This window comes from Pan troglodytes, chromosome 15 (assembly GCF_028858775.2).
Source record: "Pan troglodytes isolate AG18354 chromosome 15, NHGRI_mPanTro3-v2.0_pri, whole genome shotgun sequence".
Classification (NCBI taxonomy): Eukaryota; Metazoa; Chordata; class Mammalia; order Primates; family Hominidae; genus Pan; species Pan troglodytes.
Window position 1 is genome coordinate 62,367,117 of NC_072413.2, and position 288,358 is coordinate 62,655,474.

Below are 288,358 nucleotides of genomic sequence, written 5' to 3' on the forward strand. Positions count from 1 at the left end.
TGGGCCCAGACCCAGGCCCTCCAGAGCAGAACGCGGAGGGGCCCGACCCCAGTCTGGTGGCGTAGGTGTGTGATAAAGTATGAGGGCGCGCCAAGCTCTCCAGTTCCACATCTGCTGTCGAGTCCAGCGCCTGCCACGCTCCCGTGCGGGGACCCGCCCAAAACTCCCTGGAAGCCAGGCGATTCAGACCCCGCCACCGCGTCCCCAGAGACTGGGCGGAAACCGGAGACTCGCCTCCCGAACCCGCGAAACTGTCTCCCGCGAGACTGCCCCGCCCCAACCCCGCCCCGCAACTCTACTCCCTGATTGGCTGGAATTAGGGCCGGGTTCCGGAGTCCTTTCCAGCTCCCTCTTCGGCCGGGTTTCCCGCCGAATACAAAGGCGCACTGTGAACTGGCTCTTTCTTTCCGCCAATCATTTCCGCCAGCCATTCATCACCGATTTTCTTCATCTTCCCCTCCCTCTTCCGTCCCGCAGTCCCCGACCTGTTAGCTCTCGGTTAGTTAAGGGACTCGGGTCCTTCCGAACTGCGCATGCGCCACCGCGTCTGCAGAGGGCGAAGCGGGCAGGGGCGCAGGCGCAGTAGTGTGATCCGCTGGCCAGTCCCTAAGCACGTGGGTTGGGTTGTCCTGCTTGGCTGCGGAGGGAGTGGAACCTCGATATTGGTGGTGTCCATCGTGGGCAGCGGACTAATAAAGGCCATGGCGCCAGCAGAAATCCTGAACGGGAAGGAGATCTCCGCGTAAGCACCTGACATTGTTGTTGAGTGTGGGGCTGTGGACGAGGGCTCTGAGGATGTGCAGGTCCCCCGGACCCATTTTTTGCGGGAGGGACACTTGTAGCGGAAGAGTTAGGCCCATAACACCTGAAGACCTGTAGCCAAAGAAAGAGAACCCGGGCACAACCTGCGTTTGCAAGTGGACTGCCTAGTGGCTGTAGCCGCTGGCTCCTGTGCTTCGGGGAAAAGTCCTGTGCCGACTATGCTCCCAAACGCGCAGCTGCTGGTGACTTTCTGCCGGGAGAGTGGGTGGTTGCGGCTTCCTGGAGCCCCCCTAGTCAGAACTCAGAAATCCAATCTACTTAATTCCCGTTAATTTGGAGGTGAGTAGATGGAGACTAGTGAGGTGACAAGGTTTGACAAGACTACAAGGCTGATAATGACAGAGGGTCCTTCCAGCTCATAGCTTTTCCCACTATACCATAGTCTTATCATACGCTAAGTGAAATCTAATACATTTTTCCTTTCTCTTCAATCTCGTGCTTCTCTCTAACAGCCATCTCTCTGCCCTGGTCCTAGAGTTACTTGAAACTTAATTTGGCTCCAGAGTCCTGAGAATATTCTGCATTCCACTTGACCTCTGCCTGTTCTACCCTTGCGGGACATCTGAATGCTTAATTAGTGGGTATCGTTGCCAGCTTTACTCCCAGGAAGTAACACTGGCTGCTTTTTTTCTGGGAGGTGACTGGTGAGGAAAAATGAGAGTAGAAGGAAGAGGGAAAGATATATTCCCTCTAGTAGATGAAGGAGGGAAAGATATATTCTGTGTGACCTTACTGAGTTTGCTCTTGGGACCTTTCACATCACCAGTTATGTAAGTAACTGTTGCCAGCCACAGCAGTTACTAAATTGTAATTGTCCTGTAACTCCTAACTTTGTAATCGGTTTTTGAGTGAATTACAAAGTCATCGGTGGTGAAAAGTCTGGGCCCAGTGGCTCATGCCTGTAATCCCAGCACTTTGGGAGGCCGAGGTGGGTGGATCACCTGAGGTCTGGAGTTCAAGACCAGCCTATCCAAAATGGTGAAACCCCATCTCTACTAAAAATACAAAAAATTAGCCGAGTGTGGTGGCAGGCATCTGTAATCCCAGCTACTTGGGAGGCTGAGGCAGGAGAATCACTTGAACCTGGGGGGCAGAGGTTGCAGTGAGCTGAGATGTGCCACTGCACTCCAGCCTGGGCAACAAGAGCGAAACTCGGTCTAAGAAAAAAAAAAAAGAAATCACAATACTTACTGCTTAGTGCTTTTCAACATGTGGCTTGCTAAACTGTATTTCTGCTTTACTTTCCTTTTTTGTTTGCTTGTATTCAAACTTAACTTCCTTTTCCAGTGGCTTTTTGTTTTAATATAAAAACTTTCCTTTTAGAAAGACTGATTGTGAAGAGATAATTTAGTGCATAATAATAGTGCAGATAATTTAGTACAATAATAATGCATCTGGGCCAGTACTGAGAATAGGTGCTCACTGAATATACTTTCGTTAATTGGAGAGCAAATTAAATATGTTTATCAACTCCATAAGGGCAAATACATGTATTGTCTTATTTTTGTCTATATCCTAAACACCTGGAAACCCTGTTTCGTGCCTTACTACTTGTGTGGTTTTAAGCAAATTAATTAACCTCTCTGTGCCAAGGTTTCCTCAAATGTTAAGTAAAAGTAATGTCTAGGTCATTGGGATATTAGTAGAATTAAATGGGTTCCTAACAGATGATCATTTAGAATTCTTCCTGGCACATAATAAGTATTCCATATATGTTGTATTAATAATCAGTAATTAGTTAATGTATATATGAATGATTAATTATCTTTTTTTTTTTTTTTTTTTTGCATGGTAGCTGCTGCCTTGAGATCTATTTTTTTTTTGAGATGAAGTCTTGCTGTGTCCAGTCTTGGCTCACTGCAACCTCTGCCTCCTGCATTCAAGCAGTTCTCTCATATCAGCCTCCTGAGTACCTGGGATTACAGGTGCCCGCCATCACGCCTAGCTAATTTTTTTTTTTGAGATGGAGTTTCACTCGTCGCCCAGACTGGAGTACAATGGCGTGATCTCGGCTCACTGCAACCTCTGTCTCCTGGGTTCAAGCGATTCTCCTGCCTCAGCCTCCCAAGTAGCTGGGATTACAGGCGTCCGCCACCATGTCCAGCTAGTTTGTTTGTTTGTTTGAGACAGAGTTTCACTCTTGTTGCCCAGGCTGGAGTGCAATGGCACGATCTTGGCTCACTGCAACCTCCACCTCCCAGGTTCAAGCGATTCTCCTGCCTCAGCCTCCCGAGTAGCTGAGACTACAGGTGTGTGCCACCCCGCCTGGCTAATTTTTGTATTTTTAGTAGAGACGGGCTTTCACCATGTTGGTCAGGCTGGTCTGTAACTCCTGACCCCATGTGATCCACCCACCTCGGCCTCCCAAAGTGCTGGGATTACAGGCATGAGCCACTGCACCGGTCCTAGAATTTCTTAAAAATCCAGCCCACTTCCCACATTCCATCCTGCGGATTAGGAAATCATTTGAGGCCAGAAAAGTGGTGTGATTTGTCCAAGGGTGAATGGCAATGGCTCAACTAAAACTAAGGTCTTCACCCAGTATATGATGTTTTTCATTCTAACCAGCACTTACTACTTGCTAAAAGGAATTTCATAAGCTTTTCTTTTTCTTTCTTTCTTTTTTTTTTTTCCAGACAGGGTCTCGCTCTGTTGTTCAGGCTGGAGTGCAATGGCATGATGTTGTCTCACTGTAACCTCCGCCTCCTGGGTTCAAACGATTCTCCTGCCCGCCTCCCAGGTAGCTGGGACTACGTGCATGCACTACCATGCCCGGCTAATTTTTGAATTTTTAGTAGAGATGGGGTTTTGCCATGTTGGTCAGGCTGGTCTTGAACTCCTGACCTCAAGTGATCTGTCCGCCTCCACCTCCTAAAGTGCTAGGATTACAGGTGTGAGCCACTGCGCCCCCACCGGCGCTTTGCTTTTTCTTTACAGTCTTCCTCTCATTACCATGTTTCCCACCCTGCTGAGAATGCTATCCCTGACTCGTCCTCTTCTATTATTATTCTCCTTTTATGCCTTCCTGGGAGCCCGGACATTGACAAAGTTCAGCATTCCAGATTCCTTCTCTACCTGCTCTACTCTGTGGGAAACTGGGTACTCACATGATGGATTTAGTTGCCAAATTATCTTTCTTTGGAAGTAACAGCCCCATTTCTTCCTCACGGGGAATTCTAAGGTTGCAGCCTGAATTTGACAACTGGGGGAAGGTCTGAGAGTTAGAGACAAGTATCTGTTCTTTGTGGGTATTTATTCACTTACTCAACAAGTAGCTGTATGTGTCCCCTAAGCCAGGCAATCTTCAAAGCTCTGAGAGTCTAACAGTGAACAAAACAGCCCAAATCCCTACCCTCATGAAACTTGCATACTGATGGGTAGAGACAGACATTTAAATAGGTGAAACACATTGTGAGCTGGTGGGAAGCACAAAGAGAACACCAGAGCAGAAAAGAGGGACAGGAGTTTCTGTGGCATGGTGGCTGCAATTTTAAATATGGGAGTCATAGTCTTTGTAAAAGTGACTTACGGGCAAAGACTTGAAGGAGGTGGAGCCTTAAGCCTGCCAATGTTGTGAGGGAAATAGCTCCTGACCAAAAACACAGCCTGTGCCATAGACCTTTGTCCTCACCAGTTACTAAATTACTGCTTTGGGGGTCAATGGCAATGGCCCTGTGAGAAGCAGACCGAGTGGAGGCTCCTGAGTAGAGGAACCTGACCCTGCCCTGGGCAGAAGGGTGGTGTCTTTTAAAAGATTATGCAAAGTGGGAGAAGGATGTGCATTAGTGTTGGAAGGCCCACCTTGCTTTGTAGGCAAGAAAGCATAGTTGTTCTATAAGTGGGACTTTCAAAGGGGGGCTTACTACATTTATATGATTTGTTTGGTTTTTCCTTCCCTTAGTTTGCTATAATTAAGCCTGCTCTCTCCATTGGTGGCATTTTTCTTGATTAAGTCTCCTTTCTAAAGAGACTGGTTGTGAAGAGGCAGATGGTTTGAGTAGGTGCTGCGAGTGTTTGCTGGCCAAGTGCAGGGCAAGTTGGGTATGTTTGTAAGCTCGCTGTGGATGGTAGCTCCAGAGCCTAAGCACGGTGCTGCCTCCTCTGTGCATCACTGGGTCATGCAGTTTACCTCTGTGCCTTAGCTTCTGTATATTGGGGTAGTAATGTCACCTAACTCATAAGGTTGTTAGAATTAAATGAGTTTAATACCTATAAAGCATTTAGAGAAGTCGTTGGTACATGGTAAGTTTTAATAAATAGGTACTTAGAAAGTACTCATTGAATAAAAAAGTGATGTTTGTGTTTATCCAGGCTGTACCTTTGGGAGCTGGCTTATAATCTTGAGACTTAAAATTAGAATTTATCCTAGTGATCAAAGATAAAAGTTTGGAACCTTGGCTGTACATTTAGCTACAGGGCTAGAAGAACTGTTTTTGTGAAAATAATTTGCTTACCATAGTGAAGGGCAGGTCTTCTTGGTTACTAAGTTAACATGGATAAGACTTTTACTTTGTCCTGTAGATTAAATACATGTAGGCCCTTTTGTGCTTAAAAAGATTTGTCTGGGCAGGGCGTGGTGGCTCATGCCTGTAATCCTAGGACTTTGGGAGGCCAAGGCAGGAGGATCACCTGAGATCAGGAGTTGGAGACCAGCCTGACTAACATGGTGAAACCCCATCTCTACTAAAAATACAAAATTAGCTGGGCGTGGTGGCCCATGCCTGTAATCCCAGCTACTCCAGAGGCTGAGACAGGAGAATGGCTTGAACCTGGGAGGAGGAGGTTGCAGTGAGCCAGTGAGCCAAGATGGCGCCATTGCACTCCAGCCTGGGCAACAAGAGCAAAACTTCATCTCAGAAAGAAAAAAAAAAAAAAAAAAATTTGCCTGTAATGAACTCCAAAGTGCAGGTTGCTCAAAAGTTACATGGAAACTTGACTGTCATAGCTGGATTGATTCTGGAAGCCTGTGCAGGGGAGGTCGGAGTTCCAGAGAGGCTGGGACCTTCAGCTAGGACCCCAGCCAGGCTGTTGGGCAGGTTGCAGCGATAGTGCAGCAGAGCCCAGAGCTGGCAGCCAACTACTATGGTCATGGCACCTGATTGGGGATGTGGTTTGCAAATAAGTGTCTGTCCTTGTCCGTCAGGGGAGTTGGGATCAGGCAGTTTGGGATTTGGGTAGTGGGGTTTTGAGCAGAGGTCTATGGTTCCCTGTTACATCCCCTATTTGCATGAAGAATCTTCTAGAAGGAAAGCTGGCCTAGTACAGAGGAGGGTCCTTGGAGTGGAGGCAAATGGCTCCCTTCTCCTCTAATTGACTCAGTAGAGGTTGGTAGAATAGAGGTTAAGGGGCAGGGATGCTTGTGTGGCCTTGGAAAAGTTAGCTTCACTTTCCTTTCTGTGCAGTAGGGATGATGAGAACTGTCTACTTCCTGACGTTGCCCCAAGGATTAAAAGAATGTAAGACTCTCAAAACAAGCTTCTTTGACATCCCATCCACAGTGCAGAAGGCCCCCATTACCCCTGCACTGTGCGGTTGGCTCTCCTTTGCACCCCTTAATTGACCAAAAAGCAGCTTCTGTCACCCTGTAAATCCTTGACCTTGAAGAAGTGGGTGGCTAAAGGTGCCACAGTCAAGATTCCTCAGCCACTCGGCTACTACCCTTCCCCTCAATTTTGCAGTTTATGACACTTTAGCCAGAAGCTAAGTGACTTGCCCAGGTGTTCCAAGGTAGGTGGCAGAGGCTCGATGGTGCATTTCTTTCCCTACCATGGGCTTGTCATTGGCTTGCTAGAAGGAATTGCAAACTTCTACCCTCCAGCAGGAGACACCCTGTGTTTGGTTCTCCCTGAGGCCTTTCCATTGTGAGGAAATCATTCCACCCATCAGTCTGGTTGGGAAGCACCCAAACAGATTCTCTTCAAAAAGTCATTTTTGAGGTTATAGTCCAATTTTGACTGGTTAGAGACAGGTCAGACCTACTTACTTTGCTGGCTAAGCTTTTTTTTTTTCTTTGCCCCTCACCACAAGCCTGGACGGGAGACGTACTGCTTGGTATCTGGTTCTTGAGAGGTCCCAGGAGATAAGGGAGCATTTCTGTGAAAGGTTTTGCCAGAGCCTGTCAAGGAACTTAATCTTGACTGCAATGAATGACTTAACATTATAAGTGATCTTTGGGTTTAGGTGCCCAAATACCAGTCCCTCCTTAGTAAGCAGCCTTTTAGACCTAACCTTTTCTACCTAAGGTTTTGTTCAGTCTTTTTGAAAAGCAGGAAGGCCAGGTCCTTGTGAGGCTTTTCTCATTACAAGCTCTTGGCAGGTTCTTCCCTCCAAGTGGAGAACCCTTACCTTCCCCATTCTTTCTACCTTCCCCTCTGATGATCCAGAGGGCTGCAAGGGACCTAGAGCTGTTCATTGGAGCCCTAGTCAGCTTTAGCGGCCAGATCTATAGTTAGGTAATCCTCCAATAGTGAGACTAATTCTCAGTGTTAGAATTAGGGGTCTGCCTGTTCTCACCAGCAGACCCACTGGCATCAACTCTCCTTTGTTGACATATAGTTAAGCACCGCTTCTTACGGATCCTCATACTCAGAGCCAACCTTGTCTTGTCTCATAACTCTTGCTACTGGAAGAAGGTGATAAAATTGTGGCCTAGAGGCCAAATGTTTTTTGTTTGGCTTACAGAATTAGATTACTTCTCAACACATTTATTACTTTACAACATTAGATTACTTCTTAACACACTTATGCCTGTAGTTACACATAAAAATCTGGATGCTTGACTTTTTGAAAGGTGTGAACAGTTTAGCAATACTGTACTGTCTATCTTCATGCCATCAATTTGTTGGATCTGAGTAGATGCTGCCTACCCCCTCATCCTTGAGTGGGTGGGGATGGGGGAGGTGGGACCTCATTGTTCAGGAATCCTACCACACTTGGTTGCCTGTACCAGGACTCCGAAGGTTCTTTTCTCTTTGAGATCTTTTTCTGAATGAACTTATGGTCCACTTTTAAAATCCTAAATTTTATAAAGCCTTAACCAGTCCAACCTAGTCCGTTTATTGCGTTAGATCAGAGGTTGTCAAATGGGGCAGTTTTTTCCTCCCTCTACCTCAGGGCATTGGGCATGCCTGGAGTCTTTTGGGTTGTCATATGGGGAAGGGGTGTGCTATTGGCATCTAGCAGTAGAGGCCAGGACTGGTGCCGAGCATCCTGCAGTGCACAGGATAGTCCCCATAACAAAGGATGATCTGGTCCAAATGTCAGTGGTGCTGAGATTGAAAAACCCTGATCCAGAAGCTTAATGTGAGTTATTGTGTCATTGTGTGTGTGGATTAATGATGGACTTTACCCTCACTAAGAATTATAGGATTAATTAAAATTTTACACTATTCTGACTTATTTTCATGTCATAAATATCAAGCAGTTTACCTTTGCTTTCTTAGGGCTTTGAGTTAGAGAGAATTGGATGGAAGAACTTTACATTATAAACTTTCAATGAAGCATAAAATAGCTTCCTCACATTAAGCTTTCAAATATGTATTTGAGGTAACTGTCAAATTTGGTAAATGTCTGGGTTAAATTATAATAATTTTTTTAGTAAATATTCTTATGTAATAATAGTACTATTGTCAGTTGACTGTCTTGTATACTGATATAGCTTTTGCTATATTAGTGATAGGTGAAAATCAGTTTTCTTTCAACAAGAAGGTAATTTAGTGTTTTAATTTGACTTAAATGACTAGCAATTTGAAATATATGTATTTCTTGGAACACTAGGTGGCCTTACAATCACAATTATTTTTACAAGGAACTACATATTAAGTTTTTAAAAATTTTTTGAAGTTTTTTTTTTTTTTTTTTTTTTGAGATGGAGTTTCACTCTTGTTGCCTAGGCTGGAGTGCAATGGCGCGATCTCGGCTCACCGCAACCTCTGCCTCCCGGGTTCAAGCGATTCCTGTGCCTCAGCCTCCCAAGTAGCTGGGATTACAGGCATGCGCCACCGCTCCCAGTTAATTTTTTTTTTTTTTTTTTGTATTTTTAGTAGAGACGGGGTTTCACCGCTCAGGCTGTGTCAAACCCCCCAGCTCAGGTGATCCACCCACCTCAGCCTCCCAAAGTGCTGGGATTATAGGCGTGAGCCACCGTGCCCAGCCGAAGTATTTTTTAGTAGTATAAAAATTGTTAATGAACAAATGAAATAAATCAACAAATGAACAAAATGGGAATAAAACATATTAAATAAAACATTTGTGTTCTGCATTTTAAAAATCTTATAATAGCTGGGCGCCGTGGCTCACTCCTGTAATCCCAGCACTTTGGGAGGCCGAGGAGGGCAGATCACGAGGTCAGGAGATCGAGACCATCTTGGCTAACATGGTGAAACCCCGTCTCTACTAAAAAATACAAAAAATTAGCCGGGCGTGGTGGCGGGCGCCTGTAGTCCCAGCTACTCGGGAGGCTGAGGCAGGAGAATGGCTTGAATCCGGGAGGCGGAGCTTGCAGTGAGCCGAGATCGCGCCACTGCTCTCCAGCCTGGGAGACGGAGGGAGACTGCGTCTCAAAAAAAAAAAAAAAAAGAAAAAAAAAAGAAAAAAAAAATATATATATAACAGTAATCTATTGGGGCAGGGGGATAAATTGTGTCCTTGTTTAGAAGAAGACTTTTTTTTTTTAGAAGAAGCCCTGTTGTTTCTGTTGTTGTTGTTTATTTGTTTGTTTGTTTTGAGACGGAGTCTCAGTGGGTCGCCCAGGCTGGAGTGCAGTGGCGCGATCTCTGCTCACCGCAACCTCCGCCTCCCGGGTTCAAGCGATTCTCCTGCCTCAGCCTCCTGAGTAGCTGAGACTACAGGCGCGTGCCACCACGCCTGGCTGATTTTTCGTATTTTTTAGTGGAGACGGGGTTTCACCATATTGGCCAGGCTGGTCTCGAACTCCTGATCTCGTGATCTGCCTGCCTTGGCCTCCCAAAGTGCTGGGATTGCAGGCGTGAGCCATCATGCCCGGCCCGAAGCCCTGTATTTTGAAGGTGAATGTTTTTGCTTCTTCTCTGATCAGTTACTAAAAGTGTTTTCCCTGTGCCATTTGAGAATTATTTGAGAACTACTCTAAGCTTATGGCACATTTCAGCATTTTTGTTGTCTAAAGGCAGCTTTATTTTAATCATGTAAATTTCATGCTGCCTCCTTTGCCTACCATATAGCTTCTGTTGAAATGTCCATGTTATATTTTATTTTTATTTACTCATTTTTCTATATCCATAATAAGAGTTAAAGGTTATATTTTAGCAATGTGTTTTTTTCTCTGTCATAACATGTTAAATATTTTAAATTCAGCCATGATGTTAAACAGAGTGAATTGGAATTTCTAATGGATTTCGGCAAGAATGATTATATAAGACTTAGGGCCAAAGAGAGCCTGGGTGACTGTATAGGGGTATTAGGCTATGCCCAGCACCACATCTGGTTGTCATTCAGGGGAGCAGCTAGGGCTGGAACTGCTGGGGAGTGCAAACTGCAGTATTCCCTGTTCCCTTGTCTCAGAGCAGAACTGTGGCCTCTATCCAGGTCCAATCCCAGTTAAAAAAAAAAATTCCAATGGTCTATTCTTCTTTTGAGCTATATTATTGTAGAGAATACTGACTTGAAAAAACAAAGTCACTAACTAGAAATAAAATTTGAGCTGGGTGCAGTGGCTTATAACTGTAATCCCAGCACTTTTGGGAGGCCAAGGTGGGAGGATCACTTGAGCTCAGGAGTTCAAGATCAGCCTGGGCAACATGGCAAAATCCCATCTCTACAAAAAATACAAAAATTAGCTGAAGTGTGGTGGTGTGCACCTGTAGTTCCAGCTACTTGGGAGGCTGAAGTGGGAGGATGGCTTGAGCCCAGGAGGTGGAGGTTGCAGTGAGCTGTGATTGCATCACTGCACTCCAGCCTGGGTGATAGAACCAGACCCTGTCTCAAAAAATAAAATAAATAAATAAAAATCAAAATAAATAAAATTTGAAAATCTTGGGTATGACTTCTTTCTTGTACCATTCAACATTCTTGATGTTTATTTACTAGGCCAGTCCAAATAATCTATTTCTTGTGTGCCTGTTTATGTCAGTTTTTTGTGACGTGTGGAGAAGTGGAACTGGGAGTAACCAAATCAGAATGAAGGAAGAGCTGTTTGTGAATGTCCATATGACAAATGACAAAACTGGTTTTCCAAGAGGGACAGAGCATGTTCAAGTTGAACATTGTATCATATATCATAACTGGGCAAGGTTGAGCTATTCAGATATGTATTTATGGATGTAATTTCATTTACTTGACTTCCTAGTGTATTGTTGAGAAGTTGTATGTTGGTAAATTGATCATCTTAGTTTTGCAAGAGGTTATACTTTCTTTCACTCTAATAAGGAGACTGCAGGAGGTTATACTTTTAGCCTTGTGTTAAATTCTTTGTAAAGAAAATTCTTTTGTGAATTAGAACATAATTTGTAAGTTTATACTGAATTTGGAGTGGGATTCATTGATTTATCATTCAACCTTATGTGGATACGCTGTGGTCATCTTACTAGTGCAGGTTGAGCAAAAGGTGTGTGCTTGAGTTTGTTCCTGTAAAATTTTTCATGACAGCACCTGGAGAGTGGAAATGTGAAAAAAGATGAGCATCAGCACTTTCTAGAAGTGTTGGTCTAAGTTTTCATTTATTTACTATATGATTTTGAATGCCATCAACTAATACATTTTCAATTATCCCTGAACCCTGTGGCTCAGTTAGTGTCAGTGGGAGTAAGAAAAGATCCACGTGTCCGGGAACAGTGGCTCACGCCTGTAATCCCAGCACTTTGGGAGGTTGAGATGGGTGGATCACGAAGTCAGGAGTTCGAGACCAGCCTGACCAACATGGTGAAACCCCATCTCTACTAAAAATACAAAAATTAGCTGGGCGTGGTGGCACGTGCCTGTAATCTCAGCTACTCAGGAAACTGAGGCAGCAGAATCGCTTGAACCCAGGAGGTGGAGGTTGCAGTGAGCAGATATCGCACCATTGCACTCCAGCCTGGGCAAAAGCGAGTCCCCATCTCAAAAAAAAAAAAAAAAAAGAAAAAAGAAAAAGAACATCTACTTGAGGCCTGGAAAATTGTTGGGAAGTTCCTGTACATATTAAACCAGATAATGTCCATTCAGTGGTGTTTTTATTTTATTTTATTTTATTTTTGGAGACAGTCTTGCTCTATCGTCCAGGCTGGAGTGCAATGGCACCATCATAGCTCACTGCAGCCTCAACCTCCTGGGCTCCAGCCATCCTCCTGCCGCAGCCTCCTGAGTAGCTGGGACTACAGGGGCCTGCCACCACTCCCAACTAATTTTTTATTCTTTGTAGAGATGGGGTCTCACTATGTTGCCCAGGATAGTCTTAAACTCCTGTTCTAAAGCAATCCTCTTGCCTTAGGTTCCCAAAGTACTGAGATTACAGGCATGAACCATTGCCTGCTCCTGGCCAGTGTTTTTGATTTAAAAGAGAAATACAGGCCGGGTGCAGTGGCTCACGCCTGTAATCCCAGCACTTTGGGAAGCTGAGGTGGGGGGGATCACCTGAGGTCGGGAGTTCGAGACCAGCCTGACCAACATAGAGAATCTCCACGTTTACTAGAAATACAAAATTAGCCAGGCTTGGTGGCGCATGCCTGTAATCCTAGCTACTCGGGAGGCTGAGGCAGGAGAATCGATTGAACCTGGGAGGTGGAGGTTGTGGTAAGCTGAGATCGCACCATTGCACTCCAGCCTGGGCAATGAGAGCAAAACTTGGTCTCAAAAAAAAAAAGAGAAATACAGGCCGGGTGCAGTGGCTCACGCCTGTAATCCCAGCACTTTGGGAGGCCGAGGTCCTAGATCGCTTGAGCCCAGGAATTCAAGACCAGCTTGGGCAATGGTGAAACCCATCTCTACCAAAAGTACAAAAATTAGCCAGGTGTGGTGGCACAGACCTGTAAAGTCCCAGCTACTCAGGAGGCTGGGGTGAAAGGATCGCTTGAGCCCAGGAGGTCGAGGCTGCAGTGAGCTTTGATTGTGCCACTGTACTCCCAGCCTGGGTGACAGAGCGAGACCCTGTGTTAATAAACAAACAAACAAATAAAAGAGAAATACATCTAATAATCTGCATCACTTATTTGTGCTTGAAACATTCAGTGTTAACCCCACCCTTTCCTTTTTCTCTAGGCAAATAAGGGCGAGACTGAAAAATCAAGTCACTCAGTTGAAGGAGCAAGTACCTGGTTTCACACCACGCCTGGCAATATTACAGGTATTATGATAGTGTATTTCCATTAATGTTGTCTTTGCTTGATTTCTCAGTATCATTTCAGACCTCTCCCTCTACTTTCCTCCTTTTTTTTGGCTGTTGTGTAATCTCATGCCTTTTCAGTCTCTCTTGGCAGGCTCCCCCCTTTGGCTCAGCTTCTAAATGTTGGCATATCCTGGCCCTCTGCTCTTCTCTGTGGATACTCTTTCTCTAGGCCAGTGTCTCTTAACCTTTGGTCTTAGTAGGGCCCCTTTACAATCTTTTTTTTTCTTTAATTTAATGTATTTATTTATTTATTTACTTTTGAGAGACAAGGTCTTACTCTGTTGCCAGGCTGGAATGTAGTAGTGCAATCATAGCTCACTGTAGCGTTGAACTCCTGGCTTCAAGCAGTCCTCTTGCCTCTGCCTGCCAAAGCATGGGTATTACAGGCGTGAGCCACTGTACCTGGCCCCGTTTACACTCTTCAAGATGTAAGACCTCAAGAAGCTATTGTTTATATAGATTTATCCATTAATGTTTACTATATTAGAAATTAGGAAGTTTTGGCCGGACACGGTGGCTCCTGCCTGTAATCCAGCACTTTGGGAGGCCGAGGTGGGCAGATCACCTGAGGTCAGGAGTTTGAGACCAGCCTGGCCAACATGGTGAAACCCCATCTTTATTAAAAACACAAAAATTAGCTGGGCGTGGTGGTGGGCGCCTGTAATCCCAGCTACTCTGGAGGCTGAGGCAGGAGAATCACTTGAACCCGGGAGGTGGAGGTTGCAGTGAGCCAAGATTGTGCCACTGCACTCCAGCCTGGGCGACAGAGAGAGATTCCGTCTCAAAAAAAAGAAGAGAAATTAGGAAGTTTTAAAAATGTTTATTCATTTAAAAATGCCAATAGTGAGCTCATTTATTATATGTTAACATAAATAACATTTTATGGAACAAAAACTTTTTTAAAAAGAAAATTTAGTGAAAAGAGGGGCATTATTTTATATTTGTGCACACCTCTTTCCTGTATGGCTTAGTAGAAGAGAGCTGGAGTCCTATCTGCCTCTGCATTCAGTCTTTTGCTGTGTGCTGGTTTGATTGAAATATATGGAGAAAATTTGGCTTCATACAGATGTGTAGCTATAAAAGGGAAGAATTCTTTTAACAGTCTTTCCAGGTAGTTGTGGGTATTTTTCTTTGATGTTGTACCAGGACTCAGTAAGTAAATTTTAAAAGATTAGTTGCAATGTAGAATCTGAAACTCTATCAGTGAACTTTGATACTTTGTTACATCTTCTCAGACTTGCACATTTTGTTACATCAAAATGTTACATTTGGAATGAATATTTACCCCATGCATGGTTTTGTAACATCCTTTGTTCCTCATTTGGAAAATAATAGTTCCCGGAATTATGCAGATCTTCCAAATGTTAACATTTCATTATGCAATATGAAAGAATTGGAATCATTAACATCACCAACAAGCTCATCAGAGAAGTTTTCAAGTATTGAGAAGCTGTCAAGCTCACAGGGGTGGATAAAAAATTTCAATTTTCACCCAAAAACTCACATTTTATCATTGGCAACAAATACAATTAATTGTTTCCCTTGAAATACCAGTTTCACTTTATTCATTTTTGAGAAAATATTTGTCAAATACTCAAGCCTGAATAATCATTGCTTGTCAGTTGTTATTTCAAGTAGGTGTTTCATATAAAAATGCATCTGTTTCAGCTAACAAGGCAAAAAAGCACAAGTGCAGCCTGGACAACAAAGTGAGATCCCATCTCTACAAAAAAATTAAAAAATGAGCCAGGAATGGTAGTATAGAGCTGTGGTCCCAACTACGTGAGAGGGAGACAGGAGATCACTTGAGCCCAGGAAGTCGAGGCTGCAGGGAGTTGTGTTCATGCCACTGTACTCCAGCTTGGGTGACAGAGTGAGACCCTCTCTCAAAAAAAAAAAAAAAAAAAAAAGCACTAATGCTTTAGTAACAACCACAACCACTGTACTTCTGTATACAGCAGAAGTGCATTATGAGTGCTTCCCAATTCCCATTCCTTACATAGACTATTAAAAACACATGCACTCAAGAGTTGAGGTTTATTTATATATATATTTTTTTACTTTTTTGAGACAGAGTTTTACTGTTACTCAGTGCAGTGGCATAATCTTGGTTCACTGCAACCTTCATCTCCCAGGCTCAAGTGATCCTCCCACTCAGCCTCCAGAGTAGCTGGGATTACAGGCATGTGCCACCATGCCTAATTTTTTTTTTTGAGACGGAGTCTTGCTCTGTCGCCCAGGCTGGAGTGCAGTGGCGCAGTCTTGGCTTACTGCAGCCTCCGCTCCCAGATTCATGCAATTCTCCTGCCTCGGCCTCCTGAGTAGCTGGGATTACAGGCACCTGCCATCGCACCCTGATAATTTTTTTTTTTTTTGAAACAGAACTCGCTCTATCCCCCAGGCTGGAATGTAATGACATAATCTCAGCTCACTGCAACCTTTGCCTCCTGGGTTCAAGTGATTCTCATGCCTCAGCCTCTGGAGTAGCTGGGATTACAGGTGCCACGCCCAGCTAATTTTTGTAATTTTAGTAGAGATAGGGTTTCACCATTTTGGCCAGGCTGGTCTCGAACTCTTGACCTCAGGTGATCCATCTGCCTCAGCTTCCCAAAGTGCTGAGATTACAGGTGTAAGCCACTGCGCCCAGCCTTAATTTTTTGTATTTTTTTGTAGAGTTTTTTTTGCCTTGTTGCCCTAGCTGGTCTTGAACTCTGGGACCCAAAGTGATCCTCCCATCTTAGCCTCCCAAAGTGCTGGGATTACAGGCATGAGCTACTGCACTTGGCCTTAATTTTTTGTATTTTTTTTGTAGAGACGGTTTTTCGCCTTGTTGCCCAGGCTAGTCTCCAACTCCTGGGCTCAAAGTGATCCTCCCGCCTTGGCCTCCCAAAGTCCTGAGATTACAGGCATGAGCCACTGTGCTCGGCCAAGTTGAAGTTTAAGAAAATTAATAATGTATATTTCTTCATCAAGGGTGGTCCTAGTGAAACTGGCATTTAGTTTTACTGGGAGTGTGTGGTAGTGAAGGATACCTTGACAACTAGTCCAAAGCCATTGTCTTGATTTGTGCTGGTTCACTAGTAGTCTTACACACCATTGCTTTTGCACCATCGGTACAGATGTTAACACAATGAAAAAGGCAAACAACATTGTAGTGGTATTATTATGAAGCTAGTCTGGCCCTCATAAATCTTTGAAAAGGTCTTGGGGTCCCTCAAGAGTGTGTGGGCCACATTATCAGAACCATTATTTTAGGCAGTTTCATCTATCAGGCCAGTGACTTCTAAATCTAGATTTCTTCTGAGCTCCAAGCTCTTGGTCTGGGACACCACTGGTTTCCTTCCCACCTTCGAGTCTCCTTTGCTTGTTGTTGCTCATCACCCTAATACCTAAACCATTTGAATGCCTTGGGCTCACCCTTGAGATCTCTTCCCCATCTTATTCTTTCCCTAAGTAACCTCACCCAGTCCCATAGCTTCATGAGGGAATGCTTCCAAATTTAGGTCTCTATCCAGCATTTCTTCCCTGAGCTCCAGATTCACCCAGTAGGGAGACATTCAATACATATTTTTACGGACAAATGTATGAAGGAATGTTTGCAATCTTGATTTGGATGACAGGAAACTCAGGGCTTTCATTTGAAACTCCCATCAGAGTTTCACCCAAGTTGGACATAGTCTCCTTCGCAATCTCTTTATTTGTATGTCTCCAACAGATCATTTAATCCCTTGCTAAGTTTCTATCCCTTGTTCATCAAGAATGTCAGGGTGGGCATGGTGCGGTGGCTCATGCCTATAATCCCAGCACTTTGGGAGGCTAAGGCGGGTAGATCACTTAAGGTCAGGAGTTTGAGACTAGCCTGGCCAACATGGTGAGAACTCATCTCTACTCAAAATACAAAAATTAGCCAGGTGTGGTGGTGCACACCTGTGATCACAGCTACTCAGGAGGCTGAGGCAGGAGAATCGCTTGAACCCGGGGGACAGAGGTTGCAGTGAGCTGAGATTGTGCCACTGCACTCCAGCCTAAGACTCCGTCTCAATTAAAAAAAAAAAAGTCAAAGTGAATAGTACTTAAATATTCCCCTCTCCTCCTCTGCTGTTTGTCTAAGAGGGCTTAGCTGAGAAGAAAAGCACAGAAGGCCTGTCACTCTCTGCCTGGCATGTTCTCTGCTGTGGTGGATTTTCCCTTTTTTGCAAATTACTAAGAATCAAAAGTATATGTTGTGGGTGTATACTGGTACATTTGGTGGCTGGTTATTTCTTGGCTTATTTTTGCAAATTGTTTGTTGTAGAAAGAGTAAATGTCATAGGCAAGAAATATACCCTTTTTAAAGCAATATTGGGGGTGTTTTTTTTCCTCCATTTTAAAAACTGACTTCCAACCTTGTTTTTTAAATTTATTGATTACAAATGTTTTTATTACATAAACACTGTTCTACAGCTCGTCTCCTATGTCCTTGCTGATAAAACAGTGGTAGAATCTTTTAATTTTGTACTTTAGCACCAGAGTCAACAGCTTTCTGTGATACAAGGTTTATATAATATGTTGTAATCACATCTCCCTGCCTCAGACCTCTAGTCTTTTTCTCTCTGGTGCTGGCACCACCATCTTCCCACATTCCCTGAGCTAGAAGCCTGAGGCCGTCTCCTTAGGAGCTCTCTTCCTCACTCCCTGCATCCAGTTAGGGGCTATTGTCCTATTGATTGTGCCTCTCATCAACTCTTGGAATCTGTTGCCTCCCCTTGATTCCTATTTCTCCCAACCCTGGGGCCACTATAGTTACCTGCTTAATGATTTGGGGGTTCTATCTATATACCTCCTGTCTGTCCTCCTGACTGCAATTGCAGCCCTTGTTAAAATGCAAGTCTGATCACAATCTATCCAGCCACACTCACTCCATCCTTTACCAGAATGATAGTACAAGTTGAGTATCCCTTATCCGAAATGCTTGGGACAAGAGTGTTTTAGATGTTGGAATCTGTATATACATATGGATGAGATCCAATTCTAAAGCAAAATTTATTTATGTTTCATTATATACCTTATACTTGTAGACTGAAGGTAATTATATATATGTGTGTGTGTGTGTGTATATATATATATAATTATTATTATTATTATTTTTTTTTTGAGACTGAGTTTTGCTCTTGTCACCCAGGCTGGAGTGCAATGGCACGATCTCGGCACACTGCAACCTCCACCTCCTGGGTTCAAGTGATTCTCCTGCCTCAGCCTCCTGAGTAGCTGGGATTACAGGTGTGTTCCACCACGCCTGGCTAATTTTTGTGTTTTTAGTTGAGATGAGGTTTCACCATGTTGGCCAGGCTGGTCTTGAACTCCTGACCTCAGGTGATCCGCCTGCCTCGGCCTCTCAAAGTGCTAGGATTACGGACATGAGCCACTGCTCCCGGCCAATTTTATATATTTTTAATAATATTTTGCATGAAATGCACTTTTAACTGTGTTTTGACTGTAAGCCATCACATGAGGCCAGGTGTGGAATTTTCTACTTTTGGCGTTGTCAGTGCTCAAAGTTTCTGATTTTGGAGCATTTTTTATTTGTGTGGTTTTTTTTTGTTTTTTTTTGTTTTTTTTTTTTGAGACAGGGTCTCACTCTGTTGTCCAGGCTGGAGTGCAGGGGTGTGATCACAGTTCATTGCAGCCTGGATCTCCCAGGCTCAAGCTATCCTCCCATCTCAGCCTCCTGAGTAGCTGGGACTACAGGCATCCAGCTAATTTTAGTATTTGAGACAGAATTTCTCCATATTGCCCAGGCTAGTCTCAAACTGAGCTCAAGTGATCCATCTGCCTTGGCCTCCCAAAGTGCCGAGTCACCGCACCTGACCGATTTTGGATTTTTGAGTTAGGGATCTTCAACCTGTACTACTTATATAGAGTGTCTACAATAATTCAAATTGTTTGTTTATATTTCTAATCGTTCTATGTTTTATACTACCCTACGATGTAGGAGATGTCCCCTTATAGCCATAGTAACTCATGCTCAAAGATCTTGGGTAGCTTGCCCAAAGCCAGTCAGGAAGGGACTGAGTCTGGGAAATGAACCCAGATCTGTCTCTAAAACCCATTTGTTTTTCCCCTTTGTTTTTCTAATTCCTTAGCAATACATTCAAGAACATTCATGATCTGGCCCAAGTATATATTTAAAAGTTGAGTTTTCATTTTTTTTTTAATAAAATGGATGAGTAACTTCCCAAATAACTGAATATTTGTAGGAAATTAAGACTTGACTTTTCATTATAAGAGATACTAATGGGCTAGGCATGGTGGCTCACGCCTGTAATCCCACCACTTTAGGAGGCCAAGGCGAGTGGATTGCTTGAGCCCAGGAGTTCGAGACCAGCCTGGGCAACATAGAGAGACTTTGTCTCCAAAAAAATACAAAAATTAGCTGGTTGTGGTGGTGCTTGCCTGTAGTCCCCACTACTGAGGAGGCTGAGGTGGGAGGATTGCTCATGCCTGGGAGGTTGAGGCTGCAGTGAGCTGTAATCGTGTCATTGCACTCCAGCCTGGGTGACAGAGCAAGACTTTGTCTCAAAAAAAAAAAAAAAAGTTTCTGCTAAGGTGATAGAAATACAGCCTCAGCCCCATAGCCTCATTAGTATCTCTCACTCTCTCCTTTTTTTTTTTTTTTTTTTGAGTCAGAATCTTGTTCTGTCATGCAGGCTGGGGTACAGTGATGTGATCTCTGCTCACTGAAACCTCCGCCCTCCCCTGTCCCCCAGGGGATCCTCCCACCTTAGCCTCCCAAGTGAGCTGGGACTACAGGCACACCACCATGCCCAGATAATTTTTGTATTTTTTGTAGAGATGGGGTTTCGATATGTTGCCCAGGCTGGTCTCTAACTCCTGGGCTCAAGCAATCCACACACCTTGACCTCCCAAAGTGCTGGGAGTATAGGCATGAGCCACTGCACCTGGCCAAAAAACTGATTTTTAACAGTATTCGGGAACTATTCAGAGTGCTTTATGTATAGTAACTCATTCAGTCCTCACAAAATACATGGACAGAATACAGTTAATAAACTCAACTAGCCTGTATCTTCATAAGGTTTCTGAAACAGAAAGAAAAATGAACCAGTAGACCAATACCCAAGATATCTTACGGTGTAGAACACAGATTAGTAAACTGTGGCCCGTATCCAAATGCTGCCCAGTTTATAAAGAGTTAAAAAAGCAATAGCAGCAGCTGCTATGACATGGTGTGTGTCCCACAAAGCCTAAAATATACACTGTCTGCCCCTCTACAGAAACAGTTTGCAGACTCCAGGTATAATAAAAGTGTCCCTAACCTGTTCTGGAATAGGATCTTTTTTGGATGATGTAGTACTCAGCCACCTTCAAGGAGAAATCAGCATTCTTTTTTTTTTTTTTTTTTGAGATGGAGTTTCACTCTTGTCGCCCAGGCTGGAGTGCAATGGCACGATCTTGGCTCACTGCAACCTCTGCCTCCTGGGTTCAAGGGATTCTCCTGCCTCAGCTTCCCAAGTAGCTGGGATTACAGGTGCACACCATCATGACTGGCTAATATTTGTATTTTTAGTATAGATGGGGTTTCACCATCTTGGCCAGGCTAGTCTCAAACTCCTGACCTTAGGTGATCTGCCCGCCTTAGCCTCCCAAAGTGCTGGGACTACAGGCGTGAGCCACCATGCCCAGTCAGAATACACATTCTTTAAACATTCTTTTTGCATCTAGTCTATCAATGGTTCTATAACCACTTTCCCCTATAAAATGCCTATACTGGCCAAGTGTGGTGGCTCATGCCTACCTAGCACTTTGGCAGGCTGAGGCAGGAGGATTGCTTAAGCCCAGGTGTTTGAGACAAGCCTGGGCAATAGAGAAACTCCATTTCTACAAAAAATACAAAAGTTGGCTGTTTGTGGCAGCGTGTACTGGTAGTCCTAGCTTCTTGGGAAGCTGAGGTGGGAGGAATGCTTGAGCCTAGGAGTTGCAGGCTGCAGTGAGCCATGATCATGCTACTGTACTCTAGGCTGGGTGGCAGAGTAAGACCCTGTCTCAAAAATAATAAATAAATAAATAAATAAAACCTATACTAAGAGTGACTCTTTGAATTGGCTTTTAGATGTCTTTTCCAATAAAACTTTGACATACTCTCATAACTATAACTATTAAGTTTTCTTTCTGGAACTGGTTGTAGTTTTAGTGTTTTAGACAAACTCCTTCAGAAATATTCAGGCCGAAAACAGTTACATGTAAAGGAACAACAACAGCGAGAGACTTCAGACTTCTCCTGTGTGACATTAGATGCCAAAGACAACATCTCCGAAGGAAAATGTTCTCACTCCAAATCAGGCAAGGCCAGTCAAGTGCAAGGGACAGCAGAAAAATATTTTCAGTTATACAGACTTAGAAACATGTCCACCTACCTTTCCTGGAAAACTGACTTATAAGTTACATTTCACTTACCTGAAACATGAATGAAGATAAATTCTAGAACAGAGAAGTTGTGGCTTCCTTACTGGCAGCAAGTGATAAAACAATTTAATCTCAGAGTTAAGACTAAATAACTAGTGGTAGGTATAAATATGAATGAAATTGTAAAAAAATAATACTTTTGTATTTAGAACCACCTCCTTTCCTACTTTGATCTAAAAATTCCGGAATGTATCAAATCTGGTAACTGAAACAGTGAGGGTTGGGTGGTGGGGCAAAGAACATACATAGAAAGTGACCAAAGAGGAAACATGAGAGGCACGAAAAGTCTAGGGAAGCCCCTACGAGAAGCATCTAATGTACTTAGATACAAATAACCCATTAAAAAAAAAGTAGAATTCCCCTCAAAGGACTCTTCTGGCTCATGCAATTCAAATTAGCACCACAAAACTGAGAACTATCTGTATAAGGGACAACTGAAGCTAAGATTCAGGCCATGTCCTGAGATCTGAGGAGAGCGTCCAGTAATAGCACCAATATGACAAGGTCAGAAAATCCTATTACAAAAGCTGGCTTCTTTCTCTGCCATTGTCCTGTTAAAAGGAGCTATGCTTCAGTTATCTTTGATATGAAGGGATCACCACCTTTCCCTCTGTGATACCCTCTGCAATTCTGGGAGAAACACAACTTATGGTAGCATATATCAACCTTGAGAAGGAGAAATACCAACCACTGGAGCATGAAACAATATTAGTACAATAAAATTTTACAAATAAATGGTTATAATGATAAACTATAAATATGTTCATGGTCAAAGAAACAGAGGGAACATAGTGAGACACTGCATGGTGGTTCAAAGGATTTGGCCTCTGCACTACAAGTTTATCCCTGTCTCTCTCTTTTTTTTTTTTAAGAGACAAGGTCTCTCTCTGTTGCCCAGGCTGCCCAGGCATAGTACCATGACTCACTGTGCACTGGTGCAATCATGGCAAAACTCTTGACCTCAAGTAATCCTCCCACCTTGGCCTCCTGAGTGCTGGGACTACAGGCAGGCACCACTATGCCTGGCTAATTTTTTGTAAAGATGGGGGTCTCGCTGTGTTGCCCAGGCTGGTCTCGAACTCCTGGGCTCAAACGATCCTCCTCCCTTGGCCTCCCAAAGTGCAGGGATTATAGACCTGAGTTGTTGCACCCGGCCTCCTCTCTGTGTTGGGGCCAGCAGATTGCCCTTTGTCTTGCCTGGCTGTTTATTCTGTGTAAACTAGAGGGAGGTCCTTCCACCCTCCTTTCTATTCTCTGTGTGGCGGGGCCAGGGAGCTTTCCATTGCCCCTGGGGGTGGGGAGAGAGGGTGTGGAATGTGCCCTCTGGGTGCTCCTGCCTCTCAGGCATTTTTCTTGCCTGATGACAGTTTCTCAGCCCTCCATACTCTGTTTTTCTGGTATGGCAGCAGAAATCCCACATGTTTCTAGTAGGCCTGCAGCATCCTTGCTTAGTTTCCAGTGCAGATGCAGATATCCTCTACTTTCTGTTTGGGGTTTGGCAGTGGGAACCAGGTGGGCCTTGTTTAGGGGAGGAGCTGTAACACCATCTGTGTTCACATAATCCCTCCTGCCCCCACAGCCTCCCTATACTCCTGTAAAAGTTCTCTGCAACAGGAGTCGCATGATTAAACATTTCTTTTATTAAAACTAAAATTGTAGAAGCTTTTCTGTGCACTTTGCCTTTCCCTAATCATCTGATTTGCATGCATTTATTATTCTAGGTTGGCAACAGAGATGATTCCAATCTTTATATAAATGTGAAGCTGAAGGCTGCTGAAGAGGTAACGCCAGAAGAGCTGTGCCATCACCCTCCCCAACCTCCACCTGGGTCCTATCGATTACCCCTTGCCCTTTTTGGTCCTCCCTGTGAAAACTTTTATCACCCACAGGAGACATTAGTTTATCTATTTTGTAAGTCAGAAATGGGTGGGTTAGATCTGTGGCCTCTGGTTTGCCCTTGAGTTTTTGTTTTCTCATTAATGATTTTCTTCCCAAAGAGCAGGATGTCAATTGAGAAAAGTGACAAGTCTCAATCATTTTAGGAGATTTATTTGCCAAAATTAAGGACACACCTGGGAGACAGGTCTATACCTTTCTCCGAAGATGATTTCGAGTTCTCCAAATTTAAAGAGGAAAGGGTGGGTTATTGAAAAGTTCACGTTTTCATGTAAGAGGTGGGTAGGGAAAAATAGTCATTCATGACCTTCTCTGGCTCAGTGAATCTGCATTTTTTACATAAGATGACAGATGGCCGGACGCGGTGGCTCACGCCAGTAATCCCAGCACTTTGGGAGGCCGAGGCGGGTGGATCACCTGAGGTCGGGAGTTTTAGACCAGCCTAAGAAACATGGAGAAACCCCATCTCTACTAAAAATACAAAAAATTAGCCGGGTGTGGTGGCGCATGCCTGTAATCCCAGCTACTCGGGAGGCTGAGGCAGGAGAATCGCTTGAACCTGGGAGGCGGAGGTTGTGGTGAGCCAAGATTGTGCCATTGCATTCCAGCCTGGGCAATAAGAGTGAAGCTCCAACCAGAAAAAAAAAAGACGATATAGACAAGTGGGGCAGAGGAAAAATGCAGGCAATCTGCATTTTACATAAGATAACATAGACAGAATTGGGCAGGGGAAAAATCAGATATACATTTGTGTCTGGTGGGCTGGGGGGATTTACATTGCCATGGTGAAATTTTAACAGAAACATCATAAGGATGTTGCAGCTCACTATGAATTTCCTTTGTGGGCAAAATATGGGGGAGGCATGTAGCTTTTCATCTTGTAACATCTTATTTAGGAACCAAAAATGGGGAGGCAGATTTGCATGACCCAGTTCCCAGCTTGGCTTTTCCCTTTGACTTAATGAATTTGGGGTCCCAAGATTTAATTTCCTTTCTCAAGAAATAGCAAGCATGACATTGCTGAAGTGCAGTGGTGGCAATTAACAAGTGAATGATGAATGGGTTGAAGTGAGGGACTCATTCTTAAGAACATATAAGGGTGAAATGATGACCAACCCCTCCTTGCTTGTTAGTCACGTCTGTAAAAGAAATGGTTCAATATCTCAAGTTGTCTTGCCATTTACCTGCTTTTAATGTCTGTTTTGCAGATTGGGATCAAAGCCACTCACATTAAGTTACCAAGAACAACCACAGAATCTGAGGTGAGCTTTTATGAGTTGATTGTGAACAGGGAAGGTGAAGTGGTTTCCTCTCTGGTTTTGGTTTACGGGGGCTTTGGGGACTGACACATTTAGCCAAGACCTCCAGGTTTTTTTTGTTTTGTTTTGTTTTTTTTGAGACACAGTTTTGCTCATGTCACCCAGGCTGGAGAGCAATGATGCGATCTCGACTCCCTGCAACCTCCACCTCCCAGGTTCAAGCAATTCTCCTGCCTCAGCCTCCCGAGTAGCTGGGATTACAGGCGCCCACCGCCTCACCTGGCTAATTTTTATATTTTTAATAGAGACGCGGTTTCACCACGTTGGCCAGGCTGGTCTCGAACTCCTGACCTGAGGTGATTTACCCGCCTTGGCCTCCCAAAGTGCTGGGATTACAGGCGTGAGCCACCACGCCTGGCACCTCCAGGTATTCTTTCTTCACAGACTCCCACAGAGAAGATGGTGCAGGGATGAACATTTGGTACTCAAAGTGTGACTGCAGTACTGTTTGCTTCCAAATCATCTGTTGTGTTTGTTAAAACTGATCCTTGGAGCCAGGCGCGGTGGCTCATGCCTGTAATCCCAGCATTTTGGGAGGCCGAGGTGGGCAGATCACCTGAGGTCGGGAGTTCGAGACCAGCCTGGCCAACATGGAGAAACCCTGTCTCTACTAAAAAATACAAAATTTGCCAGGCGTGGTGGCGCATGCCTGTAATCCCAGCTACTTGGAAGGTTGAGGCAGGAGAATCACTTGAACCCGGGAGGCAGAGGTTGCAGTGAGCCAAGATCGTACCATTGCACTCCAACCTGGGAAAAAAGAGCAAAACTCTGTCTCAAAAAAATAGGTAAAACCGATCCTTGGCCTGTAATTATCTGCATTCTAAAAACCAAATATGTATTCCTTTTATATGAGGTTCAGGACTAGGCAGAACAAATCAGCGGTGATTAAAGTCAGAACTGTGGTTGCCTGTAGGTGGGAGATTAATGCTAAACTGTAGGAGGATAAAGCAACTTTCTTGAGGTTATGGCAATGTTCCATATATGCGCTGTCCAGTATGGGAGCCACTAGCCCCATGAGGCTATTTGAATGTAGTTAAAATGAAATAAAATTAAAAATTCACTTCCTTGGTTGTACTAGCCACTTTGCAAGGATTCAGTAGCTGCTATTGTATTGTAAGGTGCAAATTATAGAAAATTTCTGCCATCGCAGAAAAGATGATTGGACATTGCTGCTCTACATCTTGATTTGGACGATTGTAACATGGGTATTATTGCTGTAATAAGTTATTAGAGTTCTTAGCGCTTTTTATTTTATTGTATTGTATTTTTAGAGACAGGGTCTCACTCTTTTGCCTCAGCTGCAGCACAGTGGTGTGGTCATAGCTCATTGTAGCCTCAACCTCCTAAGCTCAAGTGATCCTCCCACCTCAGCCTCTTGAGCAGCTGGGACTATAGGCATGAGCCACCATGCCCAGCTAATTTTATTTTATTTTTGAGGCAGAGTTTTACTCTTGTCGCCTAGGCTAGAGTGCAGTGGTGCAATCTTGGCTCACTGCAACCTCCACCTCCCGGGTTCAAGCAATTCTCATGCCTCAGCCTCCTGAGTAGCTGTGACTACAGGCATGTGCCACCACGCCCAGCTAATTTTTGTATTTTTAGTTGCCCATATTGCCCAGGCTGGTCTGAAACTACTGACCTCAAGTGATCTGCCCACTCAAGCCTCCCAAAGTGCTGGGATTACAGGCGTGAGCCACCGCACCTGTCCCTGCTTTTTTTTTTTTTTTTTTTTGAGACAGAGTCTTGCTTTGTTGCCCAGGCTGAATGCAGTGGCACGATCTCAGCTCACTGCAGCCTCCGCTTCCTGGGTTCAAGCGATTCTCATGCCTCAGCCTCCTGAGAGGCTGAGATTACAGGCATGCGCCACTATGCCTGGCTTATTTTTTATATTTTTGTAGAGACAGGGTTTCACCATATTGGCCAGGCTGGTTTCAAACTCCTGGCTTCAAGTGATCCAGTAGCTGCTATTGTATTGTAAGGTGCAAATTATAGAAAATAATTTTCTATATTTTGGGAGGCCTGCCTTGGCTTCCCAAAGTGCTGGGATGACAGGTGTGAGCCACCACACCCAGCCCTAATTTTTTTTTTTTTTTTTTTTTTTTTGAGGTAGAGTTTCACTATTGTTGCCCAGGCTGGAGTGCAATGGCGCAATCTCAACTCACCGCTGGAGTGCAGTGGCACTATCTCAGCGCACTGCAACCTCCACCTCCCAGGTTCAAGCAATTCTCCTGCCTCAGCCTCCCGAGTAGCTAGGATTACAGGCATGTGCCACCACACCTGGCTAATTTTGTATTTTTAGTAGAGACAGGGTTTCACTATGTTGGCCCCGCTGGTCTCTAACTCCCAACCTCAGGTGATCCACCCACCTCAGCCTCCCAAAGTGCTGGAATTACAGTTGTGAACCACCGCACCCAGCCCCTGGCCCTAATTTTTAAAAAGTTTTTGTAGATATCACATTTCATTGTGTTGTCCAGGCTGGTCTTGAACTCCTGCGTTCAAGTAATCCTCCTGACTTGGCCTCCCAAAGTGCTGGGATTACAGGCATGAGACACCTCGCCCAGCCTCTTAGCTCTTTTATTTGATGGACTTCTTACCAGACACCTAGGGGATGCATTCTATGTTAAAGTACAGGTGCTCTCAGGATTCAAGGGGAAGGTACATTCTGAAAGGACTATAATTAAAGTGTTGGGGGGAAATAGGGCAACCTAATTTTTGCCTTAGAAAGTGTTTCTTCCTACCTTTTGATTTCTGTGTGATATACAAATTATATATGGTATTACTTTTAGGTGATGAAGTACATTACATCTTTGAATGAAGACTCTACTGTACATGGGTTCTTAGTGCAGCTACCTTTAGATTCAGAGAATTCCATTAACACTGAAGAAGTGATCAATGCTATTGCACCCGAGAAGGATGTGGATGGGTAAGTGTGGCTTGGCTTCCTATGTCTCATTGCATGCTTTCATTTATAATATGTTTCTATTTGGGGAATACAGCATAAATGTTTCTAAAGAGTAAAGACATCTAATTGCCTTTATTTCCTTCTTATTTCCATCACTTTTTTTAGATTGACTAGCATCAATGCTGGGAAACTTGCTAGAGGTGACCTCAATGACTGTTTCATTCCTTGTACGCCTAAGGGATGCTTGGAACTCATCAAAGAGACAGGTAAAAACAACAAACCAAACAACAAGAAAGCACCATTTCCTGAATCCTGGTCTTGACATGTGGTGGCATAGAGGAGGTACATTGTGGGCCATAAATAAATGGACTTGATTGGCAGAAGGGCCTGTCTACTAAGGATGTTACCTAAATTTTCTCTCAATTTTCTCAGCAACTCTGTGAAGTAGGTACTGTTATTGTTCAACTGCTAAGAAAATAGGCTCAGGCCAGGCACAGCGGCTCATGCCTGTTATCCCAGCACTTTGGGAGGCTGAAGCGGGCTGAGATCACCTGAGGTCAGGAATTCGAGACCAGCCTGGTCAACATGGTGAAACCCTGTCTCTACTAAAAATACAAAAAAATTATCCAGGCAGGGTGGCGTGCACCTGTATTCCCAGCTATTCGGGAGGCAGAGGTGGGAGGATTGATTGAACCTGGGAGGCGGAGGTTGCAGTGAGCTGAGATCACCTGACTGCACTCCAGCCTGGGCAACAGAGCGAGACTCTGTCTCTAAAACAAACAAACAAACAAACAAACAAACAAAACCAGCTCAGAGAGAGCAAGTAACTTGTCTGGGAGACAACGGAACCAAGATTTGAATTCAGAGTTATCTGAGTTCAAAGCAATTTATTTTAACCTATACAGTAATAAAAATTTGGATAGTTTAAAAGGATATGAAGTGAAAAGCCCCACCTCCCCCCACCCCCAAAATGGGCACTGAATCTCCACAGTAGTTCCAGGACTCGACAGATGGCTGGAAATGGGTCTCCTGCACAGTTGGCCATATTGTCCCATTACTAGTTAGCACCTTGCTATTTTAATTTCATTATGAATACTTTTAGCAGAGGTTATTTTTTACAAGGAAATGGGTCCTGGTAAAAAGAAGTAGGTCAGAAGTTTCAAGTGGAAAGTTTTGGCCAGCATAAATGAAAATTTTCTGTGGTTGGCAAGAAAAGGTCAAAGGTCAAGCTTTGACAGTTCATTTCTACAGTTAAATGTATATTCTTCAGCATATTTAGCAAACATTGTAGTGCCTTGCTTAAAAGAAAAAAATCCCACGAGGACAGCACCTGAAGGCCTCCCACTGCCTCTTATTGAGTGATGCTACCATTTGCCCTGATGCAGCTTTAACTCTTCTGCTGAATCCTAAAAAGTATAGAAAGTTACCTTTTAAAACTTTGAGGTCTTTACTTCTAGATGTTCATGATGTTCACATTATTATAAGAGTTTATCTTTTTCTGAAAAAAAAAAAAGATTTTATGCGAGAAGCACAATTTAAACCCTTGCTGCTTTGAGCAGGGGTCCACTGCCCTCGGCCTTGACTGCCCTGAGGACTCTGATGAAGTCGTCAACTTCTCTCTGCTTTCTTCTTTGTGGACAGCTCATTTTCGGGCTCCACTTTGTGGCCACAAACACCTACAGCCTGGTTCCATCCTCATGCCTAACAGTCATGGGATTGGATCTTATCAGCTGAGGGAAGAAATATGGTCCCCTGTCCACTACTGGGTACTCACCCAGGCTGTCTTTAGTAGAGTATGAGTCAGCCCTGAAAAGGACATTGGTATATTGCCAGAGAAATGGATGCTGTGATAGCAAAAAGAAAGCTTTGCTGCCACAGTTCAATTTCCCCTTTATCACTTCCCTGCAAGTAACCCTATGGCTCAGGCCCTAAGCCAAAAGAGAAATTTGGGTGAGGAACTGTGTAAACAAACTTACCAAAGTTAGAAGGAATTACTGATACTAATCTAATTTCCTACACATCTCTCCAACCTGTTACATACACCCTATTTGTTTTAACTTTTTTTCCCCATGTAATTTAATCTGATGTCTTCTTCCGTATGGCTGATTAGCTGTATGTCAGGGTTTCTTTTTTCTTTGAGTGTAGGTTTTCTTCCCACTCCCCTATGACTCAATGAATGATCTTGGCTTAAGCTGCTCCCAAAAACCCACGGCCAGAAGGACACAAGTACAAGTCCCAATTTATAGCTGAAACCCTAGAGTTGAGAATATTATTGCCAAAGAAGGAATGCTTTTAGGAAGGTTTCTGTTTGATGTTAAGAACCTGTTTTTGTGCACTTATTCTAAATTCTCCACGTGGCATGTGAAGGAGGGCAGCTTCTATCCTCCAACTCTGATGCAGGCTGGCTTTTCTTTCAGGGGTGCCGATTGCCGGAAGGCATGCTGTGGTGGTTGGGCGCAGTAAAATAGTTGGGGCCCCGATGCATGACTTGCTTCTGTGGAACAATGCCACAGTGACCACCTGCCACTCCAAGACTGCCAATCTGGATGAGGAGGTAGGGTGTCCAGAGGAGAGGTAAAGGTGTTACGGTGGGGAGGGTGGGTGTGCCAGAGGCTGCCATGTCCTTTACACTCATGACCTCATTTAACCCCATCATCTCATTTTTATAAGATGAAAAAACAAATTCAAATTAAAGGCTGAGTGGGGTGGCTCACACCTGTAGTCCCAACACTTTGGGAGTCTGAGGCAGGAGGATTGTTTGAGCCCAAGAGTTTTTGAGACCAGCCTGGGCAACATAGTGAGACGCTTTCTCTGCAAAAAAAATTAAAAATTAGCCAGATGGGGTGGGCACATGCCTGTAGTCCCAGCTACTCGGGAGGTTGAGGCAAGAGGATTGCTTGAGCCCAGGAGGTCGAGGCTGCAGTAAGCCACGATCACACCACTGCACTCCAGCCTGGGCTACAGAGCAAGACCCTGTCTCAAAAAAAAAAAAAAAAAAAAAAAAAATTAATTAAAAAAAACCATAAAATTAAAAACATGCTGAAGTTTATACAGAGTTTGTTCTGTGTACTTTCTCGCTTCCTTTTTCTTTTTTCTTTTTTTTTTTTTTTGAGATGGAGTTTCACTCTTGTTGCCCAGGCTGGAGTGCAATGGCGCAGTCTCAGCTCACCACAACCTCTGCCTCCTGGGTTCAAGTGATTCTCCTGCCTCAGCCTCCTGAGTAGCTGGGATTACAGGCATGTGCCACCATGCCTGGCTAATTTTGTATTTTTAGTAGAGACAGGTTTTCTCCATGTTGGTCAGGCCGGTCTTGAACTCCTGACCTCAGGTGATCCACCTGCCTTGGCCTCCCAAAGTACTGGGATTACAGGCATGAGCCACCATGCCCGACCTTCGTTTTTTTTCTTTAGAGACAGGGTCTTGCTCTGTTGTTTAGGCTAGAGTGCAGTGGCAGTCCATGAGAGCCCACTGCAGCTTTGAACTCCTGGGCTCGAGTGATCCTCCTGCATCAACCTTCTGAGTAGCTGGGACTACAGGCATGTGCCACCATGCCTGGCTAATTTTTAAGCTTTTTGTAGCGACAGGGGTCTCACTGTGTTGCCCAGGCTGGACTCAAACTCCTGGACTCAAGCGATCCTCCTGGTTCACCTTCCTAAAGTGCTGAGATTACAGGCGTGACCCAACATGCCTGGCCTCTCACCAAGTACTTTCTACCCTAATCTGCCTCGTGGTGGACAGGGATTAGCAGTACAGGCACTCAGATTGACCTCTGGCAGCCAGGTCCCATGTGTGTAAAAGTGGTGGCCTCAGAGTGAAGGTGCTCCAGAGGCAGTCGTGGGCAGTAGTCTGCTAATAGCTGTGGCAGCTTGTTCTAGATCCCTGCATCAGATTCCTGATCCCAAGAATGCGCACACACACACGTGCCTGTTGACAGTGCAGTCTCTTAAATGTGGGGAGAGAGCAGGAGAGAGGCCTAGTACTTTCTCTTTTAATCCTCCCAAAGTAGTGCTCTACATTCTGTAGGAGAAGGAGCAGTGTCTGGACCTAACACGCAGGGCCCCAAGCCTGTTTGTCCCTCTGCCTTGCAGGTTGACACTGATTTCCCTATTGGGTAAAATGGCTGGTGAAAGGGAGCTCTTTGGCATGTGTAGAAATGAGCACGGCATGTGAAGGGCTGTCAGAAACAGTGTATGGCTTACATTTGAGGCCTTAACCCAATATCTTATGAAATAGCTTACGACAGTTAAGAATTTAATACAAAGCTCAGGGATATCCTTTTCATTTCTGGGGTTTTTTTTGGTGTGTATTTCATTATTTCATTTCCGATGTCCAAATCCCCTACCCCTAGGTAAATAAAGGTGACATCCTGGTGGTTGCAACTGGTCAGCCTGAAATGGTTAAAGGGGAGTGGATCAAACCTGGGGCAATAGTCATCGACTGTGGAATCAATTATGTCCCAGGTGAGTGTTGCTGGAGGAGTAAGGTGGCTGCTGGTATTGAGGATGGTATCTAGGTCATCAAAAGAAGCCTGAGAGAGAAGCTTGTCTCATTTTATGCTTGTAGTACTAAGGTTTAGGAGACTGACTAGCCCAAGGGTGCACAGAGTTAGTAGAGAGAAGAGTTGCCACTTGCAGGCAGGTCTGCCTGGTGCCAGAGCCTGTGATTTTCATCATGTGCTGTACAGCTTCCAAGATGACTTTGTCCAGGGAGAAAGTGAGAGGGAGGGCAGGAGGGATATATCACTTTATCTTCATGTAGAGATCACCCTTTATTTTAGCAAAGTTGATGGATGGATTTAAAATACAGTATAATTATTGCAAAGTGCTATGAGAGTCCAGAAGAGGGACTCATTCTGCCAAGAGGAGGGCTTTACAAAGAAGATATTTGACCTGGGTTTTTTTCTAGGCTGAGAGGATAAATCTAGCCTTTTAATCATGTCCAAAACTGTACTCGGCATCCTCATCCCCAAGTTACCCCTTACTCCCGTCTTTTGGTTAGTATCACCATTCTTCCTTCCCGCAGGTCTGAAGCCTTTTAGTTTCCCTCCCAAGCATTCCCTATATTGGACCAGTCTCTAAATATTAGGAATTGTTTTCTCTCTCCTCTGTTCTGAGTGTCACCACTGAGTGTTACCTTCTCAGCTGATGGACTGTGATAACTTCCTTGCAGGTGTCCCTCCCTCCAGCTGCTTCCCACTCAGATCTGTCCCCGTGCTCTCGCCTTGCCATGTTCACCTTCTGGCATGGAACTCTGAGCCTCTTCCTTCTTACTTGCCAGATTCCTTAGCCTCACACTAATTTCAGTGACCTCTGCAGCCTGTGATCTCACTTGCTCATGGTGAATACCTGTCTTCGGCTTGTAAAGTGGACCACTTTCCCTTCCCTGCACATGCCTCGTTTGCCCTTTGTAGTTCCCTCACCTGCATTCTTAGTGGAGTGGGCTACTCTTTCAAACAGAAAACTTCACAGAACAATAGGGCAAAACTTGTGTACGTCCTCATAGATCCAAGAAAGGAACAATCTTTAACGGAGCAACTACTGTGTATCAAGCACAATGCCAGGCCTTGGGCTACACAACTGAATAAGGTTCAACTTCACCTTCACCTTCAGCTGCTTCCTCCCCATCTCCTCTCTGTCATGTCTGTTATTCCTTCCAAACCTTGTTTGATTTCCCCTTATCAAGGGATGATCTTTCCTTCTCTCCCTCCCTCCTCTCCCATAGAACATGTGTATTGTATCTTTTGTTGCATGTGTCTCATGTATGGTGTCCTGTGCTCTCCTGCCTAGATAGCTCCTCAAGGGCAGTGGTCACTGTGGCGCCACATCCAGCTTCCTGCCATCTGACCACTGGCACTCATATCTATTGAATTGTTGAAGGGAGTTATAGCTAGAAGTCTTTTTTCTCCCTTCCCATCTCAAGTTTCAGATGTAGACGCTGAGCTGCCGGGAACATTAGTCACTGTCAAGCCTTCACCGTTTTTAACCTCCCTCCCACTCTCCCTACCGTGCTTTTAAGACAGTAGCTCATAATTGATCACTCATTTTCTTGTAGTGTAATTATCTAACAGGCAATAAAGAAATTGCTCTCCTACAACTCCTCACTTTGAATACTTGTGATATGACATTCAAGCTCAATCTTTTTATTTATTTATTTATTTTAATTTTTTTTTTTTCTTCTTGAGACGGAGTCTCGCTCTGTTGCCCAGGCTGGAGTGCTGTGGCGCGATCTCGGCTCACTGCAAGCTCCGCCTTGCGGGTTCACGCCATTCTCCCGCCTCCGCCTCTCGAGTAGCTGGGACTACAGGCACCCGCCACCACGCCCGGCTAATTTTTTTTGTATTTTTAGTAGAGATGGGGTTTCACCATGTTAGCCAGGATGGTCTCGATCTCTTGACCTCGTGATCCGCCCACCTTTGCCTCCCAAAGTGCTGGGATTACAGGCGTGAGCCACCGCGCCCAGCAAGCTCAGTCTTTTTAAAACCTCGCATCTTCTGTATCATATTTCTGCTTTTGGCATTTTTTTTTTTTTTGGATTACATGTGAGAAATGGAGAAGAAAAACCTGAGTGGGGATCTTGAGTGTTGCAGATAGGTAGGAAATGTTGACTTAAACATGAAACTTGCCATCCTTTTCACATTGATTCCTTACATAGACAATAAAATATGAATAAAATCAAAGCAGTATCTTCCCTCCTGTTCAACAGTGTTTTTACTGATCTTGGGCATATAGGCAAATTAATGCTGATACAGCTGGATGTTATTGTGTTCCCCAAAGGATGGCAGAATCACTCAGTTACAGACCAGCAAATGGGCTGCAGGACCTAAAGACTGATATTTGCAAATGTTCACTTTAGAAGCAACCTTTTCTACCACTGAGCTACTTCTTGGTTCATATTTTGATTATTTAAATAGTTTGCATGGTCCACTCAGGGATAACATTGTAAGTCACTTTCCAAATTAAGAATGAATCAAGGTGTGTATACCTTTTACAAAGAAGTAATATTTTTAAAGATTCAAGTGCAGGGCAGAAAGTATTGGCCAGAGAAACACATAAAAGTGCTCTTCCTGCTTGGCTTACTAAAGATAAATTGAGAAGGGCCAGATCAATAGTGTTTTATTTGGAAGGGTTAAAAAGTGGGAACAGATTCCCCACCCTAATGCAATCCAGTCTCAACCTATCCAGTGTAGCTGCTTCTGGACTGGCCTCTATTATTAGGGCCCCCAAATTAAATGTAGAAGAGTCAGGGCTCAGCTGGATCTTTAGTTGATTTTTGTACATGTGATTTCCCAAAGAAAGAGAAATTCTAGGGCTGGGGGTAAATAACCAAAAGGTTTGCTCATTACTGAGGTCATATGCTTAGGCTGAGTAGTGGTCACTTTTTCCACTGACCACATCATCCTATCCACGAAGCACTGAATGTTTAGCAGTGTCTCGTCAACCCTGACAGTATTTGGTTTAGGAGCAAAACTGAACTCACCAGTGCTGCGTTTAGTCATGTAGTCAAAGATATGTGTCTCTTACCTGTGGGAAAACGAAAATGACTAACATTAACACGTAGAAATAGATGCAGCTGGTATTTCAAGCTAACTACAGTGTGAAGACAATTGAAACTTGTACAGAGGGCAAACCTCTATCTATATTTCCTTGGCATTTTGAAATGACTCTAGGGGCTGTAAGAGGAAATGTTCTGCCAGTTTGCTGCTTATAATCTTCTAGAAACTTGAAACCATCCCAATGAGTTGTGTTGACCAGCTCCTTTTACTCCATATAAAAAACATCTTACGTATCTGTGGTGGAAAGAGAAACTCTTGCGTTTGGAGGCTGCTTTTTCAATTTCAGTAATGTACACATTTTCTCATTTTGCCCTCAGCAAATTTGTGATAGGTAGTGTTAAGCCTTCTTTGCATTTTGGACTTCAGATTAATATGGAGCCCACGGGAGCTGCAGAACTAACTTTTTTTTTTGAGACGGAGTTTCGCTCTTGTTGCCCAGGCTGGAGTGGAATGCTCACTGCAGCCTCCGCCTCCCGGGTTCAAGTGAGTCTCCTGCCTCAGCCTCTGAGCAGCTGGGATTACAGGTGCCCGCTACCACGCCCAGCTGATTTTTAAATATTTTTAGTAGAGACAGGGTTTCACCATGCTGGCCAGGCTGGTCTCGAACTCCTGACCTCAGGTGATCCACCCGCCTTGGCCTCCCAAAGTGCTGGCATTACAGGTGTGAGCCACCACACCTGGCCCTAATTTTTAATAAAAGAGCTGATGCTACAGCTAATCTCTTTTTTTTTTTTTGAGACAGAGTCTCGCTCTGTTGCCCAGGCTGGAGTGCAGTGGCGCAATCTCCGCTCACTGCAAGCTCCGCCCCCCGGGTTCATGCCATTCTCCTGCCTCAGCCTCCCAAGTAGCTGGGACTACAGGTGCCCGCCACCATGCCCGGCTAATTTTTTTGTATTTTTAGCAGAGACGGGGTTTCACTGTGTTAGCCAGGATGGTCTTGATCTCCTGATCTGGTGATCCGCCTGCCTCGGCCTCCCAAAGTGCCTGCTAATCTCTTAATTCTGGCTTCTTGCCTCCACCTTGGAGGTTCTTCTCAGTTGTGGCGATCTGATCAGAGAGAAGTGGTGATGTCGCTAAGACTACCAGATGCAGCGCGGGAGCCTTATTGCTTCGAGGTCTAGGCCCGCCCCCAGCCCCTCCTGGAAGTGCACTGAAGCCAAGTGTAGGATGTTCTTTGTGTGAGTGAGCAATGATGCATCATTGGGTTTTGTTCTCTTGAATAGCTATTCTTTGCTGGTAAGATTTGTAGTTGTTCTTGTGTCCTTTTAAGGGAAGTGTAATTATATTCTTTGCCTTTAGCATACATTTAAGTAGCTGTGTCTTTGGAATTGGATGTTGAATTGTTCCTCCAGCTCACACATGGAGCTCACAAAATGCTGACAGTTGCTGTAGAAACGATATCTGGCAGCTGTGACAGAGTTGGATCTTTGTGCACCCAAAAAATTTCCTTTGTAGGCTTTAGCAAATTAACATTTTAAAATGGGTGCTCATTATATACTGGGTAGTTGGTTTTAAGAATAAAAAACAGTTGGTATTTTATTTGCCACCTGAGAGACTACAAAAGGATTCTCCAGGTTCTGTAAAACCACTTATGCATCTTGTGAATTTTTGCAGGTAAAATAATTTTCTCCCTAAGAAATAGCAAACATCTGTCATTCCATAGCTTTTAAGTTAAGTAGGCACTGGAGCCTGATGGGACGAACACACCCTACAATTCTGCTGAGTTTTTGTCGTAACTGATCACCAGGACTGTGATTCTGAGACTTAGTTTTGATTTCTCCCCACTTGACCAGATGATAAAAAACCAAATGGGAGAAAAGTTGTGGGTGATGTGGCATACGACGAGGCCAAAGAGAGGGCGAGCTTCATCACTCCTGTTCCTGGCGGCGTAGGGCCCATGACAGTTGCAATGCTCATGCAGGTAATTGTGAATAAAAGTTTCTATAAGAGTTCTGAAAAGCTGATCGAGTTTTGGCTGCTTTTCTCCCCAAGTAGAAATGTCAAAAACCTACTCAGAAGTAAAGATGTGAATTTATTGAGAAAAAGGGAAGGGAAGAATAGAGAAATAAGATCAGGCACATTAATAGAGGAAAGTAGGGATGGCATAATTCCAGTCTCTTTTGGAATATAATAACTTTGAAAGAAGAAAAGTGCGATCACACTGGCTTGGCCAGGTCTGTTTTGGTTTGCCTTCCCTTTTTTTTTTTTTTTTTTTTTGAGACGGAGTTTTGCTCTTGCTGCCCAGGCTGGAGTGCAATGGTGTGATCTTGGCTTACCGCAACCTCCGTCTCCCTGATTCAAGTGATTCTCCTGCCTCAGCCTCCTGAGTAGCTGGGATTACAGGTGTGCACCACCACACCCGGCGAATTTTGTATTTTTAGTAGAGACAGGTTTCTCCACGTTGGTTAGGCTGGTCTGGAACTCCCGACCTCAGGTGATCCGCCCACCTTGGCCTTCCAAAGTGCTGGGATTACAGGTGTGAGCCACCGTGCCCGGCCTGCTTTCCCTTTCTAACATGCACCAGCTGACAGAGGCCAGGCGAGCAGCCCCAAAGCATGTTAGGTGCCTCTTGACTCTTACCTAGGATTGAAGCATGGTAATAAGTGGGTCTGAAGCAGTTCATTTTGTGATTGAACTGGAGTGACCTGGAGCTTGAAACTGAGGTGAGGATTAAAATAACCACCTCTTCTAAGTTTCATTTATTTCATTTTGCTTAGAGCACAGTAGAGAGTGCCAAGCGTTTCCTGGAGAAATTTAAGCCAGGAAAGTGGATGATTCAGTATAACAACCTTAACCTCAAGACACCTGTTCCAAGGTAAAAATAAAGTTTTACTGATTTAAAACTTTGTGAATTGTTGGTTTTTAGTTGACAGATACTGTGGGTTCACATATGCTCCCTCTGAAGGTGCCTTCAGTGGTTGGGGTTGGGTTGGGGGCTTGTTACTACTGTGGGATTAATTAAACTCAGTGGATAAACATTAATACCTATTTTCTATGTTTCCAAAGTGACATTGATATATCACGATCTTGTAAACCGAAGCCCATTGGTAAGCTGGCTCGAGAAATTGGTCTGCTGTCTGAAGAGGTAGAATTATATGGTGAAACAAAGGCCAAAGTTCTGCTGTCAGCACTAGAACGCCTGAAGCACCGGCCTGATGGGAAATACGTGGTGGTGACTGGGTATGCTTTTTATTCATGTTGCCATCCAAATCTTAGTATCAGTCCTGATACTAAGGCGTTGCATTTGCACTTGGCACATGTATGTAGAGGTGCCTTTAATTTGATTTTAGCATTTTCACCCGTATTTGATCTCATTTGATCCTTACAGCAATCCTGAGAGGTAGGTAAGAATAGATTATAATCATAGATGAGAAAATTGGTCAAGGTTATCCATCTAGTAAGTGGAAGAGTTTGGTCTTAAAACCCGGTCTTAAGATAGAATCACCTTTTGCTGTTGTTGTTGTTGTTGTTGTTGTTTTGAGACAGAGTCTTGCTCTGTTGGCCAGGCTGGAGTGCAGTGGCACGATCTCGGCTCACCACAACCTCTGTCTCCCAAGTTCAAGCGGTTCTCCTGCCTCAGCATCCTGAGTAGCTGGGACTACAGGTGCAAGGCACCACACCCAGCTAATTTTTGTATTTTTAGTAGAGACTGTGTTTCACTATGTTGGCCAGGCTGGTCTCGAACTCCTGACCTTGTGATCCACCCACCTCAGCCTCCCAAAGTGCTGGGATTACAGGCGTGAGCCACCACACCCGGCCAGAATCACCTTTTTGAACCCAAAATTAATTAATTCGATGGATTTACTAAGCATTCATTTTTATTGCTGGGCTGAGGTTATATTAAAAAGCTAGTTTATGAGAATATAAAATGAGAAATTAAAATTATAGCCGTGTCTCTACAAGATAAAGTATATTTGCTTCTTACAGCAAGAAGAGCTAAAATACAGGAATCATTTTTTTTCCTTAAAGTTTTTTGGAAATTACAACTAAGACTTTTGAAAAAGATATCTTTCAGGGCTTTTGTCTTTCTTTTTCTTTGTCTTTTCTTTCTTTTTTTTTCTTTAAGAGATGGGGGTTTGCTCTGTTGCCCAGGCTGGAGTACAGTGGTGCAGTCATAGCTTACTGTAGCCTGGAACTCCTGGGCTCAAGTGATCCTCTTGCCTCAGCCTCCTATATAGCTGGGACTACAGGCATACACTGCTATGCCTGACTTTGTCTTTCTTAATCTTTAGATTATGAGTCATTCTCTAGGGTCTGCTAGGTATGACTTAGTGATTCAGATACACTTAATTCTTTAAACCTTTTTCTCTTTTGCTTTCGTCTTGAAGAATAACTCCAACACCCCTGGGAGAAGGGAAAAGCACAACTACAATCGGGCTAGTGCAAGCCCTTGGTGCCCATCTCTACCAGAATGTCTTTGCGTGTGTGCGACAGCCTTCTCAGGGCCCCACCTTTGGAATAAAAGGTACTAGTGAGACTGGACCATGGGTGGTGACAGGGGACCTGCTTCTCCTTCAGTCCTCCCAGGCCCACGCGACCTATGATACTTATGGGGTCTTCAACTCATTTCAACACCAGGAATGTCATTCTCACAAACCTCTGTAGTCATGCTTTTGATGAAGGCTGTCATTGGATCTCCCCAGCTCCTGCTGTCACTGTTTGCCACTGCACAGGGATTCTCTGGGATGGGTGATATGTAGCTGGAGGTGCTTTTATTTGACCCTCATAGTCCACTGCCACAGTAACCATAAAGGTAACCATAGGTACTGATCATCTTACAGACACTCTAGAGACAATGACAAACCCCACAGATGTTTCACCTTGTTGGGAATAAGAAAAGCCTACCTTTATTGAATATATGCTTTGCGCCAGATATTGTGCTGAGCAGTTTTTGCATATTATTTTATCATCCAGTACGAGATAGTATTGTCACCATTTTAAAATAGCAGCAACTGGGACTTCAGAGGTGGCTTGGTCAAAGGCACCTGTATTAAGTACCAGAGTGATTCTTCCATGTCTATTTCAAGCTCTAAATTACTACCATACTCGCACTTTACCTTCAGATTTTTATTGCTGCGGTACTAAGAACATGTGTTTTTTTTTTTTTTTTTTTTTTTTTTTGAGACAGGGTCTCACTCACTCTGTCGCCCAGGCTGGAATGCAGTGGTGTGATCTCGGCTCACTGCAACCTCTCCACCTTCTGGGTTCAAGAGACTCTCCTGCCACAGCCTCCCGAGTAGCTGGGATTACAGGCACGCACGACCATGCCTGGCTAATTTTCGTATTTTTGGTAGAGATGGGGTTTCACCATTTTGGCCGGGCTGGTCTTGAACTTCTGACCTCAAGTGATCTGCCTGTCTCAGCCTTCCAAATTGGTAGGACTATAGGCATGAGCCACCGTGCCAAGCTGCTATCTTAATTAAAATAATTTTTATTAATTATGATAGGTTCTTAGAGTTAGCTTTCTCTGCTTGGTGAGGGTATCACATTTTGCTTGTTCTAGCAATTACTACAAATGTTGACACCGGGAACACCTTCACCCTTCCACCTTTTTTTTTTTTTTGGAGACACAGTCTCGCTCTGTTGCCTGGGCTGGAGTACAGTGGCACGATCTTGGCTCACTGCAACCTCCGCCTCCTGGTTTCAAGCAATTCTCCTGCCTCAGCCTCCCAAGTAGCTGGGACTACAGGTGCGTGCCACCATGCCTGGCTAATTTTTGTGTTTTTAGTAGAGATGGGGTTTCACTATGTTGGCCAGGCTGGTCTTGAACTCCTGACCTTGTGATCTGCCCACCTCGGCCTCCCAATGTGCTGGGATAATAGGCATGAGCCACCGTGCCCAGCCCACCCTTCCCCCTATTTTATAAATGTAATCACTTTGTTCTGCTCTTGAGCTTGTCTTAACCCCCTTTCAACTTCAGCACGAGCTATTCCTTGTTCTGCTTATTGAACCCATTATTTTCCTTTTACTCTTACTGCAAATTGCCTCACTGCACGGTCTCTGCCTCACAAAAACAAAATACATATTAATATATCTCTGGGCTGGGTGCAGTGGCTCATGCCTAAAATCCCAGCACTTTGGGAGGGTGAGGTGGTAGATTACTTGAGGCCAGGAGTTCAAGACCAGCCAGGCCAACATGGCAAACCCCATCTCTATTAAAAACACAAAAATTAGCTGGGCATGGTGGTATGTGCCTGTAATCCCAGACTGTTACCCTCCAGCCTGTGAGACAGTATGAGACTCTGTCTAAAAAAACATATATATATATATATATATATATCTGATTTACATTTATTGCACTGATAATGTGGTAACCTGGACTTTTTTTGTTAGTTTGTTTGTTTTTTTTTGAGACAGAGTCTTGCTCTGTCTGGAGTCCCAGCTCAGGCTGGAGTGCAGTGGCATGATCATAACTCACTGCAGCCTTGATCTCCCAGGCTAGGACTATAGGTATGAGCAGCCATGCTTGGTGTCCTGAACATTTTCAACTGGCTTTTGGCTAATACAGATTGAGCATCAGAAATCTAGAAACCTGAAATCTGAAAGGCTCCAAAATTCTAAACTTTTTGAGTGCTGACACGATGCTCAAAGGACATGCTCATTGGATCATTTCAGATTTTAAATCCTGGATTTGGGATGCTGGATCAGTATGATGAAAATATTCCAAAATCTGGAAAACAAAAACCCAAATCCAAAACCCAAATCCAAGCATTTTAAATAAGGGATACTCAACCTGTAATCCAAGTAGGCCAAAAAAATCTAGCAATTAGGCTGCTTTCTAACAGCCTAATCTATTTATCTCTATTTAGGAAAAATTATAGTCTTTTTGTTAGGTGTATGTATTTTAAATATTTCTGTTTTAAAAGCCAAAGTAGCTTTATGAGAGTAGGAAATTGAACAGTTTGCCTTTATGTAACTGTCAGCTGGGTGTTTTAACAAATGCCAGTAATTACAAGGAACCTATTTCTAAAGATAATGAGTAGGTATATATTTGTTCATGGTTTTGTCATTTAAACTCAGATTTCAATTGAGAGACTAGTATTAGAAAACACTTGATCAAAACTGTCCAAATGATTGTAAAAAATAAATAAATAAATGTGCTTAGTAGTTACAATAATGCATTTGCATTTATTTGATTTCTAAGTCATTGGAGAAGCATGCTTAACTGAGCTTCTACCCTTGACCTGTCCCCTAGGTGGCGCTGCAGGAGGCGGCTACTCCCAGGTCATTCCTATGGAAGAGGTAAAGTATTCTGGGATTTGGCTGAATTAGATCCCCCTTTTTTTGTCGGCGGGAGGGTGCTGAATTAGATCCCTTTTTTTCCCCATGACGGAGTCTTGCTCTGTTGCCCAGAGCTGGAGTGCAATGGCACAATCTCGGCTCACTGCAATCTCTGCCTCCCAGGTTCAAGCAATTCTCCTGCGTCAGCCTCCCGAGTAGCTGGGATTACAGGCGTGCACCACCACGCTCAGCTAATTTTGTATTTTTAGTAGAGACGGGGTTTCACCGTGTTGGCCAAGCTGGTCTTGAACTCCTGACCTCGTGATCCGCCCACCTCGGCCTCCCAAAGTGCTGGTATTATAGGCGTGAGCCACCGCACCCAGCCTAGATTCTTTATTATAGCTTTTTCTCTCTGGAGATTAGCCTTTTTTGTAGAGCTCTTAGTGGACAAATGACTTGTTTCTCAGCAAAAGCAACACCTAGGGGGAAAACAACTTAATTTGCAGACTTGTGATACAGCTTGGTTTCAAACTTTGGTTTTCAGTGGGAATGATTATTATAAGCAAATGACCAAATGAAGCATGGTATCGGGAAGCACCAACACACAGCGATTTCAGAATTCATTTATGTAACTGCAGAAATGGGAACATTACATAGACATAGAGTTGGTGCTGCTCCCGTGCACTCCTCCTCGCTGTTTTGAGGTGTGTCCTCAGTAACCCAGTGTGGCTGTTGATCCCAGTGGTGTGGTATTTGTGGTCTCTGGACATCTCATTTTGGAAAAACTGCAAGTTCTGTATTTGGGAGGAGATTCTTCTGTGGACAGATAATTAGTCTTTTATGTTTTCTTTCTCTTTTTCTTTTTCTTTCTTTTTTTTTTTTGAGACAGAGTCTCACTCTGTCACCCAGGCTGGAGTGCAGTGGTGTGATCTTGGGTCACTGCAACCTCCACCTCCCAAGTTCTCCTGCCTCAGCCTTCCAAGTAGCTGGGATTACAGGTGCGCGCTACCACACTTGGCTACTTTTTATGTTTTTAGTAGAGATGGGGTTTCGCCATGTTGCCCAGGGTGGTCTTGAACTCTTGGCCTGAAGTGATCCGCCCGCCTCGGCCTCCCAAAGTGCTGGTATTATAGTTGTGAGCTACCACGCCCAGCCAGTCATTTATGTTTTCAAGAACTCCCTATATTGGGTGTTTGTCCACTAACTGGGCTGCCTTCAGTATTCCATTGGCTTTAAAATAGGGATTGAGCTTTGCAATAGAATGAAAGTTGGAAAGATACAGAGCAGCTGGGAGACTAATGTGGCTTCTGTTCTTTTGTAGTTTAATCTCCACCTCACAGGTGACATCCATGCCATCACTGCAGCTAATAACCTCGTTGCTGCGGCCATTGATGCTCGGATATTTCATGAACTGACCCAGACAGACAAGGTAGGATGCCAAAGCCCCATGAACCCTATTGAACAGTTTTGAAAGTATTGAACCATCTGAATTAGTGTTGGTATCTTGGGTGCTGAGGATGCAGGTAGCAAGGCAATGGGGCTCCTCTCATTTTAAAGCCCCTTTCTTTTCTTTAAGGCTCTCTTTAATCGTTTGGTGCCATCAGTAGATGGAGTGAGAAGGTTCTCTGACATCCAAATCCGAAGGTTAAAGGTAAGCTTTTTTTCTTCCACATTTTTTATATTGTATGGAATCTGGAATCTGATCATTGATTAGGACATAAAAGTCTTCTTGGAGTAGCCTATTTTAGATGAAGTTACATCAGTAATCATAGTCTTAAAGTCATGATATACATAGCAAAGATGGATGGTAGAGGTTATTTCTCATTTATCTATAGATTAGAAGTGGCTAGTGTAGAATAAATAGAACACTGACAACCTGCCCTCAGCTAAGAAAAAAACGACTCTTCCTTTATAACATGAACAAGAGTCAGGATGTCACTGTGGCGGCATAGCAGCCTTTGGAGTTTGCATCATTGGGACCTTAAGCAAATTTGTTAAATGACTTGTTTCTCCGCTTACTTGTCTGTAAAATAATACTTGCCTTGCCCTGAATAGATAAGGGTCTGTGTTAAACAGTTAAAACCGTAGTTATATCTATATTTTATTTGAATTTCTGTAACAAATACATAGTTAGTAAGCATACACCATACCACCTGACCCAGAAATCTCACCCAAAATAAATGAAAACTCTGTTCACATAAAAATCTGTACATTAATGTTTTTAGCAGCTCTATTAATAATTTCCAAAAACTGGGAACTAATCTAAATGTCTTTCAATGGATGAATAAATAAACAAACTGGTACATCCATCCAATAAAAATAAATGAGCTATTGATACAAGCAACAACTTGGATGAATTTCAGTGGCATTATGCTGGGTGAAAGAAGCCAGTCTCAAAAGCTTGCATATTGCATGCCTCCATTTATATGATATTCTCAATAAGAGAAAACTATAGTGCTAGGGAACAGATCAATAGATGCTAAGGGTATGGATGAAGGGAGGGTATGACCATAAAGGAACAGCAAAGGAGAGGTGTTTTGTTTTGTTTTTTGTTTTCTTTTTTGAGACAGCGTCTCTCTCTGTAACCCGGCTGGAGTGCAGAGGCACAATCACAGCTCACTATAGCTTCCACCTTCCAGGTTCAAGCAATCCTCTCATCTTAGCCTCCTGAGCACCTGGGACTATAGGTGCACACACCACCACACCTGGCTAATTTTTTATTTTATTTTTTTGTAGAGACTGTGTCTCACCATATTGTCCAGGCTGGTCTCAAACTCCTGGTCTAAAGCGATGGTCCTGCCTCAGCCTCCCAAAGTGTTGGGATTACTGGCGTGAGCCACCACATCTGGCCACAAGGGATTTTTTGTTTTTGTTTTTCTGTTTTTTAATTTTTCAAAAATTTATTGGTTGTTTGTTTGTTTGTTTGTTTGTTTAAGACAGAGTCTCACTCTATCTCCCAGGCTGGAGTGCAATGGTGTGATCTCAGCTCACTGCAACCTCCACCTCTCAGGTTCAAGCAGTTCTCCTGCCTCAGCCTGAATAGCTGGGGTTACAGGTGCCTGCCACCATGCCCAGCTAATTTTGGTATTTTTAGTAGAGAGAAGGTTTCATCATGTTGGCCAGGCTGGTCTCGAACTCCTGACCTCAGGTGACCCACCCGCCTTGGCCTCTCAAAGTGCTGGGATTACAGGCGTGAGCCACTGTACCCGGCCTGTTTGTTTATGTTTTTGAGAAAAGCTTTTACTCTGTCACCCAGGCTGGAGTGCCGTGGTGCAATCACATCTCACTACAGCCTCGACCTCCAGGACTCAAGTGATTCTCCCACCTCACCCAACTAGGTAGCTGAGACTACAGCCAGGTACCACCATGCCCAGATTTTTATATATTGTGTAGAGACCGGGTTTTGCCGTGTTGCCCAGGCTGATCTCAAGCTTCTGGGCTCAAGCGATCTGCCTACCTTGGCATACCAAAGTGCTGGGATTACTTGCATGAACCACTGAGCTCAGCTTTTTTTTTTTTAAGAGATGAGGAGGCCAGGCGTGGTGGCTCATACCTGTAATCCCAGAACTTTGGGAAGCTGAGGCAGGTGGATCACCTGAGGTTGGGAGTTTGAGACCAGCCTGACCAACATGGAGAAACCCCATCTCTACTAGAAATACAAAATTAGCTGGGCGTGGTGGTGCACGCCTGTAGCCCCAGCTACGCGAGAGGCTGACACAAGAGAATCGCTTGAACCGGGGAGGCGGAGGTTGCAATGAGCTGAGGATGCCCCACTGCACTCCAGCCTGGGTGACAGACAGAGACTGTCTCAAAAAAAATTGGGTTTGTGTTTTACAACACTTCTTGGTCACTATGATACTATGATTATTTAGGTCTAGGCTTAGGGAAATCTTCTGGTGCTCAGTTATAGGGACAAACATGTTAATAATACCTTTGTACATGTGTGAGTAATGTGAATTTGCAGATATCGGGATAAAATCACTTTTGTCAGACCCAGACAAAACAGGGCTGGGAAGACATGAAGAAGAGGAGGCTTACACTTACGTGTCTGTGATAAGAACTGTTTGCAAGGCCTGTAATCCCAGCACTTTGGGAGGCCAAGGCAGGAGGATGACTTGAGCCCAGCAGTTCGAGACCAGCCTGAGCAATGAAGCAAAACCTCGTCTCTACAAAAAAATTTAAAAATGAGCCAGGTGTGGTGGCATGCGCCTGTAGTTATACCCAGCTACTCGGGAGGCTAAGGCAGGAGCATTCCTTGAACCCAGAAGTTCAAGGTTGCAGTGAGCTATCATTGGGCCACTATAATCTAGCCTAAGTGACAGAATGAGACCTCATCTCAAAAAAACAAAAGCAAAAATTGTTTCCAACAACTTTATAAAACCCCAAAAGAAATCCCTTCACGTCCTTCACACATCTCCTGCTTTGCACAGCTTGCACATTTCAAATGTATACTTATGTTTCCATGACAAGACTTATCACTAGACATTCTTCAGGATGGGAGTAATTCAGATAAGATGCTCTTGAAAGTACACTTATCCAGTAACGGCAACTGCACCAATGAATTGACAACTCTGGCTTTGAGCTTCTGGGAGTGATGAATTCTGTTTTTTTTTTTTTTTTTTTTTTTTGAGACAGGGTCTTGCTCTGTCACCCAGGCTGTAGTGCAGTGGCACAATCATGGCTCACTGCAGCCTTGACCTGAACTCTCTAAGCAGACTACGTGAAGCTCTCCCTCTTTTCTTTTCCTTTTTTTTTTTTTTTTTTGAGATGGAGTCTCACCCAGGCTGGAGTGCAGTGGCGTGATCTTGGCTTACTGCAACCTCTACCTCCTGGGTTCAAGCAGTTCTGCTGTCTCAGCCTCCCAAGTAGCTGGGATTATAGTCACCCACCACCATGCCCAGCTAATTTTTGTATTTTTTAGTACAGACGGGGTTTCACCGTGTTGGCCAGGCTGGTCTCAAACTCCTGACCTCAGGTGATCTGCCCATCTCAGCCTCCCATAGTGCTGGGATTACAGGCTCAGCCACAGGCTGAGCTTCACGCCTAGCTGAAGCTCTCCTTCTTTGCTAGTAAAAGCTTCCCTTCCCTCACTAGGCATATTTGTGGCATCCCAGGTTATAACCCTCGTCGCTCATTCCTGAATAAACTCAACCTATTTGAAGATAATTTTTTGTAATGTCTTTCTTTAGGCTGACAGTAGGAAATAACCCCCAGCTTTCAGTTTTTCCTTCTGAATTTAAGATGGTTTGCATTTCCTAGAGGGGATCCCATTTAGAGGTAGGGGTCAAAATTTTTGTCTTACGTTTATTGTGCTTCTGTTTGTCTTATTTTATGTTTTCATTTTCCTACACTTTCAGAGACTAGGCATTGAAAAGACTGACCCTACCACACTGACAGATGAAGAGATAAACAGATTTGCAAGATTGGACATTGATCCAGAAACCATAACTTGGCAAAGAGGTACCAGAGCAGTATACAAGCCCCGTTTATTTTGGCTATATTGCACACCCTACACCCTCCAGAAGAGTTGTTAAAATGTGAGGCTCAGAAGCTTCCATGTTGGTATTTTACCAGCTAAGGCATGACCAAGATGGTGACATTATTTCTTTTTCTTGCCACCTCTCTCAGTATCTCTCCTTATTAGCTATCATCAAATCTCTTTGTTGGATTGGTCGAACATTTTGCTGGCTATTCAGTGTTGACTGAAATTAGGGTAGTTAAACCAAAAATCACATTTTACAAATTTAATTTTATGCAAAAAGTTTTAGTGTCATGAAGTAGAGAAATTATGTTTAATCACTTCTTGAATCATGTGTGACCTTTATTCTTAGAACTCTTGTGTGGCATAAATGACTTGATTTTTTCTGTAGTTCTCTAGCTTACCTAATCTTTTTTTTTTTGAGATGGAGTCTCGCTCTGTCGCCCAGGCTAGAGTGCAGTGGCACAGTATCGGCTCACTGCAAGCTCTGCCTCCCAGGTTCACGCCATTCTCCTGCCTCAGCCTTCCGAGTAACTGGGAGTACAGGCACCCGCCATCATGCCCGGCTAATTTTTTGTATTTTTAGTAGAGACAGGGTTTCACCATGTTAGCTAGGATGGTCTCGATCTCCTGACCTCATGATCCGCCCACCTCAGGCTCCCAAAGTGCTAGGATTACAGGCATGAGCCACCGCACCCGGCCTACCTAATCATTTTTTTACCTCATTTTATTAAATTCTCTTATAGCATATTAGGTAGCCTTCAAGGTTTAAATACTTACCAGTTCAGTAAGTAGGTTGCCTGGCTTCACTGCCATATGTTACTTTTCTCAATGCACAACTAGTGTAGCTTAGATTTCACTTTGCATCAACAATGCAACCTTCTATTCTGTATCACTATTGAGAAAGAATCTTCATCCACTCATGCAGAATAGAGCTGAAGGCCAGTTTATTGACTGTTTTTGTGATTTTCCTTGACTCAATAACCATTGCTAGCTAATGGCCTTATTTAGATGACACTCTCAATGTCTAAAACCACATTGGAATTTCTCTTCCTTTGCTTCAATAGCTTTAGACAAATGGTATAATATTTTATAAGGAATAAGCTAAAAGTCCATTTTGAAGATTTAGTATCCGATTTACTTTTCTTTTGCTTCGTGTCTCATTCATGTTTTCTAAGCAACTAGAGGCAGTCATACCTATTGACTAGCTATTTTTTACAGAAATATTAGTTACATGAAACCTGATACTTTTTTCTTTTGAAAAATAAGGGTTGGCTTTAACAACACATTACAGCAAGAGTGGGGTGTGTGTGTGTCTGATTGCTATATAAGACACTGCTTTTGGTATGAAATTACGACAGTCTTTATGGAAAATAATTTGGCATATTATCAAGTGCCTTAAAAATGCTTCTCCTCCTTGACTCATTTAGAGTATGAACTGGGTTTTTTTGTTCATTTTGTGTGTGTGTGTTTTTACTTTGAAATTATTTTAATTTTGAAATAGAAAACATCTTGAAAAAAAAACCCACAAAATATATAGGCAAATTTGTACTCTGTGAGCTTCTCACATCCTTACACTGCTTCACTAATCTCTAAGATGAAAAACTCTGTTCTAAAACATATTCAGCCATCAGCAATGATGTTATTAGTAGGAATATGGATCAATTTAATTTTGTGTTTCTTTGATATTGTTTGGCATTTGATACTGAAATGGCAACTCCTGTTTCCTCTCTATACTCATAGTACTCTCAGCACCTCACTTCTGACACCAGATGGGTAGTTTTTCTCTTCCACAACAATTCAGCTTTCACTTCTCCAGTGGATATTGACTGAGTATCCTATGATTTAACTCAATTCTGACACTAACTGTCTGGAGCAGATCCTACAGGTAAAGGGCTCAGTCCTAAAAGACTGCCCCACTTCAGACACGAATCGCAAGTCCAGGTTGTCACCTGTGCTTCTGACCACTGGTTATAAACTGGAGGGTCCCCACAACCCCCTGCTCAGGTTCATTTGCTAGAATGGCTCACAGAACTCAGAGAAGCATTTCACTTGTGTTTATGGTTTATTATAAAGGATACAGCTCAGAAACAACCAGATGGAAGAGAAGCGTAGGGGGCATCACTCTCCCAGCACCTGGATGTGTTCACCAGCCCAGAGGCTCATCAAATCATGTTGTTCAAGAGTTTTTTTTTTGAGACGGAGTTTTGTTCTTGTTGCCCAGGCTAGAGTGCAATGGAGTGATCTCAGCTCACTGCAACCTCTGCTTCCCGGGTTCAAGCGATTCTCCTGCCTCAGCCTCCTGAGAAGCTGGGATTACAGGCATGCACCACCACACCCGGCTAATTTTGTATTTTTAGTAGCGACAGGGTTTTTCCATGTTGGTCAGGCTGGCCTCGAACTTTTGACCTCAGGTGATCTGCCCACCTTGGCCCCCCAAAGTGCTGGGATTTACCGGCGTGAGCCACTGTGCCCGGCCTGTTCAAGAGTTTTATACACCCCTAACACCTTACCCAGAGGTTGGTGGGTGGGACTGAAAGTTCCAGCCCTCTAATCATTTGGTCTTTTTGGTGACCATTCCTTTCCTGAGGCTGTCTAGGAGACCTACCATAAGTAACTTATTACCATAAACTCAGGTGTGATCAAAAGGAGTTTGTAATGAATAACAAGACACTCCTATCACCCTTGGAATTCCAAGAGCTCTATGAGCCTTTTGTCAGGAACCCATGACAAAGGTCAAATATATTTCCTATTACACTACACATACCAAAAACCAGAACTGAGGGTACACTAAAATGTTAACAGTAGTTAGTCCTGGGAGGTCGTTAGTTGGTTAGTTGCTTGGTCTTTGCCATGTTTTTTGTGGTTATATAATTGGATAGATATTCTGTCATCAGAATAAAAATTCTCTCTGCTAAGTGTGCTATGTTTCCTAAATTTCCAGACCAGGCCTGGCACCCAGCGTGTTTCAAAAGATATTTGCACTTGCCCTGATTTGATGGCTCCTGCGTTTCTTACGGTGGTGGAAAGTCAATGAGTCATCATCCCACAGAACAACAACACAAACCTCAGTCTTTTGAAAAAATGTAGACTGCTCTGTTTTTCTTATATGTGGAATATGCTTTAAAATAGATTCCAGATTTCTAGTTAACTGTTTGAATTCTCTAGATGGGATAAAACCAAGCCATTCCACATTCCTTTGCCGTAAAAATAACTCCTGTGTATTTGTGGTATATGAACATCATTTCTAAACTTTAACACATATTCTAGCTTTGCCATCCATTTTGAAATATTGATAGACAATCATGAAATTAGACTTATTGCTTTAAAACTCTGCTGCTTCCTTTAACTTTGTGGTCCTTTTACTCAAAATCGTTCTATATCTTGCCTGTCTGCTGTAGTGTTGGATACCAATGATAGATTCCTGAGGAAGATCACGATTGGACAGGCTCCAACGGAGAAGGGTCACACACGGACGGTAACAATTTGTCCCTTTCCAAGGAAATTAGTTCAGAGGCACTAGATCTTGCTGCTTCTCTCCTCCTCCATCCTCTCTCATACGATTGATACTGCCAGGTGTTGTTCTGCCTTCTCCCTTTTAAAATGGAAGTGAGTAGGTGTGTGGCATTGAGCACTCCTGACAGCTTTTGCAATAAATCCCATGTGTCACCTGTGTGTTTTTCCCCCAGCATTTTTTCCTGGAGGTGGAGAGCCCCAAGTGAATATCCTTGCATAGAAATTGATTAAAATTGCTTCTTTTTTGTGGCCATTTCACTGTATATCTCCTTGGTTTAAGAGGTACCATATTATTCCCTTGTATATGAAAGAAACAATAAGCGCATGATTATAAGCGGCCTTCATAGGGATAAAATCATAGCTTTTTGGTCCTACTATAACATTTATTTTAAAAAACTGACAACTCAGGGCTGGGCGTGGTGGCTCACGCCTGTAATCCCAGCACTTTGGGAGGCCGAGGCGGGCGGATCACTTGAGGTCAGGAGTTCGAGATCAGCCTGGCCAAACCCCATCTCTACTAAAAAAATACAAAAACTAGCTGGGCATGGTGGCACGCGCCTGTAATCCCAGCTACTCGGGAGGCTGAGGCACGAAAATTGCCTGAACCCAGGAGGTGGATGTTGCACTGAGCCAAGATTGTGCCACTGCACTCCAGCCTGGGCGACAGACTGAGACTCTGTCTCCAAAAAAAAAAAAAAAAAAAAAAAAAATTGACAACTCAGGGTCTTGGAATAATTAATTAATATATTTTTTGCTATTAGAGGATTATTTTCATTAAGTATTTTGGGTAGTATCCTGTTATTCTATCCTTTTAAGCTATTTGTTTAAGCCTCAGATGTAAAAGAGGATCACTTTTGCAATTCACACTTCTGGTTTAACACAAAGTTTTTGCTAGTACCTCTTTTCCCTGCCCACAGGCCCAGTTTGATATCTCTGTGGCCAGTGAAATTATGGCTGTCCTGGCTCTCACCACTTCTCTAGAAGACATGAGAGAGAGACTGGGCAAAATGGTGGTGGCATCCAGTAAGAAAGGAGAGCCCGTCAGTGCCGAAGATCTGGTGGGTACCCAGACACGCCAGGCTTGGCGACATATCTGTGTCTGTTGTCCTAGGGTCTTTCAGCAGTTATTAATAACAAAATGTAATGCTGTACTTAAGACATTGCAATTAATTCATCAATTTAATCCTATTTTGCTAATTACAAGATAATTATGAAATGTTTAAAAAGTACATCAGAGTGAATAATAGCTGGTATGCTTTAGTAATAGATCACAAGTTCCAGATGATTTGAGTAACATCTTCATCCTGTGGGCATCTCTAAAAGTGGGTGTATGACTTCAATTTGCAGAGAACATCAAGAGTACCATTGCTTTATCTTTGTTGCTAGGTAGTTCAGCTACACTTTGATGGCTTAATAGAGTGACCTGATGTTAAAAGTTGGTATTGAACTCTTGCATAATATTGCAGTTTTAGCTTTGGAAGACACATATTGAGTTTGGTATTTATAGAAATTTCTGCCCAGATACCAGAGTTACAAATAACTGAGTACTCTGGGAACGAGCATTGCCGTGCTCTAAAATAGTCTAGAATGGATTTCTCACATCAGTCAGCAGCTGAGCTTGATTAAGATGCTTGTTTCCAGAGTTACATGTTTTTCCAGATATTACATGTGAATGTCATTTGTATTCTATCTGGCAACTTTGGCCAGGCGCGGTGGCTCATGCCTGTAATCCCAGCACTTTGGGAGGCTGAGGCGGGTGGATCACAAGGTCAGGAGATTGAGACCATCCTGGCTAACACAATGAAACCCTGTCTCTACTAAAAATACAAAAAAATTAGCCGGGCATAGTGGCGGGTGCCTGTAGTCCCAGCTACTCGGGAGGCTGAGGCAGGAGAATGGCGTGAACCTGGGAGGTGGAGCTTGCAGTGAGCCGAGATTGCACCACTGCACTCCAGCCTGGGCAACAGAGCCAGACTCCGTCTCAAAAAATAAATAATTTAATAATTGGCAACTTCATAGCATATCCAGAAAAAAACCATGAATGGTCCAATTCAGGTGAAAGTATCAATTGGTCCAAGATGGCTAACATGGGTAAGGCTAGAATGTCAAATATTGGTTTCAGAAGGTTGGGTTTTTTTGCTGGTGGGAGTTGATGCTGCACACATTTGTTTTGTAGGGGGTGAGTGGTGCACTGACAGTGCTTATGAAGGATGCAATCAAGCCCAATCTCATGCAGACACTGGAGGTGAGCAGAGTGACTCCTGCCTTCTTGAATTGGTTTTGGACAGTCAGAGCAGAGTGGTTATAAAGCACACTTGCCAGGCGCGGTGGCTCACACCTGTAATCCCAGCACTTTGGGAAGCCAAGGTGGGCAGATCACAAGGTCAGGAGATCGAGACCATCCTGGCTAACATGGTGAAACCCCATCTCTACTAAAAATACAAAAAATTAGCCGGGCATGGTGGCGGGCGCCTGTAGTCCCAGCTGCTCGGAAGGTTGAGGCAGAATGGCGTGAACCTGGGAGGCAGAGCTTGCAGTGAGCCGAGATCACGCCACTGCACTCCAGCCTGGGCGACAGAGCGAGACTCCGTCTCAAAAAAAAAAAAAAAAAATTAAGCACACTTAACCTGGGTAGTCAAGACCTTCTCCACTTGCTCATCTCTTTCTTCTCATTCTTCCTCACACCTGTGACTGGGACGTTACTGAAATAAAAGAGATGACTTTGTATTTTCCCTCTGGGAAGTATTCTTCCTTCCGATTCCAAATCAATTCCATACCGTTGAATGTGTGATCCCACTTTGAAGCAGGATTGGCAGCTCAGCTCACGGTGTCCTGGTTTCCACAGGGCACTCCAGTGTTTGTCCATGCTGGCCCGTTTGCCAACATCGCACATGGCAATTCCTCCATCATTGCAGACCGGATCGCACTCAAGCTTGTTGGCCCAGAAGGGTTTGTAGGTTAGTGTTTTTTGCAAAACCAGTGAATAGACTGTATGTTTCTTTTAACATCAGGGGAATTGGGATGGCATTTTTACTGTTGCTTTCCTCTTTATAGTGACGGAAGCAGGATTTGGAGCAGACATTGGAATGGAAAAGTTTTTTAACATCAAATGCCGGTATTCCGGCCTCTGCCCCCACGTGGTGGTGCTTGTTGCCACTGTCAGGGCTCTCAAGATGCACGGGGGCGGCCCCACGGTGAGTGGTGGGTTGAAGTATCTGATTATCGGCAGTGTGTTGACGGCCAAAAGGAAGTTGGATGACTTCTGCCTGTTTCTTCATTGAGTTGCTCTTATCCTCGTGATTAACAGGCAGCAAAAGCAAGGGACGGGCAGACAGCCCTTGTGTTGGCTGCCTTATCACTCACAGGCACCGTCAGCGCTCAGCATTTTAAGAGGGCCAAAATCGGCTGCCTGGCCTACCTTTCGGAGGACATCTGACAATATCTAAACCCCTCCAAGGACGTGTACTCGGCTAGCCCCACAAAAAACTGTTTTACGTTCAGACTGTTCTTTTTAAATCTGCATCCCTCTGTATAGTGACACTGGCAACCAGCCAACCAAACCAGTTAGCTGAGACGGAGGTCAGCCCCTTCTTGAGTATACTGTTCATGCTGGACAGGGCCTCCACACCCTAGGGAGGGAGTGGGGGAGAGGAGAATGGCAGATCTGCCCAGGGCTGCCCTGGGTAACAGAGAAACAGGTGGAGACTGGCTCATCCTCACCTCCAGCCTGAATTTTGTATTTCTCTGAATCCTACTGCTTAGAAATTCCTACTACTTTTTATCCTAGTATTTTAACACCTTTTCTTTAGGGCCTACATGAAAAGACATGGTGCTAGGTTTTCTGAAATCATTTGAAAAACTATTAAATTCCTGTCTACCAGGAGCTTGTATTGTAACTTAGGAAATAAGGCCTCCCTGGCCTACAGGATAAAAATCAAATTTGTTTTGGTCAGGGTTTGTCCTAATGTAGCAGTTCTCTGTTTTGGCCTCAGAACCTCTTTACACTCTTGACAGTTATTGAGAGCCTAAAAGAGTTTTTGTTCATGTGGGTTATAGCTATTGATATTTACCATATTAGAAATTAAAACTGAGTTACATGTAAACATAAAGAACTTTGTAAACATGAAAATGCATTATCTTTTCCCAGCAAAATTTAGGCATTGTACATTTTTCAGATCTTCTCTGGGTCTGGCTTAATTGAAGACAGCACTTGATCTGTTGTGACATCACATGTCTCATAACCTTTGGAAAAGTCCATTATATGCTCAATGAGAGAATGATAATGAGAGTAAAAGGGCCATAAGATGTTACAGAATCTTATGGAAATAGTTTTGACTTCATGGACCCCTTCAAAGGATTGGGTCCCCAGAGCACACTGGGAATGCTGCCATAACAACCCCAGCACCCCTATCCAGTCTTAGTTATCCCTGAGTGCCAAAGGCACTCCCAACCCAGCACACCCCTTTCTGCTAGTAGCACAGGATAGACTCCCTTTTTTTTTCCCAGTCACAACTAACATTCCTCTCTCTTACACCCCTCACTCACCCTCACACCATCACACCTCCTTTCCTTGCTTCCTCCTGACCTCACAGTCAGGATAATGTCCCATAATGCTGTGCATGGAGGGGAACATTTGCACATATGGCTCTGTCAAGAGAGTAGGCCTCCTGCTCTTATTAGCTTGCTGACGGGAAGCTACCTGTAAGGTCCTTGCTTCTTGCTCTGCCTCCACACAGCCCCTTCTGGAGTTGGAGCACATAGTCTTACTGCAATGGAAGAGGGCAGAGCTTCTTAATCACTATCCACTGCCCATGGTGGGGCCCATGAAATGGACACCTTCACCCACTTGCTCATTTCTGTGGATGCAACAGGGCTGAGCCATGGCATAGATCAAGACTGGGGGCTGGGGGGTGGGGCGGGGAGGCACCAGACACCTCCATCCTTTAGATATACTCTACAAAAGAGAAAGAAAATCCTTCTGTATTGTTTTCCCTCTTGTTTGTATTGACCCTGCACCACGGTTCAGCTCCACCAATGCTAGGTTGGCACTGTGGACCAGTTCATGAAACCATGGCAGGGCTCCTCACGGGCTCTATCGACAGACATCCCAGGGTGACTTCCGCAGGCCCGACCGCTTCCTCTTTCCCCACACTCCCCTTGACTTCCAACCCCACTGCTATGGCCTTCACTCGAGTCACTGCACCTGCTTGGTACACCCCTTTCCACCTCTCCTGCCATCGATCCGGTCCTTCTCACCTCCTTAATTCAGGTCATAGAGGTCTTCCACACTGCCCAAAGCAGTCGATTTTGTTCTGTGCTGTGTGATTGGTCACATACCCTAAGTCCTTAGGGTAGGAAATAATCTTATACTACTGTACAGCCTGCAAGCATTGCAGCGTCTTGCCTTTAACACATGAAAAGCACCATTTTAAGCTAGGCGATTTAAATAGGAAATGCCTCTGACTCTGTTTCTTTTCCTTCCAGGTCACTGCTGGACTGCCTCTTCCCAAGGCTTACATACAGGAGGTAACCTGAGTTATTTCTCATCACTTGTCCTAGAAAGCACCACACCTTGAATCAGCATTTCTCCACCTGGCCCATGTGGAAATGAATGGGTTATTGCTGTGACCCAGGGTGCAGGGTGCCAAAAGGCCTGCAGTGTGCTGAGGAGTTATATTAAATGAGTAGATAGGGAAGATGCACCTCACAAAACAGAATTGTCCCACATAGGGTGTCAATAAGCCACTGCCCTAGACCAGTGGTTGATTCTCAACAGCTGATTTTGACCCCGGGGACATTTGGCAATGTCTAGAGACTTTTTTTATTATTACAACTGGAGGTGGGGAGTGCTACTGGAATCTAGTGGGTAGAAACCGGGGATGCTGGCTAAACATCCTTTAATGCACAGGATAGCCCCTACAACATTATCCAGCTCAAATGTCGGAGTGTGAGGCTGAGAAACCCTGTCCTAGACTAATAGCAGTTCCCTTCCATTGTCTTCCCTGCATTGGCTGGGTAAGTTCCAAATGCCATTCAGATCAGAAGCAAGTAGAGACCTTTTTTGAAATGGCTTCTCCTCTGCCGATTTAAATCCATATTAACGGGCCAAGATATATGGTCAGGATTCTGGTTGTTTTTCTAGACAAAGCTTCCTGGATATTTATAGCATCAAACAGGAGGCTAGAGAACAACTGTGAGCTCAAATCTTTTCATATTTATGTCATTTACCATCAAAGAAACATCTCTAAAGCCAGTTTGGGGTGATTACAGGAAAGACAGGCCATCAGATAAGGTGGCAAGGTCACCTGCTGTCACTGCTAATTCAAATTTTCTGCCTTTTTGGAAGGCTTTTAAATTATCAAGCAATACAGGGTCACTGTTCAGGCCCCAAATGAAGTATTTCAAAACTGGCTAGAAAAAATTGCTGGTACCTTCAGTCTGCCTGTCTTCTGAGTTATGGTTTGCCTTTTATGGTCATTTGTCTGATTCACGCGTAGGAGGGGAATTCACAGTTCTGGCCCTCCTGCCACCCCACAGCCTTTCCTGTGTCTAATTACAGTGACTGCCCCTAGCTGGCCCAGCTGGTGTCTTCATTTAAGAAATTCTACTTATTTAAAACTGTTCTTGATCAGCGTTACATATTAATTGGTTTTCATGTGACTAGAGGTAAAGAATTAGCAGTGTTCTTTAGAAGCTCAAATAAATCATAATCTCAGTTTTCAATTATTAAAGGAAAAAAGCATAAATCACATTTATAATGAACCTAGTTGTTTTCCACCTTTTATCCTACCTATTTCTGCTTTTTTGGGATCAACAAACATTACTGCTGGGTTTTGCTCGATGATTCAGTATATGTATTTTTATAGAAGACTCTTTTATTTTTTAAATATTTAATGTATTGTTAAGCCTACAATAGTAATATACCCTTTTTAAAAAATAATAATTAAACATTATAAGAATATAATATATGTGAGTTGAGTCCCCTTAACAGTTCGGTGCATATTTCTCAACATTTAAAAATTTTTCATGAATTATACACATGTATTTTTGTGTTTGTCCTAAAATGGAATAATTAAGCTCTCCATGGTTTTGCACCTTTAGTACCTCTTGGACAGGTTCCATGTTAACACAGATGGGTCTCACTTTCATAACATCTGCATGATAAATATTTATTGAGTGTATGTATCATAATTCATTGGCCCAGTCCCCCTTGGAGGAGGTTTATGTTTATAATTTTCCAATGCTACAAGCAGGGCTGCAGTAAACATACTTAAAGATACATTTCCTTAATTGCTTCCCTTTAGTTTGTAGTACTTGGTTTTTGGTGGGTTTTTTTGTTTTGTTTTGTTTTGAGATGGAGTCTGGCTCTATTACCCAGGCTGGAGTGCAGTGGTGCGATCTCGGCTCACTGCAAGCTCCGCCTCCTGGGTTCACACCATTCTCCTGCCTCAGCCTCCCAAGAAGCTGCGACTACAAGCACCCGCCATCATGTCCGGCTAATTTTTTTGTATTTTTAGTAGAGACGGGGTTTCACCATGTTAGCCAGGATGGTCTCGATCTCCTGAACTCGTGTTCCACCCGCCTCGGCCTCCCAAAGTGCTGGGATTACAGGCATGAGCCACCACGCCCAGCCGGTTTTTGGGGTTTTTTTTAACAGACAGGGTCTCACTCTGTCACCTAGGCTGGACTGCAGAGGCGTGATCATAGCTGCAGCCTCTAACTCTTGGGCTCAAGCAGTCTCCCGGCTTCAACCTCCCAACCAGCTGGAAGAACAGGAACACGCCACCACACCAGGCTAATTTTTTAATTTTTTGTAGAGACAGGGTCTCCCTATGTTGCCCAGGCAGGCTGCTGTCGAACTCCTAGGTGCAAGTGATCCTCCGATCTCAGCCTCGCAAAGTACTGGGATTACAGGTGTGAGCTACCACATCCAGCTCAGTTCTTTTTTTTTTTTTTTGAGACAGAGTCTTGCTCTGTCACCAGGCTGGAGTGCAGTGGTGCAATCTCAACTCACTGCAACCTCCGCCTCTGGGGTTCAAGTGATTCTCCTCCCTCAGCCTCCCAAGCAGCTGGGACTACAGGTTCCTGCCACCACACCTAGTTAATTTTTATATTTTTAATAGATACGGGGTTTCACCATGTTGGCCAGTATAGTCTTAATCTCTTGACCTTGTGATCCACCTGCCTCGGCCCCCCAAAGTGCTGGGATGACAGGCGTAAGCCACCAGGTCCGGCCCTTTTTTTTTTTTTTTTTTTTAAATTAACTTCTCAGTTGTAGAGATGGGGTCTTGTTATGTTTCCTAGGCTTGTCTCAAACTCCTGGGCTCAAGTGGATTCTCCTGCCTCAGCCTCCCAAAGTCCTGGGATTACAAGTGTGAGCCACTGGGCCCAGCCACTGGCCTGATTCCTAAAGATAGTATTTATCTTATTTCTTGCCCTCGTTCACGGTCGAGTTCATCAAAACCTTTGAAAACATCACTGCTTACTTCATATTTCCTGGCAGTATTTACGGCAGCCATATAACGAATACCTCTTCTGTGCCAGCCACTATGTTGTTAGGCTCTGTCTTCTGATGGAAGGGTCTGTGCTGTGCAGAGTAGAGTCAATTTGTATTATCATAACCCTATGAATACATAAAATCTATAAACACAATTGGTAAATATAATTTGGGTAAGGGTAACTAATTCCTTTCAAACAGCAAATAAGCTATAATGATGTGGCATAATGACAGGAAACATACCAGCTCTTTTTTTCTTGAAGGCTGGGAAACAAGCAGAGCTCCACTCTAGTGTCATAGGCTGGAGTGAAAGCTGCAGTTCTCCATAGCATCCACTCACTGCACTGGAAAAAATGCACCAAGGGACCTTCTCTCTTCTTTCTTGGCCTCCTTGTCCTGACAGTGAGTGGCTGCTGGCTCAAGGAGGTTGTTTGCCTTTGAAGAAGAACCTGCAGTGGTTTTCAACTCTCTGATCTCATAGGCCTTTCACTGTTGTTTTTACAGAACCTGGAGCTGGTTGAAAAAGGCTTCAGTAACTTGAAGAAACAAATTGAAAATGCCAGAATGTTTGGAATTCCAGTAGTAGTGGCCGTGAATGCATTCAAGTAAGTGTAGAGTGTAAGCGAAAAGGATGAATGTGGAAAATCTCCTGGAGCTGATTGTACAGCACTGCTTTTAGCTTTATTTTGTTTTTCAGTTACTGCTATTGGTTATAGCCTGTGGTTTTAGCCTGCACTGTGACAGGCATTGCGTACGTCACAGCGGGCTCACCACCTCACCCACTGAGGGTCCCAAAGTCAGATTCAGCTCCTATGGGCCCTTTTCCTTTCCACTGGGGGAAGTAACACACAAGCCTGAAGTTCAATGTTCCTTTTTCATCTTTAGGGGCCTTTTATGCTAACAGAAGGTCATAGGCCTATAGTGTTCCATTATTTTACTAGATCTGGTGGGATGTTGTCTTGACAAAGAATTGGGCATATTACTCTGGAAGGGGTCATGCAAGAACTTGTGTGGGTTGTTTAGGTATTGCATTGGTGGTCAGGGTTTTTTTATAATGGCCTCACCATAGTAGAATGGGAAGCAAAAAATCTTTTTTTTTTTTTTTTGGGACGAAGTCTGTCTCTGTTGCCCAGGCTGGAGTGCAGTGGCACGATCTCCACTCGCTGCAAGCTCTGCCTCCCGGGTTCATGCCATTCTCCTGCCTCAGCCTCCCGAGTAGCTGGGACTACAGGTGCCTGCCACCATGCCCAGCTAATTTTTTGTATTTTTAGTAGAGACGGGGTTTCACCGTGTTAGCCAGGATGGTCTCGATCTCCCGACCTCGTGATTCTCCCACCTCGGCCTCCCAAAGTGTTGGGATTACAAGTGTGAGCCACCGCGCCCAGCCAGCAAAATTCTTAAAAGCTAGTATTTACTGATTCCTTCTGGAGTGCTGGGAATTTTCCAAGTACTTTACATGGATTTACCATCTGAGTCTCATAACGTCCCAATGAAATAAGTGCTGTGATTATTCCCGTATTACCCGGGTGGAAATTGAGGCACATAAAGATTAGGTAACTGGCCAAAAGTCACCAGCTAGTAAGTTTCGGAGCTGAGATTCAAACCCAGGCCAAATTTCTTGGTTAGTGTTCGTTTATCAGTGGGTAATTCACATGAGGTTTAATGGCAAAAAGAAGATAATTCTGTCTCTCCAGCCATTTTCCATGCTTTGATATGAAATGCTTCCTTTATAGGACGGATACAGAGTCTGAGCTGGACCTCATCAGCCGCCTTTCCAGAGAACATGGGGCTTTTGATGCCGTGAAGTGCACTCACTGGGCAGAAGGGGGCAAGGGTGCCTTAGCCCTGGCTCAGGCCGTCCAGAGAGCAGCACAAGCACCCAGCAGCTTCCAGCTCCTTTATGACCTCAAGGTGGGTGATTTGCTGTCTGCAAAAAAAGAAAAAAGACGAAAAGGGCACAGTGAAGTTTCTGTGTGGCTACTTCTATTAGAGCCCCATGCTTCGCAGCTTCAGCCTTGCGGTTTGATTCCCACGTAGGTGACTTACACAACCACAGCCTGGACTCCCAGCTGTAGACAGCCTTCTTTTTATTTTTGAGACGGAGTCTTGCTCTTTTGCCCAGGCTAGAGTGCAGAGGCATGATCTCGGCTCACTGCAACCTCTGCCTCCTGGGTTCAAGTGATTCTCCTGCCTCAGCTTCCCGAGTAGCTGGGATTACAGGCGTCTGCCACCGTGCCCAGCTAATTTTTTTATTTTTTTAGTAGAGACGGGGTTTCACCATCTTGGCCAAGCTGGTCTCGAACTCCTGACCTCGTGATCCACCTGCCTTGGCCTCCCAAAGTGCTGGAATTACAGGCGTGAGCCACTGCGTCTGCCCAGACAGCCTTCTTATAAACATATGCCACTGCTTACTTACAGAGGGGATTTAAGCAGGAATACCCCAGGGTGGAGGGGGAACCGTTGCTCATATCCTAACTTCGAAAAAGGTCAAAGTACAGGTGGCAGAAGAGAAGGTTACATATAGACCAAATATGTAATTCACTGTAGCCTTTAAAACAAGGCACCAACCATGTAGCAGATTGGTAAGGGGCTGCATCGAGCTTACAAAATTTTTCTGATGGCTTTTCAGTAATAGGGGAAAGAAGTGTGCCCCCACGCTCACTTCCTGGTAAGGTGCTGCCTCAAGTTGAGGGCCCTCACATGCAAAACCAAAGTACTCCAGGAAGCTTCATCATTTTTTCCATCACTAAGCAAATTAAATTACACCTGGTCTAAGTAGAGCCCTGCTTACTCTATGATACAATAAAGTTAGTTCAGGAAAAGGTTCTTATTATAGGGTTGTGTTTTGTTTTCATTTATCTGTCCAGTGTATTTCAGGATGTGATTTGACATTAAGTAGTATGGAAACAACAACTGGAAACTTTGTTAGGAATATGAGATATATGCTGTAGTTAATTTTTCCTATTCTCTAGGCTAGTTTCTGACTTGATTTTTTTGTTTGTTTTTTGTTTTAAGACAGGGTCTTGCTCTGTTGCTCAGGCTGGAGTGCAGTGGTACAATCATGGCACACTGCAGCCTCAACCTCCTGGGCCCAAGTGGTCCTCCCACCTCAGCCCCCTGAGTAGGTGGGACCACAGACATGTACTACCTAGCCTGGCTAATTTGTTTTATTGGCCAGGCACAGTGGCTCACCCCTGTAACCCCAGCACTTTGGGAGGCCGAGGCGGGTGGATCACCTAAGGTCAAGAGTTGGAGACCAGCCTGGCCAACATGGTGAAACCCCATCTCTACTAAAAATACAAAAAATTAGCTGGGTGTGGTGGCAGGCACCTGTAATCCCAGCTACTTGGAAGCCTGAGGCAGGAGAATCGCTTGAACCCGGGAGGCGGACGTTGCAATGAGCTGAGATCACTGCACTCTAGCCTGGGCAACAAGTGCGAAACTTCATCTCAAAAAAAAAATTTTGTTTTATTTTATTTTATTTTTCTTGTAGTGACTGGGTCTCCCTATATTGCTCAGGCTGGTCTCGAACTCCTGGGTTCAAGTGATCCTCCTGCCTCAGACTCCCAAAGTGCTGGGATTATAGGCATGAGCCAATGTGCCTGGCCTGGCTTGGTTTTTAATAGATAATCATAGACTTTCAAAAACAGCCATAAAAAAGCAGAAGGAATAAACTTATTACTCTTGAGTTTTAGTGTTCTCTTATTTCTCTTTGCCCCTTGCAGATATAATACACTTACAGTTAATTAACATTGACATTGACATTCTCCTGTTGAGCTTTGATTTTATAGGCAAGTTTTAAAATCTGTTCAGCAATCATCCTTTTAGAAAAATGCCATAAACACAAATTTGCACACAAATGGAAAGCATTTATAGGCACCCTCTCCAGGCTCCAATGCATAGCACCCAAGGCTGGAAGCCCAGTCCTTGAAAACCAGCAGGAGACCTGAAAGAGCAGGGACATATGGACTTTAGAACCCATTTCTACTTGCAACTTTTATCCATTCTGGCAAACAGGAGGCTGCCACTTTTTGTCTTACTCAGCGTCTGCTAGTCTTAAATCACCCTTCAACCAAAGTGCTTTTGCTTCAGAAGTTCTAAATGTGCCTTGGCATTTATAGAGCTCCAGTTATGAGATGCATATGAAAATAATCTGTGTTTCATCTTTATAAAGTCCTTATTGAATATTCACTTTATTCATGCCCATTATATAAAGCCCCTTCATAAATTATCATTGTTTAGTTCAAAAGGGAATTTTTGTTTTTATAGATAGATTATTGCTCCTTTTAAAAACAAAACTTGGCTGGGCGCTGTGGTCACACCTGTAATCCCAGCACTTTGGGAGGCTGAGGTGGGTGGATCACCTAAGGTCAGGAGTTCGAGACCAGCCTGACCAAGATGGTGAAACTCCGTCTCTACTAAAAATATAAAATTAGCCAAGCATGGTGGCCCATGCCTGTGATCCCAGCTACTTGGGAGGCTGAGGCAGGAGAGTCTCTTGAACCCGGGAGGCGGAGGTTGCAGTGAGCTGAGATGACACCATTGCACTCCAGCCTGGGCAACAAGTGCAAAACTCTGTCTCAAATAAATAAGAATCTGCCTAATATGTTCTTTTAGCTTTAGTTGCTATAAAGACAGATATATTGCCTAATTTTTGTAATTTGCTCATCCAAATTACCCATGAGTAGCTTTGCTTCTGATTTCCTTTAGGCAACCTCAACGTATGCTGTTCTCTTTGAATCTTAATGCCCTGAACTAGTCTACACAGCATTTAAGAAGCCAGCTCCACTTCTCTGAAGGCTTTGCCCCAGAGGAAACAGCCCATGGGACTGAGGCCCTCACCAGTTAGACCACTGGTCTCTGTCCACTGCACTGTTTGCTTCAGGTGCCACAGAAAGTGGACATGCCCAATGCATGTTGATCATGTAAATCACTGGGTTGTTTTTTCTAATACCTGGGTGATTTTGATTTTATGACTATTTCCTAATTCCTGGTGCTTGCACTTAATCAATTGTGTTAAGGGTGGCATCTGCCTCTCATATACAGACTGGGAGTTATGTAGATGGACATTGGTTGTCTTATTTCATAAACAGTGTCCCCAGGTCTGGTTTGACAGGACTGATCTCCAGTATTAGAGTAGAACATCTACTTTTTAATTTTTATTATTATTTTAAAATTTTTATTTTTTAAAGAGACAGAGTGTTGCTATGTTGCCCAGGCTGGTTTCAAACTCCTGGGCTCAAGTGATCCTCCTGCCTTGGCCTCCTCCCAAAGTGCTGGGATTATAGGGATGAGCCACCATACCCAGCCTGAACATCTACTTTTTATTTATGAAGAAATAATTATTCTTGGGTAGTCAGCAACACTGTTTATGATGTACTTAGCGAGAGATTTTAAATATGTACTTATGTAAGTATATATTTAAAACCTTACTTAATATATATTAATATGTGTATCTATATCTATATATATAATATATGTATGTGTGTATATGTATATCTGCATATATAGATATAAAAACTTTACCTCTGTGGGACATTTTCACTTATAAAATCTGAGGCTTGATATTAAAAGAAAGTGTTCCTGGCTGGGTGCAGTGGCTCACACCTGTAATCCCAGCACTTTGGGAGGCCAAGGCTGGCAGATCACCTGAGGTTGGGAGTTCAAGACCAGCCTGACCAACATGGAGAAACTCCGTCTCTACTAAAAATACAAAATTAGCCGGGCTTGGTTGTGCATGCCTATAATCCCAGCTACTCGGGAGGCTGAGGCAGGAGAATCGCTTGAACCTGGGAGGCAGGGGTTGCAGTGAACTGAGATCGCGCCATTGCACTCCAGCCTGGCAACAGAGCGAAACTCCGTCTCAAAAAAAAAAAGGAAAGTGTTCTTAACCCAATCAACCTCAAACTATTTGCTTATGTATATGTATATAAAAACCATCTTCTGCCCCTTTTAGGGACTCTGACCTAGAATGTGGCTATGTCCTGGTTAAATGTCCTCACATGTGTCCAGTCATGGTGTCCCCATCTCTTTCTTGTGCATTAGCTCCCAGTTGAGGATAAAATCAGGATCATTGCACAGAAGATCTATGGAGCAGATGACATTGAATTACTTCCCGAAGCTCAACACAAAGCTGAAGTCTACACGAAGCAGGTAGATGTTTGGTTAGTTTGTCCTTTCAACTCTTTGCAAAGCAGGACTTGGAGTCACAATCTCTGGGTCCTCCCAGCCCTGCCAAGTACCCGTTGCTTCACTTCTCTGGGTGGCAGCCTTCTCTCCTCTGAAATACTGAGTTTGGATTAGGTGGCACAGTCCCTGGTTCTTTATTTACCCATAGGCGTTATATGAATGTGTAGAAATCCATGAGGAAATACAGAATGTCTTACCAAAATATTGAGAACGTCTCCAGTTTTTGTTTTTTTGAGATAGGGTCTGGCTCCATTGCCCAGGCTAGAGTGCAGTGGCACAATTTCAGCTCACTGCAGCCTCTGACTCCTAGGCTCAAGCGATCCTCCCACCTCAGCCTCCTGAGTAGCTGGGCCTACAGGCACGCACCACCACACCTGGCTAATTTTTGTGTTTTTTGTAGAGATGGGGTTTTGCCCTGTTGCCCAGGCTGGTCTTGAACTCCTGGGCTCAAGCAGTCCACCCATCTCAGTCTCCCAAAGTGCTGGAATTTATAGGCATGAACCACTGCACCTGACCCTCTCCAATTTTATTCTCATATCTACTCCAAACTATCATTTTAAATTGGTTTTATGTTATTTCCATAGATGGAAATAAAATATTCACTTGTGGACTACAGTTGTGAGTACCTAACTCCCTCACCCAACAGTTCTTTTTTTTTGGCTTAATAAATAAGCTGGAGGACAGCAAGATAGAGATGTATATAAAGGGAGTTAGATGTTTCGAATAAATTGAAGAATCCATGTAATCACAGGGCCCAGATGGTCATTGCTGGGTTGTCATCTTTTCATTTGTCCTCCCTCTCTTCCCTTCTTTCCCCAGGGCTTTGGGAATCTCCCCATCTGCATGGCTAAAACACACTTGTCTTTGTCTCACAACCCAGAGCAAAAAGGTGTCCCTACAGGCTTCATTCTGCCCATTCGCGACATCCGCGCCAGCGTTGGGGCTGGTTTTCTGTACCCCTTAGTAGGAACGGTAAGTGCATGCTGCAAGGGAGTAGTGGGCGCATCTGCACTTCTCGTCTGAAGTGTGTTGCCGAAACCATCAAGCAAATGCCAAGTGAGCAGAGTTCACTGCCCAGAAGAAAATTGGAATCGGGCCTATTATGATTGCTGTGGATCATAAGCTATAAAGCAGGAGCTATATAGCTCTTGCTGTGGACCATCTTGGTGTCAAATCAAGAATGATGCCAGGACTACTCATACTGAATAAAAAATTCTGTTTCCCAGGGACAGTATGCTCTTCACTGAATCTAGGATGAGCCCAGTTGATAGGCTGGGGTAGTGCTAACATAATCACAGTTAATGTTTATTGGGAGCCTTACATAGATTAACTCAGTCCCCCCACAGCCCTAGGAGGTAGGGACAGAGGTTTTACTGACAGGCCTAGAACTTATGTCTGAAATTCAGGGGGTTCATTATTTTTAAGTAAGGAATTTCCCCATTAAAAAATGCAAATGGACCCTTGAGATATGAAAGGTGAGGTTGCTTATTTACGCTTCAAGGTGAACAAGGTGTCCATTGCTTTCTTATCTTACAGATTTTATGCATATTCAAAGAAGAATATTGCCAGTTGGGAAGCAGAGGGGAGGGATGCTTAAGGACATAATCATAGTTTGGGCTGACATTGTTCCAAGGTTAACTTGGATCCTGAATCTAGGTTATCCCCTAAATCTGCCCTGTATCCTGTATCTACAGATTGTACTGCCATGCAATACAGGATTGAAATATTAAACTAAATCAACACACATGGAAAAGAAACCAACATACATCCTTTTGGATTTATGTCATTCTTTCAGTATAGTAAGAAAGTGGTAGGAGGTGGCATTATAGAGTTGAAAACGTAGGACATTAGAGCTGAATTCATTTTCACCTCTTCAGATCTTGGCCTTGGGCAAATTATGAAAGGTGAGAGCCCTGCTGCCCTCAGCTCACACTGTAGGCAACATCATCACATCACAGTGGTGCTTAGCACAAATGCCTGCATCTCACTGCCTCCTTAGCTCTCTATAGAGAGCAGAAGGCTTAGCCTTGCTATGATGTACATCAGTCTCCAGGATTTGTAGAAATCCCTTGTGGTAGGAATTTTCCACCATTTTTACCCAGCACCTTGAATAGTGCAGAAATATGTGTTGTTCTTTTTGGAGAAGTTGTCAGCAGCTACCAGCTGAAAGACGGGTAGCTGTACTCTTTCTTGTCACTTTTGATCTTCACATGAAGAAAAGGGTAACAGTAGAGGTGAAAGCAAATCTGGAAGCAGTCAGGCCAGTGAGAGTCAGGCTGTAAGGTGGAGAGAGACACAGCCTGCCGAACTCAAGACTTTCTCATTTAGAACAAAGTATGTGTCAGAGGCTTTTAACTTTAAGTTGGACCAAGGCGTTTCCACACATGATCACATGGTTTAATCACTATTCTAACACCTTCCAGTTGCCGTTGGGGCCTTAACGAGACTCAGATTATTTGAATATTTTCTATATTAATTCAAAGTGTGATGGCTTATTTTCAGAACTTTATATCTAGGTTCATACATGTGCGTACACATAATCTTTTTTTGTATTTTTTCTGATTATCAGTGACCAGTGTTTAGGAGGGAAAATCCTCTTGGGGAATGAGTGAAAATATCAAAAATCCTACTCATCACTGTTTGGGGAACCATCTTTAGGGTTTTCTGCTGACATGTACATGCCCGTCTACAACAATGGGCATGTGTCTTTTATCTTTATAATGTCATCTTCCGGTTTTTCTGCTGTGTCTAAGGACCCATCCTTTCCTCTCTCCTACTTGTCTCACACCTAGCACCTCCTTACCTCTTACACAATATAAGAATATAAACCAGTTGTCAGATCCCTATAATGTGTTTTGGGGAATATTGATTGGTACTCAGAAGTCAGTCAGAATGAGGTTTTCTAAAGTATTGATGATGTTTTGTGCTACAGAAGATGACTCATTCTTTTTAAATAACCTTTTTATAGTTAAGTTTTAGAAGTAACCTAAGCTGTTTTCCTGTCTAGATTTGATTTGGAACTTGTGTGTATTCATTATATAGGACATTGTTACAGATAAAAATATACGGAGTTTTCACTTGCAAGCCGTACATATTTGCATCTAAGTAGAAATTTGTCAAAGCCGAGTCTTTAGAAAAGTAGTGAGTACAAATATAATTTGTAAGCATTACAAGTTTAGTTTTAGAAGGCCATTTTGGGCCAGTAAGAATGGTGATTATAAAACCATCTAGATTATGTACAAAAGTGTCTTGGCCCAAGTTAAAGGATACTAACTCCTACCATCGTGTTGCTGAAGCAAAAATCACATGGGCAGCTCAGCTAGCAAGACTGAACGAAACAAAATTTAAAAGCAGACAAGCCCTGTACCTCCTTTTGGTCTTGCAAAGCGTGAGCTGAGGAGGCGAGTGAGCAACTCCTCTACTCCCCAGCACTCATTCTTGTAAGGTGAAGGTGGAAACACCTCCTGCTACTGCTTGTGACCACATGGAAGATGATAGTGAAGGCTGGCGTTTGGTTTGCAGAAGGACATGAGGAATCAGTTTCTTTTCCTTTTTTTTTTTTTTTTTTGAGATGGAGTCTTGCTCTGTCACCCAGGCTGGAGTGCAGTGGCAAGATCTCGGCTCACTGCAACCTCCGCCTCCCAGGTTCAAGCGATTCTCCTGCCTCAGCCTCCCAAGTAGCTGGGATTACAGGCACACGCCACCATGCCCAGCTAATTTTTGTATTTTTAGTAGAGATGGGGTTTCACCATGTTGGTCAGGCTGGTCTCAAATTCCTGACCTCAGGTGATCCATCTGCCTTGGCCTCCCAGAGTGCTAGGATTATAGGCATGAGCCACCACGCCCGGCAGGGATCAGTTTCTGAGTTTTTTAACAGGATCAGTGACTTGATTTTTAATATGTAACAAGAGTACCCACTTTATTGACAACTATAAAATGATGTTCTATCTTTATGCCTTGGGCTTTCTTTCTGAAGGAAAAGTGAAAGTAAAGATGACTTTACGTTTATTTTAGACATGGCCTTGCTCTGTCGCCCAGGCAATCGGATGATCATGGCTCACTGTGGCCTCAACCTCCTAGCCTCAAGCAATCCTCCTGCCTTAGCATCCCAAGTAGCTGGAACTACAGGCACATGCCATCATATCCAGCTAATTTTTTATTTCCTGTAGAGATGGGGGTCTCACTATGTTGCCCAGGGTGGTTTAGAACTCCTGGCCTCAAGTGATCCTCTCCACCTCAGCCTGGGATTATAGGCGTGAGCCACTGTGCCCAGCATTAGTTTATTTGTAATGCTTTTTTACATCCTAGATGAGCACAATGCCTGGACTCCCCACCCGGCCCTGTTTTTATGATATTGATTTGGACCCTGAAACAGAACAGGTGAATGGATTATTCTAAACAGGTAAGTTGTTACTGGGTAATAATTTGGCTTTTTTCCTCATGTAGCTTATTTATGAATTATACGGCTCAAACTGACGCTATAAAAATTCAAATTCTAATGCTTTCAAAACATTTCTTTTCAGACTTCCCTGAGGGGAGAGGGGATAGTAATGAGAGTTGGCAATAACCAATGAATTGAAATATTTATATTTCAACACATTTTTGGAAGAAGCGCAGCATGGCTTGTCACAGGTTGACAGTGTAGGGGAGAAAACTGCTGTCCAATAAACTACAGAGGAAACTACAGGAGAGGTTAGACTCCCTCTGCTGAAGCCCCAGGAGGCTTGGGGTTCAGAGTTGATGACACATTGCAGGTCAGGAACAGCTGACGGTCTGTATACTCTGAATAGGTAGTTAGAAGGCAAGAGTTAGCAAATGTCTTAGGAAGTATAATAGAAAAGAGAAGGAAACAGGACCAATCTGGCAGTTCTTAGGGCCTTAGGTGAAAGGGCCCTGAGTACCGACTGCAATGAGTGACATTGCATTGTTTGATATTTTTGAAATTTCAACAGGACGTGTCTCTCCTTAGGCAGACCCTTGGGGCTGAAGCAGCAAGTTGCAGTGTGCACTTATATCCCTAGACACATCCTGTTGAAACTGCAAAAATATCAAACATGAAAATCCTAACATCTTTCTCCAGAGACGAAAAAAGTGGCTTGCCTATGAAAAGAATGAGAACTAGACTTAACACCCATCTTACTGGCAATAAGAAGCTTTTAGACAATGGAGGAGTGTCCTGTAAGGTCACAGGGAAGATGACTTTCAACATGTGCTCACACCTAGCCGAATCTATCTGGATATTTTCAGACGTGCAAGGGTTTGCCACCCCACATCTCTTCCTAAGAAGTTATTTAGCAATGTACTTAGCAAAATGAGGAATTAACCAAGAAAAAAGGAAGACGTGAGTTTTGGGAAACTGAACCCTCATTTGGACATTAGCGAAGGGGCATTCTGACAACCATGCAAATGACCTGAAGTTACAAATCCTGTGTGGAACAGGTTGGGGGAGCACCTGAGAAAAACTAGAAAAAGCTAGAAAAGACAAGGATATCAAAGGGTCATAGTATAAAACAAAAGCTCTTGCATTATTTGAGAAAGTTAAGGTCCAAGTAGAAGCAAACTGTAGTTTGATGCTAGAACACTATTCTTTGAGAGGGTATGTGTGATACTCGAAATGCAGTCATGGCTCACGGCTTGGTCTGGTCTTGAACAGTATTCACATAGTACTATGGAAATACCTTGCATCATTTTCAAGTCCATTTATGGACACGCCCTAGAAGAGCTGGTGGCAGGAAAGGATGTAAATGTTAACAGCTTTGGCAATGTGAGTGGGTAATGGTGCAGTATGGAAGGAACAGGAAACATTTCAGTGCTTAGAGAAAACATTTATTTCTTGTTTTTCCTTCCAGATCACCATCCATCTTCAAGAAGCTACTTTGAAAGTCTGGCCAGTGTCTATTCAGGCCCACTGGGAGTTAGGAAGTATAAGTAAGCCAAGAGAAGTCAGCCCCTGCCCAGAAGATCTGAAACTAATAGTAGGAGTTTCCCCAGAAGTCATTTTCAGCCTTAATTCTCATCATGTATAAATTAACATAAATCATGCACATCTGTTTACTTTAGTGACGTTCCACAGAATAAAAGGAAATAAGTTTGCCATCTTGGTGTTGCGATATGAATTACAGCCTTAACAGACTGTGCCACAGGTCTCTGCCATCCTTTGTGAGCTCATTTGTCAGGCAGACCCTTGGGCTGAAGATGCAAGTTGCAGTGTGCCCTTTATGATACTGTTGTGTTTAGAGGGAAATGTATGCATGCTTGTGTATTTCTGAGAGGACACATAATTCAGGGGACCTCCTGAGAGGGTTGGGTTATACCTTTCTATATTGTTGAATTTTGTTTTTCTACCCTGAGGAAGTATTGCTTATACAAGTTTTTGCCTGAACTTCCTTGGAATTCCCATTTCTGTCACAGCTTTAGCACTGTCTATGTTTAGAGTGCTCAAGAAGGATGGTCATGCAGCATTAGCCTTAGGTGAGCCTCTATTCTGTTGGTGCAGCAAGTATTCATTGAGTTTCTTCTAAATGCCTGGGCTCCACCCTTCCCTACAGACTTTTTATTTTTATTTTTATTTTTTTTGAGACAGTGTCTCTGTCGCCCAGGCTGGAGTGCAGTGGCGCGATCTCAGCTCACTGCAACCTCCGTCTCCTGGGTTCAAGTGATTCTCCTGCCTCAGCCTCCCAAGTAGCTGGGATTATAGGCATGAGCCACCATGCCTGGCCCAGACTTTCTTTTTCCTAAAACATTAGGTTGGTAAAAACCACAATTACTTTTGCACCAACCTAATATTTTTTTTCCTCCTCTTCTGGCTGGGCGTGGAGGTGGCTCATGCCTGTAATCCCAGCACTTTGGGAGGCCGAGGTGGGCGGATCACTTGAGGTCTGGGGTTCAAGACCAGCTTGGCCAACATGGTAAAACCCTGTTTCTACCAAAAATACAAAAATTAGCTGGGTGTGGTGGCAGGCACCTATAATCCCAGGTACTTGGGAGGCTGAGGCACGAGAATTGCTTGAACCCAGGAGGCAGAGGTTGCAGTGAGCCAGGATCATGCTGCTGCACTCCAGCCTGGGAGACAGAGCTAGACTCTGTCTAAAAAAATAAATCAAATATTTTTCCTTCTCTTCTTGTTCTTTATCTTCTATCTCTGTTCTTCCTCTCCCATTTGTTTCCTTCCCTTTTTCCCCTTGTCTCCCTCCACTGGATCCTTCCAGAGGATGCTGCATCCCACTGGCGCCAGTGCTAAACACTGCTGATGTTGGCAAAGCAGTATTTTTCCCAGTGACCTTGGTTTTATTATTTTTAATTCCCTAGGTCCATGTCAATGTTGTAATACAGTCAATTTTACAGTCCACAGAAATGATAGCGCTGCCTTGAGAGGCATATGGCAAAGGGGTCACAGTGCAGAGCCCCAGCTCTATGGCAGAGAGCCTCACCCACCTCCCTGCCTCCACATCCTCACCATGGAAATAGGAGCACTGTTGGTACCTACCTCATGAGGGCGGTTCTGGAATTACTCAAACACATCATCTAAGATGCTTTGTACAGGGCCTGGCACATTGTAAGCACTTGTCAGTTCCTGTTGCAAAGCATCCTCCAGGCCCTGTTTGCAGAGTTAATTGCTTCTGGTACTTTTTTTTTCCTTTTTTTTTGGCAGCTGGGGGGAGGGGGGTTGGGACAAGAGTTGTGCTCTTTTGCCCAGGCTGCAGTGTAGTGACGTGATCTCAGCTCACTGCAACCTCTGCCTCCCGGGTTCAAGCGATTCTCCCACCTCAGCCTCCCGAGTAGCTGGGATTACAGGTTCGCACCACCATACCTGGCTAATTTTTTGTATTTTCAGTATAGATGGGGTTTTGCCATGTTGGCCAGGCTGGTCTCAAACTCCTGGCCTCAAGTGATCCTCCCACCTCGGCCTCCCAAAGTGCTGGGATTACAGGCGTGAGCCACTGTGCCCGACCGCTTTCTGGTACATTTCTTAATGTCCTGTGAAACTTCACCTGGAATGGGATTTGCTGGGAATTCATTTTGTAGACAAGGGAAGGATGCAGTCTTGTCAGATATGGTGACTTAAGGATCATCTTAAAGGATTTAGGTTTCCTAGTATCACCAACAGCCACATGGGTTTAAATCCTCAATACTGGTAGGGGCTGGGCATGGTAGCTCACACCTGTAATCCCACCACACTCAGCTGAGTTTTGAAGTTCTGTTTTTTGTAGAGATGGGGTCTCACTGTCTTGTCCAGGCTGCTGAGGCAGGAGGATCACTTGAGCCCAGGAGTTCAAGACTAACCTGGACAAGACAGACCCCATCTCTACAAAAAACAAAACCCCAAAACTCAGCTGAGTGTGTGGTGCACGCTTGTAGTCCTAGCTCCTTGGGAGTCTGATGTGAGAGGTTTGCTTGAGCCCAGGAGTTCGAGGCCGCAGTGAGCTATGACTGAGCCACTGCATTCCAGCCTGAGCAACAGAGCAAGACCCTGTGTCAAAATAAAAAAGACCTATAGAAGCATTAGTGCTTGGGGTAACTATTAGCATGTGCTGGCAGAGAAGGTCTAGTGCCTTTACCTTGGTGCTAAGAGTCCCTCCAGATTAGTGGCTTTCCCGTGCCCTTTCTCTTCTCTGGGCTGCTAATGCCTTCCTTCCCCATATTAGTAATATTACTGATAAACAAATTGTACATTCTCTGATCTCACTTCAGAGGCTGTTTCTGTGCACTGAAGATGTACACACAGTCTTAATTCAAAAGAGATAGCATTTATGTGCTGCCACATTAAACAGATTGCAACAGTATTACTATTGAGTTTGTGTTGGCTCTGTGCAACCCTCATGGTGCCCAGGAACAGATGAAACCACCAGAGACTTGGAGCCTCAGGTTCATTCAATGGTGTCCCAGGGAACGGGGTTGGAGGGCTTATTCCCAGAAGGCCTCTGAAATGTAAGAGCTATTAACAAGGAGTTATAAGTCATTTTTGGTAGCTATAGGCCCAGGCAATGGGTAGAGATCAAGATGGGATAAATGGTAAGATCAGTAGAGTATTGCTCAGATAAATATGTAAGCTATTTTACTGGCACACTGTATCTAGTGATATTAACATGATAAGCTATAGGTAGGATAATTTCTCATCAGATTGCAGAAATACATTTATAGCCTATTTCCTGTTATATAATGAAAAGCTACTAATGGGGTAGTAGACAATGATATGGGTAATAGCTTAAACAGCCTTCGTTGTCACTTACCTGAATTCAGGAATGACAGGTTTCTTTCATGCATGAGGTACTGGATACATTAAACACACATACACACACATATGGCATTGAGTTCTAGTCATATCCTAAAGAAAAACTATGGTGCACTATGTTATTTATAGTACTATATTCTGTGTGAGTGACTCTGTGTGTATGTGTGTTGGTGGAGGTCAGGGATGACTTGTTTGTAATATACCTTAAGGAAGTCTGTCCGAATTTGCCCTTCAAATACTAAATAAATTCATCTCTCACCTCAAACTGCCTTTCAGTTCCCTTTTACTAATTTTGTTTAAAAGAAAGGCAAGTGAAGGCCAGGCATGGGGGCTCACACCTGTAATCCTAGCACTGTAGGAGGTCAAGGCAGGAGGATCACTTGAGCTCAGGAGTTCAAGACCAGCCTGGGCAACATAGGGAGACGCCATCTCTACAAAAAAAAAAAAAAAAAAGAAGAAGAACCTGGGCATGTGGTCGCATACCTGTGGTCCCAGCTGCATGGGAGGCTGAGGTGGGAGGATTGCTTGAGCCAGGGATTGTACCACTGCACTCCAGCCTGAGCAAGACCCTGTCTCAAATAAAAATAAAAATAAGACAGCTATTTTACCCTGTCTTCACCTAAATAAGTTCATCTTATTTTTTGCCTGAAACTCTTGCAAACTCCCAGGTCTGCTAGTTTTGAGAAACCTTGGATCTCAATAAGGAATAGTTCTCAATTGCTTATGAGCATAATGGATTTCTTTTGGCTTAAAGTTCAAAACTGGCAACAAGCAGCGCTAGCAACCCATAGAGAGATACGAAGACCATTTCGATAGACGTGTTTGCTGAGTGAACAAGGCTGACTGAATTTTTTTTTTTTTTTTTTTTGAGGCAGGGTCTCACTTTGTTGCCCAGGCTGGCGTGCAGTGGTGCAGTAGTGGCTCACAGCAGCCTTGACCTTCTGGGCCCAAGTGATCCTCCCTTCTCAGCCTCCTGAGCTCCTGAGTAACTGGGACCATACGTGCACCACCATGCCCCAGCTAATTTTTAAAATTTTTTTGTCTCCCTATGTTGCCCAGGCTGGTCTCAAACTCTTGGACTCAAGCCATCCTCCTGCCTTGGCCTCCCAAAGTGCTGGGATTACAGGTGTGAGCCACTGCGCCCATCCCTGAATTCTTAATTACAACTAAACTAGATGCTTATGGATTTTCCTGTTTTACAACTCTTGCCTCTTTTATCTGTAATTTTAAGATCTTGACAGCTTATATTTGGCTTTGCTTTTGTGTCCCAAGAGTTCTTTCCTTGATAAGCCTCTGTGGAAACTACAGAATCTTACAAATATAAAACATTTCCGGAAAAAATACAAAAATGGACACCTGACATTTACACTCCCTAAGGTCGTGATCCTGTTGAAGAAAGGAGATGAACGCGGCTGCTTTTCAGTAGTTCTTCACTTCACCTTACCAGGTTCTTCATCTGGATGCTATGCTATGGGGGCCAGAGGAGGAGGCTGGGATTGTGATGGATCCTACTAGATTTTACAGCTGGAGCTCCCAGGAATGCCCTCATAGGGAATGTCCTGAAGGGAATCATGGGTAACTTGTAAGCTACCTCAACTTATTTTTGGAACTATGTAAGGTATAAGATGGATGGAGCTGGGTTCCTGTGCCTTTCTCACCTTGTCCGCATAGAGATGCAGCTGCTCCTGCAGGCCAAAGTTCTGCACCAATCACCTCCACCTGCTTCCCACTGGGAGACAAAGGTTTGAAAGCCTGTTTGGCAATGAACCACGATGATCTGACACTCAAGCCACTCCTGAGAAAGTCGGGTTTCTTTCTGTTTCCATTTATATATGTAATTTTCGCTTCAAACAAACATGACCTCGCTATTCTATGCACAGTTTTGAATCCTGCTTTTAAAATGCGATGTCTGCCTTGTCTTTAAATATTCTGAGGGGGAGGAGAGGAGATGTGTAATGCGACTGTCTATAATTTGAAACCGGACCTCACTATTTAGCGTCTCAGAAAACGCGGGGTTCATTGCCCTGGTCCCCCCGCCTTCCCCCGCCCCCCGAACCTTCCGGCTGGCTCTCTTGCGGTCCCCGCCTCGGCGCTGATGTGGTCTGGCAGTGGAGATTGGCGCCCGGGCGGAGCACGATGGGCTTCCCCGCGGCAGGCAGGCAGGCTGCTGCTGCAGGTGGGTCCCGGCGCCCGCGCCGCCCCGCGCCTCCCGCGGTCGCCCCGCCCCTGCCCGCCCGCTCCGCTCGCATTGGCGCTGCCTGCTGTCTGTCCCCGCGCCGTGGGGAGGGGGCGCACCCGGCGGCGGGCTCTGCAGAGGGCGCCTTGCTCCGGGTGCGACCGCGGCTCCCTGGAGGCCTGGGCGCCGGGCCCCGCGAGGGCGCCGCCACCTCGGGAGCAGTGTTGGCCAAGGACCCCGACGCCCTACGTGAGTAAAGGCAGGGCGGGGAGCCTGCGGGGGAGGAGGGTCGGGGGCAATGTCCGGTCCGCGGACCGCGGAGTGGGCAAGAGGTGCCCACTGGATACGGGGTATCCGAGCCCTCTGAGGTGCTGGGAGTAAGAACGCGGGAGGTCGCTTGTCCGCTGGAATCCGCGGCCAGGGCGACCCTCATCAGGTCTGCCCACCTATCCCCTTCGCGTTACAGCTTGTCTTAGAAGCATGGGTTGCCGGTGGCTTTTTTCCTTCTTTATCCCTCTTTGAGAAATGTGATTTTGGGTTTCTGGCCATTACATTACAATTCTGCAGACAGCCTGAAGCTGGGTTATCTGTTCCACGCCCCCGGCATTTTCCTTTTTGAGTACTTTATCCTGCGCTCTGTCTCCTGCCATAAGGGGCGTCAAGCCAGAATTCGAGATTCCTTCCTCCAGGAGGAAGCTTCGTGGTCCGTATCTGGTGCTGGGAAAGATGCATTGCTTTCCTCGGGTACTGGCTGCTCAAGGGAAAAAGGAAAGGGGGTGTTTTCTGTGACATGAGACTTGCAATTCCATCAGGAAATGAGCACAGGGACTTTAAGATTTCCTGAGGCGATAAAGCTACCCTTGCTGGTTAAGAGCGAATCATTTGCAGTCTGACATTCTGCAAAGTTTTATTGTCTACAGACTGCATTATTTTCCCTCGTCAGTTAAGTTTCTGTTTGGGTATTCGTTTTATTTCTAGTATGTGAGATACATTCAAGTGAGCTTCTCAAACGATTGTCTTTGCGCAATCCAGGTTAGTTTCCAATGACAGACTCCTAAACATCTCATTTCAATATTTCTATTATGTGGTAATACAGCCTCTGCTTAACAAAAATGCTCAGGTGCTGAAAACTCACAAGAGGTGAGAAGATTTAAACAGTTATCAGCTGAGGTTCTAGTGCTCACTGAAACATTGTGAGGAGAAACACTGTCAAATGTTCATATTTTAGTTCCGTCATTGTTCTAGAACGACTTTATCTTTCTGTTAGAGGCATACAGTATGAAACACCCAACCTAAGATAATATTTACTTAGATCATAAACTGATTTTCAGGGTTCCAGTTCCTTCTACAGTTCATAAAATTATGGGTTACCCAAATGAAACTTCAGTGAAGGATTTACATAAAAACAATATAAAGAATGAGTCCCTTTGCTTATTTTAGGGCATCCACCCACTAAAATTCATAGGATCTTTGTTGGATAATCACCTCCCATTTCCATTCTCTGGTGCCATCATACCATTCTGAGGATTAAATTTTCAATACACCTTTATATTATCTAAGTTTGCCAATTGCATAGTTTGCCAACTTATTTTTGGCTTTTAAATTAGTTCCTGAACCAAAAAAATAAAATATAAAGAATTTCAAAAGCTTGGTTTTCAAATGACAAGAACTCAGTCTACTCTTGGTTCAATTATGAGTTGATAAGTGCCTTATGGTTAAATGACCATTAATCAATTTTTAAATTTTTTTACTAATGAAATACTGCAGATTAGTATCCCCAAACAATTCATTTTCTGACGAAACTCTTAAAGCCCAGTTTCAGAACATAAGCTTTAAGCAACAAGCAATCTTGTGTTAATCTGAGCTCTGTTACAGCTCTGCCGTAATCTCAGCCAAATTGCTTCATCTGTACGTGGTGATACCACCATCTTTGTAATATTGTGGTGAGGATTAGAGATGTATGTGAAAGTGCATGCACTGCCTAATACCCAAGAATTGCTCAATAAATGTCAGCTATTACTACTCTTACTGACTTCCAACTATGTGCAGATTATGGTGGAAACATGTGATACAGCAGATACAGTACTTAAATGAAAATGTCAAAATTGTACAACTAATTTAAGAGTGGGAAATGACAGTAATGCTAAATTTTCCTAAGAATATGTATGAAAAATAGCACTTCCTTGATGGAACATACATTTTTAGAACAGAAACCTTATGTTATAATGGTAAAACTAGAGAGTCAAAGTCTCTAGTTCTAACTCTGGCTATGACCTTATCTAGCTGCATGGCTTTTGACAAGACAACTGCTCCCCTCTGGAGTTCAGTTTTGTCATCTGGCTGGATTTGAGTAATCTCAAATAATCTCTAAAGTCCTTTGCAGCTTTAAAATTATTTCTTGAGTGTGATAAAGATTACATCAGCTTGCTTTTCATCCTGCACTTCATTTTTTGTTCTTGTTGTTTGCTTAACTTGCACTTTAGAGTCATAAGCAATTCACACAAACAACACAACTAAAGAACTGATAATATCAGACTTGCAGGGTAATCCAAAATGAAGTTTCAACAAGGAGGATAAAACAAAATAGAATCACACTGAACTCTTTAATAGGGCCAAAGTAAACCCCAATGTTTATTCTCCAGTCATTTCATTAAGTTATTACATGGAAAATATGCCTGGTAGAATCTTATACATTCACTGAAATAGTCTCCACAGAAAATAATAGGCTCATAGTGAAATAAAATACCACTTTCTTTTCTCTCATCAGGTTGATCTTTAAATAAAGCAAAAATTTATCCAAAGAAGGGCTTTCATCAAGAAATTAAAGAGAGAAATTACAAGCCATAGAGAAACTGGGCATTTCTATACTAGAGAAACCACCTAAAACAACTGTATGGAGTAAGATGAAAGGTATGAATATGCCTGGAAGAAATTTTACCTAGTGTGACATTTTTGCTCATCTTTTTGTCACAAAAGGCTGCTAAGGAAGAGAGAATACAGTTTTCTAGAGAATAAGAGTGCAGTGTAAAAATGGAAACCACAATTTCAGAAATTCATGTAGAAAACAAGGATGAGAAGAGATCAGCAGAAGGTAGTCCTGGGGCTGAAAGGCAGAAGGAAAAGGCATCCATGCTTTGCTTCAAGAGAAGAAAGAAAGCAGCCAAAGCACTGAAGCCCAAAGCTGGCTCTGAAGCTGCTGATGTGGCAAGGAAGTGTCCACAAGAAGCAGGAGCTTCTGATCAGCCAGAGCCCACACGGGGGGCCTGGGCCTCACTCAAACGTCTTGTAACACGCAGGAAAAGGTCAGAGTCTTCAAAGCAGCAAAAGCCATTGGAGGGTGAAATGCAACCTGCAATAAATGCTGAGGATGCTGATCTTTCTAAGAAAAAGGCAAAATCTAGACTTAAGATTCCCTGCATAAAATTCCCAAGAGGGCCAAAAAGGAGTAATCATTCCAAAATTATAGAAGACTCAGACTGCAGCATCAAAGTCCAGGAAGAAGCTGAAATTTTGGATATACAAACACAGACCCCATTGAATGATCAGGCAACAAAGGCTAAGTCAACCCAGGATCTAAGTGAAGGCATCTCACGGAAAGATGGTGATGAGGTCTGTGAATCAAATGTGAGCAATAGCATAACTTCTGGAGAGAAAGTGATTTCAGTAGAACTTGGATTAGATAATGGGCATTCTGCTATTCAAACGGGAACTCTAATCCTTGAAGAAATTGAAACGATCAAGGAAAAACAAGATGTTCAACCCCAGCAAGCAAGCCCACTTGAAACTTCAGAAACAGACCATCAGCAGCCAGTACTTTCTGATGTTCCTCCTTTACCTGCAATTCCAGATCAACAAATTGTGGAAGAAGCCAGTAACAGTACCCTAGAAAGTGCACCAAATGGAAAAGACTATGAAAGTACAGAGAATGTAGCTGAAGAAACTAAGCCAAAAGATACTGAATTGAGCCAAGAATCAGATTTTAAAGAAAATGGGATCACTGAAGAGAAATCCAAATCAGAAGAAAGCAAAAGAATGGAGCCAATTGCTATTATTATTACAGACACTGAAATCAGTGAATTTGATGTTACAAAATCTAAAAATGTCCCTAAGCAATTCTTAATTTCAACTGAAAATGAGCAAGTAGGGGTTTTTGCTAATGATAATGGTTTTGAGGATAGAACTTCAGAACAATATGAAACACTCTTAATTGAAACAGCCTCTTCTCTTGTCAAGAATGCTATTCAGTTGTCAATAGAACAGCTGGTTAATGAAATGGCCTCTGATGATAATAAAATAAACAATCTTCTACAGTGACTTACTCTCCAGAGTCACGGCAGAAAAAACAAGCTTAATGAAGAATTCTTTTATACATTTGTGGCATTTCTTAGTAACAAATGAGAGATTTATCATCTCTAGAACTTAAGAGGTACAATTCCAGCGCAGAAGTGCTAAAGATTAAGTTTATAAAACTCTACCACTGAAATGCAGTCACTTCTGGATTGGAGGAAGTCAGCACAGATTGCAGTGTAAAGTGACATAACATACAGGGAGTTGCTAAAATGGCATATGGAGATTGGAGTGCTTTGGGGGAGGAAGATGTATTTATTGAGCACTTATGGTATGCCATAAGCTTTTTAATGACCTCTGATATAACAAAGTCTGGTTTCCTTTTGATAATTCAGCTCTGTGTATAGGCTAACATCACATTAAGTTTTTAAAAACTTATTTTTTACAGTGCACATATATGTTTAAAATGGTGAATAAGGTGAGCTACTTTTGTGAATGTGATTTGTAATTGTTACATTCCTAAGCAGCAGGCTTAACTCAAAAAATACATTGCATTTTCCCAATTTCAGCAGATAGTGTGCAGAATATGCATATTGATATTAAACGTGAGTGGTTTTCTGGTCTTAAGTCTCTTATAAGCGCTATTTGGCCAGGCGCAGTGGCTCACGCCTATAATCCCAGCACTTTGGGAGGCCAAGGCGGGTGGATCAGCTAAGGTCAGGAGTTCGAGACCAGCCTGGCCAATGTGGTGAAACCCCATCTCTACTGAAAATACAAAAATTAGCCGGGCGTGGTGGTGCACGCCTGTAATCCCAGCTACTTGGGAGGCTGAGGCAGGAGAATTGCTTGAACCTGAGAGGTGGACGTTGCAGGGAGCCAAGATTGCACCACTGCACTCCAGTCTGGGCAACAGAGCGAGACTCCATCTCAAAAAAAAAAAAAAAAAGGAGAACCATTCACAAATCCTTCAATCAGGCAAATTGTTACTAAGTGCAAAAGTGTAGAAAACAGGGAGAGGGGGTTTTTCCCCCGCTTTTCTTTCTGCCTCAACAGATCTGTATATATCCATTTCTGCATGGATTTATCTGTGAAAAGTTAAAAAATGAAACAGCAAAAACAAAACAAAGGGAATATTATTATTCATCCAGGAGAAGGGAAAATTCCCAAGTAAATTATCACAGATAATATAGGATTCATCTTGCAGAATTACTTCTTTAAGAGCCATATTCAACTTCTCTCCAAAGAGGGGAGAGTAGATTCAAAGCCAGCCTGGTAGTAATGGTCCTGGAAAATCCTAATAATCTAGTGCAAATATTTATTCTCGGCCAAAAATGAGCCATGAATGTGGGTGAATAGAAAAGTGAAAAGTTATTGCTAAAGCACATTATAATTTAAATGTCAGTATTCCTTCATGTCTGTGTGTTGAGACCAGTAAAAAGCATTTTACATGAATGTTGAAAGTTAACTTTTTCATCACTATTTTCTTTCTTTTTTTTTTTTTTTTGAGATGGAGTCTCACTCTGTCGCCCAGGCTGGAGTGCAGTGGCGCGATCTTGGCTCACTGCAAGCTCCACCTCCTGGGTTCACACCATTCTTCTGCCTCAGCCTCCCAAGTAGCTGGGACTACAGGCGCCCACTACAACGCTCGGCTAATTTTTTGTATTTTTAGTAGAGATGGGGTTTCACCGTGTTAGCCAGGATGGTCTTGATCTCCTGACCTCATGATCCTCCCGCCTCGGCCTCCTAAAGTGCTGGGATTACAGGCATGAGCCACCGCACCCGGCCTTCATCACTATTTTCAATCCAGATATACTTTACGAAAATGAGAAGGGCTTATTTGCATTTTTATTTACATATTGAAAGGGAAGCATCTGATCTCATCAATGATTGCCATATTTTTTGAAAAAGTAATCCTATTTCAATCTTTCCTTGTGTGAAATGGCCATAATACCAGAGTGCACTTCCCTACCTCACAGGTTAGGATTCAAAGTGTGTATTCCCCCATTGTGTAAATTGAGTGATTGTGTTACTACTTGAAACAGATGAAGTAATAAAGATGAAGTATGAGATGTAAGGTATTTGTTCAAGAGCTCCACTTGGAGGAAATAACGCACATTAGATGATTTTAAATGATCTGGGTGAATTCTTGCATTGTGTATGGATTGCATATAGAAAGTATTTGCTACTTTGTCCTACAGAATCATCTTCATTTCTTTCTGTAAATACATATTGAGACCTCTAACAAAAGAAACTAATCTGACTTTGAAATTGAACCAAATCATGGATATTATTAGCAAGATTCTTTGCTGAAGTGCAAAAATATTTCCCCCAGATTTTCCTACCTTCATGCTTATAATCTGGGGAGGAGGGTGGAAATCCTGAGCAAGATGAAAAGTGTCATTCAAAACACATGACCCAAGAAGTCAATTTCTTTTAATTGTACAACTTTTAAACATTAAAAACAAAAAAGACGAGTCATCTTCTCTGAAAACACTCTTTAACTCACTATATGTGGTGCTAATGGACTTGGACAGCTACCAGCTATCATATTTAAAAGTGAACAATTTTAAAAACCTGACTAAGGTTGGTGCATTTTACAGTGTATTGAAGAATCCTGCCCTCATTTACTGCAAGGATGCCTCCAAGCCAATACACTTGCATTGTAAATGTTTAGTAATCTCATGAACAAGCAAAAAGTATAGTACTTAGCAGTTACTGGAAATATTTTGGGGGATTTTTAAAAAAACAGATAAATGGTAAATATGTGCAATGAATTTTTTGGTTAAGAAAGTAAAATTTTATCTAATACTAGGTTTTTACTTTTTTCACTGTGGTTTGATATATATTTTTGGTTAGAATGTACTGATTGTTTTTATGATAAGATGTATATTTTACTTGCATTCATTCTTAAGAGGTTTCTGTTTTTCTATTGAGAATATCTGTTGAATTAAGTAGGATTTCAGTTAGAAAAAGGAATTCAGAAATTAACTGGTCTCAATCTGATTATATGTGCTACATGGCCAAATCCTATTACAGTGAATCCTAAGGTGATTCAAATTGTTTTATTGTTATAGAAATATGCAGAAATCAGATAGCTTCAGAGTCATAAAATATTTTTCTTGTAATAGTATTTAAGCAATTTGACCTTATATGCAAACATTAAGTGAATATAAATAAGTTCTGTTTCAATTCATGTCCATTTAACAACATTAAAATAATTATTAGGAACACCACATGAATTTTCGTTTACATTTGCTGTGGTATAAATTCTGCTTTTAATGAATGTTTATTTATTTATTAGCCAAAATTCAGTTTCTCTTTGAACCCAGAATTTTGCAAGGCTGGGGGTTGGGGAGGGGGATTATTGGCTACTTGTTAACTTTTTCAGCATATTATCATTCCTCTTTTAAGACTCAAGTATCATTCACTTTGCTTCTTACAACCCAGAGAATGTGAAAATTCTCCTCTATTTTATGTAGCACTATTCACTTAACATTTTTTCAAAGCACTTTATAGGATATAAAAATAGTACCCGGTAACATTTAAGTAAAGGTAGCAGAAAACAAAAGAACTTTCAAACAGAAATTATGTTCCCTGCCACCTCCTCCACCTCAAAGAATAATAAGCATGTGGCATAAATGGAGTTGTTCAGAAAAGCTGTCTGCATAATTTTCCTTCAAGGTAATGTATTTGACAGCATGAAGTTTGTGATGATCTTACTTGGTCTACTACTCAGCGGAGTCTTAGAATCTCTTTTATTTACTTCTGAGAGATTGTTATTTCACCAGTATATGTGAACAGGCTTGCTAAAGGCATTAAAGATATGGATCATGGAGGCACCAAATTTGGCTTCTGTATGCAATCCAGCATTAACTTCATCCATAAATTTCTAACTTCAAGTTACCTTATTTTTTATAGTTAAGAATGTTTTTCGAGGTTTACAACAGAATTTTAAAAATAATTGTTAGGCTTTAGAATCCCACTGTTTGAAAAGATCCTTTTAATGTCAACTTTATTGAAATATGTAGTCTACTTTCTAATTTCATCTGATAATATAGCAGGGTTTGATTTTTCTGCCTGCCATTTGTGCATTTAAAAAAAAAAATCCTCATTTAAGATTTAGAGTTCTTTAGGTTCAAATTCCTATGATGTTTTATTGGGTAACATGAACTCTCTTATACATAATTCAAAATTTCAATCCATGGTATATTTTATGGTACATTTTGAAAAGAAAATTTGTAATGCTCTTTAGTTACAAAAATTAGAAGGAAGCTACATAAAATTCAGGTGTCCTAATTAAATTCAATTTGATTCAACACACGTATTAGGCATAACTCATACCTAACACTATTTGATAAGGGGGACAGGCTCCCTGCCATCCAAGAACTCAACCTAGGGAGCAGTGACAACAGAAACCGGGTTGGGTTAAGGCAAAGAACCATGGATAATGCTGCAACATGAGTGGCACAGAGGGGAGTACACAGAGAGAGCAATTAATTTTGGTGTGGGGAAGGTGGTGATCTGAATACAGCAGCAGTTTGAAAGTGTTCCGTTTTTAAATAAACAGTATGCTTATTTTGATTTGTGACTAGGTGTAGAAAAAAGCCTGCATAGTGTTACATATTTATAGTAGATCTTTGTAAAAATGTTAAGTGGATGAGCTATTATGAAAGTAAAAGTTTCATTTTTTCTCATTAAAATTAGTACTAAATTACTGTGGATCAGATGATAATATTAAATAATACTCTGTAGAAAAAAGGTTTCAAGTTGAATTAATTTATGTACTGATTATTAATACAGAATAAATGTTATATTGACTCATGTTTATTCAGATCTTTTAAAAGAACTGTGGGCAAACTATGTTCATTTCCTATAACTGTAAAGATCACATTGATGGAACTACTGAGTTCGCACTACCAAAAGTTCTACTCTGCTAATTGGGAATTGGACAGAGATTTTACAACAACACTCCTAAAACAGTCCTTCAGCAAGACAAATATAAACACCTACAATGCTGAACTAATTCAGCCAAAAGGGCAGTTCTGAATTTGATGACATTTGTGAATTTGACAAAAGCACACTGTTTTCATCTCTTGATGTACTCATTATTTTCTGCATTAACCTATGAGTTGTTCATCTTTATGATTTTTCAAAAGACTAATCAATGTGAAAATGATAGAATTATTCAGATGGTACATACTAAAGGTGGGTGTTTAAAAAGTTCTGTGTTTACTAAGACACTGATTTCATTTTGGTAATGTTAACACTCTATCTTTTCGTAACCACAGCCCGATGATAACAATCAGGCTCTAGGAAGGACTGTACTTTCCAAATCTTGGGACCAATTTAAAACTTGATAGTACCTTAAAAGTCCTAAAACGAATCTGGCTTCAAAGCAAAATGTCTTCTTAATGTACAAACACTGTAATAGGGTAGCTAATATTTCACATTTTCCAGGATTTTTAAAAGTTTTATGGCCGGGCGCGGTGGCTCACACCTGTAATCCCAGCACGTTGGGAGGCCGAGGCGGGCGGATCACAAGGTCAGGAGATCGAAACCATCCTGGCTAACACGGTGAAACCCCGTCTCTACTAAAAATACAAAAAATTAGCCAGGCGTGGTGGCGGGTGCCTGTAGTCCCAGCTACTGGGGAGGCTGAGGCAGGAGAATGGCGTGAACCCGGGAGGCAGAGCTTGCAGTGAGCCGAGATCATGCCATTGCACTCCAGCCTGGGCGACAAAGCGAGACTCTGTCTCAAAAAAAAGTTTTATTAAATCTCTTCTTGGTTTAAAAAAAAAAAAAAGATACACTACACTTCACAAAAGTTGTCCTCACAGGCAATTCTGCTAATCCCTTTTTAGACCTACCTTTAATGCTGACGTCTGGAGTCCCCAACCCTTTTGTGAATACCTACTTTTCTTTCTTTCTTCCTTCCTGAAAGCTTAAGCTTACTGGGGGTTAAGTTCCCGAGCTTAGGAAAGAGTATGCGTGTCTGTGCACTACGCATTCACAGAAAATCCTCTGCAAAACTGGGTGTGGGCACAATGAGCAGTGAAGGGAAACCTAGGTGAGGAGAGGATGGTGTGGCGCCGCGTCTGGGAAACTCCCAGCCTTAAAACTGTCTCCGTAAACTCCAGCCTATCATAACAATGGGAGCAGTGTCCAGCAGTTTCAGGACATTAGCAAAACTAGATGCACTTTCCCCACCACTTGCTTTGTGGTGAAACTCAAAAAGAACTTTTGGCCTTGATCTGACAGTGCTACTATGGGAGAAGGATTATACACTTTTCACAGCTATACTTGTGGTCTTAGGACCCAGGCCTTCCATTTCTGCACTCCTGGGAGATAGGAAGCACAAGGTGACACCAAAGCAGATGCAGTCATTTCTACACTTGTACCTGAACCTTTTATTCCCAAATCCCTACTCTGACAGGTCACAGGTCTGCTCAGTATGACTACAAGCGGGTTTCTGTACCACATCTGTGATAAAATCACCATCACAATGCAGCTTCAGGCATGCATGTGCTGCTAATCAAATATATATAAATTACAACGCAAAGGTTCCATATGGAATGGCCATTTGCAACATAAGAACTTTAGAATATCACTTCTATTTAAACAGGTCTTCCAAAACTAGAGTATTTCTGTTTTTGTTTTTGTTTTTGAGACGAAGTCTCGTTCTGTTGCCTAGGCCGGAGTGCAGTGGAGTGATCTCGGCTCACTGCAACCTCCACATCCCAGGTTCAAGCTATTCTCTTGCCTCAGCCTGCCGCTGAGATTACAGGCGCCCGCCACTATGCCCGGCTACTTTTTTTCTCTTTTTAGGAAAGACGGGGTTTCACCATGTTGGCCAGACTGGTGTCAAACACCTGAACTTGTGATTCACCTGCCTCAGCCTCCCAAAGTGCTGGGATTACAGGCGTAAGCCACCACGCCCAGCTCAAAACTAGAGTATTTCTATCCTCCTGACAGAATGACTAAGTTAGAACTGCCTCGTACTCTATATGGCTGAGATGCAGAAAATGCCAAAACAATTGGTCACGACTCAATTCCGGTAAAAAAAAGTCAAACTCAGTTTTTGATCTTTTATCCAAATGTTCCCTAAATAGCCTTATCAGTAATTGTCCTGATTTCAGGGTGAATTTGTGTTTAGAATTCTTTAAAAAACCCTCAGTATCTGGCTGTTGTGTTTTTCCTGAAGGATTAACAGTGAATAATGATAATCACTAGGGTTCATCAAACTCTAAGACTTATATTTTTCTGAGTGGTATGAATCTTTTTCTCATTAAGGTATAATTTACATACAGCAAAATCCACCCTTTTAGTACAAGTTCTACCAATTTTGACCAAGACATTAGTTGTGTCACCTAGGGGTAATTTTAAATCTTATTCTGATTTCTATACCACTTGTCTATCTTAGTTTAATCCTGACTAATCAGTGAAAACTGCTACTTGCTGCAGAAATTCAAAATAAGGGCTTCTTAAACCCAGTGTTTAAACCAGGATAAGGAAAGGCAAGGCTGTCACGCACAGCTGTGCCATTGCCACAGCACAACTCTGGGAGAAGCCTTCATTCAATCGAGGCACCCCCTAGCACTGTGTTGTGCATTGTCTGCATGGCCATCGTGGTGGCTCTGAGCATAGCCACCAGTTTGAGAGAGCAGCAAAACTGGTATGTTAATAGTGAAATAGGAGATATTTAAGATTTTTAAAAAAGGACTCTTCCCTTTATATGTCTTTCCTCATAGACGTTAAAATATTGTGATAGAGGGGACAGAAACCACTGAGCTCACACCACCAGACAGCACACATGTGAAAAAAGAGCAATGTTGGGAAATGAGAAGTGGTTAGCTAGGAATACTGTTGAGATTCACTCCCCTCGAATCTTTGATCTGCATTTTAAAACCTCTTCCCTTGCCTTTGCAAATATGTTTTCACCTTCAAAAAGTAACAGGTGTGACTTCACTTTCTACAGAACCACTCCAGGTTCTTCAGGTTTTCCTCCCTATATGGTAGTTACCATAAATGCCAGTTCAAAAAAAATTTTTTTTTTAATTACCTGCATATGGTTTGGACTAAGTTTCACATGGCTTCCACTATAGAAAAAATGTGGCAGTGCTAAATACACAAGATCCCATTCCTCAAAGTCCTGCTGGATGCACATAAATCTGACACGGAACCTCCTGAAACTTGTAAATAACACAGACCAGACAAGGGATGACGACCACAGTGGGTGAGAGCCATCTTCTCCAGCCCCCTGGCACAAGCCTCTCCTGTTTCCAGGACAGTGGGGACACACCATTTGTACAGAGAATCTCTCTTGGAGGACTGTCATTCCTTCAGACGTTTGACATGAAAGGACACCATGGTGTTCCAGTAGCTTAATACTTTATTATTTTGATACAATATCACCAAATTGTTTCAATGAAAAACGTTTCAAACTTTTATAAACAGTGGAAGAGAATGTATCTGAGGGAGAGTGGGCTCATTTTCCAAGTTGGCTTATCAGCTGTAAAATAAACTTAGGAGAAGCAACTGGTGATTAGGTACAAAGTCCTAGGATGATGAGAATAATATTGTAATCAGAAATGAAGGGGGAGGCAGGCTGTATTCACTTAGTATTGGAAGGTGAGAAGAGCTGAAGGTAAGAAAACTCTTAACTTATTCAGAATGGAATGGGTTGGAAAGTATGAGAGAAGAAAGTCAGTTGTTGAACCACAGTTGGAAAAGAAAGTAAATTTCAGTAGGTAACATACCTCATAGATTGCGGATGTACAAAAAATGAACAAAAGGCAAGAAAGGAGCAAGGGAGCGTATTTACTCAAATGTCCTTCAATCTATGTCTTGACCAGGCAGAACACCAAAAACTGAGTGTGATGTCTGATTAAAAGAGCCCAGATTCCAAGGCCTCACAGTTAATGACCTGGAAAAATCTTCAGAAATGCTCAATGTAGCACAATAATGTGATATTTTAAAAAGTTATCTGCTGAGATATGTACATGTAAATCAGAAGCATCTTGATTAAAGAGGGATGTCAAGATATTGCAGTACCTTATGAAATTTTAAGAAAATTCTCATTAGTCTTGACTCTATAAAGCATGATCCAAAAGTAGCTAAGCCCTAAATAATATTTACTATTAATGGTAATGCTGAATTCAAGTATAATGAACATTTTTTTAAAGGTACACTGGTGCCACCTTTTGGCCAGATTAAAAATTCACAGAAATTATAACCTACAATCTCAATTTCATGAAGAGACCTCTTTGGGGAGACAGTTATTTAGTTCAAACATTATATGAATAGATTCAAAACCGTCTTGCTGATTAATACATCTCTGATTTTTAATAATCACATTTTTTCCTTTTATTTCTAATAATCACATTTTTATCTTTTAAAAGCTGGGATCAAGGATAATACAAATAGAATTTAATTCTGAACACATCTCATACTCCAATACTTGCTCTAAACATGACTAGAATAGAAATCCCCCAAATTGGGTTTCTTTGTATTCTTTTATTCCTGACAACCATCACAAAACTTACTTTAAGGTCTTAGAAGGGTTGGTCAACCTCAGCTCTAATGACATTTTGAGGTACATATTCTGTATTGCGGGAGGCTGTCCTCTGCACTGAGATGTTTAGCAGCATCCCTGGACTCCACCTACTAGATGCCAGCAACAGCCTCCCTCATCGCCCACCCAACTGTGACAACCAAAAACATCTCCACATCGTCAAATGTCTCTATGGGGGGGGATAGCCCTGTGTAATGTTTATGTGTCCAAATGACTGGGCCATGGGGTGCCCCAATAGTTAGTCAAACATTATTCTGGGTGTGTCTGTGAGGGTGTTCTGGAGGGAGACAAAATCTGAATCAGTAGACTGAGTAAAGAAGATCACCCTCCCTGATGTGGGTGGCTCTCATTCCATCAGTTGAAGGCCAGAATAGAATAAAAAAAGAGACTTTCTCTGGCCTGACTGCTTGAGCTGCAATTATCGGTCTTTTCCTCCCTTTGGACCCAAATGGAAACATCAGCTCTTCTTGAGTTTCAAGCCTGCCAGCTTTTGGACTGGAACTTATGCCATAAGCTCTCCTGGTTCTCAGGTCTTCAAATTCAGACTGGAACATCACTGTCTCCCCAGCCTTTCAGCCTCCCAACTGCAGATCTTGGGACTTCTCAGCCTCCATAATTACATGAACCTATTCCTTATAATCAATCAATCTCTTTCTCTCTCTCAGTTCTACCTGTTGTTTCTTTCTTTTTCTGGAGAATCCTGACTAATATACCTCAGTTGAGAACTACTATTGTGGATCATGTTACTGGGGGCAAAAGGCGATACAGTAGACTGTAAATAGAGAAGAAAGAAGCAGCTGGGCGCGGTGGCTCACGCCTGTAATCCCAGCACTTTGGGAGGCTGAGGCAGGTGAATCACAAGGTCAGGAGTTCGAGACCAGCCTGGCCAACATGGTGAAACTCCGTCTCTACTAAAAATACAAAAAATTAGCCGAGTGTAGTGGCGGGAACCTGTAATCTCAGCTACTCGGGAGGCTGAAGCAGGAGAATAGCTTGAACCTGAGATGTGAAGGTTACAGTGAGCCGAGATCACTCCACTGTACTCCAGCCTGGGCAACAGAGCAAGACTCCATCTCAAAAAAAAAAAAAAAAAAAAAAAAAGAAGCAAAGCAAGAAACTTCTGGGGAATGACGAAATACTACCTTTCTTTCCAGAGACAGCAGTTGGAAAGCATTTGATTAGGATGTCAATTTTCTATTAACACAGATTATGGTTGGTAAGAATTAGGTCCACAAATGCATTTTTGCATCACACCTCCAAAATGTTACCCAGTACAAAGACTACTTGCCTCAACACTAGGAACACAACATTTGGCAAACACTGATGTAAAATAAGAACACATTCTATAAGCTAAGCTAATAAACTTGTTTTTGATTAAGTCACATTAATTTGTCTTGATAAAATATATGAAATTCATTGTTTCTTGCTCTGTCGCCAGGCTGGAGTGCAGTGGCGCAATCTCGGCTCACTGCAACCTCCGCCTCCCGGGTTCAAGCAATTCCCCTGCCTCAGCCCCCCTAGTAGCTGGGACTGCAGGCACGTGCCACCACACCCAGCTAATTTTTTGTGTTTTACTAGAGACAGGGTTTCACCATGTTGTCCAGGATGGTCTCGATCTCCTGACCTCATGATCCGCCCGCCTTGGCCTCCCAAAGTGCTGGGATTACAGGTGTGAGCCACCACACCCTGCCTTTTTTTTTTTTTTTTTTTTTTGAGACGGAGTCTCACTCTGTCGCCCAGGCTGGAGTGCAATGGCGCGATCTCGGCTCACTGCAACCTCCATCTCCCGGGTTCAAATGATTCTCCTGTCTCAGCCTCCCAAGTAGCTGGGACTACAGACGCACACCACCACACCTGGCTTATTTTTGTATTTTTAGTAGAGACAGGGTTTCGCCATGTTAGCCAGGCTGATCTTGAACTCCTGACCTCTGGTGATCCGCCCACCTCGACCTCCCAAAGTGCTGGGATTACAGGCATGAGCCACTGCCCCTGGCCAAAATTTTTGGCAGAGATGAGGTCTCACTATATTGCCCAGACTCCTGGGCCAGACTCCTGGTCTCGGACTCCTGGGCCTTGGCCTCCCAAAGTGCTGGGATTACAGGCATGAGCCACCATGCCCGGCAGATACACAACTTTCTAAAAGAATGTTTCTGAAGCAAATTCACAGTACATTAGGTGGATGAGTTTAGCCACACAATGTATTATTGATTTTGGTCTCCTGTATTAGCTATGTGTTACATGTACTTTGAAGATTTTTCAGTGGGTCTTTTTTATTGAACAAGTTTTTATTATCTAAGTTTATTTTAAAGTATAAGTTTATATTTGATCCATTCTGACTAAATGACTTTATTTAGCACAAAATAGAGGAGTTGATGACAGTTAATGTCAATTGCACCAGACCAATACTTAACTAATTAATCAAGTGCAGTACAAATACATACTGAAGCACAATGAATTCTTCCAAGTCTTCAAGACAAAAATCACAGTTTGTAATTCCTTGTATTTAAGACATCCAGGTTTGGGACTGTGCAATCTCACCAGTTTTCAAAATGTCCAACCATACAAACACAGAAGTTCAGCAGAGAGAAATCATTTACAGACTTCACTCTTAAGAAATCAAAAATTAATAATTTAAGTGCCACAAATCTATATGTAGTTCAAAACATATAAAGACACAAATTACATTATGAAAATTCTTCACATGGCCCATTTTTACATCAATTACTACAAAAAATGGACACTTATCAAGTATCTGACTCACAACATCAAGAATGTGCCTGTACAAATAAATGTTAACGAAATTACACATTTTTCACACTTTTTCCACGATTAATATGTATTTCCTTCAATTTTCAGTGAAGACTTTTCTAATAATACTATTATTACCTTCACCCCATTTCCTGTCCTCATCTACTATTTAGATCACCTACATCAAAGAAATAAAAATAGGCTGGGCCCAGTGGCCCATACCTGTAATCCCAGCACTTTGGGAGGCTGAGGTAGGCAGATCACGAGGTCAGGAGTTCGAAACCAGCCTTGCCAACATGATGAAACCCCATCTCTACTAAAAATACAAAAACTAGCTGGGTGTGGTGGTGCGTGCCTATAGTTCCAGCTACTCGGGAGGCTGAGGAAGAAGAATCGCTTGAACCTGGGAGGCGGAGGTTGCAGTGAGCCGAGATCGCACCACTGCACTCCAGCCTGGGCAACAGAGCGAGACTCCGTCTCAAAAAAGAAAAAAAAACAAAGGTATTTCTTTATTGTTTTTGTTCCTTTTCCTTTGTGTAAACAAAAACAATATATTTGGGAGAACTTTCAATAAAGCTGAAATTGACAAAGTTTTATTCCCAATAATGCCAAAGAACTAGTATCCTCCTTACTGAAGGCTAAAAAGAAACAATGATGATTAAATTACAGTAGAACAGGAATTCTAGCAACAGTATTGTTTCTAGTTATTTGTAAAAAATAACAATGAGTTATGTCAATTAGTTATTGAATATTAGATAGTACATTACTGCTTTTAAGAACATTTTAGAATTTATAGGCTGAAATACTAAAGTTAATAGGTCTAGCTACAGAATAAATGTCGTTTATATGGTTGATTTTAATCAATAATACTGAGAGAACTTAACACGTTTAATATAAATCCTCACAACACCCCTGTGAGGTAGGTATTGCTTACACCCACTTTACGGATGGGAAATCAGAAAGAGCAAGAAGTAACAATCTCAAGAGTTATAAATAAAAAAAATTTTTGTTTTCTTATAAGGCAGACTGTGCTGAGTTCTGATGATACGCTAATAAGAACAAATACTAAAACAGTCTCTATTTTTCTCCAGAAAACAACTGCGTGAGATTTCGAAAGAAGGAAAAATTTTAAGCTGACTCAAGGGGAAAATGTTTAGTATCTGCCTGATACACACGAAAGTGCATATGACATTTCCAGTTCCAAGCTTGGTAATCATTATGCAAACTGCACTATATTATTAGGGTACTGGCTAACAGTATAGCTCCATTTTGTGGAGATGTAGTCAAAAAATAAAGGTTTTAGCTGGAAGAACTTTTTTTTTTTTTGAGATGGAGTCTCGCTCTGTCACCCAGGCTGGAGTGCAGTGGTGCGATCTCCGCTCACTGCAACCTCCGCCTCCCGGGTTCAAGCTATTCCACTGCCTCAGCCTCTCGAGTAGCTGGGATTACAGGTGTGTGCCACCACACCCGGCTAATTTTTTGTATTTTTAGTAGAGACGGGGTTTCACTGTGTTAGCCAGGATGGTCTCGATCTTCTGACCTCGTGACCCGCCCGCCTCGGCCTCCCAAAGTGCTGGGATTACAAGCATGAGCCACCACGCCTGGCCTAGCTGGAAGAACTTTTAAAATACAAAGCAAATTTTCTCAGTGAGCAATCATGTCTTTAAAAAATAATACTCAGGGCACAGTGTTAGGCATATGACAGTTACTTTAAAAAATGCCTGCAGACCCGGGCGCGGTGGCTCATGCCTGTAATCCGAGGCAGGCAGATCATGAGGTCAGGAGCTCGAGACCATCCTGGCCAACATGGTGAAACCCTGTCTCTACTAAAAATACAAAAATTAGCTGGGCATGGTGGCACATGCTCAGGAGGCTGAGGCAGGAGAATCACTTGAATTCGAGAGGCGGAGGTTGCAGTGAGCTGAGATTGCACCACTGCACTCCAGCCTGGCGACACAGCACGACTGTCTCAAAAAAAAAAAAAAAAAAAAAAAGCCTGCAGAATAAATGAAAACAACAATAACAAAAACTGGGGGTCAGTCCCACACCACTATTCACTGCATCTCTGGAATTCAGCTTTTGGGATTTTTTTTCTATAAAATGAAGTTGATATTTTCCCACTTCCTAAACAGAATGAATGTTTTAAGGAACAAGGAAAGAGCATTTGCTTTGAATTTCTAATATTAAAAGGAACTATAAGAATAGAAATACAGTTAACCACTATTTTCTTAACTCTCAACGAACAGATATATTTCTGCTTTAAATCAGTGTTGTCTATCACGGCCAATCAGCTGCTAGCAAACTCTTACCATTTATCCAAACTCTGCCCTGAGGCACTTGCTGTCTTATCCAACCAACCATGTACAACTCTACCTCCACCCTTTAGCTATATACAAGGATTTCCTGTGTCAAAGAATAATGAGTGGGCCTGGCACGGTGGCTCACACCTGTAATCCCAGCACTTTGGGAGGCCGAGGCTGGTGGATGACCTGAGGTCAGTAGTTCCAGACCAGCCTGACCAAGATGGTGAAACCCTGTCTCTGCTAAAAACACAAAATTAGCTGGGTATGGTGGCGCATGCCTGTAATCCCAAGCTACTTGGGAGGCTAAGGCAGGAGAATCGCTTGAACCCAGGCGGCAGAGGTTGCAGTGAGCCGAGATCACGCCATTGCACTCCAGCCTGGGCAACAAGGGTGAAACTCCATCTTAAAAAAAAATTAAATTAAAAAAATAATAATAATGAGTAGGCAAACAGGGAAGAATATAGAGGAGAAAAATTATCTTAATAAGAACAATAGAATTTGAATTGAAGAAGGCTAGGAAATATATCTTAACTAGCCTAAAATACAAAAAAATCAATGTTAATACTTGTGTTCTTCCAATGAGATGACATTTTTGAGGGCAGTACAAATTTCAATAGTTGCTTAAGTGAATTGGTAGAAAAAAGTTTAAGATTAGACGAAGTTCTGACCCCAAAGAACATACATTTGTTTTAATTACTCCCAATACAATTGATCTTATCAAGTTAGATGTGCTCTCAACACACATCAGTCTTAACCATAGGAGCCTTTACTCACTTGTTTAAGGCAGAAACTCAACTGCCTTACACAATATCCAGTAGCTTTCTTCATTCAATCCTCAAGAAAAACTTACCACTTTGTAATTTACCTAAACTGTTTACCTAGAGAAAACCTTTGTGTCCTTAGAATTAGCTGGATTACTCTTTGAGCTCCCTCCTGATTGGACGCTGATGCTGTTGAATGTGTCAGGAAACGTCCTCAGAAGTGGAGGGAGCTCAAGAGTTTTGTAAGTGGTTAAATTCTAAGGCTCACAAACCAAATTTTTTAGATGTATTCAAATGCCTGTGAAGCTCAGAATTTAACAAGAGGGCAAAAAAAGATGAGTCTGTTTTATTATCCTTGACTATGCGGGGTTTGAAATTTAAACATTTCAGAAACAATTTAGATCTATCCTTTGTGGTGAAGCTTAACCAGCTATTTCCCAGGTATATAGAGTCGGGGAATCTGTTATTTATTCCATCAACTTTAATTTTCCTGGGGTTTTAGCTTTGTAAGTGTCACCATTATAAAAGAGAGTTAAGTTGATTTATAGAGGGAAAGCTAACATCATGGATCTTAAATGTAGTTATAGAACACTGAATGTATCCACTTTGCTGGTTTTATGGATCAGGAAAAAAGTGAAAACTGTGCCACTGAAAAATTACTTTTTCAGTGATTTTTAGAAAATTAAAATCAACCCAGGAAGCCCCAAAAATCCTGACGCTGAGGGTAGAAACATGATTTATATTTTATCATCATTCTCTTTCAACTCATGTAAACCTCTGGTCATAAAAATCTCAAATTACTTTTTAAGGTGTCTAAGAAAACACTCTAGACCAAGTTAACAACCCTGGGGTTTTTAGTCAATGCAGTTCTAGCTCAGTCTCTGTCTCTGCATGCTTATTTATCTATGTGTGTATATCTTACTGTTTCTTAAATATTTTTTAATGTCTCTCTGACTCTTCTCCCTTTAACTGTTTTTTTAATTAAAAATGAGATATACCACATCTGTAATCCCAGCACTTTGGGAGGCCAAGGCGGGCAGATGACGAGGTCAGGAGATCGAGACCATCCTGGCTAACACGGTGAAACCCCGTCTCTACTAAAAAAATACAAAAAAATTAGCTGGGCGTGGTGGCGGGCGCCTGTAGTCCCAGCTACTTGGGAGGCTGAGGCAGGAGAATGGCGTGAACCCGGGAGGCAGAGCTTGCAGTGAGCCGAGATCGCGCCACTGCGCCCCAGCCTGGGCGACACAGAGAGACTCTGTCTCAAAAAAAAAAAGAGGTATACTCAATGTTAAAAAGTAAAGAGAAGCCATGTAGGTAAGATGTTGTGGAGCTAGTAGTTAAAAAATAAAACTACTCATGATTTGGTATATCTTAAAATAAATTTTTATACATTATAACATATGTATAACATACAGTTATGCATTAAAGTAACTATTAATTTCCTATATGGAAGAAAATATTTAAAAATAATCCTGGTAGGAGTGAATTCATGTGAAATGTAGGCAGAAGTGATAGTTTAGAATATGCTTTAAAACAGATTTCATTTACTTTATATTCAATTTGATTTTACTGATTCTATAACTGGAAAAACTTAGAAATTCTATAAATAACTATTTAAAGTTTCCATATTTCTACATTGATTTCTGATTTCTAAACTGTTATTTCGTTTGTGAAAAGTTCACAGTAGTAATTGAATGTTACATTTTAATAGCCACATATTAATATGTCTTATGAGAAGATCTAATATATACAACCTTAAAACCATGCATAAGCTGTGAAGAAAAAAAGTCAATGAAACTTGAGGAGGAAAATAATTTATGAATAAAAAATGCCACGCAAATTTTCTTTTTCAGAATTGGTATAAAAATTCTGAAAGAGAAGCTGCTACTCAACTAGGATAGTATCCACATTTTCTTGTGTGAGCTCTGACTCTAAGGCACAAGGCAAGTCTAAGTGTTCTTGTGACAAGCGAGAACTTTTCAGGGAGACATCAGACCAGCTGTCACAGTATGGCTGAAATCTCTGGGCCAATGCATTACCAAACCTTTGGCATCGGTTATATCTGTAAGATTTACCTTTGTGTGTATACATGTGTTCCAACAATTGGCTCTTTCGAGGGAATTTATGACCACAGATGGTACAGCTCATTTTTCTTTTCCTTGAAAAAGAAAAATTACAGTTTAATTCTACTGGCTCTGTGTCTTTGGAGATCAAAGATACTTGACTGATCTGCAAAGGCTCTGTGGTACCCCGGTTGGTGTGGTCTGGCTGCTGTTCATTCTCCTTAACAATGAAGGAGCTGAGCCTGCGGCATTCAAGGGCCTCGCTGTTTTCATTAAGGGGATGCACTTCACCAAGGTCATTACTTTCCAGAATGGAAGCAGGGACACCGAATGGCAGGGATCCAGACACATGTGTATGGAGATGTTGCCTTAGGTTACTACGGGAATCAAAACGTTCCCCACAGTAATGGCATAAGTGTATTTTGATACTGTTTTCAGTAAAAGTGGGGCCTGTCACCTCTGATGAGGGTGAGGGGTGGCTCTGGGAGATCACAGATTCTGGGTCACATCTCTCCTGCTTGATGGAAACTGGGGGCTTCTGGTGCTCCTCCAGGGCCTGGGTGGCAGGACAGGCCCTCTGCTGGTCTGCAGTGCCATCATCCAGACCAATAGCAAGAGACAACTGCAACTGGGGGTGGTCACCCTGGACAGCAGCTCTGTTTCCACTGTTACTGGAAGGAGCTTCTTTGACCTCCAGTCCTTGTTTGACAACTGTTTTTTGGGTTGTTGAGATCTGAATGCCATATAAATTTGAGGACTGCACAGTCTCTGGTGAGAACACTTGATTCATTTCAGTTGCAATGTGAGAAAGGTAGTCGGCGTGAAGAAATCGAATCCCTTCCTCCAAACGACTATGATCCACAATCTGTTTTGGCCCTTTCCCCGTGTACATAATGTGCAACAAATAGCTGAATATGTCAGGTTGGATGTCAGTTGGTTGTATTTTTATGCATTCACTGTTAAAAACAAAAACAGACCCACAAGAAATGAAACACAACCTAGCTGGCCTTTCAGTTAACAGTATAGTCTGAGACTAAAGCAATTTCTTCCTAAGAAGTTCGAACCTAGCAATCTGCCTTAATAAAACATGGCAACAAAGGCTTAAACTTTCATTTTATACCAACTTTATGGCCTAGCAAAAAGTCTTCATGTATTCAATCTACTGCCTAAAGTTAGGAAACACAGACATACATTCTGAATAGTTCAACATTAATCAAGTGACTCCTAAGTGATATGCACTATACTAGATGCCAGCGGTAGAAAACTGATGAATAAAATAGGTACCTGCTCTTAAGGAATTTAACAGTCTATCAAGTAAACGATCAAAAGAACTAAAAACAGGGACTCAAACAGATACCTGTATGCCAATGTTCACTGCAACATTACTTACAGTAGCCAAAAGGTAGAAAGAAGCTGAGTGTTCACCAAAAGATGAGTGGATAAACACAAGATGGCTTACACACACAATGGAATATTATTCAACCATAAAAAGAAGGAAGTTCTGATACATGCTACAACATGGAGAACCCAGAAAATATCATGCTAAGTAAAATAAGCCAGACACAAAAGAACAAGTATTATATAAAATATCTAGAATAGGCAAATTCATAGAGATAGAAAGTAAATTAGCGGTTTCTGGGGGTTGAGAGGGTGAGATGGGGAGTTATTGCTTAATGGGTACAAAGTTTCTGTTTGGGGTGATAAAAAAGTTTTGGAAATAGACAGTGGTAATGGTTGTACAACATTGCGAATGTGATTATCACCACTGCATTGTATAATTAAAAATGGTTAAAATGGCAAATTTTATATGTTTATAGCCACAATAAAGATATCTTAAAACTTCTGAAAGAATCTATTGAAATCAGCAGGGTGCGGTGGCTCACGCCTGTAATTCCAGCACTTTGGGAGGCCGAGGCAGGTGGATCATCTGAGGTCAGGAGTTCAAGAGGAGCCTAACCAACATGGTGAAACCCTGTCTCTACTAAAATTACAAAAAATTAGCCGGGTGTGGTGGCGCACACCTGTGGTCCTAGCTACTAGGGAGGCTGAAGCAAGAGAATTGCTTGAACCTGGGAGGCGGAGGTTGCAGTGAGCTGAGATCATGCCACTGCACTTCAGCCTGGGCACCACTGCACTCCAGCCTGGGTGACAGAGCTAGACTCCGTCTCAAAAAAAATAAAAATAAAAAATAAAAAAACAAAAGTGTTATATGAAACAAAAATTAACAGCTTAGTGACTAAAAGCATAGACATAGCTTCAGACAAATCTGCATCTAACTTATTAGCTGTATAATCCTGCATGGGCACGTTACTTAACTCAGTCTCAGTTTTCTTTTCCCTGAAATAGGGACAGCAGTAGAATTTACATTATAGGGCAAATACTTAGTGCTTGGGTATGGGATAAGCCTTCAATAAATTTTAGCTATTCTTTCCTTTTTCTTTTTTTTTTTTTTTGAGACAGAGTCTCGCTCTGTCACCCAGGCTGGAATGCAGTGGCGCGATCTCGGCTCACTGCAACCTTCACCTCACAGGTACAAGCAATTCTCCTGCCTCAGCCTCCCGAGTAGCTGGGACTACAGGCACCCACCACCATGCCTGGCTAATTTTTGTATTTTTAGTAGAGACAGGGTTTCACCATATTGGCCAGGCTGGTCTCGAACTCCTGACCTTGTGATCCGCCCACCTTGGCCTCCCAAAGTGCTGGGATTACAGGCGTGAGCCACGGCGCCCAGCCAAGTTTAGCTATTCTTACTTTCATTCTTATTTTCCATTATGGATCCTACACACTGAGTTTAATTACTAATGAATAAAAAATTATTATAATTTGGCCAGGCACGGTGGCTCATGCCTGTAATCCCAGCACTTTGGGAGGCTGAGGCAGGTGGATCACCTGAGGTCAGGAGTTTGAGATCAGCCTGGCCAACATGGTGAAACCCTGCCTCTACTAAAAATACAGAAATTAACCGGGCGTGGTGGCAGGCGCCTGTAATCCCAGGTACTCGGGAGGCTGAGGCAGGAGAATCGCTTGTACCTGGGAGGCAGAGGTTGCAGTGAGCCGACACTGAACCATTGCACTCCAGCCTGGGTGACAGAGCAAGACTCTGTCGCCAAAAAAAAAAAAAAAAAAAAAAAAAAAAAAAAATTATAATTTTACTTCTTAGTGTGACTCCGTAAGAAAGAATTTCCAAAATGATATTATAATAAAGCTTATATAAATCACAATATTAAAAATTCTTATTTACAAAAACACATCCTTACCTTGTTTGGTGAATAAATATCATCTTGAAATAGTTAGAAAAAGCAGCAAGCACCGCTCTGTGGGCTTTGAAGTAAACATCTCCAATTGCAACTGTGCAATCACACAGAAAACCAAATTCTCGCTGCATGTTCAGCTGCTGGAGGAGAACAAGGCTATGGCTGGCAGTGTCCATTGTGGTTCTGAAAAAAAGGACAAGATAAATGTAGATAGGTGTGTACGTATATACGCATTATTTTTTATTAATACAAAATTGTCTACAGTTCACACAAACCTACAGAGTAACAAGGAGATCTAAATTTAAATGAAATTATTCAAGTTTTCAATCCTATTACTTTCACTGCAAACACGGCTAACACTAAATTCCTCCATTATGACAACTGATATAAACTCTGCTGAACCATAAAATATGACCCTTTTTCATCTGGTAAGAAGATAGCTTGGTATGAGTGACACATGAAGACAGACCTGTCCTTTTCCATCTATGTGAACACAATGTTTCTAATCTTGTTTCCTCATTAGAAAAATGAAAATGAGATACTGATTCCTGCCTCAGAGTTAAATAACTTATGCGAAAATCATGTTGTAATGGAAACTGCTATTCGATGTTAGCTATAAATGTTAATAACATAACACGGTATCCTGGCTGAGCTAGAGATGTCACTCCTCCTCAGGGATCCTCTGGTGCTCAGGGGATACTGGCTTCCCAACTCTCATCAAATGTTTGGGGGACTTATCATCACAGTAGCTCAGGAACTCTTAAAATAGATGTCAAGCCACATCCCCAATTTATTTGTGGCCCAAGAGCCTCCTGAGAAAGAACTTAAGCTGGCGCAGTGGCTCATGCCTGTAATCCCAGCACCTTGGGAGGATGAAGCAGGAGGGTTGCTTGAGCCCAGGTATTGGAGACCAACCTGAGCAATATAGTGAAACCTCATCTCCACAAAAAATAAAACAATTAGCTAGGTATGGTGGCATGCACCTGTACTCCCAACTACTTGAGGGGCTAAGGCAGGAGGATCACTTAAGCCTGGGAGGTCAAGGCTGCAGTGAGCTGTGATCACACCACTGCACTCCAGCCTGGGCAACAGTGAGACTCTGTCTCAAAAACACACACACACACACACAAAAGAAAGAACTTAAACCCTGATCTCAACTGGATTCAGACGCATATTATAATGTAGGTTCCCAAAGGAAGTAAAAGGCAAGGTGGAACAACTGCGGGGAAGCCTATATGAGGAAGAACATGCAGAATTCTGGCCAAGAAGCCGAGTATAAGCAGCAAAAACATTCAGAAGTGCCCTGGTTTCAGGCAGGTGGCAGACTGTACATCATCTTCTCTACCCTACTGTGGAGAGAGCCCTGGTACTTTAGGCAGAAGGTAGCTGTAGTATAAAGGGCATCATTGGGTGGCCAGAACATCCTTTGAAAGAGCAGACACTGAAAAAGAGAATGAGGTTTCCACACCAGCCAGCCAGACCAAGGTCTAAGGAGGTCAGTGATGTAATGCAGGGTTAGCCGTCTACCCAAGACTGGCAGTGGCTTGGGCAGCAGACAGCTAAGTGATCGGTAATATAATAAATATAGCTAACATTTTATAGTGCTTCCTATGTGTCAAAAATTAGCCAGGCATGGTGGTGCATGCTTTGGTCCCAGCTACTTGGGTGGATGTGGCAGGAGGATAGCTTTAGCCAGGAAGATTGAGGCTACAGTAAGCCATGATCATGCCACTGCACTTCAGCCTGGGTGACACAGCAAGACCCTATCTCAAAAAAAAAAAAAAAAAAAAAAAAGGCAGACTCTATTAAAACTACATATTTAATGTACTGATGTGGAATAATCCCCAAGTTATATTATTATTATTATTATTATTTGAGACGGAGTTTTGCTCTTGTTGACCAGGCTGGAGTGCAACGGCTCCATCTCAGCTTACTGCAACCTCCGCCTCCTGGGTTTAAGCGATTCTCCTGCCTCAGCCTCCCGAGTAGCTGGCATTACAGGTGCCCGCCACCATGCCCAGCTGATTTTTGTATTTTTAGTAGAGACGGGAGTTCACCATGTTGGCCAGGCTGGTCTCAAACTCCTGACCTCAGGTGATCTGCCCACCTCAGCCTCCTAAAGGCATGAGCCACCGTGCCTGGCCTAACAAACTAAAAATCTGTATTGACAATTTCAGCATGTGAAAAATGTGTCTTAGAATCAATGAAATGGTTCATATTGAAGCATCTTAAACTAGCCTGATAAATTGTCTCAAAAAAAAAAAAAACAAAAAACCAAACCCTCGGATCATAAACATTTTCACCACCAGTTCTTCCCATTATATTGAACTACTGAACCATAGGGAAATGAGACATAGCACACTAATAAGCCACCCATACAGGAATCTTATGGTTAATGGTCTGTTGGTAACAGTTAAATTCTTCACTTATTCAACAGATATTTTTGAAGAGCAATTTAATAAAGAAAAAATGTGTAAAAGCCTGCATTGTACAAGGCGTGGAGACAGAAAAAAATGACAAGATGCTACACTCAAGATTACAGGCTCACAAGAAAGATAAAACATCAAACCATAATTATAATATGAAATAAATGCATTCAGTAGCACAGAGCAGTTAGAGAACATGCTATCAGAGGGAGATAAACACAGGCAACTTGATGGGAAACAAGGCCAGGCAGAAAAAATAAAATGAATAAAATTACTGGGAAGAATATGAATAGATAACAGAAGGATTCAGCTTGGCATAGAAAAAAAAAGTAACAGAAATAATGAGATGTGGTCAGCTCACAAAGGATACTGAATATAAGACTAAAAAGTAGTGTCGTGTTTGAAGTGAACTATGTAAGATGTTTGAGTAAGAACAGCATGATCAGTTAACTTACTCTGTGGGAGGGAGAACAGAGCGTGGTAGTTAAAGCTTGAACTAAAATCAGACAGCTTAAAATTTTAGCTCTGCCATTTACTAGCTGCGTGGTCTTGGCAAGACACTTAACTCTCTGGGCCTCCATTTCACTTATAAAATATGGACAATGACAGTATCTAACTTATAGGTTATTTGAATTTAATGATATAATGCACTTAGAAACAGTGGGCCCACAGTTAGTGCCTAATAAATACTAGGCATTATCATCATCACCATCATTAGGCGTGAGTAAAGACTGCTCTAATAGCAACATATAAAAAATATTAGCAAGGGAAAAGGCATGGAGAAAGACTGGCTAGGAGCCTACTATGGTATCAAAGTAATCGCAGTGGGAATGAAGGAAGGAATACAAGAGATACATCAGACACAAAACTGACATGACTTGTCACCACAGAGATCAAATCAAAGGTGAGTCTCAGAATTCCAGCTTGGGTAATTGGAAGAATTCATCCATTCCTTCAGATTACATTTTCAGAGTAACTGCCATGTGCTAGGTGTTGATATAAAGGCAGAGTCCCAGAACATTAGAGAAGTACAGAAACCGTCTTGATAAGAGGTTCTGAGACCCCACCTCAAAAAAAAAAAAAGAAGAAGAAGAATAGGGGTTTCACTTCAGACACTCTGAGCTCCAAGTGTCTACCGGGTATCTAAGTAGAAATGTTTAGTGATCAGCGGAGACAAGAAGCAGGACAGGGCTCTAGAGAGAGCAGAGCCAGAGAGGGAGAAGAGGCCTCTGAAACGACAAGGCTGAAGTAACCAAGTATGAAAATAATAAAGTAGACTAAAAAGTAGAATGAAATAAGAGGGAAAAAAGCTAAGAATGAATCTTTGGAAAACAGAAAAGACACAATAAGACAGAGGAGGAGAAACAAGAAAACATCGTCATTGAGGAAAGGCAATGACCTTGCAGAAAGGAGATGGCAATGGTGCAAAATACTGAAGAGAAACATGGGGGTGAGGCCCATTACAAACATGTTGAGTGTACTGACCAAAAGATCCCTGGTAACCTCTGACAATAGTACAGGAAAGCAGCAAGGGCCAAATATCTGACTGCAGGGGATATTAGAAACCAGAGGCTAGGCCGAGCGCAGTGGCCCACGCCTGTAATCCCAGCCCTTTGGGAGGACAAGGTGAGTGGACCACTTGAGGCCAGGAGTTTGAGACCAACCTGAACCACATGGTGAGACCCCATCTCTACTCAAAATACAAAAATTAGCCAGGTGTGGTAGCACATGCCTGTAATCCCAGCTACTTGGGAGGTTGAGGCAGAAGAATCACTTGAACCCAGGAGGCTGAGGTTGCAGTGAGCTGAGATCCACTGCACTCCAGCCTGGGCAACAGAGCGAGACTCTGTCTCAAAAAAAAATAAAAAAATAAAAATAAAGAAACCAGAGGGTATAAAGCTTAGACACAGACATGACAGGACAGGACATTAAGGAAGCTGCAGATCAGAAGACCCAAACATACCTCTTCCCTTTACATATGAAAGAAACCTGGAGTAATAAACTCTGAAACTTACATAGAGCACTGAAGTTTACAGAGAACTTTCATATACAATAACTTATTTCTCTACTTCAGATTAGATAATTTCTATTAATCTATCCTCAAATTAAATGACTTATCTGTCATATCTGATCTGTTAAATCTATTCAAGATTGTTTCAGATATTGTATTTTCAGATGTAAAATTTTCATTTCATTCTTTTTTAAAGTTTCTAATTCTCTGCTGAGATTTCCTATTTGTTCACATATACAACATTTTGCTTTACATCCTTGAGCATAGTTATAATAGCTGCTTTAAATCTTCTCTGCTAAATCCAACCTTTGGCTCATTATGGGGTCAGTCTTCACTGATTAGGGTGATTGTTTCTGGATTATAGTCTAGATATTGTGATTAATACAATTCACTCTAGATTCTGTAATATTCTTCCAAAGAGTGTTTGTGTTTTTGTTTTTTGCAGACAATTACCTTAGCTGGACTTAAACTCCAAGTTCTGCCTCCCCTATGGTGGACAGCAGCTGAAATCTCTGCTCCTTTAGCCTTAAGTGTGCTGTTTGGAGGCTGCTCCACACATGTACAGTTGAGGGGTTTGCAAGAAATTCAAGCAGAGTTTATAAACAGTGTTTGGGGTTCTGCCACTCCAACATTCTTTCTAGGATTTTCTCCTGCACTTTCCAGCTGCATGATCACTGTGAGCTCTGTCCTCTTTTCTTCAAGAGATTACAGGTTGTTATTACAGTTGTAGCCACCTCTTCATATCACCAGCTGGGACCTTATGCCAGTCTAAAAGCCATAAAAATGGAAGCTTATTCATTGCTGTTCTCCTCTTCCAGTTGCAGACCTCAATCTAGTTTTTGTAATTCTCAAATGCCATCTATTAATTTTTAAAACTTTTATCAGCTGGGCGTAGTGGCTCATGCCTGTAATCCCAGAACTTTGGGAGGCAGAGGCGGGCAGATCACCTGAGGTCGGGAGTTCGAGACCAGCCTGGCCAACATGGAGAAACCCCATCTCTACTAAAAATACAAAATTAGCCGGGTGTGGTGGCACATGCCTGTAATCCCAGCTACTCTGGAGGCTGAGGCAGGTGAATTGCTTGAACCTGGGAGGCAGAGGTTGCAGTAAGCTGAGATCACGCTACTGCACTCCAGCCTGGGCAACAAGAGCGAAACTCCATCTCAAAAGGGGAAAAAAAAAAAAAAAAAAAAGTGTATCAAGTTTATAGTTATCTGCAGGAAATTGTCCTGATAGGAACTATTCAACCATTACCTCCTCCCCCAACATTGTGTTCTTTTTAAACGAAAGCAATTTATTAGAAAATAAATAAAAGAATGGCTACTCCATAGGCAGAGCAGCCCTACTCAACCATTACTGTTTATCAGCAGGTCTAAAAAGCTGTGGTCTCAAGATCCACTCACACTCTAAAAAGTTATTACAGACCAGTCGCGGTGGCTCACGCCTGTAATCCCAGCACTTTGGGAGGCCAAGGCGGGCGGATCACAAGGTCAGGAGTTCAAGATCAGCCTGGCCAACATGGTGAAACCCCATCTCTACTAAAAATACAAAAAAAAAAGCCGGGCACAGTGGCGTGTGCCTGTAATCCCAGCTACTCGGGAGGCTGAGGCAGGAGAACTGTTTGAACCGGGACCTGGGAGGAAGAGGTTGCAGTGAGCCGAGATCACACCACTGCATTCCAGCCTGGGCTACAGAGCGAGACTCCGTCTCAAAAAAAAAAGTATTACAGATTGTGAAGAGCTGTTGTTTATATAGGTTATATTTATCAATATTTACTATATTCAAAATTAAAAGAAATTTTAAAATATTTAAAATAGCAATAAACCCATTACATATTAACATATTTTCCTAAAAAATTTTTCAAAAACAAGTGAGAAGGGTGATATTAATTTACATTTTGCAATCCTCTTTAATATCTGGCTTTAACAGATACAGCTGGACTCTCTTATCTGATTCTGCATTCAATCTGTTGTCATCTGTTGTTTTGGTTCAAGTATATTGAGAATCTGTTCTTACATAAGGGAGATCCTTATTGACCCATGAAACCTCCAGTGGCTCCTTGGACTACACTTTGAGAACCACTGCCCTACACTATCTTTTTTTCTTTTAAATCTTGTGAGGTAATAGAGCAGGTACTATCAGCTCTATTTTATGGCTGAGAAACCACAGGCTCAGACAAGGCAGGAAACATACCTGAAGTCAAACAACTAGCTATTAAATGGTGCTGATAATACATCAAGACTGAGTTTAAACCCAGGGCCCTTTCTTCAAAACCCCATCTAGAACTTTCAACATTTACACTGTTGGCAGATTTTGCAAATATGTTGAATCAAATAAGGGAGTAAACTTTTCAAGTGTATAAAATGAAACAAATTAAAATCTATTTTAAAAAAACACCAAGTACACATGAGGTGCATTCAAACTTGTTTTGCATAATAGGAGATCTTTGATGTTGTAATATACCAGATTTTACTTCAAATCAATAGCCCCATTCCACTGAGTTATTAGAACATTTTCTAATACAACCTACTCTGCAAATTATTAGCTAGACTTTTTGTATAGCCTTTGCTCATCATTCTTTGACTGTCTATTTTATTTTCTCTAGTATGTGAAATAGCTAAAGTTTCCCATGAATACAGAAAGAGCTTAGAAGTTACATTTGAGAATTTCTGGTGAGAATTTTAAGATGTGAGAGAAATTATGGAAAAATAAAGTATCATTTTATTATACTTATAAATACCAGAATCAAAATATAAGAGTGCTACATTTTTTAAAGTTTTATCTGTTATCAAAGTGATACATTATCATAATAGTTTTAGCATTGATATTTAAGAGATTACAAAAACCTTCTTTACCTTCTAGATTGTAGTAACTCTGGATTACTTCAAATTAAGATGGAACAACTTTATACTAGTATCTATGTTTGTTTAAAGCTGGCTTGATATTCAACACATATCTTTGATTCTTATGTATTTAGAAAAATCTACTGTACTAGACTGGACTCTCAGATCTATGGTAGCCAGCCTGATATCCTGGACTACACAGCTCTTCATTCTCTCAGGCTGTAAGAATCCTTAATAAAAAAGGAACAAAAAGAGCAAGACGACTGTTTCTGTAGGAAAACAGTCTTAGGTATTTTCTCTGTCAATGCTTACCACTGAGACTTTATGATGAATTTTCATTCAGACAAGGAGACAGGAAAGTTGGCAGAGGAATATGTACATCTTTTTTGAGCTACTTACTCATGGCTATAAATACAAAGGCAAAAGCAAAATATTTCAAGTGCCATATGATAAAAGACTTTATATAGCGACTAACTTTTTAATGGAACTTTCACATGACTGTAGAGGTGTGACATTTAATTATGTAGAGAATGAAAGAATGTTTGTAGAAATCATTTTATCCTGAAACAGAGGTTCTTATTGCTGACTATACTGTAAAACCTTCTATGCAGAGCTGTATTGATGTCTGAGTCCCAACCCAGGCTTAGCCCAAACAGAATTGAATTGCTAGGGGTGAGGCACAGATTCTTGTTTTTTTTTTTTTTTTTTTTTTTTTGAGACGGAGTCTCGCTCTGTCGCCCAGGCTGCAGGCTGGAGTGCAATGGCGCGATCTCGGCTCAATGCAACCTCCGCCTCCTGGGTTCAAGTGCTTCTCCCGGACTCAGCCTCCTGAGTAGCTGGGATTACAGGTGCCCATCACGCCTGGCTAATTTTTGTATTTTTAGTAGAGATGGGGTTTCGCCACGTTGGCCAGGCTGGTCTTGAACTCCTGACCTCAGGTGATCCGCCTGCCTTGGCCTCCCAAAGTGCTGGGATTACAGGCGTGGGCCACTGTTGCCGGCCAGATTGTTTATTTATTTATTTATTTTTATTTTTATTTTTTTGAGACAGAGTCTCACTCTGTTGCCCAGGCTGGAGTGCAGTGGCACGATCTCGGCTCACTGCAAGCTCCGCCTCCCGGGTTCGCGCCATTCTCCTGCCTCAGCCTCCCGAGTAGCTGGGACTACAGGTGCCCACCACCACACCCGGCTAATTTTTTTGTATTTTTAGTAGAGACGGGGTTTCACTGTGTTAGCCAGGATGGTCTCGATTTCCTGACCTCATGATCCACCCGCCTCGGCCTCCCAAAGTGCTGTGATTACAGGCGTGAGCCACCGCGCCCAGCCCAGATTCTTTTTTTAAAAAGCTTCCCAGGTGATTCTAACGTGACTGCTCAGTTAAGAACCACTGCCTCAGAAGAACACGGGACCAAGGAAACCCAAGAAATTATTTCACACTCTACAATTACATTGATATTTAAGAGACAATAAAAACTTTCTTTACTTTCTAGATTGTAGTAACTCTGGATTAGTTCAAACTAAGTAAGATAGAACAACTTTATACTAGTCTCTATAAATAAACAATTCCGTAAGAGTGTTCAAAGTATGGAAATTATGTTGACTACATTAAATGAACAAATATAAACAACTGTAATTCTAATTGTAACCTTAAAATATTGGCCAGATTAAGAAACAAAAGTGCTCCATGGCCAGGCATGGTGGCTCGCTCCCAGCACTTTGGGAGGCCAAGGCAGGTGGATTACCTGAGGTCGGGAGTTCGAGACCAGCCTGACCAACATGAAGAAACCCCGTCTCTACTAAAAATACAAAATTAGCCAGGTGTGGTGGCACATACCTATAATCCCGGCTACTCGGGAGGCTGAGGCGGGAGAATCGCTTGAACCCAGGAGGCAGAGGTTGTGGTGAGCTGAGATTGTGTCATTGCACTCCAGTCTGGGCAACAAGAGTGAAACTCCATCTCAAAAAAAAAAAAAGAAAAAGAAAAAAAAGAATCAAAAGTGCTCCTAAACTGGCAGGATGGGCATGGGTGGGGGGGTGGAGGAACACACTATTTTCAGACTTCTTTTCAAATAGTATTTAGGAAAAAGAAATATTTACTCTCTTACTCCATTACACCTAGATTGGATTTCATAACACCTAAAAATGATACAGAAATTCTAAATCTGAAAATACTGTTTGAGGTAAAATCTGCTGTAATTCCAGACATCTGCTTATTAAGATCTACTGAGAATGTTAGCAAAGAGGGTATGGAGGGGGTAGATGAAACAGGAAGAGTAGTTATGCTCTAGAAACCTTTAATGGAACTGGGAAACGTTAGTTTGGGGCCTCCTGCCTGTTGGCAGACATAGCCAACCTCCAAGCACCTCTAATTCCCATCTAACCAATATTACATTGTAGGATGCCTGATAAAGCCAAGCACACAAGAATACTAACAACAGTAAGCACAAATTGTTAATAGACCTTTAAAAAAAATCAGAACCCACAGAAAGAAAGGAAAAGATTCCTCTCAGTCCATTAAAGACAAACCAAATTTCTAAAAGAAAAAATAAGGTACTCAAAGGACAGGAGAAAGATGGAAAATTATAATGCTAGTACAGACCGAGAATACAGTACAGGCAAGAGTAACTAAAACTTCTGGATACAAGTAAACCAATACTTCTTTCGCAATGGAAGTATACTCCCATGTACACACTACTCAAGTGGGCTAATAAAAACCTTTGCTTAAAGTGCTTGGAGATTTCAGAAAAAATAAAACATCCATGCATGACTGATTTGTAACCACAGAAGAAATGAATTAGAAAAATATAAAAAATAACTGAACACTCTAAGCACTTTTTCTCCCAATAAAGCAAAAAAAAAAAAAAAAAAAAAAAAAAAAAAAAAGAGAGAGAGAGAAAGAAAATTCCTGCTAGCAAAGGGAAAGCAGAAGGGTAAATAAATGCCTATAATCCCAGCACTTTAGGAGGCCGAGGAGGGTGGATCACCTGAGGTCAGAGTTCAAGACCAGCCTGGCCAATATGGTGAAACCGTCTCTACTAAAAATACAAAAATTAGTTGGGCGTGGTGGCAGACGTCTGTAATCCCAGCTACTTGGGAGGCTGAGGCAGAAGAATTGCCAATAAGGGGGAAAAACTCAAATGTCCATGGATAGTCAAATGGATAAAGAAAACATGGACCAGGCGCAGTGGCTCACACCTATAATCCCAGCACTTTGGGAGGCCAAGGTGGGCGGATCACTTGAGGTCAGGAGTTCAAGACCCGCCTGGCCAACATGGCGAAACCCTGCCTCTACTAAAAATACAAAAATTAGCCAGGTGTGGTGGCAGGCGCCTGTAATCCCAGCTACTCGGGAGGCTGAAGCCAGAGAATCGCTTGAATGCAGGAGGCGGAGGCTGCAGTGAGCCGAAATTACACCACTGCACTCCAGCCTGGGTGACAGAGGTAGACTCTGTCTCAAAAAACAAACAAAAAAAACCCCAGAAGTATAAATAAATTTAATCAATAATCCTGAAACTGATGTTTGTTACAAACACTTTCTTCTTCCTCCTCTATCCCTAAGCAGGTTCAAGTAGCAATATCTTTCCTTTTTAGGGAGAATACTATTCTGGTTATTTTCAAAACCTATTATTATAATAAATACTATATGCAAGGCCTTGTGCTAAGTGCTCTATATACACTATCTCTTAAAATCCTCACTGTGATGACTAATGTATTATTTTCATTTCCCTTTTACAAATGAGGAAAAATCCTAAGCTTAGGACACACAATCAGCAAATAGTATAAAGTGGAGATAAAAAGCCAGGTCTGTCTCCATAGCCTGTGCTAATAAACTGGAGCAATATTTTCTTAGCTTTCTCTTCTTAAAAGACTGAAGTTCACACGCTATTTGGAATAAATACACAGAAAAGGGGCACAGGAAGTGGTGTAGAAAGAAGCACTTTATAACTTATCAAGATAAGAGCACCTGCACTGCTTTTTTAAAACAAGGAAAAACCCTGCAATAATATAAAACCCCCAACTCTTTTCTGGCCCTGTTATTGCTAAAATGGACAAGTTGGTCAGGCACCACCTACGGACCATAGCAAATAAATCACTTTGGTTCAGTGGTGGGGAGGGCATTATGCAACACTTCCCAGCACAGCCCTGGCCAGGATATTTTACGGCCAAGGCACCTCCTCCCCAGCTAGACAGCCTGGCTCCTTCACATTCCCCTCAGGAGATACGGTGGAAGCTCACAGCTCCACTTTGTAAGGCATAGAGGGCAGCTGAAAGTCCTGCTTGGCCTCTCTGGGCAACCACAGGCGCCAATAAATCAGCCACAGGCGATTCTCTCATTCCCTTCCCGGCTGAAACAGAAGCAAGATATAATGCAAAAGAGCACTGATTGGACTTGAGAGATAAGCGATCTAGGCTTAAATTCTACGGCAAATGACTGTATTACCACAGCCCAGGTAATGAGCCTGTTTCCTCAGGCTTGTAACATGAAGACAGTACCATCTCCTTTTTGGTAAAGACACAAAGTTCATCTACGAAAGCAGCTAGTATGATATTTGGCCCACTGCAAGCACTCAGTAAACAGCGGCCAACTTGAGCAGAATCCATCTCTACTACATGCAAATAAGACATTCAAGGTAGGACTGGACAAAAAAGGTGTTAGCAGGTTACGTGGGTTCCTTTCTGTTTTCTTCCTGACCACACCTTGATATTTCACTGACTGCCAGCTCTCAGAATTAATCTATTCCATGTCATATCCCATCAGTGTTCTGTTCCCTATTAAGGAGTTGATGTCCGATAACGGATTCACGATTTACCTTTAACTAAAATATATCCAGATTGTTAAAGAAGACTTTGATGCCTTAACATAAGGAAGCAACCAATGCTGCAAATAATAGAGAACAGCAATGAAATTTTCAGGGGTGGCTGGGGGGTGTAGGCTTTCAGTTCCAAAAATACACCATAGGCGGCCTACCTCACCTAGAAATACTATCAAACCCACACAGTGGCCATGCCTGACTTCTCCATAACCTGAATCAAGCCAAGTATATATAATGACCTCCGCCGGATACATTCTCTACAGGTGAGTGGGGTAAACTGGCACTGCGGTCCTGGCATGGTGGAGAGTGCAATCACCAAGGTGTCTGGAGCCTTGGAGTCTTAGCTATCAAGAGGTGTAGCTAGCTCCAGCTACATCACGCTCTTCAGGCCTGGTGTCTTCTCTGTAAAACGAGAGGGATGAAACAGATTTTCTATAAGGCACCTCTCGGCTCTAAAATTTAAGATTCCAAAGTGTACTTTACGCACATGACAGAATCTTGTGAGAGGATCAACAGCTCTGCCAGGACTTGAGTCTCAAGAGAAAGAATGCCAAATTTAATCCCTTGGGGTGATGCGGGCGCTAACTGTTGAAACATGCTAGGTGCCGTCAGGTTCCAGGTACTACGTTGTGCTATGCGCTGCCTCCGCAACTGGTAACACCTGATTACTCCAAATACTGAGTGCCAGAGAAGACGGTGATAAGATGGGTCAAGCTTCAAAAAGAAAAACCGGATTTGCTTAGAACAAGATAAACATAATTTGAAGATAGAAAAGGGGGGGATGTCTTCTTGCCCTAGAAACGAGGTAATCACAAGCTGGGAGTGGAAACAGTAGCCGCAGCGTCCTCCCAGCATCTGGAAAGTCGCCCGCTCGTAAGAGGGGTCGGCGCTACCCGAGGGAGGCCGCAGGCCTACTGGGGTTTCCTGCTGGGGGTCGCACCCGGACCCGCGGCCGGGACGGCTCTGCACCTTCGCGGCACCCCGTGTGCCACCCTGAATCAGGCCCCGGCAGCCGCTCCTACGAGCAGCAAAGGGTGGTTCTGGGTATTGTCGGCCCAGCGCTCACTCGCGGATGTATTTTCCTCCTGTGCCCTGCCTGACATCTCAATCGGACCAAAAACACCCCTCTCCCCAGCTACTTGCATCTGTCCCGCGACTGGTGCAGCTGCAGGCCGCCGCCCTGGGTGGCTCGCGGCGGGAGGGACTGAGCCCGGGGCAGCCCACAGGGGCAGGACCGCGTCGCTTACCCAGATGCCGCCGCGGCGGCAGGCCGACTCCTCCGTGCAGGAGGGGCGGGCTCCCAAGCCGCGCACTGCAAGCAGTGGCGCCGGCTCACGCACCCCTCGGCCGCCTCTCGCGCGGCTTCCCGCGCCGGCAGCCCGCGATGGCCCCACGTGACCGCGTGTCTGGTAGCAGGGGAAAGAGGGGCGCCAGCGCCGGGGTGTGCGTGCGTGCGTGCGTGCGTACGTGCGCGCCCTCCCTCCCCAGTGGCCGGGTGGGGGTCGGCCCGCGCTCTGAGTGCCGCCGCCACAGTTCGCAGTTGTGACTCTGTAGGCGGAAGCATAGGGACAAGCCTGAGCGTCACAGGCTCCCCACAAACAACCGCGTGACTCGGGGACTTTCCCCAGGGTGTGCAAAAGCACAGGCACCCCCTCAGTTCTGGGGTGAAGGTGGGGGTGGGGAAGGATGCGCCCGCGTGTTCGCTGGGGAAGGGATGAGGGCGCGGGGCCAGGGAGGCCGAGCCGCGGGAGCCTGGGTGGAGAGGCGGACTGGGCGAGGTGGGGCATGGCGGGGGAAGTGACTCAGGGCCAGAGGCGGCAGGCCCACGGAAGGTGGGGTCGGGGGGGCGCGGGGACTGGGCGACCCTGAACCGACGGGACAGGGCGAGGTTGCCGGAGCACTCGAGGCGGACCGCGAGTGACGGCCCAGCTGCTGGGCCCAACGGGGCAGGGGTCTGACATCTGGACGGAGTGGGAAAGCAGCCTCGCATCCTGCCCTGGGGAGTCGGGAGGAGCCCAGTCCCATCCAGCTGTGCAAACAGGAGGAGGAGGAGGTCCCAAGCCTACCCTTGAGAGGGGCAAGAGGGGTGGTCAAGCCGCCGCCGCCGCGACGGCCCCCGCGGTGCGGGTTGCGCCAGCCTCCTCGGAGCTCGACGCAGAAACTTGTTGCAACAAACAGGCGACCGCGGGTGCCCCTAGCAGCCAGCGGCAGAGTGGGTGGGCGGGCGAGAGGGAGGGGAAGGCTGGCGGACGCCGCAGCGAACTGGTGGGCAGACCCGGAGTCGCCGCGTAAGCGGGGCCGGCTCAGTGCGGTGCGGCAGGCGCGGCTGTGCGGCAGCGGAAGTCCTTTGTTGCAGCACAGTCCCTGGCAGAGCCAGAGTCTCTCCGCGCAGCCCAGCCCGAGCGCCGAGCGCTGCGCGCCGCCGCCACTGCAGCTCGCGGCCCCTTCGCCTCCGCCCGCCTTTCCCGCGGCTGATTTGCCTTAAACTCCCTAAAATCTCCGCAGCTCTGGTTCCTGTTGCGGCCGGTAAGTATTTGCCAGTTGTGGGGCTATTTGCGCAACTTTGGCCCAGGCTGGAGGGCGACGGGCCGCGGGCCTGGCGGAGTGCGGGGCCGGAGCGGCGCCGATCCGTGCGGGGAGCCGGAGCGCGACGGACGCGCTGCGAGGACCCGGTGACGGGCGGCTGCCAGGCCGCCTGCTTGTTGCCGGCGCGTCAGGTCCCGGGCGTGCGGCCTCCCTGAGTCGGAGGCAAAGCCCCTACGGAGACTAGTTCCCAAATTAGTTACCTTCTTTTCTTTCTTTCTCTGCCTTTATTTTTTTCGAGGGGGGAGGGGAGGTGTAGACGGGAGGCGGGAGAACCCGGTTGATTGACGTGCCTAGAGCCCGCTTCTCTCAACTTACAGCTGCGGCTCGGCGGCGGGTGGGAGGGGAAGTGTCCCGGAGCCCGAGGCTGCAGACTTGGGCGCGCTCCGAGGGAGGAGGCGTTAAGATCCGTGCAAATTCTTGCTACGCTGTTTCCCACCCCCTCTCGCCGGCACACACGCTTTTTGTTCAGTAAAAAGTGGAAGGTCTGAGTTTGGGAATTTTAAGTGGAAAAGATCTGTTTCTTGGGAAGGGAGTGCTTTCGCTTGCAGCGGTGGGCGCTTACTAGAAGTTCGGTTAATGTGTTGGATGCAGATCGGGAGTCGTTACTACTAAAGTATGTAGGCAGGGTCTGAGCTCAGCCACCCCACCCAGTCTCCCTTTCTACCTAAGCAACGCGTGTACATGATCTGAAGGGTTGACATGACATTTTCTAAATTGGGCGAATCAGGAAGAGGTTGATGAAAATCCTTGACGTTTTCTGGGGATAGGACATTTGTGTGTGATAACGTTCTTAAATCGAATTTCAGTGTGGCAGTGCACGCAGATTCTAAATTGGTGTTAGTGTATTTCCATACGGTATGTATCAGTACAAGAAATAGTGTTCCCTTTGACACTCGAACCCAAGGAGTGGTCCGAGGCTTTTTGAGGCAACCTAGGATCAATGTCTCTGAAGCAGATTTGGTGAAGGATGCAGGTCTCATAATTTACAGAGCAATCACAGTCTTCTTTGAAACGGAGAAATTAGATTCCATGAAATTTTGTTAGTGCAGATAGATATGATGTGGAGAAACGGGGAAAATTGAGTACAAAAAGATGAGGCTTGAATGATGGCTGGCCATCATTTGCTCAGAACCTCAAAACTTTGCTTTTGAATCACTTGCTGGATATCTAATAAAGTCTCAATAATAACTGGATGACTTTGGGAGCTAGAAAGGGGGTTCCTCCTCTTAAAGAAACAGGAAACTGGGCCGGGCGCAGTGGCTCACGCCTGTAATCCCAACACTTTGGGAGGCCGAGGCGGGTGGATCACCCGAGGTCAGGAGTTCGAGACCAGCCTGGCCAACATGGCGAAACCCCATCTCTACTAAAAGTACAAAAATTAGCCTGGCGTGGTGGCGGGCGCCTGTAATCCCAGCTACTCAGGAGGCTGAGGCAGGAGAATCGCTTGAACCTGGGAGGCGGAGGTTGCAGTGAGCCGAAATGGCGCCACTGCACTCCAGCCTGGGCAACAAGAGCGAGACTCAGTCTCAAAAAAACAAACAACAACAACAACAAAAACAGGAAACTGAAGCATAGTAGAGGTGAAATGCTTTTCCAAAGGTTAATAAACATAAAGTCTACAGTAGAGTCTAAAGTTAACCTCTTACATTCGTTTTATGAGCAAGCAGGCTTTCTCCATTAATACCACATTTTCATGGTATTGAATAACTCAGGTTGAACAGTCTTTCCTGAAGCCTTTCTATTCTTCCCACTCCTAATACGATGGCCTACTTTTTTGGGGTTTTTGTTGGGAAGGGACTGGTGTATCATTGTCAGAGAAAAGAGAAACCATATTTAACCAGGGCCTTAGCAGGGCATGAGCACAGTCACAGCCACTTGCTCTTGACCTTGTGCTTTGATTTCAGTTTAACACTTCTAAATTTTTGTACTGCTTCCTCATTCTCCTCTTTTGCCAGGCTCTGGGGAAGATATAGTTCATCGACCTTTTTAAGAGTATCTCGTTTTCTTTGTAGCATCATTTCTCTTTCTAATGTGCAGGAGAAAAGAAGTACCTGCTTTCAGACTTGCCCTCTAGCCAGGAAAAGCACTAAGCCTTTGGTGCAAAGGAGAGGAAACTATTTGGTATAGAAATACAGGAAAATTTCCATAGATTTTTGTTAATAAGCTGCAATCTGTTGTCTTCCCCAAAAAAATGAGGTATATTTGAGAAACATCTTCTTGAGAGGTCACTTTGGTCTCTATAGAATGTTTTCTCCTGACATTTTCTTCTGTGCTAGTATCTCATGCTAAAATGGTGAAATTATTTTTTCTCATATTCTTATGTGAACCAAATTAAGGGTTACTCATGTCTATTTTTTCTCAAAATGGAAATAAGTTTTTTATTATAAAATCCATGCTCTTTGAAAAATTCAGCCTTACTGAAGTACATAAAATACAAAAATGAAAGTCATTTTGACTCCCACTCCCCAGAGATAATCACCGTGTACAGTTAATTCCTTGTTTAAAACGAGAGAAGGCAACATTTGATCACAGCTGAGTGTGCCTCACTCTGCCTGGGGATGGCCTGTGGTGATTCATGGACTCATGTTCTCTGTTCACATTACTCAGGTTGGTAAGAATTGCCAGGTAGAGGAAAGGGGAGTGTTTTGCATTGGGCTGATTTAAAATTATTTGATTAAGTAACTGGGCTGCTATTTTAGGTTTGTCCTTATTAAATACTTACTGTATCATGGTGGGCTATTTTTCATACTTTGTTCATGTTAATGTTGTTGCCCAGCCTCTGATGGATTGATTTACAGCAGCCAAACACGTGAAAACAAAAGCAAACCCTCACCTTTATAGAGAGTTTCATAATTTATAATTAGGAAGGAGTGGGTATACTTGCCATGAAGACCACTGCCAATATATCCCTGTGCTGATATGGGATGGGGCTCCTCTTGATCAGCACCAAAGATTGCATGCTGAACATATGGAAAGGAAATTGGACGAAAGAAGGGTCAATGACCGCTGTTTTCAGATGTGGCATGGAAGAGACTGATACTGGGGAGGAAGCGGCAGGGACTCACTCCTTAGCCATGTGTATTTAAGAAGAATGAACTGTGAAGAAGTTGATGATGATCTAAAAACAGAGCCCCAAAATAGTACATAGAAAGTTAATTACAACATTGGTTATTTGAGAGTGTTGGGGACGTGGGTGGTTTTTATACTACTCTGTCTTTGAATTTAAAATAGTTTTCAAAATAAAATTTGAAGATTAAAGAATTAACCAGATTTTCTTTTGTCTATATGAGATGCATGCAGTCGTTTTTAGAGATGAGTTCCACCCCCACTTTGAAGTATTAGAAGCGGCATGCTCTGGTGGACAGTGGGGAGTTAGCAGATGGAAGGGGATTTAGGGAAGGGACTGGACATTCTTCCTGCAAGATGGAGCAGTAAGAGAATGATGAGAGCTTTTAGATTCATGAAAAAGGTGACTCTAGGAGGCTTAGAATGTTCCAAAGGGGCACTTCAGCTAATAGTCATATTCAGAAGAGTGTTGTCTGGTTTACACAAACTGAAACTTAGGGCTTTGAATCAAGAGTCTCAGCTTCTACTTACAAGATAAGCAGTTTTGGGGAAGTCAGCCACTGAACCTGTTTCTTCATTTGCAAAATGAGGATAATAAAAATACCTATCTCAGGGTGGTTGTGAGATCAGTTGTATAATGTATGGGAAAATGCTTTAAATTTTAATTTTAATTTTAATTTCCAACCACTATATAAAAGTTGCCATGATTGAAATAAACAAAAAATTGATAAGCAAAATAAAACTTACCTGTTTAAACATTTATTCATTCAAAAACTCATCAAGTATCAACTAAATGTCAGACATTCAGTAATGACCGAGATACTGCCCTGATGTCAAGGAGCTTGCAGTAAAGCAGGGGAGCCAAATAATTGCAATATCTGCCTTAAGTGTGGTAACAGAGCATCACAGTTGGGATGATGCATTATTGGTACCATATTGTTGTATGTATAGGCTGTTTTGGCAGCACAGAAGAGGCATCTGCCTCACCCTAAGATCAGAAAAAACTTCCCAAAGAGGCCAGGCACAATGTCTCTCACCTGTAATCCCAGCACGTTGGGAGGCCTAGGCAGGCGGATTGTTTGATCTCAGGAGTTTGAGACCAGCCTGGCCAACATGGCGAAACCCTGTCTCTACAAACAATACAAAAGTTAGCTGGGCGTGGTGCCGCATGCCTGTAGTCCCAGCTATTCGAGAGACTGAGGTGGGAGGAACGCTTGAGTCTGGAAGGCGGAGGTTGCAGTGAGCCGAAATTGCCCCATTGCACTCCAGCCTGGATGACAGAGCCAGACCCTGTCTCAAAAAAAAGAAAAGAAAAAAGAAGTCCCAAACAGAGTGAGCTAGACATTGAAAAGGTTCTAAGCAAAGGAACAGCATGTGTGAAATGGCAAGGCTTTTGGTGTGTTAGGTTATTTGGGATCAGGGGGAATCTTAAATAAAGCTTAAAAATGGAGTTAAGTTTCTTAGAATGAACATACATTTTATGATTTTTTTAAATTGGTTTCATTTTGTTGAATTTCAATTATATGATTGTGATGTTTTCAGGATTTTGGTTTGAATTAAACAAAACTGGAGCCACAAAATTGGAAACAATACAATTTTTTAAAAAATGTGTAGGATCTGGCCGGGTGTGTGGTGGCTCACGCTTGTAATCCCAGCACTTTGGGAGGCCGAGGCAGGTGGATCACGAGGTCAGGAGATTGAGACCATCCTGGCTAACATGGTGAAACCCCGTCTCTACTAAAAATACAAAAAAAAAAAGTTGGCCGGGCGTGGTGGTGGGCGCCTGTAGTCCCAGCTACTCGGGAGGATGGCGTGAACCTGGGAGGCGGAGCTTGCAGTGAGCCAAGATCGTGCCACTGCACTCCAGCCTGGGTGACAGAGCGAGACTCCGTCTCAATTAAAAAAAAAGTGTAGGATCTGCTCAAAGAAGGAAACTGGGTAATCCCTCCCATCATCATAGAGAGAGCTGTCTCACCAGTTATTCATTCAGTAACACTTACTGAATACTTAATATTCCAGAGAAATGAAAAAGCCAAAGTCCTCGCCTTAAAGTTGCTCACAATCTCATGGGGGAGACCAACACATAATTATAACCAATTCTTATTTAGCACTTACTCCATGAGAGATATACTTAACAATAGTTCTTCAGAGGTAGAAAGGATTACCATCCCTTCTCTAAGCAACCTTCTCAAGGTCACACACTTAATAAGTGGCAGAGCCAGAATTTGAACCCAGGCAGTCTGGTTAGTTTGTGCTTTAACACCTACTTTATGTAGCTGTTCTGATTATTAAAATACAGTGTAAAAAGTGCAAAATAAAGAGGTAATACACAATGAGATCAAAACCTAAAATAGTGGGAGAGGAAGGTGTTACAGAGGCTTTCTGCAGGAGGTGATAAACTGATTTTTAAATGATATCTGGGAGGTTCAGACCCAAAGAACCAATCGGCATGAGTAAAACTGCAGGGGAAGTAAGAAATTTATGAAGTATACTGGGTGTGTGTGGAGGAGGGTGAAGGTGGTGATGAGCAGTTTTATGTTGCTTGAACATGAAGTTTGAAGCAGGCAGTAGCTAAACATGTAAGACTAGATGGGTGGGCATGGAGGGCTTTGTATGCCTCAATAATGATTTTATACTTTAGTCTGAAGATATGTGAGGGGAACCATGGTAGAATAGTGTGATATGATTTTTCTTCTTCATGAATCATCTTCAAAACAGCATTGCTCTGGGAAGAAAAAGATTACCTGAGAGTGAAGGATTTGAGAGACTGGTTGAGGAGCCTATTTTAATAACTCAGGAGTGATAATAGAGGCCTTGCAAGAGCAGGAAAGGTAGGGATGGAGTAGATGGGCAGATTTGAGAAATATTTAATGGGAAAATTGGCAACACTTAATGGTTGATTATGAGGGAGAAGTTCTAGGTAGCTCCCAAGTAGTCTAGGTGATTGGTACATAGTGGTGGCAGCTGAGACAAAATACAGGGAGGGGCATTTTTAAGTGGGTTCCAGACAAAATCTGAGTCCACAGAATTAGTACTTTGAAATAGAAGTCCTACAAAACGAACCCTAAGAATATAAATGCCATGTGCAATAAGGGATTTCCTGGTGAAGCGTTTTTAGCTGAGAAGAGCCTACTGTTTACACAGTGCCCTCTGGTGGTCAGAAGATGCTGTGCTGTCTCGTTAGGATGAATGGATTAAAATATACTTTTCCTCCTGCTTCTGGAGGGAGAGAGGAATATTCCAGAAGCCACTGTGTTCCTTCTGCTTTGTGGATAAGTTCATTTCTTAGAATATAATGCAACTGAACTACAGGAACATCTCACTTATTTGTAAGTTATTTGGTTGGCAACCTCAGCTATCCAGTGCCTTGGCCTGATGCAAAAGAGGAGGGAAATATGATCGCCTGTCAGCAAAATTCAGGAATTAAAACTTTACATCTTACTTATGAGCATTTCCCTAGATCTTCAGAAGATGTTGTGCTCCCTCTTTAGGATGAATGGATATGTAGATTCAATTTTCAATGAGTTTTTGTCTAATTTCACAGCCAAGAAGAGATTGAAATGGTGGGCCACAGGAGATCAGCACACCTTTCAGAAGTGACAGTTGTTGGCTTGCAAGTAAAGAGACAGAAAAATACTAACTAGCCAACAAAGCCCAATCTCCAAAAGCATAACAGTCTGAGGCCATTTTGTGTAGGTGCAAACCCTTGCAAATTTGAACAACTACTATGTTTCAGCAAAACATAATTGTTTCAGAGGAGAAAACAGCCAGCCAGGTGATGCTATATGTGTAGGCTGCAGTTAGAGTAGTATGAAGAGCCCTAGACCAGGATTGAGGAGACCAAGGTCTTATCCTGACAGCCACTAAAACTAAATGTGACTTTGAACATACCACTTAACCTCTTAGGGCCTCAGTTTGCTTTTTGATCTATAAAGCAGTGGGTTGAACTTGATCATTTCATAAAATTCTATAAACTGTAATTATGACATTAATTTTTTTAAAATTGTACTGTGCTTGGATTGAAAAGGCAAAGGAACATTTGTCATCTCTATTTAAGAGTCCTCTGAGAAGTATGATTATCCCAATTTTATAGATGAGAAAATTGGGCTTAAAGAAGTTCCCGCATAGCTAAACTAGTGGTAGAGTTTGTATTCAAACAAACAGTATATGCTCTCTGGCTTCTTTTTTAATTCCTTCACTTGACAAGCACATATTAAGTGTCAACTATGTGGGAAGAGTGTGCTAGGCACAAGGAAAACAAAGGCCATTAAGCCTTGTCCCTGTCTTTGAGGCTTCAGTACAGTAGGCATTGCTGTATCACACTGCTCCTTGGATCTCTTGTCAGTGCTAATGATACAAGTAATACTACTGCACTGTTAGGCTTAATATACAGCTCCATTATGTCTTTAGGGTGTGGGTATAAAACTAAGCCACCATTTATATTATTGTTTCTATGGGAATATGTGTTTCAAGTTCCAAATAAATTAAAAATAAAGTTTTAGGATATAACCCAGTTATAATTGCAGAACTTCCTGTACTAAGTACTGAATTTGGAGTCTAATGCACAGCCACTAGTGCAGATAGTGCATAAAATTTTCTAAACTTGATCGTGTTTGTCACTTAAGTGCGTTGAAATAAAACCTCTTATCTTTGGGAGCCTCTACAACTGGTTATTCCTGGAAGTTTCAAGGAGAAACCCAGAGAATGTAATAGAGATTGGACCCTATACCCTGCAAGATGGTATTCTAGGAAAGAATTTTGCCAATGTGACATTATTTTTATAGATGGCAGAATCTTTAAGGTCATGATCTTGGGCTTAGACTCATATTGCCTGTGTTCTAATCCCATGAAGTCCTCTCTTTGTGATATTACAAAGGTTATATAACACTGTATGCCTCTGTTATTTAATCTTGAAAATGAGTCTTATAGCAGCATCTACTTTGTAGGGTTTGTTACGAGGATTAAATGCTAAAATGATACTTATATATGCATACATACACATAAAATGATACCTATATATGGATACATACACAGATATGCACACATACACACATACATGTATATACATACATGTATATATGCAATATATGTGTGCATATCTCACACATATATATTGCATATATCCATATATATCCATACGTGTATATGTGTAATGTATCTGTGAGAGATATATATACATCTCCCTATACATCTGCCTGGAATAGAGCCTGGCATATAGTGAGACATAACAAATGTTAGCTATTCATATTATTATTGTATTACAGTTGTCATTTACTCTACTTTGATAACCTTCATCTACCAGTCCAGTAAAGCAAATCTACCTTCTGTCCTGTTACATTTCCAGCCAAGCTGCTGTGTACCCTCCTCAATTATTTACATACACATCTATATAAATACTCGAAATGCCTCACCCTTGCTTTCTGTTTATCCTACTCATTCATCAAGGCTTTACTCAAATCCTACATCCTTCCTAAAGCCTACTATTTTGGTATAATTAACGCTTTTCTTCTAAACTCTTGCTGAACTTTATTCAATATAGTTTATTTTTATTTTTATTTTTATGTTTGAGATGGAGTCTTGCTCTGTTGCCCAGGCTGGAGTGCAGTGGCTCAATCTCAGTTCACTGCAACCTCTGCCTCCAGGTTCAAGCAATTCTCCTGCCTCAGCCCCCCAAGTAGCTGGGATTACAGGCATCCACTATCATGCCCGGCTGATTTTTGTATTTTTGTAGAGACAGAGTTTCACCATGTTGGTCAGGCTGGTCTTGAACTCCTGACCTCAGGTGATCCACCCACCTCAGCCTCCCAAAGTGCTGGGATTACAGGTATGAACCACCGCACCCGGCCTCAATATAGTTTATTAAACTCCTCAAATTGTTTCTTGGTTTCAAATTTAATCCCTCATATACAGTTATCTCTATTGTACACCATCCTTCTCCACCCTCCATTTCAATGCTGTATCCAGTGTTAGGAACATTATGAGTATTCAATAGATTCTGATATTCTGATGTTAAAATGTAAGAATCCTTTCATTACATTTTAGACTTTTAAAATACTCTATAATCCTCAAATCCATATGCATACATACATTCAACCTATAAGACATAGAAATAGATAAAAGGAAACATATATACATAAATCTTCCTTGAGATCCAGAGGTAATTGTAAGTCAGAGATTGGGGTGCTGAATTGGGACTGTGATGCTAGGCTCTCTAGACTTTCACTGAGGCTAAGCGAATCATCTTCAAATGCCTCATTGGTGCTGCAAGTCTGTGACACAATTTAGAGGGTGATGATTTGCCTCACAGAAACACTTTAAAATTCCTTTAAGTTACTTCTTTATTCATTGGATATGCTTATTTATAGACCCTTAAATTATCATTTACCAAGGCTGGAGCAAGAGAAACTTCCAGCAAAACTGTTATTTCCAATTTGAGAGATCTAGCAATGGAGGAAAAATATTTCTGAAATCTTACTATGTCAGTGAGAAATTTACTGAAATAGCTTACACAGTATAACTTAGGGAACACGTCTATTGAATAAGACTAGATTGACATGTATGGATAAAGCCACATTACAGATAAAGAATTCAGACTGGGGTAATCACTTGCTCAATAGCATCCAACCAACAAACCCTGTATTAAGGACTCATGCCCTGTCCTTGTTTAGTGTTCTTTCCAGAAGGCCATACTGTATAGTACCAAGGAAGTGCCATATATAGAGGTTATTACTATCTGGGTGGTCAGGAGTCCTTAGTCCTAGTATGTGCTTCAGCACAGTTAACTATTCCCTGATACATTAAAAACCATGTATCTTTGCCTTTTATGGAATAAGAATGTTAGACTAGATTAGATCTCTCTAAGCTCTAAAAATGTATGATTAAATTACTTAATATGCTTAATGTGCTTGGTGGCTGTTTTTAAACTTGAGATGAGCCGTTAAACTTTTTCAGACTAAAATTTTAAAAATCCAGTATAAAACTTTTTGGATCACCTAACTCCTTAATTCTTGCTAGAGTTCTGCACAGTGGGTATCCTTCTAGCCTTAGTGTAACTCTTGGCATTATATAGCTTGTTTTCCTTATCCAAATGACATTAAGTCCTTTGAGTCACATTGGAGGTTCTGCTCTCAGACCTGAGCCCTTGACTTCTAGTTGTGCTAAACTTGTCCTACCAGTGATGCAGCTAGTAGTACAAACAAAAGCAATCACAGATTTCAGTCGTAAAAACAAGAACAGCTGAAATACAAGCTTCCATTTACTTAAAACCTTTTATAGGCTTTACTAGAACATAAAGTTCATTAAGTTTTTTTGGCAGCATTAATAAAGAGGTCAAAAAAATGAAAAAAGAGCAAACTCCTCTTGGAATTTGAGTGAAATTATAATTTAATGAAAGTGAATGCCTCATAATTTTTTTTTTTTTTTTTTTTTGAGATGGAGTCTTGCTCTGTCGCCCAGGCTGGAGTGCAGTGGCACAGTCTTGGCTCGCTGTAAGCTCCGCCTCCCGGGTTCCCGCCATTCTCCTGCCTCAGCCTCCCAAGTGGCTGGGAATACAGGTGCCTGCCACCACGCCCGGCTAATTTTTTGTATTTTTAGTAGAGACAGGGTTTCACTGTGTTAGCCAGGATGGCTCGATTTCCTGACCTTGTGATCCACCCGCCTCCGCCTCCCAAAGTGCTGGGATTACAGGCGTGAGCCACGGTGCCCGGCCTCAAAAAATTTTAATGAAAAAATTATCTTCAAGAGATAAGCTAAAAGTCTCACAGGAATTTAGATCCCTCCTCCCCTGCCGCATACTCCTCTACCTGTTTTTGGTGTAGTAATCCTTCTTAAAGCTTTTCTGGGCTAGGCACAGTGGTTTATACCTGTAATCTCAGCACTTTGGGAGGCTGAGGTGGGAGGATTGCTTGAGCCCAGGAATTCGAGACCAGCCTGGGCAACATAGCAAGACCTCATCTCTACAAAAAATATACAAAAATTAGCCAGTCATGGTGGCGTATGCCTGTAGTGCTAGCTATTCAGAAGGTGTGAGGTGGAAGGATTGCTTGGAGAATGAGTACCCATATTAAAGCAGGAACAGAATGCTATTGAGGACATTCTGAGCTATGATGGCACGCCAGCCTGGGTAACAGAGTAAGACCCTGTCTCAAAAAAATAATAATTAAAATTTAAGAAAAAAGCTTTTCTGAATGAGGTGTAACAAGGACAGAGTTTCTGGTACTAATGTGTCAATGATTGCTATTATAAGTTACTCTGCCTAAAATCAGTTTTACTCAGAACTTGGACATTTGCATAATAATGTTACTTAAACTACAATTCTAGGTCAGCCTAAAAACTGTTGTGTTAGGATTAAAAATTAGACACAGCATTTGTTCAGCTTCCATTTATTCAGCTTCCAGCTCTATAGGGGGAATATAGGAGTATAAACATGGAGGCAGTGGGATTCACACTGTGATCCGTCTGACTGAGAGCACTTGTTCTTTCTACTACAGCATGATGCCTTCTTCTGTAGAGTGGGTGCTTTGCAGAATACGTGTTGAATGAAATCACTGATCTAGGAAAAGTAAAAATTCCTCGAATACAGAATACTTGTGCTACTGCTGATGATCAACACTTTATACAGTGCCTGGTATACCAAAGGTAGTCAATAAATGTTTGTTGAATGAATAAATGTGCATTAAAATGCTATAAGTGCTCTTATTTAAATGTTTTAGTGTTTTATGTTAATAAAAGAATATGTATTTTTACTCAGTTGAATTGTGACTATAGCTATAGATGTGCCTATCATATTGATCTTCTATGTAGTTGTATTAATTTTGGTTGCTGATGATAAAACTGCTGCTCATCTAGATAAGAAAGGGTCTTTGGAACTTCTGTGCTCTTTATATCATTATTTCAAGCCTGGACTATTTAATACTTGAAAGTTTTTATAGATTAACTACTGGCTTTCTAATGGACTGTTATTTGGAAGGAAATTTTAAGGTTATCAACTCAAACTTACCTGATGCTTAAATAAGCATCACCACCATTACAACATCCACTATTACTTTCATTATTACATGCCAAGCACGATGCATTTTACACATTGCCTCTGTGAATCCTCATATATGATACTGTATTTGAGGTATTATCCCTACCTTTTCAGTTCAGGAAACTTAGGGTCAATGAGGATAAGCAAGTTCCCAAAAGTAGCAAAGCTAGATAAGAAGCCAGGTCTGTCTGATCCCAGGCCCATGCTCTTTTCACTTATTATACTGTCCTCAATAGCATTCTGTTCCTGCTTTAATATGGGTACTCATTCTCCAAACAAGTTTGTTTCATTCTTGAACTACTCTTATTAATAGAAAGTTTGGTTTTTTAGAAATAATACCTATCCCTCTGCCTCTTACTCTATAGTTTATTATTTATTAAATGTCTCTCTGAATCCTAGAAAAATGACTATAGACATAGAAATTTCATCCTACTTAAAACGGGCTTGGGTCAACATTTTTGTGTATTTTTTTCATCTTTTTTCCCCCCACCTTTTGAATAAGGTTGAGGCGTGGATTTGTTTTATATAATTCTAACATAATTTTGTATCCTGTGTTTATTTATTTGGCTCTCCATCTTGAACGTTTTTCCCACTTCTGTAGTTGCCATTTAGAAATATATATATATATATATATATATATATTTTTTTTTTTGAGACAGAGTCTTGCTCTGTCAGCCAGGCTGGAGTACAGTGGCATGATCTCGACTCACTGCAACCTCCCTCAGCCAGGCTGGAGTACAGTGGCATGATCTCGGCTCACTGCAACCTCCCTCTCCCAGGCGCAAGCAATTCTCTTGCCTCAGCCTCCCGAGTAGCTGGGTTTACAGGCATGTGCCACCACGCCCGGCTAATTTTTATATATTTTTTAGTAGAGATGGGGTTTCACCATGTTGGCCAGGCTGATCTTGAACTCCTGACCTCAGGTAATCCGCCCACCTTGGCCTCCCAAAGTGCTGGGATTACAGGCATGAGCCACTGCGCCTGGCCCAGAAATACAATTTTTAATTCACTGCCACATGACAGTGAATTCTGGGGCGTAGATTTACCTTAAGACTCCTTTTTTTACTAGGCATTCAAATTAGAAGTAACTCATTAATGACTATCTTTGTGCATACATTGCTTTTTGTATTTAGATACATACTGAACATGATTCCTCACAGCTTTTTACAGATACCTGAGTTACAGAGGTTTGAAATATTGTACCTACTTGAAACTTGATCTGGCTTCCAGAAAAGGTGCAGTGGTTGCAATTTTAAGAAGGCAGCAGGTTTCATCATAAGCCATCTTCATTTCACCAGTCCCGTATCTCTGGCTATGGAACTTTATGTCTTAGAGGTGGCAGGATGGGCATATAGGTAGTAAAAGGGGTGTATGACCCATATGTGATCGCTGAGGAATGGATAAAAAGCAAATAGAAGTACATAAACGTAGATACCCTTAATTACTACTACAGAGCTTGAAGAGTGAACATTTTATTTCTCTAAACAGCTTGTTACATGTTCTTTTTAAGTTCAGTCAAATTGCATAGGAACTTATTTTTAAGTAGAAGATAGATTCTGAAGCTTTATGTATATGGATTAAAAATTGAGGCTAAAATTTGATCTTATTTTAACTTTATAATATGATAGGATTTCTAGTGCTTTTAATATTTCCTCTCCTTTCTTCCTTATCCAAAGTCAGCTCCCTACACTAAAAATACTTAAATGCCCACTAATATTGTCTAATGTTAAATGAAGAAAACTAGTTGCAGAGAGGTATATATATATATATATATATATATATATAGTATGATACCATTTAGGTTAAAAAACACAACAAAAGCAAAACTATCTCATAGGTACTCAATATGCTAACTATGTACATGTGCATCTCAACAAATCTGAAGGTATATAATCCAGAGTGTTTGGAGGGGTTACCTCTGAAAAGAGGTATGTGATCTGAGGTGTGTTTTTATTCTATATGCCTCTATGTTTGAATTTTTTGCTACTTTTTTTTTTTTTTGAGATGGAGTCTTGTTCTTGTCACCCAGGCTGGAGTGTAGTGGCGCAATCTCTGCTCCCTGCAACCTCCGCCTTCTGGGTTCAATCGATTCTCCCGCCTCAGCCTCCCGAGTAGCTGGGATTACAGGCGCCTGCTATCACGACTGGCTAACTTTTTTTATTTTTAGTAGAGACAGGTTTTCACCGTGTTGGCCAGGCTGGTCTCGAACTCCTGACCTCAGCCTCACCCTTCCAAAGTGCTGGGATTACAGGCATGAGCCACCGCGCTCAGCCTTACTTTTTTCTTTTAACAATTAAAAAAAAAAAAAAAATAGAAGAGGCCAGGTGCAGTGGCTCACACCCACAATCCCAGCACTTTGGAAGCCCAAGGCAGGAGGATCGCTTGAACTCAGGAGTTCAAGACCAGCCTGGACAACATAGCAAGACCTTGTCTTTACTAAAATATTAAAAAAAAAAAAAAAACTGAATGTGGTGGCATGTGCCTACAGTCCCAGCTACTCTGGATGCTGTGGCGGGAGGATTGCTTGAGCATGGGAGATTGAGGCTGCAGTTAGCTATGATCATGCCACTGCACTCCAGCCTAGGTAACAGAGCGAGACCCTGCCTCAAAAAAAAAAAAGGAAGAAAACTTTACACTCTAAGGATAAATAAAATACCTTCTCAAATAAACCCACTGCTTCTTTATACCCTGAAATGCATATTGAGCAACATGAGACACATTCTAACTCTATAGAATTATTGCTTCTTTGATAATTCAAGAAAAGACAAAGGCACTGATCAAACTTGTTTGGTGCCATTTCTATATAATCTAATAAGGTTGTTGTTGTTGTTGTTGTTGTTGTTGTTGTTGTTGTTTTGAAACGGATTCTCGCTCTGTCGCCCAGGCTGGAGTGCAGTGGTGCGATCTCGGCTCACTGCAAGCTCCGCCTCCCAGGTTCATGCCAGTCTCCCGCCTCAGCCTCCCGAGTAGCTGGGAATACAGGCGCCCACCACCACGCCTGGCTAATTTTTTTTGTATTTTTAGTAGAGACAAGGTTTCACTGTGTTAGCCAGGATGGTTTCGATCTCCTGACCTCGTGATCCGCCCGCCTCGGCCTCCCAAAGTGCTGGGATTACAGGTGTGAGCCACCACACCCAGCCCTAATAAGGTTTTTTAAAATTTTTATTTTTGGGACAGAGTCTCACTCTGTCACCCAAGCTAGAGTACAGTGGCGTGATCATGGCTCACCACAACCTCAAAATCCTGGGCTCAAGCCATCCTCCTGCATCAGTCTCCCGAGTAGTTGGGACTGCAGGTGCATCATCATGCCTGGCTAATGTTTTTTTGTTTTGTTTTGTTTTGTTTTTAAGGCGAGATCTTGCTATGTTGCCCAGGCTTAATAGGTTTTTAAAATAGATTATTTTAACATCACATGGCCAATCTTGTATCATCTATTGCTCCCCACACCCACCCCATTTATTTTTAAGCATATCTCAGATGTATCATTTCATCTGTAAATACTAAAGTATATATATCCAAAAGATAAGGATTCTTTTTAACACAATCAAAATACCTTTCTCACACTTAAAAAATGAGCAATAGTTCCTTAGTATTAATCATCTAATAAGTTTTTCATACTTTACAATCTAATTGTTAACTTTCAGTTTAAGTTGCTGTTTTATTTACTTTCATTACTCATATCCTTCGAGAGTTGTTTTCTTTTTTTTTTTTTTCTTTTGAGACAGAGTCTTGCTCTGTCATCCAGACTGGAGTGCAGTGGCATGACACAACTCACTACAGCCTCTACCTGTCGGGCTCAAGTGATCCACCCACTTTAGCCTCCCAAGTAACTGGGACTACAGGTGATGCCACCACACCTGGTTAATTTTTTAAACTTTTTTGTAGAGAAGAGGTCTCACACTATTGCCCAGGCTGGTCTCAAACTCCTGAGCTCAAGCAATCCTCCTGCCTCGGTCTCCCAAAGTGTTAGGATTACAGGCGTGAGCCACTGCACTCGGCCTCCTTCAAGTATTTTTAAATTAATGTCTTTTTTTTCTGTTCAAATTTAGTGTACATGTTCCCCCCAAGAGTTGTAATGAAACTAAAACTGTCTTTTGCTTTTGATGCCTTTGTTCAATATGAAAAGCCTGAATAAATGGCTGGATGTCTTCATCTTCAAATTTAAAAAATGATTCAAGTATATATTATTGAGTTTTATTAGAATGGAAAGCTCTTAATTTCTTGATTGTAATAGCAAAGTCATGCAAGTCACAAATCATGATAAAAGTTAATTTTGTCAAGTGCTTTTCTATATCTTGTTTGACTTTAATATTTTTGTTTTACATAGGTCTCTAATTAACAGAAGATGGCAAAGCCCAGCCACAGCAGCTATGTCCTTCAGCAGCTAAACAACCAAAGAGAATGGGGTTTTCTCTGTGACTGCTGTATTGCAATTGATGACATTTACTTTCAAGCACACAAGGCAGTTCTAGCTGCCTGTAGCTCCTATTTTAGAATGTTTTTCATGAACCATCAGCATAGTACTGCACAACTGAATCTCAGCAACATGAAAATTAGTGCAGAATGTTTTGATCTCATTTTGCAGTTTATGTATTTAGGAAAAATTATGACAGCTCCCTCCAGTTTTGAGCAGTTTAAAGTGGCAATGAACTACCTACAGCTATACAATGTTCCTGACTGTTTAGAAGACATCCAGGATGCAGATTGTTCTAGTTCAAAATGTTCCTCTTCTGCTTCCAGCAAACAGAACAGCAAAATGATATTTGGGGTAAGAATGTATGAAGATACTGTGGCTCGAAATGGCAATGAAGCCAACAGGTGGTGTGCAGAACCAAGTTCAACGGTAAATACACCACATAATAGAGAGGCTGATGAAGAGTCTTTACAATTAGGTAATTTTCCTGAGCCACTATTTGATGTATGTAAAAAAAGTTCCGTGTCCAAATTATCTACTCCAAAAGAACGTGTGTCAAGACGCTTTGGGCGGAGTTTTACCTGTGATAGCTGTGGATTTGGCTTTAGCTGTGAAAAATTATTAGATGAGCATGTGCTAACCTGTACTAACAGACATTTATACCAAAACACAAGATCTTACCATAGAATAGTAGATATTAGAGATGGAAAAGACAGTAACATCAAAGCTGAATTTGGTGAAAAAGATTCTTCCAAAACATTTTCTGCACAGACGGACAAATACAGAGGAGACACAAGCCAGGCTGCTGATGATTCAGCTTCAACCACTGGAAGCAGAAAAAGTAGCACAGTGGAGTCTGAAATAGCCAGCGAAGAGAAAAGCAGAGCTGCTGAGAGGAAAAGGATTATTATTAAGATGGAGCCAGAAGATATTCCTACAGATGAACTGAAAGACTTTAACATTATTAAAGTTACTGATAAAGACTGTAATGAATCCACTGACAATGATGAATTAGAAGATGAACCTGAAGAGCCATTTTATAGATACTATGTTGAAGAAGATGTCAGCATAAAAAAAAGTGGTAGGAAAACTCTAAAACCTCGAATGTCAGTAAGTGCTGATGAAAGAGGTGGTTTAGAGAATATGAGGCCCCCTAACAACAGCAGTCCAGTACAAGAGGATGCTGAAAATGCATCTTGTGAGCTGTGTGGACTTACAATAACCGAGGAGGACCTGTCATCTCATTACTTAGCCAAACACATTGAAAATATCTGTGCATGTGGTAAATGTGGACAAATACTTGTAAAGGGTAGGCAGCTTCAGGAACATGCTCAACGTTGTGGCGAGCCCCAAGATCTGACCATGAATGGGTTAGGAAATACTGAGGAGAAAATGGACTTGGAAGAGAATCCTGATGAGCAGTCCGAAATAAGAGATATGTTTGTTGAAATGCTGGATGATTTTAGGGACAATCATTACCAGATAAACAGTATCCAAAAAAAGCAGTTATTTAAACATTCTGCCTGCCCTTTTCGATGTCCTAATTGTGGCCAGCGTTTTGAAACTGAAAATCTAGTGGTTGAACATATGTCTAGCTGCTTAGATCAAGATATGTTTAAGAGTGCCATCATGGAAGAAAATGAAAGAGATCACAGACGAAAGCATTTTTGTAATCTGTGTGGAAAAGGATTTTATCAGCGGTGTCACTTAAGAGAACACTATACTGTTCATACTAAGGAAAAACAGTTTGTTTGTCAAACATGTGGAAAGCAGTTTTTAAGAGAGCGTCAGTTGCGACTGCACAATGATATGCACAAAGGCATGGCCAGGTATGTCTGTTCCATTTGTGATCAAGGAAACTTCAGAAAACATGACCATGTACGGCATATGATTTCTCATTTATCTGCTGGTGAGACTATATGCCAGGTCTGCTTTCAGATATTCCCAAATAATGAACAGTTGGAGCAGCACATGGATGTTCATCTGTATACATGTGGAATATGTGGAGCAAAATTTAATTTGAGGAAAGATATGAGATCACATTATAATGCCAAGCATTTGAAAAGAACCTAAGTGATTTTCTACTGTACTAATGTTTAGATGATAGCAGATAAAACACCAAAGCAAAGGATATGAGCTATTTAGGAATTGATTATATAAGATGATTTGTTAGAAACAAATTTCAAGGCCCTTTTAACTTTAATATTTTTGTTTAGGATTTTAAGTATTTACATTTAGGTATTAAATGTTTATCATTTTTGTTGTTTCTTAATAGAATTATTTGTTTTTAGTTTTTCTTAGCTATGATTAAAATTTTTAAATGTAGACTACAAGTGGTTGTTACCCATTCAATGACTATTAAACTTTAGTTTTTCATCAATAAGGTGATGACTTCACTATTTCTATGTGTTTTTTTTTTTTTAAGGTTATCCTGTGAAATTTTAAACCCAGAATCATTGGCCATTTCTGTTTAAATTTTAAAAATTCCTTAAGTAATTATTTGAAACTATCCCGTTTGCTTTTAGTGAGTTAACTACTCTTTATTCCCCCTTATTAATGAAATTCATATTCTTAAATTGACAAGCTTATTAGGCAAGTTAGGTGCACTGAATCTAACCTTTAAGGTTGACATGGGCTCAAACTTGGCCTAAAAAGATTGATGAACCTGAGGAAATTTTTATAAATGAATATTTCCTATAATTGATAAAATATTATCATTTAATTATCACATTTAAAACTTATATTAAGTGTAAATTCCAGTGGCTTTACCTCACTTGAAAAATTAGTGGGGATAAGCCATTTTGTTTTGTGATATTAAATTTAACTATGATAGTTAATTAAAAAGACATATCTTGTATTCATTAAAAATATTTTAATTTAAAATATTCTGATTTCTAAAGTGTGTTAGCTTATCAATTATTTTTGTTTATAAATAGACTTTAATAGCTCTCTAAGAATATGACCTCTAAAGGAAAAGATGATTTTTTACAATACATACTTCTGGAACTTTGAGATTTGAGAAAGCTTCCATGTATATTGATAAATCTAATAAAGAGATCAATTATAAACCTGGTTGTTCTATAAAAGTAGAGTGCACAAAAAAATGTCTTGTGTTTTATACTGTCTAAGATTTGGAGGAAATGTGGCAAATTGCAGTTTATCGCCATATTTTATTATCATTTTTTTCTGTAAAAGACTATAAAACTTGAGGATTATAAAATAATCACAGAGTATATCAATGGAAACAGTTTATCATTTTTTCAGTTAAAGTAGTACTATTGTTAGTTGTTGCTGACACAGGGTCTACATAATTACATGTGAATTAAAACATTGGCAAAACTGACCCACCAATAAACACATCTATTGAATAGAATGCCTTTTAATGTGAATTACTTGCAATGTAGTACCCTTTTCATAATGAAAGGGATTTTAATTAACTCCTAATTTTAAAAATATAAATTTGTGATTCTGAACACTAATAGCATTGCTCTTTTTGTTCACATCATATTTAAAATATGCAAATCATATTTTGTATACAATTTACATAAAAGAACAAGTTGCCAAAAGAACAAATTGCCAAAAGAACTGAGAGACATACTGGTGAGTACAGATTTAGTTGAAAGCATTAGAGCACCATGTGAGCTCAGAGATTTGTGGGGATATGTTGAAGTGTTAAGTAAGGATAGGAACAGCACAGGAACCAAGTGCAGAATTCAAATAATGGGAAGTAGGCAGGGGACGGGTAGAATACACACAAAAATTAAAAATTTAACAGCAAAAGCAGGAAAAGTGATTCATCTTACCCTTACTTAGATACAATAGTTTATCAAGTAATTAAATTTGAAATCCAACTTAAAAAGAAATGTGGTATGTATATTACTGATAGGAACCAGATAAAAGTTCTCTAACCCAGAGACCATCAGAGAGTGGTATAAAGAGATCAGATAAACCAAGTTTCCAAACTACAGTATATAGTATCATAATGGACATAATTTATTTGAGATCACTTTTTTCGTGACTCATCAAAATTTTTCTTGCAGTGGCTTTCCCCATTGTTAAAGAATAGGGCTTTTTCTAAATACTATCACTTTTTGAAGAAACGATTATCTATTCCATTAGGGAGGGGGCTTAATTTAGTCTTTTGATATGTACTAACAGCTAACAATTAGCAAGCAAATATATAAACTTTACTCTCTAATTTTACATGACTGAGATGTTTATAGTTTTAGAAAGCCATACCTCAACTTATTTTTTATTTTATTTATTTATTTATTTTTCTTTTTTGAGACGGAGTCTTACTCTGTTGCCCAGGCTGGAGTGCAGTGGTACAGTCTTGGCTCACTGCAACCTCCACCTCCCAGAATCAAGCAGTTCTCTGCCTCAGCCTCCTCAGTAGCTGGGATTACAGGCCCATGCCACCACGCCCGGCTAATTTTTGTATTTTTAGTGGAGACAGGGTTTCACTGTCTTGGCCAGGCTGGTGTTGAACTCCTGACCTCGTGATCCACCGGCTTCAGCCTCCCAAAGTGCTGGAATTACAGGCATGAGCCACCGTGCCCGGCCGCCTCAATTTTTTTTTCTGAGTTTCATGTTACACAGAACATACCTTTTTGTTTTGGAGCTAGCTACAGGGAAGCACAGGCTTCTCTAAAGTGGAATGTACAATTCTTATCAAGGCAAAAAGTTAAAGACTACTTGCTTTTTAAAATTAGGGAGAATGAAAAATATCCAGCACTTTTCTCCAGCCCAGTTCCCTAATATCTCCTTCCTCTCCTGGGGCAGAGCTGCAGAGCTGTCATTCCTTGCTGTTGCTTCTTGCCCTCCCTGGGTGTGAAGGTAATGAAACAAGTGTGTTGAAGCTGCCAGATCTTCTGCCTTTGTAACTTAGGTGTTCAGGTTCCAAATCTAAAAATGAAAGGAGAATCTACACAGATATATAGTGGAATCAAATTCTCTTTCTGTCTCATGAACACCATGAGACTCTTTTGCTTTGGCCCTTTTATTCTACACAGCAAGAAAACCCAGAGGAATGGTTAGCAAGCTTGCCATCAACTATAGTACAATACAACTTGCATGTTCTACGATTCCTTAGTAAACAGGACTAAGAATCCCAGAAATTAATAGAGCACAACCAAGGCAGCAGTAGATTAGGACTCAGAAATGCGTCTTCATCTCCCCCATGTTTTTAAGGTAAAAATATTCAGAGGCCAGGTGTGGTGGTTTGCATCTGTAGTTCCGGCTACTCAGGAGGCTGAGGCAAGAGGATCGCTTGAGTCCAGGAGTTCCAGACCAGCCTGGGCAACATAACAAAACCCTATCTCTAAAAAAAAAATTTGTTTAATTAGCAGGGCATGGTGGCATGCAGCTGTAGTCCCCAGCTACTCAGGAGGCTGAGGTGGGAGGATCAATAGAGCCTAGGAGTTCAAGGGAGCAGTGAGCTATGATCATGCCATTACACTCCAGCCTGGGTGACAGAGTGAGACTCCATCTCTGAAAAAAATTAGAAATGACGCACATGGGTTAAATGGTATATGGCAAACTAACAGTTTGAGTATGGACAAAAATTCAATTAGAAGAAAGGATCCCAGAGGGGCTAATAATTTAAAAAAAAAAAAAAAGTTTGCTAGAGCAGTCAGGACACTAATTAAAAGGAAAAGTAGAGGCTGGGCACCAGCACCTTGGGAGGCCAAGGTGGGTGGATCACCTGAGGTCAAGAGTTCGAGACCAGCCTGGCCAACATGGCAAAACCCCACCTCTACTAAAAATACAAAAGTTAGGCCAGGCGCAGTGGCTCAAGCCTGTAATCCTAGCACTTTGGGAGGCTGAGGTGGGTGGATTGCAAGGTCAGGAGTTCAAGACCAGCCTGGCCAACATGGTGAAACCCCATCTCTACTAAAAATACAAAAAAATTAGCCAGGCATGTTGGCACAAGCCTGTAATCCCAGCTACTTAGGAGGCTGAGGCAGGAGAATTGCTTGAACCCAGGAGGTGGAGGTTGCAGTGAGCCAAGATCACACCACTGCACTCCAGCCTGAGTGACAGAGCGAGACTCCATCTCAAAAAAATAAAATTAGCCAGGCGTGGTGGCGCGCACTTGTAATCCCAGCTACTTGGGAGGCCAAGGCAGGAGAATCTCTTGAACTTGGAAGGTGGAGGTTGCAGTGAACTGAGATCATGCCACTGCACTCCAGCCTGGGCAACAGAGCAAGACTCCATCTCAAAAAATAATAATAATAATAATACACACGAAAAATCATGTTTTACTGTAGCTAAAAAATATATGAACAGGATATAAAAATTGAATAAAAATCAAACATTTGAAAATTATAGGTGAGATGAGTAGGGATTAAAAATAATATGACTATAATTATAGAATGCCTATGGAACAATTTTATGAACTTGCCAAGGATATGCCTAAATAATTGAGATTTTTGTAAGTAATGATGAGAGAGGAAAAAGTAATTGAGATATTATCTTTTATATTCTAAAAAAAAGTAGGAAGAGAAGCTGGTGGTGGTTGACAACTTTTTCCCTGGTTAAACAATACTCATTCCTCTAAGTCAGTAGTTAAGGAACTTTGTATTTAATAAATTTCTGGAAAATCTTCCCCAAAACCAGTTTAGCCATTGTAATATTTAAATTAAACATAAAACTTGTGTCATTGTTGTTAACAAAAAGCCAAATCACTACCAAAAGAAAAAAATCTGAGTGTATGTGCACACATGGTTGAGAATAAAGAAATCTGGTATACCTAATTTTAACTGGGTTTTTATCATGAATTAAAAGTTAAAACATTTTTCTTTTCTTTTTTTTTTTTTTTTTTGCCATTCATCTATTTTGATCAGTTCCTCAACTTTCCTTACTACTCCCATCTCCTTTGTAACATATACTTCTCAGTAATAAATGGCCAGTGCTCTCCAGACATCCTAGCATCAACAATTTCTAGGATTGCAGGGTACCAAAAAGCTCTGGGGGAACATACCCTTGTAGAATCCCTCCCACATCCTTAATAACCTGAGGTGCAGTAAACTGGGGATGATAGGATGAATGCCAGGAACCTAAAACAAGTAGGGTTATATTTGGTGTTAAGAACTTGAAATTGCATCCCATATTTGGAAACCCATGATCCATCCATCCTAGGGCTCTCACTTAATAACCCCAGCATCCATTTATTTAGCACTCTCTATACTCTGCAAAGTGCTCTACATACATAATTTTAATTAATCCCCATAGCCTTATGAGGTAAGTATCATACTAATTTTCCAGATGGGGGACTGAGGTTCGGAGAGATTATTTTTCCTAAATCACACAGAAACTATGTATCTTAGAACTGGAGTTTGAACCTAGGTTTCTGACTTCTACATTCCTGTACTCCACCTATCAAGAAGTACAAAGAAGGGCCTTTTCAGCCTAGAAACACATGTGATAAAGCTCCTATGAGATTGTGCTCCTTGTTCATCTGTCATCTGCTGTGCTGGTAAGGTGGCTAGTAATAGTGGGTACCCAATTAACATGCTGAATAATGTGAAAACATGTGAGTGGAAAACAAAACTTTATTTAAATGGTTGATTCAGAATGATGTTTTAGAAATAAATATTAAATGCTGTTATGTTTTGATTTTCCTTCATTTAAACTTAAAACAGTTAGTGGTACTGTCAGCCTTTTTGAGGGGCCCATAGTAGGTGGGCTCAATTAAAAATTAATTTGAATTCAACTTCCACATTTCTATGTCTGTGACCTCTTCCTCCTTTATTTCCCCTATTCCTGTCCTTTATGTTTTAATCTCTCCCGCCAATTTCCATTTCCTTTTAATGGTTATAAGACTGTTGAGTTGAAGGACTCAAATAATTTGAAAATAAATATTCCCAAGAAAAAGCAGGATAACAGAATAACCAGTTTCCTCTTTTTGCCTTAACAGATTATGTGGATAAGAAATTCATCATCTTAGCCAGGCACAGTAGCTCATACCCATAATCCCAGCACTTTGAGAGACTGAGTTGGGAGGATTGCTTGAGCCCAGGAGTTTGAGACTAGCCCTGGCAACACAGCGAAACCCCATCTCTACAAAAATTTAAAAATTAGCCGGGCACGGTGGTGCATGCCTGTAGTCCCAGTTACTTGGGAGGCTGTGGTCAGAGAATTGCTTGAGCCTGAGAGGTCGGGGCTGCAGTGAGCCGTGGTTGTGTCACTGCACTCCAGCCTGGGCAACAGAGCGAGACCCTGTCTCAAAAAATAAAAACAAATAAATTCATCATATCTTTGACTAATAAACAGAAGAACCCCCTTCCCCAGTTACCATAGGTGATTGATTTGATTAAGATTTATAGAGCAATCTAAGTTTGCCTAAAAACAAATGTTGGTTAGTCTAGCCACTTATAATTCAATTTCCCAAAATACCTATGGATTTTTAGGGTAAACTTATAGAGACAGTTTTACTCATAAAACAAATGAAAGATAATTTCAGGAAATGACACATAGCTGCATAACCACCCTAACCTAGCAGCAAACTTTAAAAAAGGTTATTTAATGGTTTAAGTGAAACAATCTCCCTCAATCTAATATTATTTTAACTTTATGCATCTATTACCTTATTTCTATACTACTATGTTAAACCTACTACTTTAATGATCTGGCTACCGTCTGCCAAATATCACTTTTCAAGTGAGAACAGAAGAATGAGATAGTGAAGATTCCGTGGACAATGTCTATATAATCATTTAAGTGTTAAATATAAACTAAATGACAATAGCAGCTTGTAAATTAATGCTAATTCTGGCTGGGAGCAGTGGCTCAGGTGGCTCATGCCTGTAATCCCAGCACTTTGAGAGGCCAAGGCAGGTGAATCAGCTGAGGTCAGGAGTTCGAGACCAGCCTGGCTAACATGATGAAACCTCTCTACTAAAAATACAAAAAATTAGCCGGGAGTGGTGGCACATGCCTGTAGTCTCAGCTACTCTGGAGGCTGAGGCGGGAGAACCGCTTGAACCTGGGAGATGGAGGTTGCACTGAGCTGATATGGTGCCACTGTACTCCAGCCTAGGAGACAGACTCCGTCTCAAAAAAAAAAAAAAAATGTTAATTTTGAACAAACTTAATATCACTTACATTTATATGCACACAATTGGTTGAATTTAGCATTAAGAAGTTTAAATCTTACTTAAGTTGTTCTCTTATTCAGGAGAACCAAATCACTGAAGTCAATTAGTAGTGTCAAAATTGCTCATTCTTTCCATCAAAATCTACCACAGATCACTAAGGGACAGAAAGCCATTATAATTTCTCATTATCCATCTCAATTGCTGACCAAAAAAGATAGTATGAAGATTACAATTAAATACTTGGCTCTGAACTTAACATATCAATGTACTAATCATTATTGTATTAAGTGAAAACACAGGAATGTCTAGGGCCAAGGGATGACCAAAATTTAAAAGATTATTTCATATCAGAGTCAGGGATATTAATAATTTTATGTGAGAAAATTTGCAGTTTGTTTTCTCCTATTTGAGGAAGGAACAGTTAATTATACGGCTTAAAAAGCCCCCACTTACTTAAAAAGTTAACATGTTTTTATTCTCCTTAAACTAACTGCTCATATCAAACACAATCAGGAGAGCTCATTTTTAGATGATAGAAACATTAATTCTAAGCATCCAGATTATGAACCATCTTTTTTTTCAAATGCTTATGTTTAAAAAATTTTAAAAAAATTAAGGATCTTATTATGAGGGAAAAGCACTGTTGCCAAAAATATAATTTTACTCAGAATCACTAGGGCAGATTAGGAGGCTTATAAGCCTAGGAATTTGCAGGAAAACCCCTCCTCTTCTTTTGTGCGTGTATGTGTGTGTGCGTGTATGCTTCATTTTCATTTGCAGAGTGGCTGAAGACAGTAAAAAGAATATGAACTTTAAAAAAATTGTTAGATTTATGTTTCAATCAGAGATTTGTCATTAACAAGTTAAAGTACATTGTAAAATCATTTTATTTGAAGGAAAACACTTCTTAACTGCTTCCTTCCTCCCTACTTTCCTCTATTTGTCTGACCCCTATCTTTTTTTATGTTATATATTTATATGTCCTACTGATAGATTAATAAGAACATCTTATATTTGAATGGTACGAGTTACATTCGGGAAGTAATTAAATTTAAATTCTAGGGGCTATGCTTGTGTTTCTATTCTCTGTTCTGTTAACAGTGTGTTGGCCTAGTGCCAAAGCCAAGAAATTCTGATCTAAGAATTATGTTGTATCTTGTAGAGCAGTCAACTTGTAATATTATTTTTCTTGAGTTTTGTCTTTTTCTGTGTGGCAGTGGTGAAATAGGGCCTTCTAAACCTGTGGAGAAGTGAGAGATCTGAATTTGGAGAGGACATGGGGAAGAATCAATCTTCAACAGATAATCTTTAAGTACAGACCCAGGAATATCAGATCTGAAGTGGCACCATCTTTTCTGTCTTCCTGACAAACTTCCATCAACCCAAAAAGTTCCAGTTGCAAAGATCCAAGAAAACTCAGTAAAGATCACTTTGGAATCACTTTGTTGTAACAAAATTGATTCATGGTGACTCTCTAATATTTGTGTAAATCTGCTGAAGAAAAGTAACTAGAAAATTCATACAACATCAGTGGTTACAGCTATACTAAAATAAAACTTTATATGCTAATTATCTTCAAGGGTCTTTCTAAAATAAAAGGGGTTGTTAGGCTACTGCAAATATAAAGAGACATAATCACAAATCTATTTATATAGATATAAATAATTCTAAACTTAAAATCACTAGAATTATAGCTTAAATATTATGAAATGTACTTAGTCAACTTAAAAACTTACACCAAAAATCTGTAGTTTAGAGTGTAAGAAGTAATGGGTACAGAGAAAAAAAATTTAAGACCAATATTTTAACAGGATAATTTGGTTATTACTCACTATAGTAAAACGCTTGCCCTTCTTCCTTTTCCACTGTATATGCCAGTCACAATCTTGATCATTTATATGAATGAAACTCCCTTTTAAACCTGTTAACTTGAAGGAGAACAGAAATGGTATTACTTCAATAGTGGTAGATTTCCACAAATCAGACACATTATTTTCTTCTGAACTTGGCAATATAACCTAATAAGGCAGAATAAGTTTCTGTTAAAATACTTATTCTCAATATTTATGTATAAACCATGCTTCTCAGCTTTCAAATTTCAAGATAAAATTTACGTATTCAGTAAAATGATGGTTAACATGTTTTTAAAAATCTTTAATGGAGAAGTTAAATATTTGGTGAGATTTTAGTCTGGCTATAAATGCTTTGTTTGATATATATATGTGCACATATATATATTACTTAACCATATGAATTTTATTTCCTTATTCTGAATATACTTGTAGTTTTACTTCTTTCTGTTTATGTACCCAATTCCTTATGATTATTTTGTTTCTTCTGCAATATCAAGATGTTATTTATTTTGAGAAATGCTTATTTTTATGACTATTTATTCCAATGTTTTAACAAGAAGCACAGAGATTTATAGTATTCTTAATAGTATGTGCAGAAGTTACATCATTTAAAAAACCCTTGCTGTAAAGCAGGATAACTTGAATATTCATTCTAATAATTAGACTAAGTGAAAATCTGAGAAAGAGTTAATTGCAATGTGATAGTGGGTAGAAAGGAGAGAAAAACCCACTAAAAGGTTTAAATACATGTGAATTCAACTGCTTTAAGAGAAATAAATAAGCCTAGGGAAATATTAGAGTCTAAAAAACCCTAGAGTTAATCTCTTTTGGGAACATAAGGAAGTATACAGAACTGCAGACCTCTAAACATAAGTAGGAAAAAGAAAAATAAAAGAATATTACCAATAATTAAAGGTGCCAGATCAAAATAGTAATAAATCAACAAATAATTTTTGATTGACTGGTGGAATTAGATTTACTAAATAAAAATGGCTTAAATTTTGACTGTACTAACTATAAATGTAATGAATTATAATAATTATAAATGGTATAAATGCATTCTACAATGTGATTATTTTCTGTATTTTAGTATATAGTATAAAATGGAATTATTGGGTTAAAGTACTTTTATTACATTTTTTAATCCATTGTTTTTACCTAATAAAATTTCCTCCTCTATATTCCAAAGTTAAATTGTCTGTATATTACTTTTATTTATACTGTATTTTTTCCAATCTGGCCATTTAAAAAAATTATTAGTTTGAAAATTATTAACTCCTTCCATCCTCTAATACCACAATAATAAAGTATCTGATATAGCTAATTATGATGTTCTCAGGTAGCTTAAGATGTGCACAAAGAGAATTAGCTAAAATTCTTATTGCCAGATCCTGATTTCTTTCAATATAGAAGAATGATCTGTTACTCAGCCTGGAAAGTAGTGCCAAGATTATAGCTCACTGTAACCTCGGACTTCTGGGCTCAAGGGATCCTCCCACCTTAGCCACCCTAGTAGCTAGGACTATAGATTCCCACCACGATGCCTGCTAATTTTTAAAATTTTTTGTAGAGATGGGGTCTGCCTGTGTTGCCCAGGTTAGTCTTGAACTCCTGGGCTCAAGTGATCCTCCTGCCTGTGTCTCCCAAGTGCTGGGATTACAGGTATGAGCCACTGCATCTGGTCTGGATTTCCTTCTTAATACACAAAGAAATAATTATTTATAAATATCCATTGATAAAGTGTTTAGCTCTTTCAGAGGCTTAATTCATTTTTCAAGTAAACACAATTTACTGTCAGAGAAATAACTACTTTGCCAGTATAATTCATTTTTTTTTCAGTTTAAGAATTAAATAAGTATTAACAATAATTGCATATTGAATCTGATTCTCCAAGTATAGGACAGCCTCACTTCTTCCAGATTATTTCAATCTATCCCACAAGGGTCTATAAGGTTAGCACTAAAAGTTGAAGTAGGTATAATTTGTCTGCTATTGTCATAGATTAACTTCTCTTTTGGAAAAAGCCTTCCAGGTTCAGGTCTCTTACCCTTCCATACCAGGCATGGAAATGTCTTACCCCAGCCTACTGTGTATCTACAGCTTAAGTGTAACTTCAAGACTGAATTTTTTAAGACTCAAAGAAACAAATGGCAAGTTTTTTCCTGTAGTGATAGGTGAAGAAATATTTTAGGACACAGCACTTTGTAAGAATTATAAAATGGCAGTATTTATAGAGATCTTAAAGATAATCATTAGTTGAATTTCAGTTTGCTCAAGGGCCCTCAAATTAGAGGCTGTTATTCCATCTTTTCTTCAGGCCAACATTATCTCCTTAAGATAATCTACAACCCTTGTGAAGGTTGTTCCTGGGTAGAGACTGAGAGGATTTTAGGAAAATTCACGAGTTGGGGTTTTTTTCCCTAGTAATTCTGCAAAAATGTATTATTGCTCAGTCTCCTTAGGGCAGGTCTAACACCCAGGCACATAGTTTTAGGCCGTATCTTATTCACCTTTGTATCTCTAGTACAAATATTTTCAGATATGAATTTGTTTCAACTTTTGGTCTCTGCAGTGTCATTTAGTACAGAAATATAAGAGGTAGGCAGTGTATCTTCCTACTATAAAGAAAAAAACTAAATTTTTTTTTTTGTTAAATAATGTGTCTTAGGTCACTTTTAATAAATACTAAGCTAGTGATTTACTACTGCTTTCCAGGCACTCTTCTGGGTGCTAGGAATTAATTACAGAGGATTTGACATATGTTAAAGCTCTTGTTTTTTCCACCATTTAATCTGTGGAGCCTTAGTCTTTGGATTTTAAAAATACTTTGAAACACCCTAGTATTTATAATCTGCCAAAGAGATAGTTCACTTGTTGAAAATCAGCAATAATTTCTATGTAAGACTAATAGACTTTGTTTCAACTGTTGATATGGTTTGGCTGTGTCCCCACCCAAATCTCACCTTGAATTGTAGCTCCCATAATTCCCATGTGTTGTGGTGAAAGATAATTGAATCATGGGGGCGGTTTCTCCCATACTATTCTCGTGGTAGTAAGAGCTGATGGTTTTATAAGGGGAAACCCCTTTTGCTTGGTTCTCATTCTCTCTTGCCTGCTGCCATGTAACTGGTGGTAGTGAGTAAGATCTGATTTTTTTTTTCAGCATCCAAAATCTTTTTATTAAGAGGGTAGGATCCAAGGTTAGTTTTTGTAGCCTCGGCTGGCCTGTCGGCCTCTGATGCACTCGAACTTCCAGCCCTTGGAGCAGACATAGGGTTTGGTGTGGCTGTGCGGGGTTCCCTGGCCTTGCTGAAATGCTGGTACACCTTTCGGCCCTTGCAAATACTGGAGAGCAGGACAGTACCGCAGCCCTCGGGGGAGTCCAGGGGCAAGATCTGATGGTTTTATAAGGGGAAACCCCTTTTGCTTGGTTCTCATTCTCTCTTGCCTGCCGCCATGTGCCTTTCGCCTTCTGCTGTGATTGTGAGGCCTCCCCAGCCATATGGAAGTGTGAGTCCACTAAACCTCTTTTTCCCTTATGGATTACCGAGTCTCGGGTGTCTTTATCAGCGGCGTGAAAATGGACTAATGTAGCTGTTAATAGTCAAGTTCTCAAAATCAATTGTAAAAGCACAGTAAGGAAACTTAGAAAAATTACTGATAATTCTACCTTCTAGATAACCAATTTTGATGCATTTTAAATCTATATTAGATTATCCTACATATAAGAAGATACAAGTTTCATATATTTTATTCACTTAATTATACCAAGAACATTTTTCCGTGTCATTAAAAATCTTGTAAACCATTTTTACGGCTGCATAAGAATTCATCATATGCATGTACTATAATTTAGGTAATCTCTTATTTTTGGATATTTAAACCATTTCCTTTCTATTATCATTAACATAAATAATACTACCTGCATTTTCTATTATTTCCTTAGAATAAATCCCACAATGAGTAATGCTAAATAAAAGGCATAATCATATTTAATGTAAAGAAAAAATATTGGCCAGGTGTGGTGGCTCACTACTGTAATCCCAGCACTTTGGGAGGCTGAGACTGGTGGAGAGCTTGAGCTAAGGAGTTCGAGACCAGACTGACCAACATGGCAAAACTCCATCTCTACAAAAATACAAAAATTAGCCGGGCTTGGTGGTGCATGCCTGTAGTCCTAACTACTCCGGAGGCTGAAGTGGGAGGATCGCTTGTGCAAGCTGTGAGCCTGCCACTGCATTCCAGCCTGGGTGACACAGAAAGTCCCTGTCTCTTAAAACAAACAAACAAATTTTTAAAAACCCAAAATACAAATACAGTGTCTTTTTTGGGAAAAGCTTAGGATGCCTCTTAAACTATGGAACATACAAAACACAAGTTAGAGCAGAAAAAAATATACATGGCTAATGAAAATGTGGGTATAATTGCTACTGTGGTTTCAGAAACCTGTGTTAAAGATGAATGTGGTGGTCAGATTGCAAGATGTGTTTGTAATATCTGGGCACAGAGGTAGCACAGTTACTGTGCAAAAGAAACTATTCCTCTGAAGCTCTAATTTTAGTGTTTCTATGTGAGAACTCTGGCCTGCTTGCTCTTTTGCAATCTTGGTTTGCTTGAGGTGTGTTGAGGGCTGACTGAATGCAAGAGATTTAAAGAATTTGTGTTTCTCACATTCTTTGTTTCAGTTGTAGCTGAGACTGTATCTCTAAGTCATATATCATCAGTTCTACAAAGAATATGCATTGCTTCCAGCCCACTAATTCCCTTTTCTAAAAAAACAAAGAAAAGAAAAGAAAGAAAGAAAAAGAAAGAAAGAAAGAGAAAGAAAAGAAAAGAGAGAAGAAAAACTCAGGCCTGTAATCCCAGCACGTTGGGAGGCCAAGATGGGCAGACAATTTGAAGTCAGGGGTTCGAGAACAGCCTGGCAAACATGGTGAAACCCTGTCTCTACCAAAAATACAAAAATTAGACGGACGTGCTGGTGCACATAAGTAACCCAGCTATCTGGCAGGCTGAGGCATGACAATCTCTTGGACCAAGGAGGCAGAGGTTGCAGTGAGCCACTGCACTCCAGCCTGGGCGACAGAACAAGACTCTGTCTCAAAAAAAAAAACAAATACCCCCCACCCCCAAACTACACAAAAGACAAGAATTTCCAAGAATAAAATCAAGAGATCTGTACTCACAATTCATGACAGTTTCAATTAGAAAAGTCTGGGTTTTATCCTTGTTTTCCTAATATTTTCTTTTCTTTTTTTTTTTTTTTTTTGAGACAGAGTCTTGCTCTGTTGCCCAGGCTGGAGTGCAGTGGCGTGATCTCAGCTCACTGCAACCTCTGCCTCCCGGATTCAAGCAATCCTCTGCCTCAGCCTCCCAAGTAGCTGGGATTACAGGCGCCCACCACCAGGCCCGGCTAATTTTTCTATTTTTAGTAGAGACAGAGTTTCACCATCTTGGCCAGGCTGGTCTTGAACTTCTGACCTCATGATCCACCCGCCTCGGCCTCCCAAAGTGCTGGGATTACAGGCATGAGCCACCGCGTCCAGCCTTTCTAATATTTTCTTTAAAACGTCCCCTTTTTCAAAATTTTTTCAAATTCATGGAAAAGAGGATAGGAATTATGGTTAAAATTAGTACTAACTGATGACATTAACTGATTAATAGCCAATTATGTTCTTAAAAACTGGAAATGATATACACCACTAGATAAAATAATCTTAAATGTTCATTGACTTTATAGAATTCTCTCAACATTACTTTTTGGTCACAGATAACTTCTGGGTTGACAAAAGCTTTTCTCCAGCGCCATTTCATACAGCTTTTACATGGCTGCACATCACTAGCCTGCTTTAAAGGACGGTGCTCCCAGCCCAAAGCCTCAGGAAAAAGACTATGGCTCAAAAAGCTCTGAGATGTATCCTATCCACCTGAAGAGCCTATTGCTTGCCTGTATCCCTCCCTTCTAGTGACACTAATCTTCTGTACAGAAATCCTAGTCCAGCAAGCATTGCTCTCATCTTCGCCCATACACAATCTATGTAAAGAATGGCTTTCCTACTCTTTGCTGGCGAACTTCAGCTCCCGGATTAGGCAAGCAACCTCCTCCAGGTAGCCCTCAGCAACGCACTTTTCCATCAGCCTGGGTGTGCCCCTCTGTGTTCCCATGGCGCTTTGCTTTCAGCGCTTCTCCCAAATTATGTTTACCTGTTTATTAGACTCTCCACCTCTGAAGACCAGGCCATTTCATTTGGCTTTTTACTGCCACGTAGTAGGTACCTGTTCAAGCTTGATGGAAGGACTTCCCCAGCCTCCCCACACATATTATGTAAAGTGATCGCTGTCTTTGCTTCCTCCTGGAGACCATTTATTTTATTTTTTTGAGACGGAGTCTCGTTCTGTCGCCCAGGCTGGAGTGCAGTGTCGCAATCTCGACTGACTGCAACCTCTGCCTCTCGAGTAGCTGGGACTACAGGCGCGCGCCACCACGCCCGGCTAATTTTTGTATTTTTAGTAGAGACGGGGTTTCACCATGTTGGCCAGGCTGGCCTCGAACTTCTGACAGCAAGTGATCCACCTACCGCGGCCTTTCAAAGTGCTGAAACTACAGGCATGAGCCTCCACACCCGTCCAGGAGCCCATTTATATGGGAGCCTGCTTCTAAAGATTATTACCTGGTGCCAGGGTATTTTCCAGACCTGTCCTCACATTCCTGTTAAACAGGAGGAAGTGAATCGCGCTCGTTTTCATCTACCTTCTCGGAGGGTTTCTGCCTCCAATATTAACCTCAGCACAGCCAAAGAAAATCATTCCATTCCATTGAGCGGAGTCAGAAACATGACTAGGTCACGATCACAACCCCGTGTGTGCCAGGGTGACCGAGACTGGGTGACTTTATGGTGTTTCAACGTGTGGGTTTTGACTGATTATATTATGGGTTTTCCAGTCAAAAACTCAAAGCACTGGATAAAGCACTTGCGACCTAAAATAAGCAATGGAATGAACAGGAAGGCGAAACCAGAGTTTAAAGCGGCAGGACAAACAGGAAAAAGGAAGAGTGAGGCAGGAAGGGTTTAAATGCAGGCTCCTCGGAGGACAAGTCGCTGCCACACCCCTGTCTGCCGTCCCGCCAGCCGCCCTCACGCGGCGCGGGAAAACGGTCGGCCTCGTCCTGGGCTCAGGTTCTCTCCGCCCGCCAGGCAGTGGGGGTTTTTTTGTTTTTTGTTTTTTTTGAGACGGAGTCTCGCTCAGTCGCCCAGGCTGGAGTGTAGTGGCGTGATCTCGGCTCACTGCAACCTCCACCTCCCGGGTTCAAGCGATTCTCCTGCCTCAGCCTCCCGAGTAGCTGAGACTACAGGCACGCGCCACCACGCCCAGCTAATTTTTGTATCTTTGGTAGAGACGGGCTTTCACCATGTTGGCCAGGATGGTCTCGATGTCTTAACGTCGTGATCCGGCCGCCTCGGCCTCCCAAGTGCTGGGATTACAGGCGTTAGCCACTGCTCCCGGCCCCAGCCAGGCAGTTTTAATCGAGCGCTCAACAACCACTGAGACGCAGCGAAGCACCCACCATAAAATCCCAGGAGGCCGACCGCCGGTTCAGACTTTTTCTTTTCTTTAATCCCGGTCCAAGGGATCCGCCCTCACCCCCGACCCCAGCCACCCCAATTCCCTATTCCCTCCCCTTGGACGGCGCCGGGGAAAACAAGCTGCTCGAGCTTTATTTCTTCGGTGCAACCAACTCAGAATGAATTCCTCTGCCCCTGCGTGCTCAGTGAGTCGGCACCCTAGCAGTGAACTGCACTTAAAACCTCAGGAATTGAGCGAACTCTCCCAGTGGCTCTCCTCACCGGGATCCCCTTCCACGCCTCCTCTCCGTGCCGCGCCTCAGTCCGCACTGCTCATTGGCCGCGTGCCCTGCCAATCCGATGCACGTCGGCTAGGGCAAAGACCGCGAAAAAGCGCGTACACCTGGCTCTGGGAGCGCGCGCCTAACGCCAGCCAGCAGCAGGAGGCGCGCGAGGCGCCACGGCCTGGCGGCCGAGAGTCAGGGAGGAACCTCATTTACATAACGGCCGCCCCTCTGTCTCCTGGCGGGGGCCGGAGTCCCGCCCCTCGTCCAACTTGAAATCTGTTGGGTCACGGGCCAGTCACTCCGACCTAGGCAAGCCTGTGGTGGAGCTGGAAGAGTTTGTGAGGGCGGTCCCGGGAGCGGATTGGGTCTGGGAGTTCCCAGAGGCGGCTATAAGAACCGGGAACTGGGCGCGCGTAGCTGAGTTGCTGGTAGTGCCCGTGGTGCTTGGTTCGAGGTGGCCGTTAGTTGACTCCGCGGAGTTCATCTCCCTGGTTTTCCCGTCCTAACGTCGCTCGCCTTTCAGTCAGGATGTCTGCCCGTGGCCCGGCTATCGGCATCGACCTGGGCACCACCTATTCGTGCGTGGGGGTCTTCCAACATGGCAAGGTGGAGATCATCGCCAACGACCAGGGCAATCGCACCACCCCCAGCTACGTGGCCTTCACGGACACCGAGCGCCTCATCGGCGACGCCGCCAAGAACCAGGTGGCCATGAACCCCACCAACACCATCTTCGACGCCAAGAGGCTGATTGGACGGAAGTTCGAGGATGCCACAGTGCAGTCGGATATGAAACACTGGCCGTTCCGGGTGGTGAGCGAGGGAGGCAAGCCCAAAGTGCAAGTAGAGTACAAGGGGGAGACCAAGACCTTCTTCCCAGAGGAGATATCCTCCATGGTCCTCACGAAGATGAAGGAGATCGCGGAAGCCTACCTGGGGGGCAAGGTGCACAGCGCGGTCATAACGGTCCCGGCCTATTTCAACGACTCGCAGCGCCAGGCCACCAAGGACGCAGGCACCATCACGGGGCTCAATGTGCTGCGCATCATCAACGAGCCCACGGCGGCGGCCATCGCCTACGGCCTGGACAAGAAGGGCTGCGCGGGCGGCGAGAAGAACGTGCTCATCTTTGACCTGGGCGGTGGCACTTTCGACGTGTCCATCCTGACCATCGAGGATGGCATCTTCGAGGTGAAGTCCACGGCCGGCGACACCCACCTGGGCGGTGAGGACTTCGACAACCGCATGGTGAGCCACCTGGCGGAGGAGTTCAAGCGCAAGCACAAGAAGGACATTGGGCCCAACAAGCGCGCCGTGAGGCGGCTGCGCACCGCTTGCGAGCGCGCCAAGCGCACCCTGAGCTCGTCCACGCAGGCGAGCATCGAGATCGACTCGCTCTACGAGGGCGTGGACTTCTATACGTCCATCACGCGCGCCCGCTTCGAGGAGCTCAATGCCGACCTCTTTCGCGGGACCCTGGAGCCGGTGGAGAAGGCGCTGCGCGACGCCAAGCTGGACAAGGGCCAAATCCAGGAGATCGTGCTGGTGGGCGGCTCCACTCGTATCCCCAAGATCCAGAAGCTGCTGCAGGATTTCTTCAACGGCAAGGAGCTGAACAAGAGCATCAACCCCGACGAGGCGGTGGCCTATGGCGCCGCGGTGCAGGCGGCCATCCTCATCGGCGACAAATCAGAGAATGTGCAGGACCTGCTGCTACTCGACGTGACCCCGTTGTCGCTGGGCATCGAGACAGCTGGCGGTGTCATGACCCCACTCATCAAGAGGAACACCACGATCCCCACCAAGCAGACGCAGACCTTCACCACCTACTCGGACAACCAGAGCAGCGTACTGGTGCAGGTATACGAGGGCGAACGGGCCATGACCAAGGACAATAACCTGCTGGGCAAGTTCGACCTGACCGGGATTCCCCCTGCGCCTCGCGGGGTCCCCCAAATCGAGGTTACCTTCGACATTGACGCCAATGGCATCCTTAACGTTACCGCCGCCGACAAGAGCACCGGTAAGGAAAACAAAATCACCATCACCAATGACAAAGGTCGTCTGAGCAAGGACGACATTGACCGGATGGTGCAGGAGGCGGAGCGGTACAAATCGGAAGATGAGGCGAATCGCGACCGAGTCGCGGCCAAAAACGCCCTGGAGTCCTATACCTACAACATCAAGCAGACGGTGGAAGACGAGAAACTGAGGGGCAAGATTAGCGAGCAGGACAAAAACAAGATCCTCGACAAGTGTCAGGAGGTGATCAACTGGCTCGACCGAAACCAGATGGCAGAGAAAGATGAGTATGAACACAAGCAGAAAGAGCTCGAAAGAGTTTGCAACCCCATCATCAGCAAACTTTACCAAGGTGGTCCTGGCGGCGGCGGCAGCGGCGGCGGCGGTTCAGGAGCCTCCGGGGGACCCACCATCGAAGAAGTGGACTAAGCTTGCACTCAAGTCAGCGTAAACCTCTTTGCCTTTCTCTCTCTCTTTTTTTTTTTTTTTGTTTGTTTCTTTGAAATGTCCTTGTGCCAGGTACGAGATCTATTGTTGGAAGTCTTTGGTATATGCAAATGAAAGGAGAGGTGCAACAACTTAGTTTAATTATAAAAGTTCCAAAGTTTGTTTTTTAAAAACATTATTCGAGGTTTCTCTTTAATGCATTTTGCGTGTTTGCTGACTTGAGCATTTTTGATTAGTTCGTGCATGGAGATTTGTTTGAGATGAGAAACCTTAAGTTTGCACACCTGTTCTGTAGAAGCTTGGAAACAGTAAAATATATTGGAGCTTAAATTGTTTATTTTTATGTACTACTTGAAAACTAAACTGAACATTGCAGTAATGTTAAGGACAGGTATACTTTTTGCAAACAAATGCGTAAATGCAAATGTAAAGTAAAGCTGAAATTGATCTCAAAGTTACTGTCTTGGAGTTTTCAATTTTCCTTCCTTTATATTTTACCCATATTCGTCTTTTAAGATGTTAGTATGATGTGAAATTTATCTAACCAATCTTGTTTAATTCCCAGATGAGGGTGCTGCCTTGAATTCCAACAACTTAAGGGGAGAAAAATCTGGGTAAACTTCGCCCACCCTTAAATACAGAAACCTGACTTGGGGTCTTCCTAGTGTACTCACACTCCTACAACTTAAGTGTCCAAATGAAAATTCACCTGAATATTCCAGGAAGATATGAGCTATATTCTGGGGTTAAGTGTAAAATGAGCCTTTAACAAAAGCTGGGCAGAAGTTGTCTTATAATTGCCAAAGGAAATATGGAAACAAATTAATTTTGTGACATACAGGAGCCTGAAACAAGAGACAGCAGGCAAGCTTTCAAGTGACTTAATAGTGAGTATAAATTTAGTCAAACTTGTTTAATTTTCTAGTAAAACAGCTCAACTTCTGAGCTTATGGCAAATTCTAATAACATGTTTCCCGCAGTTAGAATTACTTGGGTAGGGAAACATAATTATTATTATTTTTTTCTGGTTTGGGGATCATAACGTTTTTGCAATACTTGCCTTAAATCACTATGATAGATTTCTTTCTTAAAAGGCAAACTGTACTAGATAGTCTTGTATTTTGTTAATATACAACTTGTTCATTTTCCTCCATATCCAATTTGAGATTGTTATAGATAAGAATATTGCAACCCTTTGGTGATCCACTATCCTGGACTTAATCTTTAAAATTCACATCCTTCAGAGAAAGGAATTCATTTTTATTTTTTAGTGAAATGACATGACTACTCTTTTCTTACTCTCTTTAAGGAGAACTTGAGAGAAATTCAGTAACACCAATAGGAAAATGCATAGTTAACCTAATGTTTTTACTGCACATAGACGTTTTGATATCTTTCCACATGATGCAGGTTTGCTTCATGCTGCTCATAAGACAATAGTTATGAAAGCTTTATCTTCAATTTAGTAGTGGACCCATCTATGTCATTCAGAGAGATTAATTTTATGAATAATGGAATGAGTAATAATTTTAAAACTAGGTAAGAAGTTAGCCTAAGAATACTGGCCTTTGGTAATGACCCTTTCATACAAGAGTTGACTCTTAAGTACACATAAGGTGTTTTTTTTTTTTTTTCCTTTTTAGCAAGCCTCATTTGGGTAGGGGGGAGGAAGATAAATAGCCAACAGTGAAATTGCTTCAAAATAAAAACCTTTTTTTTTTTTTAAAGGAAACTGCTTTTTATACTCTGAAAAGCTAAAGATAACTCCAATTTATCAGTGCTGGTGTCACGTTGGTGGAAATTTTTCAGCAATGAGCATTTAAGGGTGTTTCATGGACTACAGGCATAAATATGTGACAAACTACTATGGTACTACAAAATCAGGTTAATTGTAGCTTTAGAGTGACGTTTACTGTGAGTTTTACCAAGATAATACCCATTCTGTTACCCTTTTATTAGTCCTTTATTTGTTGAAAGTGTTCATTCCTTGCTCTAACTTCAAAATATAATGGAGCCCTTCTGTAAATGCAGTTTGGTATGACTCATTTTAGACCTCACTTAAGAGATTAGTTTCTAAAGTATCAGAAAATGACCATTGGTAGTTTTTGATCCTACGGCCTGACCTCCGGTAGCTTGCTATAATACTAACATCAATCTGGGCAGATACTTCATTTTCTATTTTGAAAAGTAATTTGTAAAACTCAAATTCTTGAGTTTTACATTCTTGAGCATTCTTGAGAGTGTTTCTTATTTAATTCTCTCTTTTCAAATTTACCAAGATTTGCATATTACCAAGATAAAGCCACCAAAGTAGCCATTCACTTTCCAGGGGTCAGTTGAAACTTGTAACCTGATAACTCCTGGGAACTCCTTAGCAGATGTTAGATCAGCCATAGTCAAATAACAGTGGAAAAAGTACGTGATGTTAGGATGGGGCTAAATTACAGTTTAAGGATTCTCCGACAGGCACTTATCTGAAATTCTTTTTTTTTTTTTTTTTTTTGAGACGGAATTTCACTCTTGTTGCCCAGGCTGGAGTGCAATGGCTTGATCTCGGCTCACTTCAACCTCCGCCTCCCGGGTTCAAGCGATTCTCCTGCCTCAGCCTACTGAGTAGCTGGGATTACAGGCATGCACCACCACACCCGGCTAATTTTGTATTTTTAGTAGAGATGGGGTTTCTCCATGTTTGTCAGGCTGGTCTGGAACTCCCGACCTCAGGTGATCCGCCCGCCTTGGCCTCCCCAAGTGCTGGGATTACAGGTGTGAGCCACGCGCCAGCCCACTTACCTGAAATTCTTATCTGAATGTTTGATTAACATAGTTGTCCCTGTTTTGAGGGAACAAATATAGACACCTGTCAAACGAAGACATAACTGGTTGTTTACAGTATTTGAGATGTGTGAAATTTCAAAACAAACTCACTTTAAATTTTTTATAGTATTGATTTGATATGTATAATGAAAATGCATTAAAACTTGTACATTAGGAGATCTTAGTACAATTTACAACTGTTAATTTAACATGTATGTGTAATATTATGTTACCCATTCAATATGTAATGGAGACTTAATGAGTATTTCTTTTTTATGTATAATCTTAAACAGGAATACAACCTGGCTATCTAGATGAAATCAGAACATCTATTTTTATGATTTTCCAATAGTGGACCTATAACATATTCTTACTTTTAACTGAATGTAGTTTATAAAGGTTGTGTTGTGAGGCATGCTCCTCTTGCTTTTGAACACGATTTAAATTGAAGTTTAAAAATATCTCACATCCGTATGTCACAACTGTTAAGGGAATATATATGTTTGGATTCAGAAGCAGGAATATTCAATTGTGTAATGTATAAATAGGTGTGAATAAACTTCTGAATTAGTTACAGAATTAGGAGCAGAATTTAATTCCTCGAGGAAAATTTTGGATCTTTAGAAAAAGCCCAGTTTCGTTTTGTTTTCTGAGAGTCTCACTCTGTTGCTCAGGCTAGAGTGCAGTGGGGCCTCCTCGGCTCCCTGCAACCTCTGCAATTCTCCTGCCTCAGCCTTCCGAGTAGCTGGGATTACAGGCGCACGCCACCACACCCAGCTAATTTTTGTATTTTTAGTAGAGAGGGTTTCACCGTGTTGGCCAGGCTGGACTCGAACTCCTGACCTCAGCTGATCTGCCCGCCTCGGCCTCCCAAAGTGCTGGGATTGCAGGCGTGAGCCACTGCGCTTGGCAAAAGCCCAGTATTTATTTTTTTTTTTGAGACAGAGTCTTGCTCTGTTGCCCAGGCTGGAGTGCAATGACACGACGGCTCACTGCGACCTCTGCCTCCTGGGTTCAAGTGATTCTCCCACCTCAGACTCCTGAATGGCTGGGACTATGTAGTAGAGACAGAGTTTCACCATGTTGACCAGGCTGGTCTGGAACTCCTGACCTCAAGTGATCTGCCCGCCTTGGCTTCCCAAAGTACTGGGATTACAGGCCTGACCCACTATGTCTGGCCCCAGTGTTTATTCTTGATACAGCTTTTTATTTTTTTTTGAGTTGGAGTCTCCTTCTGTCGCCCAGGCTGGAGTGCAGTGGAGCAATCTCGGTTTACTGCAACCTCCGCCTCCTGGGTTCAAGCAATTCTCCCGCCTCAGCCTCCGGAGTTGCTGTAATTATAGGCACCCACCACCACAACTGGCTAATTTTTGTATTTTTAGTAGAGACGGGGTTTCACCATGTTGGCCAGGCTGGTCTTGAATTCCTGACCTCAGGTCATCAGCCCGCCTCAGCCTCCCAAAGTGCTGGGATTACAGGCCTGAGCCACTGCACCCAGCCTTGATGTAGCTTTTGAAATGGAAATATTTTAGGATATATGCATTTCTGAAATTTAATAGGGTGATGCTTAATGTTAAAATGTCTTTCCCTTAGAACATACCAAGATGTCATAGGCCCTTTCTTCCCCTTCTTTCAGTGTAGATTAGGTTGTCTGTGAATTGAAGGTTTAGTAAATAAGCAATCAAAAATGGAGCTGCTGGCGCGGTGGCTCATGCCTATAATCCCAGCACTTTGGGAGGCCGAAACGGGCAGATCACTTGAAGTCAGGAGTTCGAGACCAGCCTGGCCAACATGGTGAAATCCTGTCTCTACTAAAAATACAAAAATCAGCCAGGCATGGTGGCGTGCCCCTATAGTCCCAGCTACTCAAGAGGCTGAGGTGGGAGAATCGCTTGAGCCTGGGAGGCGGAGGTTGCAGTGAGCGGAGATCGCACTACCGTATTCCAGCCCGGGCGACAGAGTGAGACCCTGTCTCAAAACAAAACAAATGAACAAACAAAAAAACAGGAGCTGCCATCTCCAGATGTATAGTGTCAGAAAAAAAAATAATTTTTTAAAAATGGAGTTGTTAATTCAAAAATTTGCATTGCTGTTTTCTTCTGTGGAAAGTTAATTTTTTAAGGTAGAATTACAACACTATAAAAACCTGTCCATTGGCCAGGTGCGGTGGCTCACGCCTGTAATCCCAGCACTTTGGGAGGCCGAGGCGGGCAGATCATGAGGTCAGGAGATTGAGACCATCCTGGCTAACACGGTGAAACCCCGTCTCTACTAAAAAATAAGCCGGGCGTGGTGGGGGCTCCTGTGGTCCCAGCTACTCAGGAGACTGAGGCAGAATGGCGTGAACCTGGGAGGCGGAGTTTGCAGTGAGCCGAGATCATGCCACTGCACTCCAGACGGGGCAACAGAGCGAGACTCCGTCTCAAAACAAACAAACAAAAAAACAAACCTGTCCATTATCTTTTTTATAGAATTAGCATGAATTATATTCAGTTAATGTCTTGGACCTAAAATCTGGGACCAGCAATTTAGTTATATATTATATGCTCTTAGATAGTTATATGACCTTAAGTTTCTCTTAATTAGGAAAAAAAAAAATTTCCTCACAGGACACTTGGAGTTATCAAATATTTAGAAGTTACCTTCATCCCTACTAAATATCATCAATTGTGTTTATTCTTCTTTACAGGGAAAATCATATTTCCAGTTTTGGTTGTGAGTTTCTAATGTCATTTAAAAAGAAACCTAACTGGTGAAAAATGTACCTTAGGAAATGGGTGGGTCACTTTTTAAAATAAGTACTGTAATGATTAAGAGATGTAAAAACAATCTTTTCTTCCTCCTTTTGTTTGGGGTAAAGTGATAGAGAAGTATAAGATTGTCCCTTCAGAGTTACTGAAACTTTCCTTTAAATATTATGTCCCTCTATCACATGCGAAATAACTTCTCCTTTAATTTTTAAGTAGTTATTGTTTTGGGCTCTCAACTTTTATTTTTACCTAAGTTTTGTACATTAGACAGCCTAAGTTTATTCTTTGATAAGATATATAGATCTTAAGTTTTCTATCAGCACTTCTCCACACATTATTGGGATGAACTGAAGAGGTTTACTGACCACTAGTGTGGTCTTCCCGGTAATGATTATGCAGTGATTGGATGCCATCCAGATTCCTTGGTCTGTCTGCATCTTTTCTGGAGCTTTACCTCATTATTTCCCTGTCCTGTCCACCCCAAGTTATGTTCGCTACTTGGTGAAAAGCTCTTGGCATATGGGATAGTCTCCTTTTCAAGCGTGTCATCTTGTAGTAAGAAAGCCTTGCCTGCAGCCAGTATATAGGTGGGTTTCCATATACCTGGACCAACTGAACAGCTGCCAGAATGGACTCAAGTGAGCAGAACATGAATCTAGATGATTACTATTTAATCAGTGTAGCCAGTGATTGTGTATTACCAAGTAGTGAGACTGGGAGGGTGGGAATAGAAGAAGCAGTGGGATGACTACTGACATAACTTAAAAGTTTATGGGAGTATATATCCACTACTTATGAGCCTCTCATGCCAATTAAGCTGTGGTGATACAAAAGAATATACTAGGCATTCCCAATCATGTTGCATCATCTAGCATTGCTCACTTAGAGCTGGGAGGAAAAAAAATCAGCCAGAATCAGCATTATCAACTCCGTTGCAAGAAGGAATTACAAGACACATGATTTGAAAAGTGTAAATGTAAAAATATCAATTGAATACCCATTGACACTAAGCAAGGTCCTTTGTTTTTGAGCAACACTAATTTTGAGTACTTAAGACTGGTGCTTTACACACACCACTCCAAAAATCCACATAACCCCTGATTTGGTGTTTTCAGAAGAAAGATCAGAATAGTCTTCTCCTAGATTCCACAGCTTGTTAAGCAGCACAACTGTTATGAAAACCTTATTTCCGTACCCATGTTCTCTTCCACGAGGCTACCCTGCTTCCCCACCTCAACCCTGCTCTCCCCATCAACCTAGGTTCATCCTGGATTTGAACTTAATAATAGTGCTAATCATGAAAGCTAGGAAGAAATGGATCTTTCTTTCCTATAGGACTGAATGTAGTTACTCCAATTAAAACAGTAAAGTGAATAACTTCATGAAGTTCACGGTTGGAATGCCATGAAGAATTATGCCCTGGGCGGCTTTACAATGGATAGGCCAATACGTCGCCACGGCTTTTAAGACTGGGAAACGGGGCACCAGGCTGGGCTTTGGAAATCGCCGGAGAAGCCTGGGTGCGGCCGCAGCCCGCGCGGCCTAGGACGGAAGCGACGCCCCGCCCCGCTCCGCGCCCCGGGCAGCCGTGTGCAGGCGCCTGCGGGCGGTATCCTCGGCGACGCCGTATCGCTGCCAGGGCGAGACCATGTACCGGGTGCCCGAGTTTTATGCAAGGAGGAAGCGGTTAGGTGGGCAGACCCCTTACTTGATGGATGTAAGTGCAGCCTTGGTCGCCCCCACACCCGGGCTGGGCGCAAGGCGGGCCCTGCTGCCCCCAACCGGCGCCGCGCCCCTCGCCCTCCTCCAGAGGCGGGTCGTCGCCTTCGCCCCGGGCTGGCGGTTCTCAAAGACACCTGGCCATATTTGCCTAGAAAAAAAAAAAAAACTCTGGTGTATTTGACAGATGGTCAGAATTGAATTCTGGCTCCCTGCGCAGGTAGTTAGATATTTACGAAATCCCACCTCACCACCTCTAATTGGTTGGTTGCAAAATAGGGAGACCTACTGCGGGGGAAGCAGCCCCGCTCTGGGTAGAAAGGCTGGTGGGTGCTAGCTTCCACGGTGAAAAGGGTGTACTTAACTTTTTGCCACTGCCTGTAAAGGGCAGGCTCGGTGTTGGAGCCCGGAAGTCTCCAGAACCAGACAGCTGAGGCTGTCCTGGGCATCAGTTTATTGTCTGAATTTCAATTAATTGGTAGATTGCTATGATGAGCTATATGTAGTCCCAATTTCCTTCCTATCTTTCGCCCTTCCCTTCCTCCGCTGCTTCTTTCCTCTTTTCCTACTTTCCTCCCTTCCTTTCTCCCTCTCCCTCCTTCCTGCTGTTCTACTGAAACCACACCTAAAATCAATCAAAGCGATAAAATCCTAGCTTCAAGTTTAACGCTTTAGGATTCTACACTCTTATTGAAAGTGTAAAGAGGGACTAGTAGGAACCATTGGTTTTTGTTTCCTTTTTATTACTCAAAAGATGTGTTAGTAAGTAGGAATTATTGTTAAAGGTTTATTGTGGCATGTGGATTGTAAATTGAGCTTTTAATTATTTTTGCTGCAATCATTTCGTTTTACAGCAGTTGGGATTACGATTAGGGATGTGGTACTGGAAAGATGAAACCAGAACTCTTGAATTCAGAAGGTAAAATTTAACAACACTTTTTTAGAGTTTTTATAAAAATTACATGTGCCTGGGGAAAAAAAAAGCAACAGAAGAGTATAGAGAATAAATACCCACTGAACCTTTGCCATCTGGAAGGAGACAATCATTTCAGTGAACAGCCTTTCTCTGAACGCTTACCAGCTGCTTCACATGGACCAGACACTGTGCTAATGTTTACCAACTCTTTGAAACAGCTGCATGTTAACCAATTTACAGATGAAGAAACTGAGGTTTCAAAGGGTTCAGCGACTTGAGGAAAATTAAGTGACTTAGCCCAATCACACAGCTCAGAGGTGACTAAGATTATTTAAATGTAGGTCTGTTTGATTTACAGAGTCCATGTTTTTAATTATAAAATTGCCTTTTTTAGTTAGAGAAATATAGTTAACATTAATGGGACCATATTATATCTGCTGCAATAGATGGTGAATCTCACAAGGTAAAATTACTAAATTAGAAAAAACTGATTCTAATCTCTATTAAAGAAGACACTGACTCTTACAAGTGTATAGCTAAATTAATAATACTAGACACTATCTGTTGTGCACTGATTGTGTGCCAGGTATTTGCATATTTTTCCAATTCTTAAAACAACGGTGGAAAGTGAACATTAATGTCCTCATTTTATAGATGAAGAAACAAGGCTCAGGGAAATTAAGCAACTGAACCAAAGTCATACAGCCAGTAAGTAGCAAAACTGATAGTTTGAACCAAGATTTGTCTAATGCCAAAGCCCTTTTCATGTACTCGCTGTCTCCCTCAACTAGACAGTAAGCTCCTCAGTGGCAGGAACTATCTTATTCATCCTCAGGTCTCTGGAGCCAGCTACAGAACTTCTTCAGTAGGTACTCAACAAATATTTATTGAGCATGTTCAAAGAATCTGCTAGATTCAAGCAGAGGAAGAACAGATGCAGGTGATCCATTAGAAGACTAGTTGTAGGATTACAGATAATTATACAAGTAAGCAATAGCGAGAGTTAGAATTAACTCCAGGTTGGTAAAAATAGAAAGGCAAAGGACTAAGAAATACTTAAGAGAGGATTGACAGGATGTTTGGATAGGATTGATAGGATGTGGGGATTGGATGTGAAGGGAGAGGGAAAAGCAGTTGTTTAGATTGGCTCCTAGGTGCCTGACTTGGGTGATCAGGTGGCTGGGATTGCCCTTCACCCATATACAGCATTGAAGTGACAAAACTGGTGGCCGGGTGTGGTGGCTCAAGCCTGTAATCCCAGCACTTTGGGAGGCTGAGGCGGGCAGATCACCTGAGGTCGGGAGTTTGAGACCAGCCTGGCCAACATGGTGAAATCCTATCTCTCATAAAAATACAAAAATTAGCCAGGCGTGATGGCGGGCACCTGTAATCCCAGCTACTTGGGAGGCTGAGACAGGAGAATTGCTGGAATCTGGAAAGCAGAGGTTGCAGTGAGCCAAGATTGCGCCACTGCGCTCCAGCCTGGGCGACAGAGAGAGACTCCATCTCAAAAATAAATAAATAAATAACATGACAAAACTGGCCATGTGTTTCAGGTTGCTATGACTTGTTCACATTAATACGTCTTGGGCTGTTGGACAAATGGGGCTGGAGGTCAGGAAAGGAGTTGGCTAAGCAGACATATATAGTTATACTAGATGTTTATAGTTACATTATAAATATAATGACATGTTTCATGTTAATTAAACAAATAATTCAAAGGCTTAATATTTTATTAGAGTCAAAATCAAAAGTTTACATTTTATAGAATATGTATTTCAGTATTTCTGAGTAACCCGTCACTTCAAAGCAGTAATTTCAGTTTTCTTTCTCAGGTTTGCCGCAGAAGATTCTGTCCAGTGGCTCCTGAAACATCACCCTCAGTGAGTGTGAGACAGACAGTGAGATAGCTTTGGGATTAGACAGACAAGATAGTTACAGGAGTCAAAATACATGTTAAAGCACAAGAGAATGTGTGTATAAATATTAAGTGCCAATTTTTTTTTTTTTTTGAGATAGAGTCTCACTCCTGTTGCCCAGGCTGGTGGACAGTGGCATGATCTTGGCTCACTACAGCCTTGACTTCCCAGGCTTAGGTGATTCTCCCATCTCAGCCTAGTACTCACACCACCATGCCCAGCTTGTTTTTTGTATTTTTAGTAGAGACAGTTTTTCACCATGTTGCCCAGGCTGGTCTCGAACTCCTGGGCCCAAGTGATCCACCCTCCTAAGCCCCCCAAAGTGCTGGGACTACAGGTGTGAGCTACCGCATCTGGCTGACAGTATTTTTCAAATTAATTTTCAGTGCTAATCTAACAACCCACCCCAAATGGTGCTATTTCATGTTTGAGCCTACTAATAAGTTCGCAGCTATCAGTTTCATATCATCTTTCATATTCGTGAAATATTCATATTCATAAACTAGAGTTTCCTTTTGTTTGTTCCCAAATTGTTCTTAAACTGTGGTTTGATTTGATTTCCACTAATTTTGGAGAATAGCTACGTGATGGTATGATTTAAAATGTAGGTTATATGACATAATACAAAAACATGAGCAAAAGAGGCCAGACACAAAAATGTAAATACTGCATGATTACATTTGTATAAAAGTTTTGACAAATAGGCAAAAAATAACTTTAATGATAAGAGTAAATAAAAAATAGTGGTCACCTTCAGGGGGTTATCAACTGGTAGCAGCGGGAGACAGTATAAGGAAACCTTCGGAGGTGGTAGAAATGGTCTATATGTTGATCTGGGTGGTAGCTTTATGTGTATATACATATTTAAAAAAATTCATCAAGCTGCACACTTTAAGATTTATGCACCTTACTACGTGTAAGTTATAACTAAAAACAAAAAACAAAAAAACTCCAAACCCCAGACTACGTGGAGTACACAAACTGGGGGGCCGTTAAGGGAGTTGGAAAAGGAATTATTATGAAGAGCAGATGGGGGTGAGCCAGCCTGTTTTTGGTAGAGCTGCTCTGTGTTTAAGTAACTCAATGTGGTGAGCCTTATAGTATCAGGATTACCTTGGGCATCTACCTGCTCAGGTAGAGGAAGGCAGACCCTTGAATATTTTAGGTGAGAGCTGGTATTTGGATTCATTGGAAATATAGGTATTGGTTCCCTGTTAAAGTCTGAGCAAATCCCATCACAATTTTTTTTTTTTTTTTTTTGAGACGGAGTCCCTCTCTTGTGGCTCAGGCTGGAGTGCAGTGGAGTGGTCCTGGCTCACGGCAACCTCCCCCTCCCGGGTTCAAGCGATTCTCTTGCCTCAGCCTCCTGAGTAGCTGGGATTACTGGCATGCGCCACCACAGCCAGCTAATTTTGTATTTTTACAAAATTTAGCTAATTTTTACAAAATTAGGGTTTCTCCATGTTGGTCAGGCTGGTCTCTATCTCCCGACCTCAGGTGATCCACCCACCTCGGCCTCCCAAAGTGCTGGGATTACAGGCGTGAGCCACCGCACCTGGCTTCATCACAAATTTTAACAGATAGTTCGAACCTATCTGTTACAGATAGTTAGTTCAAACCTATCTGTTCAAACCTAAGTCAGAGAGGACTCTTGAGCTGGAACATGCTTTTTCTGTCAGAGACAGTGCTACTGGAGACTTTTGTTACTCCAGTTGGTGGTGAAGAGGCAAGGCTGAGGCAGAGGTGGTTGAGAGTAGACAGTGGTAGGGATGGAAGCTGCAGAGGTAGCAGGCGTGTTCAGTGACTGCTCTCAAACCTAGCAGGGCGAGATTAGAACTAGCCAGACAAGACAATTATGCAGCAATCCAAGAGGCAGGTGACTAGGACCCAGATGAGCTCTGGCAGGAGAATGGAAAGATAAGCAGGGGTGGGGAGAGCCAGTAAGTGTGTGGAGTGGGTAAAGGGCAACAAGCTTATTTTTTTAAACGCATACTATTCGAGGTGCCCTGTAGGACCCCCAGGTTAAGAATCCAGTAGGCAGGAGTTTGGCCCTTAGGAGAAAGGCAAGTGCAAAATTAGAGTGGGAAGTGGAATGATTGAGGCCAGAACCCTAGGAAATACCTACTTTAAAAAATTATGAAATATATTATTTAAAATCATACTATTTAACCGTTTTCTTGTTTGCCTAGAGAATACTCGCCAGTGGCGCTTGCAGCTACAGCGTTTACCCCGAGATAACTCTGCCATGAAATGTCTCACTTTCCTTATTATTTTCTCATCATTCTAGTATATTGACTTTGGAAACAAAAGACATTCTGTTTATAGCATTCGGTTTTTAGTGGTATTTCCATTTACAAAATACAGTAATTGTCTATCGCTGAAAATTTCAAATCCTGGAAAACGTAGCATTCCTACACATGATGTTAACATAGTTCTCGAACAGTTGTTAGCTGAAGATTCAGTTGATAAATAAGATTTTTCTGAAATAGACGATTCTGATGATTGAGATGATTCTGATGTTAGTTCTGTTGAGAAATAACTCTAAGAATAGTTTTGTATTTTATTTTCATGTGGAAAATCAGTCAGATTTGCTTCAGCCTCAAAGAGGGTGTTTATGTAAAATTAAATGAATGTTGGCAGTGAGCTACACTTTTCTTTTTTCTAAATAGGAAAAGGATTAAAAACATCAGTGAGTACCTGTAGTCCCAGTAAGTCGGGAGGTTGAGGGGACAGGATTGCTTGAGACTAGGAATTTGAGGTTATATTATGCCATGATCACACCTGGGAATAGCACCAGCCGCTGTACTGCAGTCTGAACAACATAGCAAGACCCCGTCTCTTAAAAAAAAATTGCAAAATACTAATAAGCAAAAACAAAGCACAGTCCCACCCAGCAAGTAACTGTTAACATCTTATGGTATACATGTATAGCTTTCCAAATCTTCTTCTGATTTTCCCCTCTCTCTGTCTCTCTACACACACCACTCTCTTAACATTTTGCATTTCCATCATTTCATATCTTTTTCCTCATTAAAAAATTGTACATATATACTGAAAAACAAGTATATAAATGTACAAAGCAGAAAGTGAAGATTCCACCACAGTTGTATACCCAAAGACCACCAGTGCACCAATGTTAAGAGTTACCAAGTTATTTTTATTTTGTGTTTTCAACATACTGGTTACATTTACTTTACATTTTGTGACTGATAATTCCAAAATCTGAAGTCTTTGTAGATTGATTTTTTTTTTTTTTTTTTGAGACAGCGTTTCACTCCCATTGCCCAGGCTCACTGCAGCCTCTGCCTCCCAGGCTCAAGTAATTCTCCCTTAGCCTCCCAAGTAGCTGGGACTACAGGCAGATGCCACCGCGTCTGGCTAATTTTTTGTATTTTTGTAGAGACAGGGTTTTACCATGTTGCCCAGGCTGGTCTCAAACTCCTGAGCTCAAGCAATCTGCCTGCCTCAGCCTTCCAAAGTGCTGGGATTATAGGCGTGAGCCACTGTACCCTGCCTTGCAGGTTTGATTTTGTTGCCAGTTTTACTTTTCTTGCAGCATTATTTTAAAAACTTTTAAAAAAAGTATAAATAGGCTGGGTGTGGTGGCTCACACCTGCGATCTTAGCATTTTGGTAAGCTGAAGTGGGAGGATTGCTTGAGCCCAGTAGTTTGAGACCAGCCTGGGCAACGTAGTGAGACTTCTGTTCCCACAAATTTTTTTTTTTTTTTTTTTTTTTTTTTAATTAGCTGGGCCTGGTGGTATGCGCCTGTAGTCCCAGCTACTTGGGATGCTGAGGTGGGAGGATTGAGGCTGTGGTGAGTCATGATTGCGCCACTGTGCTCCAGCCTGGGTGATAGAGTGAGACCCAATCTCCAAAAAGTGTGTGTGTGTGTGTGTGTGTGTGTGTGTGTAAACATTTAAAACTTTTTATGTTATTTTAGAATTTTAGAGACAGGGTCTCACTTTGTCACCTAGGCTGGAGTGCCGTGGCATGATCTTAGCTCAGTGTAGCCTTGACCTCCTGGGCTTAAGCGATCCTCCCACTTCAGCCCCCACTGCGCCCACCCGCCGCCCCCCAGCAAATAGCTGAAACTACAGGGACATGCCACCATGCCCAGCTAATTTTTTTGTAGAGATGGGGTTTTGCCACGTTGCCCAGGCTGGTCTGGAACTCCTGAGCTCAAGCAATCTGCCTGCCTCAGCCTCCCAAAGTACTAGGATTACAGGTGTGAGCCACCATGCCTGGCCCATTATAACTTTTTATATTAGAAGATTTCAAATATATAAAGGTAGGGAAGATTGTGTAATGAACCCCAACAAACCCTTAACAGCATCAAGAAGTACCAAATTAAAGTCAATTTCATATCTATACCTCTGTCTACCCCGCTCCTCAATTATTTTGAAGCCAATCCCAGGCATCATATCATCTGTAAATATTTCAGTATGTATCTCAAAGAATAAGCACTATCTTAGAAAACACAACTGATGTAGGTTGGGAGTCCCAATATATAAAATAAGAAGAAGAAGGGGAAAGAGAAGGAGAAGGGGGACAAACAGGGGGAGGAAGATACAACTGAATTACTATTTATATACCTAAAAATACAAATGGTAATTCCTTAATATCATATATTTAGTTATAGTCAGTTGGTATTCAAATGTCCCCTGTTGTCTGCTATTTTTTAAGTTTGTTTCAATCAGTCTTTAAAATAAGGTTTGTACATTACAATTGGCTTGATATGTCTTAATTATTGTACACATTTTAAGCCTTTGATAGATATCTTCATGCTGCTCTCAAGAATAGGAGACAGGCAAAGAAAGAGGAATTGGCCAAAGACAGAGAAAGAATGGGCTGGGGGCAGTGGCTCACACCTGTAATCCTAGCACTTTGGGAGGCCTAGGTGGTGCATCATGAAGTCAGGAGTTCAAGACTAGCCTGGCCAAGATGGTAAAACCCCGTCTCTACTAAAAATATAAAAATTAGCCAGGTGCAGTGGCAGGTGCCTGTAATCCCAGCTACTCAGGAGGCTGAGGCAGGAGAATCGCTTGAACCCAGGCGGCAGAGGTTGCAGTGAGCTGAGATTGTGCCACTGCACTCCAGCCTGGGTGAAAGAAAAAAAATAGAAAGAGAAAGAATGATTAGAAAGGTCAGAGGAAAAACCCTGATACACATAGGCCTCAGGGGCAAAAGAAGGTTCTCTAAGAAAGAGGATTGGGCAGGGAGGGGTCAGCAGTGTCACAGGCTGGAGAGTTCTGAGGAGGGCAAACACTGCAAAAAGGCCTGTGGATTTAACAAGTTAGGGATCCGTAGGGACTAGGTGAGAAGCAGCTTCAGGAAGGCTGTAGGGTATACATCAGATGACAGTGGTTACAGGTGAGAATCTGAGATAAAGATGAAAAACTAGCAAAAATAGAGTACTCAGCTGGGTGTGGTGGCTCACTCCTGTAATCTCAGCACTTCGAAAGCCTGAGGTTGAGGGTCGCTTGAACCCAGGAGTTTGAGACCAGCCTGGGCAACATAGCAAGACCCTGTCTTTACGAAAAATGGACAAAATTAGCTGAGCATGGTAGTGTGTGCCTGTGGTTCCAGATACTTGGGAGACTGAGGTGGGAGGATCACTTGAGCCCAGAAAGTTGAGGCTGTGGTGAGCCATGATCCTGCCACTGCACTCCAGCCTGGGCAACAGAGTGAGACCCTGCCTCAAAAAACAAATAAACAAAACCCCCAAAATAGAGTACTCTTGCTTTTTTTGTTTGTTTTGTCTTTTTTTTTTTTTTTTTGAAATGGAGTCTCGCTCTGTTGCCCCAGGCTAGAGTGCAGTGGTGTAATCTCGGCTCACTGCAACCTCCCCATCCTGGGTTCAAGCGGTTCTCTTGCCTCAGCCTCTTGAGTAGCTAGAATTATAGGCACGTGGCACCACAGCTGGCTAATTTTTGTATTTTTAGTACAGACGGGTTTTCACAATGTTGGCTAGGTTGGCCTCAAACTCCTGACCTCAGGTGATCCGCCCGCCTCGGCCTCCCAAAGTGCTGGGATTACAGGTGTGAGCCACTGTGCCCGGCCCAAAATAGAGTACTCTTATCAGTAGGTTTACCAGTGAATGAAGGAAAGAAAGACATAGTAGCCTTTAGTGGATCTGGGACTAAGGGAAGGTTTTGGGGATTTTTGTTAGTTTTGATTTAAAGGTAGGAAAATCTTGAGTGACTTTGTTATGGCAGAAAAAATAAATAGAGAAAGGAAGGTGGGACTGGGATCAAGATCAGAGGTCGGGGTTGGAAGAGAGAGCCGCAGCTTTTCCACTGAGTGGTGGGAAGGAGGTAATGCAGACAGCTTGGGCATTTGGAGGTACAGGCAGGGATATCCATGCTGCCCTTCTTACTGAAAAGAAACCAGACCCTTCCAGGCTACTATCGAAAGGAGAGTCTGTTGTTAGTGGTGCTGTGGAACCGAACTCTTTTTCCCTGGGATTGCTGCTCTGCTTTGGGCTCGCTTACCAGGAACTGCTGCCACTGCTACACTGGGCTGGGCACCAGGGCTGAGGAAAGTTGCATTCACCAGAGCGGCCTGATCCAGACATGGGACCTGGATTTCCTGAAGTCCAGTGGACAGAGGAGACAGAGAAGGCTTCCCAAGGAAGGTGATATCTAAGCTACGACCTGAGGAAAAATAGGAATTGGCAAGGTAAAGGGCCATTTGATTTGGGGAGGAAGAGAGTGCATTCTAGGGAGAAGGAACATGGGCAAAGCCCAGACCTGCAAGGGCATGGGCCATAATGTGGGGACTGCAGGTGGTTCATTAGGCTGGGTATATGGTCCCAGACAAAGTAGATTTAAACCAGGGCCAGATTATAAAAGATCTTGCATACTGTGGTGAGGAATTGGAACTTTATTTAGATGGCACAGGGGAGTCATCAAAGCAGAGAAGTCACCTGTGATTAGAATTGCATCTTAGGCCCGGGTGTGGTGGCTCACGCCTGTAATCCCAGCACTTTGGGAGGCCAAGGCGAGGAAATACCTTAGGTCAGGAGTTCAAGACCAGCCTGGCCAAAATGGCAAAACCCCATCTCTAATGAAAATACAAAAATTAGCTGGGCATGGTGGTACCTGCCTGCAGTCCCAACTACTTGGAAGGCCTGAGGCAGGAGAATCGCTTGAACCCAGGAGGCGGAGGTTGCAGTGAGCTGAAATCATGCCATTGTACTCCAGCCTGGGCAACAAAACTAGAATCTGTCACAAAAAAAAAAAAAAAAAAAAAGAACCGCATCTTAGAAAAGTGGCTGGGCCAGGCACAGTGGCTCACGCTTGTAATCCCAGCGCTTTGGGAGACTGAGGCAGGCAGATGGCCTGAGCTCAAGAGTTTGAGACCAGCCCGGGCAACATGGCAAAATCCTATCTCTACCAAAAAATACAAAAATTAGCCAGGCATGGTGGTGCACACCTGTAGTCCCAGCTATTTGAGAGGCTGAAGTGGGAGAATCATCTGGGCCCTGGAGGTTGAGGCTGTAGTGACCATGATGGCACCACTGCACTCCAGCCTAAGCAACAGTGAGACCCTATCTCAAGAAAAAAAAAAAAAAGAAAGATGACTGGCTCAAAGATGGAAAATTGTTTGGGGGGAGATAAGACTGGAGGCAAGGAGATCAGTTAAGAAGCAGTTGCAGAAACTCAGTTGACAGATAGCTAAAATTAGGATGGTGGCAGTGGAAAGAGAGGGAAGTAGCTTAAAAAGATTAAAGAATTTAGTGATTAGTGAGCCATGGGGGGTGAGGGTGATGGAGGAATCAAGGAAGACACCATTTTCCAGCGTGAGCACCTGGTTTGATGGTGGTACTTATTTACTGAGATGGAGGAAACAGGAGGTGGGAATACACAGTAAAGGGGGAATGTGTTTATTTTGGACAGACTGAGTTTGAGATGCCTCTAAGACAGCTGATTGACAGTGTTCAATAGACTGATGTGTCACTTTATAAGTCTGCAGAGAGATCTGAGCCTTGAATATAAATTTGTGTGTTATTGGTGCTAGTGAAGTAGATGGAATTATTCAGAGGGAATGAGAAGAATAACCATGTGAAGCTCTGAGAGAGCCCTCATTTAGGGAAGGAACATGCCTCAGAAAAGGAGCTTTAGAAGGAGACCAATAAATTGTAGCCAGAGAGAGGGGAGGAAAATAGAGTGTCCTGAATCCAGACAATCTGTTTCACAAAGTAACATCTTGATCTCAGGGGCATCAAGTTTTATCCCATCAACTTAAGACCCTGAAAGTTCTGAGGTTTTAGTCCTCTTCCACCTGGGGTAGGCCAACTTTTATACCCACTAGCCAAGAGGAGTGCTAGACTTCTAGGTATTCTGAAGCTCAGATCAAGAAAAGATGATCCCTTTCCCCTCCCCCAGCTTGAACTTCCTGACCTCTCTCCTGGTCAAATGAAACAGGAAATCTTACCCTCAGAGACAACCTAGCTCCCTACTCATAGGCAAGTCTTGTCTTACTTTTGCAGATTATACCCTGATGGGGATGACTATTAGAATACAACAGGATACCCTAACCTCCATGCAAGAAATGCCAGGGAAAGGCTGGCCATTATTTATTAATAGGTAGTTAAGGAAGAGCAGTGGAGAATGGTTTGAAGGGAGACCTGGGTTCACGTCCTAGCTCTGCCCCTGACTAGATGGTTATCAGTTGTCAAGTTACTTAGCCTCAATAATTCTCAGCTCCTTAATCTATAAAATGAAATAATAATGCCTCGTGAGAAGTAAATGAGGGTGCTGGTATAGTTCATCAGCATGCATGCCCATTTCTTATTTGGTAAAGAGATAATACCTTTACTCACAGGCATCATCTAGGTTGGCCCATGAGGCAGACTTTTCTCTCTGACATAGTACCTGCTATCCTTTCTCTTCTTGCTTCAAGTGCCCCTATTCCAAAGCTGGCAGAGAACCAGCAGTCTGCCTGAATGTTTGCCAAGGTCATGGACTCCCCTGAGGACATAAAACCAAGGAAACCCTACTCTTTCGTCATGGCCTGAGAGAAGACTCTCTGAGAACCATCAAAGAGGTCTAACTTGTGTGGAAGCCAAGAGTGGTCCAGCCCTCTGCATTTACGTGATGGATTCTAGAGGGAAAATATGAATTTCTTTTCTGTTTACTTCAAGGCAAGGGGAATGACATGATTATATTGTAATATTAGGGAACTACATCCACTTTGTACTCTGGAGATAGTAGGAGGGTATAGGCTAGCTAGCCCAGACCGTGGTTTGGGCACCAATCAGAGGTTCAATTCACAGCGCAATTTTCAATTATTGGCTGGGCGCGGTGGCCCACACCTGTAATCCTAGCACTTTGGGAGGCCGAGGTGGATGGATCATTTGAGGTCAGGAGTTTGAGACCAGCCTGGCCAACATGGTGAAACCCCATCTCTACTAAAAATACAAAAATTAGCAGGATGTGGTGGCAGGCACCTGTAATCCCAGCTACTTTGGAGGCTGAGACAGGAGAATCGCTTGAACCCGGGATGAAGAGGTTGCAGTGAGCTGAGATCATGCCACTCCAGCCTAGGTGACAGAGTGAGACTCAGTCTCAAAAAAAAAATTTCAGTTATTACTAGTGTTGCTTGTTGGTGATTCCAAATGCATTGTGAGCATAGGCTGCTTTCAGGGCTATGGCAGAGCACTCAGTCACAAAGTGGAACCTGTCTTACCAGCCAAGCTAGAGAATGACTTCAGTGAAGTGAAAGCCATTCAGACAAGTGTGAAGTAGAGAAGGTGTGTCCAGAGGTCAGAGCATAAAGACTAAAAGCTTAGCAGTAAATGCCAGACTATTGGCTAAGGGCAGGCACTATCTACCAGTTTCTAACACTGGGACATGGGTCAGCCTCTCCAAGCCCTAGTTCTCCATCAGTAAAATGACAGCATTATACTAGATGATATTTTTTACTTCCAATAACCCCCAAATTCTATGATTTTATGATTTTATTTTTTATTTTATTTTATTACTATTATTTTTTTGAGATGGAGTTTCACTCTTGTTGCCCAGGCTGGAGTGAAATGGCATGATCTCGGCTCACTGCAACCTCCACCTCCCGGGTTCAAGCAATTCTCCTGCCTCAGCCTCCCAGGTAGCTGGGATTACAGGCATGGGCCACCACGCCTGGCTAATTTTGTATTTTTAGTAGAGATGGGATTTCTCCATGTTGGTCAGGCTAGTCTCAAACTCCCGACCTCAGGTGATCTGTCTACCTCGGCCTCCCAAAGTGTTGGGATTACAGGCGAGAGCCACCGTGCCCGGCCTCACTTTTTTATTTTATTTTTAGACAGGGTCTCATTCTGTCACCTAGGCTGGCTAGAGTGCAGTGGTGTGATCTCAGCTCACTGCAGTCTCCTTTCTGGGCTCAGGCAATCCTCCCATCAACATTTGGTATTTTTCCATTTCTTTTTCCCTGTACACCTCCATCCCCAGTATTTTAGCACACCCTTCCCCATGAATACCCAATTCTTGGAGACCAGTGATAAGAGCAGCACCAGAAAGAATGAAAAGCTTAGAAATCATCACTGGCCAACTTGGTGCCAGTCATCTTAAAAAAAAAAAAAGAAAGTAAAGAACAGTGGAAAAATTTTTAAAAATCATTCCCTTGAGGTAATATTATGTACATGCTTTTGGTAGCTAACCTACAACATGAATATTGACAGGCAGTTGGAGAAACTCCTGGAAGAAGAAGAAAGTACCAAGCTGACTTTATTACTGTCATGGGGAGGTATTTAACAAAATTTATTTGTGGGATTTACCAAGGAAATAATAAAGTTCTCATTATTGATATCCATATTTAGAGAATGAATAAAGTTGAGGGGAAGTGCTTCTATTACTGCATCTGCACCTCAGCTTAACAGAGGGACACATAACTTTGGGCAGAGGGTAAACTTCGGCATTGTGTTATCAATGTGGCATTGTTATAACCCACAATGGGTTTGGCAGACACCACAGTTCTCCCAGAAAATGTACTATTTATAAGGCAGGAACCTCGTCCTGTTAGTCTTCAAAACACTTTTCTCTGTTTTTCTGTTAGCATTTGCTGAGACTCTCGAGAGTCTGTTCAATGGCTCTGATCAGAAACCATCTTATTTTCAATGTCATAGCAATTCCTAACACATAGCAGATCGTCGGTATAGATTTGTTTGTTGTTTAATTGGGTTCCTTTGTTAGTCAAACTCATTACGGCTTAGTAGTGCTTGTACAACATGCTAAGAAACTCTGAGTTAAGTAAAAGGTCCTGAAACCTACCTGGAGATGGAGATGGCTGAGGCCTTTAGAAGAGTCCACAGCAGTGAATACTGAGATTGCTGTTTGGGAGGCAGGATTGCCTGGTGGCTCAGCACTTGGCTCTGTGGCTAAAAACCTGGGCACCGCTCATGACTTTGCCAGTTGCTGTTATTTTAGTCAAGTCACTTAATTTCTTTTTAAGTTTCCATTTTTCTTGTATGTAAAGATGGTGATCATATTTTGTGTTAGAGTTTCCATGAGGGTTAAATGAGATTGTGCCTAAAAGCACTTGTCATATAACAAGTGCCTCAATAAATAATCTTTTCAAACTTACCAAGAGCTTTCTGTTTCTTACGAAGTTACTACAATATTTTTCAGATATTCTGTGTGTGGTGGTATTCTGGAGATTGCTGATGGTTAGAGGCTGAATGTAAAGCCTGAAGTTTTAATTTTTTCTCTAGATAAGTGTTCCATATATAAATAGATGAATTGAACACTGCTGTGTCTCAGATCTGCTGATAATATATGCTAGTCCAAAGATTATGAGCTATGATATGATTTGACTTGTTTTCCCCTGGAAAAGGTGAAGTCCCTAATTATCTCATTTTTATTGCAGTTTTACACCTGCAGCAGAAGTCAAGGAAAAAGGAAAGAAAGGCAAAGCAGTTCACTTTGCAGAAATTGATGGTCCAGCTTCAGACAGGTAGATTAACTTCCCAATCATGTGAGAGTTGCTGATAGCATCTCTCAGTGGAATGGCTTCAGCCTTTACAAACTATGAAAATACCATTCCTTTTATTCTAGGTCGCAATGCGAATACCCATCAAAGAAAGAACATGTGCTGTTTCAGAATTATGGTGGGAATTACGATAGTCCTGATAAATGTATCCTGTTAACTTGGCTGTTAGCACATCTTCAACTTTTTACAGTTTTTTAAAATTTGAAAATGATAGGTACACCAGAACAGATGATTTAAATGATCTATTTTGGATGGTATTTGTATTTACATTTTATATCAGGCAGTGAACATCCCTCTTGCCTTAATATAGTAAATAAAATGTTTAATAAAAAGCATTCCAAAATGATCTTACATCAAACAAAACCCATGTATGACACTCAGGCTCTTATTACTTTTTAATAAATGCTTCCTGCACCTCAGGATAGATTAAATACAACTAAAATATATTAAAACACTACTAGAAACTGTTATATTCCAAAACAGGTTGACAGATAAAAGACTTGCTGCAAAAGATGATAAGTCAGCTAAAGCTGTAGAGAAACGAGGTCAACAGGGCACCATTACACTGGATGATGTTAAATGTGAGTAACTGTTTCTTTATGCATACATAAACATACATCTGTACATACATACATAAATATCCATACATAAACATCCACCCATCTATATATAACATCCTTACGTAAACATATCTTGTGTGACTCTCTAAGGTAGCTCTTTGTCCCTCTCTCAATTGTTCATTTTCTCTTTTCAGTTGTTACTTTGCTTTTGCTACAAGATACTGAGATGCAGAGGATCTGTTCTTTTACAACATTTATGAGGTATCTATTGCTTATGAGTCATTTTAGATCTTTTATCCTTTATTTTTCAGTAACTTCATCTGATAAGTGATGACAAATCTGATTTTTAGAGGAAGAGCGTGAGGCTGGCTCTATGCAAGCCATCCTCTCAGGACCTAGTCACAAAGACTGCGACCAAAGAGTCAGGGAGAGGAAGCCAGAAGTCATGGGAACCCCAGATAAAATCCCAGGGCAAGTAGTATGGAGAGCATGCTGTCAGAGTCTCACATGGACTGTGCTATTTTTATATAATAGTTAAAGGATATACCCATTTACTGGCCAGGTGCGGTGGCTCACGCCTGTAATCCCAACATTTTGGGAGGCCGAGGCAGGCGGATCACAAGGTCAGGAGTTTAAGACCAGACTGGCCAACGTGGTGAAACCCCGTCTCTACTAAAAATACAAAAATTAGCTGGGCGTGGTGGTGGGCGCCTGTAATCCCAGCTACTTGGGAGGCTGAGGCAGGAGAATTACTTGAACCTGGGTGGCGGAGGTTGCAGTGAGCTGAGATTGTGCCAATGCGCTCCAGCCTGGGTGACAGAGCAAGACTCTCTCAGACCAAAAAAAAAGAAAAATACAAACATTAGCCAGGCGTGGTGGCAGATGCCTGTAATCCCAGATACTTTGGCGGCTGAGGCAGGAGAATCGCTTGAACCTGGGAGGCAGAGGTTGCAGTGAGCCAAGATCATGCCATTGCACTTCAGCCTGGGCGACAGAGCAAGACTCCCTCTCAAAAAAAAAAAAAAAAAAAAAGATATACCCATTTACTGAAGATCACTTTTCTCTACTAGTTGTGTTTGGCAGCCCCAGGATGTGCTAGGTGTGTGACTCTGGGTAAGTTTCTTGACCTTTGTAAGCCTCAGTCTCCTCAGCTACAAAATTGGGAAGTAATTGTGTAATTGTGTGCCCTTTGTATGGCTATGCATGGCTGTGCCTCACGTGGCCTCTGCACCGCGAACGCTCAGTGAGAGTTGGGTGCCCAATGCCATTTGCACCCCTCCCCATTCCCTCTGCACACACATACAGGCTGCTTGTGGCAACTGCCTGAGACTCGGCCTGAAGGCCTCATTCCACCACAGGCACACACTCAGCCTGACTGCAGGGCAAGTTCAGAGCTAGGGAATCAGTGCCCTAGAAGCAGCCCTCATTCAGTGCCCTGCTGGTGGAGGAGTTGATAGGTAAACTCTTGAGATGTTTTCTACACTGTCTCCCAGAGTCACTGCAGGACTGAACTCCACTTACTTGTTAACAGCCTCTTTGTTGGCTTCCTTTCCTTTCCTGTCTCATTTCCCCACTTTCTTACTGATGTTTCCTGAGATCACTCCCAACTAAACTGTTCACTTTCAAGTATTTGGCCCAGTGTCTGTTGCTGGGGGAACCCAGCCTGAGACAGGGAGTTATTAATATCTTGAAAAGAAAATCTGTAATGCTCACCCTCATCCTGCTCTTTAGGTATAGTTCAGTAAAGCAATGCCAGAGAAAGAATTTCCATTTGGGGCCACAAAGAAGGCAGCAAAAGTCTTGAAAAATATTTAGAAAGAAAACAGTGACTTCTAGTTAAAAACAAATGAGAGAACATTGTAAATCAGTGCAGCCTTTTTGGAGAGCAAGGCACATACACTCTGCGGTAGCAATTTCACTTCTGTCTATAATATTTTAAAAAAAACCAAATACCCACAATAGAAAACTAGGTAAATATGAGGTATAGAATATTCTATTCAGCTCTTTAAAAGAAAGAAGGAAATCTACATATAATATCATAGAAAGAGGTCTATGCTACGCAGAAAAGTGACAAAAGCAAGTTGCAAAGAATTGTATGTATAGTATTACCCCACTTATTACCAAAAAACATTTTGAAGGCATATATTCATGTACATGTGTATATGTTGGTGGAGGAGGATGTTACATGTGATTGTCTATGTTTTCGAAAGTTTAGAAAGGATTCATACCAAACTCTTTTTTTTTCTTTTTTTGAGATGGAGTCTCGCTCTTTTGCCCAGGCTGGAGTGCAGTGGCACGATCTCAGCTCATTGCAACCTCCACCTCCCGGGTTCAAGCGATTCTCCTGCCTCAGCCTCCCAACTAGCTGGGATTACAGGGATGCACCACCACGCCTGGCTAATTTTTGTAATTTTTAGTAGAGATGGGGTTTCGCCAGGCTGGTCTCGAACTCCTGACATCAAGTCATCCACCCACCTTGGCCTCCCAAAGTGCTGGGATTACAGGCATGAGCCACTGTGCCTGGCCCATACCAAACTCTTAATAGTGGTTACCACTAGGGAGTAGGATGGTGACAGAGGTAGGAGGAGAGAACTTTTTACTTGATACATTTCTCTACATTTTTTAAACCATGGAAATATATTGTATAATAACTTTTTAAAAATTAAAATTAATTAGTAAGCACAACTATAAGAATTTAGTGTTTGACCTCTCCAAAAGTTTTACTTACAAAAACCAGATTTCTTAAATTTTTAAATATATAGTAGATATAATTTTAAGTGGTAAATTAGTTCTTTGATAGGCATGATAACATAGTTTTCTACTTATTCTTGTGTTGTGTGCTCATATATTTTTTATGAGAAATCTTAGATTTGAAATAGGTTAGCATTGACTCTTTTTTTGTTGTTTCAAATCTCCCCATAGGAATAAGAATCTTGATAATTTCCTCATGGCATTATTGTACTACTTATCCCATTACTTGGAAAAAAACTCACTGGAAAAGAAACCCAAAAGCTATATGGTGTAAGTAAGATTTTATAGTGTGCTTTAGAGTTTTATCACTGCCAGTATTAAAAGTAACTTTTGTCTAGGATAAAGAGATGATGGAAATTTTTAAATCTTTGAGATGTACTAAGACATTTTACATGGGAAGAGTGTGTCAGTTTTTAAAGCTCACTGGATAATTTATATGTGTAGTCCAGCAACAAAATATTCCAACTGATACAGACTAGCATTGCACAATAATGAGATAATGAAAGCCATGTATGTAATTTTAAATTTCTGGTAAACATATCTTAAAAATGTAATAAGATACATGTGAAATTAATTTTAATAGTGTCTTTTATTTAACCCAGTGATGCAAAAAATATTATCATTGCAACAGTAGTTGATATTAGCAAGTTATTAATGAGATGTGTTACTTTTTTGTAGTAAGTCTGGTGTCTATTTTATACCTATAATATATCTCAATTCATACTAGACACATTCTCAGTAGCCACATGTGGCTAGTGGCAACCATCTTGAAGGTGCAGATATAGTTGTTGTTTGTGTGCTTTTTATGCTTACAAAGTTCTTGCTAAAGGGCTTGTAAGCATCCAATTAAAAAAATCTAAGAATTAAAAAAATTAATATATTTGGCCAAAGTGGCATTCCACATCACAGGAAAAAAAATCCAAGGTTTCTTAGGCTACTTATAAAGAATTTAAATGCTTTAGCTTTAGGCAGAAGTGGCGCAGAGGTGTACACCAGGGCAAGAATCTGGGAACTCAGAATACAGAGCAGAACAATGCCTCTCAGCCTTGGTGACCTTTTGCAAGCCATGGAACTTTCCACATGCCAGGCTGCCCTCCCCAGTACGTGTGGAACCAACCCAATGATTTAGCTGTTAGGAATGCTGGGTAGAGTAATTAAGTTGTTGCTGCAGGATGTTTTCAAAATGCAAAACCCTGTATACAATCAAGCAGTTGGAAAAACATCTTATGGATAGAATAAATGTATCTGGATAGTTTTGTAAAGAACCAAATAAATAATTTAAAAACTCTTGTTCCTGTAAAGCCATCATAATATACAACATCAGTGTTATTTTGGGACTGTATTTCACAACAGGGCAGCCAGAGCATGAAATGTTTCTATGGTAGCAAGCAAAAGGGTTTAAAGCCAGCTGTGGACTTAGAAGGTTTGAAGATTCTTACTATTTCCAAATGAAACGTAATTAGACATTTTTGGCACTTTGGCTTATTACATTTTTTTATGGTATTTCCTCTTCTGAGGCTTATTGCTAATCTGGCAAAAAGATTTGTTTAATTTCTTTTTTCTTTTCTTTTTTTTTTTGAGTTGGAGTCTGGCTCTGTCACCCAGGCTGGGGTGCAGTGGTGCAATCTCGGCTCACTGCAACCTCCACCGCTCAGGTTCAAGTGATTTTCCCACCTCAGCCTCCTGAGTAGCTGGGATTACAGGCGCCCACAACCACGCCCAGCTAATTTTTATATTTTTAGTAGAGATGGGGTTTCACCATGTTGGCCAATCTGGTCTCGAACTCCTGACCTCAGGTGATCTGCCTGCCCCAACCTCCCAAAGTGCTAGGATTACAGGTGTGAGCCACCGTGCCTGGCCTACTTTCTTAATTGATAAGAATAGATAATAAGACAGGTTTTCTAGTTGAAGATGCACTAAACATACTAGAACACAGTGGTATAAGGTAGACTGTTCCTTAGAAGGAATCAGTTACTCAGATTGACAAAAACAAACCAATTGAAGCCTTAAAAGTATGGATTTTGGCTGGGCACAGTGGTTCATGCCTGTAATCCCAACACTTTGGGAGGCCAAGGCGGGTGGATCACGAGGTCAGGAGTTCGAGACCAGCCTGACCAACATGGTGAAACCCCACCTCTACTAAAAATACAAAAATTAGCCAGGCGTGGTGGCACACTCCTGTAATCCCAGCTCCTCAGGAGGCTGAGGCAAGAGAATCACTTGAACCTGGGAGGCAGAGGTTGCAGTGAGCCGAGATGGCACCATTGCACTCCAGCCTGGGCGACAGAGCGAGACTCCGCCTTAAAAAAAAAAAAAAGTATGGAGTTTATGGTGTGATTCTAAAAATAAAAATTACAACTTTTTATTTTCAGGCTTCCTGTGGTCAGTTGGTTTACTTACTATAATAGAATTAAATATTGATTGCATTGAGGTATCTGCACAGAAGAAAAAAACTGATTTCAAATACCAAGATAGAGCATAGGGATAGTAATAGCATTTAATTCACAGAGTTATTATACAGAAGTAGATGAGACAGTGTATCTTAACCCAGTGCATGGCACTTGGGAGGAAAGCCTACAGCCGTGAGAGGAAAGCAGAAAAGGGTGAAGATGGATGGCAACGGTACACTTAAATGATGTCAGGTGATTAAAAGCCCTACTTCCAAAAGAAGAAGCCTTATCCCTATTTTACAGGTGAAGAAATTAAGGCTCACAGAGGTTAAATAGTTTGTTGGGGATTACGTACCATACCTAGGAGATGACATTACAGTTCCTAGGTGGAACTGATATTAGAACCCAGGTCTGTTTAACTCCAAGGCTTGTGCCTTAACCACTGTACAACATGCCCAGCACTTCCCACCAATCAACTGCACTGTTTTCCAGAGTTTATCTGTCCATAATTAGAATTTTTAGCTTCTGAACAATTATGTATGTACTGTTTGTTTGTTTGTTTGTTTGTTTGTTTGTTTGAAACGGAGTCTTGCTCCATCAACCAAGCTGGAGTGCAGTGGCACAATCTCGGCTCACTGTAACCTCTGCCTCCCGGGTTCAAGTGATTCTCCTGCCTCAGCCTCCTGAGTAGCTGACACTACAGGCATGTGCTACCATGCCTGGCTAATTTTTTATATTTTTGGTAGGGATAGAGTTTCACCATGTTGGCCAGGCTGACCTTGAACTCCTGACCTCAGGTGATCCACCCACCTCAGCCTCCCAAAGTGCTGGGATTATAAGCCTGAGCCACCGTGCCCAGCCTGTATGTACTTTTAAACATAATATCATATGTACTTTCAAGTTACTATAATCTTCATAATTATAATTTTTAATGGTAGCATAGTTTTCCATCAAGCCAATGTGTGTGAATTGACTTACCTACTAAGAGGCAGTATATTATAGTGGTTAAGGGTACAGATTTTGATGCTTGGGTTACATCTCGTGGAAGACTCACTCATAAGTTAGGTTAATAAGCATCAAGTCCTTAAACAATACCTGACCGTATTGCTGCTCCCTTTATCCTTCTGTATTAGTCTGTTCTCATGTTTCTAATAAAGACATACCCAACTGGGTAATTTATAAAGGAAAGAGGCTTAATGGACTCACAGTTCCACATGGCTGGGGAGGCCTCACAATCATGGTGGAAGGTGAATGAGGAGCAACAGCATGTCTTACATGGTGGCAGGCAAGAAAGCATGCGCAGGGGAACACCCCTCATAAAACTTTCAGATCTCATGAAACTTATTCACTATCATGAAACAGCATGGGAAAGACCCGCCACGATGATTCAGTTACCTCCCATTGGGTCCCTCTCATGACACATGGGAATTATGGGAGCTACAATTTAAGATGAGATTTGGGTGGGGACACAGCCAAACCATATCACCTTCTATTTTATATATTTTGGCAGTTTCTAATTTTTCTGATATATAAATAATGATTGCATTGAATGTCCTCATGCATAAAAGTTTCCTCCTAATTTTGGATGATTTTTTTAAAAGAATAAATTTCCAGGAGAGATGATATTGGATCAAAATTTATGATAATTTCTATGGCTCTTGAAATTATTTTCAGTTTTTTTCCCCAAAGGATTATGCCAATTTTCTGTTACAAGCAATGCATAAGCGCATCCGTTTCAACAAAATTTTGTCAGCATTATTGTTTGCACTTTTAAAGAATGTGCTTTAAAAATGAACCACTAACTGGCTTTGTATTTAAGGCAGTTTTACAAAATTAGATGAAAACAGTATGGGGGAATGGTTTCCAGACACAGAAATGTGGTGCAAACAGGCCACCTCTGCCTGGAGTTTTGTATATAGGTTAGCTTCTCTTGAGTATTTTTTTTTCATAGCTTTTTCCTTTTTTTTCCATTTCAACACATCAGTTCTTTATGTATATGTGCATATGGGGTCTAGGGACCACTTGCCTTGGAATCATTTGGGAAGATTGTTTTAAATTTCCTGGGCTAGACCCAGACTCCTGAGCCAGAATCTTGGAGAGAGGGTTGCACTGGGAATTTGCACTTTTAGCAAGTATCCCCAGTGATTCTTTCATAATTCATAGGTTTATTAAAACTTGAGAAGCATTGGCCTAAAAGCTTCAAGGCATTCCTTGGTGGCTGTAGTTTGATTTGGTTGTTTTCTACAGCAAAAGAAGAATATTAGCTACTGGCAGCTCTGGCAGAGTAGGGTGACCAGTGAGGGTGGAGCTGCTGAAGGAAACAGGCACAGGGGTGTGGCCACTGGGGTGCATCTGGAGGGGTGTGTTTGGGTTATATCCTCCATGCCATGAGGGGAAGGGGGTGTATTAAGGATAATACAGTTTGTCTTTGTATTAAGGATAATAATAACTGTTCTTGCTGACTTCATGGAGTCAGTCCAATGGTTATATCAGAAGGGGCAGTCATTTGTCCCTGTTTAGAGTAAATATCATTTGGTGTCTAGTGACACCTCACTTTTCAATGAGAGTACAACTCACTTTTCAATAACAGTACATTGGAATGTATCATCAGCAATATTTCCTACTGTATTGTATAGCAGAAACTTAAAATTTGGCTTCAGACATGCTGTAACCTAAGAACAGTTTGTCTTTGTGAAAGTTCATTTGCAATTCAATTGGAACTGCGGCTGGTTTCACAGGGAAGCAGTGTTATTGTAACTGATGCCAAAGTTCCCAGAGTAGTAGTTCACAGATGCCTTCTTAGCAAACACAGCTACACTCAAAACAGAGAGTTGGTCCTTGTTCACATGTTGAGCCCCCAAGCTCAGTAGTGACATAGGGAACGCAGGGGAAGCTGAGGTACGTAGCCTCCACGGTTGTTTTAGGAAAATAGCAGGAAAGTAGGCTGCTAACCGCCTCAGCAACCAGTATAGATAATTTGTTAATTGAGCTGTTCTATATAAATTAGGACTACCTGCATATAATATTGAGGATACATAACATAATCTATTAAAAAAGCGAAAATAGGCTGGGTGTGGTGGTTCATGCCTGTAATCCCAGCACTTTGGGAGGCCAAGGTGGGTGGATCACTTGAAGTCGGGAGTTCAAGACCAGCCTGGCCAACATGGTGAAACCCTATCTCTACTAAAAATACAAAAATTAGCCAGGCATGGTGGTAGGCACCTGTAATCCCAGTTACTCGGGAGGCTGAGGCAGGAGAATTCCTTGAACCCGGGAGGTGGAGGTCTCAGTGAGCCGAGTTCATGCCACTTGCACTCCAGCTTGGGCGACACAGCGAGACTCTGTCTAAAAAAAAAAAAAAAAAAAAAAAAAAAGCAAAAATACACCATAAACTTGAGATGCTGATTCCAATGATTAAATATGAAGGGACTTTAAGGATTTTCCTATACCACTGCTTAAATAACATAAACTCATTGGTAAGTGAAGAAGTGAAGTCTGTTGACTCACTTGTATTTCTTTCAAAATAGTTTATGGCTGGGCACACTGGCTCACGCCTGCCATCCCAACACTTTGGGAGGCCAAGGGGAGGATCACTTGAGTCCAGGAGTTCAAGATTAGCCTGGACAACAGAGTGAGACCCTGCCTCTACACAAAATAAAAAAAGATTAGCCAGGCATGGTGGCATGCGCCTATGAGGCAGGAGGATTGCTTGAGCCCTGGAGGTTGAGGCTGCAGTGAGCTGTGATCGCACCACTGCACTCCAGCCTAGGTAACAGAGCAAGACTCTGTCTTAAAGAAAAGAAGAAAAGTTTATAATTCTGACTTTTTGCTAGTTAATATAGGCACTTATGACAATTAACCCAAATTCTCTTTTTTTTGTCCTCCCCATCAGAGGCCTTGTAGAGAAAAAAGAAATGGAATTGGTTTTAAGTGAATTAGAAGCAGCACAGAGGTACTTGGCGCAGAAGTACTGTATCCTTGTGCTGGGCTTGGCCATGCCGGATAAGCATCACATGTGCTGTGGAAAGTAAGCAGATACTTACACTTCATTAGATCATCACTCCATCATAGACTCACATCCTTAAGATGCTTCCGTTTGACTTTTGTTACCTTGAGAAAATGTTCCTTTTTCTGTTGTCCAGAGTAATTGGGCTCAGGTGAGAATCTGTCCCAAACCCTTGTAATGTCTCCTTTGAGAGACCGAAGTGCATGTGGAAGAAATCTCAGAATCTCAGCGGATATTTTTAAAACTTTCCACTGCTTGAGATTGGATGACATGGTCTCTCAGTGAAATCTTGCTCTCAACCAGGAAGGGCTCTTGCTGCCAGACTTGGCTCCCTTGGGCAGGAGGCCTGGTGGGGCCGGTAGTGCAGGGGGATTAGGTGTCTCCCTATCCTTTTACTGCTTATTTTGCAGCAGCAACAATTGTGAGTAGGAGCTGCTGGGGTGTGGATTCTAAGATGGTTCTTTGTGGGAAGATCATTTTTACCTTAGGATGACTATTTTTACACCACTGTAATTAAAACTTAAAGAGGAGTCTCATCACAGGTTTGGGATCACAAGGTCGAAAACATCAACCCTTAACTCAGAATCTCCTTCTCTGAGTTTCACAACAGGCCCCAGATCTACATCATGGTCATAGCCAGAACAGTTTTTTTCCCCCATAGGAAAATAATTATTCCCCCCATAGGAAAAGAACCTAGTACATGATGTGTCTCTTTCTACATTCTCCACATTTTCAAAGACCAGCTTTGTCAATGAGCATACTTACACAGTTGTTGGTATATACATTTTTGTATTCTGTATTTCCTGGGTACTTTCTCTTATTATTCTGACTATATGATTTCACTTACCACTTTGAATAGGATTCTGTTATGTATTTGCTTAACCATTCTTTTTGTGTACATTTGCATAATTTTAGTTTTTGTGTGTTATAATATTTCTGCATTGAATATTCTTTGTTCATTTGGACTATTTCCTTATGGCTTATTTTCCACAGTATATTTACCTAGAAAGCCACAGTTTTGTAGCTCTTGATACATACTGCTAGATTGTTCTCTATAAAGGTTAAGACATTTTGGGGTTTTTTTTTTTTTTTGAGACATAGTCTTGCTCTGTTGCCCAGGCTGGAGTGCAGTGGCATGATCTTGGCTCACTGCAAGCCCCGCCTCCTGGGTTCACGCCTCCTGTCTCAGCCTCCCAAGTAGCTGGGACTACAGGTGCCCGCCACCACACCCAGCTAATTTTTTGTATTTTTAGTAGAGACAGGGTTTCACCATGTTAGCCAGGATGGTCTCGATTTCCTGACCTCGTGATCCACCCGCCTCGGCCTCCCAAGGTGCTGGGATTACAGGTGTGAGCCACTGCGCCTGGCCTAGTTTAAGACATTTTGTATACCATCAGCAGTAAGTATATCTGGTTGCATTGGGTTTTATTACTTTAATATTTTTGATAGTTTAAAGGTGTATAAAAAGCTTAAAGATGTTTTATTTGACTGAGTATCTTTTTTTTTTTTTTTTTTGACAAAGTCTCGCTCTTGTCCCCGTAGGCTGGAGTGCAATGGTGTGATCTTGGCTCACTGCAACCTCTGCCTCCCAGGTTCAAGTGATTCTCCTGTCTCGGCCTCCTGAGTAGCTGGGATTACAGGCACACACCACCATGCCTGACTAATTTTTGTATTTTTAGTAGAGATGGGGTTTCACCATATTGGTCAGGCTGGTCTCAAACTCCTGACCTCAGGTGATCCACCCACCTCAGCCTCCCAAAGTGCTGGGATTACGGGCATGAGCCACGGCACTCCGCCCTAATTCGTTCTTTAGTTGGGTAGATTTTTTCCAAGTTACCCAGGGTCTGAGAGGCACAGGCATATGTTCTCTAACTTCTTCTTGGCTATTCATAAGGATCGTATATTAGTTTATAAAGTTAAAAAACAGATATACATATGAAGTTTCTCTCAGATGGAACTTGATATTTATTGATGTTTGCATCGATATACTTTCAGTTCAGGCTCACTTTCTTTGTTTTGTTGGTTGTATCTTGGCGTTGTCGGCCATTTCTCTTCTCTTGCACCCGTTTCTATAGTGGTGGATGTCCTCGATCCACTTCCGAGGCCCAGCATCTCTGTGATTTGATTCGCCATGTGTGTGTGATTTTTCATGATTTGGGAATACACTCTTAATGTGTATTCCTGACAACACCCATTCTTTATTCTACTACATCCGTTCTGCAGCTTTCAAGTTTTTGTTGCTGCAGTTCTGTTATGGAGTTGACAAGTTTGGTTCTGCTTTCCAGCATGGGACGATGAAAATGTGGCACTCAGGGAGCGTAACTGAGCAGTGGCCCCAGCTGTTGCACCTGAATCCACCACCAGGTCTGCACTGAGGCCACATGTTTTAGCCTGTTTGGGTTGCTATAGCAAAGTACCATAGACAGGGTGGCTTATAAACAACAGAAATGTATTTCTCAGAGTTCTACAGGCTGCAGGTCTAAGATCAGTATACCAGCATGGTCAGGCTCTGGTGAGGGCCCTCTTCTAGGTTGCAGACTGCCAGCTTTTCATTGTATCCTCACCATGGCAGAAAGAGGATGACAGAGCTTTCTGGGGTCTCTTTTCTAGAACACTAATTCACACAATACATACGGGCTCTATGTCCGTGACTTAATTACTTCCAAAGGCCTCACATCCTGAGAACATCACACTGGGAGTTAGTATTTCAACATATGAATTTTGGGGGAACACAAACATTCAGCTCATTGCACCATGCCTCCCACAGGCTGCCTCCTGCCAGTGTCTGGGTGCAGCAAGCCCATTCCCCACAGTTGCGGGACTTCTCTGACTGACAGCGTCAGCTTGAGGACTCCCCTTTGGCCTGGTCAAAACTTTCCTAGAGCTGTGCCTCTGTCTGAGTTCCTTCCTACCCAGACCTTCCTGCCTTTCCTCTCTCACAGGGTCAGACATGCATTGAGGTGTGACGGCACTCCTTGCCTTCTCCAGTTCTCTCCTCATTTTCTGTCACCATAATTTTCTCCAATAAATCTTGTCTTTCTCCAATAAATCTCATGTCTAGTCCTGTCTTGGTGTCTGCTTCTGATAACATATCCAACATCATAGCATTTTTAAGCTTTGCTGCCATGATTACTTTTTTTTTTTTTGAGACGGAATCTCACTCTGTCACCCAGGCTGGAGTGCAGTGGTGCGATCTTGGCTCACTGCAAACTCTGCCTTCCGGGTTCACGCTGTTCTCCTGCCTCAGCCTCCCGAGTAGCTGGGACTACAGGCGCCTGCCACCACGCCCGGCTAATTTTTTGTATTTTTAGTAGAGACAGGGTTTCACCATGTTAGCCAGGATGGTCTCGATCTCCTGACCTTGTGATCCGCCTGCCTCGGCCTCCCAAAGTGCTGGGATTACAGGCGTGAACCACTGCGCCTGGCCTTTTTTTTTTTTTTTTTTTTTTGAGATGGAGTTTCACTCTTGTTGCCCAGGCTGGAGTGCAATGGCGCGATCTTGGCCCATCACAACCTCTGCTACCACGCCTGGCTAATTTTTTGTATTTAGTAGAGATGGGGTTTCACCATGTTAGTCAGGCTGGTCTTGAATTCCTGACCTCAGGTGATCCACCTGCCTCGGCCTCCCAAAGTGCTGGAATTATAGGTATGTGCCACCGTGCTTGGCACTTTTTGTGTCTTTTAAAAGTACAGTCAGTCCTCATCTTTTATGCATTCAGCTTTCTACAGCCTGTTGTTCTTTCTTACAGTAATGCTCCTAAACCAGTGTTTTTCAGAGTACAACACATTAATGGATCTTGAAATCAATTTAGTAAGTCTTGAAGAGAGTAGACTAGAACTTTAAAAATCAGAGTACATCATAAAAAGTAAAAGTAAGTATTGTTTTAGGAGACTTGTTTCAGTGTGTACTGGGGACTCTATTAAATATATTTCTTTCTGTGGGTTACAGTAAAAAATAAAAACCACAATGAGATACTATTTCACATCAGTCAGAATGGCCATTATTAAAAAGTCAAAAAATAACAGAGGCTGGCTAGGTTGCAGAGAAAAGGGAACGCTTATACACTGTTGGTGGGATGTAAATTAGTTCAACCATTGTGGAAAGCAGTATGGTGATTCCTCAAAGAGCTAAAAGCAGAACTACCATTCAACCCAGCATTCCCATTACTGGGTATATACCCAGAGGAATGTGAAGCATTCTGTCATAAAGACACATGCATGCAAATGTTCATTGCAGCACTGTTCACAATAGCAAAGACATGGAATCAACCTAAATGCCCAACAGTGACACACTGGATAAAGAAAAGGTGGTACGTTTACACCTTGGAATACTCTGCAGCTATAAAAAAGAATGAGATCATGCCTTCTGTGGGAACATGGATAGAGCTGGAGGCTATTATCCTTAGCAAACTAGCACAGGAGCAGAAAACGAAATACTGCATGTTCTCATTTATTTATAAGTCGGAGCTAAATGATAAGAACTTATGAACACAAAGAAAGAAGCAACAGACACTGGGGTCCACTTGAGGTGGGAATGGTAGGAGGAGGGAGAGGAGCAGAAAAGATAAGTATTGTCTACTGAGCTTAATACCTGAGCGATGTGATAATACGTACAACAAACCCCCGTGACTCGTGTTTATCTATTTAACAAACCTTCACATGTACCCCCAAACCTAAAATAAAAATTAAAAGAAAAAAGAAACCCAAAAGGACAAGAGCATATATAAACTAATGGAATTATTACATTTAATCTCTCTGATGAGTGAGGTATAGTAGTAGATTTAATATAGAGATACTTAAAAGTTGGGGATGTTTCAGCATCAAAAATACCTTCCTGTGATCCAAAAACAGGAAGCTTTTACAGGTGTTTAGGGCTGTTGGTGGAGGTTCAGCTTGCTATAGACTTCATTGTTTAGAAAGAAGTAGTGTTTTCTATTGACAAAGTTTTTAGGAAAAGCATTATGATAAAATTACAGTCATCTTTACAGTTTCCTACTCAATCATTTATAACATCACTATTAATATTGACACTAATTTCTTTTGTCTTTAAAGTGTCACTTCTAGTTAGAAAACTAGGATTTAAGGTTAAAAAACCTGCTCTTGGGCCGGGCGCGGTGGCTCATGCCTGTAATCCCAGCACTTTGGGAGGCCGAGGTGAGCAGATCACGAGGTCAGGAGATCGAGACCATCCTGGCTAACACGGCAAAACCCCATCTCTACTAAAAATACAAAAAATTAGCCGGGCGTGGTGGCGGGCGCCTGTAGTCCCAGCTACTAGGGAAGCTGAGGCAGGAGAATAGCGTGAACCTGGGAGGCGCAGCTTGCAGTGAGCTGAGATCGCGCCACTGCACTCCAGCCTGGGCGACAGAGCGAGACTCCGTCTCAAAAAACAAAAAAAAACAAAACAAAAACATGCTCTTAAGAAATGATTTTGGCCAGGCACAGTGGCTCACGCCTGTAATCCCAGCACTTTGGGAGACTGAGGCAGGAAAGTCACTTGAGCCCAGGAGTTCGAGACCAGCCCGGGCAACACAGTGAGAGCCTCTCTCCAGAAAAAAATTAAAGAATTAGCTGGGCATGGTGGTGCATGCCTGTAGTTCCAGCCACCTGGGAGGCTGAGGTGGGAGAACTGCTTGAGCCAGGGAGGTTGAGGCTGCAATGTGTCATGATTGTGCTACTGCACTCCAACCTGGTGACAGAACAACACCCTGCCTCAAAAAAATTTTTTTTAAATTTCTCATACTTAATGTTTAATCTTTAAAAACACATATACATTGCAAACCAATGTTGGGATAAAAAGCAAACTATAAACAATTACACCATAATTAGAGAATTTATAATATTTTTTAGTTCTCGGCATAGAGCCTCCACTGAAGTAATTATACTTTTTCCAAGGCAATTTTTACACAAACCTTTAAAGGAACACATATGTTTGAAAGTAGATGATGGCCTCTGGTTAGCACTAGCTCATTTCCAGATGGTGCTGGTCATTTTTCCACTGTATGTGACATAACCCATGTTTCCTCTGCCTGCTGGATAGCAGTTTATAGAAGAATGAGCGCAGATCTCACCACCCACGTAACAAATTCCATACAGGCCAAACGCTGAAAAAAGGACATAAAAGACAGACTGGAACAGGTTTTTGCCATGATTCAGAAGTTTATATTGTTCTTTTGGTGGCTTTTATGCAGGAGAAGATGAGGACAGTGTTTTTGCCGGTTATAAGTGATTAACTCATTTTAACATTCCACTTCTTTCCGATTTCAGTAAGCTAATATTTTCATGTGTATTTTCTGACTTTTCTCTTTCATATATGTGTTACCGAAGTGAACTGGGGTCCGCTTGCCTGATGCAGTCAGGTGAAACATCCACACCGTGGTTTGTAATATCAGGAGAAAGGAGGGTATTTATTTGCAGGTTGCCAAGCAAGTAGAATCAGGCAGCTCTCGCTTAAGGCCTGACCTCTCTGATGGCTTGTAAGCAAGGGTTTTTAAAGGCAGGAGTACATTTTAGGAAGGCAGAAGTTACAGGCAAAGTTGTAAATCAATACATAGAGGTTATATATTGGTTTGGACTAAAAAGGCAGGATATTTTGAAGCAGGGCCTTACAGGTCATAAGCAGATTCCAAGATTTTCTGATTTGGTTAAGGTAGAACAGCTTTGTTTAAAAAACTTGGGGTCTGCAGAAAGATGTGTTAGGTCTGGCTCATATACAGGACTTCTAGGCCTCTCAGGAAGAACTTTAGAACAATGAATGCAGTTAGAGTTCAGTCCTCAGTCTCCCCTTATCTGAGGTCTACATGCCAGTGGACCCATTTGGTGGGGGTCTGAGTTTCTGAAAAACAACGCAGGGACATATGTTAAAATGTTATTTTTACTTTATATAGGGAACCAAACATCTTGTGACTCTAACTTCCTTGGCTGTCTTTTAAGCTACTGTTATCTTCTTATCAAGTTGCTCATTTACTTCTCAGGGCTAGCTAGGTGCCTGGAATTTCCCTTACAGGAACTCAAGGCTTTCCTTTATTTCCATGTTTGGGGGTGGGGGTGGGGTGGTAGATCCCTAAGTGTGGGGGGGTGGTCCCTGTTTTGTCTCATGTGCACACTTAATATTTGACTACAACACATTATGCTGTGTATCTCTATGATTAAAGATTTTAGTAGAACCAGCAGTTTGGGTGCTGTTAATTTAGTGCTTTCATGTCTCTGAGAAGTAGAAGGATGTGCCTTTAAATGTCTGAGGAACCCTGACATCCTGAAAGCTTTGGCAGAATTTTGATGAACATGTTCAGTAAAAGTTCTCTGTGTTTTCCAAGTTAGATATGAAAACCTCCTTGGTGGCAGGCACATGCCATAGTTAGATCTCTTTGGTGATGGCCAATGCTAGCTCCACCCCCACCTCTATGCTAGTATTTATACCTTCTTCCACTGTTCTCAGCGCAGCTGTCACTTGATGGGCAACCAGAGAGGCTAGCGGTGGGGCTGACGGGGAAAAAGGGAGTCTTTTTGAAACTCAGGTGTGTAAATTATCCCTAAGCCCTATTCCTCTACCCTTACCCCCAGTCACATGCACCAAAGCCTCTTTCCCCTCCCCTAAAATACATCCCTTTGACACTCTTGTATAGAGCAGGCCTTGACCTTCTTTTAAACCTGATTTCACCTAGAGCAGCAGGGGGCAAGTGGGGGAGCACAACTTTTTTTTCTCCCTAGCCCAGAACCCTGGGTCTAGACTTTGTTTCCCTTTAGGAATGACAAATCATAAAATATACTTTCCTCATTTTGATTTGGAGCCAAGAGTCTAAGGTAGCAAGAAGGAATAAGAGAGCATCATAACAGGCCACTAAAATTCTCTAGATTTACTACCAGGCTGGCTTTCCCCTCTTTCCTTTGGGTTGTGTCCTCAAACATGGAATGCATGGTGTCTGTGCTGACCAGCATGGTGGCCACTTGCCACATGCGGCTGTTGAGCACTTTGAAATGTAGATAGTCCAAATTGAAACATACTATAAGTGAAAAATAAGCACTGTACACAGAAAGTCTAAATATGAATAAAACATCTCAATACTTTAGAAATATTGCTTGTATATTGAAATGATAATATTTTTGGGGTTTGGATAAAATATATTATTAAAATTAGCTTCACTTGTTTCTCTTCACTGTGGCTACTAGAAAATTTAAAATTACATTTATGGCTTGCATTATATTTCCACGGATTGTATTGTTTAAACCCCATTTCTATTTGCAGACGATTCTGGGAGGCTTAAATTTTGTTATTTTAATTTTTTAAAATTTAATTTAATTTATTTTTATTTTTTATTTTTTTTTGAGATAGGGTCTCACTTTGCCACCCAGGCTAGAGTGCAGTGGCACTATCTTGGCTCACTGCAGCCTCAACTTCCTGTTCTCAAGCGATCCTCCCACCTGGCCCCATAAGTAGCTGGGACTACAAGGTGTGTGCCACCACTCCCAGCTATATATATATATAGATTTTTTTTTGTATTTTTGTAGAGATCGCGTTTTGCCATCTTGCCCAGGCTGGTCTTGAACTCCTGAGCTCAAGCGATCTGCCTGCCTTGGCTTTCCAAAGCGCTAGAATTACAGGTGTGAGCCACCATGCCAGGCCAATTTTGTTATTTTATAATCAATAAATTTTTAAATTTATAATCAATTTATTTTAAGTATATGTACTTAATATAAAAATTATAAAATACCAAAATAGACAGGAAAACGACTCAAAATATACCAGCCAGAAGTAAATTTGTAGAGCTTTTAACTATGAAGTCCCCAAATGTATTCACTGTATGCACCCATTTCCTGGACGCATTTCTATTTCATATGCAGGGCTAAATCAGAATGGCAAGAAGAAACCCATGACATTCTGTACTTAATTTTTGCAGTATGGGTTACATCAGTTTGCTTTGGGCATTAAGAGAGAAAGAGTTAGGCCGGGCGCTGTGGCTCACGCCTGTAACCCCAGCACTTTAGGAGGCCGACACAGGCGGATCACCTGAGGTCAGGAGTTTGAGACAGCCATGACCAACACGGAGAAACCCCATCTCTACTAAAAATACAAAATTAGCCAGGCGTGGTTGCGCATGTCTGTAATCCCAGCTACTCGGGAGGCTGAGGCAGGAGAATCGTTTGAACCCGGGAGGCAGAGGTTGCGGTGAGCCAAGATAGTGCCATTGCACTCCAGACTAGACAAGAGTGAAACTCCATCTCAAAAAAAAAAAAAAAAAAAGAGAGAGAAAGAGTTCCAGTGTGTATGGCAACTTGAGGGAAAGTGGAAAGAGGTTCATGTTACCTCCTCTTTTTTTTTTTTTTTTGAGATGGAATCTTGCTCTGTCGCCCAGGCTGGAGTGCAGTGACGTGATCTTGGCTCACTGCAACCTCCGCCTCCTGGGTTCAAGCAATTCTCCCTGACTCAGCCTCCCGAGTAGCTGGGATTACAGGCACCTGCCACCACGCCCGGCTAATTTTTGTATTTTTAGTAGAGATGGTGTTTCGCCATGTTGGCCAGGCTGGTCTTGAACTCCTGACCTCAGGTGATCCGCCTGCCTTAGCATCCCAAAGTGCTGGGATTACAGGCGTGAGCCACTGCGCCCAGCCTTACCTTCTCTTCTAATGTCTAAAAAAAGAACCCAGAAAGAAAAGGAAAGAAAGTGTGTTTCCTGGGCAATCACTCTTATTTCAAAACCATGCTAAGATGGTGCTGGTTTGCCTTGTGCTGATGTGAGCTCTGCTCTAGATCTCCCAGAATACAAGCTGACTTTATTCCCAAAACAGACTTTGGCTAGTTTTCTTGCTTCAGCTTGGCAGGTGTTCATGGTCTCTGGTTTCAGCTGGCAGAAGATTTACAGTTAGTTATGGAAGAGGAGCTTTGAAAGGGCGGAAATTTCACATCAGCACACCCCTCAGGTGGAGGCCTCAGGTGGCACAGAGAAGAAATGCTGAGGCTTGCTCTGAAAAGTTTCCCCTGAGCTCTGTTGTTCAGTACGTTTATCTGCAAACTATTTTAAAGAAAAAAGCTTATTCTCCTCACAGTCCAGTTATGAGGACAGACGTGGGTATCTGACAGGCCTGAGTTTTAGTACAGGATCTGTCCCTAATTAGATATATGTCTTTGGACTTAAGTCTCAACTTTAGTTTCCTCAGTTGAGAAGTGGGAATAATAATGTTGACTATACCATAGGGATGTTATGAAGACCAGATATGATAATACATGTAAAGGGCTTAGCGTGGTGCAGGATGTTATGAAGACTAGATAGGATCATACATGTAAAGGGCTTAGTGCAGTACCCGGCACATAGTCCATACTTAGTCCATGTTCACTCTAATTGCTATTGCCGTAGTTCTTTATTGAAGACTTGCACATGAAGAAACCAATATATAATGAAGAGAGTCTGTAGGAGGGGAGGGGCAGGCCCCAGTAACCACCTCTTTGGCCTCATCCCCCAAGTGGAGGGCTAGTTTGGGCCCATTCAGACCAGGAAGTCCCTGTGAGAAGGCCGAAGGTCCTGTGAGGTTTGGGTCATCTTTCCCAGACTGTGGGAGTTCAGGATGGTTCTGGAGAGCCTGGTACCAAGGGCAATCCTCAGAGTCACAGTTCCTCCAAGGAAGGCCCCAACAAAAGCAGAAGCAGGCCGGGCACCTTGGCTCACGCCTGTCATCCTAGCACTTTGGGAGGGTGAGGTGGGTGGATAGCTTGAGCTCAGGAGTTCGAGACCAGCCTGGCCAACATGGTGAAACCCCATCTCTACAAAAAATACAAAAATTAGCTGGTCATGTTGGTGTGTGCCTGTAGTCCCAGCTACTTGGGAGGCTGAGGTGGGAGGATCACCTAAGCCTGGGGAGGTCAGGGCTGCCGTGAGCCATGATCATGCTACTGTGCTCCAGCCTGGGTGACAGAATGAGACCCTGTCTCAAAAAAAAAAAAAAAAAAAAAATTAGCCAGTGTGGTGGTGTATACTTGTCGTCCCAGCTTCTTGTGAGGCTGAGGTGGGTACCAGGCTCTCCAGAACCATCCTGAACTCCTACAGTCTGGTGGGAGGATTGGGAGGTGGGAGGATTGCTTGAGCCCAGAAGGTCAAGGCTATAGTGAGCTATGATCACACTACTGCACTCCAGCCCTGTCTTAAAAAAGAAGCAAAACCAGGATCAGCCTTGAAGTGTCCAGGGTCTGGCCTTGGCCGCTGTGACTGATCAAGTGACTGCAGGTGCATAACCCCCTCAGTCAACTCTCAAGGGCTCCCCAGACCAGGCCTGGTTTCCTAGGCTGGGAGTCAGAATCAGAATTGTTAGGAGGGGAGGCCATGTTCACTAACTGCGCCCATGCCAGTATAGTATTCTTTTTTTTTCTTTTTGAGATGGAGTCTTGCTCTGTTGCCCAGGCTGGAGTGCAGTGGCACAATCTCGGCTTACTGCAACTTCTACCTCCCGGGTTCAAGCAATTCTCCTGCCTCAGCCTCCCGAGTAGCTGGGATTAGAGGCGCCCGCCACCACACCCAGCTAATTTTTGTACTTTTAGTAGAGCTAATTTTTGTACTTTTAGTACTTTAACAGCGTCACCATGTTGGCCAGGCTGGTCTGAAACTCCTGGCCTCAAGTGATCCACGCACCTCGGCCTCCCAAAGTGCTGAGATTACAGGCGTAAGCCACTGCATCTTGCCAAGTATAGTATTCTTAACATTGAATTTGTGTTGCAAGGACTCCTGGGAAGAGAGAAGACTCAGGTTTGTCCATGCCCATCAGAAGGAGGAGCACACTGCTGTTCTCAGTCTATTGGTTGTTTTGGCATAGATCTTTGTGGATTTTGTTTCTGTTTCTTTTTGTACCCAATAGCCATAACTATTGTTTGCTAATTCTTTTCCTTTTCTTTATTGCAGACTTACCCTCTAGTTCTCTGCTTCCTCTTTACCACCTTTCCACTCTCCTTACCTCCCCAACACTCAAATTACCAGAAGCCTTTGGAAGAATACATTTCCTCACTGGTTTGTTTACCCCAAATTTATATTGATTAACTTTTTACCATTCTAGGAGTTTTGATCTGGGTAACGTAGGAGGTTGAATAAGAAAGTATTGAGACTCTTTATCAATGCCTTTTGATAGCATTTGTGTAGCTGAAAATAATCTTGGGGCCAAGATAATGACCCTAACTTTAGAGAAAGATAAGGACTAGTACCCTGAAAGACTGAACTTCCCTCTCAACCTATAGTTGTGACTTGTTATATTACAGGGAGAAAATATCAGATACACAGAAAGACTGGAAGTTCTTTGAGGTGAGTCACTTATGTTTTGGTGCTTTTTGATATGAAACAATATATACCAACAACCAATGGCCATTTGTCAGGCACTTATTTTTAGTGAATATCCTTTCTAAAAGATGGTGCTAACAAGCTATATGCTATACCTTAAATTGTTGGTCTGATTTTCCTCATGCAAACGTGAGTATGTGTATAATTTTTCATTGTTTCAGGAATATTGGGAAATTGGGTCATCTGGGTTTGTGTCTGCTTAGCTGTGTTATACAGACAGGTAAGAGTTTTCCATTTCACAGCTAAGGATCGTGATTCTTGTCTATTTTTTGTTGTAGTCCTTTTACACTTTCTGTACATATGTGGCTTGGATTGTCTTCCGACGTCAACACTTGACAGAGATTGAAGAAGAAGTAGGGAGACTCTTTCGTACCAATATGTTCAACATTCCTCGCAGGAGGCGTGAAGATGAGGAATCAGGAGGGGAAAAGAAACGCATGACTTTTGTTCAGTTCAGGTATGACCTTTTGACTTTCCTATGCTCAGGGGTATTTCTTTTCTTCCTTTCCTTTCTTTTCTTCCTTTCCTTTCTTTTCTTTTCTTTTTTCTCCTCTTCTTTTTTTTTTTTTTTTTTTTTTTTGAGACAGAGTCTTGCTCTATTGCTGAGGCTGGAGTGCAGTGGCACAAGCTCGGCTCACTGCAACGTCCGACTCCTGGGTTCAGCCTCCCGAGTAGCTAGGATTACAGACATGCACCACCACGCCTAGCTAATTTTTTGTATTTTTAGTAGAGACGGAGTTTCACCATGTTGGTCAAGCTGATCTCGAACTCCTAACCTCAGCTGATTCACACGCCTCAGCCTCCCAAAGTGCTGGGATTACAGGCATGAGCCACCATGCCCAGCCTCCTCTTTTTTTTTTCAGACAGGATCTCATTCCGTCACCTAGGCTGGAAGGCAGTGGCATGATCACAGCTCACTGCAGCCTCAACCTCCCAGGCTCAAGTGATCCTCCTGTAGCTAGGACTGCAGGCATGCTGTCTCACCTGGCTACTTTTTTAAATTTTTTGTAGAGACGGGGGTCTTGCTATGTTGCCCAGGCTGGTCTCAAACCCCTGGGCTCAAGTGATCCTCCCGCCTTGATCTCCCAAAGGGTTGGGATTACAGGCATGAGCCACTGCACCTGGCCTCAAGAACATTTCTAGAAAACAGGGTGATATGACCTAAATGTCACCTTCCTCCCCGACAGGAGAATGATGGCAAAACGCCCAGCAATTAAAAAAGCCATCAACATGCGTTCTCCAGTCATGTCTACTCTGCTGCCATCTCTCAGAGAAAAAGCTCAAAACGTCTTTGAGAAAAAGTATCATCAAGTAGACGTCAGATTCCCAGCCGAGATGCAAAAGCATGTGGGAACTCTGGACTCTGTGCCCATGCCAGTGTAAGTGGCTTGGCAAGAGAAGCATGAGTGCCTTGAGGTGGCATCCCAGGTGGGGCTGGAAGGGGCAGGGGCCCAGGCACCATGCCTCTGCCAGGGAATCGAGCCATGATGACAGCCCCCATTTTCTTACTTCTGCCCTGCTCCCCTCCTAGTTTCCTTTCTAGAGAATCTTGAGGTACACCCATCTAGACCAGAAAAACAATTGCTAGAAAGTGGTGCTAGACTCCAAATAGTTCTAGTTTGGAGGAGTGAGTAACTGATTTTTTTTTTTTTTTTTTTTTTTTTTTTTTTTTGAGACGGAGTCCCTCTCTTGTTGCCCAGGCTGGAGTGCAATGGCACAATCTCGGCTCACTTCAACCTCTGCCTCCCGAGTTCAAGTGATTCTCCTGCCTCAGCCTCCTGAGTAGCTGGGATTATAGGCATGAGCCACCACGCCCGGCTAGTTTTGTATTTTTAGTAGAGATGGGGTTTCTCCATGTTGGTCAGGCTGGTCTCAAACTCCCAGCCTCAGGTGATCTGCCCGCCTTGGCCTCCCAAAGTGCTGGGATTACAGGTGTGAGCCACCGCGCCCAGCCTGTAACTGAATTTTTTTAAGGCTGAGGTTTTTCTATTAGTAGAATCACCTTTGAGAAATGTGGGAAGCGCTAGTACAAAGTCTTGCTAAGGATTTACTTTTGGACTCATATATAAGACTACAGTGGTAGTTCATGGAAACAGGGAAAGTTTTTAAAAAGAGAGAAAGAGTATATCTTAGCTTTAGTGTACATACACACGCACATACATACACACAACCACAATCACAGTCGCAACCCTGCACGTCAGTCTTTGGCCTCATCACTTCAGCTATCCCAATAATTCTTTTCACAGAGTTGGCATCTTGGGGGAGCCTCGATGTCTATTCAACCCACATACGCTTCACCCCCTTGATCCAGAAGAAAACACAAAATCATTTGGGAGACATCCTTCCTTGATGGAAAACAATAACATGAGGATTCAGGATACACTGGACTTGGTCATGAAAACACTGTCCTCTCATACATCATGCCCTAAGTAACCTGGTACATTCCATATCTCAAGTAAACTACTTTGACTTTATAGAAGATGGTTATTCGTTATTATTATTAAGCTTTTAAAATTTTTCAAATTATCTGGTTAAAAGTTGAACAGCAGACAAAGAATTCCTGAAAGCTCTTGAAAAGCTCATTTTCCTATTTTTAGTAGTTTGCTTTGTTTATGTATTTATTTGAGCTCTATGTGACTACTAAGAGTAATGTATTAGAACATTTAGTCAGTGCTGTAGTTTACTAGTGAAGAACCATGCTGTTTATTCATTTCTCGAATTTTTTTTTTTTTTTTTTTTTTGAGACAGAGTCTTACTCTATAGCCCAGGCTGGAGAGCAGTGATGTGATCTCGGCTCACTGCAGCCTCCACCTTGGTCAAGCAATTTTCCTGCTTTAGCCTGAGTAGCTGTGATTACAGGCGTGCGCCACCACGCCTGGCTAATTTTTTTGTATTTTTAGTAGAGATGGGGTTTCACGATGTTGGCCAGGCTGGTCTCCAACTCCTGACCTCAAACGTTCCGCCTACCTTGGCCTCCCAAAGTGCTGGGGTTACAGGTGTGAGCCACTGCACCCGGCCTTGTTTATTCATTTCTAAGTTCATTTTTGCCTTATGAGATGTCTTCTTTGGTACATGTGAAAACAGAACTTCATAATCAAAAAAGGCACATTAAGACTTTTTAACTTTAATCTCCTTCTATGACTATATTATTATTGTTATTACTGGCCTTGGGATATAAAGTATATCAGATTCATTTAGAAGCCTTTTAACATTCATTCTTTCATTTATTCATTTAACAACAAATATATATTAAGCCCCTATTCCATCCAGAGCCGTGTACTAGGTTATGTAGAAAAAAAAGATGAAGACAAAGACAATATCCTCCAGGTCTATGTAGCAGAGAAGATAAATAAAATACACCATCACAATATAATATTAAATATGTTATTGACCACAGAAGTGATAAACACACAAAGTGCCTCAAGAGGACAGAGCCATGGAGTAGTCAGTTCTGAGGGCAGCAGGAGAGTTCTGATTTGAACTTAGCTTTGGAGGGATTCAGTGGTACTGAAAGGGAACTTGCAGTCAGAGGAAGAGCGCTTGCAAAGGCACAGAGATGGGAAAGTGGACCCTGTGACTGCGGAATGCCAAGAGCATGGTGTCTGCAGAAGGTCAGGCCTGAAAGGTCAGCTGAGTCCTGGACATCCAGCTAGGGAGTGAGTTGGATGTTATCTGGTAGGCAGTGAAGATAAAGAATCACTAATAAACCAATTCACTAGATGGAATACAGAGCTGTTGATTATATAATATTATCATTTTAAAAGTCCTGTAAGGGTATAGAGTTTAGTCACCTAAAACAACTGGACTAAATTTGCCAGGCCACAGGTTTGTCCTCAGACTTCAACATCCTCCTTTTGGCATTCAGCTTCATAGAAAAACTGGACACCTTTCCCAGATTCAATATCCAGGGCAGAGGAACATCAATTCCAGCCTATTGGTATTGGGGCATCTTCTTAAACATGCACTCTGTCTTCACCCTCTCATCCTTTATTACCCACGTCAACTCCTGGACTATCAGCTAACCCTGGTTGGCCTTTTTTTTAAAGTGGAGAATTAGATTATAATGCACTCTGTTATAACAAATTTTTAACTAGAATATGTTGACATGGTTTTTTTGTTTGTTTGTTTTTTGAGGTAGGGTATCGCTCTGTCAACCAGGCTCCCAGACTCGAGTACAGTGGCACATTCATGGCTCCCTGTAGCCTCCACCTCCTGGGCTCAGGTAACCCTCCCACCTCAGCCTCCCGAGTAGCTGGGACCACAGACACATGCCACCATGCCCAGCTAATTTTTGTATTTTTTGCAGAGACAGTCTTACCACGTTTCCCAGGCTGGTCTCGAACTCCTGAGCTCAAGCAGTCTGCCTGCCTCGGCCTCCCAAAGTGCTAGGATTATAGGTGTGAGCCACTGCACCTGGCTGTTTTGTTTAAAAAGTTTTTTTTTTTTTTTTAAATGGAGTATCGCTCTGTCACCCAGGCTGGAGTGCAATGGTGCCATCTCGGCTCACTGCAAGCTCCACCTCCCAGGTTTATGCCATTCTCCTGCCTCAGCCTCCCGAGTAGCTGGGACTACAGGTGCCCGCCACCACGCCTGGCTAATTTTTTGTATTTTTAGTAGAGACGGGGTTTCACCATGTTAGCCAGGATGGTCTCGATCTCCTGACCTCATGATCTCCCTACCTCAGCCTCCCAAAGTGCTGGGATTACAGGTGTGAGCCACTACGCCCGGCCTGTTTAATAAGTATTTTTCAAAAAGAAAACCTTGGAATTATGAGACTTTTGTAACTATCTTTACTAGGCTTTTCTCTTGCTCCTTTCTGAACTATGAGGCTTAGATATATTTAATTTATTCATTCTTAAGCTTACATTTTTTATTCTACAATTACTATATCCCCACTCTGTGCTAGGCACCACATTAGGTGCTGGGAATTCAGTGTGGATGAAATAAATATAGCCTGCTCAGTTATGGAACTGACAGTCTTGAGGGAAGACAGGCATGAAACAAATACTCAGATTATGAACAAATTGCCATGGTGATGAGTGCCGCAAAAGAGAAGAAGAGGATGCTGTTAAAATGTATCATCAGAGGCCTGCTGGTATGGGGGAGATTGTCAGGGAAAGGGAAAGTCGTCCCTGAGGAATCGACATTTAAATCTGAGAACTGATGACTCATAGGATTTGGAGAGGTGGGAAGTTAGGAGGGGAATATTCCTGGTTGTCTTCATTATCTACTGCTGTATAACATTACCTCAAAACATGGTAGCTTAAAACAGCAACATTTATTGTCTCATAGTTTTGGTAGGTCAGGAATATGGTGGCAGTTAGCTGACTACTTTCACTCAGGGTCTCTCAAAAGGCTTCAAAGTGGCAACCAGGGCTAAAGTGAAGTTATTTAAAGGCTCAGTTGGGGATTGACCCCACTGAAGACTGCAAAACATCACTGAAATAAATTAAAGAAAACCTAAATAAATATGAAGACATGTCGGTGGATTGGAAGACAATATTGTTATGATGGCAGTAATCCCCACGTTAATCTACATATTCTGTGCAATCCCTATCAAAACCCTAGCTCACTCTTTTGCAGAAATGGACAAGATGATTCTAACATTCATATAAAATTTTAAGGGATCCAGAATAGCCCAAATAATCTTGAAAAAGAAGAACTAAGTTGGAGGACTAACACTTTCTGATTTCAAACTTACTACAAGCTTTAGAAATCAAGACCATGTGGTACTGGCGTAAGAACAAATACTTAGATCAATGAAATAGAATCAAAAATCTAGAAATAAATGCATGTATTATGGGCCATTGATTTTTGATAAGGGTGCCAAGACAATTCAATGGGGAAAATAATATTTTCAACAAATGGTTCTGAGACAACTAGATATTCACAAGCAAAAGAATGAAGTTGGATCCATACCTCACACCATATGCAAAATTGAACTCAACATGGATCATAGACCTAAATATAAGAGGTAAAACTAGAACACTATTAGAAAAAAAATAGGAGTAAATCCTTATGTTGTTGGGTTAGGCACTAGTTTCTTGAATACGACACCAAAAGCACAAGCAACCAGAGAAAAATTGGTAAATTGGACCTCATCAAAATTAATAACTTCCGTGCTTCAAAGGACATTATCAAGAAAATGATGGTGATGGTTGTATAACTCTGAAAATACTAAAAACAACCAAATTGTTACATTTTAATGAGTGAATTGCATGGCATGTGGATTATATTTCAGTAAAGCCATTATAAAGAAAAATAAGAAAGTACAAACACAACCCCCCAAAATGAGAGAAAATATTTGTAAATCACGTATGTGAAGAGTCTAGTATTCAGAATATAAAAAGAACGTTGATTTCACAATTAAAAAGACACAATATTTAAATGGGCAAAGGATTTGAACAGACGTTTATCCAAAGAAGTTGTATAGCTAACCAATAAGCTCATGAGAAAATGCTTAACATCAGTAGTCACTTAAAAAATGCAAATCAAAACTACAAGGATACCACTTCACACCTAGTAGGATGGCTGTAAGCAAAACAACAAGAGCAAGTGTCAGTGAGGATGTGGAAAAATTGGAACCCTCCTAACATTGCTGGTGGGAATGTAAAATGATGCAGCCACTTGGAAAACTAGCATTTCCTCCAAAAGTTAAGCATAGAGTTACCATATGACCCAGCAATTCCACTCTTAAGTATGTCCAAGAGAAATGAAAACATTACATTCATGCAAAAACTTGCCCACAAATGTCATAGCAGTATTATTCATTACAGCCCCAAAATGGAGCAACCTAAATGTCCTTCAGTTGATGAATGGATAAACAAAATGCAGTTTATCCATATAGTGAAACATTATGCATCCGTAAAAAGGAATGAAGTACTAATTCATGCTACAAGGTGAATGAAATTTGAAAATATTATGCTAAGTGAAAGAAGCCAGACACAAAAGGACACATAATGTATGATTCCAATTGTATGAAATGTCCAGCATAGGCAAATCCATAAAGACAAGGTATTATTAGTGGTGCCAGAAGCTGCTGGGAGGAGGGAATGGGGAGTGACTGCTAACAGGTGGAGTTACTTTTAGGGGAGATGAAAATGTCCTAGAATTAGATAATGCTACTGGTTGTACAGCTTTGTGAATATAGTAAAAAATCACAGAGTTGTACACTTTAAAAGGGTGGATTTTATGGTATGTGAATTCTATCTCAAACAAGCAAAGTCTGAGAAACTGCAACATGATTACTAAATGTAATACAGTATCCTGGATGGGCTTCTAAAAAAGGAAGGTAGAAATTAAGAAAATTCTAATAAAGTATAGGTTTTAGTTAATAATACTTATTGTTATTATTACTTTTTTAATTTTTAGAGACAAGATCTCCCTATGTTGCCCAGGCTGTTCTCGAACTCCTGGGCTCAAGTGATCCTCCTGCCTCAGCTTCTCAAAGTGTTGGGATTGTAGGCATGAGCCACCACACCGGGCCAATTTTAGTTTATAATAATGTTCAATATTGGTTCATTAACTGGGCAGATGTACTGTACTCATATAAGATGTTAAGAATAGGGGAAACTGGGTGTGGGGTATACAGGAACTCTCTATACTATCTTCCCAATTTTTCTGTAAATCCAAAACTATTCTAAAAGAAAACGTTGACTTTAAAAAATGTTCAGCAAATATTTACATAGTACCTGCTATGTGGATGTAGAGGACAATGTGCAGTCCTTTACTCAAGTTGCTCTCTGGGCAGAAGGGTGAGGATAAGACAAATACATACTCAAAAAGAGGCCAAAAGTCAGAAATAAAGAGACATAATGCCTAGGGCTTAAAGGAGAGAGCCTATCGGGGGGATGGAGGGATGGGCATAAGGTTGGTTCTTGAAGATGTGTGGGGCCTGGCTAGGCAGAGTTGGGGTGGGGATCAGGGAATGCTTCATGAGGTCCTTACAGGGTTTGAAACCGGGTGGCCATGTTCTTTGGAGCTGGACTGTGGGGTTGGTTAGAAGGTAGTGAGGACTTCTCCCTTAAATAGGAAAGATAGGGTCTTACTGCTTAACCTTTTGCCAGTGGCTGCAGAGGTCTCTTTGTTTTAAGGCCGTCTACTCCAGGCTCCTATCACACTTGAACCATCACCCTCTTCTGAGATTCAGCCTGCCCCACTATGTCAGCATTTCCATCTTCACATCTGTTTGGGGCTTCAATATCATCACAGATACAAACCATCCTATTTAGGACTTGACATATAGCATTCCGATCTCTTAGGTAATTATTTTACTATATTAAGAAGGAAAAGTAAATTGGAGTCCTCCAGGCCCCATTACCATTCATCTCTCCTCCCTCTGAACAAGTTTCAGGTTGCAGAAAGAAGTTTCAGGGAACCGAAAGCATGGGATGGACTCCCACCCCTTGTTTTATTTGCAGATCTCTCTGCTTTCATCTCTAGAGCAGTCTGTGCCTGGCAGCAGGTTCATAAAGTTGTTCTGTGTCTGAGTTTGGGGACATGCTGGTGGCTGTCCCTGTGGGGTGATGTCTCAGGCAGTCTAGGTGAGCCATGCCAAGAGGCTTGGTGTCTGGGACCACTTCCTTTGCACCTTGGTCTCCCTCCTCCTTGTGCAGAATAATTTGTTCTCATTTCCTTTACCTCTCTTATCTCTAACCCAGAGGCTTATGCAGAACACAAAGAAAATGCCCTGGGACTGAGGGCCTGGGCCCTCTCCCTGAGAGGTCAGGTCACACTGAAACCTGGTACAATAGTGGTAACCCAAGCCTAAGACCTTGGTTGGGGGATGTCACTTCTCCCACTTCCACTGGCCAGTGTCAGAACATTGGCTCTATTTAGAATCAAATTCTTCAGTCTATTTGTGGTTGCCCCATAACAACCAGTACTTCTATTGGAAACCATTTTTAATGACATCTTCCCCACTACTTCCCACAAGTGATACTTGTTCAGTGTAAAAAACCTTAGAAAACACAAAAACCTTAGAAAACACAAAGAAAAAATTAAACACTCATAATCTCATGACCCAGAAAAACTTATTGTTAATATTTTCAGTCATTTGTGTGCATATATGTACAAGCAAAATGGGGTCATACCATGTACCCTTTTGGCAACCTCCCTCTTTCACATGGTAGTACATCATGAACATTCTCCTACATCAGCCAATATTCTTTTAAAACATGATTTTAATTGCCCCACAGTGTTCTATGGTTTGATATGCCACAGTGTACTTGCCCACTCCTCTACTTTTTTTGTTTTTGTTTTTTAAAGAGACTGGATCTCGCTATGTTCCTCAAGCTGGACTTGAACTCTTGGGCTCAGGAGATGCCCTGGCCTAAGCCTCCTGAGCAGCTGGGACTGCAGTGTGCACCACTGCACCTGGCTTTCAATCCCCTACTTTCTTTTACACACATGTTGCCGCTCAAATTACTGGTCATTTCATTAGGATAAGCTCCTGCAAGTGATACTGCTGCATCAAAGGGCAGATTCATTCTCAAGAACTTACTAGTGTCAAATTTTCTCCCAAAATGCTAGCTCCAAAGCATATTACCTGCATCTGTGTATGAGAATGCTCACTTTCTCACCACTTGCAAACTCTGGGCATTATGATTTCTTGGAATCCTTGCCAAGTCTATAATAGTAAAAAATGGAATCATATGTTTGTTTAACTTACATTTCCAATTAACAGTAAGGCTGAGTACCTCTTCACATTGGCCATTTGTGCCTCTCCTTTTGTGAATAATCACCTATTCATACTCTTTGCTTATTTTTCTATTAACAAACTATCATTCTCTTACTGATTTGTCATTCTTTGAAGAGATTGCAAAGATTCTTATGAGGAAAACAGGTTACAGAAAAGCTGAATAGAATAAGATCCCGTATGTGTGAAAAACACCTACACTTACATATTTAGAAGATCTGGAAGGAAATAACTATTAACAATGGTTCTGAGAAGTAAGATTAAAAGTTATTTTTCTTTTTTTTGTTTACTTTTCATTTATTCACATTTCATGGATTGTTACACTTCCTCGATGGGAGCATTCAAAAACTAATACAAGCTGAGATTATATTGTCTGGACAATTCAAGTATTTTAGTTTTAGAAAACAATTTCCTATTTAAAGTAAAAAGCAAACAATTTATCCATCTGATTGCTAAGAAGTTTTACATCTCCATTACAATTGTGTCTGCATCAAACGGAGAGTCCTTCATCCTCAATATGATTGTTACTGGTTGAGAACATAGAGTGGCCTGTGTTCTGAGTGCCTGATTGGAAAAGACCTCCCCGTCATCTACCATACTACGGGACAAATCAGTATCTACTCAAATTCCCACTTCCAGAATGAGAGGACTCATCAGGGGTTTAGGAGTTTGCAAAGCCTTCAAAATGTATTGTGCTTGAATTTTGACTCTTCTGAAATAGAATAACTGACAAATGCTCAAAAAACAAACTTATTTAACTTTTACTGAAAAGGCTCTCAGTGAAAACTTGTTTTGAACTCTACCAGAAGGTAGAATATTAGTTTTTCTTCCTCTCCACACCAGAAAAGTTAGTTTTTTCTTTTTTTGACATGCAGCATATATAAAATGATCTAGAATTGAAATTGTAAAATAGAATAATCCTCTTAAAGAAAATCAGCCCATGAACAGTCAGACTTGTCCTTCCGTGGAAAACATAATCTAAACTTCTTTAAAAACTGGCCATATTTTCAGTTTGTAATTCAAATAATGAATATGGCATAACAAATTTTTTTGCTTACTAGGAATGCGCAAAAGGATGAGATGGATACACAGGTTTAAAAAAAAAGGCCACTGGGATACTTAGTATTTGTCCAGATGCAAAACAATTTCAGAATAACAAAATACACACCTTGCTTTAGGCCACGTATATGATACACTTCATAGATTCTCAAACAAAAGATGAAAATTTCAGTCCACATTAAACATTTTAAAGCATAATTTCTAATATTTTGTTAAAAATAAGTCAAACTAAAATAACGCATAAATCAGAATTACCTGTTAACATAGTGGGGAAAATAGGTAAGCCCTCCGGGGCCCCCGTGCCCCAAGTAAAAGACAAGGAGTTAAATTTTACAATTAAATCCACGTATACTCAGGCACTTTACACTAATAATCAAAGTGGAGACCAACCAGTTCCTAAAGCATAAAAGAGTGATTTTAAGAAAATATCACATTTTGAGTTATGGTATACTCATCACATTTTTCCCTGTAATTTTCACTTTAACAGTGATAGTCTTAGCAGCAAAAATTTGCTGGGAATGTTAGGAAAAAAGGAAGCCACACATACCCACTAATTTAAAAATATATAAACTATTTTTTTACAGAAGGGGCAGGTTTAAAAGAAAACCCAATCATGATCTTTTCATGCCATTTTTTGTGAACTTTCCATACACACGCAGACGCTAACAAAGTACTGTGTCATATACACTGAAGTGTCCTAAAGATGCCTGTGAGCTGCTGATTGCAGCTGACACCAGGGAAGCATGTATGGCTAAGTTGCAACAAACTTAAATTTGTTCCCCTTAGTTCTTCATCTTTTTAAAAGTTGAATAAACTTAATGTCAATCAGGCAGGGCCGGTATTAACAGCATCAACCACTTGCTTACTATGAATCATCTGCAACAGAAACTCACGTGCATTCTCAATTCTAAAAAGTCAGTGTAAAAATAATGGCCACTTCCTCCCTAGGTGCCTACTATAGCTATGTCTGACAGCATCCTGTAACAGTACAAGCACACCTCTCTCTGCACGGATTCATCCAAAGCCACACACTAGGGCCAAATTCTCCCAGTGGAATCAAAACACTGAAAGTAGAGCAAGAATCTTATGACAACGTTGGCCCAATCACACCTCAGGTACTTAGAAGTTCATCATATTTGATCATAAAATTGCTCCTGGCTCCAAACCTTACACTTAAAGACTGTAGTTTTAAAAAAGCCACTGTACGGTCCACAATTATTCTGACTACTCTTTTCTAAATGAGAATGCGCTACGCACTGAAGATCAGAACACACACACGTGAACCCTTGGGCACTGACCCTGAGCCTGTACACAAGATCAGCTGGTACTAGTCTCAAATGATTCATGAGGAATCAAAGTAGAAATTTAAACATTCAATTCTGTATCTCATTCATGTGCCCAGAGTCTTCAGAGAATGCTCGTGTTAGTTACCTGACAGCTCTGGAGAAGTGACATGGATATTCGTGTGCATAACCATGGCCCTTCCAAACAGACATATGGAACCTTACTCTTAAAAAAGTAAAGATATTTCAGATATCAAATGTATAATATACTGCTGTCTAAAGTTAAAGGCAAAATGTACACACGATTTTCTCTTCCATTACCTTATTACGTGTTTCCTAGTGAATTCACATGGCTTGTGTGTCAAAGCTCCCAGGCACGTCACTTGGTCATAGTTTTCATATGCATGGGGTTGATCATGGTACAAATGCCTATGAGCATCTTCTTTTTCTAGGATGGTCTCATTTGACTGTCATTTCGTAAGGGTTCACTCTCCATGGTGTAGATGATAAGCTACCAAATTTGTGCTTTTAAACCCATTCCTGGCAAGCCCCCTTTATCTTCATTTTGTCTTTAGGGGGATAAAGAAGTAACACTACCTCATTAATAGAAACTACAAAGCCAAAAAACTCCTTCACAAGCTGTTCATTTCTTTTTAGAATGAAAATGCAGGTCCTGAATTCTCGTGAAGCAGCCCACAGGGTTAGAGGCCAATGATTCGAACGCTGAGGTGAACACTTAGTACTCACATTTTAGCTTCAAAATAAAAATAAAGCAGAGGACAAATGCCTGTCACAGCGTGGCAGCCTGGTTCATTTGATAACACAAGTCTCACACGTCGGCTGAGCCCACTGGAGAGAAGCACACAGGCCAGCTTCCTTCTGAACACAGCCGGGCACCTGTTCAAAAGCCTCTTTCGTGGTGGCGATGGACCCCAAAACCCACGGGTTGGAAGAGCCTTTGGGAAAGCGAATCGATACCCTGATTGCAGTCCTTGAAGAAGTCACTTAGGGTTAGTTTAATAAACAAACGAACATTTAAAAAATCTTCCAAAAATTGCATTCAAATGTATTTTACACTTGAGGCAGTTCTTAAGAAGTGAGAGTGCGGTTTCTTGACACAATATTTAAAGGTTTTATTGGCCACATTAATCTTCCTCACAAAAGTTTTAAGTTATCTATAAGTTCTTAGAATGTCAAAGAAGAGAAGAAAAACTGACTAAGTTTAAGGGGCGGTGGAAGAAGCAGCAACTTGGCAATAATTCCGCAGCCGACTTCGCGTGTTCAGGCATCCTTTTTCTCCAGTAAAATTTTGTGCAACTCGTCTGCATCCTCGCTGGTTTTTACCCGAATCAACATGGTGACTGGCATGGTGGCATTCTTCTCGTCGATTGGTGGATTTGGAACACAGACGATAAGAACGTTATTTTTCCCTGTTCGCGTACATGGCATATTGGGTGGAATCAGAACATTCAGCAATATGTTGCCTAAATTGGTGTCTGCCCGCACCAAAAGCTATGTCTTCTGATTTGCCGTAGGTTTTAAATGCAGAGTACCTATGCCTTTCTCTTTAAACTGTCTTTCTTGTAAAATAGTTTACACTTTTTGGAGTAAAAAGCATCTTCTTTTACTTCGGTAACTACTACTTTGGGTGGCTCATCATTCTCTTCTTAATCTCCACCTTTGCATTCACCACTGTCACCTTCCGCTTGGCCCTCCAATGGTTTAGTGGGAAATGGTGAAGAGACTGGTTTACTCTGGATAATATCTTTGCCAAATAAACTAGAGTTTCCAGGGGAGAATGAAAATCCAGTCGGGGGACAGAGCTTAATGAGCCCAAAACAGAGCTATCAACTTTCTTGCCGAAATTAAATGAGGCACTTGTCGCTCCTAGTGATGATGGGTCCGTTTTCTTTTCAGATGCCACCTCCACCTTCTTGTCAGGTGTATCTTCAGTTTTGCTGCCATGAAACAAAAACGTTGACTCTTGCTGTAATTTTATTGAGCCAAAAAGGGAAGGAGACTGTGTTTCAGCCGCCGCTTTGTTAGATTCACTTTCAGAATTCCTGCCATTGTTCCCGTGTTGCTGTTCAATGTTTGCTAAATATTTCTCATAGTCTTTAAAGATAGGTGTCAGATCACAGAGGGAGTTTGTATTCGCGTGCTTCACCATCCAATCCCGCACGGAGCAGTCCAAGGCGGCCAACTGCTTGTGATAGGCATTTCCGACACAAGCTTTACCGGAAGTAAGGCCAGAGGAGGAGGGCTGCTGACTGTCCCCATTAGTTTTGGGATTTGAAACTTTTTTATCAACCAAGGCGGTAGGGCCATTTGCAGCAAGAGAACCAAAGGCTACCTTGGGCTCTGCCACTGCCTTTGCACTGGTGAAGGGAGGGGCACTGGTTATGTTGTTTCCATTCGACAGTCCTTCCAAAGGCTTCCCTCCAGCGCCACTACCAAATCCAGGAAACCGTCCTCCTCCAAAAGGTACCACCAAACCTTTAAAGCCTTTAAAGTCTCCTCTACTGTCAGATTCGAATCCAACATTTCTGCGCTTTGCTTTCTTTATGGCTCTATTCTTCAAGACTTCCTCACTGGCCACGGAGAATGTTCCCACCTCTTCAGCTTCATCTTCTTGATCCCAATTCCTATCTGTCAGTTCCTTCTCGGTATTTCTTTTGGCCATGTTTTCGAACCTCCTCGGCGGCCGCCGCTGCACTCGCTGGGTCTTGGGTGCGGCGAAACCCGGCGCGCGGCGGCGCAGGGGTCTGGAGCGGCTGGTGGTCGCCGGGCCGAGCGCGCTCGGCCGCTTCCGGTGCTGCCCTGCGGTCCTCAGAGGACTTGGTGCTCGGCAAGCCCAGAGACTCAAACACCATGTCCCCAGGGGGGCTCCTCACGCTGTGTTCGGCGGGGAGGCGAGAGCGCCGGTTCAGCCGGAGACCGCTGGGGGAACCGCGCGGAACACGCTCCGGGCGGCCATTTTTTAAGTCGACAAAAGTTATTTTTCTTTAAGCATTTTTTACATACATGTATTTTCTTCTTCTTCTTTTTTTTTTTTTCCTGAGACAAAGCCTCACTCTGTTGCCTAGGCTGGAGTGCAATGGCATGAGCCCGGCTCACTGCAACTTCTGCCTCCCAGGCTCAAGCGATTCTCCTGTCTCAGCTGCCCGAGAAGCTGGGACTACAGACACATGCCATGGTACCTGGCTAATTTTTGTATTTTTAGTAGAAACCGGGTTTCACTATCAAACCAGGCTGGTCTTGAACTCCTGACCTCAGGTGATCCACCTGCCTCGGCCTCCCAAAGTGCTGGGATTACAGTAGTGAGCCACTGCACCTGGCCGTATTTTCTTCTTTTTAAAAAACAGTAGATATTTGTTTTGAAAGTGTCCTGGACTTCATGCATCGTGGCATTTAGCACCCAGTCCCACCCAGCAGTACACAGGGACCTCAATGCAGATGAGCAAAAGACATGAATAGGTAATCAGCCACAAAAGGAGGAACACAAATGGCCAATGGGAAGAGGGGTTAGTTCTTGCTACTAATTGAAGTATAAACTAGAACATATAATGGGCCGGATGTGGTGGCTCATGCTTGTAATCCCAGCACTTTGGGAGGCCGAGGTGGGAGGATCACCTGAGGCCAGGAGTTCGAGACCAGCCTGGCCAACATGATGAAACCCCATCTCTACTAAAAATACAAAATAATTAGCCAGGCATGGTGGCGGGCGCCTGTAATTTCAGCTACTCCTGAGGCTGAGGCAGGAGAATCTCTTGAACCCAGGAGGTGGAGATTGCAGTGAGCTGAGATCGTGCCATTGGACTCCAGCCTGGGCAACAAGAGCGAAACTCCGTCTCAAAAAAAAAAAAAAAAAAAAGAGAGAACATATGATTCCATTTTTTAACCTATAGAATTGGCAAAGATTTGAAGAAATGATAATGACTGTTGGCAAGTGGGTGGGAATGTGGGCATCCTCATACACAGAAGGCAGGGCAGGAGCATGCTTTGGTGTGAGCGTCTGGCAGGCAATCTGGCAGTAACATATTACCTTTGGAACATTTGTGTGTTTTGCGTATTTATTTAAGACTGATTCAAATATCTGGCTCCTTCATGTTGATCTGGGACAGTGTTGTTCATTATTGATTTAAGACTTATTGAGGGGTGGAACTATGTCATTCCATCCAGCCCTGTGACCAGATAGACACTTCAGAAGTGCTTGTGAGAATTATTATAAAATAAATAATTCATCACCTTGAATTTACAAGCAGTCATTCATTGATAGGTGACTCAGTGCTCAGTGCCTTGCTAGGGCTATGAGGGACTCAAGAAGTATAAGGTGGGGTTCTGCCCTCAGAGCTGAATCTAGGAGTAAGGACAAAGCTCAGTAACAGAGCAAGGGGCAGGCAGGTGAGGAATCGTGGAGACTAAGAGCTCAGCAGTCAGCCAACTCATAATTATCCATGCAGGAATAATGAGGACCCACAGATTAGACGATCTCAAATCTCATTTCCATTAGTCGTTCCCTCCTCCTCCTGTACCAATGCCTTGAGGAACACTCTTACCAAGTAGCCCAGAGGGTTCTTCTGAGTTTTGCCTCTTTTCCCTGGCTTTTTCTACCCCACAAGTCTGAAAATGGCACGTAGTCATTTCCCTTCCAAATTGTACCTCAGAGCGACCCAAATAATTGATGAGGGGAAATTTCTCTTTATAGAAATATTCCAGGTAATAAATTAAAAAGGAATTATATAGCTGGACTGTCAGCATTTTGAGAACACTTAGTGCAATAATGGATCTAGGTACTGATTATCAGTGGCAGCTGACATCTCGAGAGACACCTGGGCATCAGGTGCCCCCTGATGGGACTTTACAACACACCTGGGCATCTGTGAGTTGCCCTGTGTATGCACTGGGAATACCTAGGAAATGTTCTTGCCAAAAAACAAAACCTGCATCAGACTGAGCTGCTAAATCTAACATCAAATCTATAGGAAATTCAGGGAGGGAGGAACATGTTAAATAGCACTACAGGGATGCAATTAGAAACATTCAAAATGAGAACTCTTACAGAAAAAGTTACCCAGTTTCTTCAACAAATAGCAAGGGGATAAAGGGCTAGAAGGAGAACCTTTAGGTAAAAAAAGAAACAAGAGACATATTGGTCAGGCATGGTGGCTCATGCCTGTAATCCCAGAACTTTGGGAGGCTGAGGTGGGAGGATTGCCTAAGGCCAGGTAGTTCAAGACCCACCTGGTCAACATAGCAAAACCCTGTCTCTACAAAAGAAAAGCTAAAAATTTAGCTGCAGTGAGTCATGATTACTCCAGTGCACTTCAGTCTGGTTGACGGAGCAAGATCCTGTCTCAAAAAAAAAAAAAAAAAAAAAAGCCCTATCAGTCAAATATAATGGGTAGGCCTTGTTTGGATCCTGAGTTGAATAAACCAACTATTTAAACATATGTAATTAAGGAAATTTAATACTAAGGGGATATTTGATATGAAGGAATGATTAAAAATTTTTTTTATTATTTATTTATTTTTTGAGATGGAGTCTCACTCTGTTGCCCATGCTGGAGTGCAGTAGCATGATCTCGGCTCACTGCAACCTCCGGCTCCCAGGTTCAAGCAATTCTCTCTCCTCAGCTTCCCAAGTAGCTGGGATTACAGGTGCGCACCACCATGCCCAGCTAATTTTTGTATTTTTAGTAGAGACGGGGTTTCACCATGTTGAGCAGGCTGGTCTTGAACTCCTGACCTCAGGTGATCCGCCCACCTCAGCCTCCCAAAGTGCTGGGATTACAGGCGTGAGCCACCGTGCCCAGTAATTTTTAGATGTAATAATATTATTGTGGTTTTCTAAGCCATCCCTCCTTTTTTCAGAGGAACAAACTTAAATATTTACAGATGGAAAAAAAAGGCAGACAATGGAAAAGAGAATGGGAAAAAATGAGTGGATATCAACTCTCCATAAACTACCAGGATGTGGTTGCAGGTTGACTGATGAGCATTTCATTCCCTTCTCCAATTCTTTCACTTTGCAACAAGCACAGACCAATGCATGTGTGAGAATGTTTAAAAAAAAAAAAAAAAAGGAACAAAACACACCCTCAAGAAAAAAAAGAATGAACATGTAAATCCGCTACATGCTCAGACAACTCAAATCAGCGTCAGCTCGTGCCTGCAGCAGGGCAAAGAGGCCTCACGTGGATGTGGCAGTGGGTTTACTGCATGCTTTTTAATTCAGGGAAGCGTGTTCCTTTGTGTGGTTTTTCTGAGCCACTGACTCTATTTAAATGCGCTAGTTGCTACCTGAATACAGTCGCTTCACCTGGAAATAATTATCTCCTCTGCTACACTCTTTCCCTTCACACACATCCTTCAATGTGTACTGATAATCCCACACTGACTCAGACCTGAAAGGTATAAATTGAGCATTTGCTGGAGGACTCCAGAGTCTTGTATCATTGCCTACAAAGAATAAAATGAGGAGGATAATAATGTCATCAGGGGACTCAAACTGTAACACGTACCCATTAAAGAACTATTGTGTGGATTTTTAAAACCAGGCCATTTTTTCCCACTACTTCTCACAGCAAACCAGAAATCATGGTGGTTATAGATGCTGGCTCTTCAAGTCAGGACCCTGAGGTACAGAGCTGTTATTACCAATGTAGAATTTTAAGTTTCTCTTACTAAGTCATTGATTCATTGACTGACAAACAAATATTTATTGTGCACCTGCTGCACTAACCCTAAGCATGCCCCCCATGACTACACAGACATGCTCCATGCCATTCTGGATGAATGAGGGAGTTGGTGGGAACCAGATGATTTATGCTTCACAGGTGTGTAGGGTGTTGGGCTTTTACACTAATTGGGTTGGGAAGCAGATGGAGGGTTTTAGGCAAAGAAGTGATGTGATCCAGTTAATGTTTTAAAGGATGACTCTGGCTTCTGTGTGGAATATGGGCCGGGGGCAAGGGGAGTAGACAGTGGAGAGTGGAGGCTGGGAGATCAGTTAGAGGCTACAGAGAAGATCCAGGAGAGGGAAGATGGGGATGGATCCTGGATAAGGTGGAGTTGATAAGAGTGACAGATCGGAAACAGGGGATGAGAAAAGAGAAAGCAAGGATAACTCCAAACTTTCTGGCCCAAGCAGTTAAGCATACCATGCTTCCATAGGGGAAAGTGCATGAGGAACAGCCTGAGGGAGGAAATCTTCAGTTCTGTTTTGACGGGTAAGCTTGATATGCCGATTAGTCACCCAAGTACAGATGTGTGCGCCTAGGGAGAGATGAGAGCTGGAAATACAGATTTGGAAATAGCTGGCCATGGGACCAGATACAATTACCTAAGAAGAGAATGCAGATAGGGAAAAAGGTAAAGGACCCAGCTGTCAGGTCTTCTACGTGTTAGAATGGGCAGAGGAGGAGCAAATAAAATGCATTAAGTTCCTTATGGTCTCCAACAACCCAAATCAGCTTCAGAATGTGCTAACAGCCAGCAAGATATCAGGAAAACCCAGAGCATGGGGAGTCATGGGACAAAAAACTGTGTCATCAAGTAGACAATGGGAAGCTGAGTAGAAATGCTGCAGAGAGAACCAGTAAGGTGAGAACAGAGAAGCGGCTCTCAGACTTGGGAATGTGGCGGTCAACCATGCAGGCTCAGAGGTGTGCAGCCTTCCTGAAATGGGCTGAGTAGAGAAAGGCAGGTGAGAAAGCAGAGACCAAGACTATGGACAAATCAGTTCCATAGTCCTTGGATTTGCCGAGCAGGGAAGGAAAGAAATAGCACAGTAGCTAGAAGGCGTTGTGGGTCAAGGAGGTGAGGAGTTTGGGGGGTTATTTTGGCTTTTGGCTTCTCAGAAGCAGGAGATACTAGAACACATTTGTATGCTGATGCACATGACCTAGTGGAGGGGGTGGGTGGGGGGAGAACTGCTGATGCAAGAGAGAGGGGATGCTTGGAGGAAACGAGACCTTGAGGAGGTGAGGTTTGGGATGGAAAGCACAGGGTGGGGTTGCCTTGAATGGGAAAGCAGAGCAGGTGATGCTGTTTCTCCAGTTCTCCTGAGGCTCTTAGATGCCCAGGGGACCCCTCTATGTGCATCACTTGAGCAACACCCAGTCCTTGAATTTTCAGTAGAAGAATCCCAGGTAGCAAAAATTCTTAACCCAAAGAAGTATGTCCCTAATGGTGGACTTTCAGAGACTGCATAACGAAGACATAGCTGGGCTGTGAAGTATCTTTTTTATTTTCTTGAAGCCATATTTTCTGGATGATCATCTATTAAACTTATGTGTAAGACTAGCCCTGAAAGTTGTATCACTATTTTCCTAGGATCCCATAACCAAGTCATGGATTGTTTTTTTTTTTTTTTTCTTTTTTGAGACAGAGTCTTGCTCTGTCGCTCAGGCTGGAGTGCAATGGCGCAATCTTGGCTCACTGCAACCTCCGTCTCCTAGGTTCAAGTGATTCTCCTGCCTCAGCCTCCCGAGTAGCTGGGATTACAGGCGCCTGCCACCATGCCTGGCTAATTTTTGTATTTTTAGTAGAGACAGGGTTTCACCATGTTGGCCAGGCTAGTCTCGAACTCCTGACCTAAAATGATCTGCCCACCTCGGCCTCCCAAAGTGCTAGGATTACAGGCATGAGCCACCGCGCCTGGCCAGTCATGGACTATTAAGCATTAAAATGAACAGCATCTGAGCTCTTAGCCTGCTTAGCCTCTGTAGACCTTATTTTGTGCTCTGCAGGTTATATTTTAAGACTAAGTTCATCACCCTTTCAGAATTGACTTCCAGGGGAAAGATTGTCTCACCTAAAAATATACCATGATTATTTTGATCAGAGAACAAGAACATATAACCTATCATGTTTTCTTCTTTTTATTTTGCAGCAAGGAACCACAGAAACAAATTTAATATTTAATCATAAGAGCTTAGTGTTTTGGTTGCTTAGATTTTTAGATTTTTATTTTTTTGTTTGTTTTTGAGATGGAGTTTCACTTTTGTTGCCCAGGCTGGAGTGCAATGGTACGATCTCGGCTCACTGCAAACTCCGCCTCCCAGGTTCAAGCGATTCTCCTGCCTCGGCCTCTGGAGTAGCTGGGATTACAAGCACGTGCCACCACGCCCAGCTAATTTTGTATTTTTAGTAGAGACAGAGTTTCACCATGTTGGTCAGGCTGGTCTTGAACTCCCAACCCCAGATGATCCACCCGCCTCGGCCTCCCAAACTATTGGGATTACAGGCATGAGCCACCGCACCCAGCCCCCCCCCCTTTTTTTTTTTTAAGACAGGGTGTCTTGTTCTGTTGCCCAGGCTGGAGTGCAGTGGAGCGATCTCGGCTCACTGCAGCCTTGACCTCCTGGGCTCAGGTGATTCTCCCACCTCAGCCTCCCTATTAGCTGGGACTAGACGCATACACCATCACACCCAGCTTTTTTTTTTTTTAATTTTAGTAGAGACGAGGTCTCACTGTGTTTCCCAGGCTGTTGTCAAACTCCTGAGCTCAAGCGATCCTCCTGCCTCAGCCTCTCAAAGCATTTATTTCCTTTTTTTTTTGTTTGAGACAGAGTCTCACTCTGTCGCCCAGGCTGGAGTGCAATGGTGTGATCTCGGCTCACTGCAATCTCTGCCTCCTGGGTTCACGCCATTCTCCTGCCTCAGCCTCCCGAGTAGCTGGGACTACAGGTGCCCGCCACCATGCCTGGCTAATTTTTTTGTATTTTTAGTAGAGATGGGGTTTCACCATGTTAGCCAGGATGGTCTCGATCTCCTGACCTTGTGATCCGCCCGACTCGGCCTCCCAAAGTGCTGGGATTACAGGCATGAGCCACTGTGCCCGGCCTTGTTTCCTATTTTTACAGCTTTATCTTGCTTATACATTTTCATTTGTTTCTTTTTTAAATTAAACTTTTTTTGAGATAATTACTGATTCATATGCAGTTGTAAGAAATAATACACAGAGATCCTGTGAAAGCTTTACCCAGTTTCTCCCAATGGTAGCATCTTGCAAAATTATAGCGCAATTTTACAGTGGATATTGATATTGAACCAGTCAAGACACAGAACATGGCAGGGCATGGTGGCGCTCATGCCTATAATCCCAGCATTTTGGGAGGCCAAGGCGGGAGGATTGCTTGAGCCCAGGAGCTTGAGACCACCCTGGGCAACATACTGAGACCCCACCTCTACTAAAAATACAAAAAAAAAAAAAATAGCCGGGCGTAGTGGTGCACACCTGTGGTCCCAGCTACTTGGGAGGCTGAGATGGGAAGATCACTTGAACCCAGGAGGTTGAGGCTGCAGGGAGCTGTGATCATGCCACTGCACTCCAGCCTGGGTAATGCAGCAAGACCCTGTCTAAAACCACCACCACCACCACCAACAACAACAACAAAAACCAAGAGTCCCTCATGTTTTATAGCCACATACACTTCTTATTTCAAGAATGTTATATGCATGGATTCATTTAGCATGTAATTTACTGGGATTGACTTTTTTACTCAGCATGATTCTCTGGAAATTCCACCCAGGTTGTTGCATTTATCAATAGTTTACTTTTATCGCTAACTAGTATTCTATTATGTGGATGTACCATAGTTTGTTTAATTTGTCCTTTATAAGTCATCTGGGTTATTTCCAGTTTGGGGCTATTACAAATAAAGCTGCAAACATTCATCTACAGGTTTTTTTGTGTGTGAACGTTGTTTTCATTTCTCTGAGCTTATACCTTTTATAGTGAATTGTATTAGGTAGATGTATATAATCATAAATAAGGACTGCCTACTTTCTTTGTATCATGATTGTTATGAGCATGCTATTATCCTTTGTCCTCAGAGCCTCCCACTCTCTAACTCCTCTGTGGCCTAGAAGAAGCAGGTGAAACTTGCAAGGATTACATGGTTTGTTTGTGGTTCCAGCAAAGCCAGAATTCTGATTTATATCCCTGATTCCTGGCTGAGTATGAAAATGACTGCAATTATTAATATATAGTTGCTATTTGCTTTTTCTCTCCAGAACCCTGGTCAATATGAGCCATGTTTGGTTTCAAGTTGCTTGCTTAGGAAAGGTTCAGAGATGTGATTGGACATTCTTTGATGTGACAAAACAAACATTTCAATAGAGATGGAAGTTCAATTGACTCCTAGTCCCACTTTATCTGGACCTAACATTTTAAGTTAAGATGATAACTTCATGGAATTATAGCTTTATAAAAATCTCCGCTAAAAAGAATGCTCAATTTAGAGAAAGGGACAGAACTAGTCTACCGTGAAACCCAAGCCATGCATTTTTTTTGAAGCCACATCTGACAAGCCTTCAATGGAAGAATAGAGAATGAGAAAGCATGTGCACCTTTTCATTTTTGAGGTTTGAAAGTGATACATACAGCTAAATGCAGCTTTCACTCTCTCTGCCTACATTGATGTAATATCTAGCAATTAAATTCTGTTTGCTCATTTATTTCTTTTAGCATTCTGCTCACTCTGTGCCAGGGACTGGGTTGGAGGCTGGAAATCCAGAGATTAATAAGATGCTCTTCCTATGCTTAAGAGGCTCACAGTCCAGAGGGAAGAACAGGTGCATATCTAAATGGTTACAAGAGGATGTGCTAAGTGCTACTGCAAAGTCCTCAAGTGGCTGTGGTACCAGAAGCAGCATCTAGTGACCACGGGTGGTAGCAGCAGGGGGTTCATTGGACTGGCCAGTCGTGCGGCCTTGCTTGTGGCTGTGGCTAGTTGTCCACCCTCCCTTTATTCTTGTCTGTTTTCTTAGCCATTCTGGAGACTGAACCCAATATTCTTTTTACCCAGTAATTTATCTTTCTGTTTAAATCAGCCAATCTTGATTGATAGGCTGTTAGTATCAGTCTCTTGGGAATACTTCCAGAATTATTTTCTGCATGTAAGGACTAAGCTTCATCTACTTGTGAATATCTTCAAATATTTCCATATAAGTTGGTAAATAGACACTGCTCCAGGCCCCTGAGACCCAGCCACTCTGGCCCCTTTTCTGGGACCCCCTTCTTTACAATCATCTAAAGGGTTATGCCATGCACAGATGTTCTGGCACTACAGGTGGCATTCTTTCTGATTGGTGCCTGTCGTGAGTTACTACACACAACACACACGCACACACACACAAGATATATATGTGTGTGTTACATGTATGTGTGTATAGTATAGTAAGTATATATAAGTATGTATACATAACAAATTCATGTCAAATGGAAACTTACTACACATTCTGTATGGCTAATGTGAGATCTTTCCATATTAACATGTTTAGATTTAATTCATTTTAAAGAAGATTGCTTGGTATTCTATTACATGGATTTAATCATAATCAATTTAAACAATTTGGGGGAGGTTTTAACTAATAGAGATGCCCTGCCTCCACCTCTCAATACCACCATAATGGTGGAGATTAGAGAGGGGTTGACCATACACATTTACCAAATGCTCCTCAGGTGGTTTTACTCATCAACTAGGCCTGGGATTTATTGGCATAAACAGTACATCCTACAAATAGGAAAGCAAACAAGAAGGCCTAGAACTTCCTTTTTTAAAAAAAGCCTGTCTTTTCTAGGAGACAACATCTAAAATAAATAGTACAATAACCTGTGTTTAAAGACTTCCAGTACTTCAGTTTATAGTTGCCCTGGCTTGCTACCAGATTGTAATTTTTTCACTGCTAGGCAGTAATTAAAAGGAACAGCAGCCTAGGAGCAGACTTGGGGTAGGGCCCTCTCAGTAGGTTCCAGATATCCAGGCCAAACTTTTTGCTTCCAAAGAACATTGCTGTCCCTCCTGTATTTAGGGTAAATTCAGCTTTGGTTGTCCTCCAGGAACTGAAGCCAAACAGCAGCATTTCTTCAGACTTGGAAATGAGTTTTGATTGTTTCTTCATAAAACGGCATAAAGCTCAGATAACCAACTGCAGTTCTTGGAAATAATTAAAATGTGAACTCAGCTCATCACTCCCATGGTATCTGGAAGCCAGGAAAGTATATTTATGGGGAAAGATGTTTATATAAATAGCTTCCTCAGTGACCCACATGATAGAATTGAGAAAAAGCATCTTGTGTTTGATGAATGATACCAAATTAGGTGGAGTTGCTAACATCCCAGACAGTGAGAACTAAACTCAATATGTCCCTTTCATATTGGCCTTGACAAACTAAAAAAAAAAAACAGGAAAAGAATAAAGATCCATACCACAAATTCAAGATGAAAAATGACTTATAAGAGCTACTGTTTAAAAAAATATTATGGAGTTTTCAAAGTTAGCAGTTGTATCACAAGTAGAAAATGACTCAGCAATAGAGAATCACTAGGAATGCTGGAATGTTAACGAGGAAAAGATAAGCCAACCTCCTGAATCCTCTTCCCATGTATGGCATTGGTCAGGCCCTAACTGGAGAACACCCCCATGCCATTTTGAACTTTATCACTTAGAAAGTCTACCCCCGAAAATAAAGTGTATCCCAAAAACTATAGGTGACTTAAGAGATGGGGTGAGAGGATCTCTTGGAGAAATTTTAAGCTAATTGGAATTGTTTAAACTACAGAAGGAAAACTCAGAAACAACTTAAAAACTGGTCTTCAAATACTCATGGTGAGATTATAAAGAGAGTGCTGAATATCTTTTTCTGTCTTCCACAGCGGACGCAACTGGAAATCAAGAGCTAACTATGTGATCATTCAGATTACACTAGATGTAAGGACATGTTCGCTTGAGGCAGATTGACTGGGCGACTTAGAGTATAGTCCATGGTGCTAAACAGAGCATGGACTCTGGGGCTTGGGTTCAGATCCCAGCTCCACCACTCATCACCTCTGAGGCCTTGGGTAGGTTCCTTAATCTCAAGCTGCCTCAGTTTCCCCATCCAAGAAGTGGGAGGGCAATAGTCTCTGCCTCCTACGTGTGTGGGAAGGATGGCATGAGATGATAGATACAAAGCCCCAAGGAGTGTGTGATTATTGGCTGATCACTAAGGATCTAGAACAGACCCCTGGAGAGGATCCTTGACTCTATTCCCAGCCGTTTAAAAGACTGTCTCAAACTTATCGTTAAATTTATAGTTCTGCTTTGAGTCAACTCTGTCAACAACACATGGTGTCTATGTTAAACATCTCACTGACACAATATTTTAGGCATAATGTGAAAATTGCCTCATTCTATCACATTTTTATATCACAAAATTATATATCTTATACACCAGCTGTGGCTGCCTTGCACACAATACACATATTCAATCACATGGTTTGCAAACCCGGATGTGGCTTATGAGAATATTTGCTTCTTGGCCTTTTGATTACCAAATGCTCCTTATCACATACCCCAGAGCATATCTGTGCCTAAATTTTGTGTTACTGTGCCAGTTTAATTCAATTCAAATAAATTGCATTCCATTGAACTGAACATTATTAAGGACCTGTGCTAGGCCTCTAGAGAGACAAATAACTCTTGTTCCCTGCCTTTAGATATTTCACAGACTAACAAGGAAAGGAAGAAACAAAAATAGCTCCTTTTACTATCAAGTGATAGATGCCATATTTCAGGTGCAAATTGCTATGGAAGCACACACTTTGATTGATGATTTTTGCCTGGGGAAATCACTAAAGGCTCACAGAAGCCCACTTACATGAGCTTGCAGAAAGTCAGGGAGAGAGGAGGGCATTTCTCAAGGTGAAGCTGAGAGGGGGGTCTAGGGAGTGAGAGTTTCTGCCAAGTCCAGGGACAGGCACTCGTGGCTGGAGCACAGAGCATGATGGTACAGGCAAAAGTCACCTGCCAATGGTACATGGGTCATTCATTCCAGGGGCTGGTTGCAGCGGGTGATACTCCCTGGCTCTGCTAGAGCCCTGTTCTGCCTTGGTGTTGGTCAGTAAGCAATCTGGGAATGGAATAAGTGATCTCTTCCAGTTCCTCTCCTGCCCTGTGTGTTGAGAAGTTATTCATGTTAAGTCACATGGACTCCATTGTCTAATAGAGAAAAAAAATCCACATTTCATGATTGTGGTCTTAGGGAAGTAATGAACCTTTTATGGATCAAGAATAGTTGAACAAGCACTGGATTTAGAATCAGCTTCTAGGCCTGTGTTCAAATCTCAGCTCTGCCTCTTAGTGGTGCATTACCCTGGGTAGGCTGTTATTAGTACCCAAGTTTTCTGAATAATGACTTGATCATGCCCAGAGGACTGCGTTAAGGTTGGAATGAGAGATTGCATGTGAAAGCAGATGGCATAAAGTAGAGGCTTTCTTCATGTTTGAGGGATTTTTGTACTGTTACTATTGTATTTTACCTAAGCAGTGTTGGTATAGTGCTATGACATCCCAAATGAAAACTAACATAAAGCAGTATTCAAAGGAAACAAGAAGTCAGAGGCCATGGGCTTAAGCTGTACCTCTGCCTTACAGAGGATTTCAGAGTAAGAATCCTGCTCTGTGTGTGTGTGTGTGTGTGTGTGTGTGTGTGTGTGTTTACAACCATTCTTACACATTTGGACCAAGACCATTTTCTAAATAGCAGAACAGCAAATGCCAACACAAGATGTCCTGTCTCTGATGAAACGAGTGGGAGGAAACTCTTTCCTTAAACCCTGTTTCTAAGGGTTCTGGTAATACCACCTCAAACCCACAGAAGCATGTTAGAAGTAGGTACTCATTCCAGTTTATTCTATGTCCCAAATAGATGAAAGTATAGAATACAAGTAATGTGGAAGAATTCAAGAAGCTCCAACCCCCTGAATGTCGTTACTAAGTTTTTCATGACCAGAACGATAGGGAGGAATCGTAGAACAAGGAGGGCATGGAGGAGGAAAACTGCAGGCTGAGGACACCAGGTGCCCCTGCAGATTCAGGCTGAGCAGTGGTTAGGGGAGCTCCTTAAATTTCCCTTCAGGCAGCGTATTTGTTCTCTCTCAGATATGTTCATAAATAATAAGTGAATCCTATGATAAATCAGCCTCTCCTGGGGTTGCAAGAAGGGTAATGGCTGTGCCACTGACGAGGCCGGTCCCAGCCCAGCAGGCTCAGGACCCTGAAGGGACAAAGCTGCATGTATGTTCTCGGGCACCAGCAAGACTAGAAATGGCAGACAGCTCCAGCATGATTAACAGGAAATCATTCTTTTCAGAGCTGGGCTGGGAAGAGGCAGCTGAATGAAGAGTGTTCAGTGCTTTCCTAGGACACAAGGTCAAGGTTTTTTTCAAAGTAAATGACAGATTGTCCTTTGTCCATCCGTGGCTAAATGATACCCGAAGCCCCAGGAGGAATAGTTGGTACCTGTCACGAGACTCCATGCCCTTGTCACATGCTCATGTCAGTTCCTAAAATGAGAATGTGATGAGGCAGCCCTGTGTCCCCGCCCCTGACCTCTGGCTTACTCCCCAACTTTCACCCCCTTCTCTTCTCTGGTGTCTGGTTTCACAGATGCCAAATAAAAACCTCATTGATGCCGCTTTTGGGATCATTGGAGCTGAATAAACTGAAGTTTTCCTTTGTGATACCTTTAGAGAAGAGTTTGCTAAATAAATGAACAAAGTAAAATGTTGTCAGAGGAAGGGAGGATTTAACCCATTTAAAATAATAAATGTACCAAAAAGACTTTAACGCAGGTTGATGTGTTAGTCCTTGGTGATACATGGGTTTTTCTGTTTTTTAAAATTATGGCTAATCTCTGACAGACACAATGCTGAGAAAGATTATGCATTAAAAAATAGGAAGGAAGGAAAAGAAAAAAGGTTGTATCTTGAGTTTATTTAGAAACAGTACTGTGATTGATTAGCAATGTCTGCCCTGGGCTTAATAGGCCAGGTAGGTATTTGCTTCCTTGATAGTGCTCAAATCCCTTTTAGAAACAGAGCTATATAGAAAATAAATAGTCCAGGTGCAGTGGCTCATACCTGTAATCCCAGCACTTTGGGAGGCCAAGGTGGGCAGATCACCTGAGGTCAGGAGTTCAAGACCAGCCTGGCCAACGTGGCAAAACCGCATGTCTACTAAAAATACAAAAATTAGCCAGGCGTGGTGGTGGGCACCTGTAATCACAGCTACTTGGGAGTCTGAGGCAGGGAGAAGCGCTTGAACCCAGGAGGCAGAGGTTGCATTGAGCCGAGATCGTGCCATTGCACTCCAGCCTGGGAATCAGAGCAAGACTCTGTCTCACAAAGAAAAATAAATAAATAAATAAATAAATAAATAAATAAATAAATAAAAAGAATGTAAGCAAATAGCATTAAGTAAGCATTTATTATGTTCTGGACCTATGCTAGGTACTTTAAATAAATTTTTCATTTGATTCTTTTTTTTTTTTTTTTTGAGACAGGGTCTCACTCTGTTGCCCAGGCTGTGGCGTGCAGTGGTGAGGTCACAGCCCACTGTAGTCTTGACCTCCCGGGCTCAAGTGATCCTCCCACCTCAGCCTCCTCATTAGTTGGGACCACAGGTGCATGCTACCATGCCCAGCTAATTTTTCTATTTTTTGTAGAGATGAGTTTTTGCCATGGTGTCCAGGCTGGTCTCAAATTCCTGGGCTCCACCCACCTCAGCTTCCCAAAGTGCTGGGATGGTAGGCATAAGCCTCTGTGATTCTTATGGTAAGAAGAATGGTAAGCCTGATTCTTGTGGTACTTTGAAAAGTCAGAATGATCATCCCAATGTACAAATGAAGAAATAAATTCTATAGAGGTTACATTGAGAAAGGCCACGCAGCCAGTTAGTGGTAGAGTCAAGTTTCAAATACAGGTTTCGTTGGCTCCAAAGTCCACACTCTTTTGATGAAAATAATATGAAACTCTACTGGCAAGACATTAAAAGAATCATTAATTTGGGTTCAGTATGCATGGGAACACTTTCAATTAACATAGTTTAAGTGGAGATAAAGTGGAATAACAAAAAATGTTAATACTCAATTCACAAGAAGACAAGAGAAAAAAATAACAAGGATGTAACAAATGGAAAACAACTAGTAAGTTGGTAGCTTTAAATCCAACATATCCATAATTACATTATATTACACAGTCTGAATCATCCTAGTTCGAAGGAAGAAGTTGTCAGATTGAATATAAAAAGCTAGATCCAACTCGAGCTGCCTATGAAGACAAACAGATTAAAAGTAAAAGGATGGAGAGGGATAAAACATGCCGGCCTTAATCAAAAGAATGACGGAGTAGATTTCAAAACAAGGAATATTGACAGGGTTAAGACGTATATTACCCTATGATAGAGGAGTAGATTTCTCAAGAAGGTCTAACAATCCTAAATGTGTATGTACCTAACAACAGAGTCTCAAAGCACATAAAACAAAAACTGATAGTAATGGAGGAAACAGAAAAATCCATAATTACAGATGGAGATATCAACAGAACAAATACACAAAGAGACAGAAAAATAGTAAGAATAGAGAAGACCTAAAGAGCCCTATCAACCAACTTAACCTAATTGACATTTATTTACAGTACATTCTACCCAACTACAGTAGATACTGATTCTTTTCAAATGCACACAAAATATGTCCCACTATAATTTGGGCCATAAACGAATGTTAGCGAATTTAAAAGAACTGAAATCAAAGTATGTTCTCTGACCACTACGGAATTAAACCAGAAATCAACAAGAGAAAGATACTGGAAAATCCCTTAGTATTTGGAAATTAAACAATATACTTCCAAATACCCTATGGACCAAAGAATAAATCACAAGGGAAATTAGAAAATATTTTGAATTGAATAAAATAGCCTAAAATGCTGACACTTTACAAAGCCCACCTGGTCTTAATTAGTACGGTTTGCCTGCAGGTTAAAAGCAATGTGCGATTGTGGCAATTTTATTAAAATAGGAGCAAGGAACTGAGCTCTCAGTCTCTAAAATAAAGAGCAGATGGGCCAGGTGCAGTGGCTCACGTCTGTAATCTCAGCACTTTGGGAGGCTGAGGCGGGTGGATCACCTGAGGTCGGGAGTTCAAGACCAGCCTAAGCAACATAGAGAAACTCCGTCTCTACTAAAAATACAAAATTAGCCGGGCATGGTGGCCCATGCCTGTAATCCCAGCTACTTGGGAGGCTGAGGTAGGAGAATCGCTTGATCCCGGCAGGCGGAGGTTGCAGTGAGCCGAGATCAAGCCATTACACTCCAGCCTGGGCAACAAGAGCGAAACTCTGTCTCAAAAAATAAATACATAAAGAGCAGATGAATAATGCCTGTAGGACACCCTCCCCTTCAACTTCCCCTCTTCCTGCATCACTGGTTCTGTCCAGGTTTCAGATCATAAGTGCATTTTTGTGAACACGCACAATGGAATCTCACTCCAGACATCATACCAGTGTTAGGTATTTCTGGGAAAGCTTGTTGCCCACAGTAAAATCGATTTGCAATAAACCAAGAGGCAGAAGGGTCTCTTCTCAATGAGCAGGAGTCAGCTGTCACACTGGCTCTGAGCAAACTTCTGTAGAGAGCCAGAGGCCTGCAGGAAATTGATTCCATCACCATGGGTGAGACAGCCAGAACCGGGCTTAGACAACAGGAAAAACGAACCTAGATATGAGAATGTATAGGTTACATGTTGTTAACAGTAATAACAACACTTATGTACTGCTTACGCTGTTCCAGGCATTATCTTTTTAATCTTTACAGCAACCTACGAGATAGGTCCATTCTGCAGAGGGGAGATTGAGGCAAAGTGAGCTAAAAAAATTACTTAGGCTTTCACAGCCAGCAGGGCAGGGATTCCACTTAGGCAGGCTGTTCTAGCAGCTGAGTGGCTTTAGTGGTTCTATGTTTAAATACACGGTCTCAACGAATCTCACCAGAGGGAGGCCTTATGATTGAATGGGGGTAATGGATGCTAAAGAGTTGCCAGTGCCTGCACAGGTGAGCTCAGGCAGAGGCCCAGGGAGGTTAAGTGACTTGCCCATGGTCATAAGGCTGTTCATGGGAGATTTCAAGCTAGAACTCCGCCCTTATAAACTCCAGTCCGGTGTCCTTTTCCCCACATGACACTGCCTTCCTCAGCTGGGTGCCCCAGGAGAGTCACTCATATTCCTTGTGACCTGGTGTACACAACTTCCAAAGCACCAGTGTGATCAGCTATAGGTGCAGGTGTGGATATAATAAGCAGAGCAGAGGTATTATTAGTGGGGCACAGTATTAGCACAATTATGAGAGCTGTTTGGCATGGGGGAGGGGGAGGGCACAAGGAATGACTGGAGTATGTGGTTCCACATCACATAGATCTGGTCAGAGAGGCTCCAGTCACACACATGAGCTGTGTGACCTCAAGTAAGTTATTTAACCCCTCTACGCCTCTATTTCCTCATGTGCAAAACTGGGATAATAATAAGCCTCATAGGGTCACTCCGAATATTAAAGTGGCTACTGCACATAAAGCACCTAATCTAGTGCCTGGCACATAGGAAGCGCAAAAGCAATGTTGGCTCACATTTTCCAGGAGTTGCTTCCTGGGTCTGCCTAGGAAGTAATTGCTTAAGTGTACGCTCTTCTTACTATAACCTCTGGATTGATAATGAAACCAAGTTTTTCTCTTCTCTCCATTACCTTCTTGAGTGGTGGTTTCTACCCTGTGTCTTCACCAGGTGCTCACCAGCTTCAGCTTAGAGACATTTTCCTGTGGGAGCCTGTCCCTACAGTCTAGCTTTGTGCTTTCAGCACACACCCAGTGTCTAGGGAATTCCTCTTTGGATCCAGAAAGGGTGTGTCTTGCAATGCATTCTTTCCAAAGCTGGGAAGTGGGAGGACTCCAAGGAATGCTCTATAGAATATACATGTACGATATATGTATTTGGCAGAGGGGAGAAAGAAGCCGCTTGTTTTTTGCTTCCTAGTTTTGTACATTCAGCTTCTTCTAGAGCGAGGTGGGACTTCATTTGAAGTTTTTAGAGAGAGTGTCTCTAGAGTCTTCCTTGAGATCTGCAGGGGATTTTCCTTAATATTCTGGCCCCTTCCATTGGAAGCATCCAAAGCTGCCTACTGGACCGACTGAAATGCTGGAATCTGGCCGGGTGCGGCGGCTCACGCCTGTAATCCCAGCACTTTGGGAGGCCGAGGTGGGCGGATCACGAGGTCAGGACTTCGAGACCAGCCTGACCAACATGGGGAAACCCCGTCTCTACTAAAAGTACAAAAATTAGCCAGGTGTGGTGGCACGCACCTGTAATCCCAGCTACTCAGGAGGCTGAGGCAGGAGAATCGCTTGAACTCGGGAGGCGGAGGTTGCAGTGCCGAGATCACATCACTGTGCTCCAGCCTGGGGGACAGAGCGAAATTCCTTCTCAAAAAAAAAAAAAAAAAAAAAAAAGAAAGAAAGAAAGAAAGAAAAGAAACGAAGTGCTGGAATCTTTCTCCTTGAACCAAAATGCCAAGAATGAACTCTTGGTAACACGTATCAAGAGCCTTAGAGAGATTCACATTCCACTTCGTGTGTGTGATGCTTTGTGTGTGTGAAGATAGCTTAAGTATATATACATACATTATTTTGAGATACAGTTTACCATAGTGAACAAGAACATGATGGCTAGCTAGTTAGCTAGTTATAAGGTTATACCCAAAATGTTAATGATGGTTTTGTCTAGGTGATGAAATTATAGATGATTTTTCTTTTCATGTATCTAAACTTTTCTACCAAAAGAATCACTTGGGTAATTTATCCTGAGAAAATAGCCACTTATACTGACAAAGATATTTTAACAGCATAATTTATGGAGAAAACTATAAATGACTGAAATATTTGCCAATAGGAAATTACTTAACTATGGTATGTATGGTTCATCCATATAATGACATATAGTGCATACCTAAAAAATGACAATTACAAAGAATATTTAGTATTGTGGGGAACATTCATAATCTAATGTTAAGTAAACACAGAATTTAGAACTATATATAATGATACATTCAACAGAATGGCTAAAATTTAAAAGTCTGGCCATCTCAAGTTTTGGTGAGGATGTGAAGGAACTGGAATGCTCATATATGACTGATGGGATGGTACAATGGTACGAACACTTTGAAAGACACTTTGACTTTATATAAGTTTAAACATATACATACCTTATGATTCAGAAACTCCACTGCTAGGTATTTACTCAAGAGAGATGAAGACATGTCCACACAATGACTTGTTCATAGTAGCTTTATTCATAATTGCCCCAAACTGGAAACAACCCAAATGTCTATCAACAGGTGGATGAATAAACTGTGGTGTGACCATACAATGGAACATTACTGAGTAATCAAGAGGAATGAACTACTTAGACCTGAAACAACATGGATAAACCTCAGAAACATTATGCAGAGTGACAGAAGCAGACACAAAAGGAATGCATGCTGTATGATTCCATTTATATGAAATATTAGGAAAACAAATATAATCTATGGTGCCAGAAAGCTGATCAGTGGCTGCCTGGAGCTGGGGATTGAGGGAATTGACTGAGAAAGGCCACATGGGAACTTTTTGGGGTAATGGAAGTATTCTATATATCTTGATTGTGGTAGTGGTTCTGTGAGTGCATAAAGAGGTATTTGTTGCCACTATTTACGATATGGCTAAGTAAAAGATATTTAGTATATGTGCATGTATAGCTATATGCTACAGTTTGGATGTTTGTTCCCCGCAAGACTCATGTTGAAATTTGATCCCCAGTGTTGGAGGTGGGGCCTCATGGGAGGTGTTTGGGCACAGGGAGTGGATCCCTCATGAATGTCTTGGTGCCATCTTTGTCCTTGAGGTCATAAGTGAGATCTTGCTCTATTAGTGCCTATGAGAGCCTGGTACTCCCCCACCATAACCCCTTTGCTTCCTTTCTGGCTATGTGATCTCTGCACATGCCAGCTCCCCTTTGCCTTCCACCATGATTGGAAGTTTCCTGAAGACCTCACCAGAAGCAGATAATGGCTCCATGTTTCTTGTACAGCCTGAAGAACTGTGAGCCAAATAAAGCTCTTTTCTTTATCAATTGCGCAGCCTCTGGTCTTCCTTTATAACAACACACAACAGACTAAGACAATAAACATGTATACATATACACATATACATAGGACATGAGATCTCAATTTTGAAAATATAAAGGGAAGCAGAAAAAGAACAGCAGGGGCATACTTACTGAAAGGCCTCTAGCTCATGCAGTTACAAGAGATTAAACAATTAGTTTAATACTTTTATTTTTTTCTAGATTTTCTTCCATGAACAAATATTTAATATGTAAGCAAAAACAATCTTAAAATAATTAAATTCTTATTTAAAAATTTTCATCTAAAAATATTTAAGGACTATTTGGTGATACATGTCATAGAGAAGGGTAAAAAAGAAGCAGGGCTGGGCGGCTCATGCTCGTAATCCCAGTGCTTTGGGAGGCTGAGGTGGGAGGATTCCTTGAGCCCAGGAGTTTGAGACCAGCCTGGGCAATATAGTAAGATCCCCCCCGCTACAAAACATTTAAAAATTACCTAGACATAGTGGCACACGCCTGTAGTCCCAGCTACTCAAGAGGCTGAGGTGGGACAATCACCTGAGCCCAGGAGATTGAGGCTGCAGTGAGCTATGATCACAAGACTGCACTCCAGCCTGGGCAACAGAGAAAGACCCTGTCTCAAAAAAAGGCAGGGTTGGGGAGGCAGGGGGTACCTTGTTCCCTAGTTAACTGACTGTATCTCTTTACCAAGGCAGTGAACTCCCTGCCAGTCAAAGCATGTGAGAAAAGAACCCCACAATGCTGAGTAATGCATCGCAGCAAGTGGGTGCCTCCTAAAAATTTAGAGGGTGTAGATGAGGTAAGCACATTTTGCCCAAGTATCGTGCTGAAATCACTGAGCCCTCACTATGGGCAGAGCCCTATCCCAGGACCTTCAGGGAGGTGGAGCTAAAGGGACTTCTGGGCGGACCCTCTGGGAATCCTGACCTAAAGGACCTCTGTGAGGACCACCTCCTCACTCCAGGGTGTGTACCACCCAGTCACATGGGCATAAGGAGACAGACACCCTGGAGTATCACTCCATGGGGTGGATGATACTGGGAAGGACTCATTTTCAGAGGGACACTCCCAAAGCTGGCATCCCCGATGGCCATCACCCTCCTTGAACTCCAACATGGTGAGGGCCACAGCTTCTCCTTTGGTACCTCCCACTCCCATAGCTCTTGTATATGAAAGTAGCCAATGACTAATTTTACTGAATTAGGTCATTTTTTTTTAAGTTGACTTTGTGGGACAAAGGGAAATGAGCCATTTCTCTTGACAGAGGGTGCTGATGCCAAAGCCATGGCTGAGGGCAGGAACCATGATCCAAACTTCTCCCAGGGGTTAGCAATTCCTGAATGTTCTCGTGCAGTCCTTGGGAAAGATCGAGAAGTCAGCCAAACCCGTTCTTTGTCCGAAATACGCAGTTGCTTCTTCACTCACTTCCCGCCCTTGGTCTTCTTCCTCCAAATCATTTTCACCCAGACTAGTTCCACCACCAGAGCATGTCCCCGGCTCGGCCAACCGATCACAGAGAACGAGCCATGCTGGTTGAAACCTGGCTCGTCTTGCTCAAATGATCTTCACAGTGGCTTGCTTTGTATCTTCAAGCCACACTCTCTGGCTTTATTCTAACTTCCCTGCACTGAGAAGAAAGCTGAGGAAACTTGGCATTGCCGTTCCCTGTAGACCTGCCACCCACCACAGGAAGTGGATGTGGCACTGAGAAACCAGGCTCGCCCTGCCCACAACACATAATTATTGGTTTTACTATTTGGATGGTTTAATCCAGTGCCAGGTCTCTTGTTCTTGAAGGCGCAAGGACATAATCCCCTGTCCTTTCTTCCAAAGCAAACCCAGGGAGCCTTTATTCTCTAGGCTGATTTCCTTTGACGAGGTTTTCCTGGCTTTCTTCACTCACCTCGGGCACTAATTATGGCCCACACCCGCTTCCATCTGTTGTGGTTTCTGAGCTAGGAATGGAAGTGTAGTTGGATGTTTTATCATCACTTTGGAACATGGGCCTAAAAAAGCACAACCTTCCCTGTAATTTCCACTCCTCTAGGCTTCTGTTCAGCCTTGGTTTTTGCTGAAACAGCACATTAAGCAAAGAATAGACAAGATATGGGTCATTTTCAGAAGTGCCACCCACCTCCCTATCTTATTAGAAAAGCCAATCAAATGACGGAGCCAGTTTCCATCTTTAGTCATCCATCCATCAACAAGGAAGCAGATATTTACCCCATACCTGCCAAGATGCCAAGAGGCCATGGGAGATTCACAAAGGTAGAGGTCTGCCCTCTGCCCCAAGTAGTTCACCACCTAGACTGTGCAGTCAGAACATAGTCTCAGCATAGACCCATGAAGCTGATCAAGAACAGATCAATACTCAACCCAGGAGAAGACGCACAGCAATATGGAGTTACATTTGTTGCATATGCAGTGGACAGCTTTACAAACTCAGAGCAGTTTGAGGTCACTGTGGCCTGGAGGGCTCATGGAAGGAGAATCAGAAGAGCTCTTTAAACTGAGTCTTAAAAATCAAGGAAGAGAGGCCGGTTGCAGTGGCTCACGCCTGTAATCCCAGCACTTTGGGAGGCTGAGGAGGGAGGATCATGAGGTCAGGAGATTGAGACCATGCTGGCTAACATGGTGAAACCCCGTCTCTACTAAAAATACAAAAAAAATTAGCTGGGTGTGGTGGCGGGTGCCTGTAGTCCCAGCTACTCGGGAGGCTGAGGCAGGAGAATGGCATGAACTCGGGAGGCGGAGCTTGCAGTGAGCCCAGATTGTGCCACTGCACTCCAGCCTGGGCAACAGAGTGAGACTCCATCTCAAAAAAAAAAAAAAAGAAAAGAAAGAAAAAAATCAAGCAAGAGGCTGAGCGTGGTGGTTCACGCCTGGAATCCCAGCACTTTGGGAGGCCAAGGCAGGAGGATAACTTGTAATGAGGAGTTCGAGACCAGCCTGGGCAACATAGTGAAACCTTGTCTCTACAAAAAATTTTTTAAAAATGAGCCAGGCATGGTGGCATGCACCTGTCGTCCTGGCTACTTGGGAGGCTGAGGTGGGAGGATCACTTGAGCCCAGGAGTTCAAGGTTGCAGTGAGCTATGATCACGCCACTGCACTCCAGCCTGGGGGACAGAACTTATCTCTGGGAAAAAAAATTAAGGAAGAGTTATTCAAGAAAGGAAGGAAAACAATCAAGCTATTCTACACTGTGTGAAAGTGAGGGTGAGCTGAGCCCTTCCAGGGGCTGACGCTGTAGCCCCTTCCTTTACTTTGAAATGCTTCCTTTCTGCTTCAACTGGTTTAACCAAATAACAGAACCCTGTTAGGCTGCAGGCCTACCCCTAAATCAAATGATGATTTGAACTCCTGAAGGTGAAGGAGCCCCTAAATCCCAGCTCCCCCACGCTGGCCCCAAGTGACCCAATACATGCATATATAGTCTCAGAAATAAGAATAGCTCATTTCAGAAGCTGGGGTCAGGTGAGGGGTTGGACAGAGGGTGAGCCAAAGGCTAGCCGGGGTGGAAGGTGAGGAGCAGGAAGAGACCCCAGAAAGAGCTGCCGAAGAATGGTGAAGATTTGTGCAGAGACTCTTATAGGCTTGAGGAGGTCAGACAACAGGCTGCTCTGTTTGTCTTGTAGGTAGGGGCAGAAAGGCAAATAGAAGGAAAGAATCCAGAGCTGATCTGCCCCACCCTCTGAGTTCCATATTGAGCCTTTGTAATCCAATAGTAAGATTCTCCCTGAGGCAACAGACTCTTATGTCTCCCTGCTTTCACAGCTACAGGGATTTCATACTTTAAACTCTGCACATGGAGGGAAAATAACAAGAAGGACATGCGCGGTGAGCTCTGTGACCTTGGGTCTCTTGTCGGTCTCAGTGCCTCTGCGCTGTTTCCTTGCACTTGACCTGGGTGTCCTGGCTGCTGCCAACTCTGGAGCCAGCTCTTGCCTCGGCTCACCAGCTTCTCCTCCCCGCACCCCCTGGCTGCACTTTCTCTTTTTGATCTCTATGCTAACAACAGCCCAGGCAAGTCAGGAGTACCACGGGGCCTGCCCAGGCCCTTCTTCTGGATCTGGAGCAGGAGGGAGGAAGAGGCATGAGCCCAGCATGTGTGAGGGGTGAAGCCAGAGGAGGACACTGGGAGTGCCCCCCGACTTGCTCCGTGAGGGCCTCTGCCGGGTCTGAAGGGCTGCTCAGGAAAACATGCACCTGAGCCAGTGGCCCTGGGGCTGTCAGCCTGCCTGGGAGCTGGGAGCCACTGTAGTTTGGTTTTTGTGTGGGAGTTGCCTTTTATTTTTACCTGTGTATTTATTCATCTGGATTGTATAATAACTCTAAGAGGACAGGTCTAGTCTTCACCACTGATACAGTTTGGCTGTGTCCCTACCCAAATCTCATCTTGAATTGTAGCTCCCATAATCCCCACATGTTGTGAGAGGGACCTGGTGGGAGGTAATTGAATCATGGGGACGGTTACCCCTATGCTGCTGTTCCTGTGATAGTGAGTTCTCATGAGATCTGATGGTTTTTAAGGGCTTTTTCCCCCCTTTTGCTTGGCACTTCTTGCTACCACCATGTGAAGAAGGACATGTTTGCTTCCCTTTCTGCCATGATTGTTAAGTTTCTGGAGGCCTCCGAGCCCTGCTGAACTACGAGTCAATTAAACCTCTTTTCTTTATAAATTACCCAGTCTTGGGTATGTCTTTATTAGCAGCATGAGAATGGACTAATACAAACACTATCAGCAAGAAGTGTCATAATGGCACTGCCAAGGGGAGGTGCCCAGTGAGGCTTTCTTCAAATGAAAAGACAATATAAGCTTCAAGAGGGTGAGGTGGAGGGGTTTGCTGTTTTATTTATTGCTGTAACCTCTAGTCTGGGGGTGGGCATCCACTGTGCTATGTTAGAAGCATGATAAGGGAAAGAGAATCACCATCTTTACTGTTCCCATAGGTGTAAAAACCACTTACAGTTCCTTTGTCAGGAGTATTTAGAGACCTATGTGCTTGTCACATAGTAGGTACTAAGTAAATATATACTTTTTATTGAATTAAGTAAGCATTTACCCTGATCTAGGCTAGAAGCCTTTTTAAAAGGTTATGACCTGGAGAAAGTCATGGCAAAATTTTTGCAGAGCCCGAATTCCAGATCACTCCATCCATTTAACATTTACTGAGTGCCTACTATATGCTGGGCACAATAATAGATGTTTGGGATACAAAAATGAATCAGATACGAACCTGTCTTCAAGAGGGCCACAGGAGGTTTTTTAACTAAGGGGAAAAAAAGCATTGCAGGAGTTGGGCAGAATCAGAGAGGTTGTTTAGAGAAGTGGATAAAAGCATGGGTCCTGGCCTCAGGCAGATGAAGTTTTAAATATTTATCTAAGCCTAAATTTTCTTATCTGTAATGAAGGATAATCATCATTTCTGTTTATTGTAAAGGTTGTTGTGAGAATTAAATGAGCTAATGCATGAAGCTCACTTTGCACACGGCATGGCTTGCACTAAACACAGTAAACACAAAGGGTCCTGATATGGTTTGGCTCTGTTTCTCCACCCAAATCTCATCTTGAATTGTAATCCTCACGTGTTGAGGGAGGGACCTGTAATCCCCATGTGTCAAGGGAGGATGATGATTGGATCTTGGGGGTGGTTCCCCCATGCTGTTCTCGTGAGTTCTCACGAGTTCTGATGGTTTTATAAGTGATTGGAAGTTCCTCCTTCACTCTTCTCTGTCCTACCACCTTGTGAAGAAGGTACCTGCTTCCCCTTCCACCATGATTGTAAGTTTCCTGAGGCCTCCCCAGCCATGTGGAACTGTGAGTCAATTAAACCTTTTTCCTTTATAAATTACCCAGTCTCGGCTGGGCAAGGTGGCTCACACCTATAATCCCAGCACTTTGGGAGGCCAAGGTGGGTGGATCACCTGAGGTCAGGAGCAACATGGTGAAACCCTGTCTCTACTAAAAATACAAAAATTAGCCAGGTGTGGTGGCTCATGCCTGTAATCCCAGCTAATTAGGAGGCTGAGGCAGGAGAATAGCTTGAACCCAGGAGGTGGAGGTTGCAGTGAGCCAAGATTGCACCATCGCACTCCAGCCTGGGCAATAAGAGCAAAACTCCATCTCAACAAACAAACAAACAAACAAAAATTACTCAGTCTTGGGCAGTTCTTTAGAGCAGTATGAGAACAGATTAATACAAGTCCCATAGAAAGAGCAGTGTGTTTCACATGGGGAGGCAGTGGTCACAAAAGACTCCTCAGTGGAGGGACTCAAGCGAAGTCTTCAAGGATGAGTGGAGGTTCAAGTAGGCAGAGAGGAGGGGTGTTAGATGGGATGATGTCGAGGAGAACGATACACAGTTCTTCTAGGTCCAGCAGATGAAGAAGCCCCAGGAAGCCACTGGGGGAGGGCTCAGTGCAGAAGCTGCCATGACTACTCCCTACCCAACACACAGCCTTTGGCAGTTTCCGCTCCCCTCCATGGGATCTCTGTAGTGTCACCTATGCATTTAGAGCACCCTGAACCACCACACTGACCCCTAGGATGTGCTTCAGCTACATCCCCAAGCACATGGAAGATATGCACACAGCAATGGGGTGACCATTTGTGAGTTGTCAGACTTCAGCAGGGCGGGGCCAAACACCACCTGAAACTGCCTTGGTGCCAGGCTCTAAGCATTTCACCTACATTAACTCCTTTAACCCTCACAATGAGCCAAGAAGGCAGGTACTATTATTTGTCCCATTTTATAATTGGGAAAACAAAGGCACAGAGAGGTGATGCACTTTGCTTGAGGTCACATAGCTAGGAAATGGTGGAGGAAGGCTTAAAGACAAGGCAGTCTAGTCCAGAGGTGGGGCTTCTAGCCACCATCCTATGCTGAAAGCATGATAAGGGGTAGAGAATCACAGTCTTTACTGTTTCTATGGGTGTAAATACCACTTCAAGTTGCCTTTTGAGGAGAGTTGGAGACCTATGTACAGCTCACTGAAAATCTAAAGACTATCTGCACACTCTTCCCAGAAAACACAAGGTTGCAAATGTAATTCTAGTGGGTTGTGGGTCCCCTGAAGACTATCTGTGGACGCTACAGGCCTGTGAACTTGAGGTTAATGGGTGTGAGATTTCCAGTGTGGCCTGGAGACAGGGGTGGGGGAGGGAAGTGAGTTTGCTGGAGAGTGCCAAGCAGGGGGCAGACTGGTTCTGAGGCCATGGCCAGGCCCAGCTGAGCGCAGATGATGTGCTAGCCAGGCTGGCCGTGACTGCGTGCTGCCCAGCTCACTGCTTAGTTCTTTGGAGATGAAAGTGCTCGCCTCAAACTCTGAATCATCCCTTGCTATTTCTTTACATATTTTTGCAAGAAAGAAGTCTTTATTTGGAATGATTCACGAACATCTTATAAATCAAGAGATACACAAAACAGACTTCAAGGAGCTATAGAAAGCTACAGAGACACAGAAGCTATAAAAACAAACTGTTTCCAAGGGCCCTGTGCTGTGGCAAAGCATGTCTCACATGCAGGGAAAAGAAAATTAAAATCAACCCTTTAAGAGATAGATTAGAAATCTAGTTAATATAATGCACAGCTATTTTCTTTTTTAATAAAGGGAGTCAAGGTAATACATACACAGGATTAAAAAGTAAGAAATTTGGCTGGGGGCGGTGGCTCAGGTCTGTAATCCCAGCACTTTGGGAGGCCAAGGCGGGTGGATCACCTGAGGTCAGGAGTTTGAGACCAGCCTGACCCACATGGAGAAACCCCATCTCTACTAAAAATACCAAAAATTAGCTGGGCGTGGTGGGTGCCTGTAATCCCAGCTACTTGGGAGGCTGAGGTAGGAGAATCGCTTGAACCCAGCGGGTGGAGGTTGTGGTGAGCTGAGATCATGCCACTGCACTCCAGCCTGGGCAACAAGAGTGAAACTCCGTCTCAAAAAAAAAAGAAAAAGGTAAGAAATTTGGAAAGTCCAGCAATAAAATCCAACAGCTGCATCTCTCCCCAGCTGAAGTCCCAAACTCTAAACGTAACTACTTTTACTTTTTCTGCTTTTGCTGCTTCTGGGAGCTACCTCTTTACCTCTAAATAATATGCTTACCTTCTGTTCTGCTCCGACAGACTAGGATTTAGATATGTCACCACCCTGTGACCCCACCATTTCTTTAGAGCTAAATTCCTATTTTTCACTCTATTGCATTGGTTAAGAATGTAACTTTGAAACGCAGTTGGCCCTCTGTACCTGTGTGTCCTGAATTCTTGGGCTCAATCAACCACAGATCAAAAGCATTTGAGAAAAAAAATGACATCTGTACTGAACATGTACAGACTTCTTGTCATTATCCCCTAAACAACAGAGTATAACAACTATTTATATAGCATTTACATTGTATTAGGTATCATAAGTAACCTAGAGATGATTTATATGGGTGGATTTATGATTTATAGTGGAGGATTGCATGGGTTATATGCAAATACTACACCATTTATATCAGGGACTTGAGTATCTGCAGATTTTGGTGGAGGGTCCTGGAACCAATCCCCCATGGGTACCGAAGAACAATTGTATATATACTTAAGTCTCTATCTCTCATTCATTCCACTTTTGCGAATCTGTCTTGTTTCCCTACTGTACAGATGAGAAAAGGAGGTTTGGAAAGATCATCCCTTGCCCAAGACCACACAGTTGGTAAATGGTAATGCTGGATACAAGCCCAGGTCAGCCCCTACCATCCCCAGACTACAACTACTGTGGTCCCCGAGACATTTTTGCCTGACACCTATCCCTGAAGGGGTCAGCTGCTATTTTTACACCTGTTACTATGCAGAAAGAGAAGTCTCCCCCAGGACTCAGCTCTGCTGTGGATACCACATTAGCAGGTGGAAGAGGGGGGTTTACAGAATGGATTGCAGAGGACAGCAGTTCAGTCCTGGAAGTCTTGGACCCATTTGAATTCCGTCATTCTCTTGTTGCCAGAAGCAGGATTAAGAGTTACTCCAGGTTATTTTAAACCAATAAAGGTTGTCAGGTGGCAGTCTGCTCAGAGGTTCCCTGTTCAGCACTGTCACTCAATAGCAGCAAAAGACAACAAAGGTGTGGAAGTGAGTAGCTCTTTGCCTAGTGTCCTGCCCCACTACTGTCTGGAAAGACAGTAGAGGTCTCACTGGTGTCACCCTCACTGGGAGTCTCCCTCCTCTATGGAACGGTGGAAGACTGTTCTCATCACTCTTTGATAATTTAAATCCCAGATCAGACCTGGGTACAGCTGATAATAATTGTTTCTCAAGCTTTTTCAGTTGATCTACTAGTAGATCTGAATACAGAGCCCAACCTGTAATCCCAGCACTTTGGGAGGCTGAGGTGGATGGATCACTTGAGCTCAGGAGTTTGAGACCAACCTGAGCAATGTGGCAAAACCCTGACTCCACTAAAAATACAAAAATTAACTGGGCATGGTGGTGTGCACCTGTAGTCTCAGCTACTCAGGAGGCTGAGGCAGGAGGATCACCTGAACGTGGGAGGTCAAGGTTGCAGTGAGCTGTGATCCTGTCATTGCACTCCAGCCTGGGTGACAGAGTAAGACCTCATCTCAAAAAAGAATGCAGAACTCAAGGCCCATGGCAGCATCTATGTAGTGATGGGCTGGTACTTTTTTTTTTTTTTTTTGAGACGGAGTCTTGCTCTTGTTGCCCAGACTAGAGTACAATGGCACAATCTCAGCTCACCGCAATCTCTGCCTCTTGGGTTCAAGTGATTCTACGGCCTTAGCCTCCCAAGTAGCTGGGATTACAGACATGTGCCACCATGCCTGGCTAATTTTGTATTTTTAGTAGAGATGGGGTTTCTCCATGTTGGTCAGGCTGGTCTCGAACTCCTGACCTCAGGTGATCCGCCCACCTTGGCCTCCCAAAGTGCTGGGATTACAGGCATGAGCCACTGCGCCCAGCCTATGCTAGTAAATTTTTAACAACTGGCTCTCCTTGAGGTGGGGGCTGATATGTAGCATTTACCAATTTCCATGGTGTAAATACTCCCACTATAGTTGATTTTGAGCTACCTGAATTTACTGAACATGAAATTGGGAAGAAACACACAGTAACAATTCATTACAAAGTATTTCCATCATACAAATGTAACAGATATAATAACCCAGAAAACATAATAGTAAAATATAGGAAAATAATTAGAAAATGATGATTTTTGAGTATTCAATACTTTTTAAAAATTTTGGTCATATTTATAATTTGATCTTTAATAATGGCCGTGTTTAACTGGCTCACAAAATTCCTGAAAATTTAACAGCCAGCTCTTGGGAGCTGGTACAAACCCACGTCAGCATGCCACTGCTCTTGTGGCCAGCTTAGGAATTTGCCACTGGAACTATGGCAACGAGTCAGGAAGCTGGTATCAATGAGAAGAAAGTGGCCAGTCTAGAAATCATAAAATGCCCAGGAGGATGGGTTCTGGTCACACCGAGAGAGCAGGCCAGGATAGGCTATATCTCTGAGATTCGAATACAGCTGGAATTTTATTCAGTGCACTCAGATGTGCAAAAAAGGACAGGCTTCTTTGTGATTATTCTTATCTTCCTCTAAGGCTTCTATTTCCTCTGGTGGGGGCAGAGGACTTCACTTGTCTATGAAAGGTAACTCAGGAGAACTAATTTTCTTTCCATTTAGTACAGTCTCTTCCAGATGATCTCGGCCCCTCTTGAATAATGGTCTAGTCTTTCCAATCTCTCCCCACCCCCTTGCTTGTTTAGCAAAGCTGGTGCGATATTTGCTAACACTGCCGTAATAAAGTGCCACAGATGGAATGGTTTACACAATAGGAATTTATTGTCTCTCACTTCTGGAGGCTGGAAATCTGAGTTTAAGGTGTTGGCAGGGTTGGTCCCTTCTGAGGGAAGGATCTGTCCCAGGCCTTTGTCCTTGGCTTGTAGCTGGCTGTCTTCCTCCTGTGTCTCTTCACATGGTGTCCTTCCTGTGTGCATCTGCCTCTGACTTTCCCTTTTTATAAGGACACAAATTATGTTGGATCAGGGGCTCACCCTACTTCAGTATGACCTCATCTTAACTAATTATATCTGCAACCACTCTGTTTCCACATAAGGTCACCTTCTGAGGCACTGGGGGTTAGGATTTCAACATAGGAATGGGGCTGGGTACAGTTCAGCCCATAGCAGATGGTATGCGGCTACAGAAGCATCAGGATGGGAAGGCATGTGCTCGTGTCCTTGTGGGGGTGGAGGCCCGGAAGCCGTCTGCCACATCCTTCCCTGTCTTCACTGTAGGGTGGCTGGGCCGGGCTGGGCCCCCACCATCCTATGCCTGCCACGGGCTTGCTCAAGTGAAGCTGGTCCCACCTGGCCCTTTTAGCCCCTACATCTGTGTTTCCTCTGGTCATTTGGTTTTTGCATTTTGTGGCCTCTCATTCTCCCCCAACCTTCTGGAATCCACTGGTTCTAAGGACTCAACCCCTTAGGGCTTTGGGCCCCCCAGCTGCCTCTACATTCACCTTGCAGGGCTCAGGGCTCTGTGAGGCTGTCTGGCAGCCCACCTTCAGCCTGGGGGGCCCATGTTGGACCCGGACCTTCCCTAAGACACTTGAGGAAAGAAAAAACAGCCCCACTGTTCTGGAGTTTCCTAAACTTACCCAACAGGAGCCTTCTAAACCTACCCAAGTGGGGAGTGGGACCTGCTCCCCTTCCCTGCCCCACACACACTATTTGCCTTCTACCTTCTCTCTCCCTCAGCTTCCCACACTGGAGATACAGTCTATTTTCCCCCAGATGAGTGGGTGCTTAAGTTATCTCTACCTAAGGCTCGTAGTAGAAGTCAACATAGAACTCTAAGCTATACTTTTGATCGTTAAAGTGAACTTTTTAGAATTTAGAAAAAAAATTCTCTACTCAAAACCAAGTCTTCCTTTCAAGAGTAGTGGCCTTAATTTTTTGATCATGCATTCCTAACAACAAAAAAATTTAAGCACATACATAAATATATATTTAATATATTTGTGTATGCCATATATATTAATATATACTTGGTTACATATGTATATATGGTAACATGTATATCTGTATATGGTAGATATACATTTAACACTGTATTAATATATTACATGCGTTATAACACATACATCCCAAAATAGACATTTTAAAAGATAAGGTAAAAAATGAAAATAACAATTCTAATATTTGCTTTCTGTCCCCATTGTGCTGTCTTGGGCACACCCACTTTAGAGACAATTTTTCACTACTATTGTCTTGCAAGGGATTAAAAAAAATGAATTTGGCAACCAAAACTGAGCAGTGACCTGGTTGTTCCCAACAGTATCTCTCTTTCCCTGAAGCATAGAAACCTGTTGATTAAATGAGTGGAGAGCCACAGAGCATCATGATTTAAGTGGAAAGAAAAATATACCCATTAAATATATTCAAGAATATAAATTCCATTCCATGGAAACCAAATGCAATGGGCTGGCCCTGATTGCTAAGGCCTGAGAGCAAAACAGACTTTCTCAGGAAGGAGAGCGGGAAGGAAGAGCCACCAGGAGGTGCACAGGGAACAGGGCAAAGAGTACTGAATTCTGTGTGTTGGGAATAAAAAAGGACATGCAGTCGGAATCAGGGCTTCACTGTGTTTCCCATGGGCTGAGCAAATCCCCCTTTTGAATAGCATATGGCATTGCTAGTCCACATGGAAGTCCCCAAGTCTGAACACCAGTCCTGATTGTAGGTACAGTCATAGGACATCCTTGTACGTATAGCATTTCCCACATGGGAGCATTTGAGAACCCAGGAAGTCAGAGGAATTAACTATAATTCTGTCCTTGCATTTCAATAAAGACCTCGGACAAAGACTGGGGGATTTCCAGCAACTAGTCACTTACCTTATAGATTTGTTATGTTGGTTATGTTGCAGTGTGGTCAAGTAGAAAAGCAGAAAGTTCTTGAATCCTGGCTACTGCTTGTAAGTTAGCTGACTTTGGGCAAGTTGACTGTGCTAACTAAGCCTTGGTTTCCTGTCCATAAAATGGCCCAATACTAAATAATACAATCTATACATAGTGTCTATCATATCGCATGGCACACAGTAGGCATTTAGCAATCCCCATTAAAGTTAGCCAATAGGCAAAGGACAGACTTAATAAAAGTTTCCCCTCAAATTTCCTAGCATCTCCTACCTGCCTGATGCCTGCCCCTCCAACCAAATCTTGGAGGGGTTAAAGTGGTCTGTTTAAAAAAAAAAAACTTTTTAGGAATGTTTGACTTTTTAATTAACTTTAAAATTAATACAATTTTTGCATAAGAAACGACAATCATTAGGAAAATTACCAATGAGTTTTTTTGTGTTTTGTTTTGAGATGGAGTCTCACTCTGTCACCCAGGCTGGAGTGCAATGGCACAACCTTGGCTCACTGCAACCTCCACCTCCCAGGTTCAAGTGATTCTCTACTTCAGCCTCCAGAGTTGCTGGGATTACAGGCGCCCACCACTATGCCCGGCTAATTTTTGTATTTTTAGTAGAGACGGGGGTTTCACCATGTTGTCCAGGCTGGTCTCAAACTCTTGACCTCAAGCGATCCACCTGCCTCGGCCTCCCAAAGTTCTGGGATTACAGACCTGAGCCACTGTGCCCAGCACCAATGAGCTTCTTACCATGTTTATTTTGAACCATCTCCCCTCCATTTCCATAGTATTTGCATCTGGATTTGATGCGAACTCCCCAATCATGATACATTCACGTTTTTTATATGAAGCTCTTGAAAATCTGACCATCCTCAAAATCAAAAGGAGTGTATGAGGCCAGGTGTGGTGGCTCAGGCCTATAATCCCAGCACTTGGGGAGGCCAGGGTGGGAGATGGCTTGAGTTCAGGAGCCTGAGCAACATAGACCCTGTCTCCACAAAGAAACAAAAACAAAAAAAAATTTTTTTAACTTGAAAAGATGTGTGTCACCCATCCCCAAACCTGGGACTTCAGGCTGTACGGCAGATGGTAGAAGTACTTATGTGAAGGCTGTGGGTGGGAGGAGACACTTCTCACTGCTGCTTGCAGCTGAACCTGCAGTAGCTCCCTACTGGAGGTGCAGGCATAAACCTGGCAAAGCCTCTATTGGGCCTGAAATGTCAGCAAACAGCCGCCACCTGTAGTTACTCGTGTGGGTACCAGCGCTATCCTCAGATGGCCTCTCTCACGGTCTCCCTGGAGGTGTGCTGGGTTCCGGGGGAATCACAGCTGAGAATGGCTGAGCTGAGCCACTGGAGTCGGCTCACCAGATTTGCACACAGCTGGCCTTCCAGGAAGTGGGGCAGCAAACTGGCAGGTGGGTGACGAGGGTGGCAGGACAGGCGGTTGAAGCTGGGTATTGGAAATAATCCTCCTGGAGGTGTTTCTGGAAGGACAGATCTGTGGTAAGCATCACAGTGAGGGGCTTGGGCAGCTGGTGACGCGCAGGGAAGGAGGTGCCTGCTCCTATTTCTACTAAAGCCTACTCTGTTTATTTTTACTAAAATGTTTTAAAAATAAAATGTATAAAAAGACGAAGTTTTGAAAATTACAACACAGGCATGGTCTTTCTGCCCCCACGTTTGTCTTCACGTCTCTAGGGCGCCCTGTTGGAGGCCCTCGTGGGCTCTGGCGGAGTGAGAAACACTGCCACCTGCTGGGCCTTTTGAGAATGTCAGTGAACTCCGCCCGCCAAACCCAGTTCCAAACCTTCCCCTCAGTTGCAGGTTCCGAGATCTGTGGCAGGCTTTGCCACTGGCCCCAGGAAGGAGTTACTCAGCTGACCAGAATATAGAGATAATCAGCTAGACCTTGTTTTTTTACCTTGAAGAGAACTGGATTAAGTGAAAATTTCAATACTTGCCTCCTGAAATAATCTATTTTGTCCTACAATTTTATTGCCTCCATAGAAATGAATACAGCCAAATAGCACTAGATTAGATAAGCAGAACTGTCCTTTAATAGCTTCAGCCTTATCAGCTACGGGACATGGGGCAACCTTCAATTTAGTAGTTATATCTACCACACAGAATTATTTTAAGGATCCAAAAATCTTGGCACATAGTAAATGCTCAATAAATATTAATAGTAGCTCTTATTCTTTTTTATTTTTTGACACGGTCTCATTCTGTTGCCCAGGCTGGAGTGCAGTGGCACAATTATAGCTCACTGGAGTCTTGAATTCCCAGGCTCAATTAATCCTCCCACTTTAGCCTCTTGAGTAGCTGGGACTAAATCGTGCCTCGCTAATTTTTGTATTTTTTGTAAAAACGGGGTGTCGCCATGTTGCCCAGGCTGGTCTCAAACTCCTGGGTTCAAGCTATCATCTGCCTTGCCCTCCCAAAGTGCTGGGATTACAGACATGAGCCATGGCACCTGGTTTTATTATTCTTAATTTGGTTCTAAAATACTATATAATCTAAGAAGATGGTAATATTAACCCATTATTAACCTAATATTTGGTCAGGGAGTGTATTTTAGATAAGCCTCTTTGTTCTCTTTGGCTGGGGTTCGGTCCTAAGTGAGGCATAGATCATGGGAATATTCTATGATGATGGAAATGGGCTATGCCAGCCCTACCCACTCTGTTATGCAGGGTCATCCTGCTCTACCATTCTCATTTTCTCGAAAAACAAAAAAAGAAACCAAAAAAGCACACACACATTGCAACATACACCAAGAACTCTGACCAGAATGTGCTGACCAGAAAAACTACAGCTGACACGTGGAGGGGAGGAGATAAAGGCTGTGAGGATTTCTTTTTTCTTGAACCCCGGAAGGCCAATGTGTCTGGGCACGTTTACTTCTGGCCTTAGAATTTTAATGTAAGCCACTAATTAAAGTTCAGATGTGATTCACCAGCACATTAAAACAAAACAAAACAAAAACCCCTAATATATTGAAACAAGTGAGAGGAGGGTGGATGATGAGAAATTACTTAACGGGCACGATATACATTATTCTGGTGATGAATGCATTGAAGCCCAGACTTCACCACTAACAAGATACCCATGTAAGAAAATTGCATTTGTCACAGCCATAAAAAAGAACGAAGTCATTTCCTTTGCAGCAACATGGCTGCAGCTGGAGGCCATTATCCTAACGCATAGGAATTAATGCAGGAAGAGAAGAGCAAATACTGCATGTTCTCACTTATAAATGGGAGCTAAATATTCCATTCTCATGGACATAGAGATGGCAAAAATAGACACTGGGGGCTGGGTGCGGTGGCTCATGCCTGTAATCCCGGCATTTTGGGAGACTGAGGCAGGCAGATCACCTGAGGTCAGGAGTTCAAGACCACCCTGGCCAACATGGTGAAACTCCATCTCTACAAAAATTAGCCGCGCATGATGGCGGGTGCCTGTAATCCCAGCTACTTGGGAGGCTGAGGCAGGAGAATAGCTTGAACCCAGGAGGCGGAGGTTGCAGTGAGCCGAGATCATGCCATTGCACTCCAGCCTAGGCGACAGAGCAAGATTCCGTCTCAAAAAAAACAAAAAATCCCCCCAATCCAAAAAAAGAAAAAAAAAATAGACACTGCAGACTGCTAGTGTGGGAGGGAGGGAGAAGGGCAAGGGTTGAGAAACTATTGGGTACTATGCTCACTGCCTGGGTGACAGGATTGATCATATCCCCAACCTGAGCATCATGCAATGTGCCTGGGGAACAAACCTGCACATGTACCCCCTGCATCTAAAATAAAACTTGAAATTATTTTTTAAAAGAGAAAAGAAAATTGCATTTGTGCCCCTTAAATTTATGCAAATAAAAAAGAAACATATTGAAACAAAGCAAAACAAAAATTAGAGAGGCCATCTAACGGCAAAGCCCTGTGTGCTGGGGAGTGCAGGGGGTGGGGGAATGGAGGAGAAGATGTTACAGGAAAGGGGTCCCCATCTAGACTCCAAGAGAGGGTTCTTGGATCTCATGCAAGAAAGAATTCAGGGCCAGCCCACAGTGCAAAGCAAAAACAAATTTATTAAGAAAGTAAAGGAATAAAAAGATGACTACTCCATAGACAGAGCAGCCCCGAGGGCTGCTGGCTGCCCATTTTTATAGTTATTTCTTGATGATATGCTAAACAAGGGGTGGATTATTCATGCCTCCCCTTTTTAGACCATATAGGGTAACTTCCTGACGTTGCCATGGCATTTGTAAACTGTCATGGCACTAATGAGAGTGTAGCAGTGAGGATGACCAGAGGTCACTCTTGTGGCTATCTTGGTTTTGGTGTGTTTTGGCCAGCTTTTTTACTGCAACCTGTTTTATCAGCAAAGTCTCTATGACCTGTATTTTGTGCCGCCCTTTTACCTTATCCTGTCATTTAGAATGTCTTAACCGTCTGGGAATGCAGCCCAGTAGGTTTCAGCCTCATTTTACCCAGCTCCTGTTCAGAGTTGCTCTGGTTCACAGGCCTCTGACAGGACCACAATAGGAAACTAACTTAGCTAAACATCTGCCAAGACAGTGAGAGAGAAAAGAGGAGGGGAGGGAGAGGGAAGGTAAGAGAAAGTGAGAACAAGGTTCTGTAGAGCCAGGAAACCACCCCCTGAGCAGCTCCCTTTCTCTGCAAGACTTGCAGTGGAGGGCATGAAGCATAACCAGATGCAGCTCCTCTGTGAGGAGACTCAGGGCCTAGGACTGTTCCTTGGCGTTCAAACTGTTGCAGGATTGTACCTGAGCCTCAGCCCTTGATAGTTTTCATCAGATACCCTCCTGGCCTGATGTGAAACCAGGCAGCACTCCATTCATACACAAGTTTCCCCTTTGTTCACAGAGGTGCAATCTACACAAAACGCGCAGTGAAAATGTGCACGTGTTTTTAGGGGGAGACTTTGTGTTGGCATATCCCAACTTAGGAATCCATTGAACTGAGCATTGCAGGTATGTACTCATATAAATTATGTCCTGTGAAAAATAGGAAAGAAGAGCACATCTGATCACTGTAAAAGCAGTTAATTCGGGCCAGGCGCGGTGGCTCACGCCTGTAATCCCAGCACTTTGGGAGGCCAAGGCGGACGGCTCACGGCTCATGGAGTCAGGAGTTTGAGACCAGCTTGGCCAATATAGTGAACCCCCGTCTCTACTAAAAATACAAAAATTAGCCGGGCACGGTGGCATGCGCCTGTGGTCCCAGCTACTCGGGAGGCTGAGGCAGAAGAACAGCCTGAACCCGGGAGGTGGAGGTTGCAGTGAGCCAAGATTGCGCCACTGCACTCCAGCTTGGGCAACAGAGACTTCGTCTCAAGGAAAAAAAAAAAAAAAGCAGTTAATTCTTAATTTTTTTTTTTTAAACAGGGTCTCACTGCAACCTCTGCCTCCTGGGTTCAAGTGATTCTTGTGCCTCAGCCTCCCAAGTAGCTTGGACTACAGGTGTCCGCCACCATGCCTGGCTAATTTTTGTATTTTTTGCTAGAGACAAGGTTTCACCATGTTGGCCAGGCTGGTCTCAAACTCCTGACCTCAAGTGATTTATCCACCTTGTCCTCCTAAAGTGCTGGGATTACAGGCATAAGCCACTGCACCCAGCTGTAAAAGCAGTTAATTCTATCTTGTAGTCTCATGAATGGGCATTGTTGACAGACGAAAGACCACCCTCAAATTCAACCAATCATAACTCAGCAATGCCCAATACCTGTCATTGGGGTTTAGTGACTGAACCATGGGCTTAGCTGCTTTGTTATAAGCAAATTAGATGAATTGAAAGAGTTGAATCATTTGTGCTTGTTAACAGCAATTAAACAAAACAAGAGATTGCAGTAAGAGAAAAAATTTGAACCAGGTCATTCACAAGGTAAATAAGCCAGCTTTGGCAGGTTATAGCTTGTTTATGTGTGACTTCAGCCTTAGGTAGTTGTAATATAATCAAGGGATGGAGTAGGGTCGGGAGTATAGCCTGCAAGTTCTTTAGGAAGTGTATGACATGCATTTTATTTCAATGCTAATCTAAAATCATAGCAACGTGAGCATAATTTGGTTCATTTTTATGTCCACTCTGAATTTATGACAGAATTCTACCATGTGACTTCAAAGTGATGCTTTGCATATATGTTTATGATTACCTTGGGGCCATATGATTATCCAAAGTGACAAACTTTAAATTTTCCAAAATAGACTTTTTTTTGAGACAGAGTCTTGCTCTCCTGCCCAGGCTGGAGTGCAGTGGCGCAATCTTGGCTCACACAACCTCCGCCTCCCGGGTTCAAGTGATTCTCCTGCCTCAGCCTCCCGAGTAGCTGGGACTACAGGCGTGCACCACGATATCTGGCTAATTTTTGTATTTTTAGTAGAGATGTGGTTTTGCTATGTTGGCCAGGCGGGTCTCGAACTCCTGACCTCATGATCTGCCTGCCTCAGCCTTCCAAAGTGCTGGGATTACAGGTGTGAGCCACTGTGCCTGGGCTTTTTTTTTTTTTTTTTGAGACAGGCTCTCACTCTCTCACCCAGACTGGAGTGCAGTGGTGCGATCTCGGCTCACTGTAGCCTCAAACTCCTGGGCTCAGGGGATTCTCCTTCCTTGGCCTCCGAAATAGCTGAGACTACAGGCACACACCACCACACCTGGCTAATTTTTAATTTTTATTTTGTAGAGTTGGGATCTCTCTATGTTGCCCAGGCTGATCTCAAACTCCTGGGTTCAAGTGATCCTCCCACCTTGACCTCCCAAATTGCTAGGATTACAGGCGTGAGTCACCATGCCTGCCTGACTTCATTTTTTAGAGCAGTTTTACATTCACAGTAAAATTGAGCAGAAGGTACATAGCGCACATATGCCTCCTCCCACGACGTGCAAAGCCTCCACCACCACCCACATCCCACACCAGAGTGGTACTTTTGTTATAATCAATGAACCTATCACACATCACTACCACCCAAAGTCCATTGTTTACATTTGGATTCACTCTTGCTGTTATACATTCTACGGGTTTTAGCAAATGTATAATGACATGTGTCCACCATTATAGTATCACATGGAGTAGTTTCACTGCCCTAAAAATCCTCTGTGCTCTGCCTATTCATCCTTCTCCATCCCTTAGCTCCTGGCAACCACTGATCTTTTTATTGTCTCCATAGTTTTGCCTCTTTCAGAGTATCATGTAATTGGAGTCATACAGTATATAGCATTCTCAGATTGGCTTCTTTTGATTAGTAATATGCACTTAAGTTTCCTCCATGTCTTCATGGCTTGATAGATCATTTCTTCTTAGTGCTGAATCATATTCCATCAAATGGATGTACCACAGTTTATAAGAGTTTAACTTTTAATGCAATCTTTTTCAAATTAAAGTATTCTAAAGGACTCCTCAAGTTATAAATTGGCTGAACACTTGGTTTAAGTTCCTGGAGAGCTTTATAAAGCTTTATAACTCCTTGCAGCATAATGAGGTCACAGGGTAAACCCATGGATGTTCAAATCTCAACATAGAGTGTAGAAGCATCTTCTATGTTCACTGAAATTCCTTTCCTTTTCTTCCTAGGTACTCAGGTAGGCTCACTGTCCCAGCCTCCCTTGCATTTAGATGTAGCCAGTTCATTCTGGCTAATGAACTGTGAGTGGGAGTGGTCAAAATGGTTAAGAAATTAATGTGTCAAGATAACCAGACAGGTCAGTATAGAAAAGTCAATTGTATGTCTTTGGAAAGTGAAATTGCAAAAATAGTTCCCTTGTCAATAACATCAAAAAACACTAGCTAGGAATAAACAACAAAAGATGTGTAAGACTTCTATACCAAAAACCACAAAAAAAGAGGCATATACTACTATGTCCATGGATTGAAAGAATATTATAAAGCTGTTAACTTCCCCAAATTTATTTATAGATTCAATTCAATTCCAATCAAAATCCCAGCAGACTTATATGTGTACATGTAAAAACTGATAAGCAAATTTTGAAATGCAAAGTGCTAAGCACAGCAAAGACAATCTTGAGGAAGAACAAAGATAGAAGATATAAAGCACTGATTTTTAAGCTACCATAACTAAAAGTGCATGATAGCAGAGAGAGCATAAACAAATAGACCAATATAATAAAATAGAGTCCCCAAATGGACCCACACATAAACAGTCACCTAATTTGCAACAAAGTTCCCACTGCAATGAAGTGGGAGGAAGAATGGTGTTATTCAACCAGGAAAAAACAAACCTTGATCTCTACATCATATCAAACGCAAAAATAAATTACAGATAAATCATAGACCTACATGTGAAAGGCAAAATAATAAAGCTTCTAAAAGATAACATAGAATATCTTCATGACCTTGAGGTAGACAAAGATTTCTTGAATGGTTCACAAAAAAATACTCACCATAAAAGAAAAGATTGACATTTCATAATTTTGTTAACGTTCAAAACTTCTGTTTATCAAGAATACCATGTAGAGAGTGAAAAGGAAAGCTCCAGAGTATGAGAGTATATCTGCAATGCATATACTTGACAAAGAATTCATATCCAGAATATATAAATAACTTCTTCAAACCAATAAGAAAAGAACAGACTTCCCAATAGAAAAGTAGGCCAAAGCCTTGGACAGGAAATTCCCAAAACAGAATATCAAAATGGCTAATGAACCTATTAAAAGAGTCCTCAATAACATTAGTCATTAGGAAAATGCAAGTTAAAACCACAAGGAGACCTCACTGCAGCCATACCAGCATAGCTAAATGAAAAAGAGACAATACCAAGTGTCAGCAAGGAGGTGGAGCAACTGGAAGTCTCATGCAATGCTGACGGGCATGTGGATTTGTCTAATCACTTTGGAAAACTATTTGCCAACATATACCAAATCTTTGCATATGTATGCCCTATGACCCAGGAATTCTACTTCTAGGTACATGCCCAACAGAAATGTACACGTATGTGCACCAAAAGACACATTCATAATAGCTTTATTGATAATAGCTTAAAACGGAAAACAACCTAATGCCCATTAGTAGTAGAATGAATGAATAAATCATGGTATGTTCATGCAATGGAATATTATACAGCAATGAAAGAGAATGAACTGTTGCTTCACGTCACAGTATGGATGAATCTCCCAAAGTGTTTTACGAAAGAAATGAGTGTACCTTCCTCATGCTGTCTTTCTTCATCTGCCAACTAAACGGCCAAGACTCCAAGGACCTAGAAGAGGATGGAGCCACAAAGTAGAGAGAGCTTGGGGGACCCTGAATGACTATGTGGGAGGCTTACCTGGCCAGGAACAGTCACCTTGTATTGTGACGAGTGAAAATAACTTTTATTGTGTTAATCGACTGAGAATTGGGATCATCTGTTACAGCAGACAGCATTCATTCTCCTAGGTGGTAAATAGGGCAAAACACATTATGTGATAACAGATGGTACCATCAGAATGTGCTGGAGAAGCTCATGAGAAGAGAGCCTACCAGGAGCTGGCATGGTCAGGAAAGGTCTCTTACCTTCAACAAGAGCTAGAACTCAGATGGAACGTTGAGCTTAGATAAGTGACTAGAGAGAGCAAGATCCTACTGTCAGAGGCATGCGAATGAGAACAACTCCATCTTGAATAGGGGCTGGGTAAAATAAGGCTGAAACCTACTAGGCTGCATTCCCAGAAGTTTAGGCATTCTAGTCACAGGATGAGATAGGAGGTCGGCACAAGACACAGGTCATGAAGACCTTGCTGATAAAACAGGTTGCAGTAAAGAAGCCGGCTAAGTCTCACCAGAACCAAGATGGCCACGAGACTGGCCTCTGGTCATCCTCACTGCTACACTCCCAGCAGCGCCATGATGGTTTACAAATGCCATGGCAATGACAGGAAGTTATCCTATATGGTCTAAAAAGGGAGGTGTGAATAATCCACCCCTTGTTTAGCATGTAATCAAGAAATAAACACAAAAAATGGGCAACCGGCAGCCCTCGGGGCTGCTCTGTCCATGAAGTAGCCATTCTTTTGTTCCTTTACTTTCCTAATAAACTTGCTTCACTTTACTCTATGGACTTGCCCTGAATTCTTTCTTGTGTGAGATCCAAGAACCCTCTCTTGGGGTCTGGATTGGGTCCCCTTTCCTGTATCACTGCCAGGCGGGGGCAGAGGCACATGCTAAGGACAGGTAGAGAGCACCCAGTTCCTGCACGGGGAAGACAGGGTAGGGCCAGCTTTTGCAGAGGCCCCGTCATGCCCTGAAGGATCTTGGAAAAGAAGGGTTAAAGGCTGTTCTTTCCTTAGTAGAGCTGCCACCCACAATTTGAAATGACATATGTGCTCCGCCTACGCATTCAGGGCAGTTTCATGGGAGATGTGTGTAATTCCTTTAACCTGACAACATGCCCTAGTGTCTCCTCTTTATTTTATAATGATCTATTTTTAAGAGAATTTATGGAGTCTGATGAATAGCTTCACATTTTTTCCTTTGAACTCCCAGATGCTGACCATATTCCAAATTCCAGCTGAAGTTCCCAGCCCTTCACCAGAGCCGTCTGGTAAATTTCTAATACTCCCCAGGACATTCCTGTTTCCTGCTGAGAAAGAAGAAAACAACAGTGCTTCCCTGAGGGCGGTTTGCTTCAGCCCCCAGGACTGGAAACTCCATTTTAGGAAAAGTGTTTACAAGGGTATAAAACTCGGAGAGGAAATGGCCTGGGAGTCTCTTGGGAAACCATCTGCGACCCCATCCTAAGGGTTTGCTGCAGAATTCTGTGGCATTCCTCAGCAGTGGGGCTGCCTAGGACATTCACTCTGATTTTGAAAATACATTGAAGTGCAAGTGTGTGTGCCAGTGGGCATCTGAAACAGCCCTGAGAAAATGACAGGCAAAGGTAAAAGAAGTGGGGGAGATAAAGAGAGAAGGAGGGAGGTGAAAGGCCTCTCTTTTTCTGCAAAAAGATCTCTTCCATGCATTTGAATATTTTTTAGGTACGGAAATATTCAAACGTACAAAAATAGAGAAGATAGTGAAATGAACTACCATGTATTAAGTCATCCGGCTTCAACAAATATCGACATTTTGTACATCTTTTTCACCTATCTGCCCCCTCCTTTTTTTTTGCGGTAGAGCTGGGATTGGTAAATGACAATCCCATGGGCCAAATCCAGCCTGCCTCCTGTTCTTGTAAATAAAGTTTTATTGCAACACGGCCATGCCATTCACTTATGTATTGTCCATAGCTGCTTTTGCAACACAACAGCAAGGCTGAGCAGTCATGACAGAGACCATATGGCCCTCAAAAGCTAAAATATTTGCTATACGGTCCTTTACAGAAAAAGTTTGCTGGCCCCTACACTAGAGTCATTGCTGGGACCATAGGTGTGCACCACCACACCTGGCTAATTTTTATTATTAGTAGTAGTAGTAGTAGTAGAGTCAGAGTCTTGCTATATTGCTGAGGCTGGTCTTCAATTCCTGGGCTCAAGCAATCCTCCCACCTCAGCCTCCCAAAGTGCCATGATTACAGGTGTGAGCCACTGCACTAGGCTTAGAGTCCTAAAGCAAATACTAGACATCATATTATTTCATCTGGCTTCAAGTTTCCATCTCTAGCAGGTAAGAATTTTATAACTACCATACCAATAATGAAATGACCATGCCTAACAAAATTAGTAATTCCATCACCTCATCTCATCTCATTTATAATCTGTGTTGCAAATTACCCTAATATCTTGCGTTTTTTTTTAAAAAAAATAGAAACAGGGTCTCGCTATGTTGCCCAGGTTAGTCTTGAACTCCTGGACTGAAGTGGTCCTCTCGTCTCGGTCTCCCAAAGTGCTGGGATTACAGGCGTGAGCCACCACGCCCAGCGTCCCCCAATATCTTTAAAAATATCTTTTTACAGTTATTTTTTTTACATCCTGATCTAAATAAAGTTCTCACATTGCATTTGGTTGATATATCTCTTAAGTATTTCTTAAACCATTGTCATTTCTCCCTTACCCCCTTGCCTTCTTTCAATTACATTTATGTGTTAAAGAAACCAGGTCGTTTGTCCTCTGCAATCCCCACATGCTGGATATGGCTGGTTGAATCCTCACTGCATCATTTATCTCGACCGCAGTGCATTTTTTTTTTTTTTTTTGAGACGTAGTCTTGCTCTGTCGCCCAGGCTGGAGTGTAGTGGTGCTATCTCCACTCACTGCAAGCTCTGCCTCCTGGGTTCACACCATTCTCCTGCCTCAGCCTCCCAAGTAGCTGGGACTACAGGCGCCTGCCAACACGCCCGGCTAATTTTTTTTGTATTTTTAGTAGAGACAGGGTTTTACTGTGTTAGCCAGGATGGTCTCGATCTCCTGACCTCGTGATCTGCTCGCCTCGGCCTCCCAAAGTGCTGGGATTACAGGTGTGAGCCACCGTGCCCGGCCAACTGCAGTGCATTTTTAAGTGTCTGGGTCACATGAGGTGAAGTGGGAAAGGCCCCATTGCCCTTTCCAAGGGAGATGGGTGGAAAGATGTAGAATGAGAAGTCAATCGAATCAGACTGAGCATTGCCCCTTCAGGATGTGGAGGAGAGTATCAATTATAGTGACTTCTAAGGCTCGTGTAATGTAAACTGGTCCAGAAAGAATAAAATGTTATTTAACCTAACAAATGTCAGAGCTTATGGTACACAAGGAGTGAGAATAAAATCATATTAACATGAGGAACATCAATAGAATGATACAGGTGAGACACATACCATCTAGAACACTACATTATTTATATAAATTACAAGTACAAACAAAAAACCTCTATCTACTTGACAAGGACCTGCAGCAAACCCCAGAGTGGGTGCCTTTGGAAGGAGGCAGGGTTGGGAGAGACGATTGATGAGGAAAGGAAAAGACCAAGCAGAAGAGGAGGTAGGCCGGGCATGGTGGCTTATGCCTGTAATCCCAGCACTTTGGGAGGCCAAGGCAGGCAGATCACCTGAGATCAGGAGTTTAACACTAGCCTGGCCAACACGGCAAAACCCCGTCTCTACTAAACAAAATACAAAAATTAGCTGGGCATGTTTGTGGGCACCTGTAATCTCAGTTACTCAGAAGGCTGAGGCAGGAGAATCATTTGAACCTGGGAGGTGGAGGTTGCAGTGAGCCAAGATCCTGCCACTGCACTCCAGCCTGGGCGACAGAGTGAGACTCTGTCTCGAAAAAAAAAAAAAAAAAAAAAGAAAAGGAGGTAGCGATGACCCTTGATGGAAATTCCCTTGAACTGGAGAGAATGATTAACTCAACTCTGCACCAAACAAACAAGCCAACAAGCATTGAGACTGGTCAGTGCTTATCTTGGAATGGTTTGTCACGTTTTTGGGAAAAGCGGTGAACACATCTGTCACTCCTCTGGCTGGTGAGAAGACTGAACTCCATAGTGATCCCCAACCATACAGTCACCTCGCACTGCAGCATCACAATGGCTCAGCACAGGGGCCTCCACTGGCAGAAGAAAGAATCCCACAAGAGACCTCCTGCTGTAGCCAAGGAGGGGCTAAGGAACCCTGGACCAGGGGATATGGAAAAGTCAGTTGCCTGGAAAGAGGAAAACTTGGAGTACAGAAGAGAAGTTAAAAGAGAAAGACAGAAAGCAGCCTACAGCCCCACCACCTTATTTTGAAGGCCCAGGATTGCAGTTCTTATGGGTTGAATTGTGTTTCTTCCACAGAGGATAGGCTGGAATCCTCACCACCAGCACTTCATGATGTGACCCTATCTGGAGACAGGGTCTTTTCGTATTGTTTGTTTTTGGAGATAGGGTTAAACAAGTTAAAATGAGATCATTAGTGTGAACTCTAATTGACTATGACTGGTGTCCTTCTAAGAAGGGGAAATTGGCCGGGTGTGGTGGCTCACACCTATAATCCCAGCACTTTGGGAGGCTGAGGTGGGCGGATCACTTGAGGTCAGGGGTTCAAGACCAGACTGACCAATATGGTGAAACCCTCTCTTTAGTAAAAATACAAAAATTAGCTGGGCATGGTGGTGGGCACCTGTAATCCCAGCTACTCAGGAGGCTGAGGCAGGAGAATCACTTGAACCCGGGAGGCAGAGGTTGCAGTGAGCCCAGATTGTGCCATTGCACTCCAGCCTGGGCGACAAGAGTGAAACTTTGTATCAAAAAAAAAAAAAGGGTAGGGTGGTGGGGGAATTTGCACACAGAGACATGTCCACAGGAGAACACCGCGTGCAGATGGGAGTGATGTTGCCACACACCAAGGAACTAGAGCCAAGGAAGAGAGGCTTGGAACAGATCCCTCCCGAGCACCTTCCGAGTGAGTGAGCATGGCCCCACTGGGACCTTGAGTGTGGACTTCCTGTCTCTAGAACTGTGAGACAGTAAATGTCTGTTGTAAGCCACCCAGTTTGTGGTATTTTGTTATTGCAGCCCTGGGCAGCTTGTGCAGCAACTCTCTCCCCTTATGTTGCTTTTGAGGTGATGACAGCGTTGTGTAGTTGAAACTCCTGCTCCTCCCACGGCACCGGATCTTCGAAGAACCACCTGGCCATCCACAAAGGATGGCTGACATCACCTCAGCCCCCTGGGGACGATGGCAAGGCAGGTTCACAGAGAAAACCCTGTCAGGCATCCTAAAGGGACACTGGTGAAATGTCACAGCCCCTGTGTCATCGGGGGTGGTGGCAGCACAGGACTGATAGTTTGCGGTCAGCAGAGATGTCCCTGGTCAGGAAAGAGCAATTCTCTGCTCACCTCAAAGGGACAAGGGATGAGGTGGGAAGGGGGAGGCTGCCACACCTGCGTTACGTGAACTGATAACACCTGGGCTCCAGAGCGCCCCGACCTAAAATGACCACAGCTGATTGAGAAAGCTGAGGACTGGGCTGGAGATTATGCATCTGCGCATGCTTTTTAAGTTCATTCTGTGGGAGCAACTTTTGGAGAATTGGAACAGATCGGGGGCGAATCAGGGGAAGGAAACTCTGGGGGGAACGTTCAGGGGAATTTAGAAGAAGGATGATAATGTAGGTGCAGAAGTCACTGCAGCCCGCCCCTTGAACTCGTCTCAGGAAGGTGTGCACTGGACGAGTCAAACAAGGTGCTGCACTTGAGCCTGAGTCTGGGTGCAGCAAGCTCCGCAGAGGCAGCGACTGTGTCCTTGAATGGCTGGGAATGCTGGGGCCACTGCTGCCTAAGCAGGTCTGGAAATGGGGGTACAGCAAAAAGCTGTTTTATTGGGGTGTGTGTGTGTTTTGAGACAGGATCTTGCTCTGTTGCCCAGGCTGGAGTGCAGTGCCATGATCATAGCTCACTGCAGCCTTGAACTCCTGGGCTCAGGTGATCCTCCTGCCTCAGCCTCCCAAGTAGCTGGGACTACAGTTGCACCACCACACCCAGCTAATTTTTTTATTTTTATTTTTATTTTTGTAGAGATGGGGGTCTCATTATGTTGCCCAGTCTGGTCTCCAACTCCTGGCCTCAAGCAATCCTCCCACCTTGGCCTCCGAAGTGTTGGAATTACAGGCATGAGCCACTGCTCCTAGCCTGAAAGCTGTTGTTTTTATCCACCAGCTTCTCTCCCTCCCTTGCTACCTACCCACATTTGAGGGTTAGTGCAGGCCTCCTTCCCTTGGGGAAGGTGATCCTGATGAGGCTGCCAATCACAGTTCCCTTTCTTCCCCCTCACTTCAGCCCAAGAGGCAGGCATGAGACCCAAGCCTAGCCAATCAGAGCTCTTTATTGGGAGTTACGTCTTCTAAAGCAAGAAGTCCTCTCCCCCTCCTTAGGATGGCCAAACTGACATGATGTGAGCCTAGAGCTGCCTGTAGCCATGTTGAGCCTAGCCCAGTCACAAATTCTGGGTCACTAAAGGTTAGTGAGAATCCTGATGACAACATATAAATATTTTTATTCTGTCCCTGCCCAACCTGTGGACACATGTCTGAGACCTAAGGAGAGAGATGGCTGTGAGTAAAAAGTGAGATCTCAGTAAAATCTCTACAGACCTCCAGGGCAAGGGCAGTGCATTGGAGAGGAGAGAAGCATCTTGCTACCACTTCAACATAGAGCAGCTCCAGCTTTGGTCCAGTGAGTTCTGCAGGGGGAATAGCTGGAAAGTGGGCCATGGCCCATGGGAGACTTTGGTGCTTGGCAGGGGCACGAGTTCCAGTGGCAACACCATCTCCTGGCAGGAGATGGTGGTATCTTGAAAACCATAGGAAGTACTGGGTGACAGAGCAAAACAGCACTCAGGGAGAACAGTCTTGTACACACACACACACACACACACACACACACACATATACACGTGAGACTGGTCCCTCTTCTCATGATTCACAAACATACTTCTTATTTTTCTATGGGGGTGGGATGTGTGGGATGGTTGATTAACAGAAGATTGCAGGTATAGGTCTGGCTTCAGCAGATAAGGCAAGAGCCAGTGAAATCTGAGTTTTGGGGTTTTGTATGAGACAGGGTCTCACTCTGTCACCCAGGATGGAGTGCAGTGGTACACTCACTGCTCACTGCAGTCTTGACCTCCTGGGCTCAAGTCGTCCTCCTGCCTCAGCCTCCTGAGTAGCTGGGATTACAAGTGTGTGCCACCACACCCAGTTAATTTTTAATTTTGTCTGTAGATCTGGGGTTTTGCTCTGTTGCCCAGGCTGATCTTGAACTCCTGTGTTCAAGCAATCTTCCTGCCTCAGCCTCCCAAAGTGCTGAGATTAAGGGCATGAGACATCGTGCCCAGCCATGGAATCTGAGTGTTATTCTTGCTGTGTCCCCTATTGTTCCCATAGGCTGAGGTGGCCTGGGAAACTCAGGTTATATTTGGGTAACCTCAGTAAAGTTGGCCAACTAATGGCCAGTGTTTTGCTTATCTACTGCTGTGTAACAAATTACTCCAAAACATGGAGATTTAAGTAACAGTGAATATTTTTTCTCTCTCACAGGTTGGGGATTTGGGAATGACTTAGCTGAGTGGTTCTGACTCAGGGGTCTCATGAAGCCATAGCACAATGTTGGTCAGGGCTGTAGGATCCACTTCTAAGTAGCCTCACTCACATCGCTGGCAAATTATGCTTGCTCAGGGAGTGGGGGTGGGAGCTCAGTTCTTCCCCAAGTGGACTTCTCCATGGGAAGGCTTGAGTATCCTCACAACATGGCAGCTGACTTACCAGAGAGCAAGTGATCCAACTGAGCAAGATGGAAGCCACAGTGAGGGTTATAGCATTGGAAGTTCAACTCTTTCTTTTCTGCAATATCCTATTATTACATAATTCATCCCAACTCAGTGTGGGAGGGGAAGACACAAGAGCATGAACATCAGGAGGCAAGGCTCACTGAGGGCTTTCTCAGAAGTTGGCTGCTACAGCATGGCATCATATTCAAAAGCAGCACCAGTTTGACATCCAAAAGCACTGAAAAGCCATTGAAGTCTCTACCAAAGAAGTGTGGGAAGAAGGAAAGACATTGCAGAATGCCCAGTAGAAGTTCAAAAGTTCCTCTTCACTCTTCAATTTTCCCAGTTTTCTCATCACAGCAATTGCTTCCCCAAATCTCTTCTTTCAAACTTACTGAAATTTTCACATCTCTCCTGTTACCCCCTTGCCACCTCAGTTATATAGATCGAATCAACCTCTCTTGACTCTCCACCCTCCCACTTACCCTGAAGCCCCAAGAACCAGGTAGGCAATCATAGGCACTCCTGAGTGAGGCGTAGAAAGTGTAGGAAGAGGGAAGGCAGTGAAGAATGATATACTAACATTTTGTGTCAGTATCACATGTATATCCTAAGTGCCTAGTATGGTGCCTAGAATACAGCAGGTGCTCAATACATGTTGGTGAATTAATGGATAGAGGCATTTAACAAATTCTAGATGAAAATGCTGGTATTCAGTGGTAATAATATAGCAACAAGTTTCCATATGAAACACAAAAATGCTATGCTACTATCTTCTTTTAAAATGTCCATGATAGGCTGGGCATGGTGGCTCACGCCTGTAATCCTAGGACTTTGGGAGGCCAAGGCAGGTGGATCATTTGAGGTCAGGAGTTCGAGACTAGCCTGGCCAACATGGTGAAACCCTGTCTTTACTAAAAATAAAATAAAAAAAAAATTAGCCAGGTATGGTGGCACATGCCTGTAGTCCTAGTTACTTGGGAGGCTGAGGCAGGAGAATCGCTTGAACCCGGGAGGCAGAGGTTGCAGTGAGCTGAGATTGCACCACTGCGCTCTAGCCTGGGTGACACAGCAAGACTCCCACCTCCAAAAAAATCAATAAATAAAAGTCCATCATAAGAATATGTAATGTTGCCATACACACGTGCGTGCACACACACACGCACATACACGTGTGTGTGTGTGTATAGAGAGAGAGAGAAAGAGAGAGAGAGAGAGAGAGGGTCTTACTCTGTTGCCCAGGCTGGAGTGCAGTGGTGCAATCATGGCTTATTGAAGCCTTGGCCTCCCAGGCTCAAGTGATCCTCCCACCTCAGCCCCCTGAGAAGCCAGGACTACAGGCGTGTGCCACCATGCTTGGCTAATTTGTAAATTTTTTGTAGGGACAGGGTCTTGCTTGTTGCCCAGGCTGGTCTCAAACACCTGGGTTCAACCAATCCTTCCACCTCGACCTCTCAAAGTGTTGGGATTACAGGCGTAAGTCACCGTGCCTGGACTGTATATTTTGTGTGTGTGTGTGTTCTCTGAACAAGCTTCTTGAAAGCAGGATCTGTGTTTTATTCACCCTTAAATCCCCAAAGCCTGGCAATGCCTGACTTGGAGTAGGCAGGAATTTTGTCAGTAATGTACTGAGCATTCACAACATGTGTCAGACACTCTTCCAGGGCTGATACGCATAGTAACTCTTAATTCTCATAATCACCTAATGCGGTTGGTTATATTATCATTTCCATTTTTTAGATTACAAAATGGGGCATGAAGAGGTTGAGTAACTTGCTGGAGGTTATGAAGTAAGAGCTGAGATTTAGACCAGGGCTGTTTTGTTCTAGAGCCCACGACCATCCTCTACCACATCTGCAGTGTTTGTAGAACTGAATTAAAGATGAGTGAGTAGATCTGTCAAACTTGTGCCAGGGAAAGCCCATAAGCTTACACCAGACACAGCTAGAAAGACATTGAGGAAGTCCTGGAAACCACCAGTGTGTTTTTAGGTGACTCATGGAGGGAAGAGAGCAAGTTGCAATGTCTCCGAGGGTAGTTGGTTTAGGAAAGGATGAAATATGTCAGAAAAATCTACGTACATAAATAAAACCAAGCAGCTGTGTTCACATTAAGATCCAAACGGAAACCCAGCTGAAGTAGGAGCCATTGGATCTGTCCCACCAACCTGTTGTGAGCATGAGCTAGGTAAATATTTGGCTGATACAAGGTCCATCACAGGTTAATAGCTCTGGTCATTACCAAGTCTGGTTATGCTGGAATTGCATGTAGTCTCAACTGGACACTCATGTTTAAGCACAATTTAAAAAAATCACCAAGGGAAACCAGGAAGCAACACTTCTATTTGGGAAGTCAACTAATGGAAAGTTTTCTAAAATAAGTAACACAGCTTCAGCTTCAGCTTCAGCAATGGGATTTGTGACATCCCTCCCATGTCACAGTTAATGTCTACCTTGTTTAATACCACATAATAGTACTTTTAGCCTTCAGAACCTTGAAACTGCATAACTACTGGAACAGTTTAAAAAGAATGAGAACATAATGATTTCATACAGCCCATACGTTTCCCAAATAAGTAAAGGGAAGCTGACTTACGGCAATGAGAGGCGGTGTGGTAACCCGGAGAAACTAGGCTGTCAGTGGGACACATGGGTGTGAATCAGCTCTGCTACTTACACGCTCTGTGTGTCTCCGCAGGACACTTAACCTCTTTGAGCCTTACTTTCGTCATCTGGAAATCAAGAGGGTTGCCCTAGATAATTCTAAGGACCGGCCCAGCTGAAGGTTTGTGAGTGCATGAGAAGCGTGCTGTGGGTAAGGTTATGGTGTCAGCTTCCACGTGGTCTGCGTATACAGTGAAGCCCACGTGCCCTGCTCCATTTGGAGAGGCAGCTTGGCCAAGGTGTAGAATTGGAATCATCTGCATTGGAAGCTGCCTTTTGAAAGTGCTAGCAGTGTGCCCCAAGCGCTTGTTTTCTGATGGAGCTGATCTGCCCTGCCCAAGCACTAACTGGGAAGCTCTTACCCTTATTTTCCCTTTGCCCCAATTCCTTTAACTTTTTTTTTTTGAGATAGAGTCTTGCTCTGTTGCCCAGGCTGGAGTGCAGTGGCATGATCTCGGCTCACTGCAAGCTCCGCCTCCCAGGTTCACACCATTCTCCTGCCTCAGCTTCCTGAGTAGCTGGGACTACAGGCGCCCGCCACCACGCCCGGCTAATTTTTTGTATTTTTAGTAGAGACGGGGTTTCACGGTGTTAGCCAGGATGGTCTTGATCTCCTGATGTCGTGATCTGCTCGCCTCGGCCTCCCAAAGTGATGGGATTACGGGCTTGAGCCACCGCGCCCGGCCCCTTTAACTCTTTATCTCTTTTTATGGTGTGTATTTTTCTAAGCATCTCAAAAAGATTTCATAAGATATGAAATAAAGTGAGAGTATAAAGCTATTCTTTTTTTTAATCCTCCAAAGTGAGTTGTTTTTGTAGGCTAATCATAGAACTATTGTATGACCTGGCAATCCCACTTCTTGGTATATACCCAAGAGAACTGAAAGCAGGGACCTGAACAGATATTTGTACACAATGTTCATAGCAGCATTATTCACAATAGCCAAAAGGCAGAAACCACCCAAATGTCCCTCAACAGATGAATAAACAAAATGTGCTATATTCATACAATGAAATAGTATTCAGCCATAAAAAAGAAATGAAATATTGATATATGCTAAAATATTGATAGACATTGAAAACATTATGCTTAGTGAAATAATCCAGACAAAGAAAAACAAATATTATATGATTCCCACTTATATCAGGTACCCAGAATAGGCCAATTCATAAGGTAGAAAATAAGATAGAAGGCCGGGTGCTGTGGCTTACACCTGTAATCCCAACACTTTGGGAGGCCGAGGCAGGTGGATAACTTGAGGTCAGGAATTCCAGACCGGCCTGGCCAATATGGTGAAACCCTATCTCTACAAAAAATACGAAAAATTAGCTGTGCATGGTGGCACGTGCCTGTAATCACAGCTACTTGGGAGGCTGAGGCAGGAGAATTGCTTGAACCCAGGAGGTGGAGGTTGTAGTGAGCTGAGATCGTGCCATTGCACTCCAGCATGGGCAACAAGAACAAAATCCCGTCTCAAAAAAAAAAAAAAAAAAAAAAAGAAAAGAAAAAAGGAAAAGAAAAGAAAAGAAGATAGAAAGTGGGACGTGGTGGCTCATCCCTGTAATCCCAGCACCTTGGGAGACCGAGGCAGGCAGATGGCTTGAGCCCAGGAATTTGAGACCAGCCTGGGCAACATGGCGAAACCCTGTCTCTACAAAAATACAAAAAATTAGGCAGACGTAGTGGCGTCTGCTTGTAGAAAAAAAAAATAGAATAGAGGTTACCATGGGCTGGAGGAAGGGGCAAAGGAGAAGTTATTATTTAATGGGTACAGAATTTTTGTTGAAAATAATGAAAAAGGTTTTGGTATACATAGTGGTGATGGTTATACAACATTGTGAATGTATTTAATGCCATTGAATTGTGAAGGTTAAAATGATAAATATTATGTATGTTACCACAATAAAACATTTAAGTAGGCTGTCTGTTTTTTGTGCTTCTGTCGAAAGCTTTTGTGTGTGTGTGTAAACTGGCTCTCTGTAATGTGAAAGAGAAAGGTGAGAAAATGAGCAAGGAAATAGTTGCTTAATAATGAAATCTGACTGGAAATCATGAAGGGCTGAATTGCACGTGTTTGCATCTGTGTGTCAGCAGTTGGGTGAGTTTGGCAAGACTCGAGGAGGCTTTGGATTTATGAAAGAGGCAGAGACAGCCAGAAAGGCAAGAGGGAACCAAATACCAAATGCAGGGAGTAACTTTTCCCCTAACAGATTTTCTATCTCCAAGCTCCTGAAATTAATCAGAAACTCAGTTTGCTCCTGAGAGGCTGTGGCTCTATGTTTTTGTGTGGTTTTTTTTTTTTTTTTTTTGAGACAGAGTCTCACTCTGTCGCCCAGGCTGGAGTACAGTGGCGCCATCTTGGCTCCTCCGCTAGCGCCCCCCGCCCCCGCCCCCCGCACCTCCCCCCGCACCCCCTCCCCGTTCAAGCATCTCTCCTGCCTCAGCCTCCTGAGTAGTTGCGACTACAGGTGCCCGCCCTCCCACAACCGGCTAATTTTCCTATTTTTAGTAGAGATGGGAGTTCACCATGTTGGCCAGGCTGGTCTCGAACTCCGTACCTCAAGCGATCCGCCCACTTCAGCCTTCCAAAGTGCTGGGATTACAGGAGTGAGCCACCATGCCCGACCCTGTGACTCTATTTCAATCCATGTCTTACCTTTTTTCAAATCAGAAAAACGATTATTCTAATAATAAATGTTAATTTAAAAATATTCACACAGTACAAAAGAGTGAAAGTTCACCTGTAATCCTTCCCCCAGAGAAGTCCGGTGAATATTCTTCCGCGGCTTTCTGCTCTTATCGGTCAAGGTAGTTTCCGAATGTGCACATTTCTTCCAGAATTAGATGACCTCCTCTCTCTTCTTACTGTTACTGAGAGGTGACAGCGTGCTGGCAGTCCTCACAGCCCTCGCTCACTCTCAGCGCCTCCTCTGCCTTGGCTCCCACTTTGGCGGCACTTGAGGAGCCCTTCAGCCCACCCCTGCACTGTGGGAGACCCTTTCTGGGCTGGCCAAGGCCGGAGCCGGCTCCCTCAGCTTGTGGGGAGGTGTGGAGGGAGAGGCGCGGGCGGGAACCGGGGCTGCGCGCGGTGCTTGCGGGCCAGCGCGAGTTCCTGGTGGGCGTGGGCTCGGGCGGGCCCCGCACTTGGAGCCGCCGGCCGGCCGGCCCCGCCGGCCCCGGGCAGTGAGGGGCTTAGCACCTGGGCCAGCAGCTGCTGTGCTCAATTTCTCGCCAGACCTTAGCTGCCTTCCCGCGGGGCGGCGCTCAGGACCTGCAGCCCGCCATGCCTGAGCCTCCCCCCAGCTCCGTAGGCTCCTGTGCGACCCGAGACTCTCCGACGAGCGCCGCCCCCTGCTCCACCGCGCCCAGTCCCATCGACCACCCAAGGGCTGAGGAGTGCCGGCGCACGGCGCGACTGGCGGGCAGCTCCACCTGTAGCCCCTGTACGGTATCCACTGGGTGAAGCCAGCTGGGTTCCTGAGTCTGGTGGGGACTTGGAGAACCTTTATGTCTAGCTAAAGGATTGTAAATACACCAATCGGCACTCTGTATCTAGCTCAAGGTTTGTAAACACACCAATCAGCACCCTGTGTCTAGCTCAGGGTTTGTGAATGCACCAATCGACACTCTGTATCTAGCTACTCTGGTGGGGACTTGGAGAACCTTTGTGTCAACACTCTGTATCTAGCTAATCTGGTGGGGACGTGGAGAACCTTTGTGTCTAGCTCATGGATTGTAAACGCACCAATCAGCGCCCTGTCAAAACAGACCACTCGGCTCTACCAATCAGCAGGATGTGGGTGGGGCAGGTAAGAGAATAAAAGCAGGCTGCCCGAGCCCGCAATGGCAACCTGCTCGGGTCTCCTTCCACATTGTGGAAGCTTTGTTCTTTCACTCTGTAGTAAATCTTGCTACTGCTCACTCTTTGGGTCCACACTGTCTTTATCAGCTGTAACACCCACTGCAAAAGTCTGCAGCTTCACTTCTGAAACCAGCGAGACCACGAACCCACCAGGAGGAAGGCGCCGCCTTAAGAGCTGTAACACTCACCGCAAAGGTCCGCAGCTTCACTTCTGAGCCAGCGAGACAACAAACCCCACCAGAAGGAACAAACTCCGAACACATCCAGACATCAGAAGGAACAAACTCCGAACACGGCCGCCTTTAAGAACTGTAACACTCGCCGCGAGGGTCCGCGGCTTAATTCTTGAAGTCAGTGAGACCAAGAACCCACCAATTCCGGACACACTACCATTGTAACCTCTGTGACTTAGTTTCCCCATCTGTTTTACACGGGTCACTCTCACCATTACCTTTGAATAGAGTAATTTCTTAAATGTGCACAGTGCTTGACAGCTCAGAGAATAGTCTGGTAGGCTGCCCCACCAGATGTGGGCCTCATGGGGGCAGGGATTCTTTTCCGTTTTGTCATCTGCTATATCCCCAGCATGAGGAACAGTGGTGCCATGCAGTAGACATGCAATCTGTGTTAGCTGACTATATGACTAGATGTCTCATGGAGTTCTTAGAGTCATTTTGCAAGGGATTTCTCTCCTTTTCTTTTAAATTTCTTGTAGAGACAAGGTCTCGCTACGTTGCCCAGCCTGATCTCAAACTCCAAGCCTCAAATGATCCTCCCACCTCAGCCTCCCAAAACGCTGAGATTACAGGCATGAGCCACCATATCCTGCTTTTTCTCCTTTTTTTTTTTTTTTAAACAGGTAAGGAAACTGAATCTCAGCAAGACTGATTAATTTACCCAGTTATCTAGGATTAAGATAGGCTATTTGGCTCCAAGTCCAGTGGATAAGAAGTATATTGTACATAAACTTTTTCTCTTAATTAAAAAAAATTTTTTTAAAAACAGGATCTCACTCCATCGCCTAGGCTGGAGTGGAGTGGCACGATCATGGCTCACTACAACCTCGACCTCCTAGGCTCAAGCAATCCTCCAGCCTCAGCCTCCTGAGTAGCTGGGACTACAGATGCACACCAGCACACCCAGATAATTTTTAAATTTTTGTAGAAACAGGGTCTCATTGTGTTGCCCACACTGGTCTTAAACTCCTGATCTCAAATGACCCTCCCACCTCAGACTCTCAAAATGCTGGGATTACAGGAGTGAGCCCCTGCGCCCAGCTCACACTTCTTTTATAAACCCCTGTGAAGTGAATGAAGCAGAAACTTTGAGGTCTTTGGATGCTGCTGGTTTCTTCCATTGTTCTCTCGTCCTCCAGCCCATTTTTCCTGGCTTCCCTGTTTTCCTCTTCCCTTTCATGTCAGCTGCCTTTTGTTCTTACCCTGCATCCACCTCCTTACTCTCTCACTTATTTGAGAATGCCCTGTGAGGTCCTACCCTCTTCTTCAGGTGGCTTGTTGAAGAATTCCTTCTAAGCACTCAGGTTCTCTCCCTGGGAGAAGTTCTGTCCTACTACCCTTCCAGTGACAGCGTTACTCCTCTGTGGACCGGGCTTTGGCCACTGCTAGGTGGCCCATTGCTCATGGTGTATTATTAGAGGGTTTGTTGCACAGAATTCCCAGTTGTTGTTTTTTCCCCCATATATGATTCCAGGTCTTTTGTGAAAAGCCCCTCTGTGTCTACGAGCAAGAGACAAATCGATGTTGTGAGCCTCCTAATGTGATGCACTGAAAAGAGCACAGCATCACTGCTGTGGTGTTCCTGCCAAAAATACATACAGCGTGAGGAAGCAATCGGATGAATCCAAAGTGAGGGACATCCCTGCGCTCTTCAAAATGTCAAGGTCATGCAAGATAAGAAAAGTCTGAGGAACTGTTCTAGATTGAGGGAGGCGAATGAGACGTGACAACTAAATCCAACCTGTGATCCTAGTCTGGATGCTGGACCCATAAAGTGGGGTCTGTGGATTCGATGGTATTATTGAATCAGTGTCAATTTCCTAATTGTTATGGTCGTGCTGTGGTTATAAGTAGGAACATGTAACACTCAAATATTAGATATATAAAAGTCCTGTGGGGCATGGGACAATTCTTGTGAAACTTTTCTGCCTATTGCAGGAGGACTTCTGGCCGTCCTGGTCTCTCCTCACTAAAGCCAATAATGCCTTCTCCATCACCGAAACAACTAAAAAAAAGCCCCTACAGCCAGGTGCTGTGGCTCACGCCTGTAATCCCAGCACTTTGGGAGGCCGAGGCGGGCAGATCACGAGGTCAAGAGATCAAGACCATCCTGGCCAACATGGTGAAACCCCATCTCTACTAAAAATACAAAAATTAGCTGGGTGTGGTGGCATATGCCTGTAGTCCCAGCTACTCGGGAGGCTGAGGCAGGAGAATCACTTGAACCCGGGAGGTGGAGGTTGCAGTGAGCCGAGATCGCGCCACTGCATTCCAGCCTGGTGACAGAACAAGACTCCATCTCAAAAAAGAAAAAAAAAAAAGAAAAAAAAAAAAAAAAAACACCTACAAATTTCTAAAACACATCCCAGTGGGCAGTAGTCTATCTGGCGAGAACCACTGCTGCAATGGAGGAGAGCAGAGAAATTCCAAAGATTCCTGTGGAGAAAACAGAGAAGGTCTGACGAGTATAGAAATGAATTAACCAACGACAAAATGATGTGTGCAAGGCAAAAAGCCCATGCTACCTGTAATAGGTAGGATCGCTGTGTGTGGAGGAGAAAGGGGGTCTACCACCCCAAAGACCTCAGCTGAGGCCCCAGTTCCTCTAGGAATCCAGCACCTGTCAGGGTCAGTCAAAGGTGAGCCCTTTTTAACACGTCTGTAGTCATCTGCATCACGGGGCTCTCAGCTGCTAGGGTGTTTCCCACGCCAAAGGTGATGCATGGAAAAAGGAACTTGAGTGCCCTATGGTGTTCCCATTTTAATCATTGCACCCCAATAGTTGGGCCTCTCCTTAGAGATGAAAGATAAATCTCAGGCTTTACTGGGGCTATTCAATAAAAACTAGAACCTTCAAGGTGCTCTCTCTCTCTTTTTTTTTTTTTTTTTTTGAGACAGAGTCTCGCTCTGTTGCCCAGGTTGGAGTGCAGTGGCGTGATCTCGGCTCACTGTAGTCTCCGCCTCCCAGGTTCAAGCAATTCTCGTGACTCAGCCTCCTGAGTAGCTGGGACTACAGGCGCACACTGCCATGCCTGGCTAATTTTCCGTATTTTTAGTAGAGACAGGGTTTCACCATGCTGGCCAGGATGGTCTTGATCTTCTGACCTCGTGATCCACCTGCCTCGGCCTCCCAAAGTGCTGGAATGCTGGAATTACAGGTGTGAGCCACTGTGCCCAGCTGCTCTTTTTTTTTTCTTTTAAACAAAGCCTTATTCAGGAACCTGAATTTCAGACCCAATATATCTTTTATTTTATTTATTTATTTATTTCATTTTATTTTATTTTTTTGAGATGGGGTCTTGTTCTGTCACCCAGGCTGGAGTGCAGTGGTGCGATCTCGGCTCACTGCAACCTCTGCCTCCTGGGTTCAAGTAATTCTCCCATCTTAGCCTCCTGAGTAGCTAGGACTACAGGCGCACACCACCATGCCTGGCTAATTTTTCTATTTTTAATAGAGATGGGGTTTCACTGTATTTGTCAGGCTGCCTCAAACTCCTGACCTTAGATGATCCACCCACCTCGGCTTCCCAAAGTGCTGGGATTAGAGGCATGACCCACTGGGCCCAGCCCAGACCCACTATATCTTTTAAAGTCCTGCCCCTGGGCCTTTGCATCTGTCACCTGCCCTGTCTAGAATGCCATCCCCGCTGCTGGAAGCCTGTCTAAAGCCTGCCCATCCTCAGCCCCTCTTCCATCATGAAGCCTGGAGCACCCAGCCCGGCTTAAGGAGAATTCTCTTCTCCCCAACATAACTCTGTCCCTTATGCTGGGACACAGACCCTTGAGTGCTGCAGGTCCCACAGGCTACCTTTGTGCAATATTCTTCTCCTCCCTTGATGTTTTCTTAAGGACAGGGATGGATGGGGCTGGATGCCTTTGTGTTTCTACGTACCTCCCCACAGCACCCAGCCTGGTGCCTTAATCAAAGTAGAAGTACTTTAGATTAATTCAACAGGAATGAAACTTTACAAAATCTGCCATTTGAAATATGGCAGTTGTAACCTCCTGAGGTCAAAGTGAACCTTCCCATCACTGGGCATTAATGACTAATATTTTCAGAGCTTCCCTCCTTCCCATGAGAGGCTGAACAATTAATTGCCACTTTAAACAATAGCGCATTTTTTTTTTTACAGTAAACGTTGGGAACAGCTGCAAGGGAGGGAAGGCTGCAAAGGTCTGAGTCAGGAAGGCAAGAGGGCAGGTGGGGAAGGGAGTCAATTCTCCTTGGTCTTAAAGAGGCATGGCCCCGAATCCCTTTCAAGAAGGAAGAAGCCAGCCTGAGAGTTTCTTCAACTGTGGTCATGTGTCGCTTAACAACGGGGATACATTCTGAGAAATGTGTCCCCCAAAAGGCGATTTTGTCCTTGTGTGAATATCATAGAGTGCACGTGCACAAACCTAGATGGCATAGCCTACTACTCACCTAGGCTGTATGGTATAGCCTATTGCTCCTAGGCTCTAAACCTGCACAGCGTGTTACTGTACTAAATATTGTAGGCCAGTGTAACACATTGGTAAGTATTTGTATATCTAAAAAATCTAAACCGGCCTGGGCCCCATGGCTCACACCTGTAATCCCAGCACTTTGGGAGGCTGAGGCGGGCAGATCACCTGAGGTCAGGAGTTCAAGGCCAGCTTGGCCAACACGGTGAAACCCCGTCTCTACTAAAAATACAAAAATTAGCTGGGCGTAAGGCGCGCGCCTGTAATTGCAGCTTCTAGGGAGGCTGAAGCAGGAGAATTTCTTGAACCCAGGAGGCAGAGGTTGCAGTGAGCTGAGATCACGCCACTGCACCCCAGCCTGGGCAACAGAGTGAGACTCTGTCTCAAAAAAAAAAAAAAAAAAATCCAAACCTAGAAAAGGTACAGGAAAATACAGCATGAAAGATAAAAAATGGTACACCTATATAGGGCACTTACCATAAATGGACCTTGCAGGACTGGAGTTGCTATGGGTGAGTCAGTGAGTGCGTGGTGAGTGAATGTGAAGGCCCAGGACATTCCACTACTATAGACTTTTAAACACTGTACACTTAGGCTATACTAAATTTATATTAAAAATTTATTTCTTCAATAATAAATTAACCTTAGCATTCTGTGACTTTTTTACTTTATAAGCTTTTTAATTTTTAAAAACTTTTGACTTTTGTAATAACAGCTTAAAACATGAACATGTTGTACAGCTGCTTTTTTCTTTATATCTTAATTATAAAAATAGCTTTTTTCTATTTTTATAATTTTTTTTTACTTTAAAAATTTTTTGTTAAAAACAGAGACACACTCACCCACATAAGCCTAGGCCTGCCTAGGGTCAGGATCATCAGTATTATCATCTTCCACCTCCACATGTACCACTGGAAGGTCTTTAGGGGCAATAACATGCATGGAGCTGTCATCTCCTGTGATAACAGTGCCTTATTCTGGAATATCTCCTGAAAAACCTGCCTGAGGCTATTTCAAAGTTAACTGGATTTTTTTTTTTTTTTTGGAGCCGGAGTCTCATTCTGTTGCCCAGGCTGGAGTGCAGTGGTGTGATCTCGGCTCACTGCAACCTCTGCCTCCCAGGTTCAAGCAATTCTCCTGCCTCAGCCGAGTAGCTGGGACTACAGGTACCTGCCACCATGCCTGGCTAATTTTTGTATTTTTTTAGTAGAGATGGGGGTTTCACCATGTTGGCCAGGCTGGTCTTGAACTCCTGATCTCATGATCCGCCTGCCTCAGCCTCCTAAAGTGCTGGGATTACAGGCATGAGCCACCATGCCTGGCCAAAATATTTTTTTTATAAGTAGGAGTACACTTTAAAATAATGATAAAAAGTATGGAATAATAAATACATTAACCAGTACCATAGCTGTTTATCATTATCCAGTAGTATGTACTGTACATAATTGCATGTGCTATACTTTCATACGACTGGCAGTGCAATAGGTTCGTTTATGCCAGCATCACCACAAATATAAGCAACGTGTTGCACTAAGACGTTATGATGTCGCTAGGCAATAGAAATTCTTCGGCTCCATCATAATACTGTCATGTAGGCAGTCCATTATTGACCAAAATGTTGCTATTTGGCCCATGACTGTACTTAAAGAGAATCATCCAAAATTATTATTGTCCTCAAACTTTATGGCCTACTCACATTTCCATGCCTAAATTGTCAATAAATTATTTCAAAGACCACCAGAGCCCCGTATGTAGTTTCTCTGCCCATAAATGGTAAGAACTTTCAGAAATCCACTAAATTACAAGTACTTCATTTTAGTTTATTGGAGTGTGTGTTTTTATACCACGGGGCCTGGATTCTGTGTTTTCAGAGTATCTTTGCTCTTGTTCTGTGACCTTGTCTATACCCTGAGCAAACCCAGCAGCTCCATAAGACCCAGCAATTGCACTCCTAGGTGTATATCCAGAAGAATTGAAAGCACGTGTTCACTCAAAAATATGCACGTGAATATTCATCTCAGCATTGCTCATAATAGCCCCAAATGGAAACAACCCAAAGCGTCCATCAACTCATGAATGGATAAATAAAATGTTATATATCCATACAATGGAATATTATTTGACAACAAAAAGGAATGAAGTGCTGACACATGCAACAACATGGATGAACCTTGAAGACTTTAAGTGAGATAAGCCAGACACTATAGGTCACTTATCAGCCAGGTGCAGTGGCTCATGCCTGTAATCCCAACACTTTGGGAGGCGGAAGGAGGTGAATCACCTGAGGTCAGGAGTTCGAGACCAGCCTGGCCAACATGGTGAAACCCCATGTGTACTAAAAATACAAAAATTAGTTGGGCGTGGTGGCAGGTGCCTGTGATCCCGGCTACTCAGGAGGCTGAGGCAGGAGAATTGCTTGAACCCAGGAGGCGGAGATTGCAGTGAGCCAAGATTGTGCCACTGCACTCCAGCCTGGGCAACAGAGCCAGACTCCATCTCAAAAAAATAAAATAAAATAAAGGTCACTTATCACATGATTCCATTTACATGAAATGTTCAGAATAGGCAAATACATAAAGACAGAAAGTAGATTGATGGTTTACCAGAGACTAAGGGGAGGAGGTAATAGGGAGTAACTATAGTGGGTATGGGGTTTCGTTTTGTGATAACGGATATGCTTTGATATTGGAGAGTGGGGATGGTTGCACAAGACAGTGAATATATTAAAACACATAGGCCAGGTACAGTGGCTCATGCCTGTAATCCCAGCACTTTGGGAGACCAAGGCAGGATGATCGCTTGAGCCCAGGTGTTGGAGACTAACCTAAGTAACAAAAAGTACCAGTCTGTACAAAAAAACACACAAAAAAATTAGCCAGGGGTGGTGGCATGCACCTATAGTCCCAGCTACTCAGGAGGCTGAAGTGGGAGAATCATCTGAGCCTGGGAAGTTGAGGCTGCAGTGAGCCATGATTGCATCACTGCACTACAGCCTGGAAGACAGAGTGAGACCCGGTCTAAACACACACACGCACGCACGCACGCACACACACAGAGAGAAAACATTAAATTGTAAACTTTAAAATGGTGACTTTTATGTTATGTATATTATACCTCAATTTTTAAAATACTGCCTTAAAAATATATTTATCAAGTGAGTGATTCATCACTGAAAAAGATAGAAACTCAGGGAGCTCTGGATCAACTCTGTAATTCTTCCTGGATGTTCCTGCTGGTTACAGTTCATGAAAAAAGATTGCATCTAAAGGTTGCAATGTTGGTACCCCGTGTGAGAAAAGGGTGTAGCTGTGATTTATCTGTGACTGGGTGTTGGTTGCCAGCACTCTGGCTGGATTGTGTCCATCATCCATTTTTATTAACTTCAAGAGAGGAAGTCTGTGTTAGTTCCTTTGTGTTGGCATAAAGGAATACCTGGGACTGTGTTATTTATAAAGAAAAGAGGTAGCTGGGCATGGTGGCTCACACCTGTAATCCCAGCGCTTTGGGAGGCTGAGGCAGGCAGATCACAAGGTCAGGAGTTTAAGACCAGCCCGGGCAATATGGTGAAACCAGTTTCTACTAAAAAATACAAAAATTAGCCAGGCATGGTGGTGGATGCCTGTAGTCCAGCTACTTGGGAGGCTGAGGCAGGAGAATCGCTTGAACCCAGGAGGCGGAAGTTGCAGTGAGCCGAAACCGTGCCACTGCACTCCAGCCTGGGCAATAGAGTGAGACTCCGTCTCAAAAAAAAAAAAAAGAGGTTTCTTTTGGCTCACGGTTTTGCAGGCTGTACAGGAAGCATGATGCTGGCGTCTGCTTCTAGGGAGGGCCTCAAAAAGCTTACAGTCATGGATGGAAGGCAAAGGGGGAGGAGGCCTGTCACATGGTGAGAGAGGGAGCAAGGTGCGGGGCAGGTGCCACATTCTCTTAAACAATCACATCTTCTACAAACTCATAGAGTGAGGACTCATTACCATGGGGAGGGCACCAAGCCATTCATAAGGGATCTGCCCCCATGACCCAAACACCTCCTACTAGGCCCCACCTTCATCACTGGGATCACATTTCAATATGAGATTTGGAGGAGCCAAATATCCAAACCATATCCAAGCCAGAGAGGGAAACTGTGAACCTTTTGTGACAGGCTAACAGAAAAGTTCTGTATTTCAAGGCTAAGTACATCATCTTAATTATATGGTGATGGGGCAGATGGTGAATGCTTGGGTTAGAATTTTGATTTATTTTATCATAGGCTTTGGAAGTTTACATAAGAGGTAAAAGAAAACTTGTTGGTATTCTCTGGGACATGGTGTAGAACAGTCAAGAATCCCTCCCCCCAGGAAAGTGCTGTCTGTGGTTCATACCCTGCTAAGATGGGTGTAGAGCTGGTGCCAGGCACTCCTCTTGTGGATATACTCAGGGGCCCTGTCAGTTTGATTGGACCAGCAACATTTTCAGGGTTTGTCCTTGCAATGCGTCTCTTCCGTGGGTGAATGAGAAGGTGAGGACTGATCTTTACCTCTTATGGAGAAGTAAAGAGATTCTGATAAAAACCTGTTTGGACTAGGGAGCAACCACTTCTGCAGGAGAGACAGTTACATCCAGGGCTGCCCTGATTCTTCACTCCCATCCCCAGGTCTGTGCCAGGGCCTCTCAGAAGACAAGAGTGACCCACAGTTACTTCCATTTTTTTGAGGTTCCTAGTATATTAAAATATGAAGAAATGCCAACACCCCCCCGCAAAAGATGGTGAGAGCTGTGGTGTTTTTTGTTTGTGTGTTTGTTTGTTTGTTTGTTTTGAGACAGAATCTCACTCTGTCACCCAGGCTGGAGTGCAGTAGCGCGATCATGGTTCACTGAAGCCTCAACCTCCTGGGCTCAAGCAATCCTCCCACTTCAGCCTCCCAAGTAGCTGGAACCACAGGTGCATGCTACTGTAGTGTATTTTAAATGTTTACATTTGACAAATTAATACTTCTATCACAGAAAAAAATAGTAAAGGTAATGTGTTTTTGCATGATAATTCCAGGGTACATTTTAAATATTTTACAGTGCTCTACAGGCAGTGAGGAACACAAGTTGAGAGTTCTATCCTGAACATTGCTTCTTTCAGACCTGTCATCTGGAGCTAATGTCAAAAGCCAGAATGTGGGGCCCTTTGTTAATTGTGAGATGAGAGCCCGTGCCCCTCTATACCTTACCCTCACCCCTAAATAGGCCGACAGGCTCCCTTACACCTAACAGCTGCTGCTGTTCTCTTGGGTTGGAGTGAGATGGTGGAGAATCAAAGCTGTGTTTTAGTGCTGAAGCCAGTTCTTATTACAACTTTTCTTTGCAGTTTATAAACAATTTGCTCTTAAGATCTTAGCAGTCTTTCTGAACAATCCAGTATGTTTGTTTGCTGCTGCCCAGCAATGCCTGCATGTTTTTGTGGATTTTATTTTGTTTTTAAATTTTCTTCAAAAGCTGTAGTTTATTATAAGGGCAAAGGCAGCAATTATTGGCTCTCCAAATGCAGTCAATCTGAGTGTCAAGTAGATCCTTATTTCAGTCTTCATGGGTCTTGCTTGTTGACCTTGCTCCTGCAAGGAGTGTCTATGAGCCTGCCTTGGCCCTGGTCCTAGGCCCCTCTCTTTTTCTGTAACCTCAAACCCAGATGGCCATGCCCCTTGATGATTATGGTAGTGGTACCATAAGCCCAAGGATCCACTAAAGGACTCATTTTGAGAAATTTGGCAAAAGAAGTTTGGCTCTATTAGGACATCTTTAAACAAGAGTGAGAGGACATGAGGCATCCTGGATGACTGCCAAGGTCGAGCTGGAGTTCTCTGGAGTGATTTGGGTGCTAAATCCTTGGGTGGGGTCCTGACTATGAACTGTTTCTTTATTTTCCAATTGTAACAGTCTCTGAAGGTAAAACTAGCATCAGCAGTATTAATCGTAATAATAATAGGAAATAGGCTGGGCACAGTGGCTCATGCCTGTAATCCCAGCACTTTGGGAGGCCGAGGCAGGCGGATCACGAGGTCAGGAGATCGAGACCATTCTGGCTAACATGGTGAAACCCCGTATCTACTAAAAAATACAAAAAAATTAGCCGAGTGTGGTGGTAGGTGCCTGTAATCCCAGCTACTCGGGAGGCTGAGGCAGGAGAATGGCGTGAACCCAGGAGGTGGAGCTTGCAGTGAGCCGAGATCGCGCCACGACACTCTAGCCTGGGTGACAGAGCGAGACTCCGTCTCAAAAAAAAAAAAAAAAAAAAAAGGAAATATTTCAGCATACCTATTATGCACCAGGTATTAGTCTAGTCTCATTTAATCTTCACCATGACTCAGTGAGATACAAACTATTCTATTATACCTATATATTTTTAGAGATGAGGTCTCACTATGTTGCCCAAGCCGGAATGCAGTGGCAATTCATAGGCATGATTGTAGTGCACTACGGCCTCAAATTCCTGAGCTCAAGTCACCTTCCTCCCTCAGCCTCTTGCCAAGTCACTGAGAACACAGGTGCATGCCACCACACCCAGCTTTGGGTACTCTTTTTATGTCCATTCCACAGATGAAGAGACCAAGTTTAAAATGGATGACTTGCCTCAAATCACACAGCTATTGAGTAACAGAGCTAGGATTTAAAGCCTGGTTCATCTGACTCCACATTTCAGGAAGTCTTATTTGGGGGGTTCTAGAAATAAGAAGCCTTATTTGGGTTTCTAGAGAAATTTCTTTTTCCAAATCAACTTTATTTTCCCCAGACCATTTTTGTGAACAGAGTTTACTTTATACTCCATGCATCAATGAAAAGAAGGCTCCTACAGTGTGGCATGAATGCCAGTGACAGGAACACCAAAAGCTCTGAACCTCAGGATCAGGGAGACCACAGCCTGCTCCCGGGATTGTCATGAGCCATTTGGCAGGAGGTGGATCTGCACAGTCATGGAGACCAGACTCCTAAGCAGGTCACCTAAGTAAAGTTTCCCTGTACGCTCTCCACAGGGCCTGGGAACTTCAGAATCTTGCCACAGGAGGAAACTTGATGAGTATTCACCCTCTGATGTTGTAGACAAGGAAACTGAGGTCCAAGGAGATTAAGTAAAGTGCACCCTGTCTGCACGTCCAACATGGGTCTCCTGGCTCTCACACCATTTAGAGATGAGCCATTTCCTCAATAACAAAGGCAAGGCCCTGAGAGATAGTGTAATTGACCAAGCTTCTTCAGGACAGGGATGTGGACTCCACTCCCTTGGGGTCCACCAAATGCCTTAGTAACAGTGGCTTGTGGATGGAAGGTGTTATTCAAGCCCTTGATGGATGAATAAATTATATGCACCTGTTTCTCAAAGTTGCCTTAGTGAAAGAATCATTTGGGGCACATGTTAAAGATGAAAGTTCTAGTCTGAATACTAGACTAGAATGAGTCTATTCAGGACCCTGATAGAACAGTATATATATATATATATATATATATATATATATATATATATATATATTTGCAAGCTGTATATATATACACACATATATATGCAAGCTGTATATATATATATATGCAAGCTGTATATATATATATATGCAAGCTGTATATATATATGCAAGCTGTATATATATATATGCAAGCTGTATATATATATATGCAAGCTGTATATATATATATTTGTAAGCTGTATATATATATATATACACACACACACATACACACACACACTATATATATATATCTCCACACACTATATATATATATATATATCCAGTATATATCCAGGCAGGACCCTGATACACTGTTCTCACTCTTGATCCAGATAATCCCTAACCCATTATCACCTCCCTTTCATGAACTGAAAGTAGTTTGTTTTTAGGTTTGGCTCTATTGCAGGGCTGGATCTATTGCGATTCTGAACACTCATTTTAACCATGACCTTCCTTGCCTCCTCTAGGGGGCAGAAATGAACCATTTGTTCATTCTTTGGGGCTGAACTTTGCGACTTTCTCAGACTTTCATAAGAAAACAAATACCCAGAGGAGATCAGAAAGAAAGCAGATCTTATACATGCTTTTCTTACTAGGTTGAAATGCAATTGCAATCTAGACTCCTCTAAGAGACAAAATACTGTTAGGCACTCTGGCGTTGAATTCAAGCTGACCCAAGTTCAAATCCAGAATCAAACAAGGGTTGGAGAATGCCTCCCATCTTTATGATCCTAGCAGGCTATTTAAATTAATGAAGCCTTAGTTTCTTGTTCTATAAAATTCTAATACAGTCAGCTTTCCATATCCACAGTTTCCACATCTGTGGATTCAACCAACCACAGATAGAAAATATTGAAAAAAACCCAACAATAAAAACAACAATACAACAAAAATAATACAGATAAAAACAATATAGTATAACAACCATTTGCATGGAATTTACATTGTATTAATATTTGACATGATAAGTTATCTAGAGATGATTTAAAGTATAGGAAAGTTGGCCAGGCACAGTGTCTCATATCTGTAATAACGGTACTTTGGGAGGCCAAGGCAGGAGGATCGCCTAAGGCCCCAGGAGTTTGAGATCAGCCTCGTAAACATTAGTAAGACCCTGTCTCTATAAGAACTGAAAAAAAAAAAATCAGCCTGGTGCTGTGGTGCACCTGTAGTCTCAGCTACTCAGGAGGCTGAGGCAGGAGGATTGCTTTAGCACAGGAGTTTGAGGCTGCAGTGAGCTATGATCATGACACTGCACTCCAGCCTGGGCGAAGGAGTAAGACTCTGTTACAAACAAACAAAGAAACAAAAAAGTATATGGAAGGATGTGCCTAGGTTATATGCAAATACTATACCATTTTATATCAGAAACTTGAGTATCCGTGGATTTTGGTATCCAAGGGGGTGCTGGAGCCAATCCCAGCAAGATACTGAGTGATGACTATAAATAATACCATCTTAACAGGATGGTTATGAACCTTATACTGCAACTGCTAAGAGAAAAAGTCAGCTGTTATTATTACCACAACTATTACTACTGCTTCCTATAAAGGCATGTGATTATTAACTCTGTTAGGAAGGTAGACTCCACTTTTTTAAATAGTTGGCTAAAGCTCTCTAAAGAGACATTCAGCCCACTCTTTTCTGGGTTCTGTACTAGGATGACATTTCACATCCTGGGAGCCAACAATGTGAATAACACAGAGGCTACATTAGACAGAAGGAAACGTGTTGGTTTCCTTAATAAAATCGAACTCATATTTCCTGAGATTGGCTCTGGCTGGCAGGAGACTCTCCACATGGGAAAAGCGGTTAGATCTCTTGGCTGTGTTTTGCCCTCCAAGGCTCACCTTTCCTGGGAGATTTCTCCCTCGTCTCACTGGTACCACCAATGGGTAAGGAAAGCCACACCTCACTCCACCCCACCTCTGGGGGGACTTCCCCTTCACTACCAACATCACGGAATCTGGCTTTGATTTGATTGAGGGTGGCAGTGAGTTTCTTTACCCAGAGACTTGGGGATTATCTTCTTTTTAGCTTCACCTGGAATAGCTTGCAATGTCGGGATCCTTGTTTCCTAAATTGAGATAATAAGAATGATAATGATAGCAGTGGTTTCCATTTGTTGAGCACGTCTTCTGCGCAACGGCTTGCTCTCATTCCATCTGTACTACAACCCAGTGAATTTGTCCCCATGACGACTGTCATTGTAAAGATGGGGAAACAGAAGCACGAAGAGGAGGTTAGGTCACTTGCTCAAGGCCTCAGGGGTAGTCGGTGAAAGAGTTTAGGACGAGAACCCAGCAGTCTGAACTCACTTGGCTCTGAATGGAGGTGGATAACCACAGACACTGCCTTCCCACCCCTAGAGACACAGAGAGAGCTTCAGTTCCCTGGGTGTGACCCTTTGCTAAGGCACATGGTGGATGAAGAAGGTGTGTACAGCTCCTTTAGGGCAGTCAGCTTGCAAATGTCTGGCCTAGGTGAGAAGAGAGACACCTTTGAGGTCCTCCCACATCAGACAAATCGAGCCCTGCCCCTAAGCACAGATGCTGCTCCCTCTTGTCTTACCTTTTCACCTCCTTATTTATTTACCACTGTGAGGACAACACTCCACAGGGCATGTGAAGACACAGCCCCCGCCCTGGAGCCTCAGAATTTGTCACCGTCACTGGGAGTTGAGGAAATTGCAGTGTTGAGGTTTCTTGCTTCTTCCTCACTGAGAGAGAAAAACCCCAACTGTCAACAAACCTCAAACCCATCGATCAAATGATGCCTGCGGGCAGGAGCTGGGCAGCAGGGTGTATCTGTGGCAAATGAGATCACGAGAGGGCCTGGGCACAGAAAACAAGGTGATAGAAGACAGACGATGAGAAGAGAGGAGGAAGATTGTGCAGAAGGGGAGGAGTGCATGGAAGGGAGGGAGGCCCTTGTGCATGGATTCCCTGGGGAACCAGGCTGCCAGGGCAGAGGGCCAACAGGTGAGGAGGAGAGGAGGGGGCTATAAGTGGGGGGATCTGAAGAAAGAGCTTCTGTGTCCTAAGAGGTGGGGGAAAAAAAAGAGAGAAATAACCCAAAGAAAGTGTTGCAGAGAACCAATAAGATTAGAATGTCAACGATCCAGACCCATGACCCTGGGGACTGTTGTCACACAAGGGTCTGGTGGTGGGTTTGGGGCAGCTGTGGAGGTTGCTGCTGGTCCCAGTTTTGTCCATATAAAGCAATTCGCAGAGAAGGCTGAGTGGAGGAGGAGGAAGCTGAGATAGTAAAGGAAATAATGTTTAAAAGTTTAGCACAAGCTGGGCGCGATGGCTCAAGCCTGAAATCCTAGCGTTTTGAGAGGTTCATGTAGGTGGATTGCTTGAGCCTAGTTCAAGACCAGCCTGGGCAACATGACAAAACTCTGTCTCTATAAAAATACAGAATGTTAGCTGGGTGTGGTGGTTGTGCCTGTAGTCCCAACTACTCGGGAGGCTGAAGTGGGAGGATCACAAGAACCTGGGAAGTCAAGGTTGCAGTGAGCTGAAATCTTGCCACTACACTCCAGCCTGGGCAACAGGAGTGAGACCTTGTCTCAAAAAAAAGAAAAAAAAAAGCTACATTTTACATGGTTTTATTCATATAAAATTCTGGAAAAGGCCAAATTACTGAGATGGACATCAGGTCGGTGAGAGGGTAAGGGGAGCATGACTGACTACACAAAGGTATGAAGAACCTTTTCGGGGTGATGGAATTGTCCTTATCTTAACTGAGGTGATAGTTACGCAATTGTACACATTTGCCAAAACTCATTGAAAGTTACATTTTTTTTTCAGACAGAGTTTCGCTCTTGTTGCCCAGGCTGGCGTGCAACGTCGTGATCTCGGCTCACTGCAACCTCCGCCTCTCAGGTTTGGGAGGCCGAGGTGGGTAGATCACCTGAGGTTGGGAGTTCAAGACCAGCCTGACCAACATGCAGAAACCCTGTCTCTACTAAAAATACAAAATTAGCTGGGCATGGTGGCGCATGCCTGTAATCCCAGCCACTCAGGAGGCTGAGGCAGGAGAATCGCTTTATTAAGTTTTATTTAGTTAGTTTTATTAAGTTAGTTCAGCCTCTTCTTGGATAAAATTTCAGCCAAATCCCTGCCTGGACTGTCACCTCCTCTCTGGGTGTGTCCCCTTCCTGCCTCTCCCGCTCCCAGCCCCACCCTGTGGATAACTCTGGGTGCAGGGCCCTGTGTTGCCCTCTGGTCCTCAGTGGCCTTTACATCTGCTGACATCCACAGTCAGGGGTCTGGCTGGGAGGACCTGGTGGTTTACCCGGCTTGTGGGTCCTGTGCCAGCTTTGCTGGTCCTGTAGATACAAACCGGAACCCCTCCCATGTCCCCAGTGCTTTCCATTTATCTCCGGGCTTCAGCCTGAGGCAGGTCCACAGGCTCTCAGCTCTCAATCACCTGTGCATTCCCTAGGGCCTCCTAGGGACTTCTGGGTTTCTCCCAGCCGCACTCAAGCCAAGGGGAACTGAGGTGGGGCAGTGTGAAAGGGGTGGAACACCTAAGGTCCCTGTCCCAGCTTCAACACACCTTGCTGTTGTCTCTACTTTGCTGGAGCCACTCCAGGTGGACATAAGGACATGCTGGAAGGCGACTGACTGCTCCAGGGCTCCAATCAAAAAGTGGGGCACGGCCGGGTGCGCCTGTAATCCCAGCACTTTGGGAGGCCGAGGCGGGTGGATCACTTGAGGTCAGGAGTTTGAGACCAGCCTGGCCAACATGGTGAAACCCTGTCTCTACTAAAAATACAAAAATTAGCTGGGCGTGATGGCACACGCCTGTAATCCCAGCTACTCAGGAGGCTGAGGCAGGAGAATTGCTTGAACCTGGGAGGCGGAGGTTGCAGTGAGCCGAGATCATGCCACTGCACTCTAGCTGGGGTGACAGAGTGAGCGAGACTCCAACTCAAAAAAAAAAGTGGGGCACACATGGTTTTTTGGAGTGGGGAGGGACAGGGTCTCACTCTGTTACACAGTCTGGAGTGCAGTGGCACAATCATGGCTCACTGCAGCCTCAACTTCTGGGCTCAGGCAATCCTCCAGGCTCAGCCTCCCAAGTAGCTGAGACCACAGGTATAAGCCACCACACCCAGCTAATTTTTTTATTCCTAGTAGAGATGAGGTCTCACTATGTTGCCCAGACTGGTCTTGAACTCCTGGGCTCAAGCAGTCCTCCTACCTTGGCCTCCCAAATTGCTGGGATTACAGGCCTGAGCCACCACAGCTAGCAACATATGTCATTTTTGTCTCTGACATGCTCTTGACCTCTGTGGAGTTTTTCTACTGTTGTACATGCCACCGACAAGGTTTGACAAGGGTGAGAGAGCACTGGCATCTGATGTCCATCCCCACTTACCTGCTTTCAAGC

General features: G+C 42.9%; 6 protein-coding genes, 1 long non-coding RNA gene and 1 pseudogene across 44 annotated transcripts; 5 read left to right on the forward strand and 3 right to left on the reverse strand.

The window, feature by feature from the left end:
- The first annotated feature begins 304 nt into the window (after positions 1–304).
- On the forward strand, positions 305–72,283 carry MTHFD1 (methylenetetrahydrofolate dehydrogenase, cyclohydrolase and formyltetrahydrofolate synthetase 1). 2 transcript variants are annotated; one of them, XM_016926218.4, is made up of 28 exons: positions 305–742; positions 13,033–13,117; positions 23,341–23,400; positions 24,724–24,777; positions 27,618–27,754; positions 27,899–27,999; positions 30,151–30,287; positions 32,082–32,193; positions 37,079–37,206; positions 38,003–38,100; positions 38,292–38,465; positions 39,614–39,750; positions 42,481–42,527; positions 43,828–43,935; positions 44,083–44,157; positions 47,864–47,966; positions 51,387–51,463; positions 52,419–52,559; positions 53,678–53,746; positions 54,347–54,458; positions 54,556–54,695; positions 56,986–57,027; positions 60,503–60,603; positions 61,732–61,909; positions 66,044–66,151; positions 67,007–67,159; positions 70,496–70,589; positions 72,037–72,283. In XM_016926218.4, exons 1-27 carry the CDS (start codon positions 534–536, stop codon positions 70,583–70,585), a joined length of 2,976 nt encoding a protein of 991 aa, XP_016781707.3. In that variant the 5' UTR covers positions 305–533; the 3' UTR covers positions 70,586–70,589; positions 72,037–72,283. The 2 variants fall into 2 exon arrangements, with proteins under 2 accessions (XP_016781707.3, XP_054522621.2); XM_054666646.2 differs by lacking the exon at positions 70,496–70,589 and having other exon boundaries at positions 332–742.
- ZBTB25 (zinc finger and BTB domain containing 25) lies at positions 61,834–117,471 on the reverse strand. 21 transcript variants are annotated; one of them, XM_063793538.1, is made up of 7 exons: positions 115,822–115,900; positions 115,166–115,392; positions 114,918–115,080; positions 114,676–114,743; positions 111,699–111,821; positions 102,589–102,768; positions 97,992–100,287 (listed from the first exon to the last, which is right to left on the reverse strand). In XM_063793538.1, the coding sequence occupies exons 6-7, from the start codon at positions 102,759–102,761 to the stop codon at positions 99,153–99,155; spliced, it is 1,308 nt and encodes a 435-aa protein (XP_063649608.1). In that variant the 5' UTR covers positions 102,762–102,768; positions 111,699–111,821; positions 114,676–114,743; positions 114,918–115,080; positions 115,166–115,392; positions 115,822–115,900; the 3' UTR covers positions 97,992–99,152. The 21 variants fall into 21 exon arrangements, with proteins under 21 accessions (XP_016781709.1, XP_063649608.1, XP_063649607.1 ...); XM_063793537.1 differs by lacking the exons at positions 114,676–114,743; positions 115,822–115,900 and adding an exon at positions 116,745–117,471 and having other exon boundaries at positions 114,834–115,080; XM_063793539.1 differs by lacking the exon at positions 114,676–114,743 and having other exon boundaries at positions 115,822–116,221.
- AKAP5 (A-kinase anchoring protein 5) lies at positions 77,708–86,703 on the forward strand. Its single transcript, XM_522877.8, has 2 exons — positions 77,708–77,844; positions 80,363–86,703. Exon 2 carries the CDS (start codon positions 80,626–80,628, stop codon positions 81,907–81,909), a length of 1,284 nt encoding a protein of 427 aa, XP_522877.1. The 5' UTR covers positions 77,708–77,844; positions 80,363–80,625; the 3' UTR covers positions 81,910–86,703.
- ZBTB1 (zinc finger and BTB domain containing 1) lies at positions 116,208–145,917 on the forward strand. 11 transcript variants are annotated; one of them, XM_063793535.1, is made up of 4 exons: positions 116,211–116,348; positions 128,820–128,967; positions 133,686–135,601; positions 144,088–145,917. In XM_063793535.1, exons 3-4 carry the CDS (start codon positions 133,704–133,706, stop codon positions 144,122–144,124), a joined length of 1,935 nt encoding a protein of 644 aa, XP_063649605.1. In that variant the 5' UTR covers positions 116,211–116,348; positions 128,820–128,967; positions 133,686–133,703; the 3' UTR covers positions 144,125–145,917. The 11 variants fall into 11 exon arrangements, with proteins under 11 accessions (XP_054522624.1, XP_063649605.1, XP_063649601.1 ...); XM_054666650.2 differs by lacking the exon at positions 116,211–116,348 and adding an exon at positions 117,066–117,204; XM_054666649.2 differs by lacking the exon at positions 144,088–145,917 and having other exon boundaries at positions 116,208–116,348; positions 133,686–137,145.
- Positions 126,170–152,619, reverse strand: LOC107968184 (uncharacterized). 4 transcript variants are annotated; one of them, XR_010151148.1, is made up of 5 exons: positions 151,395–152,619; positions 144,703–144,798; positions 138,472–138,677; positions 130,566–130,747; positions 126,170–126,599 (listed from the first exon to the last, which is right to left on the reverse strand). It is a non-coding gene; the product is annotated as an uncharacterized LOC107968184 (long non-coding RNA). The 4 variants fall into 4 exon arrangements; XR_002939300.3 differs by lacking the exon at positions 126,170–126,599 and adding an exon at positions 128,702–128,881; XR_010151147.1 differs by lacking the exon at positions 138,472–138,677.
- A 375-nt stretch (positions 152,620–152,994) lies between these two features.
- On the forward strand, positions 152,995–155,498 carry HSPA2 (heat shock protein family A (Hsp70) member 2). The gene is given in 1 exon segment (NM_001328289.1): positions 152,995–155,498. A coding segment is annotated over 1 exon segment (1,923 nt). The 5' UTR covers positions 152,995–153,103; the 3' UTR covers positions 155,027–155,498.
- A 6,654-nt stretch (positions 155,499–162,152) lies between these two features.
- On the forward strand, positions 162,153–201,649 carry PPP1R36 (protein phosphatase 1 regulatory subunit 36). 4 transcript variants are annotated; one of them, XM_016926224.3, is made up of 14 exons: positions 162,153–162,325; positions 163,182–163,246; positions 163,898–163,951; positions 165,079–165,126; positions 177,027–177,113; positions 177,215–177,267; positions 177,633–177,730; positions 177,904–177,970; positions 180,632–180,730; positions 186,743–186,877; positions 199,092–199,134; positions 199,449–199,627; positions 200,358–200,549; positions 201,417–201,649. In XM_016926224.3, the coding sequence occupies exons 6-14, from the start codon at positions 177,221–177,223 to the stop codon at positions 201,601–201,603; spliced, it is 1,047 nt and encodes a 348-aa protein (XP_016781713.1). In that variant the 5' UTR covers positions 162,153–162,325; positions 163,182–163,246; positions 163,898–163,951; positions 165,079–165,126; positions 177,027–177,113; positions 177,215–177,220; the 3' UTR covers positions 201,604–201,649. The 4 variants fall into 4 exon arrangements, with proteins under 4 accessions (XP_016781713.1, XP_510003.2, XP_016781712.1 ...); XM_063793552.1 differs by lacking the exon at positions 163,898–163,951 and having other exon boundaries at positions 162,189–162,325; XM_510003.7 differs by lacking the exons at positions 163,898–163,951; positions 177,215–177,267 and having other exon boundaries at positions 162,160–162,325.
- A 10,800-nt stretch (positions 201,650–212,449) lies between these two features.
- Positions 212,450–213,999, reverse strand: LOC100613917 (nuclear pore complex protein Nup50-like; annotated as a pseudogene).
- Positions 214,000–288,358: the final 74,359 nt, after the last annotated feature.

Excerpts from the sequence above, each read along its gene's own strand:
- ZBTB1 (XM_054666649.2), top strand. The coding sequence starts at position 133,704 with ATGGCAAAGCCCAGCCACAGCAGCTATGTCCTTCAGCAGCTAAACAAC.
- ZBTB25 (XM_003314371.5), bottom strand. The coding sequence starts at position 116,668 with ATGCGAGGCTGCTTTCCCACTCCGTCCAGATGTCAGACCCCTGCCCCG. Across the intron at positions 102,769-115,925 it reads GCCGCCGCGGCGGCATCTGG|AACCACAATGGACACTGCCA; the intron begins GTAAGCGACGCG and ends CCTTTTTTTCAG. Across the intron at positions 100,288-102,588 it reads ATATTTATTCACCAAACAAG|TGAATGCATAAAAATACAAC; the intron begins GTAAGGATGTGT and ends TGTTTTTAACAG.
- MTHFD1 (XM_054666646.2), top strand. The coding sequence starts at position 534 with ATGCGCCACCGCGTCTGCAGAGGGCGAAGCGGGCAGGGGCGCAGGCGC. Across the intron at positions 28,000-30,150 it reads GGAACTCATCAAAGAGACAG|GGGTGCCGATTGCCGGAAGG; the intron begins GTAAAAACAACA and ends CTTTTCTTTCAG. Across the intron at positions 44,158-47,863 it reads TCCAAATCCGAAGGTTAAAG|AGACTAGGCATTGAAAAGAC; the intron begins GTAAGCTTTTTT and ends CTACACTTTCAG.
- AKAP5 (XM_522877.8), top strand. The coding sequence starts at position 80,626 with ATGGAAACCACAATTTCAGAAATTCATGTAGAAAACAAGGATGAGAAG.
- PPP1R36 (XM_510003.7), top strand. The coding sequence starts at position 162,257 with ATGTACCGGGTGCCCGAGTTTTATGCAAGGAGGAAGCGGTTAGGTGGG. Across the intron at positions 177,114-177,632 it reads GATGGTCCAGCTTCAGACAG|GTTGACAGATAAAAGACTTG; the intron begins GTAGATTAACTT and ends ATTCCAAAACAG. Across the intron at positions 177,971-180,631 it reads TCTTTTACAACATTTATGAG|GAATAAGAATCTTGATAATT; the intron begins GTATCTATTGCT and ends ATCTCCCCATAG.